This window comes from Channa argus, chromosome 17 (assembly GCF_033026475.1).
Source record: "Channa argus isolate prfri chromosome 17, Channa argus male v1.0, whole genome shotgun sequence".
NCBI classification, from domain to species: Eukaryota; Metazoa; Chordata; class Actinopteri; order Anabantiformes; family Channidae; genus Channa; species Channa argus.
This window is the reverse complement of record NC_090213.1, coordinates 2,210,234-2,486,492: the sequence shown is the minus strand read 5'-3', so window position 1 is coordinate 2,486,492 and position 276,259 is coordinate 2,210,234. Positions and strand designations below refer to the sequence as shown.

Below are 276,259 nucleotides of genomic sequence, written 5' to 3'. Positions count from 1 at the left end.
ATAGACTGTGCTGACAACACTGGTCGCCTAGCAACCCCGGAAGCACTGCTGGGTCAGGAAGTAACTCGTGAATTCTCTGAGCGCTTCTGAGGAATAAAGCAGGAAGACAGAAAAATACACAGAGACGCAGATAGAACACAGCTGGACACACGTGCGCGCGCGCAGGGAGAGAGAGGGAAGCTTCTTTCACATATAAACTTATACAAATTATCCAGAGTTGTCGTTTCACACATGCAACACGCAGCACATTGTCCGAGTCGCAGGAGAAACTGCGCACGAGAGGAACAACATGAAAGTTTAGGCTGCAGGAAACAGTGTTTTGTTTAAAGGCCGTCGCCTGATAAAAACCTCGTCAACACGCACGTTAAGTCGCTTTAAATCCTTCAACAATTCGAGACAGAGCAGCACATAATCCAGACTTTTGTAGTGTGGATAATGTCCAGAGCGTCTCACTCGGACATTTGCGTTCTCACATCCGCTGCCTCCGGACAAAGTCTTTCTTTCTTTAGCTTTTAGTGAATCAACGCACAAGAGACCAAAGGTGTCTTATTAAACAGTTTATGTCTCCATGGGTCCATGTCCTCCCCATTCCTGCCACTCATTTCATTAGTGAATAAGTAAATTATGATAAATATGGTAAAAGATTAACACATCCTGCCTTTTTTTAAAAATGTACATACAGTACAATACAGAGAATTCCAGTAACCCAGCCGAGTTGTGACGGACACATGAGTCTCAAAGGGCTTTTTCGACAAATAAGATTAAACATTTGCCAACTGCCTTAAAGAAAGAAGCTGTGTTTTACCACAACACTAACCTGCCTGTCCAAGCTAAAACCACTGTCCACCTCAGGACCCAAATTTGTGACAGTAGGTTTAACAAACTGTGTCAAAGGGCCCAGGTTTACAAGGGAGGACCCACTGCTGGTGCTTGGACCAAAGACAATAACCTCAGTCTTTTTTTTAATTAAAATGAAGAAAGGGTGTCAATCGTGCTTTCTGAGAATGGACCCAAGGGGGAGCAGATAATGAGAAAAAAAGCAGAGGCCCGAGAATCGAGCCCTGCATAACCCCATACAAGGGAGGAGCAGAAGACGACTGGACATTATCAACGTGCACACAACACGTTGTCTCTGCCAAGTATGAGCTAAACCCCTGCAGAGCAGTGCCACTGATGCCTACCGATTGCTGTTATCGAGAAATCAAAATGTTGTGATCCACTGTGTCAAGGACGGCAGTTAAATCCAGCAGCACCAAGACCACATAGGTTCTTTAGCAAGGAGGATGTCATTAAAAAACCTCAGCAGTGCCAACTCAGTGCTGTGAAGAGATTAATAGCCAAAAAAGGAAATCTCAAGGATCCTGTTTTCCTCTAGCAAATCCTTCAATTGGACATTGACAATTTCCTCCAGAATTCTCGAGAGACGGGGAAGTTTGGAAATGGGCCTAAAATCGGACAGCACAGAGGGATCCAGGCCCGGCTTTTTAGTCAGTATCTGCACCATAGCATGTTCACAGTTTCTTAAGAAGACGCCAGAGGTGAGACTGCTGTTAATAAATGCAAGAACAGAAAGCCCCAGGCCAGTGATAACCTCTTTAAATAATTGTGCAACTCTGTGACACGTGTCCTTAACACAATGTGTTCATACCTTTGCCCTCAGCTCTAAGGAATAGAAGTACTGGCCTCAGACCAAACACAATATTGTACAGTATTTATTGTATGTGGTTGATTATTTTGCTACGAGCTGCGAAACAATGAACAACCTCAGCAGCCCTGAAGTTTGTCAGGATTTCCAGAGTAAGAAGGTTGGGTTTGATGTTTTTGGGTGTGCGATTGTAGTTACATCATCAGCATAAAAGCTTACGGCGGAAAAACGGTCGGTGAACGAGCCAAAAACAGTGCACACTGTGAAACAATGAGGAACTTTTATTGTTCGTTTTATTTTATATGTGTTTTTGGCTTTTTTATTTACCACAATTTTATTTTTTTTAATTTATTGCATGAGCATTGTCTCAACGATCTGAATAAGCAAACATTGTTTCCGAACGTGGTCAACGATTCTCTGAATTAAACAATTTGAACATCATTGCATTGCATGTAATAATAAAATGAATATTCAATGCAATGAAAAAAGACAACAAAGGTTCAAATATACGTCTTGCAACAAAAGCTGTAAGAGACAAACCTTTACCTGGTGTTTAAATACGTTTTGTGGTCCAACAGTGACACAAAACCTTAAAAAAGACAGCGAATGACAAAGAAATAAAACCTAGAGAAAACAGACACACGTTCAAGAATTTCAACAAAATGACCATAAATGACCATAGACTTGAAACATCAACACAAACATATAAGAACAGACACAAACTGGGACCAAAAATGTTTAATTGTCGCATTAATGCAAACTCGACTCGTAACAACCAGAAAATAAAGGGTTGCGCCCAGTGTCCGTCCCCATCAGAGGACAATTTTCTCTGTTCCCCGGTGCTCAATTAGTGCCGACCACTGGTGATCTGTGATCATCCAAGACATATTTTAAAACCAGGTGTTTATAAAAGCCTCATTTCTGGTCAACATCCTCCAACAAAGACCAGATCATTTTGGTCTCTGGGGTCTAACGCTGAGTACTGAACTTTTCATCACTTCAGCTGATGCTGCCTTTTCAGGCCACTCGCGGTTCCACTCCCATCCCTCTGTGGTAGAAGGAAGAGCTATGCTCATATTTCTTTCCTTTAATGGTATAGATTGTGCTGGACAGAAGATGACCAAATGTGGTGGTGTCTTTGGTGATGGCTCCAAAATGAATGGTGGTCCTAGAGGAGGCCATACTATGCGATGGCCTGGGACTGAATTGGGTTTGACAGCTGCTACGACCCGTCTACCAACCAACTGCAGCACGAAATAATGCACTAATGAAATTTCACATTACCTCAAGCTTTCTTTGCAAAGCTGGCATCTCGTGTCACAGCCACATTTCCACTCTCTTCTCGTCGGCTTTGGTAAATCGTGTCACAGTGGTACAGATTGCTAAAATCCGCAGGTGGAAAGCTTGTGTTTTCCCAAAGCAGCCGTAGCAAACTGCAAATTTAATTCTCCCGTAATTCTTACAGGAGAAAAGAGAATCCAACGGGCCAAAAACTGTTTGAATGAGCCAGTCGGCTGTTGGGCTGATTTATGAGCACACATGTTCCCACAGAATTTCTTATGAACATAAAATCAGAGGCAAATGTGTAAATTTGTGTGCAAAAAGAGCAAAAGCACTCAAACACACACAAACACACACACACACACAGATACACACACACACACAGACCCACACTTCTGCTGAACTGTGAGGTCAATTCCGGGTAAATTCGCTGGAAGAGTAAACAAAACAGTGCCAGTATGTTTCATCACTAGACTTGAAAGAGGTCTGTGAGCGTGTCGCATGAAGTTCTCCTCATTAATGTTGGAGTGTAGGTGCAAGTTAGTGTTAATTTCTCTTCCTCAGGAAGTCAACAGAATACGTTTCAAAATGCCTGTGCATCCAAAGGGCAGACAACCCATCTGAAGAACTGAGACTGTGTGTGTAAAGTAATGTGACGAGGTCTCGAGGTGTCGCACACACAGACATGTTTCTGTGTGTGTTTTAAAATGTTTCATGGGATAAATGAGGCGACGGCACTTAACAGAAAGACCATATGTACTATGTAGTCACTGGCCCCTTTATTAGGTACATCTGTACAATCTATAGCCATCAAACACAGCAGCTCTGCCATCAATTCTACTTTGACAATGTTAGAATTTCTCTGTTGAAACTGTCAGAAAGGTGATAATTCTACTCTGTTTATTATTAAGGGCATTGTGGGTAGTGGGGTCGTACTGTAGAGTATAACAAGAAGAGGGGATTCTAATGTTTTGGCCACCTCATTCATTTTAAACAGGGTGGCCAAAACATTACAACCATCTCTTAATCTCTAAAAGTGGAATTCATGGCAGAGCTGCTCTATTGGATTGCATTAGGCCGTGGAAGGTGTACCTAATAAAGTGGCCAGTGAGTTTGTATAACTCGAGGAAAGTGATCATATCGGCGTGTTTGTGCTACGTGTTTCTCAACATCATGAAAAGCATCAGAAGAGAAGCTGAAACACAATAGTGACTTCTGCTCTTTTTATCGCTGTGATGCACATTTGTCTGTCAACAGGACGTTCACCTGTAACCGTGTGCAGTAAATATAAATGTAGTTTCTGCACAAATGACGCATCTTATTAACTGTTTGTCTTTTGTTAAAGCCAAATAAAAGCAGATAAAGCCTGAGATGAGTCATAAAAGGCGGAACTTTCCTGAGCCTGGCCTGGACTTTGGGCTCGGGAACCCGTACATTGCTCATTTCTGCGATAGAAACGTAATGTTATACGACAGCACTGGTTTCCAGGTGAGAAGCCAGTTGCAGGATCGTGTCTTTGTCACTGATCGTCTGGCAGCAACTGTGACACGTGTCAATTGTGTAACGGACACCGGAGCTGGGATGAGACAGAACGAGGTGGACGGTATGAACCACGTTTTGGCCCTTATGCCTGATGAACAGTTGAACACCTGGCAAAGAATTTCCAGTTTTACGCAACGCGAAACAAACGATCATCCACCGAGTTGGATGTGAGACGATGTGCAAGAGTAAGATTACAACAGATTCGCCTCATATGTCAACATGAAAGTGCCACAGTTTTGTGGGCTGAATTATTAATATCTCAAATTCCATTATTACCAAAACCCAAGGAAGCTTCTTCACATGTGAGTCATATCACAAAAGTAGAGAAACCGACAGCCCTGGATGTGACATTTCCACTTCTGGTTTTGATCTGTACTTTTCTTCCTCGCCTTTACTTCCTTCCCCACTCGAACAGATACAGTACTCAAGGAGGATCCTCGCCCTCATTGGACACTGTTGCAACAGATTTCCATGAACGGGTCCTCGGTGCAATCTGCCCACACTTTAGTTAGAACAACTTTCATTTCTTCGTACCTCCATTCTTGAAACATGTCATCATCCATCCGTTCCCTCAATGTGAGCAAACACAAACCCTGTTCTGTGTATTGAAACTGAACGTCTTTTGCAAAAAATGTTACTGCACAGTTTCATCAGACTTTTGGTCATTTGTAAAGTTTAGCAACATTGTGGTCAATGACAGGAGATTGCAGGGATTACTACAGTGTTTGAATTTAGTCAACTGCATGGATTTATAGTAGTCGAAGATTAAAGTGGTGCTCCACCCAAAAAAAAGTCATTGCCTGTCAGCCTGAGTGCTGTCTGTAACACGCTCACAGAGAAAGGAAGAAGATTTCATTGCGGTGAAAACGATACGTCTCTAACAACTCCACACACGGTGGCAGGAAGCCGTATGTGAACCGTTTGGAATCCTCCCTTAACACATCATAAAACATGATCTTTTTCTCATCTGAGTCACAACCGTGGATCGATTGCTGAGCCTAGCAGCCACAGGCCCAGGGAGTCATAACGCATACATCTGGTGCGAAAAGATGCAAAATCACTCAGAACTGGCAAACAACAACCTGGAACTTTCCAACAGAGGCTCAACTATGCAAAGAGTCCTGAAACAAACACTAAACAACTAAAAGTTTAAACGCACCTCCAGCACTAAAAACCTGTAAATCTAAGTTAAACTGTTACGGTTGTTAGGTCAGAACCCTCTTGTCAGAAATGCTTTTCCCTTGAGGTGACACCTTTTTCATTTTTCCACGGAGGAACAGCTCAAACCGCTGCCCATTACGCAGCACAGCACCGGTGGCGAAACGAGTACGGGCTCGGCGGCCGCACCGAGATCCCCAGCGTTCGGTGAGAGGACCTTATCATGATGTTTGCCCCGTCCACAGCAAACACCTGCTCCTGGTCTAACCGCTCTGTGGGACCGTTTGGATGGTGGACTGTGTGGAGCTGAACGGAAATGAGACAAGAGAGACAGAAACTCCCCTACGTGGACCTGGATGTTGAAATTGCCCAATCAGCATCTTTGTCAGGATGCCTTGACTCTCATTTGTTACTTGATACACTGACAGAAAAATGTCAAAAAGTCAATTTGTAGGTAGGTTGCACTCTCTGTTGCTCCTTCACAATAAAAGCTCACTGTTTGCTAGCCATAGGTTTTGTTTTTTTTTTATGTGAACTGGCAGCAGGAGAATGTAAACGTCTTAGGAAAGTCATGTTTAAATTAAACAATCCAAAAAAAATGACCACGTAAAGATAAAAAATGCCAAATGTCCAAATGATAAACAGTCCATGACCAGAAGCTCGGTATTTTTATGAGACACAATAACTACTGTAACTGTAAAACCAAACTTGTTTGCTTTTTACTCTCTGAACTCTTCGAAAGCTGATAACAACCTGTTAATCATATCAAAGTTTAACTTCCTCTTCCTGGGTGAATGTTTCTTTCTCCTGATCCGCTCATTCGTCCACTGGTTTCACAGACTTGTTATGGCCTTTGTCTGACAAATGTTCTGCCTCCTGGGTTTCTCCCCCCCTCCCCCCACCATGAACAGATTTGCTTTTACCTCACTGTGATCTGGTAAATTCCTGCTCATCTGTGTGCTCATGTGCTTAGCTGTGACCTTTGTCCACATCCCTCCGGATGTTACTGGTAAAACATTATGACACCACCGTTGCATCAGTCACTGTGCCTCCACTTGTGACTGAGTTGCATCAGTCTCTCTCTCAATTGAGAAAATGACAAAGCATGTTCCATTTACCCCATCACCCTGTGTGCACTGTGATCCTGTGTTTAAAGTGGAACAAAGTGGGTTTCAGTGTTAGTAGGCCAACAAAATGACGCCGTACCTACTTCAGGGTAATGCACATAGACGATTGGCTGAAGTTGTTCAGGCTGCAGATCCTCGTTTTGGTTTTATTTCTTCACTTCAGGCATTTCAACATAAAAGCCACTGAAAAAAAAAATGTCAAGAAAGCTGCTGGACAATTTTTGAGTCGACAGAGTGACACATTTAAAGTAACACAAGTTGGCGTTAGAACTCGTTGGTCTGCGGCTTTTTGTTTTAGCTGTGCGGACGGCAGATCTCAGCAGGCGAAACTCCCGCTTGCGACAAGTGCCTGGGTTGTGTTTGTATGTGGTCCCCCACCCAGCTGTGCTCACCACCGTCCTAAACCAAACCTACCGTCGGTGTGAAGGTCCATCACATCCAACCAGCTCTTCTGGACCGGCCCTGGAAATAATTCTAATTCCTTATGCCCTGACCAAGTGGGGTCCCTCTTTACTCTAGCCACTTCATCTTCATGCCTAAACCCCCCCACCCCCCCCCGAACCCACTGCACTGGGAAGCCTCCACATATATTCACAGGTTGATTCTGACAGCAAGTTTTTGGCAAATCACGCTCCTGTCAAGGACCCGAACTAAGACACTAACCGATGTCTATTCTCAAACACGGAATCACGCGCTTTGCCTTTGGCTCCCCACACCAAACTGCTCAGTCACTGGACGAAGCAGGGGGAGAGATTCCCCTAACCACGTATTGGTGGGGGGGGGGGGGGGCACAAGTTAGAAACACATCTCAATGGGGAACAGAAACAAACGAGTAAAATTTGAAGGGGGTGTGAGTACTGGCCCACTTTGCCTTTGGCTCCCCACATGCCCAAACAGCCAAGTAGCCAGTATTTTGCACCACAGGCTGTAATACTTCAAGATTTCAGGTGGTAAAAGAATCAGCGTAAAAACCAACATTGCTTCCTTGACATGCGGCTCAGTTTGCAGTGATCTGTGCTGCATATGACCCCAAAGTGAACTGAGAACAAACTCTGCTGAACTGCAGGGTGGGAACTTCCCTGTGTTGCCCAACTGTAGTTTTCCACATGAAGCTCGTCAGTTCTGAATGTTTAGAAGCCGCGTTCATGACTGAAACATGTTTCTGTTGTCGCAGTAGAGACAACGTTAAAGGAGTCTCGCTGGTTCTGTTTAAGCAGGAGTGTAAGTTTGTTTCCATGTAACTTTTCATGTCCGGTCCTGTTCAAAGCAGCAGTGTTTCTGCTCCCAGCGTTCACACCAAATCATTTAATCACAGCCTGCAGAGAAGACGGCAGAACCTTGGCTTGGCCCTGGAACCACGCCATCCCTTTTATTCATATTTTCCTGTTGTGTGGGAGAGAGGAGAGAAAGTTGAGAAAATTTCTTTAACAGGAAAACGACGCGCCTACAGGTGGAATTAATCACAGCCAAGCTTTTTTATTAACTCTACTGCTATTTCTTTTGCTTTTTTTTTCAGTGAAGGTCTTTGCTACTTCAGCGACACAAAGCCAAACTGTGAACAGGTCACACCATTAAAAATGTCTGAGCTGAGGTATTGTTTGGAGATGTAAGTTTTGAGTTGATTCGTCGTGTCCGTGAGTTATTTGTTGGGTATTTTTTCCCTGTGGATCATTGTGCTGTGAATCAGCAGGGTAATCAAGAAAAGTACAAGCAGGTTTGCATCATTAGGGCCTCAGTGGCAGGCTGGGTGCTACCGAGTCGGGGTAGGATAGGAAGGATCCACTCGAATGGATAAAATGATTCATTATGATATTATAAGGGATGTGGGTCCTGCCATTGTTAGTGGTTACAATAAATAAGATATTTAGTCCATATATTGTCCATTTGAAGTAATGTGGGTATTTTTTTTATGTGGCTGAGTTCACCCCGTGCTTACCTGTGCAGGTGGTAGGGTCTACATTGGTGAAAGCATTAAATGCACAGAAGACCCCTTCCCCCTTTTCAGCTTGCTGTGAGGCATTTTAAACAATGTCTGGTTTGCTCTGGTATATTTAACTGAAGTTTGGTTGATTGTCCGGGATTTGGGTCTTTGCGTCCGTTTAGTATTTTGTTAATAAATGCCACCATTTGTTTTTTGCACGTACTCTGGCCCCTTTGTCGGCTTTTCCAACATCCCCTTTTTATACGATTTCCACTGCCAAATTTACATCACTTCTCGTATATGGTGGGGAGCGGCCTGAAACAAACCACTCTGCATGTTACAACAGCATGGTCCCGGTGCTGAACTGACCATCCTGCAGTGCAGACATCTGAAACTGTTGTGTCCATTATGAAGTAAAGAAAAATACTACAAAGGAAGAACCAAACTGTTGAGCCGACAAAATCATCTATCGAGCAAGAATAAATAAAGTAACAATTCCAATTTCGGAAACTGAGGAGAAACAGAGATGAGTCGAGGCAACAGAGCAGCAAACAAACGTTTTGACTTGCGTTGCCGGCATCAAATTCAAAATCTTATTTTCATTTTGCAGCCTTCCAAATATTTTGGATACGGGGTTTGTAATAGAAAACAATAACTGTAAATATCACAGTCAGAAGGAAACTTTTTTTGAGCCTAACAGAGCAGGTGAAAGCAGAAACCACGTTGCGAGTGCTAATTAACATAGCAGCTGGGTTCCAAACAGCACAGGAGCAGGTTGAAACACTGCCCTGCAGAAAGCAGAACGCCACCCACTTTCTCACGCTGGCTGATGTGTATCTTATCCAAAAGCTCTTCAAACGCCGCTTTGCCCCGTGGCTGTTGGAAAAACCGCTTCGGTATAGTGACTTTTTTAATGCTCCAATTAAAGATGACATCCAGTTATCGAGGGTAAGACTGGGCTCAAGACACGTATTTTAGAGTTTGTTTTCATCGCCTTCGAGTGCCAGACAGGTGGGGTCAAACCACACAAGCTGTCAACCTTCAAGCAGGAACAGGTCTGTGGATTGGGTCATTATCAGTGTTTGTGTAATGTGTCTTAGCACTAAACCAGGAGGGTGGGGTTGTATGCTTCACGCCAATTAGCTAGTTGTGTAATGAGGCAATTAGGATCCATCGGCGTGACTTTCAACAAGTTTTGGGTGTCAGCACTTCGTGCGCTGTTCGGCCATGTTGAATGCCACTCGCCTAACATGGAGTGAGACTTAAAGCTAGAATCTGCAGCTTCTTTGTGTAAAGTGGTTCATGTCTGCGGTGGACGGCTGTTGAGCAGTGAGACTGGAACTTCCTGTGGGTGTGTAGAGTCTGTTTAATCAAGTCCACTCACGCAGGAAATGAGACACCGGAAACAAAATACATCCAAGCAGAAGTAATTACATCATGAGTAAATATTCTTCAGATTCATCTACTGTATAAAGCTCGAAAAGCTTCTGTTCAAATCGTCTGTTTATTCGTTTGGCCACGTTGACAAAGTTCTAAATTGGAATTAATAAGTCAGGGAACAATTTTCTTTGGAAAAGTTAATACTTCACAAACCAGGTACAAGCAATTACTAACTATCTATCTATCTATCTATCTATCTATCTATCTATCTATCTATCTATCTATCTATCTATCTATCTATCTATCTATCTATCTATCTATCTATCTATCTATCTATCTATCTATCTATCTATCTATCTATCTATCTATCTATCTATCTATCTATCTATCTATCTATATACACACACACACACACACACACACACACACACACACACACACACACACTGCTGATGACATGAACGTACACGTCTGCAAACAACTCTTCCAAAAACTAACACCCTGTAATTTATTAGTTGATCATATTTAGTGTTTGGAATCCACTACAGCTGCCAAGAGCACAATATTCCCTCTGAACTGCAGCTACAGAAACGAATCCCGCTCTGATATGTTTTTGAAGAGGGCTTCACAGCTTATCTTCACAGATAACAAACACTGAGTCATGTCTGATCAGCTGGTACTGGTGGACACCTCGGCGTCTCCCCTTCTCTTTCCCTGTGTGTCTCGGAGCAGCCGACATGTTCGGTCATGTTGGTCTCCTCAGGACAAACACAGCTGCTCTGAGCTCACATGTAGGAAGTCTGTAGGTGAACTCGTGTTTGTTATGAAATTCTCCGCCGGTGGAAAAAAAAAGAAATTCCATGAAGGGCCTGAGGGGATGAGCGACTAAACAAAAACGATCCCTCTGACAGCAGCCGCCTGTGTTTATCTGCTAATATTTGCAGCTTATACTGTATTAATAAAAAAACAAATGGAGCTGATGCAACTGAGTCGCAAAATTTGCACGTGTACAGAAAACAACAGATGCTAATAAATTATTTAAACGTGTTTATTTAGTTTTTAGACACTGCAGATCATTAATTATACGCTTCACAAACATTAGGTTTACTGCAGTGTTTGTGTTTGTGAACCCTTTTCTACATAAATGCGACCTAAAATTTGGTCCAACATTTTAGTCCCCCAACCACAGAAGGGGACAAAACAAATGACACTTGTTCAGTGTTATTAACCCTCTGGAGTCAATGTCCACAAAATCACATGTTGTCCGTTGTAGAAGTAGCAGGAAGACGAAGCACTAATTTATTTTGTGTGTCGTAACTGCAGATGTCAAACTCTGGAAGTTTTTCAAAGTGAAACCAGATCTAGTTTTGCTTTGTCTCAAAAATTCTGGGCTTTTTTTTTTTTTTTTTTTTTTTTGCTGGAACACGAAGATGTTAAATAATTCAGAGTTTTCCTACTTGGATTTTCTGTTTCTTGTGTGGCACCAAGTTGTTGGTCAGTGTCAGACCGTGAGCATCCTACCACTGGTGTTACTCAGACCCCAATCTTTTCATCTGTTTCCTCATGTTGAGTCGGTGTCGACCCCGTCCGTGAGAGAGACCGCTGTGATTAGCAGCTTAGCAGATCAGGCCACTCGCCACGACGAAGGCGGCGGTGACGCGAGTACAACAGCAGTCGCTCTCTGGATTCCAGGAGCATATTTCCAAAAAACAGCATTGGAGGCGTCATTTGCAATACACTTTTTTTAATTATCAAAGTATCAAAAACACAAATTGTAACAGTGAATGACAGCATACAGTTTATTCGTTTAGGCGTCAAGCTGCTACCAAACCAAACAAAAAAAACAGCCTCCAGTAGAAGCAGGCACAATAGAACACATTCGAGTCGAACTCAGTGCTCGGTAGCATTCAAGCCGTGACTAACAAGGCGACACCAACATACACACTACGAACACACACAGACGCCTGCATCCTTTTAAACCTGTGTAACTTCTGTGCGTTCAGACACACAAACAACCTTCTTCTACAAAGCTCCTACCCTGAAGTGTTTTCCATGCAGACAGAAAAACCAAAAAAAAAAAAACTTCAGTCCTCACCATGAACCAATATGATGTGCTATAAGTAAAATAATCATTAGCCTTCTGTTTGAAGTGTTTCTTGGCTAGTAAAATGCAAAGGTGCTGTAGCACTACCAGGACGCTCAGTCTGCTTGGAAGTGCTGTGACGGACGTTTTCAATGGCGTAAACAGAGTTTGAGTGTTTTGCTCATAGATGCACAGGCTTCTGCTGGACACTTGACTGTTATGCTTCCTCAGGTTCTTTTGGACTCGAGGAGTTTCACGTTGAAGATAACGGACAAGCGGGAAAAGAGGGAGTAAGATTTGGCAGCGAGTTGAAACTACATACTCAAAGTGTGGAAAACACTATAATTTCCTCTTGAGTAACGTCAGAGTCAAGCGCAATGATCTGAGAGCTGATGCAACACTGATACCTAGCTAATGATATCTTGTTAACATAACTGCCAAATCAAATATTAATAATAAATACATTTGTTTTGCTCTGTCAAAACCAACGGAGGCCTCTGGTGTTAACATACATTAGCATACGGATAATGACGACATACAAGATTTTTGGTAGAAAACACATCTGAGAAATAACACTCGTGTAGCTTCATCGTCACAGAAGGTGTAAAAATGAACATTGGGTCTGTTTAAGAGGGAATGCAATGCTAAATAAAGTGTACTTGTGAATTATATATATACACAGACACACAAAGTATCCAAATTTTCAGCTGGGACAATTCTGCTTACTAGTACATTTCAAATGGTTAAGAAAAACAAGAGTATCATCTGCATTTAAGTTTGTTTGAATGCAGAAACCCTGTCTGCAACATACGTTTCCCTTTGTGACAGTTACTACTACCCTGACTTGTACTCATACTTTGAGAGGTTAGCTCTTAAATTAGGCAATATTAAAAAAAAAAAAAAAACACACACATCTGATATTAACTTCTACAGCCAGCCTCGATCCTGAGTGGTTAGTAGTAGCAGCAAATTTAGCAGCTGTATAAAGGACAAGCAGACAGGGTTCATATACAGCAGTTACTTAATAAATATATTATTTTTAATACACAAAGCACAAACAACTTTTTTCAAAGTCGGTGACTCACCTCAATCGCACTCACACATTCATTCTAGGTCGACTTTCTTTGTGGGTGAACAGTAAATAATTATGTGCCTTGATCACCTTGAAATTACACTTTGGTACAAAACAATCTGACACTAAGTCAAACTCCCATCTATTCAAAAATACCTGTAAATGATAATAAAACAGTTTAATGTTTGTTTGTTTTTTAGTGCATCTGTCCTTGGCCCTGACTGTTTTCTAAAGTTTCAGAAAAAAATTTAAAAAATGTAATGCAAGTCAAGGTGCTGTTTATTGGCACCTTCCTGTCCAATCAGCAGCTACAGTTTCGGGGAGTGGGAGGTCACTCTAGGCCACACTCTCTCTAGCAGCTTTGGGCACAGTGAATGAGAAGGGGCAGTCATCCGAAGGTGGAAATTTGTGGCATCTCACCGTTACTCGTAGGCCTCAAGTCAATGTGGCAGCTCCACCTGCCTTTGAACAGTTTGTGCTACATCAGTGGCAGCATCCTAAGTCTTTAGAAAAGGGGCAAAGATGCCTGGTTACTCATAGGTGACTGGGACACTGGATGTGATCGAGGGTCAGAAGTCCCGTGGAAGTGGCTGTGGTTGAGGAGGTGGTGGTGGCGGTGGACGTGAGGTTGTGGAGTTGTAAGGTGCTCTCCTTAATGTGCTGGATGAAGAGGTTCCTCTCGTCCTCCGGCGTTTGGCCGTTCTGGGCTCGTACGATGCAGGTCGGCCGGTGCAGGTTGAGCATGTAGACCAGCTGCTGCTTCTGCTGCTTCAGCTCCTCGATCTGGGCCTTCAGCTCGGCGTTGACGCTCTCCAGTTTCTCCGACTCCTGCAGAGAAGAGACAGGGAGGGACGGGGAGAATTGGTAATGTGGCACTTTAAGGGTAATTTGGTTGTGAAAGCTTTGCAAGCTGCTTTTGTACTTTAGTTAAAAAAAAAAAAGAAAATCACCAAAACACATGAAGCAATATTTAAAAGGTTTATCAAGTTTAATTTTCTTGTTCTACTGAAGTCTTTAAAAACTTGAAACTGCCTTTTAAAAAGGAGCAAGCTCCGTCCTTTAAGCTGAACCCACCTTCTGAAGACACTCTGTCTTCTCCTTCTTTTTGTTACGACACTTGGCAGCAGCAATTTTGTTCCTTTCTCTCCTCCTTTTCCTCCTGTCGTGCTCCTCGGGTGTCATCTGAAAAGCACACAGACATAAACTTTCAATGCCTGACTCGTAACTACAGCCCATAAACACACGATCACTGTCAAAGAATCCAGATGGCAACATGCTGTGATCTCCCCCTGCCTCACCTCTCTCCTCACCCCAGACCCATGGCCAGACGGCTTGGAGGCCCGGTCCGAGCTGGAGCTGGCGCCGTCGGAGCTCACGTCGGCGCTGAGACCGTTGGACAGGCGCTTGGTCTGGATGGCAAGTCGCAGTTCCTCTTTCACGATGGGTGTGAAGTTGGTGAAGTCGTCCAGGGTGAGCGTGCCGGGCGGGGACAGGCAAGGCACCAGGGCGGAGCAGCTGATGTCAGCCAGCGATGGGCCCGAGTGCTGCAGCATCATTCTGAAAACAGCACATTATCACCAGGTTAGTCAGAGCCATCTCCGGTTTACAGTTACTGTACATATACTTATAAAGATTCAGAAAATCATAAAGGATTCAAATACAAATAATAATAATAATATTAAGTAGTAAAAAACACAGTTACTGTAACCGATTTTCTTAAAGCTACATTCTCTCCCTAAAGACTTTGTAGTAAGTCTACAAACTACAGTCAAGTCATTCAGAGTGTGTGGAGATACTGTGGGCGGGGAGGGTTTCGCCAATTAATGCTGAGTGTGGCATTAAATGTTGCACAAGAATGTAAACAAAAGCCATAGAGTCAGTTTAAAATATCAAGATCATCACGTTACACAACTCGGAGAAGGAGGAGGAAAATTTCACAGCCACAAAGTCAAATATCCTCCACAAACTTGAACAAACATTTGGCTTTTGGAAAAAATGCAATAAACCATTAAAGGTAATTACTAATAGGTGTGTTTGTGTTTGTTATCTAAACAGAGAAGTGAGTCAGAGAGAATTCAAACTGACAGCTTGATAACACGATTGTGTTTGTATCCTGCTTCCTGAGATCAAAGGCAGAACAAGCACATTCATGCAATATATTATATATTTATATATGTATAATAAAATAAAGGGCTAGAGTAGTCTGTTTAATTGTGACCTATTTTAATTTGTTTGTCTAAACCAAAAAATGTTTATTATTTTATTTAGTAGTAGTAGTAATATTATTAATTTACCTGATTTGGTTATATCTGTATAGTTATAGTTATATCTGTAGCTTATCAATAAAAGTTTCTTTTAAAATAAAAACTTATGTCCAAATCTTAAACTCCCAACCTTAACTCGTAAAACCAGTTACCTAAATAAAAAGATAAAACATAATAATAATAATAATGATAATAATAATAATAATAATGATAATAATAATAACATAATAATAACAGCTTAAGCAGGACATCGAAATCACATTAGTTTCAAAGTTTCAAAGTCCCGGCAGCGCAGACTCGCACCGGGGCTGCTCCGCTACACTGACCGGGACAACACGTCCCCAGCACCGCCTGTTTCACGGAGCAACCACCACCTCCTCCTCCCGCTGCGGAAACCAAACTCCAACCTACCTGTTAAAGCTCTGAGTGGCCGGATCGGACGCGCTGGAGAAAAACGAGCGAACACCTCTTCGTCACAGTCAAGTCTTGGATGTCGCTTCACTCGCTCTTCGGCTTCTGCTGGTGCGTAAAGTTGCGCTTGTGGCCAGTGCGTTGCATCACCCTGATCTTATACTGATCGGTGGAGGAGAAGGGGCGGGGCGTAATGACGTAGAAGGGCGCGCTACGGGAGAGGGAGGAGGAGCAGAGGGCTGACGTTATCCTATTAATAGAAGGCTGATCCTGCGATGATGCAATCTAGCAACCCCGAGCTGTTCTGCCATAACAGGCAGGCTTCCCCCCCCCCAACCCCACTTCTCCTCCCCCCTCTTCTCAATCTTCTTTTTGCCTAATACATTTTTCTTTCCCCATCTTTTATCCTTCTGTTATCTTTAGTCCTTCTTCTTTTTTCTTTGTCTCACATTATTTTAACTCCTCCGTTCTTTTCTTCTTTATCTTCTCTCATTTCTCCTTGTTCTTTTCCATCCTTCCTATCTTTCCTTTGTCCTTCTTTAATATATGTTTTAAATAATTTCATCATTAATCTCCTCCTCGTTCTGTTTTTTGTTCTTCATCTGACTTTCCTCACTCCTTTTCCTATCTCGTCCCTTCTCTCCTCCAATTGTTTCATTTCTTCTTCTTCTCTCCCACCAATTTATCCTTTTCCTTCCATATTTCTCTTTCCAACCCCATCAATCCACTTTGTCTCCTTTCCTTCCTCCCTTGTCTCCTTCTCTCTAGCCCTCTCTTCCTGTTTTTTTTTTTTATCGTTCTCTCCCCCACTCTTTGTCCCCTCACCCACTGATTTTCCTTCCTCGTCTCAGCCCATTTTTCTCTTACTGTCCCTCTTCGCCGTCCTCTCCGTCCCACCTCCCTGCTTTAACACCGCCGTGGTTTTCCATTCCACACATTCCTCACTAACAAGTGAATGATACTCTTCAAGCTGAATGACAGCAGGAGGTTATTTATGCTGTGGTTACATCTCACCAGCCGGGATATAAAACTAGCTTGTCAGACAGACGCACACACCACAGATAGAAGGAGATGGTTGAATTTAATTGTATGTGAAGAACTTTTGTTTTATTTGTAAGAGAGAGAGAAATAATGCTGAAGAGCAGCTGTCAGGGTAGGTGGAGAAACTACTTTTGCATGTTTTCCTCCTGATTTGAATTCACTCTACGCTGTTTATCACTTTATTCCTTCATTTATTGTTCGTGACTTGACAATGATGTTGATGATGGAGGCAACTTTACCTAATCGGCTGATCTTGTTTCCTGTCTGGCTGAGAGAGACGGGGAATTTCCTGACTCTGAGAAGCCGTCGGGATGTTTTTTTTATCTGACAAATACTTGATTACTCCCATGATTACTGGTTACAGTTGCCTGAGCAGTGAGAGGCGGAATAAATTCAAAGTGCACAGAGAAAGATGTAGTATTGTTAATATTACTATTACTGTTTTAGCAGCACTATTAGTGGAAGTCACGTGCAAATTTCAATCCCAAATCCAACTTTTCGAACCTTAACCGAAGGGCTTTGTTGCCTAAACCGCACGTGGGGCTTGCGGCTCACAGTCCTGGTCTTCATGCACCTGTTGAACATGTTGCATGAGGAAACAATCATACTGAGTAGATTTGCATGTAACCCATAGTACAATAAAACCACTGAAAACACCTGATTTGAACTTTTGTCCTAATAAAAGCTAATAATAAAAAGCTGTATTATTAGTATTCATGTATTTAGTTGTGTATGCAAGTCTAGTTTTGTAATGTGAGGCACTGAGGAAGAGCTGCTTTCCTCATTTCCTCAGTTTGTTTCCAGCTCATCACAGTCAACAGCCACAAACGTCCAGTTTTTTTCGACCTGCAAATGAAAAATCCAACTTCACTTTCTCTGACTTCACTTTTTCTTAGAAGCCCAGTTGCTTAGAGACGTTGTGAAATGTGGAAAAAGAAACGAAATGCCCTCAGAGTTGGCGTCTTTACTCCGAAATTGATTGAACGAGAGGAAATGAAATTAATTTGGAGTTTGGCTTCCAAGAGTGATCTAGAAACCCCCGTGTCCGCCCTCAGCTTTCATCCTGTGCCGCGCATTGTTCCCCCGGAAACGGTTACAGCGTGTCCGAAACAGTTCGCTGCTGATTTCCATTATCTGTGTGCAAGTGTGTTTGTTTAACGGCCATATAACTAAGAGGTCATGTGCAAACCAGCTGGCTCTAAAGGCCATAAAATGGTTTACGATCCACCAAATGGTGTTTCCCTGCAATTCTGCTTATGGAATAATCTCCTCTTCACCGGCGCAGAAATAAGATCCAACCTTGATTGTGATACTGTAGATTACACAAGCATGAAGCAGCGATTCTCAGGAAGAGAAAGTGAAAAAGCTAAGATAAATATAAAACTTATGTTCTTCAGGTCTTTTATACAAAGGGGGACTGAGGACTCTGTGACCGGCTTTAGCAAACCTGTTTACCGTGCGGCGCATTACGGGATGCTGCCAGTCTGGAGCACTAGTTCTTGTTTTTTACTTCTGGTTTTCTTTTCCTTTTGACTGATTTGGTAACAAAAGGATATTTCAAGCCAAGCTGGACCAACAGTGTGTGTGTGTGTGTGTGTGGGTTTGTAACATAAGTCCATGGGACGACTTTTCTTCTTCAGAATAAGTCTGACCCCAAACAATAAGACCCAGATGGATGTTAAGTGATACTTTGTAAATCATATCCTGGAATCGCAGACAACAAGTGACATCATGTGGTGAAAAACAGGATTTATTTAACTGTGTAGAACTAATACAGTATCCAGTGATGACATCAAACATGGGACTTTGAAAAGTCTTGTTTCACCCACAAACAATTAGTTCTGTCCAACATTTCACTGAGGGAGACCGAGAGTGTTAACTCGGCTGAATCGGGGCCGAGATGAACTGATGTGTCTTCTACATGATGACATGTAGAGACTAATAGGTGCAACTAGGGATGTCCCCAAACCACGGTTCACACCCTGAGTACAAGCACTTAGATTTGAGTACTCAACAGAGTACTGATACAAGCTGTTTTGTTTCTAGTATGAGTTGCTGGATGGTAAAATCCTCATCAGTCCAGTGCAGTTATGCAAATCCCGGGGTTTGATAAACGGGCCGACTTTCGCTGAGAAGAACAAAGTGAGAAGAAAAACGAGACAAACAACGCACAGATTTAGGGCGAGATTCTGTTCGGAGAAGCACAGACAACACAGGAATACGAAGGTGAAACTACCTATGTTACTGTATATAACCAGCGTCGATGGCGATGTCAGTCGCAAATATTTAACATTTTTCAAATATTGTTGAGAAACATGAGCAGACTGTTCGTAACCGGATTTGTAGCACAGCAGAGTTTGTATTCAGCTTCACCTGTGTCCTCATCAATTATCTCTAAACAGCTGGAAACATTTTTCCACCTCCACCTACTTGCAGAGGTTAACGTGGTATCTGGTGCAGTATCTGGGACGTTTTACGAGTACAAGTACACAAAGGCGGGATCGGGCTTCTCCGATTAGCTTGAAGGGTGAACCACACATCAGAAGAAGAAGAAGAAGAAGCATATTAATAATATTAATAATGAGAAAGAAGAAAAATAAAACAAGTAATTTGAAAGCAGTGCACATTAATATTGATATTAAATTGAAAGGTTTTACGCGTAGCAGCATAACATGAGTCTGGCCTCTTTCCAGTTTCAATACCTGTCCCCCCTCCCCTCATACAGAAGACATAAGACCTACAGGGGCCGCTGTGGATCAGTTGGTAAGGCCACAGGGTCAGCGGTTTGATCCCCAGTTTTTTCCCAGTGGATCCCATATTTTATTCAGAACACAAAACACGAAGGTTAATTAAGTTCATTAACACCGTAGCTGCACTGAGCGTGAGATTCTTCTTTACCGCTGCAAATCCACTGATGCTACCGACACAAACGTCGTCCTCGGGCCAGTGCTGAGGGTTCTGGTCTCGTGATTCATCTTTTAAAAAAAGAGTGGCTGCATCTAATTACAGCCGACACACAGCGTGTGCAGTTGTGTTTTTCAGTTTATGTTTCAGACTGACATAATCGATAAAGTACTGCGGGTAAAAGTGCTCGGCCCAAACTCTCTCGCTCTCAGCAGGCAGGCGTGTGTTGAAAAGTTTATGAGGTCAGTGTGGTAATTCAGATTGATGCTGCGATGTGAAGTCAGCTCTGACCCCGTCGACTATTAATACCACATGATCGGAGCTCTAACCCATCGGCTGAATATTAAGATCTCTATTTTTACATTTGGATGAGTTCCGTCCGGCGTACTGTGTGTACTCACACTAAATGTTGTGACCGTTCGGCCGTAAGTTAAACTTAAATGTCATTTTGTAACTCGCTACACAGTCAACACGGGGACAGTTGAAATTACAGGTTCAAGAAATGGATTAAAACGGATTTTTCTGTCATAGAACTATTTTGAATTGTGAGGACATGAGATTTCGAATTATGCTCAAGCTCTGATGCATGAAATGTTAACACACACACACAGCAATAAAAGAATTAACAGCACTGGAACAACTCAGATCTGAAGTGAAGGTACAAGAGTTCACAATAAAATACTGTGATTTTCGTGACTTTAGAAAGTGACAGTCACAATTGTGATGTGTTAATTATATGTTGAATTTGTGACGGAGCTTATAATTACAGTGCTGACCTATGACACGAGCCGCGTCAGGACCAGCGAAGCAGCAGTGGCTGTTAACCCTGGCTGAGGACAGTAAAACCAGTATTTCACCTGTGGCTCATGGTTTCGAGTGACTTTCTCCCGTTGTTAGTTTTTATTTTCCTTTCCTGGGAAGTGGGGAGGGGGGGGGGGGGGGGGGGGGGGAGTCGTGGTGCTCAGGAACTGCGAGTTTCACTATGTGTGAACGAAATCTTGATAACAGGGAGTTTCTCATTCTGACAAACTGCTCATAGTGGAAGTGAAAGTGAAAAGAAATGAAGTCTCCGGTCTGGAGACAGACAAATGTCTATGAATTTAATTCATAGACATTTTTCAAAATAAAATAATAAAACAAAACATCAGATTCCACATGTGTAAAGTAAAACACATAATAACAACATTTCAAACTACTTTTCAAAACTACACAGACATTTACTGAAATGACCTTTTGAATCAAGGGCTTTTATTTCCATCCGAGGACTTTCACACTGCTTTTAACAAAACTAATTAAGTTGAGTACTTCTGCCACACAAATACTATTCAGTCGCTCGGTGTCTAAATATTTTGAGGACAAGACTAAAGAAAAGTCACATGATCTGAATGACTGTTAAACGTCGACTCTTTTATTTTATCATAATGTCTTTGACAATAATAACAAATGAAGCCACTTCCAGAACATTTCGCTGAGGTTTGGATTTGGGTTTGTTGAAAATGAAAACAAATGACCGAGATCGTCCTTCACTCCAACTTTGTGCCACTGTTGTTAGTGAAAAAGAGCAAATCAGCTTTTTAAGGAAGAGGAGCTCATGATATTTCATTTTTCCAGGTCTTTCAGTGGTGTGTTGCCAACCTGCCTCCCCACCCACCCAAAATCAGAGGGATTTGTTGTTTTAATATTGTGAGAGAATTGAGAACAGCAGCTTTGAAATAAAAGTGCTTATAGTGAGGATGAGGATGATAGAGAAGGTTTCCCGGCTCCCTGCTGGTTGCCCGTTAAAGCCACCGAGAGGATGAGAGGCATTATTTCCCGGAAAGGAAAAGGGTGACGTAATCTGCTCCTGCTGAGGAGGAGGAGGAGGAGGAGGAGGAGGAGGAGGGGAGAGAAACAGAGGAGCTGTTGTTTACGTCTCATTGCTACAGAAGAGATAAAAACAAGAATAGCTACAAAATAAAACACTTTTTTTTTTTGGTTTTAATAATACGAGTTTTTAATAAATACGCATTTAAAAAAATATTAAATTGGGTTTGGAAAAAAATGTACATATGATATTAATAAAGAATTAAATTAATAAAGAACTTTGGAAATTAAATATTAGAAATGATGGTTTTATTTCTAAATGTTTTAGTAGCAGAAGAACCATTATTTTATATTCAGTATTTTTATTCCCATTTATTAGGCTACGATGATATAGACATTTTATTTATGACTGTTCCACATAAAACGTAATAATAATAGTGAATATTATATGTTGAATATTTTAGATATGGTATGTTATTTTTTAGCTTTCTATTGTATTTTACCGTTTAATTTTTTTTAATTTCTATTAGTCGTCGCTCTTTCCGGGAAGCGGCTCCTCTTCCTCCTCCTCGTCCCCGCCCCATCTGTTTTCTTCTCCTTCTGACACTGCGAGGAATCCGGGAAATACCCCTCACCTCCTCCTCTCCTCCCTCCACGGCAGAGTGATGTGTCCAGCACCACGGATGCTGCAGCTCCTCCTGCACAATAGCTAATGTGGGAAAGTGGGTCTTCCAGGTTACGGCAGTTGGCTGGGATCATTTGCACTTGTGATCTGAGTGATTCACCGCGTTCCGGTAAAAAGAAAAACCTCTGCCCTGCTGAAGTGGAGCTGATGATGAGCGAGCAGAAGTGTCATAAATGCTGCGGGTTTATCGTCTGCTGCTGCTTCCAGAAAACACACTGAACCGGGAAACCATCAGTTGTCCTTTTAATTGGCCCTTCAGCCATGATGATGCTGTAAATGTCTGATCAATCCTGACCTACACATCATACAGCAGTGGGCTGTAATATTATTTTTCAGAAGTCATTTACTTTATGCTTTAATAAGCTGCAGCTTAAAGTAGATCTAATTGTTTGATTGGTTGCTGGTGCAGTGAGTGTGGGACTGTTAGGAGCTGTCTGGGCCTTCTTTTACATTCTGTGCTGCCAGGAAGTGGAATACGGCTCCACAGGCTCACGGGGAAACTGCTTTGCTCCTGGTTCTAGTTTGTTTGCATTTTCTTCAGCGCTTTAATTGATGATGATGTTCAGCAGGTGTTTGCCTTCACACGTGAACATCCCGCATTATCTCACGCTGTTGTGTATGTGTATGCCACAGCGTCAGATCATGACAAGTCCCCCCCCCCTTCAGGGAAAAGTTACGTTAAAAGACAACGTGTGATGTGGTTACGCACAAAAACTTCAGGGCGCAGAATGAGAGTGAACAATTTGACTTTAAGTCATGATTATTAGGTCAGATTCATATTCCGATTTGTTATTAGGTTAGTTGTTACCAAGTATTTCTTATCTGTTTTTCACAAATGGTCTAAACCACCTACGTTTTCTGTCTTTGAACATCTTTTGTGACCTTTTCCATTCATTGGCAGTTGTGCGTCTTTGCATCTTTGCATCTCGCGCTTTTCCTCATGGTTGTGTTGTGTCTCTGTGTGGTTGACCTCTCTTGAGGTCGTTTTGTGTCTCCTGTACCACGTGAACTCTGCTGCACTGCTTCTCTGCTCAGTATGTGTTTGATGTTTGCGATGATTTTCTTTGTTCCTTTGTTGGTGCAAAAAGTATTATTTGCTACCTGGAGGCATTTTAATGCAGCACATAACCTGCATAACAGACTGGAAGCTGATTTCCTGCTCCTGAACGGAACTGAACTGGTTGTGTCACCACAGTGAGACTGAGGTGGACTGGGTCAAAGGTACAGTCTGTAATCACAACTAATGTGAGCTGAAGGTCATAAAGCACAGTAAACAGGGTGATTCAGTGCTTTTGCCTTTGCACCAGTTCTTTTCCTGGACTGATCCAACTGTTTGACTTCCCCTTTGATAAATAGTATGTGAAGGTGCAGTTTGACTTAATAACTACTAACTAATCTTTGTATCTGATACCAATCTGTTTATTAACCACGGATGATTGTCATCATGTCGGCGAAAAGTAATCTTTTTGATTAAAGCTGCAGCTGGAAGAATAATATTAGTTGAGTAAGTTTCATTACCAGTAGTCGTGAATCATAGGGGATAAAAACCAGGTTTTTTTTTTTTTGGCTTTGGGTCATCGCAGCTCATTTATTCACATTTATTCCCCTTTTTTTATAATTTCAGGCAGCAGTCGGTTCTTATTTATACCCACAAGAATCAAAAATCAATGATCAGAATCTTGAAACATGTTTGCATTAAATGACCATCATTATTATTTTGATGCATAAACATATTTCCTATTTTATAATTTGCAAATACAAATGTTCGAGCCTCACAGAAATAAATCGAAAGCGGTTGCTGCCACAGATACTGAAGGAAATTCAAACATCTAAAACGGTGCTGACTAATATCAGTACAGACAATTTGTGAGCTACAAAGTGGACGTGGTCCTTCATTAACTTTGTCGTAAACTCTCTCAAATTTAGTAACATTTCAACTGTTATGATTCACATTACGGCTGAAAAGCGTCTCCAGCCCTTTTATTCTCCTTTAACCCTCTCCAAAAACATTGGATCCATGTGGTTTTGCTGAAACGTTGCCTAGATTTGATGAGTAAACCCGTGTGTGTGTATGTGTGTGTGTGTGTGTGTGTGTGTGTGTGTGTGTGTGTGTGTGTGGGTGGCTTGTGTGTGACAAAGTTGAGTGTGGTAGGCGAACGTGAGATGGATGTTATCTGAGGTGACGACACAAACACTGTGGTTCCTGATGCACAAGCTGAGCTGTTATTCATGGTGGTGGATCACACATTTGATTCCTTAAGTAAAAGTTACTCTTATGTAAGTATCATCACCATTATCGCATGAGTTATTATTATAATATGAGACAGATACACTGATTTGTTATTGGATGTCGTCACCACTCTTTTAATCTGTAACTGTGTGTTGTTGTATTTCACAGTTTTTAATGTTCAAACTCCTCCTGAAGAGTAAATGTGATCAAATACAACAAAATACAAAACACTAGTATTTAGAGGTGAAGTATATAATAAATCGGAAGAAATTTGTGAGGCAGTGTAAAGAGGTGCTTTCGACCAATAAAGCTTCTAATTCCAAGAAATGACCATAGGAAGATGCAAAAAGATGAACGAGGACCTCAAAAATTCCCAAAAAGTCCAAAATGCCCCAAAGAGGACAAAGACAGATGCTACATGATCACAAACAAAGGACGACAGACGCTTCCTCTATCTGCCTCCTTTCCCACACTACATCCATGCGTGTGGTTTTCACTCATAAAAGTCCGTTTCAGCTTCACATACAGTGACTGAAACATACAAACAGCGTGTACTTTGTCCCCAGGAATTCACAGAAGTCACCGCAGCTTCCATCTGAATATTTCCTCGGCGTTGTAGTTTGACTCTGGTTCTGCTGCAGTGGCCCACTTTCTCCTCGGGGCCCATTAAATTTTTATTAAACTTGCTCACACTTTCCAACTTCCGCTGGCTCAGTAGCATGCAGCACGGCCTGCAGCCTCTATCGGAACAAAGGAAAAGTCCGAACGGGAAGTTCGATATGCTCATGTCATTTCCAAAGACACAGCGTGTTTAATCACCTTCCTGCTACAGAGCTGCAGCCAGGCTTCAACCGCCTCCAGGCGGAAAACGTCTTGTTCGAAGTTGTTCCTGCTTCTCAGTGACAGATGTTAATTTAGCAGGTGAAATCAATGATGGGTCATATTTATCACCTGCTTTTGCTGCGGGTGTTTTGATTTCTCACTTCGCTGCTGCAGCTAATGTTCACTCGCATTTGTTTCCTTATTTGCAGGGCGACAGGATATTGACCTTTAGTGAGCAGTTAAGTCGTGGGGCAAAGGAATGAGTTCAAATGTGTCTGTGCACATGCAGGAAAATGTTCACACGTGAGGTGAAAAAGAATCGGCCGCGTGACCTGTCGCTGTGTTTCGTCCTTTAAAGCCTGTTTGCATTGTAATGTCACCAAGCAGATGTTTGTGAGTGCGAGCATCTCGTTTGTGCAACAAATGTGCAGGTTTTGCAACTTCAGCTTGTCATTATTTATTTACCAAAAAACACATAAGATTAAAAGAGGGGGGACTAACTTTTGCACGACTGCTGAGGATCTCTGATCCAACTTTTTTGGACTTTCAAACTACTGTACAAGCTGCAGGTCGCTCTGTAGTTAGAACAGCGTTTGCTAAGAATAGTTCTTAGCTGTTTCCTGTATCTTGAGCGAGAAACACTGGACCGGTTTTTTCATACAATACATGCTCAACAACACGTTCACTTCCCAAAAGCTGCTGTGTGATTTATGCCCCCAGGTTTCTGTGAGCCCTTTTTTTCTCTCTCTCTCTCTCTCTCTGTCTCTAATTTGCTGCAGTGTCTCCTTTCCCCGTAGCAACAATTAAAGTTTCATCACGCCTTTCATAGAAAGAGCAGCAGGTTTATACAAGTTGCCTGTGCTGCAAGTGAAGCGTACATTTCGACTTGTTCCCGCTCTGTGTGCCAGGTGCTTCACAGCTATGTTTGCATATACAGCATGATTGTGCAACACAATATTTTTTTGAAAAAAAAAAAGTCTATGTTTATATTACGTGTGTGTGTTAAAGCATCAGCGGAGACGGGAACCGGGGGCATGTGAACCCGCGGCCAGATTCAACAGTTGTCTGTGGGTTTGAGCTCGTCATTTTGTGTGGATGTGGCTTCTGCATTAGGAAATGAAGGAAATAACATCTTTAATAATAACACCTGAATAAAAGAGCATAGAAATGATCTACCACTGGAATTTATTTTATATGAGAGAACATGTTGCTGCAGCCTGACGACGAGGAAACAGCTTCTGCTATTATCTGGCACAGTGTCTGTGATGAGAAGAGCTGAATGCAATGGTGCAAAGGTGACGGTTAAATCTGGTATGAAGCAACACATTGAAGGGATATTTACTGGCACTGCAAATTGCCAGGACAAGGCGGCTAGAGATTCCTGCTGGTGATTACCAACATACCTGGGGGATTTTTTTTCATGATGTGTGTTGTCCGATCCCAATTTTAGCTCCTTTGCTTTGCTGCGGTGCAACTTTCTGCACTGGAGCAGGTGTCAGATCAAGAAATAGAAGAAATAACATTATTATTATTATTATTATTAACACAGAAGAGTAGGATTCAATAGCTGAAGAAGAAATTGTAGTAGTGAAAAAAAATAGTGTTGACACTTTACAGAAAATGTACAAATATGCAAAATGCACAGCTGGATTTACTGGGACAGTCGGGTCAGATCAGCTACAGAAAGTGAGCAACACTATGTAATTTTCATTTCATTAAGTTAAATTGCCTGGAGCAAGACTGCTGTAAAGGTGGACACCACTTCCCATCAGCCGTCAGCATTTCCCATAAAGCCACAGAATGTGCAAATCAAGTGACAGGAGGAGTCAAGACTCAAGAATAACTTTATTGTCTCCAAAGGTCAATTGTGTTTGCGGCAGCAGAATTACACAAATAACCCAACATCCAATAGAAGGTCCACAGCTCAGAGAACCACTGTGTTCACTGTGATGCAAATCCGCGTAAAAGAAGGTTTGCGTCTGTTGGTTGTGGCTACTGGTTAAAGCTTAAAGTCACAGCCTTCCCGCCAAAATAAAAGCCTTTCAATCAGCAGTGTCGATGGGAACATGATTTCAACGAGTCCTTGTGTGTCCTTGTGGACACACGTGAGATTGAAAGTTATGTCCAGGTCCACACGTTACTGAGCAACTTTAAAACCCTCGTATGGTCCAATGAACCTGAAAGAATCCAAGGCACGTGCCCCCCCCACAGTCGCTCCCTGTGTTTGTCTCGGTCCAGATCAGATGTCTCCCACCTTGACAGGATTGTGCTGCCTCAGTGGAGCTATGCACTCACTCTCTCTGAGCACAGCCGGGTAATCAGAGTTGGTCGGTGACGCCGTTGTTGACGTTGTGGTTCTGGGGCTCTAAACTCGGCCCGGCGACCTCAGACCGTGCGAACGCAGCTTTGGCTAATGATGCCATGAGGGCAAAAACAAAACCATTATTTATGTTACATTCAGTCAATTAGTAAATGTTCTTGTTGTTTGCTTTGACTTTTCGATGGCATCACTGTTGTTTCCATTGTCATTTTTCCATTTTACAGCACATTTCTGTATTTGCACATTAAGTCATTTTTTTGTCATTTATGTATTTCTCTAAATGTTACACGTTGGTTGCAGTACATTCAGCACAGATGTGAGTATTTGTGAGTGACACAATATATAAAAATCACATTATTGTAGCTTTTGTACAATGATAAACACTTTAAATATCCAGCGTTTAACTTTAAGGCTACATCAAGATTATTGCGTTGTTTTTTTAATCATTTTTATGTGGAATTTAAAGCAAATGTTTCATGACAGGGTTGGAGGGGGGGGGGGGGGGGGGGGGTCTGATTTCCTAACCGCAGCAGCAGTTTGTTCTGCATGCAGATGTGTGTTCGGTTCCCTTACGTGCTCCTGAAACTCCCACAGACCAGCTGAGGAACATTGTGGGAAAAAGAAGAGAAGTCCACCAGTTTGTTCAGGGAAACTCTCATGTGTTACCTGAATATTTCCAAAACCTGCAGTAATGCAGGAACACTGGGCCTTTCCGCTTCATATATGTGTTGTGACAAAGTGGAAGTTCCCTTTCGAGCACGCTCGCTACGTTTTGGGCGGAGAATGAACGCAGACAGGTTTTCATTCCAGAGATACTTTGGAAGCTTGTTAGAGCTACAAAACATTACTAAAAATAGTTAGTATGTAAAACGAGTCACAAGATAAACAAGTAATTATGTTGAACAGCTTCATAAAAAGCTCAGACAGTTTCCTGCTGCAACACATTTTTCAAACGCTCCGTGATGCAAATGTGAAATACGTCCAACCTTCAAGTTTATGGCTGGCTGCTGCTGACATGGCTGGAGGCTTGTGTTTCTGCGTTGTGTCCGTCCCCTTCATGTGACTGTGGCATCTCAGAGACACCTGGAGAAAAACTTCATGGCACGTGCACTCGCAGACGAACGGATGATATAAATCTACTGTAGTTGCACTTCAGCCAAATGTTCACAGAGCAAATGAATTATGTTTTAACCCCAAAAAGCAACAAACACGTCTGGGCCGCAGCTTTTACTGAGGGCACGGACTCATTTATAAGCTAAGTATAAGATTTTAGCAACCGTGGAGAATTCAAAGCATGTTTGTTGCTCTTAGACCAAAAAGAACATGGTTAACTTGGCAGACAATTCAAACCAGGTCCAATCTAATCGTACATTTTAGGGAGAACTTGGACTCATGACAGCATGTGGTCAATTCTGGCTTTGCTCATACGACCAAGCTTCCAGTACTGGAGTATTACCACCAGTACAACTGACGTGTGCTTTGTTAACATTGGACTATAATCCCGGACTTTGTGTTCAAACCATTTCACTGTGGGTCAAGTGAAGACATACTAAGTTCTAACACATTCCAGGTACCTGCACCAGCCCGTTGACTTAGAATCCGAGATCATGGTGGTTCATCTCGGCAGAGACGGGAACAGAGATGACTACGTGTCACAGGATCAGTGGGACGGATCGATGATGGCGTTTCTTACGGGGAGGCAGCACAGGTGCGGCGGGATTCCGGAGAGGGATGGGGGCAACGTTTTATGTCCATCCCGCGTGATCCACACTCATTAGTTGGCAGATAACCTAAGACCCAGTAACGTTTGGTGACATTATAAAGACCCGTGTCAAAAACGGCACAAACACAAACAAAGCCACCACCTTTGTACCACCTCAGTGTTGTCAGTGGCCCCGACCATTCAAATATAAAGCTAGAAAAGCTAATTGGATAAAAGCCCAACGCGGGTTAGCGGCTTTCAGAGCAACACGTCTGGGCAGCAGAAGGACATTTATATACGACGCAGTGTTTACACTACGTTCTTCAGTAGAAACTCTTCAGTTGTTGTATAAGTGATTTCCCATGAACCCTCTGACCAGCTCAGTGGGCTCATTCATTATTAACTGTGTGTAACTGAAGCCTCGAGCCGCAGCTCTGTTCCTCTCACTCCGCTCTACTAACTCCTCTGTTTATGTTTACGTGGCTGTCGCCGCGGCAACGACACCTTTACGCCCTTCGGACTTCCACCCCTGGAGCACAGTCAGACAGACCGGCGGGCGGGCGGGCGGGCGAGGTGGAGACACAGTGGGAGTGAGAGGGAGAGAGAGAGGAAAACCACTGCCAGGGCCGCGTCCCATTCCCAAGAATTTACATCCTTCACTTCTTTCACTTGTTCGGTCATTGAACGTGCTCTTTCGCTTTGCTCGTCTTTTTTCCTTTTCACAGTAACAAACGTATAGATTTAATGTTATATTAATATTAACATTAATATTTATGTTTTTGTTAAGCAAACTATCTGCTAAAAAAACTAATATGTTCAATGAACCTATCTCAAAACCTTTTTGTCAAATTAGCAGAAAGGTAAATGTGATGATAAAAGATAATGATAATTTTTATTTAAAAACAATTCCAAAACATTCTTGATTCAATTTTTATTTAGATTTATTTCAAAATATTTTTTCTTTACTTTAAAAAAGCCGTTTTGTTTTGCTGATAACAATGTCATGTGCTTTGTAAAGCACCATCTTTATCACGTTTAGCGGAAAGCTGATAAAACAAGATGTCAAAAAGCATTTCTCGCACTTTATTCTTTAATATCTGCTCGTACATATGAACTGAACTACTGTAAGGAAACATAGGAGGGAACACAGCTTTGGATCGGGACGTGTCCCAGGATTCCCAGCTCACCAAGACCTCCCCTCTGCTCTTTCAGCTCAATGTGGCGTCACAGCCGCCGGCAGCTCTCCGCTGTTATTTTTAGGTCATGTATAAACCGGTTTATGTGGCCTTGGCAGCTGTGGCGCACAAACACACACAGACACACACCTTTTTTTTTTTAAGTTGCAGTGACGTTAAAACACTAGTGATCTTTTTTTGTCCCATCCAAGTAATGCAAAGCAGTAAAAAGACATTACATCACTGTGTAGGTATTAATAAGGGGCCGATTTGTTAGTGTGTAAATAGACTAGTAGTCATAGGTGACATTTCTGGGTCGACGGTTAATGATGGCATCTGTGGAGCTTAGATTAGAACATCTTTATTCAATTGAAACTGATATGCGGATTTTCAAAAATGAAAATGACCCAGACTTTGATTTATCCGCGTAAATCACGTTACGGCCTCATATTTTTTTTAGGTACAAATCGGGGTTGAAGCTTCCAAATGATGGAAGTCAGGGACAGGTTCACTACCAGAGGTTCTATTCTAACGTCTCCTGTGACACGTTGGTATCAAAGTTGAGGGTTTCGCTGTTAGCAGGAAAACTCCGACGACTTCCTGACTCCCATCTTGATATCAAATCTCATCACACACACACACACACACACACACACACACAGAAACGGTAGCTGTGTTTTCTCTTGAAACTCTCTGTTTCGCCCTACTAACCATGATTCAGCACATTGGTTTTGCCAGGTCTATTTCTGTATACATGCTCTGCATGACATAGCAGTTTCCGGGCTGCAGAGGGAGGCGACATGTGACCTGCGTTTCACCGATTGCACCCTGGTTTCATAACATCACTTAACCGTGAGTCATTTCATCACATTACAGCTTGTTTTTGCACTGTCATGTTGTCTCACGCCAACTTCCCCGACTTTGTCTTGTGATGGCACAGAGGCCTAAAGTGTAAATGACACTTTCTAATGCAGTTTCTTACATTTGACACATACTGTACTTGTACAATAAAAGTACTGGATATAAGATCAACTTTAGTTAGTATTTGAATTATTGTGTCTTTCATCACACACAAAACGGACCCTGATATCAACATATGATACAGATTTGGGCACTTTTTACTCTAAGGCTGAATATGAGACATTTATTATTTTGACGCCCAAAACCAAACTTTGTTTTGGTGAGACTACACCGGACCGTGCAACCTCCCCCCTCAGCGGTTCGATGCCGTACGAGAGCGACTGTTTGGTTGTGTGCTAGTGGAAGTGATGCAGCCGTAACAAATCTAAAACACAAGTCGTGGCTCCCTGATTGGAACGTGTGATAACGGTTTAACACGGCGTGTAAAGAAAAGAATTGTGAAGCCAAATGAAAAGACTTCTGCTGTGCTGAGAAGGTGATGATGAAGGTCAAGTGGATCCCAGTTTCATTAAATAGATCTTAGCAATGGAGGAAAACTGTCAATCAAATGTTGATGAAAACCAATTTGGATGTGTTTGCCATTTTAAAAATGAGAGGACGCAACTGTAAAAAGAGAAATCAAAGCAGTTGTAGAAGGGGATGAGGTGAACCATTACACATTAATACATCATTCTGATCAGATGACAACAAGGGAGAGAAACATAAGGAATAACATCATTTATGTATCTGGGATCTGTGGGTCAGTTTGGGCCAATGAGATTGCTCAGGTGAGGTGACATCACCTCTCCGATCAGCAGTGTGACCTCAGCCTGCATCATCGTGAATTTCTAGAGAGATCTCACTGCGTCCAATCAGCAGAGGTCTGGATTATCGGGTAATGAGGCCTGACGGCACGCGGCCAATGGGAGCTCAGCGCACAGATTACTGCCTGGTCGCGGCTCAGAGGGAATCAATAATGTAGACACACACACACACAGAGTTGCACTGCTACCATTATGGTAAATGACAGAGCTGAGCAGCAGAGAGTTTGCTGGAGAGAAACACGAGAGCAGAGTGAGAAATCAAAGAGTCGAGGATGATCTCAGCATTTTGTGCATGATTCAGTGTCGGGAGCTGTGACTCACTGTCAGTGTGATTGAGTTCGATTAACAGCCGACTAGCGTTCACTTGTTTTGATGACACCACAAAGTCCACAGGGTCTCACATGGATTTGTGTATCGATTTGTTTTGCTTTGCCATGAGGCCAAGAGTAACAGAAGTAGTAGTTTTTGCAGTTCTATTGACTGTGTACAAGCAGTAATCATAACACAAGTACTTGGACTAATACTGTACATTACAGTATTACTCCAGTTAGCAGTGACAGCAGTAGAATATAATGTCTGTTGCAATACTCTTAGTGTAGTTCAGTTTTCATTATTACTGCAGTTACTCTTTCCTGTGATATTCCAGTACTGCGTAATGTAAGTATATGGTTACCTACTGTATGTAGTTGACTGTGTACATTCTTCTGCTGCCATTGTTAAACTGACTTCTTATTTGTGAACTGAATCTTCATTAAATGTTCAAAGCCTTTTACGGAAAAGGATGAAGTAGGAATAACCACCACCACTTGCAGTAGTACTAACTGAGGCAGAAGCAGCAGTTGTGGTACCTGCAGTACTGGAAGTATTAAGAAAGAATAACTTATGGCAGCAGAACCGTGTTAGGTGCAGTAACTGTAATGGTAGTTTTTGTCATCAGTATTAACTGTCATGGTAAATAGTTGGCATCACTCAGAAGTTTCTCTTTTAATAGTAGTACTACATGTGTAGTAGGAATAATAATAGCAGTTATAGTGGTAGCAGTATCCATGTAGAAGCAGTGGAATTCGAGGCTTTGGTTTCAGTAGTGATATTAGCAGTAATGTGTAGTGTGGCACCATTAGCCTGAGCAGTGGTGCTATTAGTAAGAAGTAGTGATAGTGATCGTTACAACAACAGCAGCTGTCAGATGCTTCTAGTAGTAACAATATTAATAAGTTTTAGCACATAGTGCTGTCTGTGCAGTAGCAGCATAGAAAGTACTGACACTTGTTCCCCTTCACAGTAGCAGTCGTAGATTTGCTGATGCTTATATTTATATGTGGTAGTTGTATGGCAATTGTATATGTAGTGGCAGCAGTGATAGTAATTTAAGTAGCAGTACATGTGGATTTGTAGTAGTAGTAGCCACAGTGCTGTAAGTTGCCCACGTAATAGAGCATCAACAAAGACCCATCAGAGATATGAAGATTAGAAAAACGTCATAAAGTGTTTGGCCGCCCACTGAGTGAACTGGGAACCACAGCACCAGCTCTGGTCTGAACCATCTGAGCCACAGACTCGTGTTTAACTTCAAAAGCTTGAACTCAGTCGAAACTGAAAGTAAATTGAGGAAATAGAGACAAGGTGAAAGCGCCACAGTTCAAACAAACGTGGAGGTAAACTCAATTGAACTTGGACAAACCTGAGCGTAAAGCTGCTGAGTCACAGCGTGATAAAGTTGGAAAGCTCTGCAAAAACCCTCAGACCTTCAGTTTCTACAGGAGGCGTCTCACTGCGGGACAACGCTGAAAAAACTGAGTAGCACAGTGACGGCAGCTCACATGACCTGAGTCACCGTGTCACTCTGCAGGTTTCACAGGGAGGGAGAAAGATCTGTTTGGCTCGTTGTCCTGGTTGCACTGATACTGGTACTGCAACAAAAGTACTGGTGTGCGTTCTCAAAGTACTGCGGAAAAAAAATGAAAACTTTGTTTTGTTTTGTATTCATAATCCCACACTTTACACTGTAACTGAGACTAAACCTAACCTACATTTAGTGACTAATATGAAACCTGATGTGTTTGTGCCTAAACTTATCAAAAGCGCTCTTTCTTTTCAGCAACAGCTGTGATATGAGGCGTCATGCTGCACCGATAATCAGCAATGAAAGGACGGATTACTGAGTGGACCAAGAGGAGAAGTTAAAAATGTGGAAATAATTTCTCTACAACCACAAAAAGATTCAAAACCACTTAAAAAAAGATGAACATCAACCTAAAAGTGTCCAAAAGTAAACACAAAGTGACTGAAAACCGACACAAATTATCTATCAAATTTAAAATTACTGCCACTGACTCCGAATCACCAAAATCACAGAGTAGGGGGCCATTTTGCCACAATCCATAATCCAGGTCCACATTGCTGTGTGACACACTGATTATGAAGGACACAGTGAAAGACTGTTACAGGATAATGACTTTAAAAGGTCAAGAGCAAACATAGTGTCACCACAAAGACACACGGTGAGTTCTGGACGGTGCACGTCTCGCTCGCGTCCTTACACAGACAATCTGCTCCGTTTGGTTTGAGGTTCCCACCAGGGGAACTTATTTACTGTAACAGAATCCCAGGTTTGCCGTAAACATGACGAACAAAGCTTTTACTTACTTTGCAACTGAACCTCCACATGTTAAATGCATCAACAATTCACTGGAATTCTGTTTCCTGACTCAATATGAAAGAGAAGGTGCTTTTTCATTCTCAAGGTTCAGCGGTGCCAGTAAAAGCTGAAAGCTTTAACATATTATGATGTTGTTTTTTTTTTTCCAGTTTGGGCCTTGAGACTGACTCTGTGTTGTTTCTGTCGCCCATTTGGAACAAATTTCTGCATCACTAAGCCGCAGAAAATGTGAGGAGGTGGGGGGATTACTTTAAATATGACCTCAGGGGCAAAAGGCTGCTTGTTTTTCTCACATAATATCAGATGAATCATATTTTAGTCAGTGCTACAAATAACAAACACTATTTATTATCCTCAAGGGTTCTGGGAAGGCAAAAAGCCTTGATTCCCCCGTGACATTGAACTGATGAAATCACGTGTTGAATCCCATGTTGCCTGTGTTTTCAGTCAAAATACTGTAGATTGTCTCCGTCAAACATTAGTAGCTCTTCGCCTGGGGGTCGATCCAGGCTGCTTGAGAGGAGGTTCTGAGCCAAGACGTGCACATCATGGACCAAGACGTATGAATGACATCCACGTGACAAGCTGGAGATGGAACCAAGTTACGTGTGTAATGCACGTTGTTGTTATGCTTGTAACGTCCCGGAGAGATTTAACATGCAGACAACTCGGTGAGGCTGAGAACAAAGCATGTAACCATGGTAACTGTCACAACAGTACGTCTTTGTGAGGGTCCCTCAGAGGACACTTTGGCACTATGCTTATACCCAAGTATGGGTGTGGGACTAGAGAACACAGAGGCCAGAGGTTTGTGGTGTTACCCACAACTGTGATGGATATTGTGAAGAGTCTTTGATGAAGCAAAAAAGAAGAAAAACACTGTCCCCATGACAACGATATCCATTTCAGTTTGGGACCATTTAGAGACTCTATAAAACGTCACTCATGTTGACCTCGCTTCTTTTGGTTCTAGGTTGAGTAGTACATGTGAACAAATGCTGTTGAACTTCCCTCTGATTTCCAGATGATGTCACTTGGAGGAGTTTTCCAGCTAGAAGCAAAGAAACATTTTAATACAGTGACGTCAGAGGGACACTTCAAAGCATTAATGTACATTTACACCGTAAACTAAAGCCACTGAAAGCAAGATGAAGATTGGTGAAGTCGCCCTTTTAACCTTTGGAATAGGAACTCATGAGCAGGACCTGCAGACAACAAAGGTTTACGTACATTGTAGCATAAAACGCGTAAAGAATCCAAATAGAAATTGAGAAAAGTAAAGAAAATGATGTAAAAATGCTGCAAATGTTTTTGCAGTTAGTCAGGTTGTGGGATTAGTTATGGAACCTGGACTCAACAAAGCGTTTTCAGTTTTCTGCACTGACAGAATCTGTTGTGAGCTAAGCAAACAGACATAATTCACCGTGAAACCAGAGCCCGTGCAGACACAAACCGCCTCCATTCAAACAGCCAATAAGTATTATTAGCAAATGAAAAGTATTTTAAGGGTTTCAACATAACATGTTGCGAGCCACCTGTTCCCATCTGTTTTGGTTCAATTCTGCTTTTGCAATGTGGGTCAGTGGTTCAGACGTGAGCTGCTTCATGCAGCCAGACAGCGTTTAAAAACACGGGGATTTCCAGCTCAGTGCCACAAACCAGGCAAAGACTCACTGTGGAGAGAGAACAAGCAGCACAGTGACATGCAGTCATGCGGAGGGAGACTTGTTTTCTTCCCCCTGCAGAGTCGAACGTGGCTGCGCTCAGCAGCGTGAACAGCTGCCTCACCGCACACTTACTCAGCTGGTTACAACACAGAGCCTCCACTGTGCCACGCTGCACGACTCGGCGTGTTTACGCGCTGGCTGCACCTCTATTTCGGCGCGCAAAGGATTATTACATCAGCCCCGTTGGCCCGGTGCCACGTCCTGCGCCCGACTCTCAGAACTTTGGTCACTTCAGGGGTCACAAGTTCGTGAGGCTGCTGCTGACTGGCAGCTGTGTGTAGAACCTTACTGGAAGTCAAACTCATCACACACACACACACACACACACACACACACAGTATTTCAAATCACATGGCATTTTTCATCATATGGCTGTTTGTTAACTGCCTGACAAAGTGTGTGTGTGTGTGTGTGTGCGCTCTCGTACTTACCCCGGTGATGATCTGCAAACTTCTTTGAAATGCAAGCACCTTTTTTTCTTCTTAGAAAGTCTGTTTGATGGTTTACACATATTTTAGGGTTATGGTAAGTTTGGTTTGCAGTATGAATTATTCCACGTTAATTTATCTTTGTTTTGCAGAGTCACATTGCACAGAGGGACCAGGTCCCCACGTTTCAGGGTTCAGACCGACCGTAGGGGGGTCCGTGCCCACCACATGTCGAAGTGTCCCTGGGCCAAACACCGAACCCCAAATAAACACGCAGGCTAATGATCTGCTGTGAATCCGTGACTCTGAACTCCCGGGACATGCAGACAGGACAATAAAAGACAGGCGGACATGAAGGTTAAGGTGGGTTTGCAGGGACTTAATCTTCTCCGCATCGGTGTCATTTCCACTAAAGTGGCATAAAGTTCACTTCATGGATTTTTCAACTTTCAGTCAGTCAACAATACTGCAACTTCAAATTAATGTGTTTTCAATTATCTCCGGTACGAAGGCCAAGAAAGACCCCGGACGCTGTTACGCTTTTCTATGCAATTACCTATTCAATAGTGAGAAAAATATGTCACCATTTACTACACAAAATGTATATTTTAAATGTATATCGCTGTATATTTATTTCTAGCTCTTTCTATTTTTAGTGTGAAAGGTCCTTAATTCCAAGTTATTGTGGTTTTACTGTTTCTTGACCTGAGCCGTCTTTGTTTTAATCATGTTACTGGTGTGTGTTTCACTTTATTTCAGTTTTATTTTTTTGTAGTTTTTTTTTCTTCGTGTGTTCTTGCAAAGGGTCTGATGATGTAGCTCGATGTAGTTGGGGATCGAACCAACAACTGCGTGTTTGGTGGACGACCGCTTCCTGCACCACAGTCGCCTCAAGTGCAGAACAGGTGCGTGTCGTAGTGTCACATCACCATTATTTCAGATGGCTTTTCATACTGCAATTAAAATATGCTGTGTATGTAAAATGTGACTATGGGGGGGACGAGTGTTAAAGTCTAAACGTGTCTGTAATTTCCCCGTCAATAGGAAACAAAAACCAAGCCACAAAAGAGACTCCGGGAAGGATTCTTCTGATTGATAATCCATGTATAACTATGCCGAGGTCAAACCTGCCTCACCTGCTCCCACATGGCTGCTGCTCAGTTCACTGTAACTGCTCCATCCATCCACACACATTAGCGCCTCCTCTTCCTTCCTTATAAGGGAAAATGTCACCGAGGTTCAGCAGCCGGGTGAAGTCATCTCTTGAGTCACACTTCAGCAGAAAGAACATAAGTGCCATCATTTGTCCTCAATCACACACACACACACACACACACACACACACAATACGTGCACTCATCCATTTCAAATTTATTATTTCCTCGATGTGTTTTCAGTGCTGCTCGTGTTTTGACTGCTGGCATTTTCCACTGTTTGCCCTCCATGCAGCCTTAGTCCTGATAAGAAGCTGTCACCAGCGCATAATTTAAACACCTTGCTGATTCGTCACCATTTCCTTGATCCACAGTTAAAGGGAAAATCTGTTGGGGGAATTCGGCAAAATGTGTTTTTATATGGCAAACGGGACAGAAATGAAAAAACAAACAAACAAAAAAAAACAAAACAGTGTTGAACAGGTTTGAACAGTGATCTTCAGATGACCCCGCAACCCGGTCTGAAACCGTTTCCCCTCCCCCGAATGAAACAGAGCTCACGGAGCTTAATGATGAGTTCAGGTACACAGAAAGTTCTGTGAACTACAAACTGGGTTTCACGATGCTTTTTGCTTTTACTTTGATTTTTACAATTCATTCTTCATTCTGACGTCAGTTGTCAACTTAGTCAACAAGGTGGGAAGTTTGCACAGATTTAGCTTTGTTAGCGACTGTATTGTAGTGTTTTGTAGCTTAAGTCTCAAACAATGCATGCTGGGAAGTCTACTGACATAAGATTTGTATGAACTTCATTTAAGGGTTTATCAACTCATGATTTTAAAGTAAAACCTTTTTTTTCACAAAGCACTACAACTAACTTTTGGTCACAGAATCAACAACCTAAACCCCTTAAAACAGAAACTAAAACCAACAATGGACTTCAGACATCAACAAGTAAAAACATTTCAAAGGGCCTTGATCAGGAAGTTCCCTTAAAAAACTGACAAGGTGTTGAAGGATTTGGGCAAGTTTCATGACACCTGAGAGGATAATATGTCCACACAACATTTATCTGTCGTGCTGCACTCACTTAAAAATGTTTTAGATTTTTAATTAAACTAATTGTGAGGTGTCAGGTATAAACGTTAAATGAGTAGAAGTATAATATTCCCCTCTGGAGTGTGGTGAGTTCGAATAACAAAGAAAAGGAAATAAAGTAGAAATCATCATCAAGCATCAAAGCACATGAAGCGATGGGTTCAGTCCATGTGAGTTGCATGGCCTTTGTTTCAGGTTGTTTTCACAGCACAGGTTCACTCATCCACTCACAGACTTTCTTTACCCATTTTATTCACGCGGAGCGTTTCGCGCTAAACAAATGACTTTATTGTTTAGGCCACCGAGTCTCCTCGGCCGTGAGATAATGGGCAGAAGCGTCAAGTCCACAGCGTAAAGCCGAACCAGATTTGATCCTTCTCAAAAGGTCGCAGGGACGTGCATGTGAGCCAACACAAAGATTTCGAGCAGGTTATAACATTTTGTTTTTACTGTGGTGTCCGCAGTAAAAACACACACAAGCCCGTTTCATCATGACTCTCCATGTGTTTCGCACAGCTGTTACATAATGCACTTAAATAAAGGCCTGAGAAGGAGTTTTACACAGAGTTTTTCCATGTGGCAAAGTAAAAACCTCTGGCTTAATAGTCGGCGACAAACCAGTATTTTCCTACAGCTTCTGATAGGAGCAATGCTTCACTTAGATTCTTGCTGCCTTGCACCTCACTTGTAAGTCGCTTTGGTTGAAAGCGTCTGCTACATGACTAAATGTATGGAAATGGAAATTCCTGCCGCAGACGTCGCCCCCTGCTGACACAATTGCTTCCCTGTTGAATGATTGGCTTCGACTTTGACTTTCTCCCATGTTTAACAAACTTACACAAGGAAAATGAAAAAAAAAAAATGAAGAAATGTGAAATCTCATCTTACATTTATTACCAATGACACTTCTACAATAATACATTTCAGCGGTGGCTCCGGACAGATGCGCTGCAAAAAAGTCCAACGTCACTGATTACGCACAGGGTTTTACAATCCCACCCGACCGCGTTTGGCGTGTCACGGCGGAATCAGGCACGAGAGTCACCTGACACTGTCTCAACGCCTGAGAATCTGACAAAAGGATAATCTGCAGGCAAAAGCTGGAGGAGGATTCACTTTTTCTGTCTGCAAAACTGGATTTGGGTAAATCCAAAGATGTACAAGCATTTTTAATTTGTATTAGTTTCTGCACAATCATTTAGAAGATTTTTGAAAGAGCATCAACTAAAACTGATCAGGCAGAAAATAACTGGCACCTGGTTACGGAGTTGTCTGATGGCCAAGCCCATGGGCTGTTAGTTGAAGGAACAATTTACTTTCCATAGGTGAAATAAATCAAAATTAAACAGAACTTAACCCAGATATGTCTACAGTAATAAAGTAGGTGATTTAAAGCACGTCTACTTTAAGTTTTAATAAGCGCTGTATTAAAGAAGAAATGAGAAACACAGTGTATGATTTGTTATGAAACCAATCAGTCAGCAGAAACTTGGCTGGATTCAAAGTGTTGACTAAATTAGGGATTCTTGGAACCAACAGCTACATATTTTCCATCTCTCTCGACTCGAACCACAGATTACTACATCAGTCTGCTGTGTTTACAAGCTCTGTTCTGGCTCAACACACATGATATATGAAGCTAAATAGACATTGGTCGAGCATGAAGACTCAATAAACATGCAGTGCTCAGTGTTGGCAAGAGCAGGCTGACAACCACTGAGCACTTTATGAACATGTTCTAGTTTTGTTTGGCGTTGGATAAGGTTTTTTTCCCCTTTTGATTAAAGCTGCATTGTTAAGTCTGGTTTTTAAATCTAAAGATTTGAATTGATTTTCTTTCTAGCAAACAATGAAACAGTTACAAAAATAGAATCTGCAGGTTACTAAAATAAAATAATCTCAGCTCTATAAGAATCATACTAATGAATGAAGTGGAATGAAACTGATGTTAACAGATGAGAAGTGCTGAGGGATTATTACAACAGCTAAACAGTGACACCTGCTGGGCATCACGGGAACTTCACCAAAAGTAAACTGTTGTTCTTTTCCTTTGGGCTGTTTCCCTTTCAGGTGTCTCCACAGTGAATCATGTGCCTCCATCTAACTCTGTCCTCTGCATCCTCTTCTCTCACACCAACTAACTTCATGTCCTCCCTCACTACATCCATAAATCTCCTCTTTGCTCTTCCTCTAGACCTCCTGCCTGGCAGCTCCAACCTCAGCATCCTTCTACCGATATATTCACAGTTTCTCCTCTGAACATGTCCAAACCACCTCAATCTGTCCTCTCTGACTTTATCTCCAACACATCTAACACAAATACAGATTTATGCATTATGTTTTTCCTAATGTGTTTTAAGTTTGCATTTCCCATTCATTTTGTCTGCGAAAAAAGGACGACTGCTGTTGGCCTGCTGAACACTTAATTAATAATGGTGTTTTATTAAAAATCATATTGTGACCAGTGAAAACCATCTATCCCAGATAAATGACATGTTTAAGCTGGATGGGATTCATGGCACTACCTGCCTTGGTAGTTATATCTCCACATGACCAAAAAGCTGCTGCAAATTAGTTTCCCCTCGACAAGAAGACTAAACAATGGTGGAATTTAAAACATTACTACCATATTTGCATCGGGCCAAATCGGTCCTCTGCACAACACCTGGATTAAGCTATGTGAAAAAAGGAAAACTTTAAAGGGGAGTGGACCTACACTCTGTAGAATCCACAGACTAAACTAACTTTGTGGCGGCCAGCTCGGCAGCACCTGATCCTTCACAGCCTCAGTGATTTTCCCCCCCACCATGTATTTTCTACATCCCAGGGTGAATTAAAACATTACCGGGTTTTATCACAGGCTCAGTGCAGGTCTCTTCCTCCTCCACTGTTTTAACAATCCATCATGTCGCAGGCAGGACACTGATGCACCTGGGAATGTTTTGTTGTGGACATTTTCACCGTCACCACATCTGCAGGATGTCAAGGTGAAAAGTGACTCGAAGTGAAGAAGAAGTGGTGAACATTCTGGGGCTTTAATGGTTTCTGCCACATTCTTCTCTTTCTTCTTCTTCTTCTTCTTCTTCTTCCTCCGACAGTTTGATTATTTCTGCAGCTCATGTGACGTGCTGAAGGTCTCGTAGACGATGGCTGCAAACTCCTTCACCTGGTCGTTCAACAGTAGGTCCTGCAGAGACAAACAACTTTAGAGACACAAACACTGATAACACCGATTCTACTTTGGCTGCTTCTGTGCACAAAATCGCTTTGATTTTTAAAATTACAAAGTTATGTTTCTGGCTTTTAACATTTTCAGCAGGAACTGGGGGAGGGGGGGTCACATTAAAATGTTTAACTCCGATATCGGTCAGATTTAAAAAAACAACTTGTTTTCGGATAAATGAGCCAATCTGTCAGAAAAATGTCAAAGTGCAGAGCGACCTGCTGTTTTGTGCCAATCACTTTGAGTAAATATGGGGAAATTTCTTGTTTAGTTTACCAGCTTGCAAACAACATGTTGTGTCTCCGTCTTCTCGACACACAAGTGGGAGGGAAAAAAAAAAACAACAAATCAACTTTTTCGGTTTCCCCACTGTGTTTGTCCGTCTAAAAAGACAAAACGTGTCCTCGTTTTGTCTTTTCATTGTTAGCTGGCGCCTGACTCTACCTGGACAAAGTGACTGGGAGTTTCACTGCAGATTGTGTTGATCTGGCCGTTGATGATGGGGATGATCTTAGCCAGTGGCAGGCTGACTGCAGACAAACTGGACAGACAGAAGGAGTCATCTCCAACAATCAAGTGACAACAAATACAATCGCAAGAATCAAATTAATGTCATTATTAAAAAAAATGTAAAAAGCGGCTCCATGTAGAAACAATTAGCTAGTAACAAAAAAGATAAAACAACAATTAATGGGGCAATACTGTTCTAAAATGTACACTACTGTCAAACTACTACAATATTAGTACCTACTGTAATCTTCACAAAAATATAAAAAACATAACAAAATGAAAATGCTGTATCTTAAATGTCAGAATAGTCACAATTCAATATGAAACTTCAACTATGCTGAGTATGTATATAGAAATATGCTGCACATGCATGTGTGCTATGCTCAAAATAGTCCAGTACATAAAGGAAACAAAAGGAGCAAATTGGAGCAAACTGGATATTTTCTATTCAGATCAGGGCCACTTGTAGATGTGGTTTTAGATCTGCTTCACATCTGATCTCTGGCTGTGCAGCTGCTGTCAGAGCAATGAGATCAGAATTCAGGTGTTCGGTTTTAAGCCCCTCACTCACTGTGCAGGTGGTCCACAGCCTTAGTTAGTGAATGTGGCCTTCTTGTGTTTGTGTGTGTACAATCTGGACACGCTAATCATCACTGATCAGCATGCCGCTCGTTCCAGCAGCTCACCTATCAGGTGCAGAGCTGGAGGCGGAGACGCTGGGAGGGGGGCGGAAGAACTCAGCCAGGTTGTCGAGAAGACGAGAGAAACCGCGGTTCAGACAGGCGTTCAGGACAGTGGTGAAGTCTGGACTGCATTAGAATCACAGAATACAAGTTTGCAGACTAACGCACACATACAGCTTTCAATCGTGAACAAAGACAAAGGCATGTTGTTTACCTGTCCAACATGTCTCTCGTCTCGTTTAACAGCTTGATGGTCATAACATCGTTTTCTGTCAACCCACACGCCTGCAGAGAGGAGAACATCTGGTACATACTGTACTGCAGTTTTTTGTAAATGATGCTGTCAACTGTCTGTGTGTGTTTACGAGAGAGAGCGAGAGCGCAACCTGCTCAGCGAGAGGGTTCTCGTCATCTGCCAACATGTACCAGGACAGCGGCCGTTCGGAGCCGGCTTCCACCTCAGCTCTGATCCAGCTCAGCTGCTGCTCCAGCTCCAGCAGGGACAGACTCTGCTTCAGAGAAAACCTGAGGACACACACAGACACAGTACGTCAAAAACAAACAGGAGTCGCATTTGGTCAGTTAACCAAAGTACTGTCTCAGACATTATCTGCTTACAGCTTCTCAGCTTTGACAATGTGAAAGGTTCTGTGTTCCATTACTCCAAAGTGAGGGTCAGTACGTTTGGGGTTTGGACCATCTACTCGCAGACGTCACCTTGGAGTTTTACAGACTGAATATTTCACACGTCAACCTCAAAACTAATCAGAAGAGGCACTGGATAACAACAATAACACTGACCCTCCCAATGAGTTCTGCACCGCTTTCTTCACCACCGTCATCAACTCTGTCAACCCTGAGACAGACAGAGGTCAGTGGAGGATTTTTAGCATTGTATGGACAGATGGATGCTGCTCTGTGTTCGCGGTGAGCTAAGGACACCTACCATCTCTGAGTAGATGCTGGATACTTGAGAGATACTGCTGTTGGACATCTGGGGGAGCCTGAGCAGTCTGGAGGGAACACACACATTATAAAAACCCTGCTTCTCATCACAGGAACCACAGTTTCACAAAAAAGCCAAAAGGTCTATCAGCGATCGTGCGGTTTCTGTACATTGAGGAAGCTCATCGTTTTCCTCACCATTCCATTCTTTCCTACAGAGTTGTCCAGGTACAGGTATCCTCCAATGATGTTCAGCTGGACTCTCAGTAGAACCACCAGCATGCAGGTGCTGTACACTGCTACGATGGTGCGGGTGAAACCTGCAAAAAACAACTTGTGAATAAATTCTGGGTTCTGAATTGGAAGTTTAAACTTTGTAATCTGTACTAACAACTACATCGAATACATATCTGAGTACTGTCAAATAGATGACACGATAAACAGAACTTACTGAGGATCTTCAAATCTTCCCAGATCTCAAGCTTATTTGCTGGTCTGAGATCATGTCAAAGAAGAAAAAGAACATTACAGGTTGGTTTTAAATCTAACAAAGGTGAAAAATGAGAATATTAGTGACGAAATAATAAATACAGAAACTAAATCTACTCAGAGTTGAATATGTGTCGAACTGTGTGTAAATAAAAGGATTTGAATGCATTGACTCTAACAGTAAAAGGAACTTCTTCTCACTTAGTCTTGAGTAGTGTAGTGAGATTTTCTGAGTTGAGCTGATTGACGATGGCTTCTCTCAGCGGTGGGAGCATAGACAGTACTGTGACACACACATCAAATGAAAAAGGTTTTCTGATGTTCCCAGCAAAGCTCAACTCTTGCTTTTTCAATTCTATGCAAATATAAAAGAGCAGCAGAACTATTACTGGAAGACTAGTTTGCAGATGAACATGTGTAAGGTGGTTACCAGTCATGTTGCAGGTTCTCTGGTTGCTTTCAAAGTGGAACTGCCTTCTGGCCTGAGCGATGTACTCCGTGGCCTCCTTCTCCTGGATCTCCCTGATCTTTTTCTGGGCATATTTACCCAGCAAATACACTCCTGGGGAGCAACGACAAATACAATAGTACTGCTAGCTAATGTCAATTACACTTTGGGATAAACTGGATGTAGCAACTTGAAATGGCTTTTTGAAAGTATTAAAATAGAGCATGGAACTTAAATCACTTTCTTAAAAAGAAAAAAAAAAAGCCATAAACAAATGTATTCTTGCTTTAGATAAATGCACTGAAACCATTAAATGCTTTAACTGCTTTCACCATTACAGTACATGACACCATATTATTATATAATTCATTTATTTCCCTCGTAAATGTCCAAATAATGTCATTTTTCACCAAATCAAAGGCTCGCACACGGTCATGGCCAGCACTTCCTGTCCAGCACGTTAACGCAGCACTGACGTCATGACGTTAATACCTTGCTACGCTAACGAGTGGCATCCAGAAGCCCTGCACGCACACGACGTCACGCCAAACTTTATTCAATTATCGAGCAAATTAAAGTCGCCCTTGCTCTAATGGGATAACCGCCAAGTAGGCGTTAACCTGATAGTAAGATTATAAACGTTGGTCGAACGATTTCAGAGCTCGCTGCGCATAAAACACACCATGCAGCGGTTATTTCAACAAAACACAACTTTTGCCTTTGGGGTTTTAAGCCCAGCTCCTTCGCCGTAAAACTGAAACACACCTGACAGGTGGTGGAGAACGGGGTCTGCTGCTCGACGGAGATTATTATGCCGAATTATAAAAACAATGGCAATTGTTTATTTAACCATTAAAATATACCTTAAAGCGCATGTGCTTTTACCGATAAGTGAAAAAAGATTCTCACACAGCCCGGTATGCTGCTACGACTTACTGCTAGCATAGCAACTAGCGAGAGCGCCGCTTACCTCCAACTACAGCTCCGGCGAAAATGAATTTCCTTCTGTGGCGTTTAACAAAATTCCAGGTTGACGAAAACATCCTCGGACAGTGCGAGAATCACAAGCCGAAACTATAAAAGAAAATCCTCTGTGCTATTAACGTGGTGCTGACTAGTTTCAGAACATGTTAACCCAACAGTTCCTAGCAGTTAGCATCTGCTGGTGCCAGGCTAACTGTCATAAAGCGGCTGACAATGTATCAAGGTAAACGCAAGAAAGACAATAACGTCCGGGATCATTTCAAAATAAAATAAGGCTTAACGCGAAAATGACTGTAGAACTATGATTCTGGCTGTCCTCTGTTTGTCCTACAATACTCTGTATACTACACAGATTTTTATACTGTAGACACACTAATTTTATAACAAGACATAGTACTATGAGGCCCTTTAGTTTAGACCCTGCTCTGTTTACAAAAGTGTTAGAGAATTTAACCCAAACTAAAATGTTATTATGAGCAGCAGCCTCCACTTATCGGATCCCAAAACTGGATAAATGAAAGGAAAGGTGTTTGAGACAGGGGTGAGACCAGAGATGTTGTTCGGCTTAGAGACAGTGGCAGTGAAGAAAAGACAGGAGGCAGAGCTGGAGGTAGCAGAGCTTAAGATGTTGAGGTTCTCTTTGGGAGGGACGAGGATGGACAAGATCAGGACTGAGGACATCAGAGGGACAGTTCATGTTAGATGTTTTGGAGATAAAGTCAGAGAGGACAGACTGAGGTGGTTCGGACATGTTCAGAGGAGAAACTGTGAATATATCGGTAGTAGGATGCTGAGGTTGGAGCTGCCAGGCAGGAGGTCTAGAGGAAGACCAAAGAGGAGATTTATGGATGTAGTGAGAGAGGACATGAAGTTAGTTGGTGTGAGAGAAGAGGATGCAGAGGACAGAGTTAGATGGAGGCACATGATTCGCTGTGGAGACACCTGAAAGGGAACAGCCCAAAGGAAAAGAAGAAGTTTTGTGACTGTGGACTGACAGATACCTTTCCCCCTTTAGTCAAAGTCCACAATTCTTGATTGTAAGTCTTCCACAATTTGAATATATTATATACAAAGTGTAGAATTGTCAGTAAACTTGATCTTTTTAAACCATAAATTCGGGAAAACTACCATGTATTACACTTGGTGCTTTTATTTTATATAACCTCCCCCTGCTTCCGGTTTACAACCCGTTAACTGTACTTTTGATGCATCGATCACTTCAGCATGAACGTGGTGAATCGTCGAGTAAATTTGATTGCTCATGTCTGGGGGACGGTCCGTCCAATATTATCTTCCCCGTCCCCACTGTACGCATGGCGCATACAGTACAAATGAGCAGGTAATCTACAAATCTTCACCACAATGACGCTACATTGAGCTTTATTTGAGTTAAACAGTCGTAATGGGAACTGAGGAGGAAAGTAAAGACGCTTCCGCGGCGAGCTTCTGTCCGAGTGATGAGGAAATCCAGAAGTGGATGGGCACCGCTTTTGACATGGTATGTTAATACATTGGTAAACTAGTTAATCAGTCATTTAATTAGTTTTATCGGTGGTGAAAAGTAACGAAGTACTGTATTTAAGTACATATTTCACGTATCTGTACTTAAGTAGATTTAATTACGGCCCATTGACTTTTACTCCACTACATCTAAGAGCAAATATCACGTAACGTATTTTTTTCTCCATTACATTTCTAATCAAATTTTTTAAATGCGACAATCACGTGACTTTACACATTTCATAAAAAAAACCTACTCGACATATTAGCAGTACTCAAAGTGAACTGCTATGCAGTAATTTTACTCTTTGGCTTCCTGATCGTGAACGTTGTCTCTGTTTCTCACTCGACGCGAGTAGTTTAGAAATAAAACTGAAAAAATCCATCAGATTTTTAATTCAGTATTTATGTCTAGTACCATTAATTACTTAATGTCCCCCCCAAACGGGAAGCAGCACTGGTCCACAGAAAAGGACAGAGAAAAATAAGTAGTCAAGTACTTTTAATTTAGTACTTTAGATACAATCGTGTATTTAGTTATTTCAGTGGAAACTCATAGTTTTGCTAAAGTGCATTATTGTTTATTTGTACTTTTACTTAAGTTCAGTTTTTATACAGTTTCAAAAACCTTGTTGTAAAGTTTACAGTGTTCAATGTACTTGTTTCTTTGAATGTGTCTCTGCAGGCCAAAGACGCTTTGGAGAGTGGAGAGGTGCCCGTTGGATGTCTGATGGTCTACAATGATGAAGTTGTGGGAAAGGGACGCAATGAAGTCAACGAGACCAAAAATGTAGGAAAAATAGGCCTTGAGCTCTTTGCTTTGGGAACGAATCAGCCATTTGCCTGTTTTTACAGCAGTTGCTACAGTAAGACCTGCTAACGTTACCTTATTGTTTGGGCCGACAAATCTGGAACGAGGCATATTTATTCTCAAATTGCTGAAACGTAACCTTCACTTCCTAAAGAGCCAGGTTTTCTGCAGCTTAAAGTGAACACGATGCCAAGCACATCACGTGTTCTCTAACGGTTCACGTGCGTGTCCTTGATGTATTGCAGGCGACACGCCACGCTGAGTTGGTTTCTCTGGACCAGTTGATGGACTGGTGTCACCGTAGCAATCTGGATGTGAGAAGCGTCTGCAAGCAAACTGCCCTGTATGTCACGGTGGAGCCGTGCATCATGTGTGCTGCAGCTCTCCGGCTGCTCAGTATCCTCTTTGCTTGTGTGTGTGTGTTTCTGTGTGTGAAGATGTGTGTTGAGTGTTCCTTCACTGTCCGACAGACATCCCAGTGGTTGTGTACGGCTGCAGGAACGAGCGGTTCGGAGGATGCGGCTCAGTTCTGGACGTTTCCTCTGCAAACTTACCTCAGACTGGGACCACGTTCAAGGTCTGGTGTCTTTTTTACGCTAAGCGGCTGTTTATTATTTATGTGCTGGTTACACAAACACACTATGGCTCAACGGTCACATACTGTGCGCGTCCACGTACTTGTGTCTCTAATTGCAAACTTTGTGTGTTCAGTGTGTTTCAGGTCACAGAGCAGAAGAAGCTGTAGAGATGCTGAAGACATTTTACAAACAGGAGAATCCAAATGGTGATCACAAAAAATGTCCTCTTGTCTCTTTATTTACTGTCTCCTTCCTTTAATTTCCTGTTTATTGTCCATCACGTTCCTGTAAACGTGACGACGCCTTAAAATTGGCACAAATGTTCACATGGACTCAAAAACTAACTTTTCCCAACCTTGTGAATGTGACATTGCAGAAACATCTGGAGGGAATTTAATCACATCGGGCAGAAGTGTCCATGTGGATGAACTGTAACGGCCTCTTCTCACTGGTTACCACTGAAAATGACTTTAAAATTCTTATCTTTACATACTTTGTTGCCAGGCGACACCTTTAATCTCGCTTTTCATCAGCATTTTCGTTAATAAGAATTTTCCATGTGTTATATAATCTGATATTTTGGATCTGTCTGTGAAGCACCTGGTTTTAAGTTGGCGGAGGCAAACAGCTCAGAGGAAGTCTTTCCAGTTCTGTTTCTTCCCGCTGCAAGTTTTTCTTCTTCTGCTTTTGTTTCTCTCTAACAGTTTTATACTTTGTCTCTTTTTTTTTTTTTAGCCCCAAAACCCAAAACGAGGAAGGAGTGACGCATGTCCAGACACATCACTATTACGTGCTTGTTTTCTTTTTGTATTTAAATAAAAAAAAAGACTATAAATTGGTCGTGTGTAGAGTCTAGACTTCCTAGATCGACTAACTTCCTTCATCGTGATGAACATTCACACGAGAGAATTTAAACTGCCGCATGTGATTCTGCAGATGTGTAGAACGAAATCTTCCCCGGCTGCGGTGCTGATGAGTTTTCCTCTGTCGGCCATATTGAGCTCAACTGCTCATCACTGCACGGCTGTTTGTTTAGATCGTGTCAAACCCACCACTTCCTGTGATATTTTCTTGAGAACAAGACAGAAAGTGTGACTGGCGGTGAGGAAATGTGTGTGTGTGTGTTAAGCAGCGCCTCAGTGACCTGCACAACTGACTCAATATAGACATTTCACTTCCTCTCACACACACACACACACACATACTGTGGCATCGGTTGGTGTGTGCGCAGAATTTGCAGCTGGGTGAGTTTGAGAGACTGAATATAGACGTGTGTGTGTCTGTGTGTGTGTGTGTTGCTGACACTGAGTGTGTTTCAGACGTTTTGCTGTATTTATATTCTTCTCAACCTTTTGACAGTTTTTCACATGCTGACTTTAATTTTAGCACGTCTTGCTTTTCACCACTTCCTGTCTCTCTACTTCCTTCCTTCCACGGCTGACAACTTCCTTCCTCCCATGCTTCCTTCCTGCTTCCTTCCTTTGTTTTTTTCTTTATCTTTCTTTCCTGTTTCCTTCCTTTTTTGAGGTTCTTCTCTTCCCTTCCACTCCTTTCTCTTCACATCAGTTTTTTCCTTTCTTCAGTTCTTTCATTTGTTTTCTTTCATTCTTTTGTGCTATATACTTTTACAATTTATTTCCCTATTTCCACCTTGGTTCTCTTAATTTTTTTTTACTTTCTACTTCATTATCTATCTTCCTACTTTTTGTTATTTTTTTTCTTATTGCCTTTTTCCTGTTGATTTTTCATTTCTTTGTTCTTTCCTTCTCCATGCATCTTGTGCACAATGACCTGAGGAACCTTCTTCACACTTGGGCTCAGGGGGAATTTTGAGCCTCGAAAGAATTTCTTCAAGTTTGGCATAAACGTCAAACAGGGCTCAAGGATGGACGGATTTGATTTCAGGATCAAGGTCACAGTGACCTCATGTCCCTACATTTGTGTGATATAGCTTAAGAATGGGTTTGAGGACAGAAGCGATATCAGTGTAGAAAAACTATGTTACATTCAAAATGTTACTTAAGTAAAAGTACAAAATATTAGCTCCAAAAATACCAAGAAGTACCAAATGTAAAAGTACTTTATACAGAATGGCTCTTTTTGTAACATCAATAAATGTGATATTACTCCAGGAGGGCGTGGTGGCTCAGTGGTAGAGCACTGGGTTGGGATACAGAAGGCTGCAGGTTTGAATCCCACCTCACCAGCTGTGGCCCCACCCAGCCACCACCCTGGTGCTCGTCCCAAGACCCGATAAAAATCGTAGGGTTGCGGCAGGTTTTAAAAGTAATCATTTTAATGGCTTTGCTTGCTGCACATTGCACGTCGTCAGATGTGGTGGAGTAAAATATTTGTCTATAAAATGTAGTGAGGTCAAAGAGTGAAGTAGCCAAAAATAGTATTACTTAAATAAAGTAGAAATATCTCACAGTTCTTTACATTTCACTGGACACGTCGCTAAAACATTTAGTAGGAAAGAGTGTAATTACCTTTGAACTCTGGTTATTTGGGCACACAATTCTTATTTTGCTAAAATCCACTCAAATCTAACCTCAAACTTACTTTCATGTATTATCCACTTCACATCCGATGTCCTCCAGCACGGTGGCTGTCTAACAAACCTGTCTAACTGTCCAAATGTTCATGGACTGGACTGTACAGCACAAATAAAAAGGGCTTTTTTGTCCCTCAGACACGTGCTCCTCTGCTCATTAGCATGGAAATCTATGCAAATCAATGCAGAGCAGAATATTCCTGAATGTTTTAATGTGTCACCTCAGAGAAGAGGAGCTGACGTGTTAATGAAGAGACCACACACACACACACACACACACACGCAGAGCAGTGTTAGCTGCTAAGCGCTAATGAACAGTGTGTTGTGTCAAACTCTCCTTTCTAAACTGACAGTGAGAAGAGCGAGCGAGTCTCACACACACACACGCCGTCACACACTTTTACTTTTAAAAAAAGCGATGTGGCATATTGTGTAAAGGTGAGAGAACAACACTGCACCTGAAAGTACAGGAGATGAGCTTTTATTGGTTCACCACCGCAGGCCTGAGAGGAGAAGAGGGTGTTTGTTCTAGTTCGAGGAAGAAGCAGGCGAGGGAGGGGTCTCGGTTTGTGTTGACAGGATGTGTTGCGTTGACGTGTTTCGTGGTTTCACTGTGTTAACCTTTACAGTCTAAAAATGAAGACGTGTCACTCCACCCGTCCACTCAGCACTGGGGGAGGAATGCAACGCTCAGTACAAGCTCACTTTCTTTTCTTGCCTTATATTACTTTTTACAAACTATTTAAATCATATTTGTGTTAATGGTCTCTTCTTATTTTTACAGCCGCTCTGCATCACTTTTATCTTTTGCATTGTTCTCTTGTAATCAGTCATTTTCTTTGCTCACACCAACAGCGTGTTTCCCCCCCTCAGTTCCTCTTTCAGAGAGCAGTGACTAGGCTACACGTTGTTCCTACATCCACACGCGTGTGCAGAGTTTTACACAGCCTGGCAGCTTTGTTGCCTGCGGATCCAGCGTTTCCTTTGTTGAAACAGGATCTCGGTGTCCTCTTGCCCAGAGCAGCTAAGAGACTCTGGATTTGTAAAAAGCGAGGAGATGAAAACACCCTGTGCAGGATGTACGTCTGACTGAAACGTGACGGCGCTATGACGTGGTGCCCGATAAAGCACCGGGGTTAAGTGGTGGTGAGCCCACGTGTGTCAGTTGTTTTTGAGTTTTGAGCACATTAAATATCGTCGATTGCACGAACAATATGCTGGAAACATATTTCCAAGTCTTACTTTTACCTATAGCTTAAGCTACTTGCTACTACGTCTGTAAGACCCTCGTAGTTTTCTTCCAAAATCGAAGCGGACGCAAATGACAGGAAATATTTATTGAATGTGCATCAATGACTAGTTTCTTCCATACATGTAGTCGTCATGTAGTTTCATAAGATGATTAATAATAACACATGATGGATGTTTAGTAGTAGATGACTTGGACATGTAGCTCCCAACAGAAACAGAAAATCAGATAAGAAATACTGTTTATATGTCTGCGCCTGTGTTATGTGGTCACGTTGTACAGTATGTCAGTGTTTATGCTCCAGGTCTTTTGTCCACGTTTCTCCAGACATCAAAGCCATCGTGGTTGCTTAGCTTTTGCCACTGAAAAACACAACAAAAGGCAGGAAAACGTCCCGAAAACCTAAAGATGCGGTTTGACTGGCCTCTATTTGTCACCACTTCTCCTAGTTATGCTTAACTGATGATGATAATGTCTTTGTCTTCGTCTATGGTTATTGTCGTTGATACAGTTCAAAGCTAATGGTCTCATTTCCCCGAGAGGTCGCTTGTTTTCCCTTCTTGTGCTGTCCTGGGAGGGTGGGGCACAATGCATCCTCTCAGCCAACAGAGACCAATTTTGAGAGAGCATCACTCACCTTTGACCTTTTCTAGGAGAAAGAAACAAAGGGAAAACAAAGATGTGTTGACTTTGTACAGTCAGCACAATGTAAAAGGTGTGTGTGTGTGTGTGTCAGTATCTAATCACAGCTCATCTAGTTAAGCTGTTTCGCACTTTTCTTACTGACGAACAAATCAGAGGGCAGAAAGCTAATTTTGTGCCGAATCGGTTTTTAAAAAAAATCTGCAAACACCGTTTTGCCAGTTTGGGCAAAACAGAGTAAGCAGCAGCTTTTATCTGGACACACTTTTAAAGTAAATTCTTCTTGACTTGAGGTTCGTGCGTATGTTGTTTTTGCAGTGTGCGTGTTCTACCTGTGTGTGGCTGGTCCCAGATGTAGCTATTGAGGATTTCTCCAAGAACGTAGAAAACACAAATCACCACCGTCATCACGCTGAAGAAGACGACTCGAGCCAGAGGAGCGATGTGCTCCAGCACCGGGTAAACCCACACACCTGTCACCTGGTGCACCCAACACGTCCTGAAGAGGCAGCGCCACACAACCCAATGAGCAGAGATGATGACTAAAATTTAATGACTTATAACTGAGTTCATTGAAATATCAATTAAAGTAGCTTTAATCTAAACATTGAACTACACCCAACGGTTATTACTAAATGTACTTAGCTATAAATTGTGATGTATAGGGGGTTTATGGGTGAGACACATGAAGTGGTACCAGAGGATGTATCCAATGCCGAAGCAGCACACTGCTGCCAGGCCCCACGACCTGCTGGGATACCGATGGTGGGTGGTCCGCATCTCGATGATGATGAAGGGAAGAACGGTGGTGTGCTGAGGGAAAATGAAAGACAGAATAACGTCAGAACTTAATGTCAGCAAAAGATGGACCCTACTACAATAAGGTGGAAGGGGTCAAAGGGTCTTTGTCCACAGGCAGGAGCCTCCTTCAATCAGAAATGATCCTCGTTTCACAAACTCACATTTAACATCAGCGACTGGCTACTGACAAACAAAGCCAAACTGACCATTTCTGGATGGATCTAAACACAATTAATATTTAACCTCAGTGGTTCCTGGATCTCAGTTTGTTCACTGATTCCCCTCTATATACCGAGCGTGTTTGGACACCAGTGGGACCCGTCCAAAAAGGCAAACGCACATAATGGAGGTCATGTGATGTGCTGCTATTTTCTGTGCAGCTGTCTGATGCAAACACACGTGACAACTGTCTTTAATCAGCTGTGCTTTTAACGTGTGTCTTGTGTTTAAATCTCCACAGTTAAAAAGTGTAAATTTATCTTCTCCGGCTGTAGTGTTGCTGATGGATAGTTTTTAATGAGCTACTGTCGTTGACCACTAGGGGGCACTCACATACAAACACACACACACACACACACACACACACACACACACACACACACACACACACACACACACACTCTTACCTTATTTGCACTTTCAGGAGCACAACTAAAGAAAAATGTATGTGCACATGTCTTTCTGCCTTTATGTGAAATCAATTCAGTTTGGATGTTTGAAGATTCAGATTTGGTTTAAGTGTTCAGGCCAGTCAGGTTCAGGTTCAGGGTAAAGGTCTGGAAAGGCCAGTATTCAGTTCAGAGTGGGCGAAGTCAGACTGCCGAGCTCTTTTGTCCCTGGCAGTCAAGTGGGTCAGCTTCGTTTAGTTAGAAAAACAACAAGTGGGAATCTGCCATTTGCTAATTAATCCCAGATCGCTGGTTGGAAATGATGGAAACAGCACGGTGTGATGCTGAGGGCTGCAGTCTGTCCTAATGCGGGTGCATGTTTGCTTCAGAACTGGCTTTAACCCAGACTCTGTCTCCTGCTCGACTTCTGACAAGAGGACGACAGACAGTCAACACTGAGATCCACAGCATGCAACACCCAAGCGAATCCCCTTTGGATAATTATTTTTAGTTTGAGTCGTGTCCTCATTGTCTTTCTGCAACTCGTGTCAGCAGAGAAAAGACACAGCAAAGTCAATGCAGTGTGACCACAACAGATCCAGCAGATGAAGTCCACCCATAATTAAACTGAACTCAAATCAAGCACCTGAGCGGCCAATGCTCATGAAAACTGACGATGTAGGAACCCTGTCATCGATGCTCAAGGAAGTCAACACACCGGTGATTAAAAAAAAAAAAAAAAGGTGGGGGGGTCAGAGGGTTGTGATTGGAAAGCTTGGCCCGTCCATGGCACAGTTTTATTGGAGACTTTCCTCCTGTTAACGATCTGCCTATAAAAGAGTGGAGTCTAAAGCTGCCAGTGACAAACATGGCTGACACCAGGGCTACAGAACAGCAGTGGAGTATTAGAAAGGTGTGTGACACTGACAATTGAAGCTGCGTGTTGGGGGATTATGGAGGATGTGATTGATCGCTTGTTACCGAGATGGAAAATGCTCTGGCAGGTGTTGGAAGAAGTTTGACTGGCTTATCTGAAAATGTCGGGGACTCGGAGCACACTGGTAGCCGCTTAGCTTCAGGGAGAAGCACGAGTTCTGCCGATTTAGCTTGCTAGCTAGCGTGGCCTTCGTGCTGGCTTGGTGCCTAGCACGGCATGCAGCTGGGAAGCCGACTGGCTGGTGTCCCAGCTAGGATGCTGGCTGGCACGTCGTGATGGGACGTTGTCATGTGGCTACTTGCTTTAAAGTTTGTCTGACGATTTGTTAAGATGGGACCTCAGGGCCGTGTTGAGTGTTTAGAGCTGCTTGTTAGCAATATATTCATGTACAAAATATTATCTGGGTAGTTTTCAAAGGCCAAATAATTACAACAGAAAGTTTGCCAACTAGTGCTTTTTAAATCCGTATTTGTGAAACTCTATCAGCTGTTTATGGAATAAAAATATGTAGCGTGAAATCTGAATTCACATAAAACCTGGCGTCACTGTACATACATTTATAAAGTTCTGATTTCACAGCAAAACCAAACTCCTGACTGAGTCTTTGAACACTGTGCCACAGCCGGACTTTCACCACTTGGTTTCAGAGGATTTCGAAAGGTCAGAGCGACGATGCCAAATATGTGCAGACTAACAAGAGGGACAACACCGGGGTAGGACAGCTTTCTCTCCTGGGGTCTTAAATTCTAGGTTTCCCTCCCATCATTATACTCTGAGCAGACACACACACACATGTCCTGACACTGCATTTTTACCCAGGATGCCTCAGTGGAATTCCAGTCTCCCAGTCCTGCTAGTTTAAGTTTAGTCTCTGAGAGGACTCAACACCCGTAAATACTCCCTTTATGTTCGCTGTGCCGCGCTCTCTATTTTTCTTTCTAGGTCTGCTCCCCCCCCCTCCCAATCCGAGGTCTGCGGTTTGGCTGGAGAAGCAGCTTTCTGCCTCTGTGGAAACCCCCCTCTCCCCCACTAGCAAACAGCAGTGGTTCAATCCTGTGGTCTGGGGCTGAAAACAGGACAAACCATTTCACGCAGAGATACACAGCTGGGCGTGGGGTTACATGGTGGGGTCAGACATCTTCCCGAGTGTCTGAACATCTGAAACTGGTGCATCACAAATAGATGAACTCTAAGAGAAGTTTCACAATTAGAGGATGTGTGAATCAAATGAAGACAAACAGCTGGTGAAAGTGAATTTGAAGCTTTCCCGTGAACCTCCAAGTAGTAATTATGACTGAAGGTTCAGTTCCGTCCAACTTCAACAGAAGTAAACTGGAAAACCAGCAAACATAAGCCAAATTTCAAATTTTACCGTTTAATGTAATCAAATCCAAACTTAAGTAACACACAGTAATCTTCTCAGCGATCATACAGGGGTGTTTGTAGCTCAGTTGGTGGAGCAGTTGTTCTCCACCCACGGGTTCAGGTGTGGGTGTTTGTGAACGCGTGAATGACGAGCAGCACTGTAAAATGCTCTGGATACAGGAGCAGAGCAGCGGGTCCCAAATGCACCATGTATAATATGTATAATACAAAATGTACCAGGGAACAGCCGGCTTGTGTTGCACGTAGAACTTTGCTAACTTTGTTTTTTTAGGTCCATTTTTTTGCAGACCAGCACAGTATTTTATACGTTTTGAAGGCTTAAGTGAGCCCTCGTTGCTAACTGATTACTCTGGCTGCCTATGGTACCGCACTAAAACTCTCAGTGGACTTAAAAATAAGCAACTAGTGGTTTTGGGGGAAAAAACAATTGTCTGCCCTCACAAAATAAGATTATGAAGATGAATCCACTGCTTCAGAGTTTATCGGTATAAAGTGCAGCAGCTCAAGCCTCTGTCACTGCAATGATCAAGGGTTTTATGCTGGGCTCCACTTAAACCCTGGAAATCGAATGAAGTCTCCTGTTGACATTTTGTCTCAAGTTCATTACCTTAAGGAGCTTATGTCTTAGAGGGACGTTAACCGTATATTCCACTTTTTAGCAGAACACAATAAAATATTACATGACCAGTACAGATGTAGACCGTTAATTGATAATTATATATTTTTTTACCCTTTAATTCCGAAGACGATGCCCATGATTATTAAAAACAAAGTGCCTGTTTATAAATGCTGTCCACTACAGAGCACTGACATCTTCCATTTCCACTTGTGAAATGTGTGTAGTGCATATTATGTTTAGTACTTACGCACAAAAATGCAGTAAAATGTAACAGCTATAACATTTCTGGGCTCAAATTGAGCAGCCATAAAGCAAATATGATAATGGAAATGGCTTTTTTACAGATGAACCTGCAACTCCCGTCATAGGTTCATGAGAGCTTCGATTTCAAGTTTCAGGAAAAATGCCTAAAAATATGAACAATGTTAAAACAAAGTTGCAATACACCAAATAACCACAATATTTATTCTGCTCGGCTCACTGAAGGCCAATAATGGGTAAAATTAAATGGTAACAAACCAACCACTCAACACACTAAGTGATCACAGCACATGAGGAAAGGGTTAAATGTGGATCCTTCTGTTTCCAGGTGTGTGTGTGTGTGTGTGTGTGAGAGAGAATGTACCCAAACCTGACAATGATTCACCAGATGTGAACAAACTGCTGATACTCAGCCAGCAGAGCTGTTAGAACAAAACTGCGGTGCAGAGATTGTTTGTGTGTTAAAGGTCAATGGCGTCAGACCCAGTGTGAGACTGTAATCCTCTTGCCTGGAGTAACGGGTGTGTGTGTGTGTGTGTGGGGGGGGGGGGTGGTGGAAAAAACACTCTCCCACACTCACTGGCAAACAAATAGAAACACATGCAACATGAGCTGCACCTGTGAGCACACTGTGATCGCTGTTGATCAGCCGTGTCATTACGACCACCCACCTAATATTGAGTAGCATTTTGCCTTTTGCCACTCTGACATATTTTAGTCCTCAGCGTTGGCAACCTGACCATTCTGCTGCTCCACAGCTCCATATACAACAGACTGCGACGCACGGTGTGTTCTGCCACCTTTCTATTGTAACCAGCATCACATTTCTCAGTAGTCTGAGCTGTGGTCGCTCCTCTACTCCGTCAGACTACAATGGCCGACCTTCGCTCCGTACGCGCATCAGTAGGCGTTGGCCAAACGATTTCCCTTCCTCTGACCCAGTCAATTTCCCCTGGTTAACTTGCTGCCTATTACATCCCTCCACTGTAAAAAGATCACTGATGTTATTCCCTTCACCCTCCAGTTGTCATAATGCTATGATTGATCAGAGTAGATTAAAAGATAACTTCAGGCATTTTTCTTAATTTATTCATTTCTACAATCGACACTATTGGTTAGCTGCTGGCCAGTGGCCTGGATTCGCTTGTTTATCTGTGCTGCAGACCTCTAATGTTGAGCTGCACACGTGCGTAATCTCTGGTGCAGCTGTGGCATTCACATGAGTTATGACAATAATTATGTTGGCGACATGTATTGGAATAAAGAATCATGTCACCCAGTGAGTCTGGCTGATATGTTGGGTTTTGTTTAGTATAACTGAGGCCTATGGCCCAGACAAACAGGGTGACCCAGGCTGCAGGCTGACAACAAACTAAATATGATTAGAGAAGATCAAATGTTGGTTTTAGTATCTGTGTGATGATTGTGGGCAATACCATTAATTTAGAAAACGACTGAAATGATCATTTGAGGCATATCGCACATCAACTCCATCAACCGATGACGTCACTGAAACAAAACACCAATACATACGATCCAGGAAAGTCACTACAGGCCAGAGCACTGCAGGATCATTACACCACAACAGATTAGCAAAAAATTATCCAAAATCGCTAAGATCAATGGCTTCAATACACGAAAGTCACTTATTCGTTTACCAGTTTAGTGACAGACAAGCTGTAATAAACTGTAGCATACAGAATATAGTGTGTTTGTGTTTAGGAGACATTATGAAAAAACGCTTAGGAATCGTGGCTGTAAACCTCGGACATTTCCTGAATGAATTAGTGGAGGCGCAGAGCATCATTGTGACTTCACTTACATGGATCCATTTTGTCATGACTTATGTATTTAACACAACTCATTTTGAGCACAGACTCTATTGTGAAGCCACTTATTACTTTTACCGTCCATTTCGGTGCCCAGGGGAAGATTTTTCTAAAAGCCAATGAGAACACGGACTTGAAGTGAAGTTAAAACACAACACGTGCATTACGCATAATAAAACTATGCAAAAGCAAAATGGACCTCTTCCACACGAAGGCACATAACCGTGTTCATCAGTGAAGGCCTCACAAAGTCTGGAGCACATGCAGCCATGTTAATCTCTCCCAATCACACAAGATCATCATCACCATCCGTCATTCCTCATTATATGAAAAACTAATCATCGGCCGAGTTCTACTGAGCATTTAACAGTTTGATAGGGATAGAATCATTGTTTTCAAATGATAGGGAGTCACCCTCACTGTATTTGTTGTTTTTATTCATAACTTCATCCCGGTGCATAACTGTACATTTACATATATATTTGTACAGTGACAGATTTCATGGTTTTGTCTCACCACAAACAAACGCAGCCATACATCAAGTTGTCAGGTTTATAATTGGCTGCCAATGCCTTGACGTCAACGAATGGCCCGAGTCTGGGGCACATGCTTGGTTTGTTCCCCGGTGCGGCTCTGCCAGATCTTCCCTGCAGCTGACTTTAGTTTCTGCTTGTTTCGGGGCATTTTGCCTGCACGGTTTGCTGAATTGGATTGAGGTCAGGTGATTTACTTTGGCCACTGAAGAATATTCCCCTTCTTGCCTTTAAGTCTTTATCCATGTGCACGGTGGAGCCAGGTCCAAGAACACTAGGCTACACCTACAGCTTCCAGAACTGATCCTGCTGCTTCTGTCTGTCACATGAGCAGCAACATCTTAATTGATGTAGCAAAGTGTGTCACCGTCCAGATATATTTGAACCTAAGGGCCTGCAGCATTTGTTAGATGATATCAACGATGCAGGATGTAACTTAGCAAGTTTTTCATTTTTGCTAGTGTTTTGTTAGTTTTTGTTAATCTTCCACTTGTTCCCCTTCAGATACTTTCATGGCAGAACAGCTGGACACGCTATTAAGATCCTGTACTCACTTTACATCACCCTACCCCTCCCCTCCTCCAATGGGAATGGTGACACCGTTGCCGTGGCAGCCAGTGTAAACAAACAACATTGATACCATGGAATACCTCAAAATATTTACAATCGCTGGACTAACACACACACACACTTCCTCGTGTTTTCTGTCTCTCTTTCTCTCTCGCAGACACACACACATATGGTCGGTGGTGATATTCTGGTTGTTTTGGTCGTTGTAAACGCCACCATAGCAACCACTGAACAATTACATCACCTCCCGGGATACAAGAAGAGACACTAAACAGACAGACACTCTGCCTTTGTCTCTTTGGAAGTGATCTCTCTCTTTTTTTTTTCTCCCCACCTCATCTTCCACTGCTCTGCACAGGAGGAAGTCAGATGAGAAGGTTTTGCATTTTGCGGGATAACATTTGTGATTATCTGTAGCCGAGTGAAACAAACACACACACGCACCTGACGGTGTTATCAGTCAGGTAACACGGTGCACAGCATTAGTCGCTGTCCAAACATTAGATTAAACCTGCTTCCTCTGGACAGCAAATCAAAGCCAACAACCGGCAGTTCAATTCCAGACGTTCACCCGCAGCTGTGACCACCGAGAAGATTTATTAAGCATTTTATGGAGTTTATAATCTGCTGATAGCAGTACTGGCTCAATGTCCATGTGCCAGCATGTAAACTGCTCATATTGAGCCACAAGTGTAGTGTATTTGGCTTAACAACAAAAAAAACGTGTCTGCAATTCTTTTTTTTTTGCACAAAATTCTTAGCATAGCTACGTGGCATAAACGTGACCTGTGGATGTGGCTAAACAACAATTTGGCATATTTGAAGCAAATGTTAAAAAGGTACATAACATACTAATATTCCACATTAAAATACTTATTAAAAGTACAATTAATCAGTTGCGATGAGCAATTTTATCCATTTGAAAAAACACCAACAGTCCAACTTTCCCACCTGTCCATGAACACAGCATTCATTTGGGAATCCAAAAGTGACAATATCAATCAGGGAATTCAACCACAATACCAAAACAGAACAATGCACTCACCATGCCGTGGTTGAGCCACTGAGGAATGAAGTTGTCCAGTAGTCTTGGGTAAATCAGTTCTCTGTCGTAGAGGTACAGAGTCCAGAATGTAAAGACCACAAACTGAGGGGACAAAACAAAGGTGGTACATGTTACACAGCAGCCTTCATACAGCATTTAATGTGTCAAACAGCTGCACAACCTTTGACAATTATACTTTCTTTTTAAAATGTTCTGCCAATGATGTCTGAAAGGTTAGACACTAGAAAGTGGCCATAGGACCCGTTACTGTATATGCAGCCTTTTATTTACAGTGTGCAATGATGACAAGCTCTGACTGCACGTTTTACAGTGAGGCGATGATTCAGGGGCTGGTATCAACGTGAGGTGAAGAACCGTTACCACAGTAACATGATGAATGCTCCCCAGTCTTCCCCTCCTCTTCCTGTGATTTGAAGTGTATTCAGAATAGTGCTCTGCCCCTTTGATCGGATTAGATTACAGCATTAATTCATGCTTAAGTTGCCTCTTGGCAAACATTTACCAAAATGAAAATGGTTTTCTACAAAAGGAACTTGAATGAATTAAAAATACTACATTTTTTACAAGGCTTCTAAATCACTAGACCTTCCAGATACAGGTGTAATTATGCAATAATGCTTTAAACACATTCCCTGCACTCAGGTGACGTCCATTTAACTAACTTCTAAACTCCTGAAATCAACTGGCTGCAGCCGTGATGTTTTGTCAGGACTGTTTCCGTAAGGCTCCAGCCCATCGCGACCCTAAACAGGACAAGCAGATAAGACAATGGATGGATGTTTATGAATGGTATTAAACTCTGCCTTCTACATATTCATAGGTTTCTCTGCTTCTTGTTTAAAAAAATAAATAAATAAATCATCACAAAGATTTTTCAATGCAGATTGCAATCTGGTTGTTTTGACTACAGTGGTTCTAGGTTTAGTCCTAATCAGACAAAACAAGCTGTAGCAGTCTGGGGTCTTGTAATTGCTTTTAATAAGAATTCAGCACATGGCTTTTGTGTTGCAGAGAACCTCGCATTTTTTGCAGGAGCCTCCTGAATGTGTCCAGTTGAAAAAAAGTTAGTCTTTTGTGTGTGTGTGTGTGTGTGTGTGTGTGTGTGTGTGTGTGTGTGTGTGTGTGTGTGTGTGTGTGTGTGTGTGTGTGTGTGTGTGTGTGATCATGTGACCATCATCCAGGACAAGCTCCTGGACAATTTAGTGGCACTCATCCCCTTTCTGACTCATTTATCCACAGTTGAGAGCTGCCTCTCACACTCCAGTGCCAGAGAAGCTCCATTTGCTCCTCCAGATGCCATTTGGAGTTTTCTAGCTGGAAGCTAGAAGCTCTTTTATAATAAATACCAAAGGAAGTTTATACTATTTGTTAACATATACTCACAAATCAATCGACTTGAAAATTAGTGAAGTTACTCCTCAACATTTACTGTGTAACGTGTTAATGTGCTGATGTCAAAAAGGCTGAACACAAATATTTGTATTTGTTGTAATATATTTCTGCTTTTCCTTATAGACCTGCTTGAATTTTCAATTTTCTAAATGCATTACTCCTGTTTTTTTAAGCTAAAAACAGGGGTCTGGGGGCTCAGACTGCCACCCTTTTCCAAAATGAACATTTTTCCGCTTACTGAAGCCACAACTCTTATGCTATATAACTGCATGAATTTAGTGGAGAAACCGTGGACATGGACACAATAATATGAAGCCTTGGCCTTATGTATCTCCAGCAGACTGCCTGGACCTGAGCCAGACCATGTTCAGGAGGACGGGGTGGAATTACCTGAGTGTCACCGGGGGTTCCAGTTCAAGGCATCTGAACCAACCCCCCCCCCCATTGTACCCTGACAGCACGTTCTCTGCTTTCAACAGGCCGGTGAGGAAACGCAAACACACACACACAGACTGTGTATTTTCCATGTTACACACCAAAACAGATGCCCATATGTACATACACACACTAATACATGTGTAATGTACGCACACACATGCAACACATAGCAGCACGTCACACATATGCAGCAACCTGCACACACTCTTTCCACATTTCCAGAAATTAGCAGTGGTGAGAACCATGTCTATTGTATGTGTGTAAATTGAACTGAACCAACTGACACACACACAGCTGTGTGGGTGTGTGTGTGGGTGTGTGTGTGGGTGGGGTAGCCTCAACTGTGGCAATGATCTAATTGGCACTCAAGTTGCTCGGGGCAGTAGGCTATCAACTCTGTGATTAGAGTCTAGAGGTTAGAAGCATGCATATTCATGACTGTGTGTGTGTGTGTGTGTGTGTGTGTGTGTCTCCAAACTTTGGATCTGGTTGTACTCAGATGGGTCCATCAGTGCAGTAGCTACAGGGCACCTTGCCAGCTCAAGTCTTGAATAAGAGCGTGCGGGTGAGTTAGGGATGCAGAAATATGTGAGTGGAGTGAAAAGAGCTGGAGGATGAGACAGGGGTCACCGTCTGGCTGTCTGCGGCAGCAGAGGACACCTCCACACTGTTCCCTCTGTTCTGAGGGAGATTTTCTGTAAGCGATATGAGCTGCAGAAGGTCCACACTCAGAGGGTGACAACTTTTTTTAAAACCATGATCCTTAATACTAAAAGATACTCAAACAGAAGCACATAAATAGTCATTTCAGATTTTCCCTCTGTGGTTCTGGGTGATGTTACAAAGACACTTATATTATTGATCGGATTATTTTGGTAGAGTAACTATTTTTTCAAAGCTGCTTCATTAAATTCCTTCAATATTTACTGGATCCATTTTAAATGTATTTCACTTTGTTCAAATATTAGTTTTAGTAGAAATCTTCTTGGGAGAGGTGCAAAGCCTGTTTCACATCATGAACTCTGGACAATGTCGGGAGAAATTGGCCTCTGACATTGTTGGAGATTTCAGTGCAAGATCAGCACTTTTCCAAGAGGCACCGCATGGGAAAAGCTTACAGTAGGCAACTGCAGTCAATGTGATGGAAACATCATCAACACACCTATTCTTTCACTCTAAGTCCTCCTGACATGTCGGGAGCGTCTGACAAAGATTCCAGTGTGAAACCAGCATTACAGAAAAGCATTGGAAGCTATTCGCCTCTAAACATTCTTGAGCAGAACTCGCTCGGCTGATAAGAGAATTCTAACAATTTCTGCCTTATTAGCAACTTTTCTCATTTACTGTAATTTGATAATGACCAATACCTGAGGCAGCAGTGCAGAGTATCCATGCGAGCAGGGGGAGAGCATGCAAACTCCATACAGAATCTGCAGCACTGTGCTGCCCAGAAACGGATGAAAATTTTAATTATTGGAAAGTATAATTTATTTTAAAAATTAGTAAACAGTTATATTTCAATTTTTTCAAATCTGTTTCTAGACCAGAAAAGCAAAATTCATCCTATTTGTGGTAAAACCAAAACCCAATTAATAACATAGCATAACACAAAACGCTGCATCATAATAGTGAATTAGGCAGAAATAGTGAAAACTCAAGGGTTGGTTGCACGAGGTCAATAGTGAAAAGTGTCATTTTCCGTTTTAATGTTAAGACACTTTCTGTCGCATATGGTAGAAACGTTTTTGAATTTCTCAACAGAATAAAAACTTCTCATCTCGCTCATAACTGTTAAGCTGGACCTTCATTGGTGGATCTCGCCTCTGGCTACTTTTTATATAACTTAGAAATACTGTCAAATACTTTATTGTTAAGTACTGTAAACTCTCGGATGTGGCCCCTGGCAAACACATCATGTGACAGACTTGAAGAAAGGTATAAAGAAATGGGCACTTGTCTCACCAAGTCCTAAATGTGGAGAAGACAAGGATTTTTAAACCCTAAGGATTACAGAGAGGGCAAAGCAGGTCAAGGGATGGAGTAAGAAAAAAGAGAAGAAAAGGCTGATTGTACTGTAAGTCTGGCTCCCAAGGCGTGTGTGTGTGTGTGTGTGTGTGTGTGTGTGTGTGTGTGTGTGTGTGTGTGTGTTAGGGGTCGTGCATCCATCTGCTCACCGCTCCGACGGGGAAGGCCAGGACAGCCATCATCCAGTCTCTCAGGCCAATCAGCTTCCTCAGCTGTCGCTCTTGCTCCCTGCTGGCACCTCCCTTAGTCAGCAGACTGGACACATCGATCAGGACACACACGCCGAAAAACACGGCCTGGATCACCTGCGGAGAGACATGGAGGGAGTTCAGCACCTTCTTCAACAGCTGCCATGCTCTCACATGACAAAGCCTTCAAAGAGCTGGGGAGACACAGAAAAAACACAGAACGCAGGCGCTGCAATCATCAGGGGGGTGAAGAGTAAGCAGACATTAAAGGGAAGGAAAGTTCTGATTCATTTTATAAGAGAAAATCCAGTGTGATGAAATATGACTATGTGCAAACACCACCCAGCTCAGCTCTTCTTCATCACAGCACCAGCGCTTCAGTTTTGAGACTTTTTGTCTTAGACTCACCAAACAAATGGCTTCATTGAATCGATCTAGCCATCAAATCCTAACAGAACCAAGCGCTGTGCGTTTTTCTGCAGGTCATGTAGAAGCAGTAACTTATACTCGACGGTGAAGAACGACCGTTTTCAGGCTTTTATGCTGAGATACTATGGTTTTAGACAAACACATTGGTGCCGTTTTATTCTCTGGATTCGTGTGGAGAGAAGGGTGTAAAGCAGAGGGGGATTCAATAGCTCTGTGCCCCTGCAAACATCATAACTCGCTGAGGATGAACTCTTTTGGGAAACTGTTGTTGCTGTGGTCTTTCAATCTTAAATTGCTGCTTTCTAATAAGTTGTGATTTGTCGACTTTTGTTTGGGACAGACTGGTGCAGTTATGAAATACGTCAGGTGATTATGTCTTTGCACCGCGGGCGACCCAGTGAATAATAACGGGTGGGAAAATAATCTAATAGAAAAAATTATTTATAGATTAATCGACAAAAGAAATAACAGTTAGGTGCAGCCCTGAACTTATTTCCGAACCTTATGGTCGACTGCTGCACACAGCTTGACAGATCCTGAAGTGAAACAAGCGAATGAGACCAAGCCGTCACTACATTTCATCTGGAGAACGGTTTTTATTTTCACATGACGAGAGGTTTTTAGAATGTGCTTAAATATCTGCAGCATTACAACAAGCTGGAAACATCCAATAACAGAAGTAGCTTAATTAAAGGGATCACGGCGCCCGATGGGTTTCGCCTCACAGCTGGAAGGTCCCGTTGTTTTAGAAGTCACATCCTGTTGGCAACACAGCCGAACCAAATGTTGGTGGTTTGGTTGATTATTCGGGGCCAGAATGCTGCTACATCATATACAAACTTGTCAGGCTGAAATTCAGTCCACACCTGAAGTGTTCAGGGCAAATCCATCCAGTCTTTGCCTTTTATATAATGGAGAGAAACACTGACACAGTAGCCGAAGAGATGATTTTTTCTTTAATTACACAGCCACTGGAAATGAGCCTAATTTTTTTTTCAACATCATTTTCAAGCTTCACTCTGTTCCCTTGATGCTAAAATCCAATAAGCACAAAATCATCTGCCGTCTTTTAAAAGGGTGCAAAGCAATTACCATTTTCTTGCCTGTCTCCTAGCAACCGTGTTCTCAAACTTAAACCACTCGAATGCCAAACATATCCTGTACTCGACTTCCCATGTTAAGCTATAACCTCACCAGTAAATGTCTGAATGTGATGCAAGACTGTTCATATTCTTCGACTGTAGGAAACACTTTCTGCAAAAAGCTCCTGAGCTGTGCTGCTATTTCGACTAAACTGTGCACCGGTTAGATCAACGAGCACCTTAAACACTTCACGTTGATAGGACAGTTCAAGCACTCTGCAGGGCATAAAGTGGACTTTTATGAAGAGGAGATAAACCAGCTCGGTATTTCAACCCCCATCTCAGTGAAATGACACACTCCCATTATTATATGTGCACAATAATAGACAGTGTTGCGTAAGTTAATTGTCAATAGTAATATTACATATTACTTATGACTGTTTGGTAAAAGTAATGTGCAGTTAAGCTTCCCAAGGGATTTTCACAAAACGGGCCCATAAACTAACATTTGCTCTGACGTGTAATAAAATTATCAAGGCCTAATTAGCAAAGTACTTTCAACTTCAGTGCTGTCACACAGACGACTCACAGAGAATGAAGCTGCACCAACTTTATTTACACACAGAATTGGCTGCAACTAATAACTCCCCTCTTCATGCTTTGCTGAAATCCACTTGGTTGGAATGTGGCTCAGGATTTTTCTAGAAGCCGTGGATTTCACACTCGACACTGTCCACGCATCCTCAACCACATGTTACATTGCAGGCCACCTCCTTCGAAGCTTTAACTTTAGCTCCATCCTGTTTTACGGAGATGTTTGTGCAGCGTCTGAGTCCAACATGCAAGTGGAATGTGGAAAAAAGTCACTTTTGAGGCAATAACCTTCATCCAAAAAGCAACTCACTAGTAATAATATTACTAAAGGCATTTTATTACTGCATTATTATGAATATTGATATAAACATAGCACATTAGCCTGTAGCACTGATTCTGGACATTGGACGCATTTTGCGTTAAAGGAATCAAATCCACCTACGTTTTTTTTGTTTTTTTGTTTTCATGTGCGTGTATCATCATCACACTGTCTGAATCAGCGAGTTGCACAATTGGTTTTGCACTTGGAAGCGTGATTGTTACCATTTGCTTGTACATCTGTGTCTATAAACTGAAATTTATGTTGGTAATCTGAAAACTACATGATCTGATGTAGCTTGCATGCTTTAGGGGAATTCAGCCAGCGATGAGGCTTTGAGTAGTAACCACACACACACACACACACACACAGCTACAACATCTGGCTCTTAATTACTGTGTGTGTTTGTGTTTCCCAGCTGCTGGTGTGCACAGGTCATTAAAAGCACTGTTAACCAGGAGGAGATGTCTAATGTGGAAAATATGACACAGCTGCTTCTCACACACAGGTACATACTTCAGAGGGGGATTATCTTGCCTTCCATGCCTTAAACACACAAACATTAAGCTCCTCCAAAAACTTAATTTTCTTAATTTTCCCATAGCAGTGAGCAGCTTAAAGTAGCGTGCTGAGGTACAGGCTGCTCATATGGCTGGGTAATAAACTTGGCATGTCACTGATTATGAAATTTAAATACCTAAAGACTTTCAGAGACCGGACTATTCCCACACAACGGTTTCCACCAACCATCACGATTGTTTAGTCTCTGACAGTCTGGAAGGAGCATAAAACTGATGACAGACTCAGCTCTGCACAACACACTTCGCGACCGCTCAGTAAAGTACATATTAAATTTTTGGTTTTTTTTTAAACCCGTAAGAACGACTGGCAGAGACTGGATCTCTAAACTAAAAACTAGAATCTTTTCGCAGCACACTTAACTATTTTATGTGCTGACTCGGCACCAAATGAGCCAGAATTGTTTTGTTCTTTTCCCCATTTGCACAGTAAAACTGCTTTGAACGGGGACAAATCCAAGGAGCTGAAACACGTGTCCCTACAGAAACACTAACCCTACAGTTATGCAAACTGCTTTACTTGTTGCTGCTAAAGTTGACATGACAATGTTTGGGAATGAATGGCTGAATGAGCCGGTCTCTGTGTGAATGTGTGCAGTGTTTGGGATGAATGGGGGCTGTGTGTTGTTTGTGTCTTCTACCAATTTGTTTCTGGTCATTATAGTGTAAAGTCCTTTTGTTGAATTTAAAATCAGAATCAATAATACTGGATGCAGTGTGTTAATCTGTATTATCCTTGTTAAATGAACTACATAGACATGAAAACACTGTTGTGCACAGTCATCTGGCTGCAGACAACACTTTAAACCGCTCATATCTACTGCTGAGGTCTGGCCTCTTAGTCAAAAACACTTTCTAGTTGCAGACGAAGTTATTTTAAAGGAAACTAACCGATATTTACAAAAGAAACATCGTGCAGTATAATTTAAATCCCTTATTGTTTTATGTCTTTACCCTAATAGTTTTTATTTAGTCTCCAGCTAACGGCTTCCAACCATGTGCGCGCGGCGCGCTCCCGACGCGTGGGGTTATTTACGACAGGCGGCAGTCGGACCCGCAACACCTGCTGCTACACAATGAACGCACGGTCGGTCGCTGTGGGAACGTCACAAACGACTCCAGACACATTTTAGCGCAAATTAGTCCTAATACCGCACATCATTTCCCGCTAATGACACGTTAAACACCGGAACACCGAGGGCAGGAAGCGCTGAATGTTCGTTTAAACCTGCAAAGAAGCACTGGCTCTGCAGCTTCTGCAGCGCGGCGGCGGGCGGGGGGAATAAGTTACCGCGTGTTTGGCGTTGAAATAAGACGAAACGTCACATCTTACCAGGTCAATGAAGGTCAGAAACTTCCAGCTGCCTCCGTAGGTCTGGTGTGCCGGCATGTCTAAAGCTTTGTAGTGGCAGAGGATGGAGAAATAAGACAGCAGGATGGCGACCCGGAGGACCTGGGAGGGGATCAGCGCCATGATGCTCGCTCTCTGCCGATGTCTGCCTTCCTACCTTTGGCCTTGTGCACCTATTTCCACCCTATGTTTAGTCCTCTGCCCTGTTTTTGCCTACCTTCACCTCCCTCCCAGTGTCTGCGCCTCCTGCCCCCTCTGTCTTCCTACTGCTTCCGTGTTATGATGACGATGCAAAGGGGCGGGACGGGAGGGAGGAGGGGGGGGGGGTCTCCTTCTGTAGGCCAGGTAGTGATCTATTATCAAAATGATCAAACACATTATGTATTTAAAAATGATTCCTAAACAAATACATACATATTAAAGTATTTAAATAGAAATAGTATATTAAAATATTAGACTTATGAAACACATGGTACACAAATACAAACTAGGTCTACATAGCTAATTAAGTAGAGACAACATAAAAAAAAACTTAAAAATCTGTTTAAGTACTGTTAATGAGATTTGCAGATACAGAGACAAAAAAAAAAAAGTTGAAAGACAATTTTCTCACTGAGGCATAAAAACTGTCTGTGTGACACTCTCAGATCTCACAGGTGCTACATGGCATCATCGAGAATATAAAAATATGTGAAATGAGAAAAATGTAGATGCTGAAATAGGTATTGAAGACTGAGAGTGTGACCGTATATGAGTGAGTACCAACACTGTAAGAAACGGTAACGCTGTAAAATACTGCAATGACAATAACCTTTATCATATGTGTCGTGTCGACACTAATGCAAACTGAATTTGTTTTACTTTAAATAAGTCGTTATGCAGTTTTAGTAGTAAATTGATTATTTCTACTTTACTTTACTTTAGAGCTATGTAGTTTATAAAAAAACCAAATGATAAAGATACTCTGTTCGTATGGATTATTAAATGTTTTCACTAAAATGTGGGTTTATTGTGTCACCATGTCTGGTGAAAGAGGACAAATGTAATTGCACATATAAAGCAGAGACGATGCTGTTAGTTCCGATCGTATGTATGTGTAATATGTATATGTGCTCAATGCCAATAAAGGTTGTTCTATATCACATAGATTCAGTGGGCAGGGAAAGAGGGGATGATGTTGCCATGGTGATGCTAAACAGCTACTTGAACTTAAATGAAGCGTTATACTGCACTTCCTGGTGTATTTTTGCAGTGTTTGGTGCAGTTATGGCTTAGCGATTAAAAACTGTTCTTTATTCCGTTAGTGTATGTTTTCATTGCTCTGAACCATCTGCCTAAGGGCAGCAGTTCAGAAGAGCTGGGCCCCTGAGAACATCCTGGGCCTTCCTGAGGCAGTGACTCTGTCTTTACCATCCAAAGCAGCCGATAATCCATTGGGCAGTGGTGATGACCCTCTGGAGCACTTTCCTATCTGCAGCTGTGGAGCTGGAAAACCACACACACATGCCGTAGGTCACTCGGCTCCCTATGGAGCAGCAATTCTCAGGAATACTTTGGAGTAACAGTTTTTTCTGTGCTGTCTTAATGACAGACGTGATGTTGGCTTTCCAGGTCAGGTTGCCCAGAACCTGGAAGTCTGACACCCTCAAGACAGATTCTGTGCTGATGTGCAGGGTCCACATATGAATTTGTTCTTCTCCTCAGTTCGGTACTGTTCAGGACCAGGGATTTTATTTTCTCTGCACACCACACAGATGGCTGGTCTATCTTGTCCCCTCAGATGTCGGTAGAGAACAAAGTCGGAGCCGAAAGTGAGCAAACACTTGCATTTACATGGATCGGTTGAACATTTACACAGCTCGAAATGAATAATGGTGTTGTGCAATAATCGCTGGATGTGTTAATCAGCAGCTACATTATGTTTACTTGTTTTTGCTGCCCCCAAGTGCCCCCCCCCCCCCCCCAAAAGAAATCAGTAAATGGCAGGTGTAACTAACTAGTTTCAGATCATTTTGTGCATGTTTGCAACTTCCTCATTTTGTTACATCTGTCATCTATGAAGAGGGGATCACTTTTGATTTCTTTGTAGTTACTTTTGCATATGACACAACATTACAGCAGGATTTCCACTAGAATGCAGCTAAGTCGCATGGGTATTGTACAACTTATGATCTTTTGCCCAAAGGGCACAGACACACCTGTTTGACGGTTAATCTCCTAAAGGAGATGTGCACTGATGCACCTTAGTGTTTTCTCACAGTCAATTAGAAACATAACATTTTCTGTGCCGTTTGTTACCTATTTTGATCTTCATGAAGCCGTCTTTGATTTTTGTGACAGTTTATATTAAACACTCATTTGGTGATTTGTAGAAAACCTTTAGAGCTACAGATCAACCAAACTGCATTATCTGCGCTTCACGGTTTTGGAACCTTACAGTTGTTATCCCAAATAAACCGTGTTTGAAACCAAATCTAATAAGTTACTTAGTTAAGGTTAAAAAAGTGTGTTCATTGTTGAAAGAAGCAATAATCACTGTTGCGTGAAACAGTGTCAAAGTCGCACGGTTCTAAGTCTAATGCACGCAGCCTTTCTCTCTGCTATGCAGCCCGAAAAGCACATGTATGAGCAGGGGAGGTCATAGCAAGTCTGGAAACTGCTCAAACAGGCCATAGTATGCACCATTTCAGCTTTATATTTTTTATTTCTGGTCAATTTACAATAAACAAAAGTCCTTATTTTTCTTATAAAGGACCCTTATGCTCTGATGGTTCTTCTGCTCTGTGTGGAATGTTCTGTGTTGGCTCCTGTGTCTTTGAGGCTCTACTCACCTGCCTCCTTGCAAACACAGGAAAATCTAAATACTATGGGTCAGTCTAACTACGTACGTCTTGGTTGTTTTTGGTTGTCAGTGCAAATGACCCACTGTCATTTTTCAGCGGCGGATGGTTTCCATTCTCCACTTGCTTTATTCCCAATTCTCTCAGTACCTTGGTCTGCTACCATAGGCTTTTTGGAAAACTGCGAGCAAGTCGTTGCATTGAACAGATGGAAGGGGTTGATGAAACCGGTGTTTGTTCCACTGAATTGAGCTGTGCAAAGCATTTGTTTAAACATTGCACAAAAGCAGAGGTTGAGTGAAAAGGAAGTGACATGTTCTTGTACACAAAGGATGAGTTGAGTGGTTGAGTCTATTTTGGGTGGATACCATGCTGGAAAAATCCTTTGCCCTCAAAATAAAGAACAAATTTGTCAATAAAGGTCACATTTTAAACTCCACAAGCTGATGCTGGACATGCATTGAAACAAACCAGTCTCCACAGTGTTTCAGTTCCTCTTTTCAATGTTGGAACTGGACCTGACAACGGAGTATGTGCAAGAGATTAGAGGCATATTCTCTTAGTTCCTTTGTTCCTTAGATGTCAAACAGTCCAGCACGGACCACAATTCTCTCCATGCAAGATGACAAGGCAACTCTGTCTGTTTGACATTTCATACTTTAATTGGAAAAAGAACTTTTTTTAAAACATTTCTAGTGACTAAATCACCTATTCAGGCATCTATTATGGGGCAGCATGTTTGTGAAGTGGTTAATTCAATTAATTTACATAGCACCAATTCACAACAAAGTCCTCTCTGGTCAAGGCTAAACAGATATAGAGAAGGTTTAGAGTTTAGAAGTAGGAAATTGTAGACCATCCTTTATGCCCTTTATGCCCTTCAGACTTGCTTGAAGTTTAATCAACTGATTTGTTTCATTTGGTTCCATAGCTCGATATAGCTGGGTGTCATCAGTGTAGAAATGTACATTTATGGAGTTTTTTTTTCTACTAATGTTGCCTAAAGGAGACATATATAAAGTAAGAAGCATTTGCCCTAATACAGAGCCTTGTGGCACAGCTGACTCTTGTTTTAATGCTGTTGCCTTACAGCTAGAAGCCCTCACTCATATCTACTGAGTAGAGTTTGCATGTTCTCCCCACGCTTGTGTGGGTTTCCTCCCACAGTCCAAAAGAAATGCTTGTTAGCTTATTTGATGACTCTAAATTGCCAGTAGGTGTGAATGGTTGTTTGTCTTTATTTCGGTGTTGGTCCTGGGGCCCAGTTTAGCTTGTACCCCACTTCTTGCCCAAAAACATAGGCTGCAGCCTCCTGCAACTCTGAACAGGATAAGTTGGTAAAGATAATGGATGGATGGTACCTAGTATAGTGCCTAAACATCATATGTGTTTTAGTGGTGTCGGACTGTTTATCATCACTAAGGTTAGCATTTATATTGTTTTTAGCCTCAGTTGTCCTGTAGTCCCGGGTTCGGCACTGCTATTATGACCCACAGGATTAAGTTGTTCAAGTGTTTCATATCTGTTTTCAAGTTGTAGATCAGTTGGAGCATGATGAGTGGAGCTTTTGTCGCTTATGGTCATTCTACCTAACTGATGGATGGCATTGGTCCCTTTAACACTGGTAGTTAAAGCTTATGGATCAGCTTTCTCTAGTTCCACGATGGAAGTCTACATTGGAGATCCGGGTGCCATCTGATTCACAGCAGAATCATGCCAAGCAAAACTATCAGCCAGATCAAGTTCAGTGGCACGAGAAACATGGGGTTTGCCAGTGGAGGCCTGCAGCCTTCAGCTTGAGGCAAGTACTGTGGCAAATGATGGGGTTTCAGTTCTGCAAAACTTATTTGTGAAGTCAGAAACACTGGTTTAGTGTGGACCAAATGGCACAAACAGGAACTCAGACACAGTGGACACGGCTAAACTCGTCTTTTTTTCTCTCCACCTTACTCAAGACTTGGTCCCTTGCTTTGGAGATGTCACGAGGAAGTTTGATTACAGCTGTCGACCCTACAGGCTAAAAAATATCAACGTGGTGTCTTGATGTTTCGAAATTTTTGCAACCTCATTTATTCAATTTACTGTCCTCTTTATAACAGGCAGGTTAACAATGCTGTCAAGCAGCAATAGCTGTAAGTTTATTAGGCTACAGCTCGAAATTAATTCAGTATAAACAAAGCTGCATAAATTCTACCTTTTGTGCAGGTGACAAAGTTCTCTCTTTTTTTTTTTTTTTTTTTTTTACAGTTTTACAGATGTGTTGCTAGATTTAGTCGTCTTTGAAGCTGCAGTTTACTGTGCTGTTTGAACGAGCTTTAGAGAATGATGAGTTTTTTAATCTCCCGGATATAAACAAGGTGAACAAAACCACAGAAAAGCTGTCTGGTTCCAAAAGCTTTGTATCATTTACAGTGAAATTCTATCAACCCTTCATTTTTAATCTTATGTCTACGTAAACACTGCCTATATCGTGATCAGATTCTGTGTCAGAACTTCATCAGAAATTGATGTTATTTCTGCAAAAGGTGTCACAGGAAGACACAGGTTTTCATATTATAAGAATTTGGATTCCCTTCATTCAGTTTTAAGACTATTGGGAAAATTGGATTTAATGTGTCATGTTTGTGCAGAAGTAGAAACGATTCTAAAGGTTTTACAAACTTTCAAGAGACGAATTAATCCCGAAAATGTCCCAATTATCCTGTAGCATGGCCCTGACTAACAGAAGCTGAACTGGTCTAAGGGTCAGCAATGAATGGGCAACAAGTGATCCGAGGGGTGAGAAGAGTGTGGAGCCAGGCAGCAAATCAATGAATCAGCTGTGGCCGTTTGTCTTCCCTGGCTGTCTGCACAGAGTCAATAAATGAAGTCCATGCTGAACACAAGTGGTAGAATGATCAGTGTGGGTGGAAAAGCAAGTTAACTTCTCCAGGAAACTTCACATTTGAGCCGGGAATTGTCTGCTGCAGCCACCAGCTTACTGACGACCTCCAATGGAGAGGTTCAGGGGATCGAGGGTCAAACTTGTAACCTGGTTGTTGTGAAAGAAAAAGTTCTAAATGCAGATTGTTTGGGGTTTGGAAGAGTTCTGTGGAAAATGCCACAATGAATGGCCGGAACATTTTGACCCTTGTAGATCCTAGAGAATCGTGTGTGTGTGTGTGTGTGTGTGTGTGTGAGAGAGAGAGAGAGAGAGAGACAGAGAGAGAAAGGTTTCCCATTGTGGAAACAAGACTGTACCGGCCAGGATGTTTCCCACTTCATGTACACACACACATGCCAGCTCTGTGGGTTCTCAGAAGATTTGGCAGTAACATGTTTCCTCTTTCTCTCTTCCTCCTCCTTGTCTTTCCTTCTTCATTCTCCAAAATGTTCCACTGTGGAAACTCTGCTAGAGAGACACAGAAACTATGCAAAAGTACGTAATGTAATTATGCAAGTTACATAACTGCCCCCACATAATTACCCCCTCTCTGCATTGACTTATGCACAAGTTCTTAACCAGTCAAATTAGTTGATGGCAAGAGGTCTGGTAAGTGGAGGGAATAAGAGGCACAGCTACATCCCACAAGCAGAAGAATAAAATAAACACACCATCTCACTTAACCTCTGATCAATAATACTACACGTTTGTTCCCTTTCAGATGTGCTGATTTTGACATACTGAACTAAACATCTGCCTAGTTAAACACACTTTAAGTTTAGGGATGACAAGTCTGCGTTTGTGCCTTTTTAGAAGTTTGTGTACTGACACAGACTTCAGCATCTCTCCCCGAATTCACCTCAGAAAAGCCAAATAAGAACAAAAGATGTTGTTCTGTTTGCTCTGACAAATGTCAAGGCCATCATTAAATTAAAGGCGATTGAAGAGGAGAACATGGAACATGGAGGCGTTGCAGTTATGTTCTGAGGATGCTTTGCTAAAGGCACCAAGAATAGCTAAGGTTCAGGCACGTTTCATGAACGGGCCGTGTTTTTATTTTTTGGTTGACCTTTGTTTGACCTTTGGTGAATTCTGGGAGATACTGTATTTTTGTACACAAACTTCTAAGAGGCACATTTAGGAAATGTCTACATTTGTCTGTGCTTTGCATTTAAACGTCAGCCCTACATTTGAAAACGCACAGTGCTGATTGAGATGTATCCTCACTGATACAGAAAGGATCCGTAGTTGAACTGGAGCTGAGAAAATTCAGAAATATAGTAAAAATGGATGAATAGTACTGTGCAACTACAATGATAACAGATTAACTACTTATAAACGGAACATAATTCATAACACATAAACTATCAGTTTTTTAAAAACCCACTTAGATCTGTCAGTGCTGTCACTGACCAGTAGGGGACACTGTTTTTCCCCAAACAGCCAGTATGTTGACAAGGTGTGTGTGCGTGTGTGCGTGCGTGCGTGCGTGCGTGTGCGTGTGTGTGTGTGTGTGTGTGTGTGTGTGTGTGTGTGTGTGTTACCTTCTTTCTGTCAGCTCTCACTCTCACTCAAACACCCTGATGTCCTCTTGACACTGGTATCTCACAGGTAGTTTGACCTTTACCCTTGAGCTTTTCCATATTGAGCCACACCTCAACATACTGAGGAATGTGTGTGTGTGTGTGTGTGTGTATTTGTAGGTGTGTGTACCTGTGCAAGAGAAGAGAAAAGCCACACTGACAGGGATTAATGTAGCTGCCTGAAGTTATGCGCAGTATTAGTGTGTGTGCGTGTGTGTGTGTGTGTGCGTCTGTGTGTGTCAGGCAAACCCAACTTGTTCACTTGTCAGTCTGTGGGAATGGGGTGTGGTAGCCCAGGGAGCGGTCTTTCTGTGTGTGTGTGTGTGTGTGTGTGCTGGTGTGTGTCCTTGTATGTATCAGTGTGTTTCTGTGTGAATGTGTATGAGTAAGCATTAGTAATCAGTCAGCTGTCACAGAAGTGCTTTGTCTTGTGGAGCATTACAGTTCAACTCTGGGACAAGAGCCTGAGGGGCCTACCTGCCTCTCTGTGTGTGTGTGTGTGTGTGTGTGTGTGTGCATGAACGTGCACACGTTCACCTCTCTGGTGCAATGGATTAATCACAACTTCTTGAAAACTACTCAGCAGGATCCTAGTTTATGGTTTTCCTTTTAAATTCTACAGTGAATGCAAACCATGAAGAGAAACACATGAGTCACGTCCTGGAATTGTGACCGTACTTGTTACTTAGCTCAAAGCACAGTCTGGAAAGAGGAACAACTTCCGAAATCATGTCTGTGTCATACAGAACTTTGTGCACGCTAATGTTAAGTAACTATACACATTTGTATTTGGCTCTTGCTCACAAATCACTGTTTGTGAAAAGCAACCGAAAAAATCTTAAGGCGTCGCTTCAAGTGAAAAACACAGCTTTATAGCCCCTTTCAGCTCATAGTTTTGGTTTGACACTCCCCAGATGGGTTTAGTGCGGAGAAAGAATTTCATTTTAACACGTATCTGCGACATTTGTTTGTGTTCTTGTTCTTCTTCTACTGCTACTGTCAGGTGCATGAAACATCATGTTGAACATGGAGACTTATCTACTCACTAATCCTTCTTTACAGACTTGCTGTGTTGCGTTCACTAGCTACACCAGCTCACTATAAGAAGAAAAGCCTTTGTGCACTAAATCAAATTACAAATTAAAAACTTTGGTGGTCTTGACACTGACGTCATGTGACTGTAGTGGAGTTCATTTAAAGCCTAAAAGCAGCTTTTTAATGCTGGCTATAGTATTTGAGCTTCAATAATCATAATGGTGGTGTTTATCTGTGAAGGTTATTTTGCAGAAAAATTATTTACGTAGACGTATCACAAAGTTTATTTTCCACTATAATTATGCTCCATGAAGCCTTGAAATGTGGCTTCAGAAGGAAACTGTGGCTCAGACAAGTAAAGCATTAAGTGTCCTAACTTCAGGCTAAACACATTTCAACAAAATACTCAGCATCCGAGACGACCGTCCTGTAAAAATTGGTCCATACGTGAAGTACTGAAATACGAACAGTATGTATTTAACCCAAACCATGATTTTTGCAAAAAAACAACAACTTGGTTTTATGCCTTAATCTAACCGAACGGCGTAAATGTGCGGTTATGACAAAGCCTTTGTCTAAAGCCTTTGTCTGACTTTCATTGTTCGAAAGTCAAAACCACAGACAAAGATGCACAAAAGAGTGCAAAATGAATACAGACACAAAACAACTGTGGAGGGTAATGCGACTACAAATGGTGGGATCACGTGGTAACACTATAAAGCAGGGGTGGGGGTCATTTTACACGGCTGTGCCAAAGACCCAGTCTCCTCGTAATACTTACATTTTCTTGATTTTTACTCAGCTTGTACTGTGTCCTGGTTGTGTGTCATTGCTTAGTTACTCTGGGACAGTCTGCAACTGTTGTATAAGGAAAAGGGAATGTATCAAATTTGATTTCTTGTAGTTCTCAGTTAATTGCAGTGTGAAACACATGTGTTTTTTGGGTGCAAATTGTTATTATTTTAAATATGTGTATATTATAGATTTAAATGTTTTTTTTAACTGTAATTATTTTTTACTGTAACTATGCAAAGACACACCTTAATTACACAAGGGAATGACGTACAGACTAAACTGAAGAAGTTTTAGTAGAATTGAAATAATGTATGTGAAAAGCCTCAAACCTGTTAAACCTGTTAAATTAACAGCTGCAATCGAAGCAAAGCAAGTGATGATTTATGAGTCATCTGAAGATGCTTGATGGTAAAATATTTACGATAACGCGACACTTTTCATCGGTGGACTGACTTTAGACAGTTTTCCCTCACAATATGCATCTCAACAACAGAGTCAGTCAGTCTCCACAGCTGCTGATGCCATACACCTTCCTGCTGGGCTTCACAGGAAAAGCAGATGCAAATTGCAGCATCCGAAGCTGCGGCAGCTCGCTGTCGCCATGGTTCTGTGTTACCACGGCGTCGCCATGGGGACCCCGGGGTCACCAGTGATGAGGTCATATCCAGATGAGCCTCTCATGGAAGATGGCAGACCTTAATCCACTTATTGTTGGCCAACATAACACACACAAACAGCCCGATAATCACCTCCCTGAGTCCTTGAGTCAAACACTTTATCTGTGGGATCTATTCTGATCACCTTGCAGCTAAAAATGAAATTTTATAATAACCCGTGGCATGCATTGAATGCCCTCGCAATATTTTTTGCACGTATATTCATCATAGCGGTGGGTGGTATTGAGTTAAAAGTAGATCACAATATTTTACAGTATTATAAAAGACAGGTGACTGTGTTCTATAGAGCTGTGCAAACAGAGTAATACAATGAAAATAACCCTGACCATCATCAAATACTCAACTAAACCAATTAAGTAGTTGAATGAAAGACCATGTCTGGATCTTGGACTGTACCTAGGGCCAGTTTTATTCCAGCGTTTCCTCCCAATAGCCAACATGCAGACGATAGCCTGGTCTATGTAAAGAGCCATGAAGTTATGGCGATTTAGAGCATTTTCATAACAATTTTTCGTTAAAAAACGAGAGATTCGTCAGAGAAAACGTTCACCTGTGAGGCAGCAATCAGATTGCAGCTTGTGTTATGATTTCAGGTGAAACACCCACAGCAACAGTGCATGAAATTATCCTTTCATAGTGCGGAAGTGTCTGTCTTCACAAGGTTATCACGCCATGGTGCACCACAAAGCAATTAAAATTCAACTCAAGTGCGACCCACAATGACAAACTGAACCGACAAGTCAACCACAAAGAGTCCAAGAATTTTAAGTATCATCGTTTCCTCGTTTCCTCATTGATCACCTCACCACGTATAACTTCTCACGGTGCCGTGAATAGATGCCACCGAATCAATTATCAGCCTATTAAGTGTCATTATCTGTTCCCAGGTACAATTGGAGCCATTTCAAGAACACTGGCATCCAAGGGCTTTATTGCCTTTATCATTTCAGGCAGGTGAAGGCTGTGGCTCCCATAGAAACTGAGCCAGTGATGCACCCATTACTGGACTCTTAGGGTCCAGTCGTGTACCGAACTTGACACCTGTCTTTAAAAGGCCCTTATGAAACCTGAAGTAGATCATTGGCACACAGAGGTCGCTGCATCTCAATCTGTCCAAAAGGAAAAAGGCACTTTATCAAGCCTGATTGAATATATTCGCAGGCGGCTGCCGATATAAGGTCCTCTGTGCCTAAACGTGTCTTACAGATGGAAGGACTCTGAGGTGAAGTGGCTGTGTTGTCTAATACTGTGGATCCGCCTCACAATCTGGCAGGAGGCAGACGATTTGGCTTCCTATTGTTCTTATCATTCTGGCTGCAAACTGATCCAACCCACCTACATGAATAAATAAATGTTAAGGCATATTTTGCATTTCGTGCTTGTACCTCGCCAGGTCATGTCGCCCTCAATTCATCTGCGTCTGCTGCGAAGAGTTACACAAGTGTGAGCGTGTTAGATGTCCAGATAAATTAGATTTGATTCTGTGTGGTCATTGAGGTCATTCTTCCAAAGGACGCCGTGTTGTAAAAGTAACTTAAACAGAAACGCACACTAGAGACGACGAGCATGGCCAGCGTTACATTTCTGTCACGCTGAGCCCCCGACTTCCAGAAACATTAGAAAAACAGTAGCTCAGTGCCCGACGAGGGGCCCTGAAAGCTCCCAACCTTATAGTTTTTGACCAGTTTTAATTTTGCCGCCTAATTTTGATTTATTTTTAGTCTTGGTCTTGTGACAAAATGTCATTGTCACAAAGGTAATAAAATATAATAGTTATAGTCAAATTTTAATCAATCTAGTTTCATCCTGGGCTTTTAGCATTTACTTCTATATATCTGTGCAGTTTTAATATAGGGAATTTGAGGCAACAGCTGTCACCATCTTCGGTACAGTTACCATGGTTATGGGCCATTGTTGTATTTTTTCTTACAGTTTGTGTCTCTGTGCTCTGCAGAATGATCCAGAAGCTGGTTTACTTTTCATTTTTTTAAAAAAATCTGAAATATTGTTGAATGGGAGGCAACAGGGTGGTGGAGAGGTTAGCGCTGCCACAGCTAGAAGGTCGCGGGTTCGCGTCCCCGACCTACCCTGGCCTTTCCTGATTGCTCGCGTGTTCTGGCTGTGCCTGCACGGGTTTCCTGTGGATTCCAAAGACGTGCATGTTCATCGGTGACCCTCCGGGTTGTCTGTCTGTGTGTCTTTCTGCGTTGACCCTGAGATAGACTGGCGACCTGTCCAGGGTGTACCCGGCCTCTTGCCCTATGACAGCTGGGATAGGCTTTAGCCCCCCTTCAACCCTAAACAGGATGAGCTGTTCCAGATAACAGATGAATGGATGGAAGCTGGAGGGGACGGCAGAGCTGCCATAGTAAACATTACAGGTGCCAGAATTGCATTTCGTGACGACATAATATAGAGTTGACAAAGTATTTGTATGTAGGAGGTCAGTTTGGATGAGTCCAGTTCGTGTCCCATTTGTTTTTGTATTTTAGCCAAACCCCACAATCTTCCCCCAACATTTTGGTTTTTGTGCCCATGTCTGAGCTAATGTCACTGCCTTACATCCAGTAACATTACCTGATGATGACCCACTGAGCCTGCATCCATGCGGAGCAGGTACCCACTGGCCCCAAAATGATGATGGCGCTGATAAAAAAAAAACAAAACGATAATACCACCGAAAGCGCGTGTTCTGACAACAGCAAGTATAATTGAAATGGAACAATTTGCAGCTAAACCACCAAATCAACTGACACTGCCAAGGCCTGAAGGTAAAAGCTGCTGAAAACACTGATAAATTAAATGAATAAAGAGCATAATGAGGACAAATTATTCAGTGTGTGTGTGGGGTGGTGCAATATTAATGCCAGTCATGATGATGATGTTGATGCTTACATGGCATTTATTATGTAATTATACAAAATATATTTAATTATAATATTTCTTAAATATCATATGCAATATTGCAGTTATGAACTGTAGCCTGTTTTAATGTGTTCAATTCCCGCCTTATTCCATAGTTACAGAATATACTTTACTCATATAGTGCAACTACGGGGCAATAAGACGTTCAGTCAGTCAGACAGACAGGCAGACAGACAGACAGACAGACAGACAGACAGACAGACAGACAGACAGGTCGCTCCAGAGGTGACCGGGGAATCCTGCTCTCCCTCTGCCGGCAGACAGAGCCTTCCTCCTCGGTCACTGCTCCTCCTCCCCTCCCCTCCCCCTGCCCTGGTTGCGCGCTGGGGGATCCGACGACGTCACGCGCGCAAGCACACACACACACACACACACACACACATACGCGCGCGCGCACGCCCTCTTCTCCCTCTCTCTCCCTCTCTATGCTGCTATTCTGGGAAGTGGCGCTTGGAATAACCCCCGTGTGCGTAAGTGTGTGAGTGAGTTCGCGCGCGCACGCGCGTGTGTATGTGCCTCCTGATTTCACTCTCGTATACACATACACACTCACAACACAGTCAGACGCACACATTTACTGTCTGACTGAGTGCAGCAGCGGAGCTCCGGCAGCAGAAATCCGGTCGGAAAGGATTTCTTCCTTTTTTACGCGCAACTTTTTCTCCGCGTGCCGCCTCGGAGCCACATTTCCTTCGCTTCGGTCCTCGACTCTTGTGGATTTCTAACAACTGTCTGCCGGCCGTTTCTAACGGGCGACCGGCAAAGTGTCAAGCCCTCCCGGAATAGGAGCTCCTGTCAGCGGGGTTGCTTGTTGTCATTTTCGCGCAGAGACGGAGGCGCGCGGCCGGAGCGCAGACAGGAGGTAAGAACGGGGAGGGAGAAGCGAAACCTTCTCGGACATATTCTCGCACATATTATAGTGACGGTGGGTGGTGGTGGTGGGGGGGGGTTCTGCGCCATGACGGACACTGTGGGCTCTTTTCACGGCACTTGATCTTTTGTTTAGCTTATAAGGGCACGGCTATGCAGGGGGAATACCCCGGGCACGCATTGCATTGCATGCAGATTACCCGGGTTGCGTAATATCCTGAGGAATTTGCAGTAGCCTGCACGGCCAGACTGGCTGCAAGGCCGGTGGAGGGAGCGAGTGGGAAAGCGACCTGGAGGGAGGGGAGGGGAGGGGGGGGATGTTAGATGTGAAGCTGTCAAAGTCGAAGCTCGAATCGGTGAGATTTGATATCTGTGAGGTCGATTTGCTGCCTCTGCGCGTCATGTGCTGCAGCAAACGAGTAACGTTCGCAGCAGCTTTATTGGCTTTCGCCTGCAAATATTAATATGCCATTTCTATAAGCACCGTGGGATGCGTGCGGGGTGTTCGTAAGTGGGCTACAGCTGTGACCTCAGCGCACTCCGGTATTTCCTTGTTGCTGCTACACTGTGCTCATTGTGGCGTTCATCAGATAACACGGCTATTGTAGCTTGTTGCTACAGTGCGCGTTGTCGTCCGGTCCGTGCCCCAAAAAAAGACGCCTGTTTTTGTTGAAGAGTTCTTCTTGAGAAGACACTGACTTTATCACATATGCTCATGGTTTGCTTCCTCTGTTTGTGTGTGTGTGTGTGTGTGTGTCCGTGTATGAGCGAGAGAGAGAGAGATGGTGGGTGGTGCGCTGGCTGGTTCCGGGAATGTTCCATGACGTGTTGCCGTCTAGAGAGGGGCCCCAGTCAGGGAGACTCCAGCGCCACGACCCTCGTCCTTGCTCTCTCTCTCTCTCTCTCTAACGAGCCTGCTGATTCTCTTGCACTGGAAAACATTTCAGCCTTTCTTCACTGCGTTTCTACAGGAGAGATTTACAGCCTCATCATAAACGCGCGTCCTGTACTGTCATAATCCTGTGATCTCTCCTCCCTGCCCCGCCAATGTCCCACACATGTCAGGGGTCAAAGGTCAGGGTCGAACTGCTCTGACCAAAAGGTAGATTTAAACGATGAAGCCTGTAAAAGGAGTGATGCTGTTTAACTCTTGAATACAGTTAAAGATTTGAAACAATATAAGAATGAATGAGAAAATTGAGTCACAAAAAAGGAAAAATGCAAAATGTCGGTAGCAAAAATCTACTTATATTACAGGCTGCATTGTTAAATCCATGCGTTCAAATTGTCTTTGTTGGCAGGGAAACTAAACCAGGTGATGGTATTTTTAGAAACAATGAAAAGCTGTGTGTTCTGCCAAAACAAGTCCAGAAAATGATGGGGGCGGCAGAAAGGAAGGACCACGTCTGAACTCCTTGTTGCTGTTTAGCGCGTAAGAGACACGAAATATAGAAAGTTGGAAGCTTGTGGCAAAAAGAGATCATCGCAGTATGAGTCCTGCTGTCAGGAAACATGCTGGTGACCGTGTGTGCGCACATGCCAGTGAGGTGTGCGCGCGCGCGCGTGTGTGTTTGAGTGGGTGCTCGGTTAAAGGCCGACCTACGTACCATCTGTCCCACTGCCACCTCAGATGGCCGTCGGGTTGTGCTGTGTAGGCGCAACATACAAACACACACACGTGTACTGCGAAAAAAACACGTGTGAGGTGTCAGTTGATTTTCGGCACTCTATTAACTTATTACTGAGGCCTTGTGGGAAATCTGTGTGGATGAGGTACCACTGCCAATATGCTACTGATCTCAGAGCATTTACTTTTACAGCTGAAATGATTATTGAGTAATTTGGATACTAATTATTCTTGATAAAAGTGATCCAGCATTTGTGATTGGCGTCATCACGGGCAATAATCACGGTTGCAGCCGTCGCTGTGCGCTGAAAGTGAACATTCACGCTTGGAAAATGGAGAGAAGGCAAACGAGGAGAGCAAATGAGCAACAAGAAGAGTGAAAGGGTGGAAAAATCTGTGTGTTTTGAGATTATTTCATGGATGTAGCTAAGCTGCAGTATCAGCAGCACACGCTGCTTGTGCTTGGCAAGTGTTCACCTGCAGGATGGCTAACGTTCGAGCTTAGAGAAGCGACTGGCTGGGAGGCTTAGACCTGAGATTGCTGGTTTACGAAACAGGAAACTGATCCTGCTGCAGACTTGTTTCTAACAGTTGATATGTGCTTTTGAAATAGTGCAGTGTGACCTGCAGGTTTTTAATGAGAGCTGTTTGTGGAAGGTTGTATCAGTCTCATCCTATTTACAGAATAGGCGACATAAGATTACGACAGGTGACCGGGGGCAGTCATGGACTCTGGGGGCCCTGGTTTCTCTCTCTTGAAGGGGCAACTTATTACTTATTACTTGTGTTTGAGCCTTCAACATGTCGTATGGTCTTTTTTCTGCTTAGCAGATGCAGTGGGCTGGGTTGTTGTTGAAATGCTATAGCTCAGCTGTCAGTTGACCAATAGTCTTGCGGCACTTTGAGAATTTGTGGATTATTGTTCAAAAGCATGAGCTTAGTGTATGATATGTTACTGTGACAAGTGTTTTGAGTTGAAAAAGCCCTCCAGCCTAAAAAAAAAAACAATATAAACGATTAGTTCCTGCTCTCTTGCATTAACCATAGAGACCTGCCTCCTTTATGGTGGCGGCTGACATGCGGGACCTTCATCTCTTGAAATAGCGCCCTCATGGCGGCTGGCACGTCGGCCCTTTGTAACCACGCAACAACCTCCTGGTTACGTGGAGGCACAGAAACTAGCGGGCTAGGTTTAGTGTAAACATTGCGATTTCGCCTAAAATAGGAACTTCCTTTGCATTAGTGGGTCATTGTCGTCATGTGGACAATGACAAATACATGGTATGCGTTGTGAAACTGTCACGGATAACACAATGTTGCATCACTGGAAATGATCGTCAGTCTCTTGTGGGACAGGCGTGTGCTTTGTGACCCATTCATCCAACCTGACTTCCTCCTAACGCAGCTTTGTTTTCTGCTCCTGTCATAACTGCTATTAATACAATAACCTGCTGCACAGTTTGTTTTTTTTAAAGGACCTTCTCTTTTGAAGGCTTCGCTTTCCCTATTGAATTAATTCCATGTACTAATGCGATTTCTTTCTTGCTTTCTTTCTTTTTGTATATTTTCTTTTAAGCTTTCACTCTGTAGCTCACAGCAGATGTGACAAGTTTGCATTTGCTGTCAATTAACACAGCACACACATCATAGCTGGAGAATTTGAAATGACTGCAGATGTATGGCATGGTGTTATGAAGACACACACACACACACACACACACTCTCATTACAGCTTAGAGATGTGCACAGCATTTATCCTGAAGGAAAGTGTTTGTAAAATCTGCAACATATTTTCAGTCTGCAACATTATCAGGCCTGAAAATTCTGCTCTGACTGATTAACAGTTAATCGTAACATCCTGCGTCTTGCTTTCACCTTGTTATTTTTGGTGGATAGTTAAAGTGTTATTGAAGCACAGCAAGTCATTTAAAGACAGTTTTTAGTCCACGTTTGACATTGACCTTCCATGTTTTATAGACTAAATCGTGGGCATATTGTGCAATGTGCATACGATATCTCAGGGTGAAATATTACACCGCACCTGAACGCACATGCAATACAGTAACATGGCGCCTACTAATTCTACAGCTGGATTCTGTTGCCTCTGAATGCGACTGTACGGTGCGCGCGATTAACTGAGCGCCGGAGGGCAACGCGAGAGCGCTCTGCTCCTGTGACCGAGGTCCTGACAGTGACGGCTAAATTATTAAGACACACAAACACAAATGACTAATGACTCAGTTGACAGGCTGCTCTGGTCAATTGTACCTCGGTGAGCTGGTGTTATATCTGATTATGGCTGGAGGAGAGGACGAGTGGTGGACAAGTGGGAAAGAGGAGCACAGTGGGAGAATAAGGAGGACAGTAGTACAAGTAGGGGACAAGAGGAGGACAGATGAGAGTACAACAGATAAAAGTAGTAAAGGAAAAAATGATGAGTTAAGAGGAGATGGATCAAAAGAAGGGAGACAAGGACAAAGTAAGGAGGGAAACAAGAGAGGAGGAACACGGCAGAAAAGCAAAGGGGAGAAAACAGAGGGCGAGGATAGGAAACGAAAACATAGAAGGCGAGAGGAAGATATGAGGAGGAGGAGGAGAAGAGAGGAGAGGAAACGAAACAAGCGCAGAACGGAGATTTGGGGGAAGGAAACGATAGGAGAGGTTTGCAAGCATCAGAGGAGTGTGTCTGTCAGCTGCTGACACACTCTTCATTTGGAGCGGTTTGCTTAGTGTGTGTGTGTGTGTGAGTGTGTGAGAGGGATCTCAGCTTGTTGTCCTCAGCTGCACAAAGGGAAAATCTCCCTCTGTTAGTCCCTGCAGTCAGCTGAGGGCTTTTTTTTTTTTTTTTTTTTTTAATCCCAGAACTAATCAGCTGTCAAGTGACAAGTTGCTGCTCCGCACCAACCAACCACATGGCAGCGAGGAGGGAAATATAACTGCTGTGTTTGTATGCGACACGGAAACAGGCTCATTTTGTAACCCAATCTCTCTTTACTTAGAGGGAGGTGCTGGATGCTCTGTCAGGTGGTCTGTGTGTGTCTGTGTGTCTATTTAAATGCACCAGGAAATGATGAAGAGATAGTTGGGAAGGGAGAAAAAAGAGACTGGCCTACTGTCTCAAAGACCTGCCAACGTTGTCCTCTAACAGCACTGTCCATGCAGAGAAACACTCCACGCACAGCAGTAGGATCTTTGCTCCACCAACAACAAGCTTAACTGTGTTCTTGGAAAACCACTAATAGCCAGGGATGATTTCTGACAGCTGGCTCTGTCTTAGATCTCTACTAAAGGTAAATTGTCTTTTGGGGATGTTCACGTGTATGAAATGTCCTTGGACCTATAGCCAGTGGAAGTTTCAGGGTGAAGAAACCACAGTTTTGAATTTGGCTTCACTCAAAAAGCAAAAAGCAATTAATGAACCAACAAAGGAAGCTTTGCTGCCTTTACCAGTGGAAACAGTAGTGCAACACACTACGACCAGTCAACGTAGCTGAAACCTTTTTTGATGTCCACCTGCCTTTGGAGCACCCTCTGGTGGGCTTCCACAGCCCTTTCTCACCTTTCCTCTCACGCTCTCCACGGCGCCCCACAACACCTCGACCCCTCTGCCCACCCAACGCGCCTACTATGGCTTTAGTTTAGGGTGTAAATGTGCATCCACCTGGGGAAACTCTGGAAAGCAGGTTGACTATTATTACAAAGTCTATAGTGTGAGCAACAAGATGACATGAACTGAAGCTTCCTCCAAGTGATGTCATCTGAAGGCATTTTTCAGCTAGAAAAAGAGAGATATTTTAATATAGGTAAGTCAGACGGAGGTTAATTGGCATTTATGTACATGTACTACTCAAACTAGAACCAAAAAAAGCGAATGGCGTAAAGTTCTGCAACATGGACGGACACGCAGTGCCGGCGTCTTTTATTCTGACAGCCTGTGTTTTGCAGCTCTGCCGTCTCTGTCTCTGCAACGTAAAGACACGGTGCCCAAAAATCAGAGGAACATTGTAAGCAGCGTCTCATAGCCGAAAACAAAGATGCTGATTACCGTGTTTGAATAACAATTAGGAATTTAGCTCACGTTTTAGAAAATAAGAGATCTATGTCGTGTATCGATGTGCAATACGTTGATTTTGTCTCTATTTCCTAACCTCACCAGACACTAAAAAGGAAACATATACTTCATGTGGATCCAGTGCTGTAGCATTTAAGTATATTTGACTGGTGGAACTGATCTGAGCACCGGGTAATTACAGCTAATCAGCACAAGGAAAAGCTCTCGTGTTACATGCATGTCTCCCTGCTCTGCCCACTGAATCCAGTTACAATATCCAAACCTCAAGTAAACATGTACATACTTACTGGAACATACTTGATATAAGTAAAAGTAGCACTTTGAATTCTTTCCTCCACTTGAAGTACTAAGTATATGTTCTAAAATTTACAAAAGTGCATGTAATGCCAGAACATTGTTTTTATATTTAATAATAATAATAATAATAATAATTTATTAAGAAGCAAATAAACGCAGCGCGCACAGAAATGTCGTCGTTTTCTTATTCATAGGTGGATTACAGCTCAAATGTCGACAACATGACCTCATATTTCAAGCATCACAGCCACTACAGCTTTGGTGCAGTACGATTCAAATGTTTCAGTGATCACAAAGGTCAATGACGATCACCTTTTGATGTCAGTCACCGAAAATTTTCATTCGCTATTTTGCACCGACACTGAACAGTCATATGGGGAGAAATATACATGTCTGCACCCACAGAGATGAAACTGGAACCAGAAGATGTTGGTTGTCGAGCCTTGAGTGTGAAACTTTCACTTTTGTGCCTCCTTCATACGCACACGTAAAGCCCTGCTGACTACCAGTGTTTTTTTTCTTGGGGATGTCCGAAGGCATTTTGGGAACTGTAGGAAATTTAAATGACGTGAGAGGGCAGGAAAACATGAACCATGATGCAGGTTTTGGGAAAGTAAGGTAAATCCATAATGGTAAATGACAATACGTCATTATTAATGTAATTCCTGTAACACTGCAGATGTAACAGTAAATTGTATTGTCGATTCAGATAATGATGATGAATATTATTATTATTCTTATTATTGGTAGTAGTAATAGTAGTAGTTAGGACAGTGTTGAACCTTCTGACTTCGTGCGCCATTCCCAGGCTTTTCTGATGTTATCTGCCACTGCACAGATCGTGGTGCCATAGTGAAAACACAGAGCCAGTCACTGCGGTGCGTTTAGGCTGAGATATTTGCATAACCATGCCAAAGATAAAAACGCTTCAAAAAATATCAGGGGATGAAACGAAATCCAATCTCAGCGGGTGAGACAGAACAGAAACCCCAAAGAGCTTTAAAGGGAAAAAAGTGACAATGGAGAGCTGAAAATCAAGATGACAAATGGATGATGCTATTGATCTGAAACTGTCTCTTATCTGTTTGCTTATTGTTGGGAGTCATTGAAGGGTTTGTTATGTCAGAGTCAAACTCTGCGAATGTGCCAAAGCAACGCTGAAAGCTTCAGAAGAGTTTTTAGAAATGTATAATCACAAAGCACAGGTTCAGCATGTCACTCCTGCTGCTGTGGGGAAAACAACACGGCTGTTTTTTAAAAGAATTCCTGGCGTAAATTAAAATGCTATATACACATTTCTATGCTAATGCTGCATAACGACCTTTTTGACCCTTCAAACATCAAGTAAAATTAAACCCCAGGCATCAATGGGCTAATATAATAGTCTCCACCAGATTTTAAGAGCCGTGGTTGCAGCCATGCGATTCCACGCCATTGCACTATTAGTGAGGCTGGGGGCTGGTAAGGCTCGACGTCAGCAACCCCAGTTCATACAGAAGGTGCTAGATGGGGCTGAGAGACCAGGGTTCTGGGCATGTCACTCAACTTCTGCCATGCCAAACTGGGCGGTGTGCTTATCTATGGGTATGTTGAAACAGCCAGGAGGCAAAGATAGGGTCTAGTTTTGATGGGCACATATACCATCAAAATCCTTTGTACTAATTAAATAAAAGCATATAGCCTGTATTACAAGTCTTAGAAGCCCTAAGGTACATACTGTATGTACATATGCTGCATTCTCACGACATGCACGTAAACTGCAACTTTATTGATTTTTCAAAGGTCACAAGACAGTAATTTTGGTTTCTGTAGTAGCTGTATCAAGAAACAATTGGCAACTCGAGGCAACAATAAACTCCCTTAAATGCTGTATATCCTGCAGTGCTGCTTCTTTAAAAAAAAAAAAAAACATGCCAGCGACTGGGTGGGTCTCAATGGCCTTCTTTACCCGAGGCCCCTTTAGAGTCTAGAATCACCGCTGAACATATTCACCCACATCATACATGTACATACCTTAGTGTAAACACAGAAATGTTATATTGTCAGCTCCAACACTAGAACACAATAGTGGCTTTACCACTGTATGATCAGCCAGTGGCACCGGAGCTTCACTTACATGTGTGTATTTATGCACAAGCCCGCTGAGCCCAACAGCTTGCCATATGGGACAGGGTAGTCTGCACAAATTGGGCCATATGGTGCGGTGTGGTAGAAAGCCATCCTGCAACAGTGTCACGCCATCACACGCTGTGGTTCATATCATATCACTTACATTAAAATCTGCAGGAGCAACCCAGAACATTCTTTTAGTTATTTATTGTTTACTTTTAATCAATCTTAATCAAAGTCCCAGCATTTTGCATTTCGGGTGTAACATGTCCATTCCGGGAAATAGATGTCGTACACACACGGTAAAGAAGATACAAGAGCGGAATTTCCATGAATACTTTATCTTTTCTTTATCTTTTAGGGTCTAGGATGAGTTGTGGACTTGTCAAACTGGACCAGAGAAGAAGCGGTTGGATCAGGTAGGTTCCCTGACACTGAATTTGTGCATGTGTATGGTGGATATAGCTCATAGTTGTATGCGATAACATAGATGTAGAGGTTCCATTTGACAGGATAAGGTTAAGATAAAGTGAATTTACGCAGCACCATATTTCACTGGGATCCTGAGTTTACTAGGAAGTGAAAGCAATGCAAAAAGTTTTATTGTTATTAAGTTATTAAGGCAAATTTAACTTGTCATCTAAACAAAAATCCACCGGTAAAAGTAAACCTGTGTTTACACGAATCTCCCCCGTGAATTTAACTTGTCAATTGAGGTGAATACTCCTGACAAGAAGTGAAGGTTTCTGAAAACAAGGAGGAAAAGGTGGAATCATTTCCAATAATAAGCATAATTACAAAGTAAAATGGCTGCTGCTTTTGTCATGAGACAGAGACGGCGAGGGTGAGGCTCACACAGAGAGGCACATGGTAAGAAGTAGAGAGAGTTGAGCTCTATTCATTTAACCAGAATTACTCACTGTATTTTTTATTTTTTTTTCCTTCCTGGCTTGTTGCCGGGGCAACCGTCCAGCTTCGTTACCGAAGGTGTGACCTCGGCTGAGAGTGTAAATGAAAAAGCTCGCTGTAACGGCCCTGCTGCCTGCCATCATGTAAATGCTGTGGAAGGCTGTTTTCATCACATGCTTTAGCTTCACGGCAGAGGAACAGTTTGGAGCAAAAATGGCTATGACACCGTTAGAAAAACAAAAATAAAATTCCTGACTTCCTCTGTGGCTTTATGTTCAACGTTTAGATAAACATTTGCTGGACAAGCTCACGAAAAAACAACAAGTGCATCGTGAAATAATCAAGTACCGACTGTAAAGCGATAACCAAGCATCTTCCCCATGTTGTTGATTAACTTCTACAGCCCAGTGAGACCCGACACTCATTTTATGTTCATCATTATTACTGCAAGCAATGATGGAGAGGTCAAAGGTCAAGAGGTCACTGCATCTTCAAAACAACCATTACCCTAAAGAAGGAGGTCAAATTTTACATTACAAAACAAGACGATCATACAGGAAGGAGAAGGGGGAGGAATAGTGGATTATTGTACGAACAAGTGCGAAAACACTGAGCAGTTTTCCAACAGTACATGAGAAAGGATGCAATGGCTGCTGTGGCCAAGATTAGGCTAAAAATTAAAGACAGAAGAGGAGTCATATCAGGCTGGGAATTTTCATTGCTTTTCAAATGTGTGATGGTGGTTGCAAAAATAGTGTGTGCGTGTGTTTCAGTGGTGTCACTTCCTCTTCCTGTGTGACAGACGGATTTGTGTCAAGAAAGAGATGTCGTCCAAACACCCTCTGTCTTCCTCTCCCTCATTCTCACATCATTCCCTTTTCTATATGTGTTCTCAACCACGACTGTGTGTGTGTGTGCGGGGGGGGGTAGCGTGGGTGTGATTAAGTCTGACAGTGCACAGAAATAGATCATGTTAAGCAAAGATCAGTATCTGCCGTTCAAAGCACAAATGTGTGAGCTTTAAAACTTTATACGGTCTCATTTTTGTAAAACACACAAACACACACACACAACAGAAAGCATGCACAGGATGTGCGTTAGTGCCTGCAGACAGTGCACATGCTCTAAAATGCACATGCTCTGAGTGTGTGTGTGTGTGTGTGTCAGGTGAGTTTTTAGGACAATGAAGATGACAAATGACAACGGCTGCTCCAAACTGTGGCAAGCTGTTCAGAGAGACAGAGACACCAGCACACATCCATATTGTCATGTGGATTTTGCATATGCGCATGAGAAAAGGTTAATCAATGTGCCACAAAGTGAAACTTATGAATGATTAGCTGGCTGGGTAGTGTGACGATTGATGGCGCAGTCGCCATCATCAGAAGTACAAACTCACCTGTAGCACTTTCTGCCGCCAAATGTGCCATCAGTGCTTTTGGACAACGTGTGATCATTTTGTTGGGAGATACTGAAGGAAGGTCAATGATAGGTACGTACAACAGCAGGGTGATGTCTATGAATTCTGAATTATTTAGACACACGGAATTTCATATGGAGGAGGTAGAGGAAGGATTTTGACTTTGTACTTCAGTATTTCATCATCAGTCTTCCCCAGATAAATTTGTGACTAAACCGAAGAAGATTGTAGGTCAGTGTGTCAAGCTGACAAAAACTAACTCTGATAACTACAGTTCTTTAAAGCCCGTGTCACATATGAATTCCATACAGAGTCAGGAGCAAGCAGCGGACATTGTCTGGATTTGCATTTCACACATGTAACACGTTTTCATGGGAGCAACTCATGAAACAGGAAACTTCGACTGTGCGAAACAATGGTTTGTTCACAGCATGTATGAAATGTGACAGTCGAGTGATGGAAACTTCCTAATCCAGAGCAGCATGGTCGACTTATGGGCTCACGCACATGATACAGACTTTGCACCATGGGGCTCACAGGTTAAAGCCTAGATAATGTCGGACTCACACTTTTGTATTCTCGCATACACACTCCTACCCTCCATACAGTCTATACATGTAGATCTGTATGTCTTCTTAAACAATCTCTTGTAATTGCTGTGGTGAAAGAAGACGCTGTCTAAGGTCTCGGTAGAAAGTATTGTATTAAGTGTTTAACTGGGTTGAGAATATGAAGGCCATATCATAATCGGCATAATCAACGAATCATTTGTTTAACTGTCACGTGTTGCATGAATGCAGCTCCATTCACCACGTTTCTCTGCTCGTTTATTCAGGTTTTTTTTCCTGCATATGTCTTTGCAGGCAAAGCACACAAAATGATGTTTTTGTTAGACGAATAAATAAACCACAAGACAAAGTAAAAGCACAAGAAAGTGAAGCACCTCAGCAGCAACGCGATCTGAAAATGACTAAGTGAACCGTGAACAAATAGCTGAAATACAAATGAATGGCTGTGGGTGTCATAGTAACCACCGACTCAGTCCATAAAAGAAAAAGATGCACTGAAAATGAACAGTAGTGGACGGTACGGCAATGACAGCTTGTGGCTGAAACAGAGCAGGAAGTGAGGGAAGCACACACACACACACACACATTCACCTCCACACAATTGTATGGTCAATTAAAATAAGATTTTCAGAAAGTAGACAAAAAGACGGAAGGGAACGAGAACGAAGAGGTGTATGTTCTGTTGCTATGGTGACCACGGCTTTGTATGATGGATGCAAGCTGTACCCTTGACAGCATCACGCGCACACACACAGGTAAAAATGATGGTGGTGTGTGTTGATGAACAACTGTGTGCCTTTCAGTGCATCTCTTCTTTCTCTCCCCCCAGCTCCCCTCCCTTTTATTGTGTAGTGTGTGTGTGTGTGTGTGTGTGTGTGTTAAAGATAACTGGGTGGCAGAATTTGAATAGCATTATAGGATATGGCTATTGCTGAGACGACAGCAGTTAGTTTGGTTCCCATTTCCTCCAGGTACCCAGAAGTCCAGTGGCCTCTTTGTTTGTTAATTCAAATCGCATGGAAAGCAGAGTGTGTGTGCGTGTGTGTGAATGTTTGAGAGAGAGAGAGAGAGAATATTGGTGTGTCTGAGTTCTGTGCGGTGCAATAAGTAGCTTTGGTTTCGCTTCTGCATCGTTCCTCATGCAAATGACGGCTTAGTTGCTCCTGCAGCCTGCACATTTCCTGTACGTGTGTGTGTGTGTGTGTGTGTGTGTGTGTGAGAGTCTGCATAAGTGCTTCACTGTGCATTTAGACTAAATTTGCACTGGTCAACGCCTGAGATGAATTCACGTCAGTGTTTGTTTACTGAACCGTGTTTCATATTAGGACCTTTTTTGGCCAAAATGAGTAGTTTTTTACTTTATTTTATTTTTAAAACATAGGAGTTATATTGCATTCAAGGCCAAATAATTAAGCAATATAATGCATTTTTTATTTTCTACCGATGCTAGAAACTACGAGCTCCCGGAAAGTGATTTTGAATGAACGTGTAAAACCTTTCTACCTGTAACGGTGTCTTCAGACTGAACTTGAATATAATTTCCATCTTCATTCAGAAATTTGACCTCTGCGGCATCTCGCAGGACTTGTTATTAAGTTGGAGCGTGGTTGCAGGATGACGTGGAGACCCAGCGTTCTGAGAAAGACAGGATGCTTGTGGGGGTGGGTGGGGTGGAGGGTGTGTGTGTGTGTGTGTGTGTGTGTGTGTGGGGGGGGGGGGGGGGTGATGAATGGTGAGAGGACAAGGTTAAGAGGCTGGAGGAGGGATTGTAATTACGCGCTGTCACCTCCTTTGTCCCCCCTGCTTTCTCCATCTCCTCTTGTCCTCCATCCCTTTCAGCGTCCCTCACCCTTTTATCTTGTTTCTTTCATTCGGCCCCCTCCCTTACCTCCCACTCCAAATCTCCATGTTCCTTCCGTTTTTCGAACTTCCTTTTATGCCTCTGTTTCTCTTTGCCTCATTGTCATTGTTTACTCTCTCTGTCAAATTTACCTCATTGCATCCACCTTCTTCTTCATTCTTCTTCTTCCGTCCCTTCTCCTCAGTTTCTCCCTCCTCTCTTTGTCCACCTCGCTCAGGATGCCTCACTCTTTCATTCATTACCTCCTTTTTCTTCAACTTCCTGTCCCTTTTTTTTCTTTCAGCATCTCGTCCTCCGGCTTCATCCTTCTCACCATCACCACTGTCTTCCTCTGCGTCCTCTTGTGCGTCTATTTCCTCTCTCCTATCTCTCCCTCCCAGCCTCTCCACCCTCCTTTCCTCTTGCTTTCTTATCGCTTTCATATCTCTTTCATTTCTTTTATTTACAGTTTCGTACGTCCTCTAAATATTCTTTCATCTCTCCCATTTCCATGTTTGCTTTTCTCCCTTACTCCATCATCCTGTCCTCCCCCCCGCTTTCACCTCCCTCCCCAGCCCCTGCCCTCGTCTTTCCATCACACCCTCCATCCCTCCATGATCTCCCATGCCAGGGAGGAACAGGTGGCTTGCCTCTGCTGCGCCACTCAGTGGCTTCCTGCCTGAAACAGACAGGGTTAGATGAAGAGGAAGAGAAAACGAGAGACAGGGCTTGTGGCCCATGTCAGTGCCCTGGCACTCGGGCTTGTAACATGTGATGGACGGAAGGAGGAGGTGCAGGGGAAGAGGAAGAGGAGGAGGAGGAGGAGGAGTAGTTCGGCTGAAGCCTGTGATTTTCTAGACTAAGAAGGAGAAAGCGAGCAGCAGGTGCTTCAGTTTGAAGCACTTGTACAGACGCACACATGCACTTAGGATAAGTGCAACCAAGATATTTCTGTGCCCACACCAGCATGACATCATTTCCTGCCCTTGTGTAGGAAGTCGATACAGTGAAGAGCCTGTGGTGTGTCTCTCATCCTGTTTTTAACCCAGCAAAATTAGGATAATGTTCAAAATGTTCTCTTTTTTTTCACCTCTGTCTCTTTATATGAAATGCCCTCATTTAGCAGAGAAGTTTGTTCAGCGCAGTAGGAACAAGAGATGCACAATAACATGCTTCTCTCTACCCTCCTTCACTCTGTTTTCATTCTCTTCCTCTAATCTTAATCTCATGCTGCGGTTTCGGAAGTTGACACATCTGGGGAAGACGGGGGGATTGAGCTTCTTCCTGTAGCCTCTAGGATTAGACGCTGGCTACTAGCCATCTCCGGCGCTAACCCCACACTCATGGCATTAAGACTGATTAGCTCCAAGCTAGCTCACTCACTCTGAGGGTATTAGGGCTTAAAAGCTAGCGCAGCTGGCTAGCAAACCGTTCCTCCCATCCATCATACGACGAGGGATTAGCACATGCTAACGACAGTTAGCGCCGGGGACGTCCTGGCAAGGCTAAGAAGTAGCGCTTCAAAGACAAGAAGTAAACCTGAAAACACATCCCACATCACATCACTGAATTTTCTTGACGTGTCTGCAGCGTGTGCTGCTATGTTATAGCCTACATACAGTGTAACTCTTGGATGAGGGAGGGAAACAAGTAGATGAGGAGAAATCCATCATCAAAGCTTTTTGTCTTTGACATTTTTAGATACGACACAAAGTTTCTTTTTAGATATGTTGGCCAAACCTTTAGAACCAGCGCTTCTTAAAATGCAGTCCAGTACGACTCCACCACCTCAGTTATAAACACATAGATTTACCACCTTTCTGACAGCTGTACCTAATAAAGTGGCCAGTATGTTGAAATGCATCAATATGTGTTTGCTGCATCAATTTGTGTCTGGATCATGTATCAGGTTTGTCTGGTCAAAGTCCATCTCAAGTCTCAGTTTTTGAAATTAATCAAACATCGTCTATTAAATGTCAGAAAATGGCGAAAATCCAGTTTTATTTCCTGACAACTCAGGGTGTTTAAATGCCCCCATGAATCCTACACTGCCACAAATGAACGTTTTGTTTTCTTTTGTTTTTTTTGTCTTTTCGTCTTCGATCATTGTCCACATGTGGATTTGGCTCAGTTTTTACGCCGATGACGCTTCCTGACTCAACCCTCCCGCATAATTAGATGTCGTCCCACTAATTCAATGTCCGTTAAAAAAATATAGGCCAGTATGTCCCTGTCCCTGTACGTCCCACATGCTAGCAGACTTTTTGGGTTAGTTTAGGGTTAGGGAAGAAAATCAGGGGCACGACAACAATGTGTTTTTACTCTTACTTTTAAAATGTGGCTATGTTGATGATTGGTTTTGCGATGACCAAGGTCTGGTACACCCACCACCACGAGGGTATCATTCCAGGGGATAACCTGCCACCACGGGGGTGTCACTTAAAGATGGCGGAGGTTTTTTTGAGGGCTTCTTCGAAAAACGCTGGAGCCGTTACAGCCATTGTTCTTCGTCCTGGTTATCCTCCTTAGTTTACACTTCATTGACAGTTGGGTCGACTAACTTTGTCTTCTTGCGTATAAGGTTTTAAATCTGGAATAGTATTCATGCAAAGCTGTCACAACCACTTAGCAGCAATGCTGTACAGAGTTCTCAGCTTTCCCACAAACTCCTGGATCGGGCCTTTTGTCTTTCCGCCTTTGAAATTCATCGTCTTTTACAAACAGTTCTTTGTCCAGACGCAGGGGTTTTATTTCAAACTGATGTTTTCCCATCTGACATGTGAAAAACACACCGTTTAGTGACAGATTAATTGATTTGTTTAAAGAAAAATGGACACTTCCCTTTCTTTGCATACACTAAAAGCAGCCCTCTTTCCCACCTTTTCTTCTTCTGCTTCTTCGTCTTCTGCTTCTTCAACTGTCACACCTAAACTCCCCCCTCACCCCCCATCTCTGACTCCCTCGCTCCTTTCATCACTCCGTTAAGTGCTACTCTTTTTTTTTTCCCAATGCCTCCATCCACGCCTCTTTCTTCCTCACCTCCTGTTTCATCCTTCACTCACTCTGATCCCTGTCTTTCCTCCCTCCTCCCCCTCTTCAAAGCTCTGTCTCTCTGTCTCTGGATCCAGTCCTCTCCTCCCTTTCATCCCCTTTCCCCTCTTTTCTCCCCCCTCCATCTTCCATCTGTGCCTCTCTCTGCTTTGCTCTCACTTTTTCCTACCCTTCCTCTTCCTCCTTTCGTTTTTCCACTCATTTCTTGCTGCTTCTCCTTCCTTAATTACACAATCTCCTAACTTTTCTCTTCTTTTCCTCTTCTTCACTCAGTTTTCATTTCTCCCCCTTCCCTCTCTTTTTCTAGCCAGCATCCTCTTTTTCCTTAGTCTAAAATTTCTTTTTATACCTAAACATTTTAGCTTTTAATCACCTTTTTACTAAATGCATGTCCCTTTTTCTGGTTTCTTGTCTCTTCTTCCATATTTGTCTAACTCATCTTCACTCACACAATTTTTCCTCCCCATCTTACATCCTCCAGCATCTTTTTCTCCTGCTCTCTCATTGCCTCCTTTACCCCTATATCATTTCTCCTCTCATTTCTTCTCGTTTCCTGTTTTCTTCCTTCCCATCAACTCACCAACTCCTTCGATATCCTCTTTGCCCTCCTCTCTGCCTCTTTTCTTTCATCCTGATGATCCAAAATAAATTTCAAAACAGATCCTCCTTTTTCTTTTTGGCTGTCAGCGGTACGGTCTCTCTCGCTTCGGTTTCAGTCTTTTAACTGATGGGGCACAAGGTTTTCTTCACTGTTTGTTTTGAAAGCACCTAATGTGACACACACACACACACACACACACACACACACACACACACACACACACACACACTAATGGTGTCAGTGACAGGATTTGGCTGACAGCTCGGTGATATTAGACCTCTCTGTTAACTTAAAACTACATAGGAGGATCAGAAGCAGCTGTCAGATGTCTCTGTGTGTGATTTAGGTTTTTTTTGTTTGACTGCTTTAATGTCGTCGGTGAATTTTGCGCTGTCCTAATTCCCTCTGGATATGAAATAGAGACTTCAGCTAAGGGGCCGACATATCCATGGTAAAATACAGCATGTTCAAATATCTCTTGTTTAAAAATAATAAATACAATGGGAATTTGGTGGGAACGACTCCCATATTTTTAGTAGCACAAAAGAGTTTATTATTTTCAACCGTATGCACCTTGGGAGTTTTTATTGAGGAAAGTTACAAGCATTTCTTGTTCTGACTTTAAGTCTTTTAACTTGAAATAATGACCTGAATTAACAAAACTCAGAGAGTTCACTCATCTCATTAAAATCCATTTTAAAAGTGGCTTATTAGTAAACCTCCCAGTGTGCACAGCGTGATCCCCTCTTTCCTACGGAGAACAACAATACAAGCGGTTAAGCAAAACAAATGGCCGTAAAAGCTCAGGTTTTCATAAAGCGTGTGAAGCTTTGACGCTAGCTGTTATCTTAGCTGCCCCACTGGCGGTAAGCGGACATCACTGGTGACAAAAATGGGGATTTCTTCAAAGTAGCGAACCACATCGTTGGCCTTAGCTCAGCTCTTTTAGCTCCATAATGGCTCTTGATTTAGGACCATTACTGGCTTTTTACAAGCCAAACGTTGCAATGATTGCCATGTGCGCATGTACATCGCTTCAGTTATTAAATATATTCATAATAAACCCTTGTACTTTCCAGTAAACCATGAATGTAGGTATAAAAATATGAATATAAAACCAACAAACCCTGATACATGAGCATTTTATTTAAATTGGAGATTGTTGCTGCAAACACTGAACACAGTGCATCGGGTCCATGTGCATGAATATGTTCACTAGCAGTTTAGTGCTACTGTAATGTTCACATCAAATAAAAAAGTATGATCCTTGATCCTTGGTGTTAATTAACAAGCCCCCCCAAAAAATGCATCTCAGACCAAAGCCATCTTCCATTGTTCACATTAATGAGCCAACTCATGTGGAGCCAACACATCTTTACTTCATAGACCAGGCCTCCTCGTTTCAGTTCGGCCTTTGCTGCATCTCTCTATTCTCAAAACTGACACATTTCAGCATAAGCAAAAAATGATCCTGCCTGCTTCACCACAGATGCATTTCGTGTTCCTTACTGGAAGTGTCTTAACTTTTTGTTTCTCATTCAAATTTTTATGGTTTCACAACTTTTAAGTACATACTGCACATCCCCTTATTTTAACAGTATTTTCATACTTCATACTAACAGGACTTATGAGAGGTACTGCACATAACAACAAGCACACACAGTGTACTCAAACATGTGTGTCCATACAATAATGTAGCACAGAGACCCACATTCACCCAGAGTCAGACATGCTGTACATGAACCCACTCACACTCCCAGTTGGTTTTCGCTCTCTTCCCCAAACCAAACACTGTAATTTATCTCCATCTCCCTCTCAGCCCGACCTCAGGCCGTTAAAGGTTTCCCGTTTGGTTTGTGGCGGGCAGAAATGTCAGAGCTGTGGATTCCAGCACCCGGCAAAAAGACTGCTGTGTGGTGGCACATTGCTGTGCTATAAGTGCTATGTGTTTCTGTCCATGGGGTGCTGATGCTTTTTTTAGTCGGTGTGTGTCTGCGTGCGTTTGTGTGTGTGCGTATGTGGAAATGAACGCTGCTTGGGTCTAATGATCCAAGCTGGAGGTTGGTTTTTGGCAGAAATGGTTCTAGACGGTTCAGAATCATTCCTGTCTATCATCAGCAAAAACAACAAAATTACAGACAGGGATGGATTATAAAAAAACGGGCACAGCCAGGTAAAACACCCCCCACCCCGGACAATACAGGCCCCCAGAATACCCAGATTAAAAGAGACATTTCTTTGGATTCTAAAAGAGACATTTCTTTAGATTCTCTTAGTTGTAGTTGCATTATTTTTCTGCTTCTGTGGGACCATTTTGTGTATGTGTGTGTTCATTTTGTCTACAAGCCCGATTCCCAAAAAGTTGGGGGATGTGTAAATGTAAAAACAAACAAATGCATTGTTTTGCAAATCTCATCAACCCATATTTTATTCCCAATAGAACATAAACAACATATCAGATGTGAAAACTGAAACATTTTAACATTTCATGGAAAACATTAGCTCAGTTTGAATTTGATGGCAGCAACACGTCTCAAAAAAGTTGGAACGGGGGCAACAAAAGGCTGGAAAAGTAATTGCTGCAAATCAAAAACAAATGGAAGAACGTTTGACTAATTAGGTTAATCGACAACAGCTCAGTAACATGAGATGGTATAAAAAGGAGCATTTCAGAGAGGCAGAGCCTCTTGAATGTAAAGATGGGCAGAGGTTCACCAGCCTGTGACAAACTACACCAAACAATTGTGCAACAATTTAAGAAAAACATTTCTCTATGTGAAATTGCAAAGACTTTAAAGATCCCACCATGTACAGTAGATAATATCATCAAAAGATGCAGAGAACCAGGAGGAATCTCTGTGTGCAAGGGCCAAGGCTCAAAACTGGATGCACGTGATCTTCGGGCCTTCAGGCAGCACTGCATGGGCTCAGGAACACTTCCAGAAATCACTGTCTGTGAGCACAGTTTGCTGTGAAATCCACAAATGTAAGTTAAAGCTGTATCATGCAAAGAAGAAGCCATATGTGAACATGATCCCATGATGTTCTCTGGGCCAAAGCTCATTTAAAATGGTCTGGGATAAAATGGAAAACTGTTCTGTGGTCAGATGAATCGAAATTCTTTTTGGAAACCATGGACACTGTTCCTGCAGACTAAAGAGCAGAGGGACCAGCCAGCTTGTTATCAGCAGGAGTCCAAAAGCCTGCATCTCTGATGGTATGGATGTGCAACTTGCACATCTGCAAAGACATCAATGCTGAAAAGTACATAGAAGTTTTAGAGCAACAGTCTCTTTCAGGGAAGACCTCGCTCATTTCAGCAAGTCAATGCTAAACCACATACTGCATCCATCACAACAGCATGGCTTCACAGGAGAAGACTCACAGTGCTGAACTGACCTGCAACAAAAGCAACAACAAAACATCGGGCAGGTTGGTAGGACCTGTAGCTGCACAGTGCTACTGATGCTCACCCTGGTAATCACCCTGTTCCAACTTCTTTGAGATGTGTTGCTGACATCACATTCAAAATGAGCTAATGTTTTCCATGAAATGGTGAAATATCTCAGTTCGAACATTTGATATGATGTTTATGTTCTATTGTGAATAAAATATGGGTTGATGAGCAAATCATTGAAATTGTGTTTTTTTTTTTTGTCTTTTCATTTTGTGACTTTTCTGTGGACATTTGCGACTTCTAAAAAGCAAACCTGAACACTCACTAGAGACTCTGGGACAGGGCCCCCACAAACCTTCCGTGCCCCCCCCAGGGCCCGTTTGGTTTTAAGTGAATTTGCAAACCTGATCATATCACATCATCAGCAGATGGAGTTGTTGATTGTTCTGTTGTCCCCTGTTTTTGAGAACATCTGCTTTTGTTTGCACAAACCTAGTTAAAATAGTTCTTAAGTAGAAAACAGAGGAGGTAATAAGCTCTTAACATAAAGCGTAAGAGATCTGCATCCTTTGATTATGGCTGTTTGTGGAGACTGTATCATTTAGGTTTGTGTCTAAGGACACACAGTGAGTGCATCTGTTTTGGATTTTGAAGATCTACACGTGTGGAAATTGAAAATAACCAGACCAGAATCCAAAATGTAGCATGTCGTGTTCATCTTTACCATCAGCAAAAACTTTACTGTTGAAAGTGCAGTAACTCTGGGAAATGTAGGAGCTCTGTTGTCATTTTCAGGCCAGTGGCCTAAAGCTTGAAGATCCCGATTTGCTTTTTTTGTTTTTGAGGTTGCTGGTTTGAATCTCTGGATAAGCATAGAGCATTTAGGCTGCACCTAAACTGATTTTAAATATATGTGCATGTACAAAAAGTTCACTGGAGGTAAAATGTCGTCTTTTGTAAACACAAACCAATAATTAACATGTACATCTTTGTCTCCTTGTCTTTTTTTCCACGATCACCCACCTCCCCTCCTCCTCTCTCCCCTCTTTTCTCTCCTCCTGATACTTTCCTGTGGTTCAGGGCCAAATGAGTTATATTTAGCTCGTCTCCCCTCTTCTTTCTCCTCTCTCGTTCCCTCCCCTTTTTTTTGTTTTCCCCTGCAAAGATGGCCTCATTAGCCATAGACCTCAGCATGCAAACAGACTCACACTGGGGTAGAAAAGGGGATAGAGTGTGTTACATAAGAGTCTGATGCATATTTGATGCTGGATGGTGCAGTGGCCATGCAGAAAGCTGTCAGGTGCATGTGTGTAGATGAGGAAAGCCAGAGATTTGCACTTTGGCCTTTCCCTGCCCTTCCTGAGCTGTTGCGTCACAGGTAAAGCTGAAAGGTGAATGGGATCATCCTGATGTGGAGCTGCACTCTCTCCGTTTCCGCACGTTTGATTTATGTCAATTCAGTAAGAGGAATCAGTTCAGGTCAGTAGCTTTTACCTGTAGTCATCAAGTCACTTCATCAAATTCCTCCCCAGTGTGTGTTCACAGTGGCTTGGAGCAGTATGAAGGTTAGATTTTCAAAAAAGGTCAGAGCTGCAGCTTGTTTGTCTGGATATTACCTTAGTTTTACTCTGCACTCTTCCACAAGAACAAAAAAGTGGTATCTACTTTAAATTAGTAGGCTGTGCACTATACAGTCAGTCAGCATAGTTCAATCTTTCCCCGTCATAAATGTACAAGCCGATGGATGCAGCTTACATTTCCTTTCTGCATTAGATGCCTGCCCTTGTAGATGCTCAGGTCATGTCCATCAAAACACGAAATAACCCCGAAAACATGGTTATCAGCCATCGTGCAACAAGCCCTCACAGGTTAAGAAGAACTTTCTGTGATGAGTAAGCCGATGGACTTGATGTGCAAAATCGGTTTTAATGCCTTGTCAACAACAGCAACAGCAAAAGCCAGATTTTCTCATTTCATCATGTTGCCTTCAGGTTTTGTAGGAAATACGATGTTTAAGAGTAGAGCTTGCATGGGCAAATGAACAAAGGGTGCGCATGACTCAGAAAGTTGGAGTTTATTGATGCTGTATCTGGATTTATGTGAGGCCTTGAAACATGGCGTATGACTGTGTTATTTGGACTTCAATCAACAATGGTTATTGAATCTGTGGGGAAATTAGTTGAACTTTAATGTTTTAGGGTTTATTGGATGTTTTTTAAAAACCCTGCGTTTTGTAGGATTCCAGTTCTGTTGTGAATTAAAATAAAGACATGACTTTGGTATCAAAGAACATTCCGGGAGTCATGTGGAATTGAGAAACTGTCAAATGCTGTTAGACATATTAGATGATTTAAAAATCTCTTAGTGTCCGTAACAAGTGAATCAGTAGACAAACCTAAAATGTCTGAATCCTATAATATACTGTGGAGTTACTGATGAGGAAACAGTGTCCCAAAGGTGTTGATTTAATGACATGTAAGGTGGACAGAGTTGTCCTTATGTCCTCCAACAGTGCCTTAATGAAGCTTTCAAAATATGCTTCAAGTTTTCCAGGACCCTGGTTCCTGAAGCTGCACTCTGATGGTAAACAATATATTCTGATTCACTTTTGTCGGGAAGTGGAGGAAAACTCCTCGAGCAAGCAGTTCGATATTTGCTTAATTCAATTTCTGGGAGGAAGTCATAGAGTAGTCAGGTTAGAGAAACGTAGGAAGAGAGTGTTCTCGTAGACTCAAAATCAGGAAAGATGGGAGCAAAATGTTGGATATTTGGTGCAAACAAGCGATGCACCACTACAGTACTTCTGTTACACTTCCACTGAAATACTAAGAAACCGATTATCCTGTTAGTGTGTGTGTGTGTGATGCAGCCTGACAATCAGATACCATCCAACAACTAAGCTAGCTGTGCTATCTGAGCTAATTTCCTGCCACTAACAGGACGGCTGCCCTTCTGGTGACATTGGTGTAACTCTGGAATTCTCACCCCTCCCCCTCCCGACCCTCTCCCCCCCCCCCGGTGCGGCCGCTGGCAGATAATGAGGTTGCATAACAGTTAAACTCTTCCCTCTGTTGTTAATATTGATTAGCCCTCACCGTCTGACGTACAACAGACACACACAGGGCGCTCGGTTGCCAGTCCATCAGCTGGCAGATCAATCAGAGCCTAATGAGATAAACGAGTTCACTAATTAGTTAACGAACCTCTGGCTGGCTGACTGACACAGGCACACACTGAGCCACGCTGGCAGCTTCTCTTCCTGTCAGCTCAGTGGCGGAGAAGGCAAGAGTTCCTTAACAAAATACTGTCAAGTGTTTCCGATTTGATCTTTCAAAGGATCATTCTGATAAACGAGGACTTAAAAAAGAGTCTCGTAACCGGTAGTGCTATCATTCCGTTCCCTTTTTAGATTTTGATCGTGACATTGAATGTCATATTTTGGATTACCTGTAGTTTTCTGCAGATTTTTGGACTATTCTGGTGTCCAAAAATCTGCAGCAACCTAATACAGGCTGCCTGTCACATCTTGTGTTATAGCTTAGTCTCTGTATCACTGTCATCACAACAAATTCCTCTACACATCTGATCTATTCAGTAATATTATTTCCAGTTTTAGACAATGTTTTACAGAATGAAGCCTTAATTTCATAATGCAAACATAAAAGTGTAAAGTTAAATTTAGTTCAGTAACAGTGATAAACGTTGAATTAAATGAGAACTTGAACCAGGAGGCCCTTCCCTCGGTTTACCCCTCCCCCCTAAAATGCCTGTCTTCTGCGTGTGGGACGAAACTGGAAACTCCACACAGAACCTTTGCAGACTGATTGGGTTTCGGGCCGGGGACCTTCTGGCTGTGAGGCAGCAGAGCTAACCACTCCACCACTGTGCTGCCATAGCTTAGTTTAGTTTAGCATAACGATAAAGCAGGAAAGGAGGAAACTAACACATTAACATGTTGTTTAAGTAAAAAATATAAAGAAATGGAATAAGAACAATTTATATATTGAAGGGGCTAAATTACCTATTGTTTTTTTTCTAAAACAGTTCTAATGGAGACTCTGACATTACATCTGTGGCCTTTTACACTGGAGCCAAAAAATCAATGCAATCCACCATTAAAAGTTTCCTTAAAACTAAAGCACCAACTACTGGAAGGTAAAACTTTGGAGATATGCGAAGTGTCATCAACAAATTTGAAGCATCTATGACTTTACCTACATCTGTGAATGTAAGTGTATTTATTTTGCTTTGGCGAGAGATTTGGAATAAAAATGAATATGAACATTTCCAAAAAGGTTTACAACAGGGAGCCGTTACACTGGTTTAATAAAAGAGAGATCTTGTGAACTTTATTCCGCTTTTTAAACCGGTTGTCAAAAAAAGCTTTCTACACCTTTGTGCCTGCTCATCGTTGGCTGAGGATGTTTAAACACTGATGAGAAAGCGCAAAATTGCACACAAATGATCTTCAAAGTGAATAAAAGCAGAGCTTTCCATCTGATAATTCAACAGAATTAGCCAAAAAAGCATCAAGGAATTGGTGCTGAACTAAATGCCAGGTTAAGCTGGAAGAGAGTTTTTGCTCTAATAACACTGAAATGAGCTGTAATCGTTCCAAAAATGTTGCTTTCCTGGAGAGATTTTTACTCAAAACAGGGATTCAGATCTGGAGACAACTGGAACAACTGGGATTTGGGATCTGGACCTTATTTGGCTGCTCGAGCAATAATGGCCCACGCATTTAGCGTGTTGTTAGTCTGGCAAAGGAATCTATGATTGACACCTGTGCCCTCAGAGCCCTGACACGCCGTTTTTTGTAATAGTCTTTGTACATATGTGTGTGTGTGTGTTTGGCATAGCGTGTCTGTGTAACACTAACCCCCCCGTCTCTGGGACCAAAGTGGCTCCTGTGAAACGGTCACATAGCTGGAGCATCTGCAGGGAAACCCCGAACAATTTTAGCCACAGCCTGAGCTGGACATCAGAGAGACAAACAGCTGAACGGTCAGGACAGACAGACAGGAAGACAGATGGCTGACACCGAGGTTCAAGCAAACTGATCTCATATTCCCGGACTATGAGCTGCTAGTTAATGTTGCATCATAGAAAATATGTTGCCATCAAATTTGAGAATGTGTTACAAACCAGAGCGTCCTCACGTTCCCTTTCTTCTTTTTATATGTTTAACCTTGAAAAGTCTTTTTCAGGCCTGGCTCAGACAACAATCACCGCTTTAAACAGGGAAATCCAACATGAAGACAATATTCAATCTGATACCAGTTAGTTGAATAATAGTTTGATTTGATTTACATCTGCAAAACATTCCAAGGGTCCGGAGCAGAAAACATGAAAGACTTCTGTCCCCTCTCTGTCCGGACAGCGGGGACAGGCAGCAGATGTGTGTCGCATGAAATAAGTGGGCAAGAATTTGGATTCACACTCATGAAAATGTGCATTAACAAGAAAGAAAATGAAACAGATCTTTGATGTGACTTATGACCTGATAGAAAAAAAAAACTAAGTGAAGTTTTTCTTTAGCTCTTTGGCATCTGGCACAGCAACATGTCACAGGTGTCACTGTTGTGTAGCAGGAGCATTTGTGTTGATTTTCTTTATTGTAATTAAAGTTGGGGATAACCTTTGTGTTTTGAGGTTTGGCTCGTTAAGTTTAATGAAAAGAAGTTTTGGGTAAACAGTGTTGTTATTTTTTTTTTTTTTGCTAATCAGGCTGGATCTGCTGTGTTTTCCACTGAGGGAAGTTTATGGTAACCTTTAAGAGATGACGTGAGCTGCTGCTGTCAGCTGTACCTGCACAGCCAGATACTGTGTGTGTGTGTGTTTGTGTGTGTGTGTGTGTGTGGACAAAGCACGGAGAAATGTCTTTAATGAGGGTGAACTTGATGGTTTACGCTTAGTCTTCATTTGGCCTGCTGGGAAGGTTGCTGGCGTGTGTGTGAGAGGGAGACTGTGTGCCCCCCTTGTTACAGTATGAGTGGGAAGCCCCCTGTACACACTGCAAGACTTCTATTAATGAGCACTGCCTTTTCGAGTAAGTCGAGTCGAGTGGGTTTCTCTGTACGTGTGTGTGTGTTTGTGCACATACAGCATTGTACCCGCCCCCGGGGGGCAACAGGTGCCGGGGGCAACACGAAACGCTGCAGACTGACATGGTGAGAGAGAACAAGAGGGTGTGAAATGATGGGAGAGGGATAAGCGAGGGCAAGGAGGACAGAGAGGCGAAAGGCTGAGATACTCAATACGGCCAAAAGTATGAAGACACATGAGCATTACACCAATAATAACCCTTCTCCACCAAGAGATTATAGGGCTGCTTCCACAGCCCTTAAAACCTGAGATTATCATCGCCAACAAGACCAGGTAGCGGCTTCTTGTTGTTCCGACAGAAATCAGTGCATCATTCACTGCACCGTGACTGGCCCACTTGGGCTTGGATGAAAATGGAAGCACGCTGCTAAGGGCTAACTGTAGGCTGCCATTTTAGTTTTCTCAGGCTTGGTGTCAGCATTGCTGGGAAAGTGGCGTTCAGATCATCGCACACTCTCCAGTATCCTGGCACCATTCACTCCTCCACGTGGCCGATCAACACATCATGGTAACAGGCTTCGGAGGAGGTGGTTTAGGGGCAGTAACAAGGCCGGACGGATTTCACTGCGTCATGGCGTGAGGTTGGCGATTTCAAGCTGCTCTATCTGTATACAGTGGTGTAATGACACGGCTCTCTAGTGGCCGTCTGGCTGGTGGCAAAGCTGTTGTTACGAGGTGCGTAAATTAAACCGACTCTGAACCGGCACTAGCACCAGCTCACAACTAGCTCCCAGTCTCAACAAAAGCGGCTACATCTGGTGTTATTCATTTGCTGCCGTGACAGACTCCACAGATGTTCAACCTGGCTGCAGCCACAATGAGTCAGGTCCAACCCCAGTCATGGGTGATAGGGTCTAGCTCCCAGGTGGTGTTTAAGTTCATCCCATAAATCACGGGCTCGAGATTAGGAATCTGTGCAGGCCAGTCAAACAAACTGGGGAAACTGGGACATTGTTATGGTGGAACAGATGAAGGCCAAATGTAAACTGTTGAGACAAAACTGAAAAATAACACTGCAGGCTGTCCCTTTACCGGAATCGTCCACATACTTTTGACAAAATGTCCTGATTATGGATAGAGGCAGATTGAGAGATAGTGGAAGAGAGAGAAAGACAGGGAAGCAGAGACAGACAAATAGACAGTGAGATGGTTTTCACTGCTGGAATCAGGGACAGCTGGTGTGTGTGTGTGTGTGTGTGTGTGTGTGTGTGAGTGTGTGCATGTTGGCATGGCTTGGTTGCATAACACTCAACTGGGTCCCCTGTGGCTTAGAGGCTAAAGTGGTCCATTTCTCTTTCTCCCTCTCAGCTCAATCACATAAAGCTTTATTGACATGAGGTTTTGATGAAACAACATGTTGTTAATAAACACAAAGTAACGGACAAATCAAAGTCGTTTCCATGGGATACAGCTGCAATTAAAGCTCGAATTGCAACGTTTACCATAAATTGGCCAAAAGCTTAGATCTGAGTAGAACGTATAGAGTCTGACATTGTGTGTGTTTGACCCCTCGACCTTCAGGGTTTTGGTGAATGTCTCCTGAGCGTTGAGTGGACAAACACCTTGTTTTCAGCTCGTGTAGCTTTTCCCACAGTCCTTCGCTGTTGGGAAACTCTGCTGTGGAAAAAACAGCCCTTGCATTTTCTCTGCTTCACTGACTCAGATACTAGGTGCCCTCTGTTGCCTGAAGAGGCGTGTGTGTGTGTGTGTGTGTGTGCGTACATTAGTTTATGTGCAGGTTGCATGCGTGCACAGTTTTGTGTGCATGGCCGTGCATTTGTAGAGCTACTCAGTGTGCGTGTGCGCGCGTGTATAACACATGTGGGCACTCGCAGGAATTCCCAGTTGTTTGCACAAGCCATGCATTAATGTAGACATTAACATTTGTACGAGTGCTTGTGTCTGCTTGTCTGTTAAGCAGTGAGCTGCTCCTGTCGAACGGAGACGTTTTGACTGCTGTGTAAAGATGATGAAAGCGGGGACGGCATGTGCGGACTAGACAACGTTTGGCATAGCCGATCATCAGGTTGCACAGGATAGATCTCAAACAGTCTCCCGAGCAGAGAGCAGTGATATTTCAGGTAAATCAGTATGTGATACCAATGAGATCATGAGTTGTCTCCTCTCGCCCGCCGTCCGATGGGTTATACCTGCTTTATCCCAGTTAGACAGGTGTACTGGCCTGTATGCAGCACACTGGGCTCAAGCTGCTAACTGCCCTCTATCTTTTACCACGTGTATGACAACTGCTGTTGCGCGTCGTCGTGAAGACCGTGGCTGTGCACGAGTAACAGTCTACTCGATCATTTCAATAATTCAAAAGTCTATTTAAAATAATCCTTTTTTTTTTTTTTTAATCCTTTACTTGAGCCATTTAAAAATGTTTGAATTTTTTGTTCTAGAGAAGTGGAACTAACGTTAGGACACCATTTCCACGTGCGTTACACACAGAGCACCCAGGCAGGCGTGAGGTGATGTCAGCCGCAGACTCGGCAAAGCCAATTGAAATGTGGTGTTATTTTACTCATCTTTCCATGGTTCTACCACGAGGATTAAAGTCGAGATTATTCAAATAAACAACTATAAATGCCTTAATTATTCCCCTGGCACTTGAGCTGGCGGCTGAAGCTGCATCCACAAACTGCATTATGTTAATCAACTCAATCATTCGATATCACAAAACTGTAAATATATCCGTGAAGGATTAGAAACTGGTTAGATCTAATTACCTCAAAGACCTTTGGAGATGGTTTGAAACACTCAAACCACCAACACACAAGCATCATCTTTTCTCCACTCCACAGTAGCTACATCAGTAAGTCCTCACTGACAGTAGCCGCTTCTGACAACAGCAGCTAAAGTAAAGAAATGAGCCGTTGCTTATTATGCAGAAGGTCCCCTGAGCTCTTGTAACATTTATCCAGTCTAATCAGTGCAACCGCTAAATAATCTGTGCGGGCGACACGAAGACGAGCTAAACATTTGTCCGACCTGTGGGTGAATGTGATCCATCCTCTTCTTTGCGTTAGCAGCGTTTGATCCCCGTTGTGCCTTGTGTCTCATGGGAGCCTTTAAAAGACCAGTCGGCAACATGCAGAACTGAACTCTGTTCGTGACAGAAGGACAAAGAGCAAAGGCAGATGAAAAGAAAAACCCTGAGCACACAGATGGGCATTAAATCAGTGGAAGAGTGGAATATTGTAAAGATGTGGGGAAAAGAAAAAGGAGATTGACACTGAAAAGCGAAGACAGGATAAGGACAAAGACAAGACAAAGGGGGGGGAAAGGAATGAAACGCTTTTGGAGGACAAAATACAAAAATGAAAGGAGACAAAGATGGAGACAGACCCTGGCTGGAGATGAGGACGAAATGCTCCTAGCCATATTTAATCATCAAATATTAATGCAGTAAAGATGGAACACAGGAAATTAATATTCCCCATTAACGAGAAGAGTAATGAAAGACAAACGGCCTCCTCGGGCTCGGCAACACGGCCAGAAATATTATCACAATATTTTAATTATCAATTAGTGAGAAAAACACCTTCAACGCGTTTATTAGTCCTCGAACATAAAACAAAGCAAACCACCAAAAGCTACGGGGGCAGAATTTCGCAATCAAAGACAGGTTTGTTTCCGGGATGGTGACTCGTAACGTTGCCGCGGGAAAAGGTGGGAAAGAAGTGATTCCACTGATGGTCAGCGGCAGGTTGTTCAGCTCTCGCTAGCTGAACCATCATCGTGCTTTTTTTTAATAATTATTACATTGTCCATACTAACCTGATTAGCTTTTCCATTAGCTTCATCCAGCTCAGTAATATCTTCCCCTTTCACTCTGTATAATTTGGTTTGAATTCAAAATCCCTTAGTTCCTCTTTTTTTTGTTGTTGTTGTTGTTTTCCACACTGATGCTGTTAATGCTCTTTGAAGTCATGTTTCTGTTGGACACTTCCTCAAACCCACCTGTTAGACAAAGAGGGTGAAGTTGACATTTGCTGAATTGCCCACTGCTGATTACCTGGATCAGGTGTGTTCAGACCATCCGAGGCTGCTGGATACTATCTTAGATGAATTCAGAGTGGGGGGGAAGACAAAGTCAGTTGGTATTTCCAGGGTTCTGATTGGCTGAAGACACCTAATGCAGGTAATCAGCAGTGGGCAGTTGGTAAACAGGCACAGAAAGGGTCCGTGAGGACCAGCATTGAGGACCACTGACCTACTGTGGCTACTAACTGATAGAGAAGGGATTTACTAGAGAGGGAGCAGCTGTAACAAGGCAAAGCAAGTTCCCTTCTGTGAATCATTTTCAGTTGTTGCCATTTTGCTCCACCCTCACGCCGAGTAATCCACACAACTTAGATTATATATTTTCAGACTGAGAGCAGTCCAGATATGATCAAGTATTTATGTAAGCTGCACTCTCACTGCTCAGATACATACAGAGCCCTTGACTCGACAGCTGTTTCATAACCAGCAGTGGCTCGTGTGTGTGTTTGTGTGTGTGGACGTTTGCGGGTCTGTGTTGTGTGATAGCTGATAACAATAAAGCACTGAATTATACATGTGCAGTTAATGGTTAAGAGAGAACAGACAACCACATTGTCTGGCCACGCTAGAAGAGATGTGTGTGTGTGTGTGTGTGTGTGTCTGTTTTCTTGTGAACCTTTTTAATCCTTTTCTGGTTAAAGAAATTGTGAGTAGTAATTTAATCTTATGGCAAAAAAAACCAAAACAAACTATATTATGTGATGTTGAACAGTGGAAGAAATATTTCTAGACAGCAGACTGCACATGAGCATAATTCATAAGTCTTCGTGCATGTGTGTGTGTCCATACATAATACAGTACATTGTGTATACATGAGAGTTAGACCAGACAGTAGCGCTGAGGTTAGCAAATGTAGTGCACCCACACGCACAGTTGCAGGGAAACACACAAAGTATTACTTCAACTAACCATGACTGAATTCCTAACCGCAGCTTTTCCCGACTCTACCCCGAACCCCAAAACCAGGTCTTGGCCGTCAAACAGCCTGAAGGTGCGAGACTCATTCAGCCTTATGTGCCTGCGTGTCTTTGTATTAGAGGAAATAAAAGTATCAGTACCGAAGTAAAGAAGTAAGAATTAAAGGCCCCAGTCAGAAATATCACCATAAGTACTAAAGTAAAATATCATTAACAAGTAAAACTCCTGCATTGTAAAAAAGAATGTAAAGTACGAAAGTGCTTTAATGTTGCAGCTGGTAACGAGAAATTATGTTGCCAACCTCATACGCTGATGATTCATTGTTTTCACTTGAATTGCTTTACATTGCTGCTGAATTTCAAAGTAACTCGTAACTGTAGTTAGCAAGTAAATGTAGCACAGTGAAAGTAGATTTTCAAATTGCACTAAAGTCAAAGCCCAGTATGAGGCACAAATGGAAATACTCAAACAGAACCTCGTACTTATTGTTGTTAGGTAGTTTTATCCGTAATGAGGCGTCATATTTGAAATGATAGAATAAGCACATCAGTAAATGTACGAACATGCGTGTGCATTTGTGCCTTTTCTGTGATGCCGTACTTGTGTTTTCAGTTTTCAGGGAGTTTTCTGGAGAAATCCTGAACGTGAATTCATCTCTGCACAGTCTGCAACAGTGAGACCGTGAGACCAGCAGCACACGCAGCGTCACTTCACCTTGTCGTTTTTTTTAATCGAGAGTTTTGCTGCTGGCCTTTGCACACGTACTCTCCTGTGTTGGCTGTGAAGCAGTGACATTTGATGTTAAAGCGGCGCTTTGAGCTTTGTTTTGAGGGTGTTTACTACGCCCACGTCACATGGCCTGGGGAGCAATTGTTGTTATTTTTATACACACTTTTCTATTTTAGGCGACAGAAAGTTTTGTGGTCAAGTTATGCAGTGACAGATCCTTGGGAGACAGTGAAAGTTTGAGGCCTCTGACCCTGGGCCTGCTAACCGCATTCACTTCCTGCTGTTTTCAGGGTGTGTTTGCCTTTAGTCAGGTCTTCAGAAGGTGAAACATGGACTGAAGGATGTTTAACAGACGTAGATGCTCGTGTCTTGAATGAAATGTGGAGGTATTTTTACTTTACTTGAGCATCTTGGACATTTCTGATTTCTGCTGCTTCTCACTTCGACTTTACAACAGAAGAAAATACTGTACTTTGATTCCTTTACGTATTTGATAACTATAGTTGCCAAATACTTCAGATTATTACAATACAGGTTGATTTGAAATGAGATAAAAGATATATAAGTTGGTAAAACCAGCTGCAACAGCAAAGTGAACAGGACGTTAATGAATCCATAATTGTAATCCAGTAATACCATATTCGCTGATGTGAAGTGAGTCATTCTGCATAAAAAGTATTTACTTGTGGGACTAGAAGCATTTTTTGATCCACTACCTTTGTACTTTTACTAAGATAACAGCTTATAATCAGTGTAGCACTACTGTTGATTTGTATGATAGTTAGGTCCATCGTGTGTTTAGTGGGTTAGTTTAACAATGTAATAATAATCACATGCAAATATGTCAATATTTGACTCCTTTTATTGTTTTAAGAAGTTTCACTGCATGTGCGTGTAGCTCTTGTCTCACAAATATTCATACTGCATGCAGCACGTATCTAGTAGCGTAGGTTCATGTGTGTGCGCGTCGTTTCAAAAGTGCTGTATGTGTTGGCCTGGAACCCCCCTCAGCTGGGGCCCCTCCATCTATTTCTGGCTCTGCGTCACGCCTGGGCTTTACTCCTGTGGCAAGAGGAGTGTTTCTCTAGGGCTCCCACTCTGCTACACACACACACACACACACACACACTTGCACACATGCCTGCCTGCCTGGTGAACGAGTGAGCACACTCAGATGTAAACAGTGAGAGAGGCGGACGCACAGAAGAGTGGATGGATGGATGAATGATGGCTGCTGACGAAATGGACCTAATGGGAGTTTAAAGTTGTGTGCGAGTGAGTGTGTGTGTGTGCGTGTGAACGTATGTGTGTCACAGTGAAAGTGAGAGAGAGAGAGAGAGAGAGAGAGAGAGAGAAGTGTGTGCGAGAGGATCGGCCGGTCTGTTTCTGTGGCGATGGAAGGAGGTAGTGTGAAACGGAGGAATGCTTTCGGTGACAGAGAGCGAGAGCCGGCCAGGTTGGTTCGCACTTTGTCTAACAATCTATGTGAACTCGTCTGTGTCGCCCTTCGTTGCGTTTCTGCTCTTTTAGTGGCTTGGTTTCTTTTTCTGAGTGTGTTACGGAGTGCTTTCCTGTGTGTGTGTGTGTGTGTGTGTGTGTGTGTGTACGGTATGTTGCAACCGACTTAGTGGGGATGTCCTCGTTTGCTGTCAATGCAGCAGCCGTGAAAGACAACTTGTGGTAAGTGTGTGTGTGTGTGTGTGTGTGTGTGTGTGTGTTTCAAGGCAAAACTACTTCAGCAGAAATTTGCCTTTCTCTCCGTCTGTTTCCTCACTCGTTCCCTGTGTCTCTCTACCTGTCTGTCTACTTAAAGCCTCATCATTCATCACGCTCTACTCTCTCTCAGGGCGCTGGATGTGCACACACACACACACACACACACACACACACACTGGACAGCTGACTGTCTCTCACAGTGGTGTCAGTAACTGAGGGGTGCCACTATCACAACACACACACACACACACACACACACCCAGGGTGTTGGTCGCCTTAAGCCTTGAGAACAGTGATTTACAAGAAAACAGGTTGAACGGTGTGTGTGTGTGTGTGTGTGTGTGTGTGTGTTTGTGTTTCACATCTCCTTGGCTGCCGGGACCTCCCTTGCATAACAAATTACTGTAGTATACACAAGGCACAGACACACACACGCACACGCTGCTATTTGTCTGTCAGAGGAAAGAGGTGCGATTACAGTGACCTTGAAAGCGACTTCTTGACATTTTCTTCTCTTTTCTTTTCTTTCTTTTTCTGGTGTTTTCCTGTGCCACCGCCCCCTCCCCTTTTTCCTCTTCTCCCTTCCTTCCTCCTCTTCTCTCCTTTCTACCTCTTTTTACCTAATTTCTTGAGAATTCTACGCTTGTTTCCCTTTCATTCTGTCCCACTAACTTCTTTCTTTCTCCTCACACTTCTGTTTTCTTTCTGTGTACGTTTCTTTAAGAGGCATCACCTCAAAACTTCACCTAATTACGTCACATCTTCAAATCATTAGTGTCTTCGATTGTGCTTCTTTACTTTGACTTTTATTCTATTGCCTTAGTTCAGTAGATAATTATTTAGTTTGTCTGCTGATAGAGAGAAACTGACAGCGGAAAAGATGTAGCTGTCTGTCTTGGAAAAAAGACTGACAGTTCAGTAAATACTGTGGACGGAAAGACAAATAAAGCGACAGACACAAAAATAAGATGGGCTGTCAGGCAGACGGTCATCTAGAGAGTCAAAGAAAAGCGGAAGCAGGCTGACTGAGGAGTTGACATTCAGAGGGACGAGTAAACACACCAAGAAAAGACAAGCAGACAAATATGAAAATGGCCAAAAACAGAGAGACGCCCAGACATGGAAACAAATAGTGGGATAGTAAAATTGTCAAACATGGAGACAAATGGATAAAGCTGATATGACAGAGGCGCGGACGGACAGATGGACAAATGAAAAGACAAACTAACAGACCCACATATAAACCAAGTTAGTCCTCGTAGACAGCAGCGTAGGTTGTCCTGCCTGTCCGCCAAGTGTGTTAAACCATTTTTCCATTCACAAATTCTCAGACAGTGAAGTGTGCTGCCTCTGCCCTGGTATGTGCGCGCGTGTGTGTGTGTGCGCGCACGTGCGTGTGTGGGTTCACTGTGATGCTCTGAACTCTGGCGAGTAGGAAGCATCTCAGAGAGTGAACATTTTATTGTGATCACTTTGCTTCAGCAGAGATGACGCTGCTATTACTTCTTCTCTGCATTACAAGAAGAAGAAGAAGAAGAAGAACAATGGTTGCTACCTTCAGCTTCACCTGCTGCACTCATGGCAACTGCTTCCAACTTCCAACACAAACAAACATGTTGCCAAAGAATAGTGCAGTGTTGGAGCGTTTTTCCCTGTTTGCAGACGGGTTTGATTCATTTGCGTATGGTATGAAAATCATCCTGCAGTGACACCCAAAACATGACAGCGCACAACACACTATCTGCTTTTACTTTTGTACACGCTGTGTTACTTTTGCTTGGTAAAGTAACCCAGCACACAGCTGTATCTAAGGAAACATCCTCCGCGGTGCAGGAAGTGGCGTGTTTAGACTGTCTGGGATAAACAGATTGTGCTGAAAGTGTTGAAAGGTGGGACGTTTAGCATCCAGTTAGATGTGCGTTCAGTTAGAGCATCACAAAGCGTGAAAAAGTTCAAACTTATGACTCCTGCTCCACTTACTAACTTTTCCTGAGGCAAATATGTATTGTAGCAATCAAGACCACTACATGCAATTGAAAACTCGAAGCGGAGGCCTAGTAGTGAGGATTTTATCGAGCTACATTGAACTCTGCTGCTCGGTAGCTGAAGGATTTTCATTTGATTACATCTTACTTTGATGTAAGATGCTAACAACAAAATCATATGGGGCAGGAAGATTTTAGCAGTTTGTTCCGAACCCTTTCTGGAAAAATGTGAAGCAGCTTGTAAACTGTTACACCAACGGTTTGACACGGCATCAGACCCGCTAAACATGATGTCAAGGCTGGAATGAATGGGGCACGTTCGTGTGGTCTTAGCATAACGGTTGCAGCCGCACACCCGAACTAATCAAATGTGTAGTAAAAGTTCTAAATACACAACATGTAATAGCTGACGAGTGTGTATATTTCATACGTTTGACCTACATTTGTACAAAAAAACCCATCTTACCAAACACAACACTACCTTGTGTTAGGCTGCATGCTTGAGAGCGGGACAGGTGGCTACATCACCTTGACGTCTAGTTTTACACTTCTGTCTTTCTCTCTGGGTCTCTCTACCCCTCTCTTTCTCCCTCTCTGCAGGTATAAGCCCCTTATACCTTCTGTGCTGCAAACACTGCCAGACACACACACACACTCACACACACTCACACACAGCAGGTAGTGGCAGCATATCATAGCCTCTGGTTACCTGGCAAACAGGGCTTAATGATGGAGGGATGATGGGGGAGAGAGCGGGACGGGCAGATGGAGGTGGAATAAAGAGGGAAGGAAAAAAAATGAAATGACTGAGGAAGGAATGAAAGGAAGTTGTGGGATTGATGGGGGAGTGAAGGAGTATAACGAACAGGTGAAACTGGAGGTAAAGAACGAGAGAGAGGTAACGATTAACAGATGGAGGGAAGGAACCAGCGAGTCATGAAACAAGGGTGGTGGTTCTTTAGCAATAGGGAGGGACTCAAGGAGGGGAGTGGTAAAAAAAACTCAGTGATTTATAAGAAGTAAGCAACAATGAAGGGAAAAAAGAAATGATGAAAGACATCAGTGAGGAAGAGAAGACTGAAGGATTTGGGAGTGAAGGCAGACGAGATATGAGTCATAATATATGATGAAGAGCTGAGATGCAGAAATGATGGGAAAGTGCAATGAAGCCTAAGGGGAGTGACAGAGGCTAAAACTGACAGGTGTTGTTAAGAGGAAGTGGTTAAGTGGTGGAGGATGAGGCACAAGGAAAAGACCTGAACGGAAGATTGGGGAGTGAATGAGTAAGTAAAGAAAGATGGACGTGAAACAGAAGGATGATAGAAAGATGATGTCGGGGACAGAGTTAAAGAGAGAAATCTGGGCGCATGATGAGAAAGAAATTGAAGATTTGGGGATGATACAGGCAGAGATACGGGACGAATGGGGTGAAAGTAAAGACATCACGGTAGGAAGTAATTATGGAAGCGACGAAACAATGGATCGGAGAGAGAATGGGTGTTCAAACGACTGGTATGTGACAGGAGCAGATGAAGAAAACATGGGGGAATGGAAGAGTAAGGGGTACGACGGGATAATAGAAAGGAAATAGTGATTAAAAGAAGAGAGATTATTAAGAGGAAGGGAGAGGATAAAAAAGATACGGTACTCGAAGTGTGAGAGACTGAGGCTGAGATGTACAGTGAGAAGACAAGCGATAAAATGAGAAAAAGGATGAAGTGTAAAGTATTTTTACTTTATTAGTCCCCATATGTTTTTACCATAGGATCATAGTAATAATGCGGATTGTCCTTCTTAAAAAATGCACTCGCTTCAGGAAAGAGCCCCGGTGCTGTGAAGACATGGAAACTTAGAGAAGTTTTCCCACTGCCAAACTTTCTCTCTCCCTCATTTTCTTCCCAGAGGTGTAAAAGCAAGTGTGTTTGTGTGTGTGATTGAAGAAAAAGGCGACTGTGTGTGTGTGTGTGTGTGTGAGAGAGGTTGGAATGTGGAGGCTCGTAAGTCACCTCTGATTTTCCACTCCCGCTGGGACACATCCCATTATCAGTTTTATAAGAAACTAGGAAATTCCTCTGTGGTCTCTTTGTGTGTGTGTGTGTGTGTGTGTGTGTTTGTCTATCAACTCTCAAAGGGCAAAGCTACAGTACATGTGAAAGTATGTGTGCTTGAGTGAGGTGGGAGGTTCTGTGTGTGTGTGTCTGGCTCCATAATGAGCAGTGTTACCGTGGAATAAAAACTGCTCCGTCTCTGAGTGGGGCTGTAGACATGCAACAGAAATGCTGATAGTGGAGGCTGAAGTTGTGGATGCGTTGTGTTACTGTATGTTCCTAAGCTGTGGGGAGGGGGATTTAAAGGCTTCGAGTGCTGGGGGACTGGTTGACTGATGGCTCAATGTTGACTTAGCCCAAGTCAGCGTTTTGGAATCTGTCCTCTGCTCTTTAGTTTAGGACAACGTGAAATGTTCGTACTTTTCAGTCCGGCTGGTTCAGCTGATGTGTGTTGTCCACACTGTGGTTTGTGTGAACATAAAGGGTCGTTTGATTCCATAAGTGGGTCGCTCAGTGAGAGGAGGGGTTTTTAAGGGCCGACGATAACCTGTGTCAACTGGCGTGAAGGTGCGAACCATCAAAAGGAACCGAAGCACGTTTGAGTTTAACTCCCCTTGACGCCACCTCTTTGGTCAGACTGAGTCCTGGTCATTTTTCTCAGGGGTCAGGGGTCGTCCACGAATCACGGGTCAGTGGTTCAACTCCCATTTCTCCTGGATACAGGCTGAAGTGTCCCTGGGCAACACCCTGAACCCCCAAGTTGCCCCCTAGTGTCCGCTGCTTAGTAGTAAGTTGCTTTGGATCGAGGCGTCTGCTTTATTATTATTTTTTATGATATTATTTTGCATCTTTTAGCTTAACAGGCTCTGGCCCATGGATCCCTTACACTTCAGATACTCGTGCTCAGGAATACTTGGCATGTTTGTTTTAAGCTGTCAGATTTTATTTTGAATTCTGATTTTTAGTTAACTGCTGACTCCAAAACGCCTTTGGTCAGACAATACTTGTCTTACGTTTTTCACAAAATGTATCTGGATAATTGCAGTTATTTTATTTCAATGGCCAAACTGAAATATCTCTGTCAGCGGTGGCTTAACGCTTTGGAAAAGCATGTAACGTTTGAACGCTCTTTAGATTGTTAATTGTTAAAGTTCATGGACTTATCTTAACATAAAACTGGGACACACATGGAAAGAACTGGCTGATGCAGAAGCAAGTGAAAGATGCAAATAGAAATACAGTCAAGACAATAGGGAAGAGTTGAGAATAGACTCCAGCCTGCAGTTCTTGTTACTTCCTAGTCTACAACGAATGGAAAATCAACAGAGGAATATTCCACACCTCTTTGTTTCTCCTTCGGCCTCTTGTGCCCCCACCTTCTCTTTGATATTTCCATCTTCCACTTTGGAAAGACAGAAGGAAAAGAAGCCAATGGAAGTCCTCGCTTTCAGGAACTCACGTGGCCTAAAGGTTGTTTTTTTACATCTTTTTTTTTTTAATGGCTTGCACACTGAGCAGATCCTCGCGAATGATTGAAACTTTTTTTATTTGCCAACCTGCAGTGGTTTACAGATTCCGAAAGTCACTTGCTTCCTTCCTCATTTCTGGCACGAGCAGATGCCACTTAGAAAGGAATCGAACTCCAAGTGATAGCTGGTGTCCAGCCAAGGGTGACGGGTGGACAAAGCTACCAGGCACAGCCACATAAGTTGCCAGAGTTTGGCTGGTGGCTGGTGGTAATTTCCCACCCTGCAGCCATGTATTCCAGATGTTGTGGATTTGAATCCAACTTGTGACCTTGTTGCATGTCATCCCCTTCCCTCGGCTGAATTTTTCCTTTCATCAGTTTCTCCCGTTCTTTCCACGCTCGCTGCACCACACAAACAGAAGCGCTGTGCTTCAGACTGTTTGGATGTGATGAATGCCATGCGATGCTGGGGGCACAGAAAGGGCAAAGGATGTGACTTTTTGGACTAAATACTTGCTGGTTCGAGTTCCCAGCGTTGCTGAAAACCTGCCTTTCGAGGCAACATCTTGATGTTCGTGAGCAAGGAGCCTTTTCTGCCACCGCAGAAGTTAAGTTTTGTTGTCACTTCCAAAAGTTGAGAAGAGAAAGATTTTTGGCTCATTTAAATTTCTAGTTCTTGGTGATTTTGAGTGACAAGACAAACATTACCAAGATGGCCGACTCTGACTTCTTTTGAAACTTTTCTTTCTGGGTCTTATCGACATGACCAGGGGCTTCCCCTAACCCTAACCTGACCCCTAACCCTTTGTCTGCAGCCAGATACTCCTGAGAACACAGCGTAAGAAAAGTCTTATGTTTGGTCTTTGTTGGTTTCTCTGAGATTGCTCAACATTAAGATGAATATTAGGATTCAACGTACAATAACACCTGTAATAATATCATATAGTGTCGATGAAAAGAACCGTGTCCATGTCCGTTTGTGCTTAAACCCCAGTCTTGGTTTTACAAAGCCTAAAAACTGGTTCAGCACCAATCCATGTAGTGATAACTGCAAACCAGACGTTTGCCTTGGCAGCTTCCATTGCCACCGTTGGGCTTGACCCAGATTGTTCTTGCTGACTCTCACTAATGTCTTTAGATTGTTTAAAGTGTATAAAAGGGTATAAAATGCAAACGACAAAAGCCTTTAAAATTTCAGGGAGCTGGTGCAAATCAGCCCTTAGCTCAGTGGTGGCTATAAGAAAAAGCTCCACTCAGATGTTGTTTCCAGTAGAGGAGCAATAATTTGTGGGCTTTTGTTTTTCAGCGCGTGGTGTCGCAGCGCTTACATCAGCTTCGTTACACGTCCATAGGTGTGTTTACTTTCACACTAATGATCTTAACCTGATTAAGGCAACTGTACAGCAACGACTTCTGGAATTAAATCCTCCTTTCTGCAGCTGCTTTCATCCAAATGTCATTATCGTAACTATTTAGGTTCAGGTTTTATTAAATGGTTTGTGCAGATCTGAAATTGTACAGTAATTAATTGCTCATGGTTACACAGTGATGAAAAGTAACTTGGTACTTCACTCACTTACAGATCCAGATTTTTGATTTTTGATTTTTTTTGATGTGGAAAAACCGTTTAATAAAGAGACAAAGAGACTTTTAAAATGATTCTTTTTTTGCATTTACATTAGTCTGGAAATGGAGGTTGTTGCTGTGATAATCAATAACCGCTCCTGATCAGTTTCTGGACTCGGACCAGGATTATGGGTAAAACATGCAGAGCAGCTGCGCTGTAGATTAAATGGGATCATGTCTTTTCAGAAGTCCAATTTAAAACATTTTAAAAATAACAAAAAAAAAAAAAAAAGCAGCATAGCAGAAACAGCTGGGTGCCTTTATTTTTTCCTCTTTGGAAAAGCTCACTTCAGACGATGGAAACACACAAGTCTCCATCTGTGTGTACGTGTGTGTGTGTGTGCTTTGACTGACATGAAACAGAAAAACAGTGTCATAGTTTTTTCCTGCCTTCCTCCTGGCAGACTGGAGCGAGAGGGCAACTCAGACAAATCTGATCTCAAAACAGCCTGCGTGTGCGTGCGTGCGTTCGTGTGTGTGTGTGTGTGTGTGTGCGTGTGCGTGCGTGTGTGTGTGCGTGCGTGCGTTCGTGTGTGTGTGTGTGTGTGTGTGCGTGTGCGTGCGTGTGTGCGTACATGTGTGTGTGCGTGCGTGCGTGTGTGTGTGTGTGTGTGTGTGCGTGTGCGTGCGTGCATGTGTGTGCGTGCGTGTGTGTGCGTTCGTGTGTGTGTGTGTGTGTGTGTGCGTGTGCGTGCGTGTGTGCGTACATGTGTGTGTGCGTGCGTGCGTGTGTGTGTGTGTGTGTGTGTGCGTGTGCGTGCGTGCATGTGTGTGCGTGCGTGTGTGTGCGTGCGTGTGTGTGTGTGTGTGTGTGTGTGTGTGTGTGTGGCTCGTGACTGTCCACTTTTCTGTCACTTTGTGTTTAGATGTGTTCCACCCATTACGTTGTCAGTATGTTTGTATGTTTGTGTGTTTGTCTCTGGTCTCTTTCCATCTGTGTGTGTGTGTTTCCGTTCTCCACCACATTTTAAACCGTGCTGCAGAGACGCGACAAATCAGATGAATTGAAGGAACTTTCCTGTTTGTGAGATTTCTCTCTCTCTCTCTTTGTCTCACCCCTGTGTCTCTCTCTCCTTCCTTTCTTTGTCCCCTTTGCCTCCTTTCTCGCCGTCTCTTCGCTTTTCGCCTTTCATTCACACCATCTTGTGTATTCGTAGGTATTTTCTCTCCCTATCTCCTCTTCTCATTTTCAATTTTTTGCTCTTCTTCCTCCTCAATCTCCCCCTTTTCTCTCCTCCCACATTGTTTTTTCCATCATTTCTCTTGCTCCCTCCTCTTCTCTTTCTCACGTCCTCCTCGCTGTCCTTCCTCTTTCTCCCCCAGTTTGCTCTCACCTCCTCTCACAAACTAACTTTCCCTCTCCTGCCTTTCACTTCCTCGTCTCGTCTCTTCCTCTCACAGGTTTTGCCTTCCTTTCTCTATTTCATCCCCTACTCTCCAATTTGCCACACTGCCTCCCCCATTTCCCATTTCTCTCACTCTCTCTCCCCCTTTGTCTGGTTCTTGTATCTTCCTATCTCCCCCCTCATCTCTCCGTTCTCCTTTTGCTCCCCTCGCTCTCCATCTGTTTCCCCAGACTCTTTCGCACCATTTCTTTTAGCCTCTTCCTCTCCTGTAGCTCTGTCGGTTTTTTTTTTTCTCATGAAGAAAATATTTAGTGTGTGTCTGCGTGTGCTGTGCTGTGTGCGTAATGTGTGTGTGAGATAGAGAGAGAGGGAGAGTGTTTGTGTGAGAGAGTGTGTGATAGTAAAAAGGGTGGGAGGGGGGTTTGCTTTACACCTCCGGTGACCACTTCCTCCACCACATCCTGTTTAGTTCCTGTTGCGATAGTGACCGGACTTTCTCAGAAATGGGACGCACATGCACATGCACACACACACGCACAAAACATGACTCCTGTTCTAATCAGTTCTTCCCTGAGTCCACATGGGTGTTTGGGCTAAATACAATGAAAATCACTCCAGCTGTTTGAGATATTGTGTTAAGAATTGCGCCATGCTGACTCGCTAACCTTTGACCTTTGACCACCTAAGTTTAAAAAGTTCCTCCTTAAGTCCATGTGGATGTCTGTGCCACATGAGACGGAAATTCCCCACAAACACAGGCCACTGAATGAGAAGAGACATTTTTTAAGCCTATGTACAGTTTCTCCCTTCATTTTTAAGACGCTCGAGACTGAAAGAAGTTTATTGATGCGTGAGTGAAATTGCTTTGCCTGGTTACAGCTGCAGTTTTATGAGAGCATCAGCTTCTTCCAGCTCTTCATTGAGGCGACACAATGTTTAAGTTGAGTAAAACATATGAGTTCATCTTATGACTGCATTATTTTCTGCAAAGATAAATATCTTACATGTCTGTTGCATTTCATATACAATCTTCACCATCACTTACCCTGAAATTCAGACTTAGTATCGGGCACGTGGGTGGAAGAAGTAGTCAGATCCTTAGGAAAAATACCACAAAGTGGTACAAAATTTGATTAGGTCATTTTATTCAAGCAAAACTAAAGTGTTAGCAGCAAAATGTGTCTAAAGCAGCCAGACCAGAAATATTCAGCATGTATAACGCCATCTTGTGAGGTATGAGCTCAGGCTGCTATAGCAGGTTACCTGCATGCATTTGGTTTTTGTTTGGCTACAAATGTGTTTAAATTCATATTTGATGGAGATGGGGGCAAAGATAAGGCAGCGTTTGCTTACTAACCTACTCTGAGGCACCACCAACAGAACATCCTCACAAGATGGTGCATGAAACCAAATGTTCAGCAACAGCGTGACACCAACGTTACATTCTCAGTAGTAGATGTGTTGCCTTTGGAAATCCTCCTGGAACTGAAGACGAGGTTTTATGGGTTTGGGGCTTCACTCATAAACAATCTCATGTGTTTTTCCTTACAGGATGGCCCCATGAGGACACTCTCTGTCAGGATTTCCACTGAAACCAAACACAGCACCTGCAGACCCACTGGTAAGCCGTCCCAGACCTGTCAACACATACCCAGTTTTTATTTTTTATTTACTGGACACTATTTGACAGGGCAGTTTGAGTTGTGTAACATGGGTTTTTATGGTAGCGATGAAGTGTGTGAGCTTCATAAATATCAGAGCGAAACAGATTTGGGCTTTTGGAGCCAAGAATTTCCCTAAAAAGCTAATTTTCCATCCAGTTATTCAAAGCTTTATACATCCAGTCCGAACACATCTAAAGTTGACTTTTTCGGAATGTATCCACTTTAGATTATGTTGCATGTTAGAAATTTAATGGGACACGTGAAGACGATATAAATCTACTTGAGAGTAATGTTTGGTATTTGAACAAACACCTCATGTACATATTCCTGCAAAACATTCAGATTCTAGTGTAGAACAAAGGCCAGATTGTTCTTTCTGTATCCACGCGTCCGCTACGGGATCCATGCCGTGAATTACATCACTGCACGAGTCCGCGAGGGTCCGGGCGGACTGTGGGAACTGTGTTCTGATGCGTGTATGTGTGGAACGCGTCCATGCGTGCGTGTCCAGTTACGATTACAGGACCCCGTTTCTGGACTGGTTATCTGCAGCAGTGAATGGGCAGAACTGTAGACCTGTTTCAAGGTTTAGGTCCAAGTCTGTTTTTCCAGCCTGTGCTGCATTTAACGGTCTTGTTGCTGAACTTTGGCGTCTCTAATATTTCCGAGTGACTGCTGTCTTACCCGCTTCACAACGTGCTGCATGTCGTTATGGACTGTGATCCCAGTGCTTGTGCTGTTGTGGCCAAAACTAGAAATGCTACTAGACGTCATCATCACACACATACCTGTAATAATATGAGGAATCATTTACCTACACCTCAGTCAACCCTGAGCCTACAACCAAGTTACGTTTCGAACAGTCCTTTGTCGTGATGGGAGAAAACTTACAACAATAGATTTAAACTATTCAATGTCCACACACACACACACACACACACACACACATACTGTACTATAAACATTAAGCAGAGACTACAAAAGTACAAAATGTACAAGCCAACACAAAAAAAGATATCGTGAAAAAACAAATCAGTACAACAAAAAATGTTGCAATGGGAAGATGTGTTTCCAGTTGTCTGGGGAACTTGGAGTGAGATTGTGATGACGGCTTAGTGTTATCTCTCTCTCTCTCTCTCTCTCACACACACACACACACACACACACACACACACACACACACACACCACTGGCTTCCAGTGGCCTGCTTTGTGCCAAGGTTATGAAATAATTTGGGTGCACGCGCCTTTCTACACAATTCTTCTTTGCCTCCATTCAAGCCGAGACACAACTCAGGGAAAGATAAAAATAGAACTTTACTGACCTCTTCTTCCACCCCCCCCTCTTTTTTTCTTCCATCTCTCTCTCTCTTACCCAGTTTCTCTCCATCTCAACTCTCCAGTCTGATGTTGTTGCAGCTGTCTTGCTCCAGTTGAGTAATGCTTGAACTTTGAGACAGGCAGAGCGGGGTTTGGGGTCGAGGCTTCGAGGATTTTCTCTCTCCCCAGTGGGAAATGTGCCTTTTATCAACACAATACATGTTCAGAATAAACTAAACACAGAAACAAAAGATCAAATATAACAATAGACTGAGTGGTTTAGTGATTCACCAGTGAAATGTGGTGCAAGAGTTTGTTTGGTGCAGTTTTGTTGCAAATTTGTGGTTTGCTATGCAGAACAAATGTGAACGTCAAACTGTTTGAACTGGCTGAAATTACGGGTCACCACAGTATTTGGATGGAGCTAAACAGCAGAGTAATTGAGGGGTAAATGCACCCACGCTCGGTTTTATTGACAGCAAGTGAGGATCCGGTTGCCCCTGGCAACCTCCAGAGGCACGCGGCTGTGCTGACGGCACCATCGGGACAAGTCCAGCGTGTTTTTGCAGTCCTAATGCAACGGGCCTAAATGGAAATAGATGTTCGCGTGCGGATACGGCAGAGATGTGCACGCAATGCGAACAGGTGGCAAACAGCTGGGGTGGCAACTTTAAACTAGCTGCGAATGTTGAAAATATTAGCTCTTCAAAAAAAATACCAGATTGTTTGGGATTAAGAACACGCAGGCGTCTGCTGTCGATTAGTCTGCGCAAAGTTGACAGCGATCACAGTAACTGTATAAAACTTCTCCCAGCGCGACGTTACGAAGCTCGTCGTAGTGTTTTTTTAGGTACAAATATGAGCAGGTGAAGTGCTAATCTCCCAGATTATAATCTCAACATAGCAGCAGTGTGTCCGGGGACATTATTAGATCCTGGGGGAACTTTACCAAATCCCATGTGTCAATGAAGCTAAATTCTGCCTTCAAATATATAGAATATGTTAATAAACGAAAATAAAATTACTACAGGTTCATCCATCATGATTATAAGTGATGTGACTCATCCTCTTATATGCCACTATTGTTACAGTCACCAGATCTGAACCTAGCTGAGTCGCTCATGAGACATTGTAGGACATCAGATGACATCACAGAACTGAATATCTTCAGAATGCTACTGAGCATTTATGTTAGTGGTGGAAACACACTTTCACCAGCATCTTTCCTTTAATATGTCTTTCATCTCTAAAGCTCATTCCAGGTGCAACATGAGTCAGTGATACTCCAGTTTCACAAATGCATGAGGAAAGTCTGTGTTGTGTTATTATGTCACTGAGGGAGATTACGTATGTATGCATGAGTTTATTACAGACAGTAACATGCAGACTGTGACCAGTTATCATTCCCCATTACTAGACTTGAATATCACACCAACGGCAGAAAGTAGATTGTAAGACTTCATCTTTTCCTTGTGGCTGTTCCCTTTCAGGGGGTCGTTTCAGCGAATCATCTGGAAAGTAGATTGTAAAACAATTGTCCATAAAGGTACAATATGCATAAAGCTAGCATGAGACCCTCTCCCTGCTTTGCTGCCATTTGCTCTGCACAGCTTTTCAGGTAGCAGTCATTTTCAAATCCAATACTTACAATCAAGGACAAATGATTGACGTTCTGTGATTGGTCAGAAGAGTGAGCCTCACTCAGAAAAGCTGCTCTGTTAATCTGACTTTATAGACGACAGAAACCCCCCTCCCCATGATAATGAAACTTTTTTTGCCCAGCTTCTTTGTACCTACTAAAACAAAAAGAACTCAAAAAGTCAGATACTGGAGCTGACAGTCTTTCACCACCTTCTCACACACAACAGTGTTGACGGAGATCAATATAAAGTTACCAATTTTACCTACTGGATGAATATATTTCAACGGTTGGTGCATTTGAAGGTTCTGTTTTTGGGTTTCTAGAACAGGTTCGACTGGTTTTTCTGGAAGCACGTATGCACGTTACCTATACGTTTCATGTTTCGCTGTACCCTGCAGTGGTTTCTCATTGTGCTGCAGAGCTGCATGGCTGCAGACGAGCATGCACGCTGTGGTGCGACTATTACCCAATACAGTGGAGATTGTGCAGTAGCGAGGCGCTAAACGGCAGCTTTGTTGTACTCCGCTAGCCTCCATTTGTGTACAGTAACAAATAATTACTGTCATGCTTGCGTGCACACACACACATACAGTGCATTGCAGTAATCGCTGGAAATCTGTAACCAGCTGGTTTTCAGCAACGCAGACATCACACAGCAGTTGGGCAATCGGAAAAAAAAAGGACATGACAAACTTCCTTATTCTTTGGTAAGTTTTTTTTTTTGTTTAAGGGAGAATCCTGCAGTTTGTTTGTATTCAGATCAAACTGCTGAACCTGCTGCGGATCGAACCTCTAAGTATATGTGGAGACCTTAAGGGGTCCTGCAGGTGAAGGTCAGGGCTTTCTTTTTTCCTTCAGTGTGTTTGGTTCAACGTGGGGCTATGAACTCTACATGTGAAAAAGAAAAAGAAAAAAAAAAATCCCAACTTCCAATGAGTCATTACTCAAAAGAAATCATCTCCCCCTTCACACGAAAACACAAGAGAAAAACAACTTTCAGCTATAGTGGATTATTTGGTGAGGGACTAGAAACCAGTCCAAGGTTTTGTTTTCCGTCCTAATCCTGAGGAGAAAATGAATGAAGCCACCCAGGAGCACGATGGTCTGCATGGTTTCAGCATGTAATCCTCCTGATTTTATACCACTAATATCACTTTGGGTTACGGTTTGCACAACAGCAGAAAATCACTTTTTCCATTAGCTAATGGACAAATCTGTAAATGCAGATGTTTTTGTTGAACTGCACAGCGTGCGGATATGCAAGTTTATGCTTATGCATTTTTTTTGTGGGGGGGGGATAAACTTTGAGCATGAGAACATTTTTAGAAAGTGAGGACATTCTAGCCCATTACATGTCTGTTTAGAAGTGAAGAGTTGACTTGGTTTTGAGTTGAGTCAGTGTAGATATGCAAAAAACGAAATCTCCTTCTTGTCATCGTCTCTTGCTTTTGTTTTGAAAAGTAGCAGAGTTTATAAGTAAAGAATCCTTCAGGTTTTTCAGTTCCTGTTATGCATTTCTCATCCGTCCCAGTCTCTCCCTTTTCTCCGTTTAATTCAAACATCTATCACTGGCACAACTGTCCCTTTCTGTTGCCAAAGCAATAAATGCATAACAATCTGGAACTTGGGTGTGTGTGTGTGTTTGTGTTTGTGTATTTCCCATCAGTCCTGGTCATCCTTACCAAACCCTTTCCCAGAAACCTCCACTGATTCACTTGAAAGAAATCACTCGTCAGCTGTTTGACTTAAAACTTAACGAGACAAAAGAAAATGACTTAACTGTGACATACGTCAGCGCACGGTCACACCTGTTGTGGAATCTGCAAACCTGCAGAGCTGGACGGTCTGGTGTCTTAACCTTTTTTCTTTTATGTCATATAAGTTTGGAAACGAGAAGACAAATGAAACGGTTTATGGGAAAGTACAGAAGCGGGATTTCGTGAAGCTCCAGCTATGTGCAAGAGATTTGTAGCGAGTAAAAATGGGGATCTCCTCAGAACAAAACATCCACCCGATGACGTACAAACAGACTTGGTGACACCTGACAGAGGAAGCAGCTGGAAGTAGCCGGGACCAACACGATTAGTGGTTGTTGGTGGGCTCTTTTAATACGTTTACTGAAAAACCACATCAGTGGTGTGAGTGGAAAATCCCCAATTATTTCCATGCAGCCACCACAAGAAACACAGCGATGTGCTGATCCTGCCTTGTACTGTACATCCCATGGCTTTGATCCACTTTTAGGCTAAAAGAATGACTGATGCTGTGACAGCACGCCGCCATGTGATGTGCGAGTCTGAATCACATGGGAATGCTTGATGTAATTGCTTAGTGAGTGTGTTTCCATGCCCCCCCCCCCCTTTTTTTTTTTAGGAGATCTGCTGTTTGCATGAGAAAGCTATGTCGAGCACGTGCACTGTTTATTTTCATAATCTTTATTTTTACTTTTACTTTACCTGGCAGGCAGATCGGAATCGGAAATCGAAATCTGACTTTGGTTTCGTTTTTTAAATAATACAATTAAAGGTCAAACCAAACAGCACGGTGACATTGCTCCAGTTAAAATAGACTAAATGAGTGACGTGACACTATTTACGCTACAGTGTAGTTATTTAGGATCTTTTCTAACAATCTGCTTGGGCTACTTTCATTTCTTGTATTATCGTATTAAGTATGTATTTAAAAATTCGGTTGACTCCAATCAAAGGCAAAGTCTGATTTATATTTCTTTTGCTTTACCATTTTCAAGTTATGTCAGAGAAAATGGTGACTTTCTTCTTTTGGTGAGAGGATCCCAACAGGTTCTGCCACGACTGTACAGAAATCTGATTGTACTTCTCGCTGTATGCAGCATTCTAATATCTTTCAAGGTTATGAGGCGACTGCGGTCGCTGGTTCGACCCCAGCTCCTCCTGTGTCTCCACGTGGCACGTTGTCCTTTGGCGTTCGACCCCGTAGTGCTCTCAGTGGTCCGAGCAGCACCTTGCAGTGGGTGGTGGGTAAGTGACTGACTGACTGTGAGGTAATTCAGTCTATGCTCATCCACATCTGTCACCTCTGCACCAATTGTGCCACAGTTGAGGATGAAGTCAGATTAATGCCTTTCACATCAGAATCAAAGTCTGCAAAGTGTTGGTGTTGTTTTCGATTTTGGAGGATGAGAGCGACAACAAAATGTATGAAAGTATAGACACATAACCAGCATCAGACTTCAATAATTCATTCATTACATTATTATTATTATTTTTTTTTTAGATGGTTTATTGGATCCCCTGCTGCACATGAGGAAGCTGGTCTTCCTGGGGTCCAGTTAACTCAAAAACAATCAGAAAAATAATAGTAAAAATATCTCTCACCAACGTAAATTGTATGGTTACACTAGAATGCTGGTTGGATAAATGTATGAATTGGCATGATGTGCGTGCAAACCCTGACTGGCATCCTCCAAAAGAAAACACGTGCACGGCTACGTGTTCTTTACTGTTGTAGATTTTGGCTTGTGCCTGTTTTGTATGAAGACAAGCTATGAAACAGATCAAACAAATATGGGATTGTTTGAAAGTGGCTCAACTTTAATTACCGTGCTACATTCAAACAATATGTTTCTTGTAAAGTTGCCAGCAAAGCCCATAAAGCAATTGTCCGCAACAGTGGCACATTATGTAAGATTTCTGGCGAATGTCCACCTTACGTCCCGTTTTGGTCGGTCTGTGCCTCACATTATTTCTTACCTAAGCTTTAGCATCATTAGTTCAGAGTTCAGACCTTTAAAGGAGTTGGAGTCTGCGCTTTTATTAATGTTTTTGGCCTCGTCGTTAAATCTGAGCTCTTTCGAACGTTTTCAGCTGAAAAATGTATATGAGATATAAACCTGACAGTTCGTATCGGGTGTTCAGTGATATGGCAGGCAGATAAAGTGAAGCATGTGGTGCGTGCATGTGCCTAAATGACCCCTCCCCCAAACACACACACACACACACACACACACTCTCTCTCTGGGATTCTTGCCGGGGTATGAAGAGTACAGGTGTGATAATCAGCTTCCTCTGTTGTTCCTCTGTTTCAGCTTCTCTGCAGGCAGGAGATATGAGGCATCATGCTGCCTCATCATCACCCCTGCAACACACACACACACACACACACACACCTGTAACAACATACAAACACTATAGATGCAAGATGAGACCGAATGGAACACTCCACTTACCCAGGTGTGTTCACTTACCTGACTACAGCTTTAGGACCGTCAATGTGTGTCAAGGGGCCACAGAAGCTACATAATTCACACACACCTGCGATCATCTCTTGGATTCGGGATCAGGCTCTAACCCATATTACACTAGTGTTTGTTTGACGCTTGATCTCTTTCCTGGTCTTGGTCCAATTTGTCTTGGAGACCCACACAGCTTCCAGGGTCAAAGGAAAACACATGCATTAGGAAAAAGGTCGCTGAGTATTTCATGTTCGCCCCATGCGACCTAGTCCACGGGTATTTTCTTTATGCTTCTCGTTGTCAATCATGATATTAAAGGAAGGTTTTGTATTGTTTTCAAGAAATATTTGTAATCTTAAGACGGCAGTGCTTCTGCTGGTGAAGTGTGTATTTTCACGCGAACTATGTTTTCATTTTGCCACCTTTTGACGATGGCAGCGTCTCTGTGATGTTTCCGCTGCTCGGGAGCAGATGTAAAGCCAGAGAACAGTCTGAAGCCACATCAGATGGAAGCGTTTCGGGACTGATTGAGTGAGTGAAGGAAGGAGGAAAGAGTGTCATCTCTCCATCTGGTGTCAAGAGGTCAGCATCAGACTCCACCCACGCTCACTGGGAACATGTGTGTGTTTCGCAGCATGTGTTTCCCATCTGGTTCCGCCCACTCCCTCAACACAGAGTTCATGCTGACCTCCTTCCCTCGTCTTTCTTCTTCTTCCTCTTTCCTCCTGTCTTTTATTGTTTTGTTCTGAACACATCTCTCACCCTCCATTTCTGCCTCTCTTTCCTCTCCTTCGCTCCCTCCCTCCGTCGTCTCCTCTCCTCACATCTGTGCAACACGACACCTGGACCTCACGCTCCATCCGCAGCGAGTGTTTTCTGTTTGACACCGTGATGTCATTGCCGCAACTTTTCCCAGCCAGATACCGAGCGCATGGCGTCATCCTCCTCTCCTCGCTCTCTTGCCTGTCATTCTGCATCGTGCATTGCTAAAGATAAACATCAGCGTGTAATTTCATCTAATTACGACCCTTAAACTGCCATTTTTCGTACCATGAAGAGAAATTTGTGAATGGAGCTGAGATCATTTCATCTGTTTCGGTGCTGTGCCACTTGCGCCGCGAGATTCTTTTGAGCCACGTTCCAATTTACACACATTTTGTTTCATTTTCCTGATACGCGTGTTGCAATCTGCCTTGCAATCCTTTATCTGAGGCCCCCCCTCCCCCCGCCCCGCTTTTTTTTAAGATCCTTACGCTGCCAGAGAATTTCTAAAACAAGTGAACAGAATTGGAAACAAGTGGAGTTACCTCACTCTGTTGGCAGTACGGTTTCTGCTCGCCTGGAGGAAGAAACAGTTTAAGACTGAGATCTTAACTAAATTACTGCCTTGAATCATTGAGATTTGTGTTTTGTAAACTTCCAAATTTCCCCGTTGCCTGACGAGAACATAAATCATCCAAGAGGTCCTCTGTAGACGGCCTCAGTGTTTAAGGCTGTGATGCTTTGACGTGCAGACTTGATGCTTACACTTTGTGCCACGTTGACTCACAGACACAGGAAAAGTTTTCAATCTTTCAGCGGCTCCAACCAGAAATGTGTCCAAACATACCCGTAAAGGAACATTCACTCTTTGGCCAACACGCGGTCTAAGCTTATTCTGAATACAAACATTAAACTTAAGGGGCGACTTCCCCAATTTTCATCTTGCTTTCTATGACCTCACATAGGAGTGTAAATGTACAATAATGCTTTTAAACTTCCCTTCATTCACATATTTCTCAACTTCCAGTTGAAAAATTCACCCAAGTGACATCATCTGGATGATCTTTTTTTATCATTAGTTTAGATGATGTGATGTGGAGGAGCTCTTGCAAAGCAGGTTGACTGCGATTACAAATTTCATAGTATGAGCAGCAAAATGGCATATTGTAAAGTTAAAGTACCTGTGATGAAGTAGAGGGAAATCGAAGAAACTCTTACTGGCCTTCCACTACATGTACTACCCACAGTAAAACCAGACGAAGCAAGTTCACTATAAGTGAAGGTGTCTTTTAATTATTCATTGTAAACTTGGCCTTTTGATTTTGCCGAATTAGAACGTGTTAGGTCCCACACACGTTGGAACAGTGATGTTTGGGTTTGCTCACTTATGGTTTCATTCCCCAATAAGTGGTTTGGATAATTAAGCTGAGGATTAGTGGTCACAGCTCGTGTTGCTTATTACTGTGTGTTTTCCGGTCAGTTGCTTCTAGGTGTTTGTAAAAATCTCATACAAATCTGAAAACCTCCTGGTTAGAAATGGCAAACGACATGTTACGCAACGTTTCTTCCGTTTGCTTCGAAGGCTGTGTTAACAGTTTTCGTACGAAGGCTTTCTCTGCTGCTCGTTGCTCGTCACTTTTTGGAGTCATTTAAGATCAGTTTGTGCCTTTTCACTGCGCTATTTCAAACGAGAAATGTGCACAGATTAAGTCCCCCAGGCTTCTCGGGCCCATGTGTCCGTGCCCAGTAAACCCAGTTCGGTATTTCGTCTACGAAAGAAGAAGGTCAGCTACTAATGCGAATGTCTGCTCAAGGGCCAACAGTGAAAGAAGCTTTAGCCTTTATGGCAGACAGTGTTACTTTAGAGACATTTGTTAGCATTCGAGTAGTCCACATTTTTACACATCGTGACCCTTTGGGCTTTCCATAGCTTTACAACCTACGAGGTCGAAGTTGGCGCGGCGCACTTGAAAGCAGCATCAGTCTTCTCATACACTCCCTCCGTGTCCGCTGTCTCCCTGAGCGCTATCATTCTTCCCATTCAGCTTCCTGCCCTATAAATATTTGAGCAGCTCCATTAGGGAGTGAGGTAATCTGCACACACACGCTCACGCACACACTCACGGCGGCTGCCATTAAGGCGTAGTAGTGCCTAATAGTCTTGTCGGAGCATTAGGCCCCGGAGCTAACGGGCTAATTAAGAGCGAAACAGGTTTAACGAGTTTAGACTGTTCATTAAGGCAGAAACCTGATTAATTAGCAGTCGAGAGGGAGAGTTCGTTAACGAGTCTCTTGATTAATTAGAACTAGAGGTAACTTTAAATGAGGAAAAAGGTGAGGAGTCATTACTATGATGGGAAGGAGGGGGTTAGAGAGAGGGAAAAGAAAAGATAGTAAGGGGTAGAAATGTGAGGGGAGAAATGATCGGAGGCAGAAAAGGAAAAAAACGGGAGTTGAAAAGACTGAGAAGACGGGAAGATGTGAAGGAACTAAGCAAGAGGAAAGAGAGAGATGGAAAGGAGACGAGAGAAGTGTCAGAATGAAAGAGAAAGCTGGTTCCAGCTCTGGACCAAGAGGGGAAAGAGGTCAAAAAGACATGGAGACGTTAAAACAAAGGCAGATTATGGCGAAAGAGACAAAGGCTTAATACAACAACCTCTCTCTCCTCGTGTCTCTCTCTCTCACACACACACACACTCTTTGTTGAATGTTGGTTCTTTGTGTTGACTGATGCAGAGGCCGAGTCATGTGATTGCTCCCTTCACCGGACATCTGAGGTCGGAGGACATGTGACCTTGTGAAGAGACAACTGTAGACTGAGAAAGAAAAAATAAATCATAAATCCGTCCAGAGAAAAATCAATAACCCACAAGGGAGCTCACTTGTTTTTCATTCATCGAGAAAGGTTAGTTAGTGGTTACTGTCTCGGTTTTTCCTACCAACTTCTCAGCTTCAAATGTGTAATTCCAGTGCATTTTGAGAAGAACGTGCAGAAACTCCTTCCAGTGTTGTAATCACACACACCTATTTAAGTAAATGAAGTTAGGGTCTGCTTCCTTTATGTTGTTGAGGTAAAGGAAGAAGGAAAGGACCAGGGTAGAAGTGAGGAAGCGATGTTGAAGTATGCAATGAGAAAGGAGAGGGGGAAAGGAAGGAAGGACGGGGACAAGGACGGGAGGAGCGAAGGCTGAGGAGGAGGAGCAGGTGCTGCCGACAGCGCATTCATCTGTTCCTATGGTTTCCTCACCCGGCACGTGTGTGTGTGTGTGTGTGTGTGTGTGTGTGTGTCTCCTCAGATGGACTGGAAGACAAAACCGAGCACAGTGATACAGTGTCACATCAAAGGAATTTCTGTGTGTGTGTTGTGTGTGTGTGTGTCTGCCCTCGTGTGTTTAACACGACAACGAATTGCTTGTTTAGATCCTGTCGCCTTTGCAGCTTCCTCACGTCGTAATACTTACAGTTATATATACACGTGAAGGGTTGTGCTGTGTGCGGCGGAGCATAGCGTAGCTGTAAGTTAACACTATGACTGGAGACGATGCCTCCTGAATAAAAGCTCAAACAGTGATAAATGCAGACCCCTTTTCCGTCTTCACCCGATTCACTTCCACAGTGACTAATCCCGAAAACGAGCTTTTTCCAGGGTCTGATCAACGGACAGCAACCTCGCTAAAACCCAAACTACAGTATTCTTACAGCTCGGGGTGAACGCAGAGCAGTGTGTCAGTGTGAAGCAGTAGCCGCAGGAAGAAGGACTCTTTTATCAGTTTGAACTCTTGTGATGTGAATGAATTGTTTTGTTTTCTGCTTCCTGGAAGCTGAAATGCACCTGACCTCTGCACATGATCCGCTCCTTCTCTCCGCTTGCTTCGTCCACTGTGAGACTTATTGTTCTCTCCTCTCTTCCTCCCCCCCCCACCCCCCCTCCCCTCCGTTCTTGTTCTCAGCCTTCCCGTCTTGTCTCGCTGCCGTTAGTTATCAAATTTACAGATCACGTGCTTTGAATGAAAAAGCTTAAAGCTGCAAAACTAAAGCTTAAAACCAGCCCGCTCTTGCCCGCTGTGCCACGCAGCAGCCGACACGTCATCGTGTTGACTGTAAACACATATCTGGTTTCCATGGAGATGAGGTGTCAGGACCCCCGTGCAGGAAACTTTGCAGCTCCCGTGTGCCGTGTTGAGTCTTGTAGGAAACACACTCGCGCGCTGTATAAACATTGAGGCGTGCGCAATATCTTGATTGGAGAACTTGACCTCTTGCAGACCTGATCTGATAATCATATGTTTGGACTGATTTGGCCAAAAGTATGTGGACAACCGTATGTTTATCCGGTTCCACCATGACCGTGCCCCTTGCACAAAGCCAGGTGATGATAGCTTTCCTAGTTTAGTGCAACTGTTTACACATCGGCACAAGAATCGGCGTCTGAAAGTTTCTCTAACAAGGAGTGAAATTAAACTGATGAGTCCACGCTGTGGTCACCTGCAATCAGAGGTGCATTCAGTTTAGTCCCGCGGCAGATTATGCATCATTTGTCGAAAATACATGTCCGACTAGATGCAGCTGAACCTAACAAATAGTGCAGAGATGTGTGGGGGTTTTTTTTAGACATTTGTGTGGTTTGTTGGACGAGAGGCTGAAAGTTGTGAGTGTCAAGCAAATGGAGATGAAAAGGGGAACAGAAGCAGAAAAACAATAGCTGTTTCAAAAAAGGGGATGATGATGAGGTGATGTGTGAAAAGCTTCATCCACCTTCTTTCTCCTCTCTGTGCTCCACCAATATGAGCGTAGTTTGCATTTCATGCTAATGAAGAAGAAAAAGGAAATTGCAAGACAGAGGAAGGAAGAGAGATGCAAATCAGCAGCAAAAAACTGCAGCAAGAAATAGAACAGGAGCATTTTTCATGTGCAGGTGCACAGTACAAGTGCTACTCACACACACACACACACACACACACACACACACACACACAGCCAACAAACTGATGTGTCTTTTTGTCTACTTTTTGGATGAAACTGTGGCAGCATTAAGGAAGAATCTCAGACACAAACCAAGCGAAATTTGCTGCCTCTTGCACGTCTAGTTTGCTCACCGAGCCATCTGTGCTACTGGGAGTTCAGGCTTTTTAATTCTATAAGATGTTAGTCATCCTTCTGAGCGAGCGCACGCACACACACACACACACACACACACACACCTCCTACCTACCTGCTGCTCTGCGGATGTGAGGGGACAGAGATTAGCTCTGTGTGTGGGTGGACAGTCAGCACTGGTGTGTTAGGGTGTGTGTGTGTGTGTGTGTGTTAGTATGTGTGAGTAACGGGTGTTGGGGACGGTAGTCATTCAACCAACCGCCCCCATTTTGTCAAGAATAAACTGCACACACACACACACACACATACATTTTGCTGCTTATAAATAAAGAGCCAGAATGGGAGAAGATGCTACAGCAGCCCCTGAATCATCCGTGATCTGACTGCTATTATACTGTAGATTGCGTCAGAATCTGGGAAGGTTTTTCTGCTCAGCTGGCCAATTTTGGTGCTACCCAACCATTGTTTGGTCCGTCTGGAGTCGTATTCTTCTGCAAACATCGAGTTGATTGGCTAAAACGGGGACGTTGGCTGGTGAGCTGCAGGAGCGACAGCGACGGCTGCTACTCTCCCGGGACGTCGTCTTCCCAAATCCGCTCTGTGCAGAACATGTACACAGGCATTAAGAAGGTTTCGTGCTCTTCTAAAAATTGTTCAGAGTGAAAATTACGCCCTTAAACTACTTTGAGGTGAAAGAGTTTTAAAATCACATTTCTCCTGCTGTGTAATCACTTCCGAGATTTAGTTTGCAATACGTGGTGATGTCAGTGTGACATGACTAAAAAGGCTGGAAGCTGACACCGAAAAACGCTGCTTATGATTCAGCTAATTTGGAGAAGAGCTGGCAGTCAATCACTACATTCGTCATCAGTTCTCTTTGTGTTTTTTTTCCCTTCTTTTTCTTTTTTTAGAAGCTTGACATTGTTCCAAATATCTTTATGACCTTTGGTGCGTAAAGTCATGTGCTCGACTAAAGATGAAGTAGTAACTATTTTTTTCCTATGGGCTGATGACAGCTGGTAACTCTACAGTAAATTGTATGACGAGTCAAATCAGCTGGAAAATCACAATGGCGTCACAGCTTTACTGTACTTTACGTACACGCAAAAATGCGTTGGGGTTAGAGAAAACCATTGTGTGTTGTTGTACCATCCACCCTAATTGTATCACGTTGGGTGTGTGGGTGAAAGTTTTAGTAACTACCTGCCCTATATAGGGTGAGTTCTATTATTGGTGCTGTTGCAGGGCTCAGATCGCAGATTTCTGATGCAACACGGTGAAAAAATGGCCTCCGGGAGAAGAAAACTAACTCAGCATTATGGTGCAGCTACAACCTGCCTGCACGTATTTTTTTATTTTTTTTTAATGATGGCGAGGAGAGGAGTGGAGTTTTGGTAGGAGAAAAACCTGAATGAAAAGCATAAAAAGATGTCGTTTTTTTTTAAAAAGCACAAAGAAAACAAGGCAGAAAATAAGAGAAAGACGAGAAAATAGAGAAAAGAGGGAAAGGGGAAACTAGAAGCGATGAGGGAAGATGAAAGCGGAGGAGATTGATGAAAAACAAGGGGAAGAAGGGTGCAGATGAAAGAAAATGCTAGTGTACACACAAACACACACTGTTCCACACCAGGAATAGTGCTGTGCTCTGAATGTGACTCGAACACTGTAAAGAGATGCTGTGTGCTGGCAGCTCCACTCACAGTGAGTCGCCCTGCACTGGAAAAGTGTGAGCAGTGTGAGTGTCACAAACTGCCGCTCAGAGACGGTGCAGTGAACCGAATCCCATGTTCAGTATTGCTGCTTCCTCTACTCAGGAGCCACAGTGCAGTAGGATTTCTTCTCCTCTAAGTAAATGGGATCATGGTCACCTAGCGTTTAATCAGCCATGACCCACATGTTGTTTGAGTGCAAACAGGAAAAATATAAAGGGAGGAGACGTAAAGTCTCCAACCTGTCATTTACCACAATTGGATGTTTTGCAGGAATCTTAAATCGTGATGCCCGAGATTGTGAGGCCCTTAAGCCAAACTTGTTTTGCACCAACTCAATCTAGACCCATCTCAGCAGGGTGAGGTTTTACGGATTGAATTAATCCAGGGACCAGTTGGCAGCCAGCAAAATATCCCAGGGGAGACGGGGGGACAGCCCCCACCACATGTCTGCTCTCTGATGAACTTGAAGGTACTGATGGGCTGCTGCCGTCCATCCGCCAAACAAATCTGTCTTCCTCTTCTCTTTGTCCATCTTGGCTCCTGGTGTATTTTGCAAACTGTTGTGGAAAATGTAATGAAGCCCCCCCCCCCCCCCCCCCCCCCCCCCCCACACACACACACACACACACACACACACACACACACATACACGGGGCTTACTCAGTAATAGTTTTAAGGCTGGCCCAGCAGCCCCGTGGAAAATATGACTGCCTTCTCTTTTCCACTGGCAATTTACACCAACAGGATGCCTGTTTTTCCCTTCCTCACCTCTTCACCCCCTCCCCTCCTGTTCTCTGCCCCTTTCGCTGCTTTCTCTGATAAATGGAAACATGTTGGCCAAACAGCCATAACTGTTGAAGAACCACTGCTTCGGATAAGGAAGCGCCGCAGGTTCGGGGTATTTCCAGCATGCGTGAGTGTGTGCAACACTGGATGCATCAGTGTCCGTGTTTTGGACCAAACATTTTTCTCCAGTATCACTATGTTGATCACTTGTTCGCTGTTTGCGCATCGGCAAACAAAAAGGTGCTTTGTGCACAGTTTTTACAGTTACTGAAAAACTTTTGTCGGCGGGTCGCAGTCGCACAAGAGACCAGAAAACCCACTATATTTTTACGTGTCTCTTTGTGTTTATTTCCATATTTTTGTCCTTGTTGTTCATCTGCCTGCTCCCTTAGAATTTGTAGATTTATTCCATTAGCTCTATAACGCAGCCTGTTTGTGTGAAATAATTATTCCCAAACTAAGAACAGGATGAAGACTTAAGATCCAAATCACCCGTTTTCAACGTTTCTACTTTGCTCGCCCACTTTAAAGTTGCTTTTAATGGAACCCAACTCTTCCACTACAGGCTTTATTCTCAATTAGAGTTTTTCAGGGAAGAGCGGGGAGTGTCCCCGGCGAGCGGCTGGAGGCATTTTAATTTGAAACAGATGCAGGAAGTGGTGACTCTGCATTAAGAGCAGCGACACTAAACAAAGACACGGGAGTCAAACAGAAAACAAGTCGAGAGCATTTCATTGGCCACCAGATGATGAGTGCTATTTTACACCAGGTGATTTAACACGTTTTAACCTGGTCGTCACCGTGACGATCAGTTGATTTGATGGTTGTCTTAAGTGGGACCCCTCAGGTATTTTTCCAGGACTTATATGGCAGCAGTGTTGTTGTGCTTGTTATATATATGCACGCGCACACACACACACACACACACACACACACACACACAGCGTACACAAACACCATTTACGTATGTTGGACAGCAGAGAGGGACTTCAGCTCACACACACGAGCGTCCAAAGTCATGCAGCAATCATCGGGTTATGCACAGACAGGCTGAACTCATTCCTTCCTCTGTGGTTTCGGTTTGTTGTTACCATCTGAAATTTTATCTGTTATTGGTGGATTTGAAAAAAAAAAATAAAATAAAATAAAAACACTTTATTTACTGCACCAGTGAGTCTGGAAGGTAAAAAAAAAAAAAAAACCCAGCAGTGAAATAAACAAAGAAGCTCATTATGTGATTACTCTTCATTTCTAAACCCTGCAGCCGTTTGTGCGAGTGCATCTGAGGGTTACACTTTTCTTTTCTTTGTGTGAAGAAGCTGTACTGTATTTCCTACTTCAGCTGCATCCCCACCCCTCCATTGTAGACCTCCGTCCCTTTAGACGCGTCCTCGTCTTCTTGTTTTTCCTCCTTGTTACCACGCTATATAAAAAACACATTCGAATAATCCCACAGATTACCCACGGAAGCCTGCGGGGGGACGGTATTTGCACTGGTGTGTGAAACCATGCCAACAAGTGAAACGTGAAACTGTGGGAATGCAAAACATGGCGGTTTCTTATTTGCCGGCTGCAGTGTGCAGCCACTTGGCCACATTTTCTCTTTATTTTAGGACATTTTCTTCATTGTATTTTAATAATCGCACCTTCAAAAGTGTGTTGTTAGTTAAACAATGAAGTCGCGGATGGGTTATGGAAAGTGGACCCTTTCATTTTGAGTCTTTTTGTTCACTTTGTGTCTGATTGGAATTGTTTTTGGACATGGTTTTGTCTCATTTTGTCTCTTTTTGTTTTCACTTTCTGTTTGAGTCCAGTTTTGGTTTTTTAGATACTTTTAAATATATTTAGTCAGTTTCTGGTGCTCTGACCACTGAACCTTTCTTTCCCCTGCGGCTCAGTTCCGTAATCAATTCGTGGCCATAATCATAATCCTCGAGGTGATTCTGCACTCAGCTAATCTCAGAAGTAATCTGGGAAGTCCAGGAGTCAAACATCGGTCGAAGATGTGTTTCTGCTCTGAGAACTGGACAGCGAAAAGGAGAATCTGGGTTTGTGATGTGCTCCTTCACATTCACTAAGTTCGATTCCTTTCCCATCACGGGGCAGCGTGAGCTTTGCAGTATTTCCGTTGTATAACTGAGGCTTTTATAACAGCTATTCAGCAACAGCGGCGGCAGCACTGTAACCTTGGCTCACCAAGTACTTCCTTCTCCCACACACACACACACACACACACACACACCCTCATCCTGTCTCAGCAAAGCTGCCTGTGCTGCCACCTCCTACACACATACTCTATTCAGGGCACACGCACACACATATTTTTCCTGACAGAAATATCCAGTAGCATAATTGACTTCCTACCTGCTGTAAATCATTGTCTACACGCTGTCTGCTCAAGTGTGTGTGTGTGTGTGTGTGTGTGTACATCACAGTTCAGATTAAGTTCATTTGATTCATCTCTCTCGCACTCTTTAGATTTGATTTCAGTCATTTCTAGAGCCTCTTCTCTCTGTCACTTGTGCCTCCTTTCTTCTCCTTCACATATAATCTCTTTCAAATCCAGTCTACACTGATGCATCTGTGGCTTAACGGATGACTGACAGAACTAAATTAAAACAAAACATGGTAGCTTCAAAATGAGCAGTAGGCAAGCTAAGTCCTTGGATGACACTGTGATGAAGCTTTTACACAGATCATAGATCTTGGAGACATGAAATAATGAGTTTTAGGCGATGATATTTTTTTTATTGCAGAAATAGATTCTATTTCTGCTCCGCTGATCCATGCTTTTATGATTCATGTCAAGCTCAACCCTAAAATTTTACTGTAACGGGAGCAGCCATGTTTGTTATGGACCCTTTGAAGTGTTGATTTCTTAGAGCCTTGACGCACCAGGAATCTTCACGAAGTAGCTGAACCCCGGCGACATAGTGACGGGACGTACTGCGGGAGCTAGTTGATAAGATAACAGGCACGAAACTAGCTAGTGCATCAGTTTTTACCTCGGCAACCGTCCAACACGTCTAGTTTGAAGTTTGTCTGATCCAGAGGCAAATCAGAGCAATTTCACTTGATCCGAACAATGGGCTTTAGTAAATGCAATGTCCGGATTATTCTTTGAGTGAATACGTTGTAACAGTGGCTGAACTCACGGGCACCTGGTCTCTAAAGTCAGATCCTCCGTAGATCCGAAAAATGACGTTCCGATACCACTAAACTGCAAACATACAACGTTTTCCCGGGAAACATAATTTCAACCACATCCCACTTCCTGTAAACAATATGATGGAATATCTGGATATATCCAAAAAGAATATCCAAAATATCCGATCCTGCAGCAAAACATCCCGTTTTGTTTTCTGCCGTTGTGTGACCACGACATTATTAAAGGTTATAGCCTGTTAATACAGGAAAAGCCTGTGTTTGATCCCTTCTTAACACGTCAGTGGTTTTCTTGCATGAACCGAACCAGAACCAGGACTCAGGAATCAATCTCAGGTCTTTGGGTTGACAGTCCGGCGCTTCAGTACAGTTTTTGTCATTCACAAAATACGTCAGATGTGCGTCAGAACATACTAATTAACTTCTTAGACGCCGTTGCCATGTAAACCAAACGGAATAGCTATTTACGTCACCATCTGTTGCCAGTTAGACGAGGGCAGGTGAGCTAGTGACTAGTTAGCCGCCAGCTACTTTACATAATTAATGAAAAACTGGGGTTTTAAGGTCTTTTCAGATGAAAGAAGCAATGTACCTCATAGGGACTCTTGTCTTTTTTAATTTCCTTTTCTGTTCCCTCAGAAAACATTCAGCATTCTGGGCCAATATTGGCTCTTTGTCAGGAGCGAAGGTGTCAAAAGATGAACAGCGGTGTTGTTGACAGTGCTGTGAATCCTTCGGAGACAGAACTCTTTTCCAGCAGGATGGTGACTAATATTTGATTGCTTATTCTTTAATTTTGGTTTCTTTTTTGCTGCAATGTAAAAACACTATTGCAACACAATTTAGCTTCGCGTTCTGTTCATTTTTGAAATCTTAAGAAGCTCCTTGTCACAGTCTATCGGCTGAAGTCTAACAGTGGTGATCTGTTCTTTTTCGAGCGGTTTTCTTGCAATGCCATTCAACTCTCTCCCCAAGAAAAATCCATTGTCAAAGAGGCAGAGAGGCTGTGTTTTGCACCCACAAGAGCAGAAAATAGAGCAGAATTCGGTGCGGCTCCAGTAAAAGTCAGAACTGGTTACGAGAAAGCTCTTGTCCACCTACACGTATCACCCAGAGGTGACGGCAAGCGGCTCGGGCACTTTCTTTGGAGGTTTTCAAAAAGCTCTCTGGGAAATGTAGGAAGAGAGGAACAGAAATAGAAGTAGAGGAGATTGGGAGCAGAGAATGTGGTGTAAGCTCCAGATTAACAGCAGTACATTGCAGAGCGTTGAATTCCTCCCGACGTTAAAGCAGTAACACGGCGTTGTGAAACACACCCACACGTGCGGCCGTTCTGCCAAAAAGGCCTGCGCTCGTAAAGTTGCACACGTGTCATGCTGGGAGCATCGCGCTTAAACGCCGACCCCCCACTGTCGGCCTTCACCGGGGCAGCTTGAGCTCGCTTTGCTCAAGGGCACAGTAGGTGTAGTAGCTGCAGAAGGGAAGGTGGTGTTTCTCATTTCCACTCAGGTTTAAGGCCAAACTGCATAGTTCGCACATGACTTTTTAATTTCCAACACAAAAGTTGCATAAAACTTGTGCCTGATGTAAGAAAGCAGGTATTGTGATATGATTGCGGAGCATGTGTAGTTTTTATTTTTTAAAACCTTTGGCTCTAAATGTTATATGACCTGGCACCTAAGAAGTTATTAAATGTTTAAAACGTACCTTTACAGTGACCTGCAGTCTGCCTGCTTGTTTTTACAGAAAGATATCATGTTCCATTTTTTTTTTTTTTTATCTCTTTGCCTTTTGGTCTGACAAATCACAATGCAGTTTTCAGATCAGAGGCTTTTCTAAGGTTTTGTTCTTTTCAAATGGTTTTCGTATTTGTGCATTCTACATATCTTTGTTCATGTTTGCGTTTGCAATGGCAATAAATTCTTACTGTTGATGTCGATTGTGCATCATTTCTTTGATTTAACGTGCAGAGAAGGTGCATGTAAAATGCGTGAAAACATAAATAAATGACTAGATGCACAGACAGTCTAGGATCATACCCAGTGTGTGAAGGCCAACCAACCTGCTCCCAGACCTCTATGATGCTGCTAGCATCTCCAGATGTTTCGGCAGATGTTTCAAAGAGATCAGAGGCCGGAGCCAGAAAAACGGCAACTAAAAAGCCCGAAAATGTGGATGAGGCGACTAATTTGGAGATTGCAAATCCATCCGATATGAACAATATTCTGTTTGGACTCGGTGCTGGAATGAGGTTGTGACAGATGTGTGAATTGCCGTAAGATGATTTATGGAAATAGCACTTGAATTGGCGTGTTTCTTTGATTTATGGCACTCGATGCTCAGTTGCTCAGCACACGTTAATGTTACCATTTACAGAAACCAATGCAGTTCAGTAATTCAGTCTGATTATCAGGCCCAACCTGCACCGTAATAGATTAACAAATAGGATGTTGGAGAGCAGTTGAAATACTTGGTTATTGTGCCAGTAAGTGGATCGATTCCCAGTGCGGCCGCTCCTCAGTCCAGCTCTTTTATTCCAGTAACTTCTGTCTCTCTCCAGGTAAATCAAAGGTAGTGATTTAATGGAGCTTTGTGTGTGTGGTTTTGGTCCAGTTGGAGCCTAATAGTGCAGAGCCGAAAAAACCAGCGCACTGCCAGCTGCCCTCGACTGGCCCTTCTCGCTCTTTATCTCGCCCCCTCCCTCTCGCTGCCTGTATATAAAGTGGCTAATCGCTGAATGGAAACCATTAGTAACGTGTTTAAATAATTTACACATTATCTGACCACCCAAAGTAGCAGAACACTTTGCCTACCACTCAGAAACATGAGCTCAGCCTTTGTGTGTGTGTGTGTCCCACTGCATACATGTATTTGGTGTAGGTACAGGGTGTAACCCGATACCAGCCGCAGTAGCTCGACTGCTATTCTCAAAGGAGACATGTCCTCAGTCCCTCTCCTTACTTTTAGGCTCTTCTTTGTGCCATTGTTCCCTGTATTTGAGCGCTTTTGTATTTGTATCCCTGTTGACTTTGTCGAGAGGCACAAGGCTGCAGACAAAGATCACAGAGTGCAGACGTGATGCTCGACCTTTAACCGTTTGGCTGGAAGTAGCTAACTTGGTTTCTGTTAACTTTTTCCTATTTCTTCTGCTTGGTTGGTTCCTTTAGCTCCTCTTCTGTTACTTAATAGCTTCTTTTTTTTAATTTATTCTAGTGTGTCATGACATCCTTCATTGTCTCACAGTATTATTATTTTCCCCTTTTTTTTCCCCTCATTCTATGTCAACATCTTTGGTTTGGCATTTAAAATTACACATACTGTATATTGTGCTGCCCACGGGTGACTAGACAAATCTGCATGTCACAGGAATTCCAACTATTCCGTTTAGAAAGCTGCACCCCGGCAGGCCAAATTAGGAATAACTAGGCACCACACACACACACACACACACAAGCGTAGCTCCGCTCTCGCCTGGGCTCTTTCACTGAAAGTAAATGAGAGGGTTATCCACTGCATATCTGAACAAGACACTGTGGGAGAGACGGAGTTTCGCTAAGTTTGTCAAAGAGAGAGATGAATACATCACTGCTCTGACCCGACATGCCGAAACACTCACACACACACACACACAGACATGCTCATACTCATGGAAGAGCAAAAGGAATTTGAAGTGTTGATCTATTATCTTGTCATTTTGGCAACATTATTCCAGACTGTCACTCCAAATTAAGCTGGATGGAGTAAAGAAGAACTGGGGAGAAAGAGAGTGCGTTCAGTCCATAGGATTCAACAGCCTCCCACACACACACACACACACACACCCAGCCTTCTGTTCTCAGTGCATGATTAATGCCCACACAGTCTTCATAGCTCGAGGCTTTGGGCACATGCACATATGAGAGTACAGTACTTGTACATACCTGCATGCACCTCACTTCTGTTGAACATCTGTTTAGTCAGCCTCGAGGTCTGAAGGATGAAATGTGGATGCTAAGACTCAGTCATGAAGTCCTTCAGCACAGCCAAAGGTCACCGCGAAACAAACCACAAAATATTGATCTGGCAAATAGTTCGAAGCTCCCAGCAAGAACATTTTCAGTCCAACAAGGCTCTTCTTGTTGTAATCAAACACAAGCCTCAGTGCTGTTTGGGACTGTGCAAAAATCTTCCCAGTTTCACAGTTTCTTTTAATATTCAGGCAGCATATTTAGTCGTATAGGTGCTTATGCTTTCATAACATGAAATATAACATGACATACAGCTAATTCTCATTGCTTGTGTTCATTTGGTTTGAGAGAGTAATTTGAGGAAACAATCTACAGTACAAGGCCAAATCATACCGAGCTGCAGAGAAGCAGAGATGCTGTGAGCCCGGTGACAGAAGTCGACAGCAACATGTTTGTGGTGTGGCCTGTTAGACGTGCTGTTTCCCGTCCCGTGCTGCTTTTTGGCCACACGGAATGAGGCCGAGAACCCCTGACCTACAGCAACCCTCAAATGTGATAACACGTTATTCTGTTCCAAGCAGACACAAGAGATGCTCTGTACAAGCAGGGCCGTTCGATTTGCCCACACACGTACACAACCTTAGATGAGGTTCCGATATTCTGAGAAAAGCATTCAGTGGGCATGAAACACCACCTAGATCTATTTCCATGTCTATGAAAGCTGAACTGATCCCTGCTCCTTTATGTTAAGTAACTCTGGTTATTTAAAGCATTCTGATAAATCATTTTGTAGCAGCGATTTAGTGCGTGTGCACGTTTCTATTTTTACCTCTGTGTACAGCATCTGTATGCGCCTTGTTTTGACCCACCTTAAACTCGGGTGTCTCGTCATGCCTATTGCCAGCCCCCCTACACACACACACACACGCACAGACCTTGCGTACTCACTTCCCACGCTCGTATACACACACACACACACACACACACACACATAAACAACGCCAGTAGCGATGTCTCTCCTACGCACAGGAACTGGGGCAGGTTATGTCGGTGCATGTATGAATAAAGCTTTATGTAAGCCATTCACTACATGCTCCCACTCACTCTGCAGACTGCAACCATTCAACACGTTTCATTCCAAAACTAGTCACCTTACATAAGCTTAAAGTGGACAAACAGAGAAGTGTCTGTATGCTTAAGGTCAAATGTCTTTCTTGGGTTATTATGGGTCTGCGAGTCCTCAGGTCGGGTACTGTAGCTGTTAAAATGCGTATGACAGCAGATCTTAAAGCTGCAACAAGCTGGTTGAACCACTGGCAACCGCAAATGGCAGCAGTAGTCACAGAAAGTGTTGGTATTTTCAGGACTTCGCTAGCCAGAGATCAGTAATCAGGAAACTAAATATGCCTGTGACATGTCCAAGGGAAGTACCTGACAGCACAATTACAATGTGGTCAAATTGGGTGAATTTGTGGCACTGGGAATAGGAGAAGTAGGTCGGTTCCTGTTGCAGTGCGTCGGGTCAAGCTAGTGTGGAAACCAGCCATGTTTCCATCTAAGAAGTATTATCCAAACACATGGCTGAGCCCTGACATACGAAGAGGCGTTTGTAAGGCAAAGTATTCTTCCCAGAATTCCAAACCGTGAGATGCCAAGAAAAATGCGAAGCTGGCGCAAAAAACCCTCCACTCAGAATCTGGAATTAAGATGGAACACACGCTTTCAGCCCGGCAGCTGATGAAATCCCCACTGCATTCTCATCTCAGACACATGCTACGATCCTTGTACTGTGGACAGCAGTTCTGTCAGCTGGCCCCCCCAAGCTAACCAATCAGCACCAGAGTTTCATGCCGGCCACGGCGACTAACCATTGTTTCAAGTAGAACTTATGTGAGGTTGTAGACTACATTCTTTTACTCTTAACACCATGGAAAAACAACAATATGACTCAAGTCTGAGATAATGTTTCTGGAGAGTTTGTGTGTCTGTATGAGTGTGTATTTGTATTTGGGGGTGGGGGGGGGGTGGGGGGGAGCATATGAATAACAGGAGGGAGCCCAAAGTTAACGTTCCTGCTGCTAAGAATACAGCATGTTTTCCTCAACTGCTATTTATAGATCTCACATTGGGCCCCGAGACGCACACGTCACTGGGACCTGCTTACCAGCACTAAGGGCACTCTCTGTGTGTGTGTGTGTGTGTGTGTGTGTGTGTGTGTGTGTGTGTGTGGGTGTCGCAATCAGAGTGCGAGGGAGGGGAGGTTATTTAAACCCTGAGATGAGGAAATACAAAGCAAAAATGCAACTTCAGCAGGCCTGTGTGTGTGTGTGTGTCTGTGTGTGTGTGTGTGTGCTGCTCTGTGCTTCCTCTGCTGCCAGGTGTTGGTGTGGTTAAGAAACGTTAAACAACGGAAACACACATATATACACCATGTGTACTGCAGTATTTGCAGTGCAGTTGCAGTACCTGCAAATGTATCTAAGCATGTGGGTGTATTTCATTGTGTGTGTGTGTGTGTGTGTGTGTGTTTGTGCACGCACGTGCTCTTTTGTTTGCTTTCTGTCAGACTACATAACTAGTTAGATACAAATTCTGACTCTCAGAGAGGAAGGAAAGGTAGCTGTGACGGCTGCTCTTCGACTCGGCCTTCTTGGATGCCTACACACCTTATGACACTCCGACGTCACTTCCACAGTGCTATTTTTAAGCCTTTGTGTCTTTTTAGGAACAGCGTGGGTTTCGCTTCGGTGACTCACTGAGGGGAGGGAGGGGTGGAAAAGGCAAAAAAGCAACGCTGAATTTCAGTGTGAAGAAACTAAATGAGCAATCGATGACATTTACATTTGCACATCAGGCTCGTTCTTGTTCTTGGCAGATGTAGCAATGAAAACTTTACATCATGTGAATATTTTACAACTTCAACACAAAAACCAGCTTATGGTAGGAGGGAGGCGTCAGGCTGAGCTCTGACTTGTGGAACTTTATTTGTATGTATTTCTTATTGCTGTATTGCTGGACATCAGTGCTAATTGGCTTCTGCTCTTTCTGTCAATTTGCTGCAGGTCTTTTTGTGAGAAAGTCTCCTGAAGCTACGGGAAAAGGATCTTTAAGCCTTTAGATGAACTGGACAGAAAAACAACGCACAACAATATTAGCGTGTTTACAAAATGGCAAAAGGAGAGAAACGTCTCTGATGCTGTCCCCTAAAACATCGCTTTTACCTCCATCTCCTAATTCCTGTGTCCAGCCTGGATTTACGAGCAGTCTGTCCAAGCAATGGATGGGTGTTTCATGTTTTTTTGAACTTGTCGACCACCTTCGAAGGTTCCGCTATCATGTCTGGTAGCTTCGGGACCTCATAACCCTCCAGCCCCTGACCTCCCACACCCCCCACTATCCCCTGTCTCCTCCCTCTTCTAACCCACAGAAGAGCTTCACTAATATGGAGGATCGGGAATCAGCTGCCACTGGGCAGAAATGCTCAAACAAGGAACCTGTGAAGGAGAAAGTCCCTCTTCAACGAAAGTGGGCATCCGAGCCCTCTGCAACCACCAAACGAAGCACTTTTGCTGACCCAGAGGCAAAACACCGCGAGAGTTTGCCAGGTGGTGCCACTGGGGGATCAGCGCCTCAGCAGAAGTACGCAATCACAGGGAATTCTGGAAAGCTGCTATCTGGACCGTCTGCAGTTGGGGCAATAGGAGGTCCACCTTCTGAGGATTCCCAAGGGCACTTTGCTCAAGGGTTCCCAATGGGATTCTCTTACCTGGCCCAGCCATATCCTCAGCATCCCCAAACTGAGCGCTTTCTCTCAGGAGCCAAACCCCAGCCAGGCCTGGAGCCCCATGCTTGGCCTTTTGCTGGCCAGTTACCCTCAGATGACTTATACCCTGTAGGACACCCAGGACACACTATCCCACATGGGGCCGGGGCAGGGAGGTTTCCCCGCCAGAAATCTCCCAGTTTACCTAGCTCCTTTGGACAATATTCTCAATCAGGCCCTGAGCCTGGAGACGAGGGATACAGCAAAAAAGAGCAGAAACCAAAAAAGCCTGGTAAGTACATCTGTCACTACTGTGGTCGTGCTTGCGCCAAGCCCAGTGTCCTAAAGAAACACATCCGCTCACATACCGGAGAGAGGCCATATCCGTGTGTACCCTGTGGCTTTTCCTTCAAAACCAAGAGCAACCTTTACAAGCATCGCAAGTCACACGCTCATGCCATCAAGGCTGGACTTGTGCCGTTTTCGGACCTAGCCGTGGCCCGCAGTGGGGACATGGACCACGCATCGCCAGTAGGTGAGGCCGAGGTTCACTCAGATGGGGAACAGAGTACCGACACAGACGAGGAAGGTGTGGAGGGCTCCACCATGTTGACGGACAAAGACAGTCTCATCCCGCAGATCTCCTTTGAAGCTGACAAAAATACAGGTCAATTTCCCTCAATCAGATACATGTTACATATGCTGGATGTGAAAAATCGCTGAACACCCAGTTTATCAGAAACCACGTCAGTTTAAGTGACTTCTGCCCAGTTTTGCAACAATGATCTTAGAGATATTAATAATAATCTTTTTATTTTTACTAGATGTACTTCTCGGTATGTAGTTCTTTGCTTGACAATGTATGTTAATGATCAAAACCTAATAGATAAAACATATTTTTTTAAATACCAGTTTATAATAGAACACTTAGATGCTTGTCATTTTAATAACCTAGTTCGTTGCCAGATTCTTTTCAACTTCACTTATTCACTGCATAATGTGTATAGAGCTCTTTAATGCTCAGACGTTGACTGATTCGTTTTTTTGCTCCACTCTATTTAACTGTATAGGTGCTGTCGAACCAGCGTATGCAGACTCGGCTGAAGAGCTGTCGGTGGGGTCGATGAAAGTGCCTATCCTTATTGTCCCCAAGCCTGGGGGCGTCCCCTCCACAGGCATGGAGTGCCCACCCTTCCAAGACATTAAAGGGTCACACCACATGTTGGCATCGCAGGCTGGTGGAAGAGCGCATTCACTGGACGACTCCCCCACTATCAAACAGCGTTTGGCCCTTAGGCTGAATGAGAAAAAAGGACACGACTCTGACTCTGCCATGTCACAGTCCCTAAACCTCCTCAGTCCTCACAGCAAAGGCAGCACAGACTCTGGCTACTTTTCCCGCTCAGACAGCGCAGAGCAGCCGATCAGCCCTCCAAATACTAATGTCAAGACGTACGAAGAGATCATGTTTGGTCGGACTTGGTACTACCGACCTAACTCTAGATCCAGGCAGAGTATGGCAGGGGTAGACCCAGGCGCCCTTGCTAGTTTAAAGCAACCAGGTGCTATCCTGGATATGGGGAAGATATCTGAGGATCATATCTGTTTCAGGGGGGATGTCGGAATATCTGGAGATCCCAAACAGTATCCAACAGGACCATGTCAAAGCAGTACAGGGCTTCTGGAACCCCCATCAGATTCGGGGCCCCTTATTAGGAGTAACTCGATGCCAAATTCCTCCCCTCCTAACCTCAGTGTCCCCCCAGGGATTCGGGGCAGCCACTCGTTTGATGAAATGATGACATCGGACGATGTGTTTTACCCACAAGGGCGTCGACTCAGAAGGCAGGCTGCATTTGAACATTCAGCCAACGAAGCACATGTAGGTGAGGCCGAGGTCTATGGACACATGCCTAAGAATTTAGCTTCATCTCTGTGTATGAAGGTTGGTGAACGCAACCCAGGAGTCCCAGAGCACATTTCCTACACCCCATACGGTACTAAAGTTAGCATGTCAGAAATAGCTACAAGAAAAAGGAGGAAAGAGAAGAGTGTTGGTGATGAGGAGGACAGCCCAGGACATTGTGACAGTAGCTGCAGTGGTTCAGTTGAAATGATAGGGGACTATGACTTAAAACCAGGTAGTCTTGATGGGTCAAGAACCATCCTTACAGGGAAGGGCTCTCTTCACAGTGCTCACAGCCAGTCTGACAGCTTTGACACCTGTGCCAGTATGTGCTCTGAGGACATTCCATTGTTCCCTGACTCAGAGGGCAGGAAGGCAGCTGGGAATGTCATATCAGTCATCCAGCACACAAACTCCCTCAGCCGGCCGAATTCCTTCGAGAAGTCAGAATCCTTTGAACAGCCAGGATATCAGCCCTCAGATAAAATTCTGTCCAGCCAGTACTCTGAACAGTCAGACCCTGAAATCTTTGAAGATGCTCTGAGTCCTGAATCTGCCCTACTGAGGACAGAGAGCATGGAGCAGCAGCTGCAAAGTGACAGTGACCTGGCCTCCCTGTCGTCTTCGTCAGCTGCAGCCTCACCTGGCCAGCCTTATCACATCCAACCTAAACTAGTCCGACAACCCAACATCCAAGTTCCTGAGATCAGGGTGACCGAGGAGCCAGACAAGCCTGAGAAAGATACAGATGCTCCAATGTCCAAGGAACCAGAGAAGCAGCAGCAGCATGTTGAGGAGTTCCAGCTGCCACAGAGGAGTGACACGCTGTCCCAGATGCCATCAGAAAAGCTCCCACCTAAGAAGAAAAGACTGCGCCTGGCAGATATGGAACACTCATCTGGAGAATCAAGCTTTGAGTCAACCTGCACAAGCCTTTCTCGCAGCCCCAGTCAGGAGAGCAACCTGTCCCACTCCTCTTCCTTGTCCATGTCATTTGACAGAGAGGAAGGCCTGAAGTCGGGCTCACCCACCAAACAGGTACCAAATTATACGTTTAGTAAATGGTCCCATTAAGTTCAAATAAAGTGGCAAAATTTAAAAAAAATTTTCTGCACCAGGATGATTCGTTGCCCCCTGGTGGTGCAAAGCCGTCGGAGTTCCTGACGGTGCCCGGCAGTGGTCATTCCAGCCACCACCAGCAGAGGGAGATGAGGAGGTCTTCATCAGAGCAGGCACCTTGCACGCTGCCCACAGAGTTGCCCGAAATGCGAAGCAAATCATTTGACTATGGAAGTTTGTCATCCTCCAGACAGGGAGAGCTATACTCCAGTTCCTCTGCAATGAAGGAACGCCGGCGTGGATATCTTGTTCGACAGGTAACATTAAAAGCTCCTTTGTACTGTCACTTTTTAAAAAAAAAAAATCAACAAAGACTATAAATTAGTCGCAAAGAACTTTCCAGCTGTGTTTTGTTTGTCTTTAGTATGACAATGAACATTAGATGCCCTGACATGTTAGAGGGAAAAGAGGGCTCAGAAAGATCCAAGACGCCACTAGAAAGTGGCACATTTTTTCGAACGTCCTTAAACTGTATCCAGAATACATTAACCGCGTAACCGTGCTTGTACTTGACAAGTGTAACAAAATGCAATGAACCCTCTTCACTGGCCTGCTCACACATACATTTCACAGGCTTCACTGAGTGTTTATCCAGAGGCCGTCCCCCACGAAGCAGGGAGTGCTGAGATGTCAATCAAACAGGAGAGTTTGGACCATGGCCCATGGCCTGGACCAGTAGGATCCCCCCACAGCAGCATCGAAGGAGCCAGCAGAACCAAGAGAGCTGGCACAGGTGGTAAGTAATCTGTGTTGTCATATTGTACGTACATGCCTAAATATGGGACCTTTGTTCATTTTATTTCAAAATACAAAACACACAGTCCCCTCTAACAATTTATATCCTGGGGTAGGATCTCACCAACAGCACCACCAGCATCTCCTTCAACAGAGTATCAGCGAGGACAGCCTGCAGGACGAACCTGTCTATGGCAGGTAGGAACCTCATTATTTTCCTTTACAACCCAAAATTATAGCTTGTCTTGTCTGTGCTGGAATGGACCAAATTCCATCGTTTTCATTATTCAGTGCTGCTACTCTATCAACAATTGCTTATCAACCTTCTTTCCCATAACAGGTCCCAGACACATCGCCTACAGGCCCAGGGCTCTTCATCTGAAGGGGAGCATCCAGGTCAAGAGGTCATGAACAAGGAATTAATCCAGCAGTACCAGAGTGGAGCCCCCTTCCTTTCCTATCAGCAACCGGGACTGTTCTGGGGTCAGGAGGCTGGACAGACACCCAGACAGCCGCTCACGCTCCAGACCCAGCAGCAGCTCCAAAAACTCCACATCAGATCACCTGGCAACCTGCCCACACACCCACCTCACAAACATCAATCACTCCACCCTCTGCAGCAGATCCATGATCAACAGTCACTTGATGGGAAATCAGAAAATCCAAACTCTCAGATGTACCCCGCTACATTTTCATCTCGTACCTCGCCTCTGTCCCAGCAACATCAGCAAAACTTTGGCTCTCTCTCCTCTAAGCTCTCCCTGCCCAGCTCCATCGCCTCTCCCATGCTTCTGCAGCAGATCCAGCCTGTCTTTGCCACCCAGAACCTGGGCCCCCATGCTTCTCTGCCTGCTATGCTGGTACCTGTGCGGATCCAAACTCATGTGCCATCATTTGGTAGTATTATGTACACCAGTGTTAGCCAGCTGATAACAGCCCATGGCAGCGGAGCACATGGGGTAGGCTCAGTTAGGCTAGGCAGCGCTGACAACAGAAACATGTCTCCTCCAGTTTGTGTTGCGAGTGTCAGCAAACCATCTGGAGGAATTGCAGGAGGCATAAGTGGAGCAGGCTTCAACCTATCACACTTCCTGGGACACACTGATGCCGCAGCGCTACACTACCCACTCTGGAAGGTTCCAGATTCACCGCCGGAGCAATGCCTGAACACAGGGATCCCACTGTCACTAACGTCAGGCACCATATCCACCACAGACGCTTCAGGATCTGGCATTGGAGGGAGCAAACGCATGCTCTCCCCTGCCAGCTCTCTGGAGCTCTTCATCGAGACTAAGCAACAAAAAAGAGTGAAGGAGGAGAGGATGTATGGCCAAATTGTTAAGGAGATGAGCGCTGTGGAGCTGAGTGGAACTCACGGGGGCAAGCCTGACAAGGGGAATGGCAGAGGACAACGAACTCGTCTGAAGAGTGAAGGCTCCATGGATGAATCTGAGAGGATGTCCTCTTCTCCTCCACTAAGCGACTTCCCCACTGCCCCCAAAATTGCCATTCCCGTCCGATCCTCTGCCCCCCACCTGTCTGATGTATCCTGGGCCGAGAGCTTTACCCCTCCTCTCCAGATTGTCACAGACCGGTCCTCAGTTTCAGGTGGACGGGACTCCCCAGAGGAGCTCGATGTGGATGACTCAGCCCCGGAAGCCATCTCCAGCCTTCACTCCATGGGCTCCTCCAACGATGCAGAAGAGACCGACAACACAAAAAAGCCTACACCCAGTAAAATCCCCGTCAGCATGCTGGTTCAACTTGCTGCCAAACAAAGTGCAGGATCATCTGGAACAGCGGGCCAGACACTGCTACTAACTGATGTGGCAGATGTTCAGCAGTTTTTCCAGTTCCCTAGCCTGCGCACCATGAGCAGAGTCAGCTGGTGTTTCCTGAACTACACCAAACCCAACAGCACCCAGGCAGCCTTGCGCAGCTCTGTCTACAGTTCCTGGTGTGTGAGCTCATACAACCCCAATCCTCTGAACCTCAGTACCAAGGCTGCACTGGCCCTGCTGAGGTCTAAGCAGAAGAGGAACACAGATTCGATGTACACAACCTCTGCCATGTCACCGCCCAGCTCTGGAAAACTGGTGTCATCTGTGGCCTGGAAGTTGAGATTTGATCAGGTATTGCCTGTTTGAGTCAGTCATTTCGTCGTGCAAACACGACAAAGAACCACAAGCACAGGAATTAATCGTTTTTCTTTGTGGCCTCCTGTTCCCTTCTTCATGCTGCTCCTCTTCTCTCCTCAATGCAGTTGAAGCCGGAGCTGATGCCAGTTGATATCTCTAACTTTGGAAGGAAGATGAAGGGAGTGGTGCCGTGGGACCGTTCAAAGGAGGAACAGGTGGAGAAAGAGGTCTCAGTCAAACAGCCTGCCGCCGAACCAACCCGCATCAAGATCTTTGAAGGAGGGTAAGTTCAGCAAAATAGCCAGTCACATAAACCTGTTCCAATAGAACAGAAATTATTTTAGCACTTGTCTTACATGGCCATATATGTAGCTTCATAAAGACGTCTAATCGATACGACTACATCGGTGTCTCAGATTCGGGACATCAATTTTTATTATTATTTTTTTTTGTTTTGTTTCATTCTTGGCACAGTAACACAGTAAAGTTAATTTCCGTGACATCTGCTGCACAAAAAGCAAAGTCGTTGAGGAATGTTTGGTTAGGTTTTGACAGTGATTGATATCTGGGATTTCTAACATTACAAGCTGAAACTAAGAAGCCTGACAGAGCTGAAATGTTCAAAAATCAATCATCCTACTGATTAAAGCACTGAGTGTGACAGCGCAGGTCAGTAGTGCACGAGGTTTTTGTTCTCTTACTTTTAATAGGTCCAGTGCCATCCAATATATTTTTATCGATAGCATGTCACGGTGCAAGTCCTTCACATTGGGAAATCAAGGTTCTAACACTGAAACATCAGCAAAACACAGCAGTGAAAAACTGCAAAAAAACGAGACAAATAAAACCAGAAAGAAAAGCAATAACGAGAGGAATTCGAATCAGAAGGCCAGAATATAAAGATTTAAAGGTTTAAGAGATCTCATATTCAAGAGCTGCAGAAGCTCGGTCACCTTTGGGTTTTTTTTTTATTAGTGAGACGTCAGACACATGATTGCTTTTTGTTATTCCCTTAGCTGTTACTGCTCAACACTCCTCCAAATGAACACTGTCGACCTGTGTGTGAACTTTCAGGAGATGTGTGTTGTCACTATGAATCAGAAAATCTTCTTATGTTTCTGAAAAAAAGAGACTTATCCTTTTACAACCAACTCTTTGGACTTAATTTGTGCGGGAGAAAGTCAGACCGGGAGTCGCCTGGTAAACCCATCACGGGCTAGCGACTTGAGCTGCATCGCTGTAATTGGATGTCGGCTTTCATAATTCATGCCCTCACTTTTTAGACGGTTGGGAAGTGGGATCCGTCCCTCATTAGGTTTGTCTTACAGACTTAAAGGTATTTATTTATTCTGATTATCTTATTCTCTAAAGTGACCTCCGTGTGACTGCAGTTCATATTATCACCTTCAATTTGCAATTGAAGAGTTTGAGCAAAAACCTTTTTTATTGCTTGTATATAGTTTATCTAAATTTCGCTTCAAATGCCCGTATTCATAGTCATTTTTCCACCTGAGCTCTCGCACATGTGCAGCTGACTGGATTAATTCAGACCGTTGAACAACGTTATTGTGATTCAGAGCATTTGGAAAATGCTAACAAACGGATCCAGGTCACAGACTGATGTCCGGTGCTGGTTTCAGTGTCTGTGTGGGGATTGTTGACAATATTTTGGAGAAAAAGACAGAAGTTGTCTTTCTTTCTGAACATGAACATCGAACAAAGACAGATAATTAGAGTGATGTCTTGCAGAAATAAATCCTTAGGTAGTTAACACGTGGCATCAAACATATGTGTCTGCATCTGTAGCAGCCCGCACATTACTGAAATCTACCTGCGAGTGCAAATCTTCCCTCCTTATTGTTTCATTGCACAGATGTTGAAAATTATTATTCAGCCGATTTTTCACACTTAGCTGTTTGTGTTTAGATTTTGCTCTTGCAAGGTTTGGTTTCGTTTTGATGATTTAGGAAACTCGGTGTCCAGTGAGATTATTTCCAGTTGACCAAGATGAGTTTTTTATTGTCAGACGTGGAATGTGTTGGCATGAAAACCACTTGGGATCTATTACAGATTTTGACCCCCCCCCCCCAAAAAAGGTTTAGCTTGCTAAATAATAAATCCTCTTTTTTAGTTATATGCTAATGGTCCCAAAATGTAGACTGAGAGGACAAATAAAGTGTGAGACAGTGCCGTGATGATTTACAGTCTTACAGCCAATGGATCCAAGGTTACACAGTGCAGACACACACCAACATGCAAATATACCCTCAGCCTCATATACAGCGAGTTATTAAATGCAGCAGACAGTGAAGTCATTCTCATTGGTTCCCAAAGGACACTTAAGGAGCAGTAAGTGGATAAAAGTTCACATGCACTTACATAAACAGCATGTAAAAAAATTTGTCAGGATGAAAGAAAACCATAAAGTGCGAGTTCTGGCCGCGAAAGCAGCCCCATCACCGACTTTACTGTGGCCCCCTTGAAAGCGTCAGTAGTTTTGAAAGGAAATCTGCTTCATGGTCTTACCGTGTGCTGTGAATTAAACGGAATAAAACAAAATAATTCATTTTCATAACTGGGCGCAGCTGTGTAAACGTCTCGGCTCAGACGAGCGTTCAGAGGTATTTCCCACTCGGCGGCACAGTTGAAAGACACATTCTCCCTCGCTGATGCAGACGGATTGTTTGATGTACCTGATATTTGGCCTGAAGTACCTGTTACCTACACTTCCAGCCGCTGCAGACAGGACAGGAAACGACACACTTCACCAGCCGTTTTTGCTATTTTACCACAAAGAAAATGTTTTTTTCTGTCACATTAAAAGGGGGAAAAAAAGGAAAGTGATGCTTCTGCGGTGGAGAGAAGACAGACAGAATTTAGCAGCATTTGACTGGTGGTTGGTGGTAATTTCCCTCCTCGACAGACAGACTCATGCAGACATGCACTGATCCTGCTGCCAAGTGTCCGCTGGTTCCCTCGAAGCCTCATTTGAGATTGGAAATCATGTCTGACAGTGCAGTGATGGCTTTTAAAAAAAAAAGAGGCTTGTTGAAGAATGAGCGGGACAAAAAGGACGAGTGTGGTTCTGTTTGCTCTTTTGGACGAGGAGGAGAAGCAGAAAGCAGAGGTGGAATTCTGCAGCGTTTCCTGTTTTAGCTTGTGACCCCTTCAAGCAAAGACCGTCCCACATGACTGGAAGGTTACAAACTGGCCAGTTAACGTGGGATTCTCAGAAGCTGCGACTGATGAATGTGCTGGGTAGTTACGAGGTGAAGACGGGACAGTTTCTGTCTTTAAAAGGTGCAGGGAAGATTGTGTACGTTTTACTCCCTCCCCCTCTGACATTGTTCTGAGGTATTTTACATTCAAGTCTGACAAAAGCGTCCAACAATAACAGATGGTCCCTCTCCTCTTTAGCACGGAGGACACAGTGTCCATGATTTCCAAAAGAATTTCATATTGGACTCGTCAGACCACAGGCCAGTTTTCCACTTCACTTTAAATGAGCTCCGGCTCAGAGAAGGTGGTGGTGGTGGTGGTGTTTCTGGATCTTTGTCTAGGTGTGGTTTCCATGCTAGAGTTTCTAGACGTACGTTTGTGGACGCGGAGACAAACTGTGTTGACTGGCTTCAGTCCACAAACTATTTGCAATTTTACATTAAGAAACATTATTCTTCAGGTCTTCGACACACATTTTCATTCACAGATTTACAATTAACTCCATTAGTTGTGAAATGTTGCTGGCAGTTCAAAATGAGCAAATGTGATAAAAAAATATACAATTCTAAGTTTTAACTTTTAATATCTTTGTACTATTTGCAAACAAAAACAGACGTAAGTGATTTACAAAGCGTTTTTTCATTTACATTTTCCATTGTCCCAACTTTTCTGGATTTTTCCCATTTAGCTCAGAGCCAGGCTACTTATCATTTAAAGAACAAACTTAAAGTATCTAAAATGTTCAATTTATACTTCAATTAATACTGATAACAATATGTTTATGTTATATATTATGAATATTATTCCTTCTTCATCACTTATCATTTAATGTTTCACCTCTTTTGTATCTTGATGTGAGATGACTGTAATTTACGACTATTTTATTTGTATCAACTGGATTTAGTTTGACAGTCACATCCTTCTAACAAAGGATTCTTCTGGATTCGGAAAATATGAAAACACTTCAGCCCTGTGTTCACACTCGCTCTCACTTCCAGGTACAAATCCAACGAGGACTATGTTTACGTCCGCGGTCGCGGTAGAGGGAAATACATCTGTGAGGAGTGCGGCATCCGCTGCAAGAAGCCCAGCATGTTAAAAAAGCACATCCGAACACACACCGACGTCCGGCCCTACGTCTGCAAGTTCTGCAACTTTGCATTCAAGACGAAAGGTAGGACTTCTCATATACTGTAGCTACTCTCCCTGAGATTCATACGGTATTTGTTTGAGTCGAGCTGGGAAGGATTGAAAACAAGAAATGTCTCATAACCATCCAATTGGTTGCTGATCCACCAAATCTCTCTTCTTTTAAAGCGGGTTTTTGGTAGAAAACCTCACCACTGGTGAGGAATTTAATCCCAAAGTGTTTTAGTAAATGAATAAAACATGCAGAGTGGCTGTTTCCTGCAGCTGTGGGCCGACAGGAACCACCATCACATCAGAGGGTGAAGACGCTGACTCGCAGATATCTAATCTTTAATAAAGGCCCATTACAGTTTGTGCATGATACATTTCCCCGCGGTACTTATACAGTATACGTATCTGAGTGAAGCAGAGTTCAGACCAGGTTGGGTCATTTTCTCATTATATATAATTTGTAAATTGTAATTTTGTGGTCTCGCTCTTTCTTCCACCACTTCTGTTTCCATTTCACTGTCCTGTGTTGATGCTGCCAAACAACCTTTGGTTTCCAGTAAGAGTCGTTAATGTGTGTGTGTGTGTGTTTTGTAGGAAACCTGACCAAGCACATGAAGTCTAAGGCTCATATGAAAAAGTGCCTGGAGTTGGGAGTCTCCATGTCCTCGGTTGAGGACACAGAGGCAGAAGAAGGAGGTAGGAAACCCCCCCAAAGAGGCCATGCACCACACTGTCTCTCTCTCTCAGACACACAAACAGCAGGGCCTGCAGGGACACGGTGCTATCGAGTCCATGCTCCCTGCACCACCCGATTACTGGAAATGGAAAGCATCCCGTCGAGCCGCCGCACTTGACACACGAGTTGCCTTTCAAAAAGGTTTTTAAAAAATTCTTTTATTGCGTAAAGTCTTCCCACGAAGATCTCCAGGAAGCATTTTCCATGAGTTAACCCAGTAATAGAAACTCTGACTGCCGACACAGCCCGGTTGGTGAGTTTGGGCCACGGAGTCCGACGCCCCATTAATCAGCTGATATGGAAATTATCTGAAAATGATTACTGGGGAAGATGTTGTGGGCTCAGAGTGGGATGGATGTGATTTCCCATGAAACACTCACTAATAATAAGATTCTCATCAGCCGTCTGGAGGCTGTGACAGTTCCTGAACAGATGAGTGGGGTTCAGTGCCCCATTAATCATTTGATGACTTGATAATGAAGCTGCAAATTAGCTGAAATATTCCTCTCTCCGTCTGAAAACAACGTTTTCGGGGGCCCTTTTGTGGGATTTCGGCCCCTAAACAGTTCGGTCAGTCTGCTCTTGTGGCAGGATCAGTCTGGCGGCAATTTTCTTACCGTCGACAAACCCGACCCACAATGATGCTGCTAACACAACACATCCTAAAATACAGCAGTGAGTCACACGGTTGCACGGGGCGACGTGTTACTTCATTTTCTTGAACACTGTTGTTGTCTTTGCACCACATACGCCATCACGCTGCTGTAATTACTCACTGGATGTGGATTGATCTGCCTCAGAAAATAGGCCCCGACTATTTTCCTGTCAGAGCTTGACAGAGAACTACAGGGACCAGTTTTTTAAACTCTGAAATTCTCGCGTTTGTGACCAGTTCAATCAGAACAGTGTGTAAAACGTTGACGAAATAAACAGCAGGACGGAGCATGAAGCGTCTCTGCACTGTGGCACGAAGCTGCGTTCACAAGCACCGAGTTACCGTCTGCTGGTGGTGGAAACGCTAGACTGAAGCCGTGACCTCTTTGGCTTTTGATACCATCGGGGATGCGTACGTGGACATGTTCCACACGTGCGCAACATCTGACAGCAAGCAACAGCAGGAAGAGGAGCTGCTTTGTTGGTTGTGTTTGACTGAACAACATGGGGGGAAAAAGGAAACATGTGTAACCGCTTCACGAGAACAGTGTCAAGGTTGTTGAAATAAACACTACATACCTGCTTTGCATGAAACCAGTGTCCAGTTCACTGCATGGCCGACGCCTGCGGACACATTTGTGGACAGCACACGAACAGGTGGCGAAACAGAGGCCCTGGTTTTCACCCTCGAGCCCTGAGCCTGAGTGGAAAATGCTCTTGATATCTTTAGAGATCTTGCGAAACCGGGGGGATCTCAGCATGGAAAAGTTTAGGAACCCACAGAGGAGGAAAAGCACTGAATGGCCTTTAGGAGGTGAACTAACATGTTAATTGTTTCAGTCATTTCTTAGTATTTATTCAATTATAAATTCTAACAATAGATTAAAGTAAAATAACTTTATTTTATTATTGTCACATTTGAAATAATTATTATAGATTATACTGTGATCAGCATCATTTAACCTGCCAACCAGTTGGTTTCCTGCTCCATCGAGTTGTTAAACACCTGCACCAAAATCGGATTTCCGCTCTTAGCAGTTCGAGTTGTTAACTCCAAATAGCTGCCGCTTCAGTCCGCTGCGCTTGCAGGAGCCAAACAGAACACAGAGCAAATATCCAGAATCAAACCGGAAAAGACTGCATCAAACTCAAACACCCCAGGAAATCTGTTCTCAGTCCAACAGCTTCGTGTTGGATTGATAGTTTGTCACCTGCCAATAGGAATTTTGCAGCTACTGTACAGCGACTTTTGGCTGGAGTCCATCCTGCTGGAAAGTGTCGAGGGTTCGGTCTCTTGGTCTTTAATGGTGTTTAATGGCTCAGCTCATGTCCTCTTCTTCCCCAGCTTCTTTTATTTCTCTCCTCTCTGCTCTTCTTTCTTTCTTACCTACTCAGCTGTTTCCTCCTCTGGCTGAAGCAAATATTTGAATAAATAAATACAATTTGATGTTGATCTTCTCTTATTCTCCTTCTCCTCCTCTTCCAGATGTCGGTGATGAAGGTCAGAGGCCTAAGAAGATTTCCGTAAGTGCAATGGTGGAGCACCAGTTCTCAGATGCAGACGACTCCGAGGGCGGAGAGGAGGACGGCGATGAGGTTGAAGACGACGACGACGACGACGACGACTACGACGGCGACTCCACTCCAAAGACTCGCTCGCGCTCCACCAGCCCCCAGCCGTACAGCCTGCCCTCCCTGTCCATCACAGCCGTGGCTGCCTCCCACTCTGCTCCTCACCTGTCTCACCATTCGGCGTCCGATGTCCTTGGAAACGTCAACAAGCCTCCGCTGTTTGGCTACTTCACCACAGTTCCAAGCATCCAGATCACACCACAGGCTGTACCCAGCGACCTGGCTGGGCGGGATTGCAGTCAGATGGAGTACCAGCGAGGCCAGAAGACGCTGGGTAGCAGGCTACTGGTTCCTCCATCCTCGTCCTCCATGGATGAAGACCTCTCCGTCCCCTCCCCGGACCTCTCCTCCTCCTCCTCCCGCCTGTCCTCACCCGGGTTGGACCACTCCGGCTGCCCGTCACCCATCTCCCCTTCCTCTTCACCGTCTGCTCGCCGCTACCTCTCCCCACGCCGCGACCTCTCACCCCGTGCCAGACACCTCTCCCCACGGCGGGACCTCTCTCCTCTGCGCCACATCTCACCCAAGAGAGACCTTGGGGTGGCAGGGGGATACCTGCGGGACCTCTCCCCCAGGAGAGGACACCTCTCGCTGCTCTCCCCTCTGTCTAGACCCACATCGCCAGCAGGAAGAGACTACAAGCGTGACCTTTCCCCACGAGGCCGCAGGGGGATGATCCGACCGCTTTCCCCTCGGCGAGGGCTCCACCAACACCTCCACAACCAAAGGTGAGCCGAGCGGAGGGGGTCCTGACAGACATCACTTCAGCTGCACTTAATTTTAGCTTAATAATAATAGTTTGATACTTAAGTGTCACTTAACTTACCTTTGATCTCATTAATGTTGTCTCGCAGTAGTATTTTTGGTGACTTACTCGTGTTTTTATTCATCACAACACACGATCCGTCATTGTCCCCTATTCTGTTCTGTTCCCTAATGGGAAACAAGAAGACGTTGTTGATTTCACGCTGCCCGTGTGTCTGTCTGTGACTTCCAGCCAGCAGAGTGGAGCACGGGGCCTGAGGTCAGCTCATCACGCCGGACTCTTGGCTCAGGGAGAGTCTGGACCTCTGAGAAGTTGCAGAACTGGCGCAGAAATGGAGACGGTAAGAGTCTGATCGTATTTAGTCTTCAGACTTTTCATCAAATCCTCCAACTTTACTCTTTGAAGCTTGCTCAAAGTTCTTTTGCACACTTCCTGTCTCTGTACAGTCAAACCTAGTGCGGCCACCAGCGATGACTTGAACTTTTTACTATACATTATTAACTTGAGTTTTTGTTCAAAATAAACTACATCCATTTAAAAAAATAACGTTGAGGTACATACATGTAATTTACTGCGCGTTTGAGGCGGAAAACTTGAACATGAGCTAGATGAAGGAGGACGACAGAGAAACTCTCAGAGACAAAAGCAAGGAGAAGAAAGTAGTCTGGCAGGCGGAGCACAAACATTCAGAGAGGGTGAGGGAATACAGAGCGTGTTGGAGAGAGGGATGATTGAAGATAGGGCTGCTGGGTTTTGGTGGTAATGGGATCTTGGCTGGCGGTGGTGTGGTTAATAACGTGGCTGTTTTTCTTCTTAAGAGCCTCACTCCAAACTTCTGCTGCTGCTCCCACTTAAACAAAGCGTGAAGCAGGCTCGGCTTTGATAACTAACCGCTCTTCAAATGATAGATTAATGTCTTAGCAGCCATTTTTCAGGCACAGGAGCTTTGACTGAAGCTTCGCCGGTTTGTTTTTCACCACCTGCTGCAATTTTCAGACACACATTTCTGTTTTTCTCCTTTTCATTTAAACTCATTCGTTTATTTTGCTCCATAGTATTTGCTTTTTAATCACAGTGATTTAAACGTGTGTTTATTGTAACTCATACCGTCCAACGAGTGTGTGTGTGTGTGTGTGTGTCTGTGTTTCTTTTGTGGCTTTTTGCTATGTCTCAAAATTGAAATGTCAGACTTAAAAATAAACAGAGGTTTCTTCTGAGTCTTTGTGGAGGGAAATTCACGGTTACGTCCACGGGCAACAGCGTATTTTATTCCAACTCCTCTTGTTTCCAGGAGCATCATCCAGGCTCACCGTTACCAGGGGAACAGGACCAGGGTGGTAGTCGTGGTAACCAGTCCAGCCCACCTAACCAAGGCCTGTTCAGTCACCTTCCTCTTCACTCTCAGCTTCAGGTACCTCATTGCTGTAATTTATTAAATGCATTTTAAACTACATTAATACAGCTCCGATTGATTTCATTGATGCATTGTATTCTTTATTTTCTTTGATATATTTTTAAAAATGTTTTGATTATTTTGTATTTTATGTATTTGTATGTATTATATTAGTTAGCTCTTAGTTATATTTGTACATTTCAACTGTGTATTTGAATTTAAAAAGTACTAAATGTAGTAGCAGTAATTATATTCTTTATTTTCTTTGATTTTTAATATTTTTTAATATCTTTTATATAATTTTATTTTATCTCTATACTTTTCATTTTTATTATTTTATCATTTTTGTAGGTTTTGGGCTACTTTGCTGCCTTCATTTAGCTTTGTTGTTGCAAAAATCTGCATGTAATTACGTAAAGAACTTTGACAACACACTTCATTAGGCTACTTATTATTGAGACAGTTTGACAGAGCTGTCTGGTTAAAATGAGCAAAATAACAAACCCCAAAAAAGCAATACAGAGAAAGTGGTGCAGAAAATGAATTATTTTTACACCCACATTTAAATATTCCCATTTTACTCTGTCAATAAATCCAATGAACAACACCACCTTCTCTCTGTAGCCTCAAACTGACTAGTTCCAACTAAAAATGCTCATAAAGATTTAGTTTATTTCCAAAACACAAACACACGAGTACATCAGTGAGGGATTTGAGTCCTTTTGACATGTGACTGCAAACACAATTTTGATTTCAGGTGCGTTCACCCTTCCCCATGATCCCCATCGGAGGGATCCAGATGGTACACTCCATCCCCACGTCCGTCACCACTCCTCTGGCCCAGCAGGGGGCGCAGCAGGCCGCGTCCCGCCTAGTACTACAGAAGAGCACGTCGGAGGACTCCACCACCAGCGATGTTGCTTACTCCTTCAGTGAGAGGGGAAGACCAGGGGGAGCAGTAGGGGAGGAGGCTGTGGGGGAGCCCTCGTCACCTCACCCGCCCTCACAGGCGAAAGGAGGAGGAGTGAGGCAGGAACAGGAGGAGAACATCCAGACCTGCACCAAGGCCATTGCCTCGCTCTGCATCGACTCAGAGGAGCCCGCCGAGAGATGGGGAGGAGGCAGGGGGGACGATGGGAGAGACGGAGGCAGAGCTCCTTCCTCCTCATCCTCGTTGTCCCTCGACTCCCGACTCCAACAGCAGCATCGCTCGCCATCCACCTCCATGTCGCCGCCATCGCCTCACCCCTCGCCGTCACCTCCTCAAGGTCCCGAGATGCAGCACTTTAGCAGCCTGGAGCTCAGGCCCTCCCACCCCTCAATGCCCTCCTCCTCCTCCTGCCCTTACCCTCCTGCCAGCCCCGGATCTGACCCCCTCCAGCCTCCTACAGCATCCAAACCTGTCAAGCTGCAGAGAGACAGGGAGGCAGAAAGCACAAACAGAAGCAAGGACGCATCCTAGTGCTGCGGCAGCAGAAACGATGGATTTCTTTTTACATTTTTGGATAATAGGAAGGGATGAAGTGCAACAGAGAGAGAAAACAATTACTTTTGCACACGTTACACACATTTTTCTTGATGATGCGTACACACACTCTCTCTCTCACACACACACACACACACAGTGCAGACAAAGACACATGGATTTCTGCAGTTTTATGTACAGCATGCCTCCTCTGACCGCAGCAGACCTTTTCTCATCTACAGACTTTAAACAATTTTAGGATGTGGAGACTAACACATACGCACGACCAAAATCTGCTAAAACTATTAAGAACTCTACTTAAAACGGTACGTCAAAAAATGTAACCGAGAAACAACGGACAGCTACGTGTGTGCCTTTTCTTTCACCTTTCTTTCTTTTTTTTTTTTTTTTTGGGCTTATATTCTTATAAGCAAACAGAGCAGGAAGGTAAATGTACATACAGTTATCACGTTTGGCATATCAGCAGCTTTGTAATCAGTACAATCCCCGCCCCCTCACTCCCCCCCGTCCAATCGTCTTTCCCCTTTTCTTCTTTCCCACTTCCTGTGTTTCTTTTCCTTGGACACCTTAAAAGTCTCGACAAGCGATGTGAAGTTATGGATATTATTATTATGATGATGATGATGATGTATGGTTGCACTAAAACATATTTTTATATGAGTGAAATTTTAAAAAATGGCTTTTTGTGTACAGCAGCAATTCTATAATACTATTTATTATTGTTACCATGTTTCATAAATTGTACATTTTTTCTTAAATGTCGTGGATGCCTTTTTCTATGTAAAGCATGGGTTTTTGCTATCGCTTACATTAGGGCGAGGATGTGTACACTGTAATACGGCTTTATATGTTAGACCTATTTATATACGTCTGAGCGAGGCCCCTCTACTTGGAGGTATATACACATAGAAGTAAGATTTAGCAGAATATTTACCCAGTATATGAATACATACAGTATATAGAATCTATCTATCAGTCTATCTGCACTTAACATTCACATTACAGCTACGGTAGTTTGCTTGTACATCTTCTCGGCTGCTCTCTCCTTGTCCCCGGTTGTGACTTTGCTTGTTTTTTGGTTTTTTTTTTAAACTCAATTTTGTGGTGTTATTTTGGATTTGCTCTCAGCATTAAGTGAAAGCCTTCTCGCGCCGGGGCGTTCTGCTGAATTGTTGGTTTAAACCCTCTCATCAACACACCCGCAAGATTAATAATACACCGATGAAAAAGGTAGCGCCCCATTCTGTCACACGACTTGAAATGATTTTATTGTTTTGTTTTTTTTTTTCCTCCTCACTGGAAAATGGGGAAAAACATTCCAGCTCATGTAAATATTCAGTCGACGCCCTTAAACGCACTCATATAAATAGTTTTGTTTGGGTTTTTTTTGGCATTCATGCACATTGTGGCTAACGGAAACTCCTATTTAATGGCTTTGTTTCTGGGGACGCACATACAAACGAATCCACCAAACTGTCTGACAAATGCACCTTATATTTCTTCTGTGAAAGTCCCAGTACTCTGATCAGCAAACTTTGAAATGGCTTCAGACGAGATTTGCTCTGAACCCTCAAACAGCCTGAAACAATGATAATAATACGTTTAACACATGTGACTCTGAAGCTTTTTTGGACCCTTCTGTAATCCCCTTCTCCTCTCCTGGAAGCCCCTTTTGTAGCTAAGCAATATTTAGCCAGAACTCTGCTCACCAGCAGGGAGTGTATCTGTTGCAAGGCAACAATAGCATTTTTAGCATCCTATAAATCCTAAAATCAGGAGACGAAGGGAGCAGTCGGGGGCTGTGGGGATCTTCAGTGACACAACTCTTCTCTCTTTTTGACAGTTTTGGGTGGAGTCGCGCAGGCTCCGATGTGAGTGTGTATCTCTGTATTCTGTATCGGTGTGTATTCGACCAGTATATCCTCTTCTTACGACTTTTTTCTATTTCGATCCTCCCTCTGTTATGTACACTTATCATGACGACAATGATGTCTTTAAAAAAAAAAAATCTCTTTCTCTCTTTCAAAGATATCAAAGCACAAGTCATTGTATAGAAATGACGACGATACAAAAACAAAAAGACGAAAAAAAAAAAAGGTAAACGTGCATATTAAAAGGGTAACGTTTGTGATGGTGTTCTGTGGAATTAATACAAATATCATGTATGACCCCAGTTGCAACGAGGAATCGCAGTAGAAGTGGAAAAAAATGGATTGTTGTTTTCAAATAAATATGAATAGAATAATGTGTCTTTGCATCTTGTTTCACAGCTTGTGTTTAGTCATTAACTTTTAAAGCTGCAACAACCGGTACTGACTCTAAATATCAATGGCTGCAGCTTTAAAAATGAAAGTGATCGTTTGATACTTAGAAATTGACTGATACATACACACACACTGTTCCTTTTTAGCATCTTTCAGCTAATTGTTTTGGTTTTCCACTCATTTAAAGGACGTGAATCCCATTGTCCACAATCACCATACAGACGCTAAAACATCTAGTCCACTGGCTCTCCGTTGGAGTTTCTGCTGACCGTGCGTTATTAACGAATGATCGCGTCAGCCAGTTGACAGGTTCGCCTTGCTAACGTGCGTGTACAGTTTTTGGACAACAGCGGAGGTTTATGGCACAGACGAGCGAGCTAATGCAGGCTGATAGCGACCAAACATTAATAAAGATGATTCTTTAGTGGTTTCAGTGCCGGTGGTGATTGTGGACAACACTAGGGATGTCCCAGAGCGGATACCAGTATTTGGCACGGGGCTGGAATCTGCCATTGTGTTACCTCCACAGGTAGGTGGAGGTGGGAAAATGTCTGTGGTTTACAGCTGTTTTAGGAAAATTAAGGGGGACAAAAGTTTGCCCAACCCCACCCTCCCAGGGAACTCTGCTTTCTGAGGGCTTGGACGGACGTTTTAGTGATGACAATATCAATATAACACATATGACTTGTTGTCGTTTGTTTTTTCAGGCCTTCACCGTCCACGTTGTCCGCGCTTGTCCACGTCGCCCGAAATCTGTGTGTCTGCTTTCTCTTTCTTTTTGTACTTTTGAGCTAAAGTTTAATAAACACAGGTCGCCGCCATATTTGTTTTGGCAGAAGAACACGTGAGAATTTCAGTTCGCACAGGACTTGGTTGGACTGCAGTGGACCGATGAGGGTTTTACTGTCCAGCCACTCATACAAAACACTTTAGTATCAGTATTCTCAAATGTAAGTACTTGTACTCGGTCTGAGACAAGGTGTTGTCTGGACAATAGCATTTACTTAGAAAATGAGGGTGAAGAAAGAGATTCTCCAAAGGGAGGGTGAATATCACAGAATATCATCTGTGCCGTGGACGTCTGTTGTCCAAAAAATGATTCAAAACGCATCAGCCAGAAACGCTTTTAACAAAATGTAATAACTAACTTCTTTTTTTTTAACAAAATTCAGTAGGAAATCCGTTATTTTTGAGAGGTTTGCTGATCATGTGAGCGGCTACAGCCAAGCAGGTGGGGGACGGGCTGCAGGCCTCGTATCAAAGGGATCAGGGCTGGTTTAGAGAGAACGGCAGGTGATGGGATGATACCAGTCTCCCGCAGCACTGCTCCTGTCTTGGCGGTGTCCCATCGTGGTTGGCAGATCCCTGGCATTCAGTCTGAGTCCGCTGGGAGATTTCATTTCATTTTTTTTTTTTTTTTTTTTTGGAGACGAAGGTGAGAAGCAGCAGCCGGCAAAGACGGGGACACTCAGTTCCTGCACCATCACCCACAGGGAGGAGCCGGGGACTGTGGTGTGAGTTTCCAGGATGAAGCAACAAACCTGAAAAATAAATAAAACCTCCACATTTGTATTTTCACACGTCAACATCACGTCTTTCCAAAGTGTTCACACTTTCTTTTGTGCCTTCGCTGAGTCGGCTGCCAATCAAAGCTCGTCCTGTCCCCCGCAGGACCCTCGGAGACCCAGCTGCAAAAGGACGACGTTCTGTGATCGCAGTTGGATCAGGACAACTTGAAAATGACAAAAAAAAAAAGACTGGAACATTAGAATCAATAATAATACGAATAGAATAAAAATAAAGGGACAATAGCAGCAACACGCTGTATGTATCGTGTTGTTCTGTCCCTGTCTTCTTCTTTAATGTACTTCCTGTCATTGGACATGTCCCACATATGTCTATCTGGCGACTGTTATTTGTTTCTTTTCGTGTGGTTTTTCTCTTGACAACTGGGTTTGTGTCAACTTACATTTCTTCTGTCAGTCTGTCCGCGTCCTGTGGCCTTTGATGGAAGATGATCAAGTGGAGTTATTTTAGTCGCGATTAAGCGTTTGGAGGAATCACTTTTATCGTTAGTGAGCGTGAGAGTTTTCGTGGTGCAGCGCTGCGCGTGCACGGACACGTCCCCCGAGACTCGCGCGTGTGTTAAAACCCGCAGACACACTACTGCACAAACAGTGTCCTGTCCTCCTGTCAATCACTCAGCGGACAGCACTTTCTGTCTGTGACTCTCCAGCATCGTATGTATTTCTGGGCCCCGTCTCCTCGTCACACATCCTCCACCACCACTTCCTGGTTCCCGGGTATCCTCTCTGGCACACGCCGGGTTCTCACCCTCTTCCCGGTTATTTCCCACGAGTTTATTTATGGCTTTTTCTCCCTCGCTTGCATTTTCCCCTGTCGACCCAGACCCGCAAATCTCTGAGTAATAGCCCCTAAGTTCGTGATTTATCACTTACCGTCAGTCCTACTCATCCCCCCTCCCCCCGTTCCTCACTTCCTGGTTTGTCTCCGGGGGCTCTTCTCATTCGGGAAGGCCTGAAAAAGGCTTTGCTGAGGACTCGAGGTCTTCAAAGTCCTGCTCCAGTAGCATCTGAAGAAAGTCAACCCAGAACCTTCTAAATGCTAATGAAGCAAAGGGGTCAAAATCTGGAACAGTCTGTGAGGGTCTTAAAGGCCCCTTTCCATTGGGTTTTCAGTGTTTGCCACATGGTTGTTGGTCACTCACCGTCCAGTGCTGATCCTGGGGTTTTGCTGAAAACTTAACTTACTTCTCACGTTTGAAGAAACCAGAAGACACGGAGCAGTGGGTGAGTTCCACAAACACCAGAAAGGAACAAAGTTGCACCAGAAGCAGCAGCTGGACGCTGGTTTTTAGGCCGTTTCCTGTCCTGACACATCAGTGTCGACTGGACGTGATCATGGTTTAATCTACAACGCAAAGTGTCACATTAAACTGAGCGGAGCGAGAAGAGGTTAATTTGATGTTAAATATTTTTTTACTTTGCATTTTCTTCCATTTTATGACATGAACTCATTCGGGGTTTTTTCATTAAATAGCTCCAGATCTGTTCGTATTTATCCTCACACAGTTTATTTCTCTATTTCTAAGAAAACGAGACTGAGACCTGGACGACAGAAATCACTGAACACACGCAGATCTTATCAGGTTTGGGACCTGTGTCTTTTTATTCTAAAAAAAAATGTCCTGTCCTCTGGAAGTGTCTTACTCAAAGTCTGCACTGGCGTCTTTGTCTTTTGAGGACTGGCCCACTCACATGTCCCGAAATAAACAGGGCAAAACCAACATTGTTGTGGTGCAGGACACCATCGTGTCCTCGAGCTCCATTTGGTGCCGTAGTCACATTCCTCCTTCGGCTTTGTTAGCAGCCAGTAATCACACGGAGCTCGTCGCAGCTGGGACTGATTTTGCAAACTCACGCCATCGCTGCCGCACTGTGAGCGCCGCAGGCCGACGGACACGCACGGATGTGTGAGTGCACCCTGGGAACGCGCTCGTTCCTGGCTGTGTGTCACTCAAACGGGCTTGTTTACATGCCTTCGTGGTTAGTAGCAAACAGCCTGTGGCGGGACCGCGTGTGTGCGCGCGCGCCTGTGGAAGGAAACACCACGTTTAGATGCACAGCTTTTGCCAGCTGTAATTAACTCTAAAGATAAAGCAGGGTGTTCTCCAGTCCTGTCTGGGGCTGTGGCATCCAGAACCTTCCAGGAAAAAGTGCTGGGGAGATGTGAGGTGAACATGACTGACTGACTGATTGATTGATTGACTTATTGATTGATTGATGCCTTGAGTCTGGACTCACTTAGATGATGATGATGATTGACATTGGTCACCAGAGAGAGCAACAAGCACTTTCCACGCTCACGTTTGTTCTTATAGAAAATGTTGTTAAACTCAATTTCTCATTTCTGTAACAGAAATGATGTTTGGATGATGACAGGACGCTTTGCAGCAACTTGCCGGAGGCATAAAGTTATCAAGTTGTTTGTCCCATTCTCTTCAACGTGACATCTGAGGAAGCCTGCAGGGAGTCTCATTACAGCTGGACTCAAAACTGAGTGTGAGTCTGGACAAACCTGCATGTTGTATGATTTATGTCACACTGTTTCCCCAGGATTCCCTACGGATTTTTACACCCACACAATATAGTTTTCCTTCTTCTCCTCCTCCTGTGGGCTGTTCCCTTTCAGGAGTCTCCACAGCGAATCATGTGCCTCCATCTAACTCACACCACCTCTCACACCAGATAACTTCATGTCCTCCCTCACTACATCCATAAATCTCCTCTTTGCTCTTCCTCTAGACCTCCTGCCTGGCAGCTCCAACCTCAGCAGCCTTCTACCCATATATTCACAGTTTCTCCTCTGAACATGTCCAAACGACCTCAATCTGGCCTCTCTGACTTTATCTCCAACACATCTAACATGAGCTGTCCCTCTGATGTCCTCATTCCTGATCCTGTCCATCCTCGTCACTCCTTCTTTTATTATTAAGAATCTTTTTACCATGTTGTGCTGTAGAGACTGAGCTGCAGAGGAGCAGCACGCTGAGATGAATTGTATTGGTTTTCAGGAGAGAAAGGATCAGAGTTTCATCTGCTGATGCTTTAGCCCTGATAGCTTGGCTCGAAAATGTCTCTTTACCTCCTCAAGGTGCATTAAATGGCGACTGTGATATAGAATCAGGGTTCGGGCTGGTGCAAAGAGAAGCAAAGTCACATGGGCGTGAGCTGAAAGTGTTTGAGCTGGAGTGAGAAGGTGAACATTCTAACAACGCGGCCGTGTGGAAAATGTTGAGCGAGGCTTTGACAGAGCTCACTGATTGTGGATATTCCAACCAGACGTGATGTAGGACGTTGTTTATACTGAACAACACATGATCCCAGTAAGATTTATGAGAAAGCTGACCTCAATTGCAGAAGCACTTGTTGTTGGAATATTAATATAGTGCTCAGTAACTGGTCTCTGCAGGACACTCGACCCTGACGGTAAAACCTTGTTTTTAAGGGACTTGATGAATGAGGCTAAATAGAAATATGACTCAATTAAATCGACAGGTGTTCTTAGTGGAGCCAGACTCGCCGAGGCCTTTGTTTGTCCACCTTAGCAACTGTAACCAGGCAGCACGGAGGAGAGGCGAGACTTGACAATGGGTCAATTTGGCCAAAAGGTGGCTCAGCGTATCACCACGGCGTCTCCGCCAACGAATGAAAATCTGCACGAAGACGGGCTGAGAATATTTTTACTTTCTCTTCCTGCAGGGGGGAGGAGACGTAACATCAAACATCGCAGTGGGATTTTGTAGCCGAGTGTTTATGCGTGTGTACAGTTTGATGTCAGGTAAAAATGAGCGATGGGATACACACACAGCCATGGGTGGTCTGTCTGTGTGTGTGTGTGTGTGTGTGTGTGTGTCACAGAGGCATCTGTTCATTGGAATAAACAACTTTCCATTTTTAGCCGCCAGAAAAAAAAAAGAGGTGGAATTAGCGAAAACGGTTCCCCTCCACCACACTTTAGTGTTTGTGTCCAAATGGAAAGTGAGATGGCTCAACTTTATTCATTTATTTATTTATTCAGGGTATTTATTGTGAGGGAGATGCCAGCAGGAACCGTTCTAAATTTAATCCTTTAAAGATGAGAGGATGTGAAAGAGGAAAAAAAGACGCTCACAAACAAAAGAGAGCAGGAAGAGAAGGTCAGAGGTCAATAAAAGACGCAAAGAAAAGAAGGAGAAAGAGAACCGAGACCTAACAAGATGAACGTTAGGAAGGAGAAACCACAGCAGAACAGACAAGATGAGGAGCCGATGAAATAAAGGAGGAGTGGAGGAGAGGACGAAGCCAGAAAACCGTCCTCCTGTCCAAAACAAGAAAGATGGTTAAAGCAGAAAAGGAAGGAACTATGAGACTAGACGAGGAGAGAACAAGTCTAGAATTACCAAAAGGAGCAGAGAGGGAAAATGGCAGGAAGCATTTTTTTAATTAACAGAATAAACAGGAAAAAAGATGCAGGAGATGAGTAAAAGTGGAATTTTTTAAAAAAAAGGATCTTGATGAACGTGGAAATGAAATAAATACCGGAGGAAGATGAGAACGTTAAAAAATTGAGAAGCTGAAGAAGAGACATAATTTATTCCCGTCTTCAAGAATCTATCCTGATAAGATCAGACCAGAGAATAAGGTGAAGGGAACTTTAGAAACTATTTAGGCCTTTAGCAGAGAGAACGTGGGACAAAAGGGGGAGAGACCATGAAGCTGAGAGGAGAAAAAGGGAGACTGAGAGTTTCTCTCTACGACAACAGGGAGGCAGAAAGGTTTTCTTTGAATTGACGGGATGCTAATACACACAGCTGCCTTTCTAAACTGCCCAATCAACTCATTTACCACAGGTGGCACCAGTCAAGTTCCAGAGCAACTGCATTCCCTTCCTTGATGGTCTTTCCGAAAAAAATGAGAAGAAACACACGCGACAGAGGGGACAGTATGGTGGAGAGTTAAGACTGATGGGGAGCAGAGCGCAGAGACCTTCTCAGAACCAGGACTGAAAAGCAAAGAGCTGATCCGAGCGCTTTTTAACGCTGACCCCTGTCGGCCGCACGATGCTCTGCACAAAGACCAAATGACAAATGTTGTTTTCCTCCCGGTTCCTGGAAGGGCATCCAGAGACTTCTAGGCCATAAAACACTCTGAGTCACAAGGAAGCTGGAAGAAAGTTAAAAACATTATTTCATCAAAAGGACCAAACCTTTAAAGTGAGAACATGCTCCACCATGAGCCAAGCACTTCCAGGTAGCCGCTGGCAGCAGACTCCATGAGAAAACTGCTGATAGTCTCGTTTTTTTTTCTGGGTTGAATTACATAAAAAACAGGTGTCATTTGTGAATCAGTGTTTCTGTGTGTTTGTGTGTGTGGATTTGGGGTGAATCAGGTTCGTGTCTAAAAAGCAGCAGTTCTGGACTCGAGAGACGTTGTTTTCTGGTTGTTTACTGGAACATCTTGGGATGGTTGGAGGTCTGTGCCAAGCTGCAGTGTGACCCCGTCCCCCCGGGCACAAACTGTTTTCTTCACCCTGGAATGATCACATCTAAGCCTTTAAAACCCACTTCGCTCTAATAACTGCAGTAGAAATGCAGAACTTATTAGCTCCCTTCGCCGTTTGGGTGGTTTCACGCCTTCGTCGACCGGCGAACCGGGCCCACGTCCAGTAAAGGGAAAGCGGAGCCGGCAGAAGGAGCAGAGTGGCCTGATTTGAGTATCATGCAAACTCCAGTGCAAGTACTGCAGCTCTAACAGCGGATAATGGGAAGAATGATAAAGACTTGAATCCATTACAGAGGAGAGACGGAGCCGAGGCAGAGGAGGCGGAGAGGAAGGTCTGCTGATGACGCACATATGGCAGGATGCAGGTCACGCTTCGGTTGGAGGATCCACCCTCTGGGTCCCCTCCACACCTGCGTCTGCAGCCCTGCATGGCAGCCATATGCTCGACGTGTTCACTGGGCACGTCTATATTTAGAGTTTGGCTGCGTGCGCACAAAAGGCTTGTTGGTGCACTTTTGTGGCATTTTGGAAACTTTGTTGTCGTTGGAGATGCAGCTGAAAAACAGCTGTTGAAAACCGACAGACCGAGATGACAAAACTCTGTCCTTCCTCCTTCACAAACGCCTGCTTTCCTGTTGCAGAAATAATAACCAGTCTTTCATCTGCGTAAAGACGGTGCTAATACATGAAAAGATGAGTCCTGAGCACCACCTTCTGATTGAAGGAGTCTTTTGGGATCCTCTCCATCTGGGTGTCCTCCAAATGCCCGTGTTGGCAGCTTCCCATCACCCAGTCTGTTCATCACACACGGGGCAGTTGGTGGCGAATCCACACGGATCGTTTCAGCTTCGCCTCCAGCCTTATTTCTGCTTGAGTAAAAGCTTTTACTTGCAGCAGAATGTGGACTCAACTTAAAATGCGGCGTCTCTCAAAGTGCCCACACACACACACACACACACGCACACACATCCATCTTTTGCCATTAGCAGGAGCTGGCTACAGCACCAACTGCTGCACAAGTGGTTTTTGGCCCATTCACTGCGAGAATGACATTTTCAACCTGGGTTTTATGATGCGCGACCATATTTTTCACAGTGACGTGAGACTGCAGAGACACGCTCTCTATGAGCGTTAAGTGATAATAGAAACAACAGAAATTAGAGCTCAGAGGCTCAGAGTGCATCAAAAATCAGTCCTGTCCCCTCAAGGGTCCCCGCAGGGGGATTTGGCACGAGGTTTTTAATGCCGGATGCCCTTCCTGCCCCAACTCCCCCATTTATTCATTTAGTTTTTTTATCCGGGCTCGGAACCGGCACCAGGGTTGCTCCTGGGGGCTGGGCGGGGTGGTGTGGGATTTGAACCTGCAGCTTTCTGCAACCCAACTCAATGCTGTAGCACTGAGTCAGCAGTGGAAGCTCTGGGGGACCATGTGATTTATTACCCTGACAATAACACACTCCTCTGCTCCTCCCTGGTGGGGACGGAAATCTGGTTACTCAGGGACATTTTAGTGACTCGTCTTTATTCTGGGGACAAAATGTAGTTTTAAATCTTTGGTTTGGTTCTCATTACGTTTGAATTCACCTCAGGTTACAGGGTCAGGGGCTGGATAATGAGGGTCTTCGCAGAGATACAGAAGCTAAATAAATATGAGTGTGTGTTCAGTCCACTTTAGCATTTTTTATGAAGATTGATTCAAGTCAAAAAGTTGATTTGATGGTTGAATTAAGGTCAAAGTTGTGGTTTTAGAATAAAATACAAACCCAGTATGAGGTTTTTTCTGTGTGTGTGTGTGTGTGTGTGTGTGTGTGTGTGAAAACAGAAAACCTTTTACATCGATCATCTTATGCAGACAGAACCAAAATGACTCTTTGTGCAGCTTCACATGCAGCTTTAGGTTTCACAGTGTCAGACTGTCATATTTACAGTTCTGTGTCCACATGTTCAGGCTCTGGCTGCACCTTTAACACCATTGAAGGTCTTAGAAACCTGAGGAAAGGCCTCATCATCACACATGTAGTCTTTGGCCATATTGTTTGTCTTTTTTCATTTTTTTTGCACCTGTTCTTGATAGTTTCAGGATGTGTTTTAGTTGATGTACATGACTCTTTGTGGTGGATTTGGGTCTTTTAATTGAGCTCTTTGTAAACATGCCACAGTAAAGATAAGGAAGTAATCATTAATCCTGCGTCAGTTTGCGTGTGTCTGTGTGGGATTAATTGTTCTGACAGGCTTCTCAAAACATTAAATGTGGTCAAACTTATGGACGTGCATTTTGTTCTCCTGCTTTGACTTTTCAGACAGGAAATGTCAACAATGAAAACACAAGTTCCACCTTAAATCCACTCTGCTGCAGTTGTGGCACTGAAGTTAAAAACATGAAGACTGTCTTCTTGCAGGCGATGGTGATTCTGCAGGCCAGACGGGAGCAGGGAGAGGACGGGGGAAGCTGGTGGCCTCTGATGCTGTGACGCACAAGGTGGAGACATGTTTGTGTGTTTATTCATAGGCTCTATTGTCGTCATCAGGTCTGAGCGACTGACTGCTGTTTCAGAGAGTCACGCTGTGATGCAACATGTCAACCATCAGCACGCGTCATGGCCCACATCCATCTACATACTGTGTGTGTGGAACAATTTAAATCACAACATGCACTGTTTTCCTCTGCAAAAAATGCAAGTTTAGATGCACACGAATACGAACAAACACACGGTGCATTGTTCTTCTACAGTCATTAACGTGAAGACTTAACATGAGCTGAATCCATCACGTGTCCCCTGAGAAGATGACATCACAACTGTGTGATGAAAACATGAGACAGATGATTAGTTTTCTTTTGTGTGTGCTGCTTAATGACAGCAGCTGTGTATCTCTCTCCACCAACTTGCAGCATTTGCACAGCAACGGATTGAAATGAATCATTAACGTAAACTTTCTGAAAGAGTTGTGGTACTTTAATCTTTTATCTAGATTAAAACCTGAATTCCTGCATGTTCTGTGTTCAACAAGTCATGTAAACTAAACACTCGTATACTCTGTTTGCCCCTCAGTCTCGTAGGATCTGCAGAATTATTGTAAGAGCAACCTCAGGCCAGCGACAGGTGTGTGTCCCAACTGCTCGTCTTTGGTGCCAGGGAGGCAGAAAGTGATGTGCTGCAACACACAACCAGGCCACAGTCAGCTGATGACCACGTTCAGCTGTCATCTTTGCAGTTTAAGGTCCAAAACGTTCCCTTGCTGGATAACTATTGCTTACTCAGGGTCATGCAAAGCAAATCGTGCTGCACCTGAATCCCTCCAGTGTGCACACAGCACAAACACGCCTTCAACAGGCCGCCACAAAACATTCATAATAAACATGTCTTTATTAATTAAGCTTGGTTATAGATATATTCAGGTTCTAAATATTGAAACTATGTGTTTTGGCATTTGGCCTCTGAACTTCACCCTCATTTTAAAATGAATCACTCAGACTTTTAGCTTTGATTCATGATTCATTCATGAAGTACTTTCATCCTCCATCTCCTTTACAAATACTAACACTTTAACAACGATTTAAAACATTTGGGTTTTAAAACCAATAGGCATCATAAACACCAGCTGGTTCATGTCGCACTCTGTCCACTGGGTGGTGCTATTGTAAAGGGACCTCAGGGAAACTTTTTCAGCCTCATTTTTGTTTTTCCTTTCAACAGGCCAGTGAGTCTGACGCTTATGAGCACTGAATGTTGGCATTTACTATACATCTGAGAAATATTTATGATTTTTATGTATTATATATATATATATATATATATATATATATAAGAAATTATATTAACCATGTGTACATTCCCCAAACATACTCAAAAAAGCTCGTATCAGTTCACCTGATGTCAATAAGCAGCTAATGTCTAATGGTACCTAACGATATGGATGTTGGTGGAAGACTATCCCACATTTTCATATTCATACCATTGCACTGCCATTGGAAAGGAGAACCTGGTTAACTTTTACTGCTAACTTTAGTTTGTGAAATTACTATGAGTAAGAGTCTTTGTATAATGATTGTTAAAATGATGATCAATTAGTTCCCCACAGTTCAATTATACATTTCTGGTAGATCTCGACATCATTTTAATATTAGAATAGTTGTCACATTTAAAGATTATAAAGTCATTAACTGTCTCTTTGACTTTTCTGTCCATTTGTCCTTCAGGGTTTCAGGCCTGCTTGACTTACTGTCCATTAGTAAGTTTCACTTCAACCTGTGTTTATGTGTCTTTTCGTTGCTTGTTGTAGGATCATTTTATTTTTAACAATTCTTCTGCACAACGAATTATGGTATGAATATTGGTGTGTTCAACATAGGGGAGGGAGGACATGTTAACTTGGATCGTATGTGTCATATCATGCAGTAACTAACAGCTGGGAACAAATTAATCAGATGTTTTCTCTCAATATGACCATACAATGTAATGTTTCCCCTTCTCATGTCTTAAAACCTCCTTTTCTTTCACAGTGAACTCAGAGGACAATGTTGATGTTGAGTTTTCTGGCAGTGTTGTGCTGGTGGACAAACCCAGTGGTAGGAGACTGAAAAGGTGAGCTGCAGTGTTGCACAGCCTCCCTGTCACCTCATTTCCTACCTGAAGACAGTGACTGTGAAATGACATCACACCGTGTTCACTGTTGGTGAAGCAGCGCCATCTTGTGGTCAGTGCGGTCTGTTTCCCATTATCGGCTGCAGTGGTAACTGCTTTACTGTATTTCTATTTATAGAGTTAGATACTGTATTTTTCATATATGTCAGGAGGTGAAGATCCACACACACTTCAAATATATCAGCAAAAAGTCAGACAGCATTTTACGTTGGTGACTTATGAGTTTGCATGTTCTCCGTGTCTGTGGTCTCCAGGTGCTTGAAGATGCAAAGATGTGCAGGAAATATTATTATAATTTGTTTCTGACAGTTTAGATGATGACAGCTTTTGCTTGAACCCACCCATTTTTCACGTGAGCAAAAGTATTGGACTTAAAATAGATCAAAGTGAATAAGACTTAATATTTAGGTGCAAATCCTTTGCTTGCAATAACTGCATCAAGTCTGTGACCCACTGACGTCACCAAACGTTTGCGTTCTTCTTTTGTGGTGCTTTTCCAGGCGTTTGCTGCAGCCTCTTCCAGTGCTTGTTTAGGGGGTTTACTCCTTCAGTCTCCTCTTTAGCAGGGAAACACAGCTCTGTAAGGTTTAAGTGTAAAAGCTTCCACTTCTTGCCAGTTTGTTTGATGTCAAAGCCAAATATTTTCAGTCTAAAATGAAGAATTTGGCCTCACTGTTCCAATAATTTTGATTAAGAGTGTGTATCATTTATTAACCTTTTCTTCCTGCTGTACTGTTATTGATCATTTTACCATTGTAAAATCTGAAATGGCGTTTGCCACCTGACTGGCCGACAGGTCATTTACAGGTCACTACTGACTCTTCAAAGGTGTTAAAAACAATGTAGAACCTTGGAAACGCTCCCCAAATTCTTATTATTTTCAATTTTTGAGTAAGTAATGAAATAATTCAGCCTTCATGGTATTTGTTTCGAAGTTTAGACATATTGCTCTGTGAATATTAGAAGACTTTAAACCAAAGATTGAACTATATTATAATCTTAGTACTTATAATAGTAGTTTACAACATAGGTGCCGGTGTTTTCTATACCTTTAAATTTAAATCAAAGTTATAGTTACTGTTTTATCAATCTAGATATTGTAAATGTGTTCACTTGTCAATTGAATTTTAGTTTGTTGATGCCAGCAATTACAAACTGAAAGAAAATGCTGCTATGGGCCGAGATCACAATAGAGGTTTTTGACTTACACACTAGTGCAACGACTTCATTCATCTCAAGTATTAATCTGCCAAATTTTAAACGTTTCCAAAGTTTGTTACATTATCAGTCAATTATAATGTATTTTAATATGTATTAAAGTAGAAATAAAAGTAACTGGGTGTAAAGTAGCTTTAACTCAGACCTGGGATAATGTAACGGACGTGTGAATAGTTTATTAAAAGTACACAGATGACTGAGATCAGAAGTAATTGACACCAGATGGTGATACTTTGTTCCTCCCACACTCACCTGAGCTACTTATGGTCTCTGCAATTTTCCTTTTCTGCCAGATTCCTACCTTCAATTTCACAGAGAGGTCAAACATCATTTGTCATGATGCTGGTCAGTTCATAACCCTGCGGCTTCAGCTGATGACAGGAAGTGAGCCAACTTCCTATTGTCATACAATTTATTTCTTTTTATTGATTTCAGCATCACTGTGTTCTTTTATATCAAAGTTCAAATCAAGATGAAAACATTATGTCCAAAACACATTTAGAAACAAAGTAAAATACAGCATATGTAGGTCAGTACATGATTATAAGGCCTCCAGTCAGGCACAGCAGCAGTTCACTGTCACAATAAATGTCCCGGTCAAACTGTTTCAATTATTTCTTCTCCAGAGAGCTCGAAGACCAACCAGGACCAGGACTGAGTTTAATTAAAAACATACACGTTTAATGGTGCAAGTGAAAACTGATCCATAAATAGTGTTTGAGTTGATGTCCATGTCAGAACGTCTTTGTTTTGCTCCTGATCCCACAGGATTTTTTTCTGGTGCGTTTCAGCCGACTCAGTCAGCGGAGTGTTATTTAAATCTTCAACAAGTACCACATGCGAGCTCAGTCAGTCTGTGGGGTTCACACCTGACACTGGGCAACAATCAGCCCATCTGGTACCTGCAGATGTTCCAGACTTGTATTGGAAACCCTGAAGTGGACGGCTGGAGCCTCCCGATGGTGAAGCGGCGGCTACGCACTCTGTGGACTCGACGACTCTGCAACAACAGCACCACAGCGAAATCGGCCAAGTTTAACAAATACTGGTATCAGCGTTTGAGTTCAATAGGAAACGAGCTGATGTGAATTTTCTTTTACATTTTTTTGTTGGTCAACATGGCTGAAAAGTCCCAGTGAGCATTGTCCAGACAGGCTGTGTTTGTTGGGTTAATGTCTACATTTATACTGAGCTCAAGATCTTGGTACTAATATGTAACATGAAAATGTTATTAAGTTCTAAGGTGCCAGTGTGAAGATCAATAAACATAATTAGTTTTGAAATCTCCGTCTTCTTTGCACTGTGACACCGTTTTTTGTTACCTGTCTCCAACGTGGCCATTTTTATCCGGCTTTCCTCAAGCGTCAAAAAGCAGCCGCTCTTCTCTCCACTCACGACATCTCCTGACCCGATGTCACAGGTCAGCACCACGATTGGACCCTTCCCACTCTTCAGATGAACCTGAATGCTGTCCTGCAACACGAACACCAGACCTGACCACAACCTGAATTAACAGAAAGATTTACCCAAAGCTAAGGCCACAGTCTCTCCTGTTTTACCTCTGTGGGTGCAGGAACCTCCAGTTTAGTTTCCTCGGGAGCTTTGACGACTATCACAGTTTGATCCTGGAAGGCTCGGAGTCGGTCGATGTCCTCGTGGGTCACATAGGCCATTGTGCAGGAGAAGTTAAAGAAAGCCTGCTTATGTTTTTATGTTTTATTCCCTCAGTTTGTCTTGAATCATCATTCCAGGCAGATAATGTGACATTTTAATCAGAAACAGAAGAATCCACAGAAAAATGGATGCACCGATAGATTTAAGTCTTTATTTAAACTGAACTTATTTTGGACACTTTGGGGCAGTGGAAATAAGATCTAAACACAAACTGACCTTATGACTTTGAAGAGCAACTTGTTGGCCAACAGTACTTCACACATCCAGCACAGACAGGAGTTCAGTCATGTTTCTGCCCGACTGCTGAATAAAAGTCTAGTATTTGATCTGGGCTGTTTTTAGTCTTTAAATTGAGCAATTTGATCTAAGTCATTGGAACACACACAAACACACACACTCTTTTCGTTCTAAAAACCAAGAAGATCTTAATTAGCAGTAGTTCTACTGCTTAAGAGTGTAACGTGAAAGGATATGCAGAGTTTTCTGTGTCGTCAGTCATGTCGAAGAGCTGCTGAGCACAGCGTTTGATGAGTGTGTCCAGTGTGTCCTCCACCAGCTTCAAGTTGTCCAGCTCTCCACTGAACTTGTGGCTGTTCCACAGAAGGCTGGAAATGGGGCTACTTCCTCTGAAAACATGACAGAAATTGTTGATAATTGATTGATGCTGTTTGTGTGTAAGCCGGGTACTAATTGGACATGAAGACATGAACACGTCTTATACGTCAATGCAACAATGCTGTCTTTCTGATAAGCGCTGAAATAAAAGCTTCTATATATTCATGCATATCTGTGCAGCATTGGTTTGTCGAAGAACCAATAAAAGCGGCAAACTCTCACTTAGTCTTCAGGGATTTTATAAATTGGCCAAAAGTGTCACTTTAATGTGGTAATAAATAAGTGAAGCGTAATGATATTTCAAGCAGAGTAATATCGGTAATTACGTCTTCTGATGTAATTGTAAAAGCTCTGATGTGAAATATGATGTGAGGTTAATGTGTATGTGTGTGTTTGCAGGGACAAACAAACTAAAGAGCGGGAATGTGCTCTTAAAGCACCCAAACGTACGGAATACTAAGACACACTCACATCCACTTGATCCTGTTCGCCGACTCCTTCTTGATGAGTTTGATGCCATCCAGAACGTTGGTGATGTCATAGACTCGACGCTTGCGGGTCTGCAGGCTCGCAGTCACTTCCCTCAGGTCCAGTGTGCCGTCTGGAGACGTCAGCAACAGGTCCAGGAAACGACGTGTCAGCAGCCACAGGGACACATCTGAGGACACCGTGACAGCATCATAGTCAGGACAACGCTGTACTTTTTATAAACGGAGAGATTTGGATTTTATGGTTGAATATTAGCATTTAACGAAATAACTGACTGCAACACTATCATACTCCTAAAGATTTCATACTATACAGTTTTCATACTACTAGGATTTGCATGTATTTCTACAATTGACTTCAAATCTCTAAACATTGGTTAACGTAAAAGGTCGTCTCCACTGTTGCTGGTGGGGACTGCGGTGCAGGCACTGGATCACAACTGCAAAATAAAGGCAACACACACCTTGTCTGCTGGTGACTTTTTTGGTCTGACTGGTCTCTTGTGGCTCACATGGGCCGTTGCTGCAAACAGAGTCAACAAAATGTGTTCATTAGGTTTAAGCTGCATCCTGGCCGAATCAAATGCATAACCAGGAAATACTTACACCTAGCAGGAAATATTTAAATATATCTGAGAAACAGTCAGTCTGGCTTCTCACCCCTTCTCTTTTCAAATGCTCCATGTAAACACATTTACTTGAAACTGTTCAACAAATGTTCCAGAACTATAGGTAGAACAAAACCGAACACAACGTAATTTGTTTCACCTGGTCGTCTTATCCACTGATGTGTCAGCATCTGGATCCTGCAAATCACAGAGTTGAAAACTACAAGTTACAGTTGCTCTTGTGGTATTTAGTGTTTAGTTTATTTGTTAATGCACTGTCAGCAATTCAACAATAATATGCAAAACTAATCATCCCAAAGTTCGACAAAGAGCTACAGTGTGAATGTGGGATTTGATCTATAATCAGATCTTCAGTGTAACTGTTTTGGTTTCCCTTTTTTAACTGCATCACAAATCCATGAAAACTCCCTTTTGATAAAGCAATAAAAGTAGCAGCAGATGTGTCTGTGACATAATTCCTCACCTGCTTCAGAGGATCCACTGCGGGAGCTTCTGGTGCAGAATCCTCCATGACAACAAGGTCATTTCTATGTGCGTCATCAACAGCATCATCCTCTTCCTCACCATCACCATCTGCCCAGGGATTCTCCTCCTCATCTTCAGAAGCCTCTGCTCCCCAGGAGCTGATCATGCCCAGGGACCCGTCCGGGCATTGAGGCATAATGGGAATGGCATCGCTTTTGACGTCGTTCTTGGCGATATGCTCTGGCAGGAAGTGGTCTTCGCAGATTAAATGCTGCTCCGTCGAGTCCTGCTTGTCTGTCTCCCTCAACGCCGCCAGCCATATCTGCAAAAAGCCGTCAGATTTACTAAGTGATTCCCTTAAACCGGACTCCTCTTTACTGATCTAAACTGGTTCCAGTGAGTCAAAAATGTCAAATGCACCACAACCGGACATGAAATCAAACCTGACGTCAGACTGCAAACACACAAACACGGGCGATTGCGTCGCTGAATCACTGTTAACCGGAGAGCACCGCAAACCATCAGGCTCCTCCGGGGTTTAGCTCGAACTTCCTTTATTAGCGGGACCATGAGCTGGACTGTTAGCTTGTTTACGTCCTAGATAATTAACTGCAGTTAGTTTTCGGGGAGTTTCCATCGGTGTCTGTAGGCTTTTACAAAGGGAAATGGACAGTGGGGCCTTGGGTTCCAGCTTATATCCAGCAGACCCTGGGTGGAGACCCTGGGTGTTGCTCTTGGGGGGAGTTAGCTTCCTAACTAGCTACCATGCTAACACAAGCCTGTAACACTAAGGAGTCCTTTGATGCTAACGCTATGTTAGCATCAGATTAGCCTGCAAGGAGGGTGTTAGTGGAGCCGAACGGGGGCTAAGTACCTTCACACGCGCCGGGTCTTTGGGAAAGTGGAAGAACCGCTTCGGCGCACGGTTGAAGATTCCCCGGTGCCCCACGCGGTTTGGACACCCAGAGACGACACACTTCACCATGCTTCACCGTCTCTCCTCCTCCGTCGTGCAGCCCGAACCGCCCCGGGCTAACAGCACATCGAGCTCCGTTTATATATTTATTACCGTCCGGTTTGTTTATGTCGTACTAGTAGTTTTTTTTTTTTTTTTAGGCCGGAAGGGGCGTGTTTTGGACCAGAAGTACGAGTGTGGAAAATAAGACATCAACTTTTCATCTTTGTTTTGGTTTTTTTTGTGTGTGTGTTGCACCGCGTCACATATTCACACATTAAAAAAAATGCAATCGCCTAATACTAACAAAGGAAAATTATTTAAAAAGAAAAAGTAGAAATTATGTCACTTTTCTTCTTGAACTGCGCACGAGGAAAAACTAAAATTGAGTTAAGCAATTAGAAATTCGCTTTTTTTCCAATACAGAAATTTACAGTATTACTATGTATTATATTTTGTATGCACAATGTAACAATATCTACCAAATAAATCATTTTACCTTTAATGTACAGCGGAGTAAAAATATGAAGTAGCACTTACATACATTTACCACTGATGCTTCACTATATTTCCCTATAATTTGTGTAATTCTGTATTACTTGCTTTTGAGTTTCTTTCTGTATAGTTCTGGACCCAATGGCAGTCCAACTAATGTATAGTTCAGTAAAAGTTAATTGGTAAAAAACAAATAGTTTTCTGCATAGCTAGCAGGCAATCTGCAGTTAAGAAGCAGTGGCTACATTTTCATTTCTGGCAAAAGTAAAATATTGTTTCCTCAGTTGAAAAGCAGTACTATGTGCAGCGGTGGCTTTACTGCAAGCACAGGTCAATAAGGTCAGGCCCAGCGTAAATGCATCTTAATTTCACACAGCACAATGTCCTAATCCTTATTCTCTTAGCAAGGAAATGTCGTAATCAGTGTTGCAACACAAGATTTATTCAGAGCTAGAGATGCCAACACCAGCATGATAAAAATTGTACAAACTTCACAAGTCAAATTAAAATATCACGTAGCAACTCGTGACCTTGAACATACAGCAAAAATATCAACAAAACCCATGCCATGTGGTAAGAAAATGTTTGCTGAAAGAGTAACAGAGAAGAAGGGGTAAAAGGAGGGAGATGAAAGTTGTAGAAAATCCCCTCATTAATGCACTGCTCCAAATAAAATCTTCAAAAACTGATGAGTTCACAAATATTCACATGGATTTCTTTTGCATTTTAGCATGGCTCATGTTAGTGTTGAGATTCTCTATGTAAATAGTTAGTTGAGCTTTAACATCTGATATTACAATATCTAGTCTATTGGCTGTCTTTAAGTGGCAGAATTGTGCTTTAACTCCCATTTCCTTTGTTATCGGTAAGAATAAAAAATACAAGCTGTTGGTCTATCTAATGCAGGAGTTTACTGGCAGGAAGCTGCAGACACAAAGCTTTGGCCAGACATGTGAAGTCAGGGAATGAGGCTTCGCAGGAAAAGTCTGAAGAAGAGACGTCTTTAAAGGAAAATTCCCCTCGGTAACAGTTTAGTGTTCATTTCTCCTTCACGTGGAAAACTGGACTGTGATCTTAAAATTATTAAACTGCTGTTAAACATGAGATTTTAGAGGTCAGGCCCTCACTGACCAAAGGGTTATGATTTAGTTTGTGTTCTAAGTTAGGTTTTGATTTCCCAAAGTACTGGGGTACTGGATCAGCTTGGTCCTTATAGTGAGTACAACAATTCGACATGGTCGACATAATTTTAACCTCATTTACCACAATTGTCTTGGCATATTTTGTATGTTTGGATAATTTAAGATTATAAAAATATTGGTCTCACTTTGTCGTGCACGTGGCTTCATTCAGTTTTGTTTGCCCACCTGTTGAGATAAATGTCTCTACCTAACACCAACCCTTTAAAGAAATGCAGTCCTTGCTTTAAAAAACATCAACATTTTATGTCTTAAGGGTCTTAAGTGTCTTACTAAGCACACGGCCCCCTGGAAAAATTCAAAACTCCAGAAGAGTTTTTCCCAGACTGGGGCAAATATTCTGTGTTTTACCTTTCAGTTACATTCATTCAGTCAAAGTGGGACAAGGGCAGATCTGTGGGAGGGCAAAGTGGAAGAGCCGCACATCGTACTGTTGGGGACCTTTTCCGGTGTAGTTGTATAGTGTCTATAGCGCTACACTCCAGCTCCCAAGCTTTAGCTGCACCTCCTGGAATCTTCAACAACAAACAATTCAAGAATAGCATGTTTTTAGATATTGCTCATAATATATTGTTATATCAGCGATATGAAATATTTGCCAACAACTCGGCCCAAACGCTTTGCTACTGCATGTGAAATCAGTTGACAGCTTGTATAAAGTTGGCTCTCACTTTTGCAGACAACTTATCTATTAAACGTGTTTTGTTTCATTTGTCAATCCAACAAAACATTTTTATAAAAAAATAATAATAATTCACATTATAATTAAATGTAAGACCGCTACAATAGCTTAACAAGTTAGGATTCTTCATAAGAAACTCTGAGAGTTTAATCTTTAGACAACAGTCATTTTCCTTTTTGTTACTCTTTTTAAGAGTGGAAGATGATGGGGGGGGGGGGGGGGGGGGGGGTGTAGGGGGACCAGAAGAGGAGTTTTCCTTTAAATAAGAAATCAACTTAGCAACGTTTGCTCCGGGTTCGTTTCAAACAGGCATCGCCAGCACAAAGTCCTTTCGAAGTCACAGTTTCCACAAACTTGTACGGTTTCTGTTTCATTTACCATGTGATTTGAGATACTCCAGTAAAGTGCATGCATGATCGATGGGATTCAGAAAGCCTGCTCCATCAGTGCTGTGATTTCAGACCAAATGTCATTGTAAGGCCGATTCAGATTACTCAGTCTTTAAAATCAGTGCACAGAGATCGCTTACAACTGCTGGCTCTAGATGTCATTCATCTTTTCAGTAACTATCCAAGACAATAAAAAAAAAAAAAAAAAAAAAACCCAAAACAATTGCATGTTCACCACGTCGTCTGGCATCATGTCCCATTGTGGCTCAGACTACAAGATACATGATTGGAGAGACGATTTCTACATAACGAGTGCAATATACAATGACTGATGGGGACAATTGACCCTGTAAGTCCAGTGGAGCCGTCAGCCTTTAGAAAGAAAAATCATATCTACAAATTATTTCACCTGCCAGGTGCCTTGGAAACGGATGGAAAAACCAAAAGAGAAACAAATGAAAACATGGAAACAAAGGTGTTCCTGTGCAAAGTTGAACATGACAGAACCAAAGTCCTTTCACCCATGTCAGATTCCTAAAACATGATTGTAGTAAAAGGTTTATACAAAACGCAATACGTTTATATTTAGTAAAAAGACCTATCAGCTTGTTGCTAGTTCTATTCATAAGAAATTGCATATACCCAAACTTTTTTTTTCATAGATTGCATCCCATATCTAAACAAACAATTGAATAATTATCATACCAATATTGCTGACACTCTGCCCTAGTAGCTAGTAAAGGTTGATGATTAAAAGAAATTGAGAATGGCCGATTGTCTCCATGTTCTGTAGCCATTGGTCTTTCCACTTCATTCTTCACATGAAGAAAGAAAAGCGACAGAAGAGGACAGTTTGGAACAAATGAGATAATGGGATGTTTCCGTATCGTGATGTTTCGAAATCTTCTTGCTTATAGCATTGGTTCTTCTCATAATTTTAGATAACGATTTACAGTAATAGTGTTTCACACGGTCCACTTTCAAACGTTACAAAAAAAAAAATCAATGCATTTACATCCATTAAACAGCCTCCAGCTTTACAGCTTGTGAGAAGACTTTTGAGAAATGATTGCTCTTCATGTTCCCCTTCGCCGCTCTGCTCCCTGTTAAACCCGTGACGCCCAATAAATCGCGTTAAAGTATGAAATGATTTAAGCTTACAATAAATAAATACATACATATACACTAGAATGTGCATACATTAGCAGCTATAAACATTACATCACATTATACTGGGTCATATGAAAATGTACAAAACATGAATGTTTTAACTTTTTTTGAAAGCAAGGCAACAACAATCAAAAAAATACAAACCAAATTACCCAATGGTGTTGAGAGCATGACAGCAGAAGAAATAAAATAACTGGGAAATTACAGAAGCAAAAAACAACCCATTCCCCTCTATGACTTTTTTTTTCATTGTCGTTTTTGCTTTGCATTTGGAGTTTTGGCCTCGGTCAGGGCTACACCTGAATGCCCTGAACAGCCTGTCTGATGTTCTCCAGCAGCGCCTTGTTCTCGGGGCTCTGGTACTGGTCCTGGTGGGTGTACATGTCTGTCAGTGTATTCACATAAGTGTCAAAGTTCTGTTCGTTCATTGGCTCCTGTGAGGGGAAAGAAACCCACGAAGAGACAGTCAATCAGACGGGGGTTAGTGGAGCTGAACACGGGTCTAATTTCTGTAAAACATTGCAGGTTGGAAAACAGGCAGGTAGCAGGGAAGGAAAGGAACATCATCAGGAGAGCATGACTACACAACCTCACTGAAATATACCTGTAGTGATGTTATATCCAGTATCTGTACTTAAGCCTGTGAAGGTGTGATGCAGTTACACATCATGCAAAATCAGGAGAGGGATGGTTGGCTGATTAGTGGATGGGAAGTTCATGTTTTGCATATGGAGACAAAATCAGAATGGTAAAAACGAAAGGGATGTTCATGGGCAGATGAAAGAGACACCGGTGACAGTTCAACTGAGTTTAAGTCAAGTTAAACTTTGGGTGAAGCAAATGAGAACCAGTGTTTTGTAAAGAAGATTTAAATAGGATGTTGAAATAAAGGGATTATTGTTTTCCTGTCCAGTTTGTGCAGCTCAAGGTTCGATATTAGGCCCATTTCTGTTTAGCCTGGTTTTTGCTGCCGTAGCCCATCGTTGTTGGACACATATGCTGCCAAAAGTAAGGTGGACTGCAGGTATTGAGCTGATCATTAACTACAGCGTTTTATGTTTGTATTTTTTAAACGAACTGCAACTGGCACCTTTTGTTTTTTTCCCACAAACCATATCTCAACTACATTTTACCTGCCATTACAATAATCCTTCCCAGAGTGTAACGACAAATACTAAGAGAACTTTCAAAGTGTTTGCACAGAACCACAAATTTCAAGCCACACAGGACGGAGGTTTTCAACCCTCCTGCAGGACAGTAAGATTGGCTGCCTGCACGAGCTCTCATTTGCAAAAATGCTAAGATTTACTCGGTTTCCACTCACAAAATGATCAGTGTTATTTTGTGCTTTGTAAGAATAGATCTAGAATTAATTACCTTCACTTCATCTATTTTCCTAATAATGTGGCATTAAAGCACCAGGCTGCTCGTTCGTCATATCTGTATGTTTTATTTTATTAAAAGTATTTAACATTAATATGGTGCTAATATCAGAGTTGTACGTATCCTGAATTACATCATTAAGACCACATCCCCTGGGGTTAGTTACTGAAAGCTGAAAATTCTACACTGCGGCATAAAACAATATTTGTAATGTACGGACACCACAGTGGGCCAAAAGGGAGTTATAGGAATGGGGAATGACAGTGCAGAAGAGAAGGATAATTGGAGATAAATGGATCTCTTACTCTGGGAGGCATCTGTAAACAGCAGTTATGCTTTACTGGGGCCTCTTTCTGTGGCAGGGGTCTCTACAGGAGAGGGTGTACAGAGAAGTCTATTAGCCCGCTAGACACATGGTGGTGGTAACAAGCCTTCATAAACTACAGCGAGAAAAAATCCACAACGTCCGCCTTAACAAGCGGACCCCCCCCTCAGGCTCGGCTTAGACTGCAGCTTCAAGTTTTCGGTTTCTGCTGCCCAGAATGAAATCGGGCAAGGCCACCAATTTGGATCCGAGATTGAAGCCCTGCAGTGTGAACAGAGCCTCAGATTCATTACTGGAATAAAAAGAGGACATTTCTACAGTTTGACGAGAAGACATTTCCCCTGTGTCAGATGCAAATCAGCTTCTTTGAGGACAGTGTGATGCACAAGTCAGAACTACATATGAAAAAAAAAAATAATCAAATGTGACAGTGCACAGGTCTTAAGCGCAAGTCAGGAGGAAAGTTCCTTGTTAAGATGGACATTTTTCTTGCAGTGTCATATGAAGCTATTCCACTCACGAATGGAGGACAAGAGTGAGAGATTCCAATTATCAACAAACTTGGGTTTAACATGCTTTTGGAGATTATCCAATTAGCCCCAGTCTTCTTCCCACACTGAGACAACATGGCGTCAAATCAGCCATGAAACTGAAAAAGGACGGGGCTGCTTATTCACGTGAGACTCTGTGAGGTGTTGTAAAGCACAGAAGAAGCACAGCATGGACTGCTGGGAAAAAAAGGTGGCAAACAGAAAGAAGCAGATGAAGAACATTTTTTACACTGTTGTGGACTAAATGGAGATATGTCATTGAAACATGTTCTGGTTTTTAAAATATAAAAAACTGATCACAAAATAAAAACAGAAAAACACTGGAGACCACTTTAAAACCTCCCCGGATGTTAGCTGAGCTCACATCAACTTTAATCTTTTAATCTACATGAAAAACCTTCAGTTTTTCTCAGATAAATTACTGAAAAAACAAAACTTAATTTATTACACTTTATTTTGAAAAGAAATCTCAGCCTCAATTGGATTTTGTAACGCACTGTAATGTTTTACGATAAGATCAAGGTCTAAGCACAAGGTGCTTTAGTGTGCGAGAGGTTTTTTCTTTAACAAAATGAATTTATAAGACTAATGAAAGATGAAGAAGATGCATACAAATAAACATATGCCCTATGCCAAAATAAAATTCTTGTCCTGCTATTTGCCGAGCAGTTTGCTACCAGAATAAAACTTCTGTAATACTGTAAATCTTCTATTGGACAACACAAGGACAATACATCTGCAGCCTTTCTTACCATGTGTGGAAGCTGGATGTTGGCTAAGCTGTTGATGAGCGACTGGCTGAGGTTGGCCAGCTCGTGCAGCAGTGAGTCGTTCTGCTGCTCGATCACCTTGTTCTCCTCCTCAATGGACTTCAGGTTGGTCTCCATGGTGGTGATCTACCAGATAAGGAAATCAATCATCAGCACGTGTTTTTATGTCTTTAATGTAAAGCAATAGAAGACATGAAACAAAGATTATGGTTCAATTATTTAACAATTTTAAATACATGTCCTTAATGTGATGTGTTAAAGTCTGTATGCTCTTTGGGACTTATATTTTTTTGTATTTCAGTTTTTATTATTTACTTTTTGGGACGCTTCTCTCAGCATGGTTGGATAAAATGTTCTATTTTGTTCACTTAGTTCATCCAGTACATTTCTGTACACTCATGTCCGTGATAGTACAAATCATTTCCAATAAAAGTTGTCAAATTGATGAAATTTTTACTATAAACTTTGCTCAGATTGTACTTATGAGGAACATTTTCTGATCAGTGTTGCTGGCAGTGAAACCCAACAGTTCCTGATTCAAATTAAAAGCCTACCCAAGAGGGGTTTTACGTTTGAGAATGCTGACAGGCTTTTATTGTGAAACATTAACGGAACAGGAAGTGTGACTTTTATTGACCATAGTGTAATTGCTGGTCAAACATACAGCTAACTACATGTTGTAGCAATAATGTAATATATGTAAAAATGTTTCTGTGACTAATTTAAATTATACAGAATTGATCAAATCCAGGGGTTATGATGAAGGAGGAGCTGCATTAACAACATATTAAATTCTGTTTTAATAAATAATAATAAATATTCGGTGTGCAATTAGGGATACAGGGCAATTAGAGAATGACCAACATAGGAATTTTAAAATGAGATTTTTTAAACTTATATTAAAGACACACACACAAACACACACACACACACACAAGCCAAAATTACCTGTGTCCTCAGTTTGATCATGTCTGACTCCACTTGATTGTTGGACTCATTCAGATCTTTGATTTCTTCATCCAGCTGTTTGATTTCCTCGTCGTTTTCAATGCCTGACGTCAAAAAACATGTTACAATGTATCAGTGATCATTATTATTATTTATTCCCCCTTTTTTGTCTGGGATCATTTCCTCCTTTCCATCAGCTTCAAGTTTAATAATTTATTTTAACTGAGGAGTTTTCTCCAGTTGGCACAAGTAAACAAATTCAAAGCTAAAGGGGAGTAAACACAAAAATAACAAAAGAATTATAAGTACAAGTACTTCAACACTGTACAATACAGTGCTTGAATACTGTACTATAGTACTTAGTTATTTTTTGTTTTTATGTACTTAGTTATTTTCTACCTCTGGCTTTCTCTGCATTTTTGTAGCTCTGACCTTTACTTGCTCTTTGTTTGATTGTCAGCATCTCCACTCCACTCATCCTGGCCTTCTTCATGGCCGAGGTGGCGCGAGGGCAGCCAGAGAGACTGGAATGAAACAGACGCACACATTGCTGAAATGTTGACTGCTGCAGGTTTTGTGGAATTAAATTAGGCCAAGGGCACCTCAAAGGTGGGAAATATGCCTAAATATAAGTGATATGACTTGAAAACTGGGTAGCAGGGTCAGCAGCAGGTGAAGTTGGAAGTTTAGAAGAAAAAACACGATTAAGACGCTGATCCCACCTCCGATGGGTCAGGAAGCTCCCACTGACATGTCCCGAGCCATCGCAGCCTGGAGTTGGGCAGGTCATGCCATCCGTCTTGCCAGATTTCCAAGCGAACTGGGAGCCATTGACATAGCTGTCTTTCTGCCTCTTTGCTGCCAGGGGGCAGCCTGAAGCACTGCGGTGTGAGGCGTACTTCCCTGTCACATGACCCTGTCCATCACAGCCTGGGACTGGACACCTGAGAGAAAGGAAAACACACAGACCTCGTTTCCAGGTCCGAAAGATCCCAAACTGCAGCTACACTTATCAGACTTGTCAAATCAGAACCTCAGTTGTGTCGTGTTCAAGACTCAGTCACAGAGTCACGACTCGTCTTCTCACCGACATCCCCCTCCTCCCCTACGAGACCTCCAGACCACAGCAGTGTAACAATGAGCCGGATAAACACTGCTCAGTCTGCACACGACACTTCCTCACCTTTCAGACACTCAGCTCTGCTTCCTGCATCACAAAACACCCTTCACACTGACATTTGGACTAATTAGAACGAGACGATTGTCTGCGGGCTGCTCCCCAGCTGAGCTCAGGTTAAGCTTAATTATGACTCCACTGTTATCGATGATGGCGGATGGAAGAGAGGTGGCAGCAACAGCTGGCTGCAGACCGACACTGGCTGCACTTTAGATTATTCACAAGGTCATATGGGCTTAACATTAGGGCTCTGCTTCAACAGAAATGTCAAACGTAACTGGTGTTGGCCTTGTGGGAGCGGGAGGTGAAGTGGAGGATTGGCCAGAGTGCTCTCTATAATATTCACAAGTTAGAAAGGTCAGCGAACACAGGCAGCATTTTAATAAAGAGTAGATAGATGAACCTGAAACACAAATGTGATCTGATAAGCAATAGTTTATAAGTACAGCGTTCATTCAGGAAGTTTTAAAGACTGAGTGATGGCTGGTTTCATTGAATTTTTGTTATGTGTCAATATCATATCAGTAATCCCTGCTGCTTTAACAATGTCTAAATTATGTCTTATTAGAATAAATGATTTTTTTCTTTGAAATTGTCACTGTTTCTGATTAATTGATTACAGAATCATAAATCATTGCCAACAGCACATGGACATAACAAAATCTACATGTTGGACACTCGACCAATCGACTTGAAAAAAATTACGTTTCTATGCAACGAAGCGGTTGCATTATCACGCTTTGTAAAGTATCAATAAAACGTTCTCACACATTTGTCTTGACCAAATCACATCTTGCACTACGACATACAACTTGACTACTACAAAGTACATTTCTAAAGCTTTTATGCACATCGCTGACGTTAGTTATGAAGCAGTTATTTCACACACAACATATTTAACCTTTGAACAAAACCACAATCTTTTTCCAACCTTGGCTAAAGTGCTTTTCATGCCTAAAGTGTGTGCACCCACCATCCATCCCAACAACCAGCCCTCAGCTTGTGTTCACTAAATAGCTATTTATAGGTGCTTTGTTTATTGATAAGATACGATCACATTGGACTGGATGCGATGGACATGTCCTTTGAAATGGCAATAAGGTTATTTGAGAATTACTTGAGGATCACTAATGAAGGAACGATGTGTCCACTTCCCGTCCCTCCCACCAACTCAGCTTCATTTTAAAGCTTCTCAGAAAACATACTTGATTGGCTCCTGATCGTCCTTGTCCTCTTTACTGTGGAGGATTTTGATGCCGCTCTTCTTGGCACGTGGACAACCAGACAGACTGCAGGACAGAGGAAAAAAGATATATAAGGTAAACTGTGTGTGTGTGTGTGTGTGTGTGGTGGTTTCATTAAGGCTTTTCCCTACCATAGAAGCGTTAGCTGTTTTTGAGACATTCTTTATGCTGAATCAACGTAAAAGGACATTTAAGCAGACGTCCTAGCTCTGCTGTAAGTTCCAGGAGTCTCCTGCATAAAGACAGTGTCTCCCTGATGCCTAAAATCATATATAATAACTGAATATTTCCTCTCTACTTGTCATTAGTGGACTTATCGTTTTACTTTATGTGTGTGTGTCTACTTTAAAGCTAGAACATCTGTCAGCAGCAGTGCATGTGATGTGTTCAGGGACACTTCAGAGTGTACGTCATCACGGACCTTTTATTTAAAAAAAACTTCCAAAATAAGTTTTAAAGCATCAATTGTCTACTGTTATAATAATTTATATGTTAAATGTTACAAGTGAAGGTCATTCACATATACTTTCATTAAATCTTGACCATGTTATTTATTGCTCTGAATACACTTTTCACTCCAAGTGTAAGAAGTGTTGCCAGCTTTCGTTCACAAATGTCATAAGAATAATGGATTAATACAAGTGGGGAAAAAAAAACAAACTTAAAATAGCTTAAAATTTGATAAATAAACATTCAAACTCTCCAACCACCAGCACCTACACCCTCTGAAAACCAAGAAAAGCCCTGACATTGTAACGGTACCTCCTGTGAGAGGCGTAGTTTCCAGTGATGTGTCCAGATCCGTCACAGCCGGGGGTCGGACACCTGAGACACAAACACAGGGACTGAACAACCTCAATGCAACTCTGAAAACCTGTAAGAACATCGATTGAACATCTTGGACTTTGACCACAGCCCTTCTCGCAGGGTGATTTTGCAAACTCACTTGAGTTCTTGTGAGTTGGTCGTCATCATCCCGCGGATGTTCTTGTCACTCAGCTGGCAGCTCGACAACCTTTGGAAGAAACATTAGACAGCACTGAGATTTAAACTCAACTCTGCATCTTTTCACAATTTACAAACAAAGTTCAACTAACATCCAAGAAGAGGGGATCATTTTGATCACTGTTAAAACTAATCAGTAGAGCTGATGATTATCGATCCGAGACATATGGGATGAAACTAAACAGTGAGGAGTTTGTCCTCTCCACTGTCACCCAGGGCTGGATCAGGGGGGATTTGTTGGCTTTTCTCTACAAGTGCTTCGAGATTAGCTTATTGTGAATTGGCTCTATATTAATAAAGTTGAATTGAATTGAAGTCAAGAAGCTAAGAGTGAGTAAACGCTGTCCTATCCTCAAGCAACAGGTGCTGTACAGAGAATTTTTGTTATGTTGTTAAATTTGCAAGATTGTGAACATGGTTTCCCTCGTCATTAAGTCGGTTTGACAGAGGTTGGACTGAGTCTTACGTTATGAGCTCCTTCTTGCTCTCTTTGCAGGGCGGGTATTTGTTGTGTTTGGAGCCGAGCATGGTGACCTCGGCCGGGTATCGCTGTTCGTCCAGCAGCTCCTGGAAGGGATCCAGCTCGTCGCTCTGGTGTAAGGACGAGAAATAAGCAGACTACAGCATGTCACTACAAGCTCCATGCTAATACACTGGAGTCACACAAGGTGCGAAAACTTTGTTAACTTTCTATTTGAAACACAGCACATAAAATACTTGAAACATAAGTATTTTGATTATTTAATATATTATTTTAAGATTAACCAACCGCACAGGGCGTTTGGAAACTTTTGGAACAAGGAGCACGTGGCAGATTCTTAATTTGCAATACAAAATGTGAGCCTGTAATTTTTACCCCCTAATGGGGCAGAAAGCATGACTGAGCATACACCTGTATGCACAGAACATTCCTTCTGTGGTAAATGAAGTCATTGCATGTGTTTAAAAACGTCAGAACATCAAAAATGGAGCTTGGTGCACAGCCTCGGAGTGTATTTCTCATTGTGCGACTGGAAATACCAAAATATATTACAATGTAATGGTTACAATGATTTTTAATTTGTGCTACGTCTATACTTTGAAATAGATGATCTTTAATGAACCGTGCTTTATAAAATTAACTGCAGTCCTACAGTGTAATGTCTGAAATCTGGACACATGTCAATGCTTCAGCCAAACACAGAAGCACCATCTAAGCAGTTCAACAGGGGCTCTTTGTATCTGTGGGCTCTGCAGTCTGCTCTGCAGTCACACCTCCTCAGTCGGGAGCAGAAATCGTTCAGGACTGTCTGGAGAAAATCCCATCAGCCTTCGAGCTCCAGGCTCCGGCCTCCTCTGCAATGTCGTGCTTCATTAACAAACGCAATTACTCTCCTGATTAAAACCTTTCACTTCAGTGCTCTAAATCCAAGGCGGCAAATGTAGCAATTTGCTGCATGGATTGCTCTGTGTGATATCAGATCTATGAGCTTTTAAAGCGTGCAGATGATCTATCATGTTTTACTTATGTATTAGCGGTGTAATTCAGCATTTTAATGCACCGTGGCCGAGCTCCTGGAGCGCTCACTCACAGAGCTGCTGACTCTGAGCTGACGCAGTGCAGCTTCTGTCCACATGGGAGCACACTGAGCCTGCTGGAGACTCCATCAGCACCCGACATCATCAACCGGGGCCGTTTATCGAACACTAAATGTGAGGTTTTGAACGTAGGTGACAGATTAAAGTCAAAAACCTTCACTTTTACCACTAATAACTTCATACGGTAATGTATGTTTTGTTTTAATTTAAGGCTCCACAGGTTCGTGGATTGATTCCCAGCAGATCTTGTTGCAGTGCAGACACAAAGGATCATTGGTCATGATGAAGCTGAAACACTATGCAGAATTCAGAATAGTTGGTCAATCCGATGAATAGTGTCAAACACAGCTGTACTCAACCATCATAACTAACAGGAGGCCTTGGGCTTCCAGTATTAAGACATGTTGGATCTTTCAGCACCACTGAATTAATATGTCTATAATTCTATAATTGTTCTACATATTTTAATGTATAGTGTTTATGTCAAAAAAGACATAAAAGGTAAAAATCTGCCCAGAATTGTGTCAGTTGTACCCATGAAATAAGATAAAAATAAAACCTTTTGCTGTCTTTGAGGTTTAGAAATGACTTGTTCTCTCCACATCACTGAGTGTTTGGAACAGTTAATATTTACAGATCTGTGCCCTCGCTCATTCAGAAATAAATGATTTAGATTTAATCTCACTCCTGCGTTTGGCTGATCATTTAAATGTAAGCCCTTAAATGCAACTGTAAACCCCCCCACCAAGTTTAGTTTGTCATTACAGTCCTAACATTTTCCTGGAAAGAACTATGGTATAATTTGGCACTAATTATACGGACATTGAGCAATTGGTGCACTTCCATTTCATTAATTACAATTAATGTGAACATTTTTAATTTAGCATGTATCAGGGGTGCAAACAACAAGATTAAAGCTGATTATCCTGAAGTGAGCAAACATTTTAGTATGCATATTTCATTAAACACGAGCTTTGAGAAATTACACCTAAAAACACGTAATCTAACTAGTTTAACCAAATAATTGTTAAACTTAACAAAAACTAAAAGAAATTAAGTCGCAATTTCTAATTTCACATGTTCCTTTTACTTTGCATACGTTTTACACATCGCTAACATATTACTCAGTGGGTTGGATGTAGGCTAAAGCTTTGTTTCTGCTCACACACACGATTAATTGCACGATCACTCGAGAGCTGCTCCTTAAGGTTACTTCACTGTAAGTAGGAGTGTGTCTCTTGATAAATGTCTTTTTCTTCACACTTAACAAAGAACTTGTTCACTTCTAAGTAGTGTCTGAGCATTCTTCAGAGTAATTCTGTATAATTGGATAAGAACACACACAGATCTGATTAGGAGCAGCTTCACGTGGTCAAATTGTCGTCGCTCACAACTTTAATCATTTCCTTAAATAAGTCAACACGTCCTCTGCAGCACCTGTCTTTGTCTCTAAGTTTGTATTCGTCTGTTTGAGAAATCCAACTCTTTGTGGCTCCGGGGTGAAGTAGAGCAACAAAAACTCTACGAAAATGTACAACTTTGGCAAGCACCATCATTTTCTTTTGTGCCTTTAGTGTGCGCACGCACACACACACACACACACACACACACACACACACACACTGGACCTTTCCAAACTCACAAAACTCACTCTTATATATGTAAAGTGATGCAAAAATTATGCGTACTACCAGCAACCAGCAGAACGCCCTCGCAAAATAAGTCCACCATTTCTCTATGGTGCTTTCTGCTGTGCACCAGGGGACAAGCATCCCTTTAAACAGCTTATAAACTGTAATCATCTCTTAATCTATGCACGCATCCTTTAATATAAACTCTGGGTTCCTTAAATCTCTCAATTTCATGCTTCAAATTATCCTCACTTTGCATGGTTAGAGGACAGCCTGTCTAAAGGCACCTTAAATTAAGTCGTTAAAGCCCTTAATCATAACTGTAAGGACAGAGTGTGGAATGTGAGCAACACTGCGAGCTTTAATTTGCTCTAAAATTGATTCACTTTTACCGCTTACTGTGACTTATTCAGTGCGCATGTCACCTTAATGTAGAAATGAAACATTCTAGGTGGCTTTCAGGTCTAGAAATAAATGATTCTCCCCTCTGAGCCCATGGCTTCACATCGCTGAACTTGGAACAATTTGAACTGAGCTTATATTATTAATATAATTTGTGCCAGTGTAAATAAGGCAATAAATCTGCAGACTGCCGTGGTACTTTGTCACTGCTGCAGACGGATCTGCAGAAAATGAGTCTTCTAAACTTTCATCTGGAAACTGCAGCGCAATCTGCTGAAGCACTAAACACACAGTAAACTCTAAACTCTTGTGAGGCTTCTGTAAAAATTGAAACGTAAACTTTGTACATTGGAGCAGATGTGAAGCCTAGAGTTTGCTCTAAGGGTCCTGCACTGTAATCAATACACACCTTCAAATTTTAGGTGATTTTTGTAAAGTTTAAACTCACGACTAAAACTGCAGACTATAAACGGAGGAATTTAGTAAATTTCTCTCCCTCTCTCTGGAATGAGTCAAGCTTTGTTTTGTTTTTAACATCCTAATTGTTTCCTATTTCCTTATTTCCCAACTTCCTTTTAAACTGGCACAGTCATTTTTATTCATTACAATTATTGCTAATAGAATCTAGCGTTTTAGACAGTGCACTGCAGATCAGCTGAACGTGTCTACAGGCAGGAATACATTTTAACAAAGACTAAAGTTTCCAGTAATACATGAATGAAAAATATATGTATATTTGGAGCAGTAATTCATAATTACTGAAGAAATAATCATATAAGTAAATTAAAGTAAGTAAATTAAAACCTGTAAATGGCTTTATCTAACTCACTCAAACTTAGAGTTAGCAGAGTAAACAATGTACTTTACAGAAACTTTAAACATTTATCTTTATTCTCTAAAGTTTGGACATTTAAAAATACTATTAATAATAGTTTTTATTGTAGCATCTTACAGGTGAATGTAAATTTTAAAATGTGTATTTTGTTGAAATTAACCTCAATAACTAAAACATGTTTAACCATAAACTGTGTTAATCACAATAACGTAAACTGTAAATAATGTGAGTTGTGTAACACACTGTATTGTTAGTAAAGCATAAAGAAATTAAGCTCAGTAAGATTATGGTGTTTTATGAGTACGTCTACAGTTTCTCCTGGATGTGAACCGTCTCTGCTGTGTGACGTAGACCTTCCTGTTACCTCTTTATGGTCCTGGTCTTCTCCCAGCCGCTTGATCTTGTAGTCGATGGGCAGGTCCCAGCAGTCGGTGTCGCTCAGCTGATAGCAGCGGCTGCTGAGCAGAGCCTGGCGTTGGGGCGACATCGGCTGCAGGGGGGTTAGAACCGTCCCGCTGCCCTCAGGGCCGCCGGGCTGACCGGCCACATCCACGGCACCGCTGTCATCAAGATCACCAACCGGACTCTTGATGAGCGAAGACATAAAATCAGCCTTGACGTTTTCAAATGTCATAATCAAAATCTGCCTCAAAACTTTTTATCAGACAAAAACTACTTTATTTATTTACTTTACTTAATTATACTATTCATGGATGGATTATGAGACAATGGGCCCCTGGGTCCCCCCCCCACACCAATTCTCCTATTTTGTGTTGCTTTGACTTTGTTTGTGTCTATTTTTTGCTGCTTAGTGCATGTTTGGTTCATTATTTGTCTATTGTTTAATTTTTTGTCTCTTTTTGTCAGTTTACATTTAATATTGATAGTTTAAAGTCAACATTTTGAGTCGTTTGCATCTTTTTGTGGTCGCTACACCTCATTGCTAATGGACATTTCATTCCAAATGTCATATCTTCTTCTCTGCTCTCTGTGTCTTATTATTTGCTCTGTTTTATTCTGCATCTACATGTTGTCTTTGGGGAACCTAACATTAAATCTGGGCCTGTGCCCGGTAGCCCTGCCCACTTTAGAGGCGAGACTCAAGTTATAGTCGAGCTGAATTACCTGTTAAAAAAGGGCCACATTCAGATAATTGTAGTTTTCAAATCCTGCCATTGTGTACGTTTGTGCTCTGACTACCTGTGTCAGCAGGTCCTGAGGTTTCCCTCCCAGCGCATGCGGGAGCTCTCGGCACCTCGTCGACAGGTTGAGAATGGCTGTGGCCGCCATGTGGGCCGCCTCCATGTCATGGGTGTAATCGAAGCTGCTCTTACTGCAGGTGCTGCTCGCACTGCTCCCTCCTCCACCACCTCCTGCTCCTCCACCTCCACCTCCTCCCCCACAGCTCAGGCTGCTGCTGCTGCTGGGAGCATAGCTGCTGGTCGTACTGCTGGCTGGGCTCGACGTCTTGCAGTAGCGCTTGGCTGTGTGGGGGGGTAATTTGGTATGGATCATTTGTTAGGTTGATTCTGGCTTTTGACCAAACTATGCAGCAGATGGGTTGTTACTGAGCATCTAAAATTATAAAAATAAGTGCTGTTGCATTCAAAACATGTAAAAATAGACACAAAATTTTTAGGCACGAAATTTTTATGATTTTGCGGATCAGCGGTAGCACAGGTCGTGCTTCAGTCCTCAGCTCCTCCTGTCTGCATGTTGAAATGTCCCTGAGTAAGACCCTGAACCCTAAGTTGCACCTGTGTGTGCCCCTCATAAATCCAACATCTCATTCGTCTGCTGAAACACCCTTTAATGAGCCACAGTGGGTGACATTTTATTTCCACTCAATCTCACACTCACTGTCCTGCAGCAACAAATACTCACTAAAACACCGAATCTGGCCTGATCCGCCACTGAAAATAGGTCCCAAAAGATTCACTAATGACTAGCAGTTGATTTCGGGTTCTATAGTAGATCTCTGAATCCCCAATCACATCTCAAATACATCTGTTGTTGTGCTCAGTGATGGTTGTTTGCCATGTTACTAAAAAAACCAAGCTAGAGCTTTGAGTGCAGGATGAAGAATGAGGACATCATCGCGCTGGAATCCAGACTGAGTAGGTTTACGACAATAACAACTCTCACATTCACATGTCCTAACAATAGACTTTAGAATCAGACATTATTAACTGGTTAGTGCAAAACTGATCCTAAAACACCCAATGTCACACTGATTCATAGCGAAGCGAGAACGAGATTCAGTCACTTCAGCTCGATCGTAAGGCTGGTACATTCTCAGTATAGCAGCTGAAAATAGTCCCCAACAGATGCTCAGCCTCCTCAGGTTTGACTGAGGCTTCTGACAAACAGCAGTTTTAGGAAATTACTGAGCCTATTTACAGGCACAACATAGTTGAAGATTTCTGTCCACACTAAACAATAGGCTTGAAGCTGAGTGCTGCAGAGCACAGGTAAGGACGGACGTTCAGAGGAGAGAAAAAAAAGATAAAAGACAGAAGAAGCTGTAGCGACAAAGAAAATGAAAGACTACGGGAGGATGGTGAGTTGGTGAATCTGGGCTCTGGAGTGATGCTGATGAAGGGAGGGAGTCGTGGCAGAGGAGAGCGCAGACACCTCGTCTAAAAGCCTCCCTCCTGCCTGAATCTCACTAATGGCTCCCAGCCAAAGAAACGAGGCTTGCCTCCATTATCTCTCTTCTGTTTCACAATCCCTCCATCTGCACCTCCTCCCTCCCTCCCTCCCTCCCTCCATCTCTCCGTCCTCAGCTCAGAGGAACTAGGCTCTTAGTTTCGTATTTCCATAACTCTGCTCTGCTTTCACTCCAGCCATGTGGAGAGGTGGAAAACACCAGGTTTTCAGTGCTGTAACAAAGACAATATAGCACCGAGCGTGTGTGTGTACGGTCAAGTACAAAATGTTCTCTGTAGAATAGAAAAGTGAATAGAAATCCCTCTTTAGTCTCATCATTATCCAGATTTTATTCCCTTCAACAAGAATTGACAGTCAAGCTTCTCTCCAGCTCTTTGTGTTCATTTTTATTCACAATTACAACTAGAAATTATATACTTTTGTTGAAGGTGGATCATTTGGCTCATCAATAAATTTAATGCAACACATTACTAAACAGAAAAAATGAATAATGACGTTGCATGACCTGCTTTTTCCCGTTACTTCTCACCATTCTTCTTATAACTTGTTTCAATTCCAGTGTTCTACTGTAACAATGCACTGTGACACTTTCCACAAGGCGGCAATAAAAAACACTTTGGATGGACACACACTTGTACTGTGAGACTGTTGAGAATTCAGATCAGCTACGTGTTTGCGTGCGTTTGAATTTTCCTTACCATCGTATCCCTTCGGAGAGGTGTCGCGCCCATGGTGGGACTTGGTTGCCGGGCCTCTCTTTCCGTAGCTGCTGTGCTGGCCATCATAGCTGCCGTAGTCGTAACTGGTCTTGGAGTATTTCTCCAGCTCCTTGGCCAGGTTAGACCGAGGCGTGCTGGTGGGCACGCTGTTCTTGTAGCCATTCTGAGGAATCTCCAGCTGCTTGACAAAACACATCGGCCTGAAGGGCAACCAGAAATAAAAGAGGCTTGGTTTATACCATTTTGCATCCCTGACGTACAGCACGTGCAGCCGATGCATGTTCCACAAGAACAACGAGAAGAAGAAAAGTTAGATAACAGTATGTTAGAAATGTGACTGGGCCATTTCAGCATCCTTTACTTAACCACATGACCATAAAACAATGGTTCCGTTCTATGCTGCTAATTTTACTGCATCTTTTGGCATCCCTGCTTTATGGCTATTCAGCATCCCCACGCCAATTTCAGGGGGATTTCAATGCACCATTCAGTATCTGTGAATTTAGACAAAAAGATAAATATATTCTAAAGATTTTAGTGCTGAGTATGTTTAGATTTTGATGCATCGTTCCGATGCCTATATGAACATTTGAATTGTAAAACAACATGTAATAATTCAATAATTAAATTCATCTAAATGTGTGTCATTCACAGTGGGTGGTACCTGAGGACACGGTCTGATGTCTGATTAGTCTTGCTCCCGCTGTCAGTTGAGTGAGTCTTCTCGTGGACCTTCGCCATCTTCTCTGCAGCAGCAATGGGACAGCCGGAAAGACTGGGGGAGGGGGAGGGGGGGGGCAACAGCACACAGTCTGGTTATGTACCGTACTGTGACACACACAAACACACAGCATCTGGCTCAAAATGAAAAGAGTGTCAGCTGTCAATACCAGCAGTTCAGAATAAATTATGGATTTGAAATGGCCCAGTTTATGGTTTCATTGGACTGGTTCAATAACTGACTGTTGCCAACTGATGCTGTGACCAAACTCTTGCGTCTGCAGACCAGTCAGTAAACCAGTCACACCTCCAATGCTACTAATGCTACTTTACGGACTGACTGGTTTACTAACTGGCTGACTGCTTGTCTGACTGCCTGGAGGTTTCATTGGTTTACTTTCTAGCTGGTTTATAACCTGAGAGTTGGACTTTACTAACTGATCTTTACAGTCTGACTAGTTTCCCGTCCGGCATACTGTCTGGTTTACTTATTGAAGGTGTGACCAACTGACTGACTGCAGACGGCCTGGTTTACAGAATGACTGGATCACCAACTGGTTTATTGACTAATGATTTGACTATTTGACTGTCTTAACTGGTTACAGGATGATGGCTGACTGACTGGTAAACAGGCTTAGGGTTTGCCTGGTATACTAACTGACTAACTGCGTTACTGACTGGTGATCTGAGTGTTTTACCATCTGAATGCAGTTGACTAACTGTTCACCCAGTGACAGCTGGTTAAGTTTAATTCTATCGAACTTTCAAAGTACTGATTAGCTCACTAACAGAAAATTAACTTACAGTGTTTTTGACTAACATACTGGTTGACTAGTTCACTGTCTGGCTGGTTAATAGGTACTGAAGACAGTACAGGTCTTATTTCCTGACGTTCTGATACAGGTATTGTTAGTTATTCGACTTCTTACTGAATTATTACTTATTGATTTGCCACCTAATTAACTAATTAAGTTGTGGTTTGGCAATTGACTGAATGCCTGTCTACCTACTGGTTTGCTGATAGCTGGAAGTGTGAGGCGGTTTCTCTGTGTAGTCAAAAACACTTCAACTTAACAAGTGTCTCTTCACACCAGCTCCCAAACACGAGCGATATCACAGTCTACGTTTTTATGCAGGCTTTATTCCTCATTCCTACTCAGGTTTAAAGCCACAGGCAGCCAGTCAGATTGCAACCAGTCACCTGCTGCATCTGCAATTATTGTTGCAATTAAATTAAATGAGATTACTCATTTAGCACTTGCTTTGGTCCTAATTGCTGGTTTATTTCGACAGGCACAGAATCTTTTTAAAACTATGTTTAAAATCAGGTTGATTTGATCAGGTGCTGAGAGTTTCGTCATATTTCCAGCGAAGACAATTTGTTATCTAGCCTGATGGTTCTCCTCAGCTGCTGCACTCAGTCAGCATCTAAATAAATTTGGTTTTGATTGGACAGGTGGTCATTTGTGTGAACTCAGGATAAATGAGAAAGAGTGGCTATAACACAGTTTGCATTCAGAGCTAGAACTCCCTGCTTCTCCCTCTGTCTGTCACTCTGAGCAATTCCTAATTACTACACATACAGAAGGGATCAAACATTATCAGCACACACACATTTTAAAGGATGCTGGTGTGTGAGGAGTGTGTGACAGATCAGCACGGCGGCGGCTGCTGCTGCTGCTGCCGTGAAGGTGTTTCCATGGCGACTGCCAGACTTGAAAGCTGTGTGAGCTTGCAGCTAACAGTAGCTAAGCTAGCTAGCTTTTGCTTTGTTTCTTCTCCCAGTGGAGCTGTGCTACATAACACACCCTGCAGCCACGTCTGAGTGAGTGTGTGTGTGTGTGTGTGTGTGTGTGTGTGTGTGTGTGTGTGTGTGTGTGTGTGTGTGTGTGTGCATGTGTGCTTCTCTGTCTGCCAGAGCACGTGTGCTGCTGTCTGTGGGCTAATTTGTGTCTGACTGTGTATGCGTGTGTGTGTGTGTGTGTCCCACTAAAGACTCTGCATAAAACTGTGTATGTCTGAGCATCTACTGTTCATATGTGTGTGAGAAAATGAGTGTGAATCCTAATAACTTTACATAATTGAGGAATGTGTGTGTGTGTGTGTGTGTGTGTGTGTGTGTGTGTACATGCTGCCAGCGTGTGATGTGCCTGCGAAACAGCTGAACTGCTGATGTGACGCAGAAACACAGTAACATGCCAAAATTCAAATTTAAGCTCGTTTCCCACAAGGATCTAAACCTGGAAAAGTTCCAGCTATTTTTGTGTGTGTTGTTGGTGAAAACAATTTTCTCAAAGGAAATTTGGCATTTTGGCAAAAAAGGGGACTTTTTGAATGTTTCCCAAACAGCTCTTAATTGGACCGAAACAGCAAAATTGACAGGTAAAGAACACAGCAACTAACAAACATCTCATTAGTGAGGTTTGCGCAGGAAACCAGCAATCACAACACAATTCTTGTGAGCAGTTCGTCTTGGTTTTTCCAACAAGTTTGTAATGAAAATGACACCATACAGAGACCTGAGTGTCATGCAATTGCTGAATTACACATTACATTTTACAGTGAATAAATTAGTTTCCATATTTGTGACCTTTTTAGATGTGATGTCAGGGGAAGTCAGTGGGCAAAATAAATGTGAGTTGGTGGGATTAGGATGACACCCACATGTGAACATGACACTGATCTTACACAGGAGTTACCCTGTTTAATCAGCTGGGTCGTGTGCTGGAGGTGTGACTCAGCTGTTAGCGGCCAGCGAAAGGCCGCTCACTCACCTGCGATGCGAGTTCCTGTTGCTATTGACATGACCCCGTCCAGAACAGCCAGGAGTAGGGCACTTTAAAACATTTTCATACATGGCAAGGACTTTGACAGACAGGAAAAGATGAGAAAGACAGTGAGGGTTAGGAACAGAGAGGAGAGTTACCGGGCGATCTGCTACGACGGTTAGGCATGCACAGACTGCAGCTGCACGGCAGACACGAGAATGGAGCAAAACATTTCACAAACTGAGCATGAATGTTGAAGCCAAGATTTACCATGTGTGACGGCGGCGGCAGTAGTAAACACATTACAGCCCTTGAGCTACAGACTCGTGTTCACTTTAGGATTTGACTATGGAAGAAAACATCCAGCCCAGCGGAGAAAATTGACACGAGTTCAAAAGTTTAGCATAAATGTCCCGATTCCTCTTCGATCATCAAGCACCAACTTTCCATCACAAGCTACTTTGTGTTATTGTTCTTGCCTGCTCCATATAATCCTTTCCTGCTGGGGAAACACAATTCTCATTTCCATTTTGATCACTGTGCTTATTTCATGAAATTTCATGAGACCAAAAGAATTTACTGGAAGCCAAGCCTGTCATGCATTGTTAAAGTCTACTGATGATATGCAGATAGAAAGAGGAAAATGTGTGGGAAGAGAAACATATAGTAGGTTATAATTTAGCATGATTAAATTAGAATTATAAATAACGAATAATGTGCTATTACAAAGATTAGTATAAGTAAATTAAATCGATCAGTTAAATAGTAAAATCATCTAAAATTGTTGTGTAAATTCAAAATTTCTTTCTTAGAATGTTTTATTTTTTATTCTTTATTAGTGTTGCCTCTTTAAATACGACACATGCAGAAAATAACATACATAAAGCCACAACATGCAGCTGTTGCGAGCGATAGCCACTGTGCTCCACCCAGCCCTCCCTCTCTGCTCTGCTTCTGTCCTCTGCTACGCGCCTTAACACTCTGCACAGCCAACATGTTCTCATCCCACAGTGGGCGTCAAATTGTGCCCGTTTTGTACGTCCTTTGGCGTTTCATATTAAGGCCACAGGTACTCTTTGGTGCCCCTCTTTGAAGATATGGGAACAATTTTACATACACACAAAAACTTTGTTGGGGTTAGAGAAAACTACTTCAGGGTGAGGTTAGGTTAAGAACAAAAACCTCAGGTAATTACAAGATAAATGACATAACATCAAAATGCTACAACAGTGACAACATCACACACGTACTTCCTCGCTATAGCAACCGTGTGCGCCATTATGATCACTGCACAACGTTTTGCACTTGAGTCAAACTCCGGTCTCCCGTAGAAAGTTCAGTGTGGTTTTGTACCGTCCACCACCCTGTCCGCCTCCCTATAGGAATTTTTCACTTCATATACTATCTCCTTGCTTTAGGGGTCAAATATCAAAGAGTCTGGGTTCCCATTGAACTACACTGAAAGCTCAGAGCATTGATCGCTGATTCAAATGGGTTTCGCAAAGGGACTGGACAAAGCGATGCTTTTTGACGCCTCTGAAATGAGAACGGTCTGGCACAGGCCTTCAGGCAGGTCCTTATCAAACTACAATAAATACGATGCGGCAAAACTTTTTAATCAAGCAGAAATAGGTTTTAGAACTGAATATTGTTTTAGAACTGAATATCATGTGCGGCTCTGTGAGTCTGGGTCAAGAAACTTCGAAAGCCGCTCTCCTTGTTATGTGCTAAGTTATGGAAGACATTTCTTGTAAAATGCGATAAAAGTTACATAATGGAGCTTTTATAATCTCTCCCTTTTGAATGAAAAGACATACAGCCCAGATTTTTGTGTCTGGGAAAATCTTATTTAACTTCCGAAGAATATGTTATAAAAGGTTATAATAGTCGGTTGCAAAATTAGTCATCGTTTTTGATATATGAGCAAAAAAAGAACATGGATACAGGCTATGTACTTTAAATTACTAATTTGCATTTTCCCCATTACCCCACCAAGGTAAATTAGGTTTCATCTCATGTAACACATGTATTACCTGTGAGTACAGTGCATGATTAAAGTGGGTTCAGGAGATGTTCTCATGCAGGTTTTTTTGTGAGTTTGTTGCAGCCAGCAGGTGGATCACACTGATTCTTCATGCTGTTCATGTTACATCAGCAACACAGATACCAAAACCAGACATCAGGCAGGTGTGATGAGGAGGAAGAAAACAAAGTAAAGGAGGACACCCAAACTAAAGCAAAAAAAAAAAAGAAAAAAGAAAGACTTTCTATTGTGCAACAACAAACAGAAGATGACTTTAGAGACAAGCTGATTCACTCTAGATAAAAGTGAAATTGTTTTTAACATCTGATTTCAGCTCTTTGCCTTTTGAAACGTATTTTTACTTTAATTCCTGCTCATCTAATGATTAAAAAAGATGTTTAAGCCACCAGTAACTCAAATGTGTGTGTCAGATGTATAATATTGGTAATTCTTCATGAATCCAAATTTCAGCTCCAACCAAGTGGAATGTTTGCATGTGGTCATTTGGCAGATGCTTTTTCACAAAAACACAAATGTCATGCAGGATGGATGCATGATGGTGGACGGCTAACATGCCCAACTTTGTCCTTCTCTCACTGCTGAAACACTTCATCTAACAAGTCATTTTAGGGCTATTTCTTCAAGACCTTTCTGTGCTATAATCAAGGAAGGTTTGTTAGCACTACTTTGATTCATAAATGAATGTTTTGAACTCGGATTTATGTTTGAAATCAACAGTAATGAACTTGTGTATGAAGATAAAATGTTAACATGCTGGTGTCCTAATTACATGGTTCCAGATGTCAGCGTGTGGACAGCTTGGTTTGTTTGAAATACAATACAGGAGAATTTGGGTTTCATATCTGCTTACATTTCTCATATGAAATCATTTGATTAGTTGAGTAAAACCTAAGCAGGTGAAGCTAAATAAAAGCAGCTGTTTTACAAATGTCTCGCACAAACATTTTTTCTAAGATACAGCAGATTCCCACTTTGTAAGCCGTGTAGTCCGACCAGACAAAAACAGCCGGATACAAATGAACAATGTGGCTCATTGTCTACTTTATTAATCATGGACTTTATTTGAGCTTTGGTGGATTCACTGACACTTGCCTGACTTACTGTTAATGTGACCTACACTCCACGCTGTCCCTGAGCACATCACCAGAGCTGCTGACGAGACCTTATTAAAGCTACGTAGTGTTACTTTCTTAAACGCTCTGCACAAAACAAACAATAGATGCACTTACAGCATGACAGTTTGCAGAATATTGTACTTATTTTAAGGGGTCGTGGACTGAAATTAGGGTCTTAAGCTTCACAGCTGAAGTTTAACTCATCCAATTAGATGATTTCTGCCCCAAACCCGCTCTGTGTGTACTATGCCTGCTGAAATGACTTGTCAGATTTGATTTGATTTCTTTAAAGCTAGGTGTGATTCTCAGCGCAGCATAACATCTGAACAGAAGGACCTACTCTCAGGCGGGACACGGTCTTTGTGGGGACACCCAGACAGGCTGCGGTGGTGCGGGTAGAGGCCGGTCACATGACCTGTTCCGTCGCAGCCCGGCGTCGGACACTTACTCTCCTTTTTCTCCCCCCTGGAAGAGTCTGGAATAAAGATTAGGAAGACAAAAAAATGAGTAAGAAGTTTTGTTAAAAGGTTTTAAGCAGGTACCAGCGTCTGGTTGTCGGCTCTGACCCAACTCTGGTCCGATTATGGCTGCTACATAAAGTTTATAAGCCTGAATCAGCTACTGAATTACATCAGACATCACTGCCTACCTCCCAAATTTGGGAAGGGTCTGCTGTTGCTCCCACTGATGGCTGACAAGGCAACTTCACTTACGTAGCACATTTCTAATATACAGACATTCGAACTTTTCTCACAGGCAAAAAAAAGTAGGGTAAGATTAAAAAAATGTAAGAAATCAAACAAAAATTTCAAAACTGAACAAAGTGTATGAAGACACACTTGATTTGTTAAAACTTTTTCTTTTAAAAATGCAAATAATTTTAATCATCAATAATAACGATCACTACAATGTTTCAGAATTGATCATACTTTCTTTACCTTAATAAGGTTTCAATGGGAAAAAGTCTGCACTTATGGAAAAGATAAAGACAAAATGCACAACTGATTATGAAACAATAAAGTTGTTTGACACTCTGCAAGTGTCACCAGCAGTTTGATCTTTTTATAAGGTGCAAAATTCTATTTGATGTGCTCATATTTTTGGTTGTCATTATGTGCATTTCATGTATCCTATACTCTAGCTGAATTACTAAGTACATGCTCTAAAATATATTTCAACCACTGGCAAAATATGTTTATTATTAGTTGCATCTACATATGCATTAGTATTAATTAATAACTAGTGTTTTCCAAAAACTTGTCGTCGACTGAAAAGTTGCAATATTTGTCCTTGAGTGAATAAATGGCAAATAAATTAAATTAAACACTTCTCGTACCAGTCTCTACTATGGCTTCTGCGAATGAAAATAACTGGTTTGGGCAAAAAATGAACTTAACATCAGGCTGAATGAAAGAAATGAAAACAATAAGCGGTGCGGGCTCCAGTTCGTAGGACTCGGATTAGCTCTGGGACAAAAAATTGACATCTGAGTTTGGCCTGCGTTTCCAGTCCTTGGCCATCATAATGAAAGCCTTCCTGGAGACTTCTAAAACCCTTCTAACAAAGGCATCCTCTGCAATAATGAAGAAGTCCGAAGTCCATCTGAGTCTGTTTTGAGGCTGATAGCTGCACGGCGTCGACACCCTCCCAGCGGCGGCGGCGTTGTACTTGAGTGGATTTAGAGAAATAGGGCGCAGATAGCATCCCACAGATGAGATTTGCTCTCCTAACGGGCCGTGCAGATTGCCATTACTCATGCCTGACAAGCTGGCCGTCTGATGTTCCCACACCGGCCTATTTTAACAACATAAGCTGCTGTCAGAGGAAAACCATGCCTCTGCAAAAAAAACCCTGTGTTGTTCCTGAATGCAGAAAATGAGGGCCTATTATCTCATCGGCGGTCACGTATAGCATTTCTGAAGTAACACAATGGCGTTTTAACAGGTTTTAAGAGCCCAAAGGTCAGAAAACTCATTCAGGCCAACAATGAGCACACAAACGTTTGACTCGCGAAGGAAGAAGATAGACAATAAAGTTATGTGTTTTTACTGCTAGAGCACTGACAGCCTCAGGGCTGCTGCAGTACTGAGGGTTGCAATAAGTCATGCAGACAAGATAAACTTCCTCCCTGCTGACCTGAGGTCAGATTTGTGGAGTAACTGCTGCTTCGGGTCAAATGTGATGCTGAAGAGGTGATGTGAAATTGGCAGAATATGGAGAGGAAACATGATCCGATGACAACTCTGTGAATACAGTTCAAACACTCACATTTTTAAGCAATATTTGTTGTGGAGAACGAACAATGTTTATTGTTTTTTTAGCATCTAAAAAAACTGATTTACTCTGTAACTTTTCTGTACATTATAACATGTACTGCAAAATCAACACGTTTCTTTCCCAAATATTTGGCTTCTGGTGCTTTGATTACTGTTGATGGTGCGGAGCTATATACTTACTGACTGAACCAAATTTGTCCAGCCATGGTGTAAAAAATATATCAGATGTGAGAAAACATTTTCTTTCCCATATGTAAGACATTTGTGAGTGTGGCACAATTTGGATAATGATGATCAAACACTGACAATCTTCCCCATAAACACAAAGCATTGTTTAGGCCTAAAGTTGTATTTGAGTTTATGAAAAATAAGTATTTTGTAACATGTTCTACATCAGAGCTGAAAACAGAAGCAGCTCAAAGAGCTAAATCATTTTTCATACCTAAAAATTGTGCAGAGAACTGTCAGACTGGTGATGCCGCTGTTCTGGAGTTTACAACTTTCAGCGTGGAACTTGAATCTGCTGCTGATCACACATCAGCGGGTCAGTGTGTGAGTTTTTGCTGCCTACCTTTAGGGTAGTATGCCCTCTTCAAGCCATCGTGGTGCATCCTAGACTTGCGATCCTCAGCCGCACTGCTCAGCCTCGGGCTGTGCTCCCCGTGGCCCCGGTGATGGTGATCCTGACGGGGCACCGTGTGCTCTGAGGCCATTCGGTCTCTCATGACCTTCGCTCTCTCTGATTCAAGGGCGATGGCCTTTTCCAGCAGCGACAGGTTTCCCTTGGCCATGTCAAAGGTCTCGTCTGAGCGATCTGAGGCCACTGACGTTGTGTCCTCGTCGCCCTCTTGACTGCAGCTGGTTGGGTAGCCTCTCGACCCCGGGCTCAGCTGCTCCTCCAGCTTCATCAGGTTCACCATGTCAGAGTAGCTGCGCTCCAAAGACCTGTTCTCGTCTAGTGCACCCTGCTGGCAGCTGTTGTACCTGAGAGGTAAATAGTTCAACAAGTACAAAAAAGAGGTTGTGTGGTGAGTTGAGGGTGTCAAGAAGTTACAAAAATCTATTTGTAGTCAGTCCACAGATAATAAAGCATCTTTTTAAAGTCTACGTCCTTTAAAACACTAAACATCGTAGCAACAACAGCACAAAGTAAAGACGATGAAAAAAAGAGGTTAAAAGTCATTAGAGTGCATCAGTAAAACCAATCCAACATGCTCAGACAGCATAACATCAGGGAGCAATCTACAGTACGTACTATAAGTATTTTTTTAATGTTTACTTTATTTAGATAAGTGCCACAGACGCGACGTGCAGCAAAGCTCCGCAGCCACACTCAAATCTGGGATGCTGCATTTTCTTGGCATGTGCTCTAACTATCCGAGTATTTTTAAAAAGATGAGCTTTCACTCGATTCTCCTTCCATCACAGCGAGTGGCACTGCCGCTGTTTTTTTTTTCCAATTTAGGACTAATTATCACTGCTTCCCCTTTGCTGAACTTTTTCTCTAACTGCAAGTTAAAAAAAAATCTTTTTGACTTGGAAGAACAGTGGGGTCTAGAGAAAACTGTCACAGTCTGCATTGGGATTTTCGCTTACAACATATGTGGAACTAAACATTCCTCGCTTCTGAGATTTCATACCTGCTCAGGTGGTGCACCACCTGCTGATCCGCTGGGTTTTGCAGATGGTGGTGAAGGGCATGCAGGGCTGGGCGATCAGACGGCTGAGTCTCGCTCAGTTTCCGAGCCAGATCAAAGCACTGGTTCCTCAGACACTCCAGACTGCTGAGACACACCTCCTCTTCACTCTCATCTGCCTGAACTCTGACCCCCACACCAGACCGCCCGTTAGCATGGCCAGTTTCATTCACCATGGTGCCGTCTGGGTAGCCATCCTCGGGCAGCATGGCACCGTGACCCTGCGCCAGGAGCTTCAGGGAGTCCACAGTCTCCCTTACCACATCGCTGTCCAGGTCCACACTCAGTTCACCCTTTCTGTCGCCCTGCTCGCTGCCGTCATCATCGTCATCATCCTCATCTTCCCCGGCGCTGTTGGAGGAGTTACTGTTCATCTCGGACTCGGTCATGGCCTGATAGGCAGCATCCTCTGCAATCTTGCCCAGGTTGAGCAGAGACTTGGCCACCAGCTCATCGTAGTTCTCGTACTCCTCGCCGGTGCCATTACCAGCGCTGCAGCTGTTGTTGTTGTTGTCGTCCTTCTGAATTGGAATAAGCTTTGATTGTCCACTGGTTTTGTAGTGGTTCTCTACAGTCAGAAAAGAAAATTCTCTCAGGCTTTGATTTATTTTGGGCATTTGAAAAAAAAAAAAAAATCTCACATTATAGCCATTTTTAGCAATCAGCACAGTTTCCATCAGCATTTTGCACAATAAACAGTAGGTAATGGACATTGTTTTCAAGATAATTTTGTAGAATGAACTTTCTGTTCATTCACAGAGTCAAAATCTTGCAGATGAAAAAGAAAGACAGCATTTGCAGCTTCTAATCAACACAGCAATTCTGATTAACCCAAGTGTTTCTCATATATTCCTGAATACATTAGCTGCATCTCTCCCAATTATCATCCGGTGTTTACTCACAAAAAACACACAACCCAGAGCTGTGCCGAGTCGTGCCGCTCTCTTCGCCAAGCCTCACTGTTGATTTTGGGGACAGTAACAGTGAATGAGAGCAGAGAAATTGAAAAGGGAGGCGTGTGAGGTGCTCCGATTCAGGAGCCATAAATATCCTCAGGACGAGAAGCTGAGGCAGAGCACATTTGACACGTCCGCTGAGACAAGGAGCCGAACTGGGAGGGGAGGGTGGGAGTTAATAACTCAGCAGAGCTCCTCTCCCGATTATTAGTGAAGCGCTGTCAGAAGTGATTGAGGACACGGGGGGGGGGACGTGGCGGGAGGGAGAGCACAAAGCATCTGGTCGAGCAGTGATTGGGCTCGGCAGCTCCCATCACTTACTCCTCTCTCACTGCAAACTGCAACCATGAGTGGACACTGGTCTCGCAGAGAAGAAGAACTTAATCTGAGCCCTTACCAGACATAGAATCTATTTTGCAGATTCAGACAGGACGGGACCCTTACAGATCAAGATCATCATCATATTTAGAACAGGTGAAAAAAGACCTCTGCCTGCCGTAATAATAATCACCGCAATTCGTAAATTCTGTGACTTTAGTGCAGACACATAAACTCTGATGGAGGGTGGAGTTTACGGACTGGTCAACCAAGCATTGGTCTCACTGTCCCATAGCTTCATGCTCTTTTGTCTTATTGCCCTTGTTTGTCTTGATTTATTGGTTATTATTTTTATTATTTATTGTCTTTGCCTGTTAATCCTTTTCGTCAACTTTGACCTTTCAAACATCTGTAAAGCCCTTTGAATGGCATTAAACTGTATGAAATGAGCTACATAAATAAAGTTTAGATTACACTTCTACAGGTAAATGGCCCTAATACGATCATTTTTGCCTGAGATCCGGGCCACTTTCGTACAGTATCTGACCCTAGATCTGACTCATATCCTGTATCGGTTTAAAGCAGGACTTGGCAACATATTTTAGAGACAAAGAGAGGTGGACAGAGTAGATTGGTGTCCATCGAAGCAGCGAACTTTCAGTTGGCAGGAAACTGTTGACTGTTATATAAGAACTTACTGAACGTATTCAGTCAATTACATTGTTATACTGAACCATAATTGTGCAAGGTATGAACTGCTGACCAACCATTGAATTACTTATTTCTCCCTATTGGGTGGTAAAACTCCAACTGGACTCTTTGTCATAGTTCAGTAAACCTTCCTGATGTCCACAGTACAAATACGTGTTAGGCTTGTTTTGGTGACTTTAGTGCATAAAGTCTGCATGATCACAAACTGTGGGCTGTAAGCCCACCTTATTTGACATCGAGTAAAAATTATTCACCTCTCAAAGTCACATAGACCCACGAGGCCGCGAGGATGCAGAAACCATAAACTGGGCTCAAGTAGATTTTGTACCCACTTCTTAAGCATAACATTAGTAACTGCTACTTAACTGACAATGTTATCTTGGTGACAGGATTTTTAAACTATCGTGGATCTTTTTTTAAGGAACTGGACAAAAAAAAAAAAAAGGCAAAACTAAATGGACACGAAGGAAAAACAAAGATCCAGTAGAATCTACAATGTGATTTTGCTGCTTTTCATGACCAATGTGACAAATGCCAAACTCACCCTGATGATGATTCTGCTCCTCCTCTTCTTCTTCTTGCTCATCTTCCTCTCCTTCATCCTCCTGCTCCTCCTCGTCATCCCCATCATCCACTTCTTCTTCTTCCTCATCCATCCCATCCTCTTCCTCCTCTTCCTCCTCCTCCTCCTCCTCTGCCTGCCCCCCTCCTATTGTAGTATCTGCTCTCTCCACTTCTACCTCCTCTTCTTCTTCCTCCTCTCCCTGCTCCTCATTGTCCTCTGAGAACTCATCGTCCACCTCGCCCTCTTCTTCGTCATCTCCTTCCCTTTCCCCATCCTCTTCCTCCTCGTCCTCCTCCACTACCTCCCCCTGCTCCTTCCCCATGTCCCCCACCTCCATGGCTTCATTTTCGTAGCTGGCATAGGCACGTACGTCCTCTTCATCCTCTTCTTCCTCACCAGCGCAGGATGTGAGGAAGGGTCTTCTTTTGGCAGGCGGTTCCAGAGGCTGTTTATCCATAGCTTTCCTCTTTTTGGCCAGTGGGCAACCGTACACACTAAGACAAGACAGAGGGCATATACAGAATGAGTGGACATTTTTGCTCTTGTGTTTAGCTTCAGTTTACTGGCCCAAAGTTTGCTTCCTGAAGCTCACTCTCAGGTCAAATTAGCCAGAAAAAGCAAGCTCGATGTTGCTGGCTAACATGCTCATATACTGTATAATATTTGACCTGTTGGGATTTGTCAGGGGTTGACAAACAAAAAGAGACTAACTACTGACAAATGTTGAGCTCCATGTTTGCCCATAAATACGTTTTGTTTTCTTGCATCACAAAATAATTTGGTGGCCCCAACCTTATCTATGCTACATATACAGTAACATACAAGGAAACAATGAGTAAATAATAAAAGGAAGTGGAAGCAATGATTTCAGCTGTTGAACTGTTAAAGTGGTATCTGTCCTTAAGACCCAAAAGAAATCAGTGTTTCCTGAAATTGAAGTTCAGCTAAATAATGACACTATCTGCCAATGTCTCTCTCTCTCTCTCTCTCTCTCTCTCTCTCTCTCTCTCTATATATATATATATATATATATATATATATATATATATATATATATATATATGGAAATGAGGAAACAAATGCTACCAAACTTGCTGCATGAAATATATTGTATCTACAATGTAAAAATGTATCTACTGTTATCAAAAAGTCAACAAGCCCAAATGACAAACTGAATATCACTTGAAGTTTGAAATAACCCCTGATTTAAACCATTCAAGTGTCCGTGGGCAGAAAAGCCCAGAAGGACATTTAGCTTTGGCCTGTCAGGATGAATCTTGTTTAGAGTGATAACATTTTGAGAGAGATTTGAGTTTGGCTGTGAGTGATAATTCATGTAAACCCTTGAAAACTATGGCCTGTCAGCACATGATAGACACGAATAGTACCAGTGTGATGTGCACCTGTAAGCACCAAATGAAAAAAACGAGTCTGTTTGCCCAAACAAAATGATCTGCCGTTGATTTTATAGTATGACGCCACATAGTTATTGCCATTTTAACTGCATTAATTTGGTTACCTCTAATCACATGTGAGGGAACTAAATAAATGTCACATTTTAATCAAGTAAAATACTTTAAAGATTGTGGTAAAATTAAAAGGTCCTTAATCACTTCAAATCTAAACAACAAACTGTGTGCACTGTTATTTCTAATATTTAACAAGAAAAATACGTTTTGCTATGTAAACATAAAAATGTAATTAGAAAATTAAGCTTTTTTTAAATCATGCATGACTGTACATGGGGTTCACTTGACTCCGATTACTTTTAACCGAAATAAAACGTCATTCTTTTCAGTTCTGTCCTCCGCTGTCAAACAACTTCATCAGCACTGCGATGGTCACAGGAAGTAATGGCTTTTCGTGTAAAAGTTAAAGATCACAGTGCTACGACTCCGTCTGCTTGGTTCACACGTTAACACATTGTAGTAGATTTGTACTAGGTCTTGCCAAGGAGGAGAACTAACCACAAAAAAACCCCAAAGCTTATTCAACCAGGGCCTCAATTATGTAAATCCCACAATAGTCATTAACTGTTGGGAAAATTCAGCTTTAATTGCTCCAAAACAGCAAGCACAATTATACACGGCTTTAAAGTGGATTTTAGGAAATCAATTAGTCCATTTCCATATGAAAGAGCTCATTTTGTGTTTGGAGGGCGAGTTGGAGGAGGTGACGCTGCTTTTTTGACAGAAACCGCTGCGTGTTTGTCTGACACTGAGATAAACTGAACTATACTGAAAGCAGAGACAGTTTCACATCTACTGGAGCCAGAATATACCAGTTTGGCAAAAGAGAAAACACAAAACAAGCAGCAAAAATCTAAAAATTTAAATCTAAATGTACCACTGCATTCTGTTAATTCTTCCCTTATCCTGCAGTACAACCGCACACAACAACAATTCAAACACATTATTTCATTTTGGGCTGGAGACTAACATCACCTTAAAACTTGCAGACAGATCTGTTTTGACTGTATGTAGGCCTCATTTTAGTCATAAAGTTAAAATAGTTTAGCTTGTGTTTTTGTCTTTTCAAAATCAAATTCAACTTAATGCCCGACTGATGAAAAGAGAACCAGAGCCTCATTTTTCCAAATTTTAATCATTTGAGCTGAGAGTAGCTGTAGTAAAGTAGTTGCTGCATTTGCAGTATGATATAATGTATCATCAGCATATCTTAGGAATTTTAAGGTGCATTGTCAAAAATGTGACCCAATAGATTAAAAAACAATTGAGGATCTAAGAGTGACACCTCATCAATACCAAAGAACAAATCTGATTTTGAGGCAGTACTTTTCCGGATTTCCAAAATTATTTGTCGTTTACTACAACTTTCAGTTTACAATAAATTTTATATATATATATATATATATATATATATATATATATATATATATATATATATATATATATATATATATATATATATATATATATATATATATATATATATAAAAAAAACATATACCGGTGTCTCATCTATTAATTTCTCGCATATTGAGAAATGGTTCTGGAAAAATTAAACCGCAAGAGCAAGCATATTTGAAATAACTTACAATAAACAGTCGCAAGAGTTGCTTATTTGAGTGAAGTACTCTCGCCGCTACGGACCTACTGTGGCAGCAGCACTGACCTAAAGTACCATGGTGATGCTTCTCAGATCACCACAGAAAACAAAACCCACACTCCAACCCACCAACAGAAAGGCAGGGGAATCCTCACGAGATGGTGCCCAACAGTTAACATGGTGTTACTTTGCATTCTATGGCTCTAGCCACTGCACCACTGTGCAGTAGTTACACTATTACACATTTCCACAATATATATGACAATGTCGCTCATCAAATACATCATTTTTTATATGTTCTCATTTTCTTCGTGTACTCAAATACATTAATTCCAACTTACATTCAATTTCTTACAATCTGGCAAAGATATAATTACAAATGTAAGAATTGGCAACACTTGATATGTCAGAAAAAAAATGGATTGAATCCAATCATCCACCACATAACACTGCAGTAAGTACTCCTCCTCAATAACACACTTTCACTTCACCTCAAATGATCCCTCCATCTTTTACCTTATAGGCTGTCGGGCTGCCAGCTTGTGTGCGTGTGTGTGTGTGTGTGTGTATGTATCTGTGTGTGTGAGTGACCTCGGCCACCTTGCTCTCTCCCACCAATTAAAATTCCGGTGGTAATTAAAGCACATCAGAAACGAGGGAATGCTGCAGACAAGGGCGAGAGACTACGCATGGTAATTATGTGGTGGGAGAGAGGGAATTGGGGGGGGGGTTCACACATCACAATTTCTCTTCTTCCAAACTGATCTACTGCAGTGTGATATAATTCATCATGATAGATTATACACTGTGTGTTTAATCGATGAATGTAATTTTCTATATGAAGATCTGCAACACAGCTGATTTAATGAGGCCTGCACTATTAGTGCACTATCTGGCATTAATGTAAAATAATGTTTTGGCCTGAAAAAAAGTGGAAATCATATTATCTTTAAGGACAACACAACATCTTCTTCTACAGAGAGAGTGTTAGATTCTGGGTTGTTTCCATAATGTTGCTAGGCTAGTGAGTTACATCAAGTCCATTTATAGCTCTGTTGTTTTTAGAATTAGTCACCTCAAACGGCGCTAAGTTAACCCAGTGAAAACTATCTGAAAGTGTCCCTGTGTGTCTTTACTGCAGACAAACACGTCATCTGTCAAGTTTCCAAGAATTACAGTTGTCACTAAATGTTATGTCAAGATGCTGTGTTTGTGTCCTCACAAAGACACTCGGAAGTTCCTCATTTTATCAGTAGACACCTGACATGGACACTTGACAGTACATCATCATCTTATTGTGGACACAGGATTTGGAATTAGGGTCTGGCCCCTGGAGTCCATTATTGTTTCTAGACACATGTCTCTATGTGGACAACTGGAGACATTTATCTATAAAAGTACAGCTATAGTTTATTTATGTGTGTATGTGAACACAAGGGAATGATTTACTATGTGTTTATAGACATTTAGAAGTGTGTATATGGACACCTGGCGTCAATTATTGTCTCTATATACACCTTGCAGTACATTAATGTCCACTTGTGACATTGATTTCATTTTTGCTCGTACATGGACACCTGAAGTCTCTTTTTTAAGTCTATGTTGTACAATATTGCCACAATGTGATCGTCTTTGTTATCTGAGCATGGAATTTATTATTGCTTTTTATTTCTGTGAGGACAGCTGAAGTCCATTTGTGTCTCTATGACGACAAAATGCAGTGCTTTAGTTTCTAAAGAACAGTTTATTGTTGTCTCTGTGAAGACTTGTTTATCTGTATAGACATCTGTCTGTCTAAACTTTGTCTTTAGATGGACACCTAGAATTATATACCTCATTTTCTTTTAGAGGACAATAATTAACACCTGATATTAATTTTAGTCTCTGAATACACCTGGCATTCATTATTGCCACAAAGTGAATACCAGGATTTCATTACTGTCTCTATCAAAACAACTAGAATCCAATCCTGTCTTTATGCACAGCTAAACATCCACAATGATCAGGAGCACTGAGGTCATTTCTTGTTTCCGTTTTTGTCCGTATAACACGTAACACCTGTAATGTGTCAGATCAATTTCACCAGTCGCTTAACTTCTATCAGAGCCTATAGCATCAGTGCGATTGCTACAGTTTCCCAGAGTTTTATATAGATTGAACACTTAAACCAGAGTCGCATCTGAGGCCTACATGAACTGCAACCGTGTTATAAGACATTGATTGAAATTTACCTTAAACAATCCACTGCTTAAACAAATACTACTGTGTTTGATTCAATAAATAATTGATTTGGATGAAAGGAAAATCTAAAGTGAGATGTTTGCGACATGAATATCTGTGTTTTGAGGAGGAAAACCATACAGGCGACAGTAATACCAGCTGCAGTGCGATGACTGCATGTAGGTACGTGTGGTTAGGTGGGATAATTTCCCCCAGCAATGCCATATGCCAATACTCATCACCGTGGTAACAATTTGGCACTGGGAGGGGGGTGGGGTAGATGGGCATATATATAAGAGATTGGGCAGCAGTGGTTAGATGAAGGGGTAATGTGGGCGGCAAGATGTTCACATCCTATACTAGTGGTTGCCATGGGAGACAGGCTGCATCCCTCCTAGTCCTCACACTGCAGTATCCGCACGGTGCTGTCGCCATGGTGACATCCTCCAGAGAGAGAGAGAGAGAGAGAGAGAGAAAGGAAGAGCTAAAGTGAAAGAGAGAGAGATAGCAAGAGACAAAGAAAGAAGGAAACAGGGGAGCGAGAGGGAGAGACTTTGTACCTGAGTGCACCCTCCACCCCCTCCCAAACTCATTCATTACCATGGACAGCACTAACTGTGTCTCTGCTTCAAGAAGTTATAGATCCCAGCAGGGTGGTGTGGAGAAATGCTGTGATTGGTTGTTCAGAACAGAGGGTTGGCTTTTAGGAACAGGATTAGATAAAAGGATAAAGCTCGAAATATTCTGTCATTTTCCTCCTGTCAGTTTCCCACATGGGATTCAAAATACACATGAGGAAGTCATTTGATTTGTACCAATTCTGTAATACATACTGACACTGGACACACAATGCATTACACACTAACTGTAGGATGTTGCATCTTGTGGCATAATGCAATTGTAGCATGGAATAAATCTACTGACTCAGCTGATTTGCAGAAACAGGAAATTACACACCGCACGGTTGGGTGTCAATCAAACTCCGACTGTGAGGTGTCAATCAAGCTTCACAAAAAGAAATCTAAATGTTTTTAATTCTCATTCTCATTTTACAGTTTGTTTTTTCCTCATTACTGTCAGCCCACCATTTGTTTGGCTATAACCAAAACCATGATGTTTTCCTATCCCAGTTTTTTTTTTTAATCTAAACCTCACAAAACCTTAACAACGGTGGTGCCAGAACAGGGTTTTCCATGCACTGACAAAGTGTATTACAAAAAGCCAATAGTACTCTGTTGCCTATTTACACATTATCTAAGAACTAACCTTCAATATTTCCTGTTATATTTCTCTGATAATCACACGTGCAGAATGCACATTCAAATATAAACGTGTAACTAGTGCATATAAAGACCTTTTTTTGATCTATCAGGACTTGTGTTTGAAAAGGCAGGTAAGATGTATCTGTCCATGTGATGGCTCCACCCAACTTAGCAACAGTGCTTTTGCAAACTCCTACATCAATACAATTCTGTGTGTGCAAACAACTAAAAGGCAGGATATGCTTCCACAATTACACCATTTTTATAATTAATTGTTTATGGTAACATTTAGATTTTAGTGTTGGCATGTGGGACAGCTAATGTGGCTTGTCTCAATTGAACATGCTAAAGAAATGTTACAGTTACTGCTGCTGAGGGAAGATGGGAAACTGTGTTTAGTTGACATTGAGAGAAGTAGCCTGGATGGTATTTGTATTGCTTAATTTAGCAGTTTTCACCCTGCTGCCAGTCTTAAAACATTTAAAAACATTGTGGACCTTTCTGTACTAGCGGCCAATTATCATCACTTATTATCAGCCCATATTTATGGTTTGGCAGGTCAGTCGGGAAAATTGGCAGGAAATTTGCTGCAGTAGTAGATATTACAGGTGCCAAAGTTGCATTTGGGGACTTAATTCATGGTGGACAAAGTCCTTAAAGGGAGCAGGTTGGGGCGAATGTGTAGGGTTAACAAAAACAAAACAGTTTGGAGACAGCAGCTCGTCTCTTTGACAATGTCAGTCAATGTGGTCCATTTTATTGTTGTCTAAATTAGTGCAGTATTTTAAACGGCCCCACAATCTTTCCCTAACCGTAACCTCATCTTGTTTGGGCCTAAACCAAATCAAAAGAATGTTCTTTTTGTGCCAAAATCAAAGTACAGAGGGTTGCCTCACATTTCCTTTGTCTGCGCCAGCAAGTGGCACTTGAACAAACGCCAAAGACTAAAATCTACAAAGAACTAGCCAGTACATTCTGCGCCTGTGTGAGAGGAAGGGGAAGTGAAGAATCCTGGACTGCAGACTGAACAACAAACCCTAAACAAAGCAACATTTGATGACCATTTTCAAACCACTGTCACTCGTTACTTCTAACTGAGCAGCTCAGTTGATAGAGCAGTTGCCAAAAAACAGACAGGGTCACTGGTTCAACTCCCAGAGTCTTTTTGTTCACAACACTAAACCCCCAAGTTGCCCTAGATGTCTTCTGCTTATTTGTAAGTGGCTTTGGATAAACATGTCTGTTAAATGACAATAAGTGTATTAAAAAGTTGCAGTAACTGCAGGACACACCACAACAACAAGGCGAATAGGTGCTTGCTGACATCCGACCATCAGCTTGGTGCATCATGTTGCTAATTATACATAATAATGACCTACTGAACCTTCTAGCTTGTGGAGCAGGTACCTATTGGCCCATAGCTATGGTGCTGATGAAAACTGATAATGGACATAATCCAAAACAGGTGATTCTACTGTAGACACAACAATGTCGAGAATGTTCTGACTTAAAGGACAGATGACGATCTTAGTAAAGTTTAGACACAAAAAACGAAATGAAAACATTAAGTAATTTTGCCCATGCTGCATTCTCCCCGTCTGCTGTAAAATCAGACTGTCATGAACTGTTGCGATCAGCTGATGAGTAACTGAGGTAGTAATTCAGCCGTCGGCCTCCCAGAAACGAACCATCAGACGACCTACATTCTCTCTCCTAGTCTGTCTTTCTCTCTTTCCTTCTGTCACTTTCAACAGTTCAGTCATTTCTCTGTGCAACTCTTAATCAGAGATGACTAAATAAAAACGCCCTAATGTCACTGATGACGTTTAAACCAACCCTGTCTCCTACAATTTAGCTTCCTATTTAACTAAACTGCAAATGCGATTACATTTTGTTGCAAACGTAATGACTTAATCATTACGTTCGGATGCAAAGGGTTTTTTGAATGACTGGAACCGTACTTTCATTAAGGGAAAGGGAGCTGCCCGGAAGACTTTCAAGCCAAAGCCCCAATTTCAGCTCCGAGTCTTGTGTTTGGTTAGTTTTAGGCAAGAAAACCACTGATGTTAGAAAAGGGGTAAGAGGGTTTGTTTAATCTAATCTCATCTTCTTGTTCTTCCACTAACATTATGTCTTGTGGTTTTAAAAAAAAACAAAAGTGTGGTTTTCTGGTGCTTATCGAAGCTCTTATTTTACAGTTTGATTCTCTGTGCGCCTGGTGCTGAATTTACCATATTTGTGCCCTTTGCAGCACCATCAGTCTGCTCTGCCAGCGATTCACCATCCTGCCCTTCTCATTATCTTTCTGTTACCTCAGGCGTCAAACCACCGCTGTCCTGAGCCATGCAACCTCTATATTCCAGCCTCCCACACACGCACTACAATCTCTAAACTGAAAACAATACCGTGGAGATACTCCAAATAACCTCAAAACATCTCAGCCACTGCTTTGATTTCATAATAGATGTTTAAATCGGATTTTCTTTTTTTATTTTACCTAAATAATGAAAAACACTTCAATTTCCTCCTCCACAGTCTTATATTAAGGTTTCAAATGTTATTTTCTTTAAGTGAAAACCTCAGTGATCCACTTTTGCTTCAATGCAGCTATAGCACCTCTGTTGGATATATAATTCCCCTGTTTTTGTAGCTCTACATATTTTCATTGATCTCAGGAAAAATAAAAAACTGGACCAACATACAGTATTTGCATCAAAACAAATACAATGGTTACATGGAGACTTAGTTCTTGATGAATTCCCTTAAAGTCCATGTTTAAATGTAAGTGTAATGCCTGCAGTTTTACTCTATAGAAATAAAGAGCTTTGACATTCAACACGAGCTGAAATGAATTGTAGAGAGCGTCACTTTTTGCAGCAGCCCCCCTGTGTTGCTAGTAATTCACTGTACCCAAAGGCGACAAAGATCTGAGGCAGAAACCATCCATCCTGCAGAGCTCCAAGCCTTCAGGCTGCAGAATGGATGGTTTCGGTCCTGCCATCGGTCGGTGTGACCTGGGAACTTCACAGCTCCACGCTTGACCTGATTGGTTTCCTATCTGTGGTCCTGCCACACAGCGGCGAATGCAGCGAGCTGGAGGCTGCGAGCTGCAGATGGAGGAGGTTTGAAACCGTGACGCATTGCTCATCTATTGTTGGTGCAACTTGGTTTTGAAGCTGCTGAGTGAGATGTTGGAAGCCTACAGGTCAAACTGTGACCAGACTCATCCTTTTATTATATTTTATTTTGTAATATATATATATATATATATATATATATATATATATTTTTTTTTTGTTTGTTTATATTTGCTCACACACATGCACCAGTTTGTCTGTACATACTGTATATATAACACTGTTGTATTTGTAATGACAGCGAACTACAGAACTTGACCTAGTTATGTGCCACAATCAGTGGGTATTGCCTCCTTTTTGACACAATACATCACATGCTGTGTTACAGCATAAAGTGTAGGGCATCTTCAGACCCCGGCAACACTAATTCAGTGTTGCTCATCTATTTGATGAGTGTTGCTGAGGTCATTCAAAACTCACGTCTATGCTCAGCTTCAAGGTTCCTTTTGAAAATGTTTAGTTTTTCCCTCACAGCTACCTACTGCAACCTAAAATCCACATAATACACTGTATATTTATGTTTGTGTACATACCTGCGATGTCTGGCATACTTCCCGCTCACGTGACCACTGCCATCACAGCCTGGGGTGGGGCAGCTGAGAAGGAGACACACACAGTAAAAACATGCAGCGCAGCAACACATAAACTGCAGGCGTATTGTGAGGAATAGGGCTCTTGCATCCACCTGAACTTGTTTTATGTCTGTTTGTAGCTTTTGTCTTTTGTCCACTTTTTCCAAAATGTCTACCTATATTCCGACTACGATTTGTTACCACGACTTTGAGTCTCCATTAAAATCCAGGCTGGGTTCAGGTACTGTCATTCACTTCAGTGAGGCACTGAAACAGTGGGGGTGAGACACAGGGGGCTTTGGAAAAAAGTTGCAGCTTCATCTGGTTTAAAAAAAAAAAAAAAAAGGAAAGTAAAATCTGGCTCTTTTTAAAATTCATAAGGACCTCATCCATTGTCGGCCTGTCAAATACAAAGAAGCATACATTCTTGATAGAATATGTCAAACACTGCATTTTTTCCTTCTCCAGAGCTTCTGTTAAATTTAAGACCTTGTGAGACCTTTTTATACCTAATTTAAAGCAATTTGATACTTGTTTTACCCTTGTACTAATCAAAATTTTAAGGTTTGATAGAAAAGAAGCAGAAAACAATTATTTCCTGTGGCAGGAGAAGATAGATTACAATAGAATAGAATGAGCTTCATTAGCCAATTTTAGTGTTTATTGGTAAGTTTATTGGTTGTTTTGTCTCTTTCTGGTTATTTTTTATCTCTTCATAGTAGAGTTGTGCTGCCTTTTGGTAATTTGTTTTGCCTTTGAACGGAGATCTGTGGCTTTCCAGCAGGAACTATTGACAGCAGCCCCCTGACCTTTCATGTTCTGTGCTAAGTAGGCCCACTGTGTAATCCATCTATATACCCAGGCTTACGGTGCGATTAGCCATGGGTTCAAAAAATATGAATAACAATGAAACATGGTTAAACTCGGCTGAGATTTGTGTAGTACCGGGTTTAGAAGAGCACAAGGTGAAAAACTGCAGGAGTTAAGTAAAGTGTTTTTCTATAGTTTTAGGCACTGCAGTGGATTTCTGACAGTCCTAGGAAGGATGTAAAATAAATGTTAACATTATTTTTAAATTAAGAGCACATCAACACATTTCTTTCAAGCTGTTTGCAGTCAGCATCAAGTTCAAGTGTTTCTGTCTAGATATTAATTTATGTATCGTGGCTGCAGTCGGCAGCAGAGCTCTGAGTCACGCTGCTCTGCCCCGAAGACATGCAGACCATCAGCCAACGCACGCCGCTTGGCTTTAGGGATTCCACACCCACGACCTCTGACCTCGAAACTGCAGAGCACCACCCACCCTCCACCCAACATCAGCTAACGCGCCTGAAGTATAGACTCTGATACTGCACGCTAAAAGAGAGAGAGCTGCACAAAGATAGAGATGAAGAGTTAACATCACGAGTGCAGGGAGGCAGAGGAGAAGAACAAAGGGGTGGAGAGAGGAGACAATGACGACAAAGGAGGTAGAAAAGATGGGGAGAATTAAGGAAGAAGAGGAAAGGACAGAGGAAGACAAGAAATGTAAGGAAAAGGAAGAGGACTACAATAAGGAGGAAGAATAGAAAAGGGTGGAGTAAAATAACAAGGGAGGGGGATCAAAGAAAAGTGTGGGAGGAGAATACAGAAATAGCAGGAAGTGGAAAAGGAGGAAGAAGAGAAGAGGGGAAATAAAGATAGGCACAGAAGACATAGAAGAGGTAGTTTGTTCAAGGTGAGGAGGCTCATCAATCAGTGTGGGAGCAGACACCGATAGTGTTGTCTTATTGATCCCCGCTCCGTTTGTGTGTCTGTCTGTGTGTGTGCGTGCAGTCTTCATTCCCTCGATACAATGTCAAAGACACTTTCCAATCATGGTAAAATTCTCACAGTGCATCACTGCAACCTTAACCTTAGCAAACGTCTCAATCAAGCCTTTACATCCTCCTTTTCTCAAAACATTTGTTCCTCTACTGACACCTGTTTCCAAAGCAACTGAATCCTTTCAGGAAGTTTCTCGAGTCCTCGAATATTATCTTGATCTGAGTGCAGAGGTCTGTCAACATCCTGACTGAATGCAAATAACAGCAGTACAGAAACTCTTCTAATTGTCTACTGTAAGCGCAGAGGGTTTTTCCTACAGACTATGGGGGTAAATGTTTGCAGCTATACAACACACTAAAACAGAAGGACAGGGTCATCCAGCTAAACCAATCAAATCTTTTACAAAACATTGGCCAGGAAGCATTTTCCTATAGACAGTAATTGAAAACAGAGCAACTATACAGAAAAATACACTTTTTTGTGCATCACAAACCCCAATGAACGACTATGTCACCTTTATTGAATTCATTTGCAAAAAGAAAAGTCGTGTCATTTTATTTTATTCCCATTTTCGTGTTTAAACGCTCATATGTTCTGTGTGTGTGCAGGATATCCAGGTATATTTTATGCTTGGAATATAGAAGACAGATTTTTCAGATATTGCAACAATGAGCGACACAGAATGAACTGGGGGCCATCTTGCAATTCAATATCCATTTCAGGGCACAATTATTCTAACGTACATAGGTACAATACTGCTGGAGGCTTGCTGGGTTATGACTACACGACTATGACTATGCACTTTTGGCCCGCGTGAGTATTGCTCTGGGATGATTTTAAAGTTGGTTAGCATATTACTTTGGCCCTCTTGCAAATACACAAAACTGGCTTAACATAACTTCTCGTTAAAAGTAATAAAATAAAAAGGACAGAAGATGTTGGCTGGTTCATGGTCTGTCAGAACTAAAACTAAACATATAATTATGATCATCTTCTGGGGGCCATAGTAAAAATGTGGTCACCCTCAGTCACCACAACATGACTCGAACCGGAGATAAAGTTGATATTCAGCTGTAAGCCGTGATTCCCTCTGAGCTGACAGACATGACGTGTTTATTTACTGTAGCCATTAAAAATTAATTTATGGAAGACTTTTAAACTTTTTTTTCAAAATCTGCCACATCACACCACAAAGATAAATTAATTTGTATGTTTATCCCTGCAGATTAGTAAGATTATCGTGATGAAAAAATAAAACTGATAAAAATATCCAATGGCTGCTCATGCTGTACTTATAGCATTTCATATGCAATTTACACTACGAGTCATTACTGCTAACTTCAAAGATTGTCTGTCCATGTCTTTCCCTGGGTGCACAGCGCTCGACAGCACCCATTACATTTAAATTCTGTGTGAATCATGCTGAGTTTTCGGCTCTTCGGCTCCCACAATGCAGACAGGAAAAGTTGTTTACAGTAAAGCGCTGACCTGGATCAAACTGGGTTCAGCCATAATCTGCTCCACATTCCAATATTTGTCAGTTTTACTAAAGCAGATTAAGTGAAACAGAAACCCCCCCCCCCCCTTTTACACACACAGGTAGCAGTGATACTCAGCATTTATAGGCAGCGACTGCTGGCGTGTTTCTCCAATAATGACATGAAACATTAAGTAATCAAAGTTAAATTAATATTTGGAGGAATTTGATTGACAGTGTAATGAGCAGCTGAGTAACATAATAACACGACCCACTGCTGACCCACTGCTGTATGTTAAAGAGTCATGATTTTCTGTGAGGATTATAAAATACATCTACTCACTTTGCCTTCATGTTTAGCTCCTGCTTTAAAAAAAAATCCAGGACAGCTTTAAAGTTACTGCCAAAACTGCAAGCTGCCCTGATGGGTTGGTCCATTTGGGTTTCTGGGGCCATTTTAATGAAAAGTGAGTATCCCACATACAGTACTTAAGGTACAATTAAGACTATTTATTGCAGGACCTTTACATACTTTGTATGTTTACCTTTAGGAAGCTGAGTACTTCCTCCGCCTCTTATTAACACACAGTTGTATACCTCACTTTTTATCTGTCACACTAACTGTCGGACAGTTTAATAATGTGGCTTGGTGGGTTTGGTGTCCCTGTAAATGTCCTCAGGTTTGATGTCACCTTACTGGGCTACTTGGGTTGCCCATGAGGAGGCTCTGCCTTAGAGGCCAAATTGAAAAAGCAAACGCATGTCATGCACACGCAGGATGTTGTATGGATCCTCCTTTTGAAAAACTTTAGATCAGAGCTGCTGCCATAGTAGATCAGTAGAGTTCGGACGCACGTTTGCCTAATTTCCATCCCAATTCCAAATTCGGACTTTTTTTTTTTTTTTATTGTAGCCACAATAGAAGGCTTGACCACATACCTCCCAGGATGGAGGTTCCATCCTTTAACATTTAACACAGTGGGATTTAACTTCACATTCTTCATCAGTATATGTGATTCTGGGTTCAACAACTTTCAGGCGTCCTGTCCATAAAAGTCACACAAATCTGTTGCAAAGCACAATTAATGTTGATCAAACCTAAAGAACAATGACAGAGTTCTTACACTCATTCTTTGGTGACTCAGTCAAATAGACCTGTTTGCATGTGTCCTCATAAAAAAGCAAAAAGCTGGTTTACTGTTTCACAACCGAGACAGAATGCAGTCTTCTGAGTCTTAGCTTCCACTGTACAAAACTCCAGTAATTAAACACTCCTCATTTTTACATCATCACTGCCCACCCAAATGTTAGAGTCAACCCTCAACTGTCACCTGTGGCGAGCAACACACTGGACCCCACAAGCCACAGATACAAAGAATTACAGGACGATAAGTGAAAATGTGATATAACTCATAATTATGGGAAACGTCTCTCTTTAATGAATGCAAGGCACCTCAGCGTACCAAAAAGCAATAATTATGTAAATACAAATAATGATGGATGTACCATATTTGGAGGTGTGGATTAGCAGAGATTTACCTACCTGAATAATTCCTGTGTTACTGCTTCCACGGCGGCTTCACAAAGAGAACAAAAAGGTTGTTATAACCTCAACAGCCAACAGTCAGACATTTACTGAATTAACCGTGCAGTTTGTTACAGGTAGCATTTGAATTTTGCACAAATCAATAACGTTTTAATAAAAGCTATGCTAATTAAATATGTGATTTAAGGAGTGGACGGACAAACTGATACACCCTCGCTGGCCACTTTATTAGGTACACCGGATTAGAACTGGCTTGGACCTCTTTCTGACCTAATAAAGTGGCCGGTGAGTGAATGTCGGTGTCAGAAATATCAACCTGTCAATCACTTTGTGTGTGTATTTGTTGATCTGATTTTTTTTTGTACATACTTAGAAAGTGTCACACAACTAAGCAAATACAGTAACAGTTACAGTAAACGCAAATATTAGTGTATACTGCCCCAGTATTTGTTCATACTGTAGTATGTTGCATACCCACGGATATTTTAACACGTGAACATGAATTAAACTAACAATGTAAAATAATTTCAGTTGGGTGAGATATTTCTATTTCTTCTTATGGACAGTGATTCAGAGAAGACAGAAACAGATAGATGGGCTCATACCTCGGACTCCTTTGGATCGTGTTCGATGGCGTTTTTCAACCGCATTCACCTCCATCTGTAGGGGAAACATATTCATCACTCAGAAAATGTGTTATTGTTCATTAACATTACAAATGCTACAGAAGCAACCGCCTGGAAAACCACAAAGAAACCACAGAAAAGCATCAAGACAGCTAGCAAACACCACAACTGATGAGTTAAAAACCCGCTAGTTGTCACACTTAGCAACTGGCTTAAAGTACTAGCTGCTCAGCAACCAGCTAGCTGCAACTTAGCGACTGCTTTGTACAATGTAGCAACTAACAACCTACTCGCTAAAAAGCAACTGTTGACCAACAATTAGCTTTAGCTCACTATACCTGCAACAAACTGTTCAAACTTCTTAACTACGTAGCTTCCACATAGCAACTGCTTTGAGCAACTCAATAACTACCTACAGTAACATCCACCACTAACCAGCTGCCATTTATCAGCAGTTTTACACAACTACTCAGCAACCAACTAGCCAATAGCAACCACTCTGAATAACTTGTACTTAGCAACCAAGTAGCCACCTCTTAGAACAACTTAGCCCCTTGAATCCCATTTATGACATTATCTGTAGAGACGGGTGCTGTTAGTCAATAAGAAGCTGGAAGATACCAATTTACTTTGTCTTCCTCAGCTCCACCCTCATATAAAATGGTATCTCCCAGCTTCTGACTGAATGAACACACCTGATCCAGGTAATCAGCAGTGGGGAGAGCAGCCTGTTGGGAAACAAGCAGGGCACAGGCCTTCAAAGTCTAGTGATATTCTAGACTTTAGTCTAGTGAAAACTCCGAATGGAATCACTTGTAACACCCTGGCAATAATTAACTACTCACCTCCTCATACTGGACACAGGTAGGACCTTAGTTTCTTTGAAATGCTGCAAAATGGACAACTAGCATTTGCTGTGACATAACTGAAGAATAATTTTATATTACAGCCAATGTTATATAATTTTTTGCTGAGTTACTAGCTTTTGTCGTAGCTTTATTAGTCCTCGCTTTTGAACGCTAAAGTTTCATGCTCTCCACTCTCTGAACCATAACTACTTATGTATTTCTCTATTTGTTTAACGTCTGTTTAAAAATTGGGTAACATACAGTTTGTCCCATCTTTCTGAACAAAGCATGTTTCCTGCCCACAGCAGCTGAACATTCTACTACTGTTGTTCTCCTTCATTAATTCACACTTGGGATAAACACAAACCTGACATTTAGACAAACGGGAGGCCTGACACAGAGGTCACAGTAGCACAATCGCCAGCATCTTTGCACGAGCGTGGATGGTTTTTGCTTTTACACTTGACCATCATTGTTGCTTTTGTATTGTGCTGCTTTCACGACAGTTAATAGAAATGACTCATAAAGCCGCAATTTATTAATTTTAACCCTTGTGATAATGTACCTGGTCGGAGCTCAGCGTAGCAGCACCTCGATCTGTTGCTGGTCTTGTCGCTGAAGAGTCTTTGTATCCAAGCTAAATTTCAGAGGCCTTCTTCCAGAGTCATGATCTGCAAAAACAACACAGCAACTTCACAGATATTGTAGGTATCAAACCTGCCAGGAACTTTTTGTTCTTCTGTTTGAGCAAGACACTTCCCATGACATTTAAACATTTGAGCAACTCCTGTTGAATCCCATCTACACATTTTACCGATATTTACAAATGTGACATTTAACTCATTCAGTGAATTAGGAGTTTCTCCAGAGAGATAATTCAGACTCGCTGCTAAGCACATTTCTGTGACCCGCAACTTAACCTGCAAATGACGCCTAATGAGACCAACAACATGGATAAAAGAAGTCATTCACGGCATTTTCCACACCATTCGAAGGATACGTGTTTGTGTACTGCACTAGACGAAGGTAGAATAACATAAAAGAGAAGACGTGAAGTTACAGTGGATCATCAATCAACAGTTAGCAGGATTTTACTACCCATGACTGTGATACTTTATTACTCAAACTTGCTTGCCTGTTTTTAGGTAGCAAACAACTTGCTCGTTAACAGTTTTAACCTAGAAAGCAATCTTGAAATTATGCAAATAGAAGTGAATAGAATTTCAATTTATTTTCTGCATTTGTTGTCAATACAGTCCATGAAACTGTCTTGGTTAAATCAACTCAAAACAAGCTACTTTTTGCAGGTATTTTAGATACTAAAAGATTCAAAATTGTGTGCGGGACTCAAAAAAAAATTCAATTCTTGTCAATTCTTAAAAAGCTAAAATTGAGTTTAGATTCCAACTGTAATAAGAAATTCTCATTTGTTCCTCAAACGCCTATTTTATTCCTTAGTAACAGCTGAGGCTCATTATAAGTACTGGAATATCTACAGCCACAACCCAACAGACAAAAAAACGTATCTCAGAAACAAGAATGAGAATAACCAAGCTGGTGGTCATAACAAAACCATCAATATATAAATAAAAAAGAGATTCATATGTTTCTATATTGAGCACAGCAAAGAAGGTATGTAAAAACTGTAGTGATTAACACATCCCAAAAACAATTCACAACAATTATTAGTCAATTAATAATACATTTATGAAATGTCATGATCGCCATTAATGTAAGTATCAAGCGGGATGGCCGAGTGGCTAAGGTGTTGGACTTAGGATCCAATGGACATATGTCCGTCGGGGTTCGAACACACGTCCTGGTGGAAAAAACTAATCAAAATGGGGCAAATATATCTCAGTTAATCCACAAACCATTGGGTCAGTGGTTTGGCCAAGATACTGCATTATTTTTAGAGTTCCATTATTTTTTACCGTCAACTCACATGTATATTTATGTATGTTTTCTTAGCTTGGATAATTGTTAATTGAAGACTGATGGTCACACAAAACAAGACATCTGAAGATTGGGCTCATTTTGAGTTGAACTCAAAAAGACACTAAAACAAGACCGGAACGACAGCTTGATGATGAAGAAATGAACAGAGCGCTGTGCATGTGCTCTTCTCTCCTCAGCTGCAGTGCAGCTTGAGAGGTTGGCGGTGGTTTGCAGCGTTAATATAAATGTAAATTCTGGACAGCCGCGCCTGAACTCCCAGCCATTATGTTTCCACAGCATATCGAGACCGGGTGCATCTGAGGTTGCCACTCCACTGAGCATGCTCCAACACACCCCTCACATAAAACAGACAGTCCCCTCCTCGGTCTGCTGTAAAACGCTCAGCCGAAGGAAAAAAATCCCACCTCCCTGGAAACAATACGATTGAGTGGGCTGTGTGTGATTGTGTGTGTGGCAGTGTGTGAATGTATGTAAGCGTGTGTGCAGATGATGGACAAATCTCATCAAAGAATGTGCCTTCATGAATGTGTGTTTTATAGGCTGTGTGTGTGTGTGTGTGTGTGTGTTCTTGAGCATTTTTGGAATGTCGAAATATTATGGAAAGTTGTGCTATTTTAATTGTGTGGGAACATTTCGGAAGGGCAGGTGACTTTTGTTAGGTCATTTTAGGTGGGGCAGAGCTTTTTCCAAAAGTTTGAAAAGTGAGTACATTTAAGGGGGAATATAGGCATTTTGGAATATTTGGAATCAAAAGAAAACCTTTGAATACATACAATGTCATGTTTGGTAATTGGGCATTTTGGAGAAAGTCAGACACTAATGTCTAAAAAGTTAGAACATAAGCATATTTTTGGAAACTTGGATATTCACTCTCAACAGAGCAGATATTAAACTTTGGAAGTTCTGCAATGAGGTTCACCGTTGTAACAAATCCGAGAATTCGAGCTATTTCCGCTTTATAAGTTTCCGAGTATTCTCATTTAGTGCGATTTCATAACAATGTTTTCGAGGTTTAGTGCATTTGCAGAAAGTGAGGACTTTTATGGAAAGTGCACTGCCTCAATTGAGGGGAAATGAGGAATTCTTAGGAGTGTAAGGTCATTTTTGAAATGTTACAGCATTTATGAAGATTGGGATTTGGGGTTTGTAAAAGTTTTCAAGGGCATTTTGGACAACTGGGTGTTGTTTGTGCTAAGAAAGGTTTTTAGGAAAAGAAAGACATGTTTATGAATGGAGGGTATTTTTTTTTTGTACACTAACATTTTAAGAATTAAGCTTTGGTCACAAAGCCTTGGTAGGAATTGGTTTAAATCATATTTAAAGGCATTGGGTGGAGAAGGGTTTATGTTAGTGAAGGTCCTCACATGAATGACAATATGATCACATGTTGGCAAATTTTAATAAATTACAATATTATTGTGTGCAATAGGAATTGAAATATTTTACACTAACATGACTATTTCTTATTTTAATATAAGGCAGAATTAACCTGATTTATTAAAGAAAAACATAAGAAACAACCTTGAATAGTCGGGTTGTGCATGTGTATGTCACAGTGTCCTATATGGCTGCATTGCCGCTGTGTGGAGTGGAGCATCCTGCTGTTTAGTATTCAGCCCGACGCTCAGGCTGTCTGGTACAATATGATGCAGAGCTCCTCTAAACTGAGACCCACACATCAATATATAAGCACGGACCTTCACAACTGCACAAAAACACTCCACCGGAGACATGTACATTCACGTAGACTAAAGCAACAGTGCAGAGGTTTGCCCATTTTTGTACAGGAGGCTAAAAATATACACTATGTACCTGTGTCATTTCCCATACTTCAGCAGACAGCTGGTGGCTGTGGCCATCGCAGTACCGAACTGATGACAGAAAAATTATGTTTCTCAAACGTGTAATTTCATAAGCACATCTTGTGGCAGTTACCGCACAGCAAAGCATGCAGATGTGACACAATCCTTAGTTTCCAGTATGTACAGTAGAAATCTTGGGGGGTTTAATCATGCGTATGTCACTTACCAGAACGACCAAAAGAGGTTATAAAAGGCACTTGTATTTAAGGTGCATGTGCTAACGGTCATGGTAAGTGCTGCAGAGACTAAAGTAATGTTGCTATGGTTACCTGTACTAAAATGCCTTAAGTACAGATTAAAAATGATGGTTAAACTAACCAGGAACATGTCTAAAGATACCTCGTATGTATGGATGGATTACTGAGCGGGTCTACAGGGCACTGCCCCGTAGGGCCCCTAGGAGCCTTTGAAGTTATTGTTCATATTTCCTGTGTGAAAGAGATCATTTAAGAGACAAAATGACCATAAAGAGATGCACAGCAAACCCCAAAAAAGATGCAGAGCAACTCAAGCACTATGAATGATCCAAAAGAGATGCAACATTTACAAAAAACTACTAAAAATGGACACAAAATTAGGCTTGTAATTGATTTGACAGACACCCGCCGTCCAATCTATTTGTTGTGGTATAAACGGTTGATTCATGCATTGCTGAACTGCAATGGATGGAAGTAGCTTATGTTATTGCGTATTACACAGGAGTTGGTGAAAAATGTTACATTAAAATGATTTCTATTCAACTGTTGACCATAAAGTCGGAATAAAATATTTGTGCGAAAGTAATTTGACGATTTATTCTTGATAAAGTCTGTATCTTCTCAAAACTCATAAATTGATCAACCTCTTCCAAACATATCACTTTAGAAATTAAACCACAATCAACATTTTGCAAAAACAAATGTCTGAAAACAAACGTATTTGAACTTCGTGGGCAACAGTGTACGTTAAGGTTAAGATACAGTTCTTCACCTCTGCCACATTTACATTCAGTCAGAAGCTTGTATCCAAAGCAACTTATAAGCAAGCAAAAAACCAAAAAGTCAGGGTGAAGACATTTAAAGCCAAATTGTTTCTTCTCATGGCACAATTGTCCCATAGGGGACACATATTTTTAATACCATATGATGTAGTGAGAGAATTCTGTCTCCAGCTGCTGTTTTGAATATTGGGAGTGAGGCTGCAGAGTGTGCAAAGTTATTTAGTTCGTTCTACCGACGTGGGACCACTGAGCTGAAGGTCAAGGATGATGTGGGTCTTAGTCTTAGCTGACACCCTGAGAAATGCCTGTGTATGGGGTAAATCATAGAACCAGTGGTCCACGCAGTAAACAAAGGGGATATTGTGTGAAAATGAAAGAATTACTGGATCTATAATGTGTCATTAGTGTCACATGACACGTTACACTGTCTGGCCAGAATGAAGAAAACGAGTCAGTAAGATGACGAAGACAGAACCTGAGACTTTCTCTGTTAGTCCAAGCTCTCCACCACCACCTGACAGGCAGAACTCACACTTACTTTAACATAAACAGGTGTAATTTGGGGTCTGACCATTCTCCTGGATCAATTTCTTGCCAAAAACTGTAAAATAAAAATGTCCCTTAGAGGTGAAATAACGTACAGACCATATTTATCCACTAACTTAAGTCCCCTAAAATATTCCAGACTCAGGTCTGGAGAATTTGCTTCTAACATTCAAATACAAACACTCAGAGGCAAATGTTTGTGAGCCCAGACAAACACACACACACACACACACACACACACACACACGCACACAGTTGCCAGGTGAGGTGCATATTTGCAGCAGAGCCAGACAGCAGCTCAGTGTTTTATTACAGCAGAGAACTTTTATCAGGCCCAACAAACAGAAACACCTGGTGTGTGATGTGACACTGCAGCACACAAACCAAACAACACACCTGAACTGAGACTCAGAGAAAGGAGAGGGGGAGGGGAGGAGAGGGGAGGGGGGGTGCAATGCCGCTGCAGTGCTGTCTTTACATGACAATTTTGCAGATTGTGTTAAACTACTTACATGTGCAACACACAAAACTGAAATGCATCAAAATAGTTTTCTACAGTGTCTCTCGACTGAAATATTTATCCCGAAACACGCGGCAGAAATTTAGGATGTCCAGAGGATGAATCCTAAAGTCTCTGGGGATCTCTTGACCCCTGATGTAGCAAAACTAGCAGGTCGAAGTTATTCCAGAGGTGGCACAAATACTCACATAAGTGTCCAGGCACTGCAAGTAGAGATACCACTTTAAAATCTTTGCTCAATACTCTAAAATGTAAAAAAAAACACCACTACTCACAAAGCAAATTATGCATTCTGAAACATTTAAGTTTATGATTTTTGTTAAACTTGTGCCTTTATAAGTTTTATGCAAAAATCCAAAATGTTCAGGCCTTGTTAAGTTTAATTTCTGCACAAAGTCAAGAACAGAACTACTGAATACTTATTCCACTAGTATAGCAACTTCACCAGCTGCTTAAGAAGCTCTAAAGCATTTCACTGGGTTTCGCAAACAGAACTGCAGTACAGCTTGTCTGTCTCAACACGGTAAACTAACAGCAGTTACGCCTGGTGCGAAGGCCCCGACTCTCTCCTGTACTCAGGCTTCAATCCTGGTTTCCATGGAGACTGGACCGATGGCGTGATTAGCCATATCAATTAACCTGTGACCAGTCACAGACAAAGCCTCAACAGCAGCAGCTGACTGTGAGCTGCAGATGCAAACAGACGTATGAACCTTGAGATAAACCCAATGGGATGGATTAATTTACACTGGAAGTCAATGGGAGACAACATGTATGTAGAATCACACAGGAATATGCAGGTAAAATAACTTTGGAAAACAACGAGAAGGTAACGTTCAAGTGACTGTATAAGACCCTTGTTGTTGCCAATGTCTGTCACAAATATTAAGTGTTTTTAAGATATTCTTGAGAGTAACTAAGCGTTAAGACTTTAGCACAGTCCTCATCAGTTATCTAAAAACAGCTCTAAACCACAGACATGTTTCAACCTCTGCCCACCTGCGAAGGGTTTATATAGTATCTGGCGCAGTATCTAAGAAGTTTTACAAGTACAAGTACACAGAGGCAGCATCAGGCCCTTTGCCCTATACAACATTTCTAATAAATCTGAAAAATGGAAAACATGATCACCAATGTTGTTTTTACATTCATAAAATTCAGACCATAAAGATGGCAAATAAATGGGAAAAAGTATTTGTACCCTTGAGCTTTTTTTCGTTTTGTCAGGTGAAAGAACCACAAATGTAAATTATCGGGATTTTGTTCGATAGACCAACACAAAGTGGTGCATAATTGTGAAGTGAAAGGAACAAATAAATATCTGAAAAGTGTGGTTTGCATTTGTACTCAGCCTCCTTTTCTCTGATACCACTAACTAAAATCCAGTGGAACCAGTTGTCTTCAGAAGTCACCTAATTAGTAATAGAGTCCACCTGTGTGTCATTTAGTCTCAGTATAAATCCAGCTGTTCTGTGAAGCCTTCACAGGTTTGTTAGAGAACATTAGTGAACAAACAGCATCATGAAGTCCATGGAAAAACAGCAGACAGGTCAGGGATAAAGGTGGTGGAGTAGTTTAAAGCAGAGTTAGATTATAAAAATATCCCGCGCTTTGAACATCTCATGGAGAACCGTACAATGTATCATCCGAAAATGGAAAGAGTTTGGCACAACTGCTAATCTACCAAGACGTGGTCGTCCACCTAACCTGACGGGCCGGGCGAGGACAACGACCATAATCATACAGCCAGAGCTGCAAGGGGATGGTTTAGGTCAAGGAATATTCATGTGTCCAGTTATGTCCAATTGAGAATCTGTGGCAAGACTTGAAAATGATTGTTCACAGACGCTCTTCATCCAATCTGACTGAGCTTGAGCTGTTTTGCAGAAGAAGAATGGGCAAAAAGTTTCACTCTGTAGATCTGCAAAACTGCTAGAGACAAACCCCAAAAGTAATTGCAGCGAAAGGTGGTTCTACAAAGACGCATGAGGGCTGAATACAAATTCACGCCACACTTTTCAGACATTTAGTTGTAAAAAAAAAAAAAGTTGAAAACCGTTTATCATTTTATTTTTCGCTTCACAATGATGTGCCACTTTGTGTTGGTCTATCACATAAAATCCCAATAAAATACATTGACGTTTGTGGAAAATTTCAAGGGCTATGAAAACTTTTGCAAGGCACTGTCTGGTTTTCTAATTATTTTGAAGTATGCACCCTAACAAACGAGAAATCCCAAACCAAAAAAAATAAGTCTTATCCCACTTTTTCTGTTACTTCTCGTGTTCTTCCGATTTCTGCATTTCTGTTACTGATTCACCGGCAGGGTATACTGCTAATGACCCGACTGTTGCCCTCTAGACCCTGTAAATGTGGGAAAGTGAAGGGGCCACTCTGTAGATTTTTCCGCCTGGACACAAATGCACCTCCGGCCTCCTATCCCCCACTCATTGAAAAAGGTCTGTGGAATCATGTCAGCACTTCACAAGAGATAAAGTCCACTGCAGCCCTCAGACCATCATCTGTCAGAATATATTCACCTCATGACAGGAACTCATCCCACTGAAGATCTGCACAAAGTCGTAGCTGTAAACACCAAACTTGGATTTCACTCATGGCAAAAACCACATGAAGGTTGATCTGTTTCTGTTGTAAAATAACTGCAGCTCTGTATAAAACAAGCCACCAGGCTGAAAATGAATCAAAATGAACAGTAACTCCTCAGCTATTAATCTCTGAATTGTCATCAGTTTAACACAATCATACATTCATCTGAGAGAATGTCATAATCTAAACATGTTAACCTGAATGTGTATTCACTTGTTAATAATCAGGAGTGTGATCGCTTGGTAATTGAGTCTGTTTTTGTTCGGATGACTTTGGAGATCTGATTTGGTTGACATGACTTTAATATTGCACCACAGCTATTTGTGCGGCAGTTCATGTATGGAAATGAATAAAGGATGACTGCATTTTATCTGCATGTGGCAGGCAGTGCAGTTTCTTCAAGGCCTGTGAAACTATGATGAAGACATGAATGAAAGGGAAGATTTACAAGACAAGGTGAGGCCAGCCATGATGTGGCACTGACAAAAAGACAAGAGGGGGAGCTGGAAGTGGCAGAGTTGAAGATCCGGTGATGTTCACTGGGAGTGACGAGGATGGACAAGATTAGGAATGAGTATATTAGAGGGACATCACAGGTAGGACGGCTTGGAGACAAGGTGAGAGTTAAATAATGTAGAGTTAAATACAAAGTCTTGTTTGTGCAGATTGTAAATGAGAACTCTGACCACTCACTGCATCGACGTGATGCTTTTATTTTGGCTCGTTCATTTTTCACCCTGCAGATGTTTTCGACCAAAAAGAATCATTGTGTACTTGTGTGATCTGTCATTTTGTTTGTGTAGTTTGAATATGGCTCTGTAAATGGGTGATTTAGTTTTGGGGAAATTGCAAAAGGAGAAATATACATGTCTGTATTGTTGCATCTTTTTTTGTATTTGCAGGATTTTTCAATCATCACACTGTTTGTTTTGCAGTGTGTTGAAGTTTCTGTGCTGCACTACTTTGGTCTATTATTGATGAGCATATTTCTCATTTCCTGAATTTTTCTAGACTGAGGACATTTTCACACCTGCAACTCTGAACCGAGGCTTATGTTTTGGTTAAACTGTGACTATTTGATCCAGTTCATTTGGCTTCATGTTGTAATTTTGCAAGCTTTGCATGACCCATTGCTTCGTCCTGTCATCATCGCCTACATGGGTGTTTCTTGCGGCATCCCACACTTTGATGTACTGCTGCCACTGCTTCTTCACTTTTAAGTAGCATTGCTCTCTCATTCCCTCCGAACAAACACTACACATTTCAGCCTTCTTCTATGTTTTTCCGTCTTTAGTTCCTCCTCGGGCCAAACTGAAATTAAGTATCTTGTCTCCACCAATCCCAAGGTGCTCCCGTGGCTCAATTTTAATTTTGTTCCAATTTTTTTCTTTTTTTTTTTTCTTCTGTAGTTTATAGGGTGACGATAACCTACCTCAACTTATTGTAATTGGTCTTAAGGTTCGATCCACGTAAAAGCAGAACCATGAATCGGTTTGATCCAGACTCGGACCACCCCTTTTAGGTTTCGGAGGTCCCATTTAACACCTGAACACCAAACTGAAAAGGTCTGGATTAGACAAAGTACAACTCTGTCTAGATCAGTGGTGCAAATTTTCAACCAGTGGATCGTATTTTGTCGATGGAAAAAATTTGTAGTAGCTACATCTGGGCCTTTTGGGGATTTAAACCTGGTGATGATGCAAATGATGGACACTGTGGCCACTTGGCCTCTTGCCCTCCCATCATTCACTTGTGTCAGTGCAGAGCAGGAGAGCCTGGAGGTGTGATTGACAGGTTGAGGAGGGGATGAGGTCGGTTTGTAAAGCTTTAATCGTCTGTAACAAGCAGACGAGGCAGGTCGTCAGTGGCAACAGATCCACAATCGTTATTCCTCCTTGAATTAGTGTGCGTGTGTGTGTGTGTGTGTGTGTGTGTGTGTGTGTGTGTGTGTGTGTGTGTGTGTGTGTGTGTGTGTGAGAGAGAGAGAGAGAGAGAGAGAGAGAGAGAGAGAGAAAACAGAAAAGAGTCAGTCACAGCTGCAAATCTCAACCTATCCACTGTGATTCATGCAGATATTTGATGAGGTTTTAATTGTTGTAAAACCTTCATGCAACTGCAGAAGGAGCCTCCCCTGCACCAATATGGCTGCCACATTGGCACAGCTGCCAGTTTGTGTCTATATGTATAGACATATAGACACAAACTGTATGAGGAGCTCAAAAGGTCAGAGGTCACAGCAGATGGAGGAAAATTAAACATTTTTCACTAAGCAAAGCGCTGAATTGGTCCGTCTGCCATTCACAGGAATAATTTTACACACACACACACACACACACACACACACACACACACACACACACACTGCATGAAGAAAAGGGTCCACCTCGATGAATCACTGGTAAAGTGAGAAAGTGTACCCTCAGCGTGTGCGTTTTTTATCCAATGAGTCATTCAAACTTCCAAAATATTTTTAAAGATGATGCTTTGAGCTCTGTGTGTGTGTGTGTGTGTGTGTGAGTGAACATGAGTGCCGTTGATTTCCACTGATCAGAAATGGACAGTCAGTCAGAGTCGTGTCTTGGCTGCCGCTCAGGTTTAATAAATCTCAGACAGACAGGTAGTTCAGATGAGGTCTCAGTGGTTCAGTCAGTCTCGTTTCTTACTGGATCAAACTCAGCGACATTTCCACGGGTAGAAGCTCATTTTGGTTTTTAGAACAGAGGGGCACTGTTGTAGCAAAAGTGTGTAGACAGTTGAACCTAAATCTGTACGTGTGTGTGTGGTCAGACAGTCAGTGTTCATATCACAAAAATACAAGTGATTAAAAGTTTTGCTAAATAAATGTTTTAAAATACTCGTATGATACTTAAGTAGAATCTTGAGGTGCTGGAGCATTTTTCCTCCACTGCATTTTGGGGGAGTTGTGGTTCTTTTTGCTCTAAACTTGCTCCGTTTACTAAACACCGGCCGCTGCCAAATTCGGTTTGAAGAATCAAATTTACGCTCTTGCAGGATTCGCTTAACTGCAATGGATTGAAGATTGTACCTACATTTCAAATGTGCAGTTCGTGACAGGGGGGCCCAGCTCATGACCCTGAAGTGAACTAAAGCTCATTGGTTCCCTGTTGTAACACTAGGAAAGGTTTCTGAAGGCAAAGACCTGCAGACGATGGAATCAGCATGCCGTATGCATTTGAGTCGGATATAAAGTTTTAGTTTTATTCTCAAACGATGTAAAAGCTACTGCTACATGTTCACAGCATCCGGTAGCGGACGCTTCCCAGTCGGCTCGCTGTCATTAGCTGGTTTCCATTGTTAGTCCTTCCACCCCGCAGGGTTCACAATTTGGAATCAGGGAGAACTGGAGCCAGTCGGGAAGATTAATTCACGTCTGTAAACTCCTCACACTACAGGATCATTTGGGCTGATAATTGGGGGGATTAATATTAACATATTAAACATAAAAACAACAGAAGTGTCAACAAGTCTGCAGATTCTTATATAGTCTGACCCACAGAAGCCTTTGTTGAAACTGCGCCCTCACATACGGGAGCAGACATCTGTTAAAATCGTGCCCGTTTTGTGGCAGATGCTGTCCTAAAATGGTGGGGACATTTGTCCCAAAATGGTGGCTGGTGTAACATTACAGGTTAGTTTAGAGGCAAAGACATCGAAGTCAGATTTAGGCAATAAATAAAGATGGTTAGCTTTATTTAAAATGTTTCACTGCTTCGTCACATGGCTGGAAAATGGTTTCACATTGGATTTAAACTCTGGTCTCCAGTGGGAAAGTTCTCTGCTTCAATGCAAATGTGTCTAAAAATCCAGCATGACGTTCAGTATCTATGTTGGTACAAAACAATGGCAGACTTAACTATAAAGTCTGGTGAACTTTCAGTCCAGTTCAGAGAATGTGAAAAGACTTCCAGGTGTATGAGTGGAATTTATCTGGTATGACTGCTCAAGTGTAAGTTCAACCTGTGTTTAATATCCTCTGTCACACACACAGTTGGTGTGTGTGGGGCTGCAGAGACGAGGAAGGTTTATTTTGTCCTGCGGTTATGAACGATCACCGGCCTGGCTCTGTCTCTGCAGAGAGCAGACAGGAAATAAAGCAGTTTTTCTTTCATTACTTTTCAGCTGAGTTCACCTGATGTCTTTGTTTACACAGCAAAACATCCAGGAGAGAATCTACTGTGATTCATGCAGAGGTCTAACACAGAAAGTAGACTTTGTCCTGACTGCACACAATCTCCACGTTTGCCCCAAACCACACGGGCCGCACGGAGTTTAACCAGAACAGTGATTCCCAGTCTGCCGGTAGCAAGTTTCCTATGGCACAGTTCAGGAGTCGGGAACCACAGCACAATAAAACCACCGAGGACTGGCTCAGAATCAGGGGCCACTGAGTGATGAGAACAGAAAGGTAGAAAAGCATTTGAAGATAATTGAACTAAATCCTGATTCCAGATATAAGTTGTTAAATGGACAAAATAAACCCATAAATGTTTCTTTGATATTTGGTTTACAAAATAAGTTATTGCATTTTGTTGTGGTTTTCTTTATTAGAACACAGAACAAGGCGGCACTGAACTCATTCTCCTGCAGTTACAGGACTGGACAACTAAACTGCATTTGTGTCTTGGAAATGTTTTCACTGGTTGGATTATGTTGCAATGCAAAGCTCTACATTTGTCAGTAGGCTGGACTGACACATCACAGACCCGAGTACGACTTCCGGATTCTGTTTAGGCACCAACAGCACTTTGGTTCCTTTGGCTTTGGTGCCAGAAAGGGATCAGCGTTTAAGCCACATAATAGAATTTGACTTCATTGATTACATGCACTGTGGTTTATGAAGCGAAATGAATCTTATACGTGATTATTTGCTGTGAAAGTATTTAAAATTATTCTAATTCAAATACATTTTGGCAGATAAGGGAATCAATGAATAACTGACAAGTTTAGAGGGCATTTGAATTCAGTATCAGAACATTTTTTCCATAAGAGTCAAAAATTACATTTATTTAATTTAGAAATTAAAGAAAAAAAGGCCTCAGCATTTCATTGGTTTCTCATGTGGTTTACACATTGATTCCTGTCCTGATGCTCAGATCTGTGCCAACCTCAACAACTGGGGTTTGGCAGTTTGATGATTCAGGGTCTTGTCTAGGGACATAGGTGGCCCCCCCTCTGAGCCGCCGCCCCCTCCGTACCAAAAGATGAAGGGCTTCTGGCTTGTATCTTCAGGGGTCACCAAAGCTGGACGAGTTTTTCCTGCCACAAAACCCCCATGTTATTCGCGCTCGGGACTGGCACCAGGGTGGCCCTTGGTTGCTGGGCGGGGCCACACCAGGTGGGGTGGGATTTAAGCCCGCGGCCCTCTGCATCCCAACCCAATGCTCTACCACTGAGCCCCCAGTCCCCCTTGACACCTCCTCCTTACCACTGAATGCAATTAAATCAGTGTTCATTTTTTTTAACTCATTACCTTTTCTGTGATTATTTAATTGAAATGAACACATTATTTTGACAGCCCTCGTTTAAACCTCCTGCGAGTGAAGTCACACTTACGTTTTCTGTGTCCTCTAACCTGAACCAACTACTGCCAAAGTCTAAATACAACCGTTAAAGGGCGACCTCACCAATTTTCAACTTGCTTTTATGGCTTTAGCTTAGAGTGTAAATGTACATTAAAGCTTTTAAACTTCCTTCTGACTTATATACTGACCCCAGACTAAAATATTTCTGTACCTGGACGGGTTTTTCCATCATTAGGAGTTTAGATGATGTCATCTAAAGGAGGAGGAGGAGGATGATTACAAACTCCATAGCAAGAGTAATGACACGACATAATCTGAACTGAAGGTTCCTCCAAGTGATGTCATCTGGAGGCATTTTTTCGCTAAAAGTAAAGAAATGTTTGAAGACAGGGAAGCCAAAGGGAATTTTAATGGCATCTGTGTACATGTACGACCCAAACTTCACTTGACTACAAAAACATACAGCTGGCTGTAAATTAAATCATTTTGAGGAAACGAGTTTGTTGGGATTGTGTTAGTGCATGAGAGAATAATTCAACCGCTGCTGTTTCTAACACTGTTTTTAAAAAGAGTAAAAAAACAGGACACAGGAAATTACATCTAATTTTCAAAATAAAACAAAGCAGCTAGGTATGAATAGTAAAAATTCAAAAATCATAAGCCATCCTCTATTCCATTTCTCCTGTATATACACATGGAGAATTCAAGAAAATGCTGCCATGAACTTTTAATCATACATTTAAAAGTAGATCGGGACAAACAGCAGCTTTATGAACCGTCTCCTGTCTGTGGACATCATGTCTGTGCACTCTGAAAGTCATAAAGATTCATAAAGTCACTTTCTCAGACACAAAGTTTGGCTCATTCTCACAGTAACTCAGATTCACTCAGTGTGTGATGCAAACTAAAAACAAATGGAAACAAAATCAAACGAGCAGCAGACATCTAGAAAGATTCATAACAGCAGAGTCACATTCACTCGTATGTTTTACGGGACCAGGACGCCGTCTCTACACACACTTGATTGTCCAGGCTCCTCTAGGGGACGTTTCTTCACTGAGCCAACGTCCAATCAAACTTTTTTGTCCACAGTGTTAATGTCCTCACTATAACTGAATATTTACTGTGTGGTGCAGTGATCAGACATTACTTGCAGTACTGCACTTTTATCAAGTTCTTGTCTCTAAAACGTCTTTTAGTCCAGATGTTCACTGCTGCAACACAGCCACAGGAATTGAGATTAAAATTTAGGCCATGTTGAGATTTGTACCAGTGCAAATTGTTTAACGCACTTTAACAATACTTTTGTTTCACTTTGGACTTTGTGTTACCAGTGTACGTCATCCTACATTTATGTAAGAGCTGTACTTCATCAGTTACTGTGCAGAGTCAGATTAATAATAAAACAATATACTAAATTACTTATAGGTTCATCTGAGATGAGATTAATTAAATTAAAATTAGCTCCCCCTTTAACCAGCTGCAGCACTAAATATACCCCAATCATATAATAGGCATCATTCTGAAAGTCTCACTGATAATAATCTTTGTACTTTCTGCAGCATCTTGAATGCAGGACTTGCTACTTGGACTAAAGTAAAATATTAGCTTTCAATGAGGAGGTGGATTAAAAGTAATTCAAAGGAAAAACTAAGTCGATTTATCATCATAACTGTTTTAATATTCACCTGTGAATGAAAACTCATCATATGCTAAAAGTAGCATTGCATCCATTCTGAAGAAGTATTTGCTCCTATAATTTACTAGTATTGAATCATTTTACATATGTTTCCCTGCTTTTTTGTTTTAGCTTTGTATATTAGACAGATATGCTGCATGTCTACAACATTATTCCAGTGGATACAGAGTGGATCAAGTGAAAAGAAAAGGTGCCATAAGGTCACTGCAGATGCACTAATTAGCAGCACAGACACACTCCAGCTCACAGTGGAAACATTAGAGCAATATTACAGCAACACTGACACCCTATAGAAATATAAAATATTATACACAGTGGTCCCAGGCCTCATTATTCCACCCTATTAAAGTCTATACATTCAATGTGCAGGCTTCATAGCACCCTGTAGGACCATTACGCAAATATTACAAAGATATTATGGAACACTGGGTGTCACACATAATAATACATGACTGTCATAATGAAACACGAGCATAAACATAATCAAAAGGTGGCGTAAGGTCACGATGCTCAGTGGGGGGGTATCAGAGGAATCTAAGGCACTGCAAACTAAATCTAAGGCATGAGACAACAAAGGCACGCACACCACAGCAGCAGAGAAGCGCTGCATAATGACAGGATTTCTCTTTTTTTTTCAAAAGCAGATTTTACAAGGTCTAAATGGAAAACTCAGCCTCGGAGCAGCGGAAGCGTGACTGACACGCTACAGGAGTGTTGGAGCCATAAAGGCGCATTCACAGACGCTGTCAGAGCCCGAGATTATTACAGGAGCGCGATAAAAGACTGTCACCAGGACCGAGCTGTGAAACAACGGAAGCATGACTGTCACACTGTGGGAAAATCAGAGCAGCATCACGGAGGCAAACGGAGCGCACGATGCGCACAAACGAAACCCGCAGAATGTGAGAGCAGAAAGAAAAAGAGACAACATACTGAAATGGCGATGGTGGAGACTCCTCTATCTCTGTCTCTTCTTCCTCCTCTCCTCTTCCTCTCTGGTCGGAAAGTCTGCAGCCTCCTTCTCTCTCTCTCTCACTCTCTCTCTTCCTCTCTCAGTCTCTGCTAACGTCTCTCCGCCGCGCTCTCTCTCTTTTGTCGCTGTGATATTTGGCCATGCCTTCACTGGCGGAGAGCAGGATGGAGGAGGAGGAGGAGGAGGAGGAGGGGGGGGAGGCCAAGACAGACAGGCAGGAGGGAGGCGCGGATGATGATGACGATGATGATGCTGATGATGAAGGTCGTGGAGGGAGAATCACACACTGCAGCAGCAGAAGAAGAAGAAGACGGCCGGTTTACTTTTCTCTCTCTTTTTTTCACTCTTTTCTTTCCCTTTCGTCTTTTTTTACAATTTATTCATCGGGGACGCGCACGCCAGCACTGCGATGCGCACGCAAAATCCGATATAGAGGCGGCGGGAGCGCGCATACGCAGGCTCCAAACGTGGCAATGCGTTCAGCATCTCTCTCTACCACGCATCTCTCCCTCTCTGTATTTCTGAATTAGTTCCAGTAATAAAGTGTGTGTGTGTGTGTGTGTGTGTGTGTGTGTGTGTGTGTGTGTGTGTGTGTGTGTGTGTGTGTGTGTGTGTGTGTGTGTGTGTGTGTGTGTGTGCGTGTGTGTGTGTGTGTGTGTGTGTGTGCGTGTGTGTGAGTCTATAGGCGTTGAACTGCGTCAGTGTGAACATCAGGAGCAGAATGTTAATTTTGACTCCTGTTAGTATCAATACGTCATTTTCTGATTCTTTCTTAGCAATAAGTCGTTAATTACTCACTGAACTGCAGCGTCAAAGTACATTCCCTCTACTGTACTTATAAGGTTTTAAGGTACTTTAAAGTTCTGACAGCTCAGTTAAGACACGAACTGAGCAGAAAGAGATGCACAACAAGTCAAAACTAATGAGCACAAACCTGAATCCCAGAGACCCAAACTAAAACTAAACTAAAAAGAAAGAAACAACCTACCACAAAAAAATCATCTAACAATAGATACTTTTACACAACGACTATGTTTTTGGTACTTTAAGTCTATTTCAACACTGGTTGAGTTTAGCATTTTACTACGTGCAGCTCCAAATTATAATGGAAAACCTTGTTACATTTTCTTCTTATCCCCATTCACACTTTTTCTTATTATTATTAAGTCTTTCATTTCCAGCTAAAATCCAGATGAGATGAGACACTTTAATTCATACTTAGACATCTCTGTTGGTCAGAACTCTGGTTCCTGGAACTGTTGGATAATGTCTAAAACTGCCAAGAAAAGAGAAACGTGTTCAGTCCCGAACTGACTACAGTCTAAAAGTGTAAAAAAAAAAAAAAACCCATCAAGCCTTTTGAGTTATGACAGTGTTTGGTGAAATTAAATGGAAGCAACAAACTATATTGTGTAGAGGGAATTAGTGTTTCAGCTACAAATACTTTTATTTACCATCCATTTGATTATTAACGCAACACTTTTAACTGTTTTTTTTTTAGGCATTTCACTTCTTCCCTACATCTTCTCTGTTTCCTTGGTGCTGTTGCAGCGTTAACACTTAAGCTACCTAACAACCATCCATCAAAAGACGAGCAGGAATTTGTGCCACTCTGACCGACGTCTCCAAATATAAGGGAACAGATGATTATTGCTTCAGGAAAGGTCCATTATTTAAATGTTCTCACACCTGAGAGTTTTATCCACCACTCCGTCTTTTCCCTTCCCTCCCTCATCCTTTCCCACCTCTCTCTCTCTCTCTCTCTCTCTCTCTGTGTGTCTCTTCTCTTTCCAACCCTCTCTGTCAATCTCTGCTCTCATCTGTCTCTGGCTTCCCTCTCTTGCCCTTTCTTCCTGCTCAAACGCTCTCCATCTCCACTCGGTCGTCCCGTCACGTCTTTCCTCTTCATGTCTCACACTCTCTCCCTCTCTACTCCAACAGGAAACCGAAGTGAAGTGAGGACACAGAGATGGAGAGACAGTGGCAGAGTGAGCCTGGATTAAACAGCCTGACCTAGTTAGACTCTCCCTTCAATAAAATATTGAGACACTGGACCTCCTGCCTCTCTCTCTCTCTCTCTTTCTCTCACACTGTTCTTACTGCACTTCAGTTTGGTTAAATCTAAAAAGACACGGGAGCTATAAAGTGACCCAGACACCTGCAGTTTAAGTGTATTTTCAAAGATTCTCTCAATAATTGTTCCCTCTTTTTAGTTTCATGCAATGAAAAAGAAATTGCTGAGAAACGTTTCCTTGACGCGTAGTGACGGTAAAATGTTAAACCTCCTTTGTTCGGGGCTTGAAAATGTCTGACTCTGGTGACTCCCAGTGGAAATGACATTGGCTGACAGAAAAGCACAAACAGGAGAAAGACAAACCAGAGAACATAAATATTAATGATGCACAGCTGTGAGCAGGGTTTAAGTTTTGCAGTGGCCAGAAGAGGCACTGGAAACAGGAACAAATTATCAGAGCAGTTCAGCATTGTTTCCGCTGTCCAGTTGTCTGCAACATCAGCTTTTGATGATGATGGCACAGCTGGATCACAGCTGGATCACAGCAGGAGCAGTAGGTATTAAGAGCTTGTACCTGCAATGACAATGTTGTAGACAGTTATAATACAGGTGCACAGTTAGTGGTGACGTGAAATACTGTGAAATACCGCTTCACGTTTCCCTAAACACCAGCATGTGCATGTGAATTAAAGCTACAGGATGTAGAGTTATCAGTAGAAAAAGTGTGTCCATAAACTTATGTTGTCAAGAGGTGCTGTCAAGGCTTCCTGTGGCACATAGACTCACAGAGCAGGACACATTCTGAAAATGTTTTTCTTTTATTCATCTCAAAACTGATAGCTGAAGGACTGATGCAGAGTCTCATGCTCCCACTGTGTTTAGTTGCACAGTGTAGCTTTAAAGCCTGTGTGTTGCATTTCAATTGTGAAGAGATGCATCAAATCCGAGTTCTAATTTTAAAAGGTATAGTCAGTAGGGACATCAACAGGTGATCTGATAAACTGTGATCTGACTACAGTTGCATTGTCAGAGACTTGATATGATCAGATCTAGGATCCAATTTGGTTTGTTCACGCGTGAGTAAATCCGCTCTGTCACTTCAGTACGAAATGTGTACGTAAAAGTAACATGCACCGATTTGCATGGTATTTTTCTATCTTTTTGCAAATGTGTGTAAAACGTTGCCCACAGTTTGTACAGAGTTCCACTGAAAGTGAGTGTTTCTCATCACATAACTGCAGCAAGAGCAGACATGAGGTTTGCTGTGATAGATGACACAAACTTTAGCGAGTTTCAAGCCTCTGCAGGTTGGTTTTGTCTGGAAACCTTCACACTCTCTCACACACACACAGAGATCATCCTCCTCACACTGATCTAAGCTGGTTAATCAGATTTCTGTCGTCTCTACCTGTTTGGATCTAAACCACGAGACGCACGCTGTCGACTGGGGATGAATTCAGACACACTCTTCCCTCCTCCCTCCCTCTATAGGTCTGCAGTGTGTAGGTGTGCAGCAGTGTGTAATGGGTTTTTCAGTGCAGCTCTGCAGCCTGAAGCCTCCACCAGGCTCAGTGGGAGAAAGTCAATTACAGCAGGGCTGAGCCTGGCCTGCGGGGGGGCATATGGGAGGGAGATAAGAACGTAAAGATGGCTGCCGCCGAGCGCTCCCCTGGCTGCATGCATGGGCGGCGAGCGCTGCACTTTGCCCTGCTGCGTCTTTCCAGATGCAGAGCCGGAGACTGAGACTGAAGCACAAGAGAGGACGTGAGGCTGCTGTGAATCTTTAATGTTGTCTAGTCATTTCATCGATTCAAACGTTCGACCAATAATAATAAAAGCTGGAAACTGTCCTATAGGATATTTCACTTTTTCTTCAATAAGATTTTATTCCTAACAGTAAATATCAATAGTGTATCAGTAGTTAGTGTCGAAAGAAGAATTCAGATGCTTGAAGCAGTGCTGTTATGGAAATGTGAGATGCACATTTGTTTTCTGAATTACTTAGTTTTGCACGAGAGAGCGAGCTGAGACTCATCAGGAGAGACACACGCATCTAACGAGGCAGCAGAATATAGCGACCGGCGTGGGAAGTGGCTCCCAACATTTGCTGACATTAAAAACGTTGCTTTGCCCGTCTGCATATTTTAGCTGGTGGTGCACAGGTAGAAGGAGCTGAACAAACAGGTGGGAGGTTTATTCACATGAAGCAGTGCAGTCGCTGCTGTTGCTGAGAACACATCTGTTCCTGAAGCAACACGACTCCACTCGGGGTTTTGTCCTCAAGAGCAAACTGAATCCTGTCACAACATTAACATTAACACGATAATCAGCGGGATTAAAGGTAAATTACGAACGCGTGACGCAGGACTTAAAGTAGCATGATATACATATACATGTGCCTTAAAATGATTGATTTTAATGTCACTGTCTGTCGTCCACAGCTGCTGTATTTTGCAGTACATGACAGGCCTGTTGTTACATTCATTAACATCCTTCCCACATGAGGAGAAGTAGCAGTTGTTCACAATAAAATTAATTAAAAAGTAAAAAAAGTAAATTCTACTTAAGCAAAAGTTTGAGTAATGCAAGTAACAGGACTCGTGTGTCAGAGGCTCCCAGAGTGAATTGTTATGGTGCAGCATGTTCACAGGAAGCACATGTGTGCAGCACGTTGGTAAATGCTGAAGTCGTGTGAACACCACACGACTTCAGCCTGAGCGGGAGCAGCTGCACTTGTGTAACGATTCCTGTCCTGATGCCGTTGGCTCCCTCGGGCCTGCGATTTTCCCCTCCGGCCACCAGGTGTCCCTGTCCTCTTCCTGCATTCCCACTCACTGGCTCTCACACCTGTTCCTCATTCACTCATCAGCCCATTTGCTTTTGCTGTTTCTTTGAGCTTCTGCTTCTGCTTTGGACTGTGCTGTTAGACCTGCTCCTCTGGACGTTCACACTGCTGCACGTTCCCTGACTTTGTCTCCCTGCTTGGCACAAGTTTACCTAAGTTACAGGTACTTTACTTAAGTTTACCTTTAGTCCATCTGTCTGTGTGTCTCCACGTTGCACCAGGTCTCCATTAATTAATAATGATGCATACATTTCGAACATTGGAAAATCTAAATAAATAGTAAAGTTACGTGTTCGGTAAATGAAGTAAAAAGTGAAATATTTCCTTCGGAAATGTTTAGGGGTGAAATTCTCTCATTATGATTATTTTTTCACAAGTATCTTTAGACTGAATTCAAATTGGATTAGCGTTATGTCAGATTTCTTCATCTGAGTTTAATTTGTAGATTCAGCTCTGAAACCACTTTTGTGGGAGAAATAAAATTCCCATTTTTATTTTATTTTATTTTGGAAAACATTTCCTTTTTCTTGATCTACAACTGGCATCTCTGATTTCAGTTTTGGGCCTTTACCAACCCTTAAGTCTCTCACAGAAACATGGTATTTTTGCTGTGTTCAGCAGCTCGTCTTTAGCTGCCTGTCTGCTGTCGAGCAGGTTGTGTACGGTGGCTTTTCGGAGCCTTTTTTTCTCTGCGGAAAGCTGCTTCCTGCTGCAGCCAAACATGCCAAAGTCAACTATAAAGCTCTGTGATGGTCCAGGTTCACTTGATACTCTGTCACGAGCGGAGAGCGTTTTACTCCGTCTCACTGTGTCATTTCCTGCATTGTTAATAGAAAAGTGTTGATTAAAGCTGCTTTTCAAAATGCACATCATGGGGCACGTGAAGAGCTGCAGTCCTCATCCCTTCAAAGGGGCGTCGGAGCGTTAAGACTTGGATTTAGGGGGAAAGTTTAACACTGAGGTCCGTGGCTAAAGACTAACCGGGAGCCGCGGGTCCTCACAAGCATAGAAGTGCGTGTTGCTGAAGACCTAAAGCTGCTCACTGCACAGGATTAGCAGCTCTGCATTTCAAACACTGAGCGCGTCTCTCTCGCTCTCTGCAGAAGCTAATAAGCTCCACTGCTTCTCCTCCTGCACTGAGCTGATTACAGCATTATACGTCATATACCCCCATTCACCTCCCAGTAAACCCCCTCTGCTCCTAAACCCCGGCGTGCTGAACCGCCATAACTGAGTTTATGTGACCGAACACCCCACACGGTGTCAGATGAGGACATCAAACTGTGTCTCTTTTTACATCACTTGGTGAATCACATGTTCTCTTTAGCGTCACTGTGACGCAGTGGAAACTACGTTGAGGTTGGTGACAACAACTTCAGGCTGACGTCATGAGAGAGACTTCATAAAAACGAAACGCTACAAACACTGGCCCACACCTTCTTCCTCGCCACAGGAACCGCGTGCGTTGAGTTAAACCTTCACTGAAAGCTCCGAGCATCGATCACTGAGGCCAATAGGCACCTTAGGTGTCAGCATGTCGCAAACAGAACAGGCTGAACAACTGCGTGGTATGAGAACGGTCTGGTCTAACTACTAGGTTGTTCATAAAATGCTTACAACCTACAACTCTTTATTTTATTCTGGTTAATCATTCGAATGAAAATACAAAACCAACAGTGACTGACTCATAGGTTGTTTCCTGTCATATTGTAACAATACAACTGCTAAATATAATAATAATAATATCTAATAGCATCCATTTTCAACTGCTCATCCACAGTTCAGTCAGGCTCAGACGTCCCTCTACCAGCCACATTCTCCTGCTCCCTTCGGGGGTTTCCACAGTGTTCAAAGGCCAGATCCTCTCCAGTGTGTTCTGGCTCTTCCCCAGCGTCTCCTCCTCCCTAGATGTGCCTGGAAAACCTGCAGTGGGCAACAACTCCCTCCCTGTAATAAACTGTGGTCATCTACTAAGGGATCTTAAATATTTGCACACATTTTGACAATATTTTACGGCAGATGTCAGCAGAAACAAAGTCACATGACAGCATCTGCAAATAAACGACGACACCGCTGTTATGAAAAAAAAAAATTAAGGGAAAGAAACCTGCAATAAAATAAAGCAGGTCCACAATAAAGAAATCACTGTAATATCTGTTTTATTGAAAGCTGTCTCAGACTGAATTCATGTTATATGTGACAGCCCACACTGAGCTGGACAATGACAAGCTGTGGAAGAACACAGTGCGAAATGCAGTATGGAAGTGACTGATACACAATAATTGACTTTTGATCCACTGTAACAGATGAATAAAGCGGCAAAATGGCCACAAAATATGAGCATCGAGTTGTTAAAGTGCAAATTTTGAGTGTATAAAACTTTTCATGTTGAATTTCAAAATGATGGCACGAGGCATTTTACAGCTGATCCTCACGCTTTTATAATGCTTATTAGAAAAAAGCATCTTATATTTGGGTCAATATAATACATGACTAATAAAACATAATAAACCTAATGGGTAAATGCACATTATACTGTAACTTGTGTATATTACCAACCATTGCTAACGTAATATTAGCCACTTAGCTAAGTTTGGTTAGTGGGAGCATCAGTGCAACAACCTCATAGCAGACGACGACTGCATCAATGCTCCTGAGTTGTTTCTATGGGAACTATTTCCATCCGTCACATTCTGCAGACCCGTGTCTGCATGTGAACGCAGCACAAATCATGATCCTGAATCCTGATTTACCAAAGATCCAACCTGATGACAGCTGCTGAGCAGAACTGTCCACCATCCATGTTTCATGTCCTCCTGTGTGTGAGTGTTGTTCCCTAGCGTCTCCGCCTCTGCTTTAGATTCTTGTCCTGACTCTCTCACACACACACACACACACTGTAGATGGACAGACAGAAGACAGACACACCCATCTTTCTCTTTCCTGTTCTTTCATTTCTTATCTCCTTCATCCTGCCTTCTCTTCTTTCCTATTTCTAATGTCCTCTGTCCTCTCATCCTGTCGCTTTCTCGTCTCCCCTTATTCACCCGTGTCCTCATTCTCTTCTTTCCTCTCTTTGTCTCCCATCTTTTTCAACTTCTCCTCTCTTGTTTCCTCCTCCACAGTCTTTATTTCCTCCTTTTCTCTTCTTCAGTCTTCCATCTTTTCTTCTTTCATTTTCTCCATCTCCTTGCTTCCTTTTCTCTCTTGTTTCCTTCCCTCCTCAATTCTCCTTTTCTGTTTTGGTTCCTCATTTCCTTCCCTCCATCCATCTATAATCTGTCCTTTCTTTTTATTGTCCTTTTTGTTTCCTCTTGTCTCTCCTGTCCACTTGTTTCCTTCCCTTTCACACCCCTGTCCTGTTTCCTTTCTCTCGTTCTCCTCCTCTCCACTTCTTCCCCTGTTGTTCCGTCTCCTCTCTCCCTTCTTCTCCTCCCCTTCCTCCAGACAGAAAGTTTCACCTGTGGTTTCTCTGCGTTGGAGCCTCAGGCATGCAGATCTCCTAACACCTTCTCAAAGAGCTTACACCTCCATCTCACACACACACACACTCACACAGATCCATATTTGAATTCCGTTATCTAACGTTATTGAGGCCTGTCATGTTGCAGTGGGATGTACGTTCAGTGTTCGGATGAGGAGATTTGGGAATCGAAAGTGTGTGTGCGTGTGTGTAAATTATTCATCACCCCTTGAAATGCAAATGACAGCCAAGGCGAAGGAGCCGCCACGCTATGTAGGTCACTTCCTATCTCGCACGTCCACAGCGTTGGAGAAAAGACAGAAATGAGGAATTGAAGCGAATACTGACTGATGATGAGGAGGTAACGGTGAAGATTAACTCTTCTTTGCTGGTTTCTCCCAGAGGGACGAATGTCTCTGAGCACACAGAGGTAACTTCTTCTTTGGTTAAAGTCAAATTTCTCATTTGAAACTTGGTCAAATAAAATCAAAAAATCTTTTAGAGGCTTAAAATATCCAAAAGCGCAGTTAACCAAGTTAAAATGTGCGCTGTGTAAGCTTATTAGCTTAGCTAAGTTAATACTTCAGGGCAGCGGTATTTTATAGAAGACAAACTACGATAAAACACCGACGTCCTTTACCATGTGCATCACGTGTCACGATCGTCTTTTAAGAACACGTCTCGCACCGTAGTCAAACCCTGTTGTACTGTGTCTTGTACCGTCCACCTCCTAATGCAACATTTATACTTTATGTACTACGTCAGTGCTTCAGCCGTCTAAAACGTCCATCTGGGTTCCCATTTTTGTGGAACTTAAAAATTTTCAATTGAAACAAGTTCTACCAGGTTTCTGTTGCATGTGCAAAGTCTTTTATTTTTTATTTTTTTGGAATGTTGAGGTGAACTACTTGACCATCATGTTACGAACCAGCTCATGTTTCCAGGTCTGCATAATTATGCACAGTATATATTTGTCTCCTGTCACAAGCCAGTAAAAGACTTAATAACTAATATAGTCATGGAAGATGATAGATGGCCCCGTCAACACAACAGAGAGACCCAAATCATTCGATGCAAAAACCCCACAAAAGTTGTGAAACGTATCTTTAAATGCAAACAAAAGGTGGTGGGGGTCCACGCATTTATGTGGAGCTCTGTGGCAGAGAGGAAAAAACTAAAATCCTGGTTCACAAAGATTCACAATCATTGCAGAGACGACACAGTTGTTGGTTTTAGTGTCTTTGTTTTTTTTTTTTAATATACGAGCATTAAAAACCTTCTGTTTAAGCCAGTTTGACCTCTAACAGACAGGTAACCACCACAGGCCTGAGCAGGAATGAGTGTTTCTCCAACACATCGCAGAACTTACAAAACTTAGAATCATTATTCTGATAATATATATAATTATCCTACAGTAAACCAAGCAAAGTTCAAACCTGCGATCACTCTGTCTCTGCTTCTGATGGAAGGACGAGACTTTTCATTCATTTCTGTAGCATAGGGGTGGGGGGGGGGTCTGTTGTCTCCGTGGAAACAAGCAGCCATTTTGGAATCCTACAGAGAAGCTGATGGCACAAATGGAGCTGACATCAATCAAACTGTGGTTCCCCCGTGGTGACGAGGCTTCTGATCCAAGCTACACACACACACACACACACACACACACACACACACACACACACACACACACACACACACACACACACACACACACACACACACACACACACACACACACACACACACACACAATCTGTTTTCCATACCTTCAGGGGACTGTACATTGACTTACATTCATTTCCTTGAGACTTACTGTTACCTCATCCTGACCCCAAACTTAAACCAAGTCATCACAGTAAAATCCTATGATTTCCTCATCATCTCCACCATCCTGTCCCCACAACCCCAGGACCCTAACTGTGTACATACATACATTTAAATGTATGTAAGTGTGTTCAATCACATACAGTTGTTAAATGAATGAACAGAAATAATAGCAGACCTGACAGATAAATGACAAAATTACATCCTGTGCTGTGGCGAAGCTGCTGGGTATCTTTAAATTAAATTGAAACTTCCAAACGCTCCAGCAATTATAAGTGTTATATTGATGCAGAATATCAAACTAATTCTAGCAGTGATTCAGCAGCCAAGCTTTTTTTTAACGCAATTTGAAGATTTAAATGTCAAAGTAACGCAAATGTAACATATATATATACACAACACAATTTTATTTTGTGGTTCAGTGATGTTATACTAAAGTCCTTGATGTTCAGATTTTAGCGCATTAACTGAATTGCTATGCAAATTCAGGCTATTCCAGTTACTTTACTGTGTTAGTGGGTTTTAGTTTGGAGATGTTTTATGACGTGTGAATTTATTTTGTTTTGATGTTTCGGTTAATGGGCTAACATTTTAGTTTGTCGCTAGATTTTCTGTCCATCCAGGAAACTCTCAGTATGTCACAGACACTGTCATTGTCACGATAACAGGAATTAGCCAATGTTGTAGCGCCGCCTCTGTGAGTTGTTGATTTCTAAATCCATAGCTGTTGCAGCTGTAAAGGACGAACTGATTGGATGAAGTCAATGATCATCAATTAAGATCACTGTGACCTCGCGTCCATCCCATTCTTGTCAACACAATATCTCAGAAACACCTGGAGGGACTTTCATCACACAGAATATGATTCTGGACAGACATGCAAGTGAACTGAAACTTGATTGGTTGGTGATGGAAGTGTTCGTTCTAGTTCAGAGTCAAAATTAGAGTCAATATTCAGGGGGACACAAAAACACTGGGACGCCAGTTTGCTTTGACTGCTGAATGTGGAAGTAGGCGACTATTTGCTGACATCAAAACCACTTGTTGGAGTTCCATTGTCCACAAGGGGCCTGAAGATCAATTGATGCTGCTCTAATTCTTTTTCTGCAAAAAGCTCGGCCCAAGGATGTTTGTTTAATTCTTCACTTGGTTCTTTTTGTTCTGCATTATAATATCTCAACAACTACTGGCCAAATGAGCACAAATATACACCGTGAATGCCGGCACTCCCCAGATAGAGACTTGTAATGATTTTATTGACCTCCCTCCTCTTGACCTTTCCTCTAGCCCCATCATTAGGGCAAGACCAAGACATATCAAAGTGGGTAAACTACCATCACTGAGAGCACTGAAAGCAACCCTCCCCCACCGAGCGTGACCCCTGACCTTCCCTCTCTGGCCATGGTCAAGACGAGCTTTACATTTTCATTTCCCCTGCAGCCAGCTTGTCTGTCTACGTTGTGTTTTTCGGAAGCTTAGCAGGCTTCTCTGCAGGGTTTTGGATGCGTCTTTTTTGCAGGGCTAATTTTTGCATAAAGAATTAGGAGCAAATTTGGAGCTGAATTAAGAAACATGGAGCAGCTGAGTCTGCAGGAGGCTGATTAACATTTAATTCAACTGAGAGACAGAGACAGACGCCGTCAATGTCACTGGAATTCATACTTTTACAGAATGGATTAATGAATGATGGATGATTGTTGATTATTTTTAAATGCTCAGTGTCTGGACCTGAATATCAGTGACACAGGAACTTATATATAGAACTATAAGGAATCACTATGAGGTTCAAGTCTGATTTAGTCTGAATGATGCGAATGACGAAATGTTTGCTTAGATGTAAAAAACTGTCCCCAGAAAATTGATTCACAAACTCTTAATATTTATAAAACAGCTGTGAATGAAATGGCACATTAATTAGCAATTCTGGAATTTCATTGAAACTATGTTGTGTTATTTTTGCCCTGGTTGGTGCCTGTCAGGCAATCTGCAGCCTGCTCTTATTAAATCAGTGCTCACAGCCATATACGCCCCTGACTACACCCAGTCTCTTCTTATTTGTGGAGTTTGTTGTGGCTGTATGCAGCCTGAGAGAGGAAGCCATTACTCTGGGCTGCAAATGCCAAGATAAAAGAAGTTAGTCACATGTTCATCTACCACCAAATGTAAAGCCATGAAATAAATTCTTAATGTGGCTTTTTGTAATAATGCACTGTAGCTACAAATCTCACTCGAAGGTGCAAACGTGATGAAAACTTTGGGAAACAAGGGATAAACAACCTGGGAACTAAACCGTCAATGTTTATACTGAAAAGATAATTTTTTTAAAGTGGTATCGGTTCTAATATTACATGATCGTGTATCAAAAATGCGGATGTAAATTCAGGGTTTGGTACCTTTTGAAGGACGTGGTCTCTGTGGTCGCCTTCAAAGGCCACAAAGACCAAACCAAAATTAGACGGCCTGGTCTTTTCTGGCTGAGCTAGTGGCTAGTGAGCAAGCCAACGTCACTAACTTTGTGGGAATTGTTCAATAAATAATGATTTAACAAACACGTGATCTCTTAAGGCCCCTTGTTTATTTATTACATTTATTGCATCTTCTGCTTTTTCCGTGCTGCTGTGATGATTCTCTTGGGATATTAGGAAGGAGCCTTTCCTTCCTTCCTCCCATGGTTGGAGCCTTTGTTGCCAGGAAGTTGCATCTAAAGAAGCCTTCAAAATGGGAAAAAAATGCCCTTTGAAGGATTCAGCGCCTGAACCGATTACACGAATCATGAAGACTGACTTTCCGAAGAGCTTGGCTGAACAACCGTTGGCTTCTGAGACCAAACCAACACTTTATCTCATCATCATCGTCTTTTTTTCTTTTTCCCAATAGAGCTGCTGACAGAATGAATCAAATCCACATGACTAACTAAACTATCAGAAATGAATCCAAAAGGATGATAATAAAAAAAAAAACCAGCAATGACTCAGTGTGTCCAAAACCACTCTGAAAGCCCCTTTTCAAAACTTCCTGGCACCACTGCGAAATGAATAGGCTACAATTCTCAGTTTGTTTCCTAGTCAATTACAGCGGCCTACGTACGGATGATAATTCCTCCCGTCACTGAGAGCTGAATCAGAGAGGAAGCGGAGGTTCCCCTCAAGCAAACGACGTGAGTGAAGAAATGAGCCAAAAAGCAGCTAATTTATGCAGAAAAATGCAGGCGCTCGCTGGCCTGTGGCGGAGCCCACAGGGCCTCGCTTGGGCTCCCTGTAATCAAGTGATACGAGCAGAGCCGCCGATTGGTGGCCCAGTGCTCGAACTAAGACCACATTTCCCATCATTCCATTGATCCTACAGACTTTTTTTTTTTGTGAGCCGCTGCTGTTTTGTTTTTGTCGGTTGTCACAGTATTTCCGGTGGGTTTGTGAGGGTTTGTCGACGGTAAAAGGCCCCGTACGGCTCCAGCGTGTGGACGTTCCGACGAGGCAGGATGTGTGTTTGGGATTCAGGCTGCCTCTCTGGATCTCAGCCGGCTGCAGACCTGAGCGGCATTTTAACAGCCAGCAGGCAGCTCGCAGCAGCTCAATGTCCCATTTCTACCACAGTCAGACAGTAGTGAAGTGCTGCATTTACTTACAGTCCTTTTCCTTCACATGGGCTACATGTCTGTACATTTCAGGACAGAAAACCATCCCACATTTCCTCCCTTTTCCCAACATTCTCTCTTCGTCTGGTGCCTTCTCTTCTTCTCTCCCCTTTTCCATCACGTCTGTCCTCCGTCTCATGTCTCCTTCCTCCTGCTTCCCACCTTCTGAAACATCAGCGCTCGCAGCAGGCGGCCGAACCACCCGCTGATTCTACCCACAATTCCCCTCTCTGGATAATGAGGACGCGGGGCGCTCACGGTGCCGAGTTCAAACACTGAAAGCGGCAATTAGAGGAAGTTTATGAGTCAGCTTTGGTGAAGAGGTGAAAGCAAGACCGTGGAGTTAGATGCTGCTCTCAGCTGAGCGATTTCTTCTGATTTATGATCATTTTGACTCAAAGACTTTTCACACACACACAAACACACATAATATAAAACAACTCGTATTGTTGTTCTTGTTTCAACACCATTCAACGTGATGGTGGGACACATGACGTACATCACGTTAGGGACGTCCTGGTTTTTAGACCAGGCCGCAACTTATTAACTAACTCTAACATTTTTATATTGTCCTTCATTTATATTGTGCCTGGATTTGGCTATTAAGAACAAAAGAAACTAGTGTAAAACTGGCCGCGATGTTGGCTCCATTGTAAGGAACAAACTGATCATTGGGACAAATGAGGTGTGTGTGTGTGTGTGTGTTTGACCCTGTGTACTTCAGCTCTCTTCCTAAATTGCTTTTGTGTGTGTAGGTGAGTTATTTGTGTGTTTGTGTGCAGACAAATAACCAGAGGTGGTAAAAGTTTTTGTGGTACTTGTACTGTACTGGAGTATTTGCATATACTACCTTTATTTAACTGCCTTAGTTACGTTTGCAGATGACGACTTTTAATAAATTAAATAATAAATTCTGATGCACTGTTACGGATTCAAACTTTACCAGCTCTATTTTGGGTCCACATGAAGTTGCTAGGCAACTTATTTTTTCATTAATTACTACAACTTTTCTTCACTGCGATTCTCACCTTTGAGAATTTGTTGAATAAATCTGGATCAGACTTTGACATTTACACTATCAACAGCATCAAATCTAATACAGTTTATAGTTCATTGTGTTCTTAGGTACATTTTAGAGCGTGTAGCTTCTTACTTAAGCTTGAGCAAAGGATTTGAAAGGCTACTTCTACAGATAGTAAAGTAAAAGCTAAAATACAGACGATGCATCACACATTTTATACTGAATGTACGACGCAGCAATGCAGTAAATTCCTTGTTTCATTTCTGGATCCATCTGTGTTTTTGTTCATATGTGAGGAATATTTGAAACATGACGGATTTTCGCTACACTGCAACAGCTACACACACATTCTCTCTCTGTCTGTACATTGATGCAGACTGACACACAAACAGATGTAGACTCTCTCTCGCTCTCTCTCGCTCACTCTCTCTCTTTGTCTCTCTCTCTCTCTCTCTCTTTACATTGATGCAGACTGACACACAAACAGATGTAGGCTCTCTCTCTCTCTCTCGCTCGCTCTCTTGCTCGCTCTCTCTCCCTCTCCTCTGGAGCTCCATCTGTGTAATGGCATCTCATGCTTGGTTAGGACTTGGCTGCATAATTAGAGCTCTGGCAGCTGATGGATGGATCTGCAGCACCTCCACCCTGCTGACCTTGGCCTCACCTTGGCCGCGCTGAGACACGCACAGATCTGCACGGGCCAGAAAACATGTAACCTGACTAGAAAGAGAACCTGTAGGTTTACAGTAAAAAAAACAAACAAGCAGCAGCATCTACCTTTGAAAAACCTCTACCTAGTTTCATTCATCATTATTTTTATCTATATGTAATTGTTTTGTTGTGCATAATTTATTTTTTTTATCTTTAATCTTTATTTGTGTGCATTGGTCTCACTGTCCTATTGTTATATGCTCTTATGCCTTGTTAACTTCTCTATTTTTATTTCTTTCAAATTTGACAACGCGGGCGTAGCATAAAGAAACATGCTACAAAAAAACCATTTCCATCACTTTTTAGTGTCCTCAGCATCCATTGTTTCCAGGGAACACTCACAAGTGACGCACATTAAGATCTGTAGATGTTGTGATGTGGCCTTTGCAGCGCACGGGTTGTAAACGTGATCAAGTTATTTTAACTTGCTTGCGTTTTCTCGGTTTGCAGTGCTGTGAGCTCTCGGGCCGCCATCGTTTTGACTGTTTCTAAATTTTATTGTCTTTACCATAAAGTTTAGATTTGATCCACTGACCTCGTCTCTAGCTGGATTGTAATATTATTTTAGATACAACCTCTAACACAATAATATAATGGTGGTAATTTATTTTGTTTGGCTGGATAAAGAAATAAGACCTTTACTGAAACATAAAATTGATAATCCTTCAAAAGTTGGGAAATTGCAAAAAAAAAAAATTAAGCAATCTCCTTCCCTTGAACTAGCAGGTTCTTGTAACTTGTCATCAGAAGGGACATGTTACAGTGAGTACGTCCTTCCTGAGCCGCCGCTTTGCCTTCACCACTGGTTCTCATTCACCATCACAGTAAACCGACCAGCTCCATTCCATCTACCTGCTGTTTTACCCGTTGGACACCACTGCTGCTCTGACTTTCAGCCTTTTCAATCTTTTCATTTATGTCTCCATCTGTCTGTGGTGCATTCACTGACCTCACTGATAAACACATTTATTTACTCCTAAGTCTAAAAGCCTGCAAACTGAAGTATTTGTATGTTTTGTGTTGGCAGAACAGTTTTGTATTTATTACTTAAAGGGTAATTTCACCTAAATTTCAAACAAAAATTCTGATTTTCAAAGGACATGTGACCGAAGGAGCTGAAGCTCGTACCACCAACTGTGGGAGTGGTACCTCCTGCCCGCACTCTCCCTAAAGCAAATGACTCATCACCTCATCACCAAAAACTTTTTTAAAACACTCACCTTTTTCAGCGTGTTGGAGCAGGTGGGCGACCTGGTTTAAGAGATGCAGATGCAGACAGGTGTCATGGAAACAGATGACGTTCTGTTCATTTTGCCACCTTTGATTGTGATCTTCGCCTCAGCGCAGTACAAATACCATCAGTGGACTGAATGAGCAAACAATTGATTTAATAAAAGCTGGGGAGGAGAGTAGGAGCCAGGCTCGAGTGTCAATATCAACTGCAAACTTCCCTGTCAACCAACGTTCTGTGAGAAAGCACATCTTCACACTATAATACTCTTCATGGGTTCCTCAGTGATACCAGGTGCTAAAAAATGAACTCGAATTCAAAAAGCCGTGACTTTAAGACTTCCTCTGCGATCTGGACGTAACTCTTTGACTCTTCAGTGACCCGATACAAACTCAGTGACACACGTGTCTTCAGAAACTCAAAAATACATCAACAACTCAGACATAACAATGTGGACATTCCCTGAAAGACATGGCCTCAGGATCAGGAACAGGAGCTGGACAACGTAGGCTTCATTCAGACATTTGCACCCAGTCAGAAGAATGGATGAGATTACAACATTAATTCAGACACTCAGGCATCAGCTCTGATTTGTAGACCTGAACTCATACACATAAAGTCAGCGGCTTGTATGTGGCTGCTGCAAAAAATACTAAACGTGATCTAAACTGCACGACTTCATATGTGATCTTGGCAACGCAAAGTCTCTCAGCAGCTCATATATGACAAGATATCAAAGACACAGACAATCTCTGCAAACCTGGTACCTTCTGGTACGGCCTCAGGGTCTTGGACGTAATTCTGCAACTTTAACTTAGTGACTTGTATGAACCTGACTTCCTGACTTCCTCAAGGATTCCAACACATCATCATAAGTGACCTTAGCAATTCAAAAATGACATCAGCAACTTGGGCATGAACTGAGTGACTTGTACGTGGCTTCAACAACATGAACGTGATCTCAGTAACCTAAAGCAAAATGTAGCAACTCCTGACAGGGTCTCAGCGACTTGGACGTATCCTAACTTGAATTCTCAAACTTTCGTTCTGCGACTTGGCTACAGCAGCAGCAGCAGCAGGAGGCTCCAGCAGAGTCTGGGCTTGAACTGTTCAGCAGCCCAATGTCGGCATGAAGTTTTCTTACTTCCCCATCGTCAGCACCGCGAGCAATTCAGCAAACATCCCCCGCTCAGTGTCATACGGCTTGTTGTATCAGGGAGTTCTTTAACCCTGGCAGAAGATTGTGGTTTATTTTAGACACTACAGGTCTAAAAATTGACAAAACCTATAAGTGAAATGTGAACAGGATGTTTCTAATGTCTGGTTTGTTAAGTTTCTTTACAGTTTGCTTGGTCTTCCTCCCCTCCAGCAGGGCAGTGGCGAACCGATGCCAGAGCTCCGTCTGCTGAAGAGCCGTGTATGTGCTGAGGAGGAGTGCTAACGAGGCTCAGCCAACGAGGAGGTGAAGCTGCTGCGGGGCGACCTTTGACCTCGGAGAGGCGCTCTCTCTCAGACTGGGCTGCCCCCGGCGGGGTCGTGGTGCCCCACGCTTGCCGAGAGGCAACGGTCGAGGTCGAAGCGAGGAGCCTCCGTCCTGCAGTTTTTAACACCAACATCGACCAATCGACAGGGCGCAGGAGGACGGAGGAGGACGAGGAGGAGGAAGAAGGGAGGAGGGGTGATTGTCTAATTTCTCTTTCTCTGTTTCCATCAGCCAAACAAAGCTGGAGATGCTTTTTTTATAAACATGTACAGTAGGTCTGCTGCAGGGAAGGTGTAAGAAACATCCAGATACTTTAGCAAAGTATAAAAGTACTGTCAGCAAAATGTACATCAACTATCAGAAGTAAAATCCCTCAATATGCAAAAACATCCTTTCATAGTGTTCATGTGTAATTTGCCTATGAGATGTACGGTGGCTCACAGGTGCAAAACACAACAACTAAAGACACAAAGTTTACTAAAGCACAACATTTTATGAAATGTGCTTTTTAAAGTTGTTCTGCATCACAGGCCCCAACTTCACAGACCTTCTCCTAATAATTGTGTTAATCTCTAATACATCGTGTTTCTATTAGCTGATTGTTTTTCGTATTAAGTATTCACATCTGTAAAGTAACTAAAGCTGTCAGATAAATGGGACGAAGCATAAAGTGGAGCAAAACCAAGATAAAACAGGTACTTCAAAGTGTACGTAAGTACAGTATTTACACACCTGTATGTACCACAATTATTTTAGGCTCAATTACAGATTAAAGTGGCTTAATAAGAAGGTTCTGTGCGCTGTGCAATAGCAGTAAAGTGCCTTTCAAGTGTGGTGAAGCCATTGTAGAAAGCAGGATAAAATACAAATACTATTACAAGTGAATCAAAACTGTACTTGAGTACAGTAATAAGTATATAGTAA

The 276,259-nt window shown here is 42.5% G+C and overlaps 7 protein-coding genes and 2 long non-coding RNA genes across 24 annotated transcripts; 3 read left to right on the top strand and 6 right to left on the bottom strand.

Annotated features, from left to right (window-relative positions):
* Nucleotides 1–11,781: 11,781 nt before the first annotated feature.
* Nucleotides 11,782–16,043, bottom strand: atf3 (activating transcription factor 3). The gene is made up of 4 exons (XM_067482197.1): nucleotides 15,885–16,043; nucleotides 14,508–14,766; nucleotides 14,284–14,391; nucleotides 11,782–14,037 (listed from the first exon to the last, which is right to left on the bottom strand). Exons 2-4 carry the CDS (start codon nucleotides 14,763–14,765, stop codon nucleotides 13,744–13,746), a joined length of 660 nt encoding a protein of 219 aa, XP_067338298.1. The 5' UTR covers nucleotide 14,766; nucleotides 15,885–16,043; the 3' UTR covers nucleotides 11,782–13,743.
* Nucleotides 16,044–40,228: 24,185 nt separating this feature from the next.
* pex3 (peroxisomal biogenesis factor 3) lies at nucleotides 40,229–46,854 on the bottom strand. Its single transcript, XM_067482188.1, has 12 exons — nucleotides 46,625–46,854; nucleotides 45,637–45,768; nucleotides 45,408–45,489; nucleotides 45,169–45,212; nucleotides 44,916–45,037; nucleotides 44,719–44,785; nucleotides 44,574–44,628; nucleotides 44,159–44,297; nucleotides 43,987–44,057; nucleotides 43,776–43,898; nucleotides 43,024–43,120; nucleotides 40,229–42,543 (listed from the first exon to the last, which is right to left on the bottom strand). The coding sequence occupies exons 1-12, from the start codon at nucleotides 46,695–46,697 to the stop codon at nucleotides 42,460–42,462; spliced, it is 1,089 nt and encodes a 362-aa protein (XP_067338289.1). The 5' UTR covers nucleotides 46,698–46,854; the 3' UTR covers nucleotides 40,229–42,459.
* Nucleotides 46,855–47,884: 1,030 nt separating this feature from the next.
* Nucleotides 47,885–50,371, top strand: adat2 (adenosine deaminase tRNA specific 2). Its single transcript, XM_067482201.1, has 6 exons — nucleotides 47,885–48,136; nucleotides 48,824–48,928; nucleotides 49,195–49,345; nucleotides 49,420–49,526; nucleotides 49,661–49,733; nucleotides 50,263–50,371. Exons 1-6 carry the CDS (start codon nucleotides 48,041–48,043, stop codon nucleotides 50,289–50,291), a joined length of 561 nt encoding a protein of 186 aa, XP_067338302.1. The 5' UTR covers nucleotides 47,885–48,040; the 3' UTR covers nucleotides 50,292–50,371.
* A 3,028-nt stretch (nucleotides 50,372–53,399) lies between these two features.
* On the bottom strand, nucleotides 53,400–71,272 carry aig1 (androgen-induced 1 (H. sapiens)). 2 transcript variants are annotated; one of them, XM_067482195.1, is made up of 6 exons: nucleotides 70,961–71,260; nucleotides 66,587–66,742; nucleotides 62,562–62,663; nucleotides 54,670–54,785; nucleotides 54,305–54,471; nucleotides 53,400–53,979 (listed from the first exon to the last, which is right to left on the bottom strand). In XM_067482195.1, exons 1-6 carry the CDS (start codon nucleotides 71,099–71,101, stop codon nucleotides 53,960–53,962), a joined length of 702 nt encoding a protein of 233 aa, XP_067338296.1. In that variant the 5' UTR covers nucleotides 71,102–71,260; the 3' UTR covers nucleotides 53,400–53,959. The 2 variants fall into 2 exon arrangements, with proteins under 2 accessions (XP_067338296.1, XP_067338297.1); XM_067482196.1 differs by lacking the exons at nucleotides 53,400–53,979; nucleotides 54,305–54,471; nucleotides 54,670–54,785; nucleotides 62,562–62,663 and having other exon boundaries at nucleotides 66,680–66,819; nucleotides 70,961–71,272.
* A 12,961-nt stretch (nucleotides 71,273–84,233) lies between these two features.
* On the top strand, nucleotides 84,234–173,745 carry hivep2a (HIVEP zinc finger 2a). Of its 8 annotated transcripts, XM_067482369.1 has the most exons (17): nucleotides 84,234–84,618; nucleotides 93,093–93,150; nucleotides 128,058–128,127; nucleotides 147,506–147,630; nucleotides 153,876–155,243; nucleotides 155,647–157,520; nucleotides 157,601–157,858; nucleotides 158,175–158,337; nucleotides 158,453–158,534; nucleotides 158,677–160,468; nucleotides 160,600–160,757; nucleotides 164,692–164,867; nucleotides 165,428–165,529; nucleotides 167,710–168,583; nucleotides 168,853–168,961; nucleotides 169,913–170,032; nucleotides 170,772–173,745. In XM_067482369.1, the coding sequence occupies exons 5-17, from the start codon at nucleotides 154,256–154,258 to the stop codon at nucleotides 171,474–171,476; spliced, it is 7,401 nt and encodes a 2,466-aa protein (XP_067338470.1). In that variant the 5' UTR covers nucleotides 84,234–84,618; nucleotides 93,093–93,150; nucleotides 128,058–128,127; nucleotides 147,506–147,630; nucleotides 153,876–154,255; the 3' UTR covers nucleotides 171,477–173,745. The 8 variants fall into 8 exon arrangements, with proteins under 8 accessions (XP_067338470.1, XP_067338472.1, XP_067338466.1 ...); XM_067482371.1 differs by lacking the exon at nucleotides 93,093–93,150; XM_067482365.1 differs by lacking the exon at nucleotides 147,506–147,630.
* Nucleotides 171,871–176,225, bottom strand: LOC137102653 (uncharacterized). The gene is made up of 2 exons (XR_010911249.1): nucleotides 175,734–176,225; nucleotides 171,871–175,496 (listed from the first exon to the last, which is right to left on the bottom strand). It is a non-coding gene; the product is annotated as an uncharacterized lncRNA (long non-coding RNA).
* Nucleotides 176,226–176,229: 4 nt separating this feature from the next.
* LOC137102654 (uncharacterized) lies at nucleotides 176,230–189,499 on the top strand. Of its 2 annotated transcripts, none has more exons than XR_010911250.1 (6): nucleotides 176,230–176,574; nucleotides 183,129–183,307; nucleotides 183,879–184,047; nucleotides 185,027–185,058; nucleotides 185,330–185,411; nucleotides 189,378–189,499. It is a non-coding gene; the product is annotated as an uncharacterized lncRNA (long non-coding RNA). The 2 variants fall into 2 exon arrangements; XR_010911251.1 differs by having other exon boundaries at nucleotides 176,233–176,574; nucleotides 183,228–183,307.
* Nucleotides 187,090–191,678, bottom strand: e2f6 (E2F transcription factor 6). 2 transcript variants are annotated; one of them, XM_067482379.1, is made up of 9 exons: nucleotides 191,435–191,676; nucleotides 190,559–190,882; nucleotides 190,235–190,272; nucleotides 189,931–189,989; nucleotides 189,450–189,636; nucleotides 188,838–188,989; nucleotides 188,249–188,364; nucleotides 188,012–188,162; nucleotides 187,090–187,689 (listed from the first exon to the last, which is right to left on the bottom strand). In XM_067482379.1, the coding sequence occupies exons 1-9, from the start codon at nucleotides 191,543–191,545 to the stop codon at nucleotides 187,664–187,666; spliced, it is 1,164 nt and encodes a 387-aa protein (XP_067338480.1). In that variant the 5' UTR covers nucleotides 191,546–191,676; the 3' UTR covers nucleotides 187,090–187,663. The 2 variants fall into 2 exon arrangements, with proteins under 2 accessions (XP_067338480.1, XP_067338481.1); XM_067482380.1 differs by lacking the exon at nucleotides 188,012–188,162 and having other exon boundaries at nucleotides 191,435–191,678.
* Nucleotides 191,679–192,430: 752 nt separating this feature from the next.
* On the bottom strand, nucleotides 192,431–257,624 carry myt1la (myelin transcription factor 1-like, a). 6 transcript variants are annotated; one of them, XM_067482375.1, is made up of 24 exons: nucleotides 257,070–257,624; nucleotides 240,987–241,092; nucleotides 239,553–239,607; nucleotides 238,945–238,978; nucleotides 234,080–234,142; nucleotides 223,838–224,352; nucleotides 221,252–221,876; nucleotides 220,183–220,595; nucleotides 217,676–217,810; nucleotides 214,183–214,273; nucleotides 211,353–211,463; nucleotides 210,668–210,888; nucleotides 208,500–208,783; nucleotides 207,664–207,885; nucleotides 203,320–203,444; nucleotides 202,795–202,863; nucleotides 202,611–202,673; nucleotides 201,810–201,893; nucleotides 200,150–200,371; nucleotides 199,860–199,951; nucleotides 199,428–199,531; nucleotides 198,462–198,605; nucleotides 197,139–197,201; nucleotides 192,431–195,884 (listed from the first exon to the last, which is right to left on the bottom strand). In XM_067482375.1, exons 3-24 carry the CDS (start codon nucleotides 239,605–239,607, stop codon nucleotides 195,744–195,746), a joined length of 3,876 nt encoding a protein of 1,291 aa, XP_067338476.1. In that variant the 5' UTR covers nucleotides 240,987–241,092; nucleotides 257,070–257,624; the 3' UTR covers nucleotides 192,431–195,743. The 6 variants fall into 6 exon arrangements, with proteins under 6 accessions (XP_067338476.1, XP_067338475.1, XP_067338478.1 ...); XM_067482374.1 differs by having other exon boundaries at nucleotides 203,320–203,471; nucleotides 257,070–257,616; XM_067482377.1 differs by lacking the exon at nucleotides 234,080–234,142 and having other exon boundaries at nucleotides 203,320–203,471; nucleotides 257,070–257,619.
* Nucleotides 257,625–276,259: the final 18,635 nt, after the last annotated feature.

Bases quoted from the DNA above. Each gene is read 5' to 3' on its own strand.
- aig1 (XM_067482195.1), bottom strand. From the start codon at position 71,101: ATGGCGCTGATCCCCTCCCAGGTCCTCCGGGTCGCCATCCTGCTGTCT. The intron at 54,786-62,561 runs GTGAGTGCATTG...ATTTTCCCTCAG, and splicing joins AGTGGCTCAACCACGGCATG to CACACCACCGTTCTTCCCTT. The intron at 53,980-54,304 runs GTAGAACACGCA...TCTTTCTCCTAG, and splicing joins CTGGGACCAGCCACACACAG to AAAAGGTCAAAGGTGAGTGA.
- adat2 (XM_067482201.1), top strand. From the start codon at position 48,041: ATGGGAACTGAGGAGGAAAGTAAAGACGCTTCCGCGGCGAGCTTCTGT. The intron at 49,527-49,660 runs GTCTGGTGTCTT...TTGTGTGTTCAG, and splicing joins AGACTGGGACCACGTTCAAG to TGTGTTTCAGGTCACAGAGC. The intron at 49,734-50,262 runs GTGATCACAAAA...TTTTTTTTTTAG, and splicing joins CAAACAGGAGAATCCAAATG to CCCCAAAACCCAAAACGAGG.
- e2f6 (XM_067482379.1), bottom strand. From the start codon at position 191,545: ATGGTGAAGTGTGTCGTCTCTGGGTGTCCAAACCGCGTGGGGCACCGG. The intron at 189,637-189,930 runs GTGTGTGTTGCC...CGGTGTCCTCAG, and splicing joins AAAAGTCACCAGCAGACAAG to ATGTGTCCCTGTGGCTGCTG. The intron at 188,990-189,449 runs GTGAGTGTGTCT...TCATGTTTTCAG, and splicing joins GCGAACAGGATCAAGTGGAT to AGGAAGTAGCCCCATTTCCA.
- hivep2a (XM_067482367.1), top strand. From the start codon at position 154,256: ATGGAGGATCGGGAATCAGCTGCCACTGGGCAGAAATGCTCAAACAAG. The intron at 157,859-158,174 runs GTAACATTAAAA...TACATTTCACAG, and splicing joins GTGGATATCTTGTTCGACAG to GCTTCACTGAGTGTTTATCC. The intron at 165,530-167,709 runs GTAGGAAACCCC...CTCCTCTTCCAG, and splicing joins CACAGAGGCAGAAGAAGGAG to ATGTCGGTGATGAAGGTCAG.
- atf3 (XM_067482197.1), bottom strand. From the start codon at position 14,765: ATGATGCTGCAGCACTCGGGCCCATCGCTGGCTGACATCAGCTGCTCC. The intron at 14,392-14,507 runs GTGAGGCAGGGG...TGTGCTTTTCAG, and splicing joins GGTCTGGGGTGAGGAGAGAG to ATGACACCCGAGGAGCACGA. The intron at 14,038-14,283 runs GTGGGTTCAGCT...TCTTCTCTGCAG, and splicing joins AGACAGAGTGTCTTCAGAAG to GAGTCGGAGAAACTGGAGAG.
- myt1la (XM_067482373.1), bottom strand. From the start codon at position 239,622: ATGTTTCCCCTACAGATGGAGGTGAATGCGGTTGAAAAACGCCATCGA. The intron at 201,894-202,610 runs GTACCGTTACAA...TCTGTCCTGCAG, and splicing joins AACTACGCCTCTCACAGGAG to TCTGTCTGGTTGTCCACGTG. The intron at 199,532-199,859 runs GTCAGAGCTACA...TTTTGACGTCAG, and splicing joins CAAACAAAGAGCAAGTAAAG to GCATTGAAAACGACGAGGAA.
- pex3 (XM_067482188.1), bottom strand. From the start codon at position 46,697: ATGTTTTCGTCAACCTGGAATTTTGTTAAACGCCACAGAAGGAAATTC. The intron at 45,769-46,624 runs GTAAGCGGCGCT...GTTGCTCCCCAG, and splicing joins CGCCGGAGCTGTAGTTGGAG to GAGTGTATTTGCTGGGTAAA. The intron at 44,786-44,915 runs GTGAGGAAAACG...TGTTCCCTCCAG, and splicing joins CTGTAGGAAAGAATGGAATG to ACTGCTCAGGCTCCCCCAGA.